At 43.1% G+C, this 288,358-nt stretch overlaps 5 protein-coding genes and 1 pseudogene across 8 annotated transcripts in view; 3 read left to right on the top strand and 3 right to left on the bottom strand.

Moving 5' to 3' along the window:
* Positions 1-85,827, top strand: part of LOC106611167 (cysteine-rich motor neuron 1 protein) — a 181,405-nt gene extending 95,578 nt beyond the window's left edge. The window contains exons 6-17 of the mRNA XM_014211086.3: positions 27,513-27,695; positions 44,807-45,004; positions 56,131-56,259; positions 57,011-57,167; positions 65,072-65,193; positions 66,920-67,132; positions 67,375-67,590; positions 70,640-70,861; positions 71,223-71,411; positions 77,627-77,749; positions 81,266-81,456; positions 81,850-85,827. Of these exons, the coding sequence (XP_014066561.1) occupies positions 27,513-27,695; positions 44,807-45,004; positions 56,131-56,259; positions 57,011-57,167; positions 65,072-65,193; positions 66,920-67,132; positions 67,375-67,590; positions 70,640-70,861; positions 71,223-71,411; positions 77,627-77,749; positions 81,266-81,456; positions 81,850-82,035 (2,129 nt within the window). The 3' untranslated portion in view covers positions 82,036-85,827. The remainder of the gene's footprint in view (positions 1-27,512; positions 27,696-44,806; positions 45,005-56,130; positions 56,260-57,010; positions 57,168-65,071; positions 65,194-66,919; positions 67,133-67,374; positions 67,591-70,639; positions 70,862-71,222; positions 71,412-77,626; positions 77,750-81,265; positions 81,457-81,849) is intronic.
* LOC145857971 (uncharacterized) lies at positions 31,786-32,702 on the bottom strand (annotated as a pseudogene).
* Positions 85,828-107,475: 21,648 nt separating the features above from the next.
* On the top strand, positions 107,476-156,783 carry slc24a4a (solute carrier family 24 member 4a). 3 transcript variants are annotated; one of them, XM_014211084.3, is made up of 17 exons: positions 107,476-108,408; positions 111,717-111,830; positions 140,552-140,628; positions 141,168-141,242; positions 141,948-142,032; positions 142,233-142,336; positions 146,601-146,675; positions 147,492-147,517; positions 147,629-147,682; positions 147,936-148,027; positions 149,478-149,647; positions 150,787-150,943; positions 151,113-151,279; positions 151,529-151,643; positions 151,776-151,888; positions 152,003-152,068; positions 152,149-156,783. In XM_014211084.3, exons 1-17 carry the CDS (start codon positions 108,246-108,248, stop codon positions 152,299-152,301), a joined length of 1,806 nt encoding a protein of 601 aa, XP_014066559.1. In that variant the 5' UTR covers positions 107,476-108,245; the 3' UTR covers positions 152,302-156,783. The 3 variants fall into 3 exon arrangements, with proteins under 3 accessions (XP_014066559.1, XP_014066557.1, XP_045579526.1); XM_014211082.3 differs by having other exon boundaries at positions 147,936-148,093; XM_045723570.2 differs by lacking the exons at positions 107,476-108,408; positions 111,717-111,830 and adding an exon at positions 124,020-124,393 and having other exon boundaries at positions 147,936-148,093.
* A 1,562-nt stretch (positions 156,784-158,345) lies between these two features.
* dglucy (D-glutamate cyclase) lies at positions 158,346-168,200 on the top strand. 2 transcript variants are annotated; one of them, XM_014211080.3, is made up of 11 exons: positions 158,346-158,692; positions 159,845-159,998; positions 160,819-161,017; positions 161,259-161,409; positions 161,505-161,627; positions 161,740-162,210; positions 162,320-162,419; positions 162,505-162,653; positions 162,790-162,909; positions 164,459-164,619; positions 167,488-168,200. In XM_014211080.3, the coding sequence occupies exons 1-11, from the start codon at positions 158,587-158,589 to the stop codon at positions 167,635-167,637; spliced, it is 1,884 nt and encodes a 627-aa protein (XP_014066555.3). In that variant the 5' UTR covers positions 158,346-158,586; the 3' UTR covers positions 167,638-168,200. The 2 variants fall into 2 exon arrangements, with proteins under 2 accessions (XP_014066555.3, XP_014066556.1); XM_014211081.3 differs by lacking the exon at positions 158,346-158,692 and adding an exon at positions 158,928-159,249.
* Positions 168,201-172,496: 4,296 nt separating this feature from the next.
* Positions 172,497-173,889, bottom strand: LOC106611215 (G-protein coupled receptor 68). The gene has a single exon (XM_045723571.2). The coding sequence runs from the start codon at positions 173,785-173,787 to the stop codon at positions 172,714-172,716; it is 1,074 nt and encodes a 357-aa protein (XP_045579527.1). The 5' UTR covers positions 173,788-173,889; the 3' UTR covers positions 172,497-172,713.
* Positions 173,890-182,273: 8,384 nt separating this feature from the next.
* Positions 182,274-279,178, bottom strand: LOC106611164 (protein Daple). The gene is made up of 32 exons (XM_082955707.1): positions 278,758-279,178; positions 274,354-274,454; positions 268,504-268,612; positions 227,238-227,307; positions 223,999-224,057; positions 222,232-222,315; positions 221,673-221,813; positions 221,288-221,475; positions 220,996-221,077; positions 220,367-220,525; positions 219,446-219,592; positions 219,073-219,217; positions 218,581-218,762; positions 218,050-218,196; positions 217,629-217,904; positions 216,926-217,465; positions 216,555-216,794; positions 214,543-214,670; positions 205,592-205,733; positions 205,213-205,398; positions 204,355-204,516; positions 203,781-204,058; positions 200,999-201,142; positions 200,194-200,380; positions 199,771-199,916; positions 199,592-199,681; positions 198,539-198,816; positions 194,594-194,803; positions 193,266-193,331; positions 193,037-193,105; positions 192,581-192,816; positions 182,274-184,904 (listed from the first exon to the last, which is right to left on the bottom strand). The coding sequence occupies exons 1-32, from the start codon at positions 278,815-278,817 to the stop codon at positions 183,927-183,929; spliced, it is 6,030 nt and encodes a 2,009-aa protein (XP_082811833.1). The 5' UTR covers positions 278,818-279,178; the 3' UTR covers positions 182,274-183,926.
* Positions 279,179-288,358: the final 9,180 nt, after the last annotated feature.

The following is a 288,358-nucleotide window of genomic DNA, read 5'->3' as shown; positions in this document are numbered from 1 at the left end:
ATTTCAAACAAAGTCATAGAAAATAAGTATTAACAGGTGTAATGATGATGTTCCTTACGATTCCTACCACATCCTGTATTAGGAGGAAACTCACACAAAACAATAATTGTCTACAAGACAATAATATTCAATCGTCCTGTTGGCAAGGTAATCATTCACCAAGTCCTTTAAAAGTGATCAGCTCTTCCACACTGGTGTCAGTCCCACAGAAATAACTATTAGAAATTATGTTCTGACAGTCTGCCGGTAGTGAGGAATTCTTCTTCCGTTCCACTGGTTGCACTTCACCTGTGATCTTGTATCGTTTCAGGTACAGTCCTTGAATCGAAGGATATTGCTTCAGCTTCAGACTGTAGATTCTCATAACCTGTAACAAAGGAAACAAAAAAGTGAAAGTAACATGTCCTGGTTCCAATAGAAATTGATATTTCACATAGATTTCCCTAAGTAAGCATGTCCCGATTTTCAGTGAAACGTTGGATGATGACTGCGATATACAACATAGAAGTTTATCAGGTTCTGATCACCTTACTATGCTTCTTCACCCGAGATTGGGCCCCGACTGCTAATCAATCAGTTCTTTATTCTCCAAGCTCCGCTTTGTCTTCAAAATGGACAACTTGCAATGAGTGACATGTATCCATCGTGATTTTCCCTGGAGTTTTACTGCTGACCTCGTTATGAGCAAAACTTGATAAGGACCTTCCCATCTTGGTCCTAATGTCTCTGTTACATATTTTTTTACCATCACTCTCTGTCCTGGTACTACGTCATGTCCCCCCTTAGGACTTGTTCCCCACGTCTCTTTTACTTGTCTGTCTGCTTCCCCTACTGCATTAGAGAGTTGTATGCAATTGCATTGTGTCACTCATAAAGTGAACGTCTGCTTTTCTCAAATCTAATGTGCCTGTCACTTTCACATTGTCCATTGTAGTAACTGCCCAGCCTGCCTTCCTCACACTCCCCTCCACAATGCTTGAACCGTCTGTGTATAAGATAAACTCAGGGTTTTCCAACGGATGACTCTTAGTAAACCCATCAGAGAGCTGATCCAAAACCAGATCACAACAGTAATGTTGAAGTAATGTGGTATCTGGGGGAAGCATCAGAGTAGCTGGATTACATGGTGTGCCACGTTGTATGATGATGTTAGGAGCCTCCAACACAGTTGACCATTTGATCCAATGATCCAATGAGTGACCTGTGCAGCTCAATTCATTGTCAAAAGAGTATGAACAGCATGTGGACACTTGATGGTAAGATGTTGCTCGAGAACAAGCGATGCCACCATCGACACAGCGACGTAAGTAGCCTACATAGCTCTGAGACAGGGACCCCATCCCAATGCCACATCATCCAACTTCTTTGAATAGTAGCCTACAGGTTTCTGACAATCACCATGGTCTTGTGTCAGCACTGAGGTCATGTAGCCATCTTTTTCAGTCACAAAAAGGGTGAACGGTTGGCCTGAGTCCGGAATGCCCAAACTGATGACAAAGCTAGTTTGAGCTTGCCAAGAACCTCTTTCTGCTCTTCCGTGAAGGCTACAGTTTTTTGAATCAGGGTCTCCCTTGAGGAGGTTGTTAAGGAGTTGTGCAATTTTGGCAAAGGAGTCCACCCAGCATCTGTTGTAATTGCACAAGCCCATGAAGTAGCGAAGTTCTTTAATAGTAGTGGGCTCTTTGGCAGCTTGTATGACAGCTGTACGACTTTGTGTCATCTCGCTTTTTCCCTGTGAGACCAGTTGACCAAGGTAGATAACCTGTGCTTGCATGAGTTGGGCCTTCTTAGGGCTAGCTTTATGGCCTTTGGCATGCAAGTGGTCTAACAGTGATTTTAGATCCTCAGCATGTGTTTCCTCATCTTCTGAGGCCAACAATATATCACCAACATATTGTATGACAACAGATGACATCTGCGGGAGAGCTTGGAGATGTCTCCTCAAAGCCTGTTGGTAAATCAAAGAACTATTATGAAGGCCCATAGGAGTTCTAGTCCACTAATACTGTTGACCATCCACAGAAAATGGACGGACCTCTGGATGTAAGGGTACTGACCAGAACCCATTAGCCATATCAATGACTGAGAACACAGAGTGAGCAGGTGACAATGAGGAAGAAGTGTTTGAAGTGTCAGCCACCAGTGGAGTGAGCTTGGAGACGGCTTCATTTGCATTCCTGTAGTCCACAGTCACTCGCCAGGCCCCACTTGATCTTTTCACTGGCCATACTGGGCTATTAGAGGCAGAATGTGTCTTTTCAACTACAGTGGGGCAAAAAAGTATTTAGTCAGCCACCAGTTGTGCAAGTTCTCCCACTTAAAAAGATGAGAGAGGCCTGTAATTTTCATCATAGGTACACTTCAACTATGACAGACAAAATGAGAAGAAAAAAATCCAGAAAATCACATTGTAGGATTTTTTATGAATTTATTTGCAAATTATGGTGGAAAATAAGTATTTGTACAATAACAAAAGTCTATCTCAATACTTTGTTATATACCCTTTGTTGGCAATGACACAGGTCAAACGTTTTCTGAAAGTCTTCACAAGGTTTTCACACACTGTTGCTGGTATTTTGGCCCATTCTTCCATGCAGATCTCCTCTAGAGCAGTGATGTTTTGGGGCTGTTGCTGGGCAACACGGACTTTCAACTCCCTCCAAAGATTTTCTATGGGGTTGAGATCTGGAGACTGGCTAGGTCACTCCAGGACCTTGAAATGCTTCTTACGAAGCCACTCCTTCGTTGCCCGGGCGGTGTGTTTGGGATCATTGTCATGCTGAAAGACCCAGCCACGTTTCATCTTCAATGCCCTTGCTGATGGAAGGAGGTTTTCACTCAAAATTTCACAATACATGGCCCCATTCATTCTTTCCTTTACACGGATCAGTCGTCCTGGTCCCTTTGCAGAAAAACAGCCCCAAAGCATGATGTTTCCACCCCCATGCTTCACAGTAGGTATGGCGTTCTTTGGATGCAACTCAGCATTCTTTGTCCTCCAAACACGACGAGTTGAGTTTATACCAAAAAGTTCTATTTTGGTTTCATCTGACCATATGACATTCTCCTAATCCTCTTCTGGATCATCCAAATGCTCTCTAGCAAACTTCAGATGGGCCTGGACATGTACTGGCTTAAGCAGGGGGACACGTCTGGCACTGCAGGATTTGAGTCCCTGGCGGCGTAGTGTGTTACTGATGGTAGGCTTTGTTACTTTGGTCCCAGCTCTCTGCAGGTCATTCACTAGGTCCCCCTATGTGGTTCTGGGATTTTTGCTCACCGTTCTTGTGATCATTTTGACCCCACGGGGTGAGATCTTGCGTGGAGCCCCAGATCGAGGGAGATTATCAGTGGTCTTGTATGTCTTCCATTTCCTAATAATTGCTCCCACAGTTGATTTCTTCAATTCAAGCTGCTTACCTATTGCAGATTCAGTCTTCCCAGCCTGGTGCAGGTCTACAATTTTGTTTCTGGCGTCCTTTGACAGCTCTTTGGTCTTGGCCATAGTGGAGTTTGGAGTGTGACTGTTTGAGGTTGTGAACAGGTGTCTTTTATACTGATAACAAGTTCAAACAGGTGCCATTAATACAGGTAACGAGTGGAGGACAGAGGAGCCTCTTAAAGAAGAAGTTACAGGTCTGTGAGAGCCAGGAATCTTGCTTGTTTGTAGGTGACCAAATACTTATTTTCCACCATAATTTGCAAATAAATTCATTAAAAATCCTACAATGTGATTTTCTGGATTTTTTTTCTCATTTTGTCTGTCATAGTTGACGTGTACCTATGATGAAAATTACAGGCCTCTCTCATCTTTTTAAGTGGGAGAACTTGCACAATTGGTGGCTGACTAAATCCTTTTTGCCCCACTGTATACCCATGTCCCATAGATCTTTAATCTCTACTTCTATAGCGACCATTGCTTCCTTGCTAATGGGATATTGTTTTGTGCAAGGTGGGCAACACCTGGCCAGCACACTCGTTCCATATCCAAAGTTCCATACTAATTTTTGTTTTTAGTCCAAATAGCATCAAGTCCTAAAATTGGTTGTTCAAATGAGCCTATCCACGCCCCTGCATCAATCTTCATTGGACCAATAGAAATTGATAATGGTTTGGTTTGTTTCATATCTGTCCCCCCTCTCCTCATGTTCAGGTGGTGGAGGGAAGTGTGAAGTGCAATTAAGATTGCATTATCTATGGATCTTTTTTTATTTTGTTTATTTTTATTTAACTAGGCAAGTCAGTCTATGGATCTGTTGGGGCGGTATGCGAATTGGAGTGGGTCCAGGGTCTGGGATGATGGTGTTGATGTTTGTCATGACCAGACTTTCAAAGCACTTCATAATTACAGATGTGTGTGCTACAGAGCGAGAGTCATTTAGGCAAGTTACTTTGGAGTTCTTGGGAACAGGGACAATGGTGGTCAACTTGAAACATTTTGGGATAACAGACTGGGACAAGAAGAGATTGAAACACTTGGCAGCTGGTCTGCACATGCTTTGAGAATGCGCCCTGGTATTCCATCTTGTGAGTGTTAACCTATTTAAAAGTTTTACTCACATCAGCCACGAAGAGTGAGATCACACAGCCATCTGGAACAACAGGGGCTTTCACGCAAGACTCAGTGTTGTATTCCTAGAAGCGAGCATAAAAGGCAATTAGCTCTTTTGGGTGTTCTGTATCACTGGGCATCTCACATCGCTGATCTAACCAGAGCGCGTTTAAGGTACCGGTATTAAAGTAGTAATCTCTCAAATAGCGGACTGCCGGCTGCCTCTGTTGAACATTCCGAGGCTCCTTCATAACTTGATGTGTGGTAATCTGACCATGGCTGTAAGAGAGAGCACATTGTTCTGTCTGGCTTTCTCCATGTCATCCCAGAGCAGGCAGAACAACCTGGCCCTATACACAGCTAGGGATTATCCCTGGGCTAATTGCTTAAGGTCTGGTACACACACTGCTATGGATGGGTGAAGCCTGGGGCTGACACAGCAAAGATATTACTCAAAAAGGGAAAAGGAGCCTCTGAAAAACTGACAGCATGACTTCAAGACGTTTAAGGTGGTTTCCCGTCTCTCTCTCAGACCATGTGTTGAGTAGATTATATAAACTGTCAATCACCTGCCTCACCATGGTAACCACTCGTCATGTTTCAACCAGCAATCTGCCCTCTTCTCTCTTCTCTTCTCTCTCAGCCCTCAAATGGGCAGGCTGAATAAACTTGAACTGACCTAAGCATGAATGATCTGAAAGTCAATACTTTGTGTTCTGCTTTCATCAGAAAGAAACATGTCTGATTCATAGAGATAGATAAATAAGTACTCATATAGTCTGTCAGTCAGTGTGTGCATGTGTGTTATACATCTGATATATGTTTATGCAAAGTCTCATGGGAAAATGGAGAGACATTATAAGAATATTTCGAAGATAAATACACAACACAGAGACAGAGGACGAGAGGTCAATACAGGACTAAAGGTCAAGAGGACTAAAAGTCAATAGAGTACTAACGATCAATGGAAATAGTGTTTTTTTCTGTAATAAGGGATTCATGCAGAGACATGGGAGAAATGTGTCTATATATTGAGTCTGAAATAGGATACTTGTTATTTGGCCATTGGCACAGTTTTATTGCAAGGAATTCTAATTGGTCAACCACAGGCTAGGGCTGGGTTATAAACTACATCCTGTCCCTTTGTTCAGGGGAGATTCACTGTGAGAGAATCATTGATGACAGGGAAGGAACGACCATCTACCATCTACCTCTCAGCATACCATCTATGATTTATCCTCTTTCAATAAACCTATTTTCCTCCCCCTGATTTGCTTTGGGGTCTGTGTTATTAAAGAATAACATCAACTGCTAACATTTGGTGCCGTGACCAGAATGAATTGGTCTCAACAACAACAAGAAAAACTCAACTGTGTGTTGATCCAGAAGAAAGAGAGAAGGCTGAGCACAACCCACTTTGGGAGAGTCAACTCTTAATCTCCTGATTGATGGCAGAAGTGCTGGGTGAGTCTAGACCAATATAATTTTAAAAGAACCAAATCAGGTTAAAATTGGCTCCAACATATGGAGGACCCTTTGTTCCTTCAATCCACCCTCTGGCTGAGTTGCACAAGGATGATTGGGTTTCAAGCATCAGGCCAGCACTACCTGGTTTTGAGTCAACAGATACTGACAGCGGTGACGAACGATGACTTAGGCCAACCAGAACACAGGCTGTAAAAGGTAGTAAAGAGAAACCTCTGGTGACAGTAATCACACATTAATCAGCATCTCCAAAACAGTTGGATGAATGGTCAAAAACGTTGAAACATCCCTGAGAAGTGGGTATGAAAACGTGGGACCATTTGAAGCATTATAGGAAACTCTACAATCTACATCCTTATGATGGGTTATAGTTATTAGCCTTTGTTAGAACAACCGTGAACATAGTATACTTGAAGAAAAGGTTTATAGAACTGGGGGTGAACAAGATGTGGCCGATGGATGGAGAGCCATACATATTTTCCTTAAGGTTCTGACCAATGCAACCACCAATTGGGGAGAGATAACCAAATGTGTTCAAAACCCGAAAGAACCGTTTGTTGAATTGATGAGATACACTCAATTCCTCCAAAAATGGGGCAATCACTCAACAGGTGATGCAATCCATACATGATGATTTGTGAAAAACTTTTGTTTCCACAACTAATGACTGGGAGAGACAAAACTACGGTGACATCAGACAGACTGTCACAACTGGACAGAGACATCAATCAACATAATAAACCGTCTGTTATCAGAGTTGTGCAGGTTCAGAGTGAAACCAACAACATTATTCGTTCAGCAGAAGAGAAACCTGGTGTATATCATTATTGTGGGATTTCTGGTCACTGGCAATGAGAATGTCGGAAGAGAAAACGTGTTCTTATGAGGAATGGCCAGGAGAAGCAGGGTCCGTCCAAGGGAAAATGGAATCAGGACAACAGCCCCAACAACACAATGTTCATGCAGAAATGTAAGAAGCTCTCTCCGGTTCAGCAGCAGAGTTTGCTGGATGCTGTGGAGGGAAACTAATAGACCCCCTCTTACGTCCCATCTCAGCTGGTGTACATATGAAATTGGATGGATGGTTAACAACTTTGCAGTAGATTTTTTCGTAGATACGAGTGCTGAAGTTACTGTATTGCCCATATCTTATGCAAAACATATATGTCCTCTGTACACAGACAACAAGATGAGAGCAACAGGTGGGGGGGACAGATATGAAACAAACCAAACCATTATCAAGTTCTATTGGTCCAATGAAGATTGATGCAGGGGCGTGGATAGGCTCATTTGAACAAACAATTTTAGGCCTTGATGCTATTTGGACTAAGAAGAAAAATTAGTATGGAACTTTGGATATGGAACGAGTGTGCTTGACAGGTGTTGCCCCCCTTGCACAAAACAATATCCCATTAGCAAGGAAACTATGGTCGCTACAAAAGTAGAGCTAAAAAGATCTATGGGACATGGGTATAGTTGAAAAGACAAGTGGGGACTGGTGAGTGACTGTGGACTACAGGAATGCAAATGAAGCTATCTCCAAGCTCACTCCACTGGTGGCTGACACTTCAACTACTTTTTCCTCATTGTCACCTGCTCACTCTGTGTTCTCAGTCATTAATATGGCTAATGGGTTCTGGTCAGTACCCTTACATTCGGAGGTCCGTCCATAGCTTGCTTTTTCTGTGTATGGTCAACAGTATTAGTGGACTAGGACTCCTATGGGCCTTCATAATAGTTCTTTGATTTACCATCAGGCATTGATCTCCCTCAGATGTCATCTGTTGTCATACAATATGTTGATGATATATTGTTGGCCTCAGAAGATGAGGAAACACATGCTGAGGATCTAAAATCACTGTTAGACCACTTGCATGCCAAAGGCCATAAAGCTAGCCCTAAGAAGGCCCAACTCATGCAAGCACAGGTTATCTACCTTGGTCAACTGGTCTCACAGGGAAAAAGCGAGATGACACAAAGTCGTACGGCTGTCATACAAGCTGCCAAAGAGCCCACTACTATTAAAGAACTTCGCTCCTTCATGGGCTTGTGCAATTACAACAGATGCTGGGTGGACTCCTTTACCAAAATTGCACAACTCCGTAACAACCTCCTCAAGGGAGACCCTGATTCAAAAGACTGTAGCCTTCACGGAAGAGCAGAAAGAGGTTTTTGGCAAGCTCAAACTAGCTTTGTCATCAGTACCGGCTTTGGGCATTCCGGACCCAGGCCAACCGTTCACCCTCTTTGTGACTGAAAAAGATGGCTACATGACCTCAGTGCTGACATAAGACCATGGTGATTGTCAGAAACCTGTAGGCTACTATTCAAAGAAGTTGGATGATGTGGCATTGGGATGGGGTCCCTGTCTCAGAGCTATGTAGGCTACTTACATCGCTGTGTCGATGGTGGCATTGCTTGTTCTCGACCAGCATCTTACCATCAAGTGTCCAGATGCTGTTCATACTCCTTTGACAATGAATTGAGCTGCACAGGTCACAGCTGCTCATCGGCTCAAATGGTCAACTGTGTTGGAGGCTCCTAAAATCATCATTCAACGTGGCACACCATGTAATCCAGCTACTCTGATACTTCCTCCAGATACCACATTACTTGAACACAACTGTTGTGAGTTGGTTTTGGATCAGCTCTCTGATGGGTTTACTAAAAGTCTTCCGTTGGAAAACCCTGAGTTTGTGTGAGAATGGTGTCCATAGACTACAGCTCAGCGTTCAACACCATATTGCCCTCCAAGCTCATCACCAAGCTGGTGGACCCTGGGACTGAATACCTCCCCCTGTAAAATGGATCCTGGACTTCCTGATGGGCTGGCCCCAGGTGGAGAGGGTAGGCAATAACACCTCAGCTACGCTGATCCTCAACATAGTGGCCCCTCAGGGGTGTGTGTTTAATCCCCTCCTGTACTCACTGGGGTCCCTGGGACTGACTTAGCAGTGTGGTGCCGGGACAACAACCTCTCCCTCAACGTCAATAAGAGCAAGGAGCTGATCGTGGATTACAGGAGAAAGACGGGAGAGCACGCCCCCATCCACATTGATGAGGCTGCAGTGGAGCAGGTCAAAAGATTCAAGTTCCTTGGCGTCCACGCCACTAAGGACTTAACATGGTCCACACACACCTGCACAGTCGTGAAGACGGCACAACACATACACACGCATACCGACACAACCCCGGACTGTGCGATTGGGTCCTGGACTTCCTGACGGGCCGCCCCCAGGTGGTGAAGGTAGGAAACAACATCTCCACTTCGCTGATCCTCAACACTGGGGCCCCACAAGGGTGTGTGCTCAGCCCCCTCCTGTACTGCCTGCTCACCCATGACTGTGTGGCCATGCACGCCTCCAACTCAATCATCAAGTTTGCAGACGACACAACAGTAGTGGGCTTGATCACCAACAACGACGAGACAGCCTATAAGGAGGAGGTGACCTCTCATTCAACGTAAAAAAAAACTAAGGAAATGATCATGGACTTCAGGAAACAGCAGAGGGAGCACCCCCCTATCTACATTGACGGGACAGCAGTGGAGAAGGTGGAAAGTTCCTCGGCGTACACATAATGGACAAACTGAAATGGTTCACCCACACAGACAGTGTGGTGAAGAAGGCACAACAGCGAGGCTGAAGAAATTTGGCTTGTCACCTAAAACCCTCAAAGTTTTACAGATGCACAATTGAGAGCATCCGGTCGGGCTGTATCACCGCCTGGTACGGCAACTGCACTGTCCAAAACCGCAGGGCTCTCCAGAGGGTGGTGCGGCCTGCACAATGCATCACTGGGGGCAAACCTGCCCTTCCATGACACATACAGCACCCGATGTCACAGGAAGGCCAAAAAGATCATCAAGGACAACAACCACCCGAGCCACTGCCTGTTCATCCCGCTACTATCCAGAAGGCGAGGTCAGTACAGGTGCTTCAAAGCTGGGACCAAGAGACAGAAGCTATTTTTCAATCTCAAGGCCATCAGACTGTTAAAAAGCCATCACTAACACAGAGAGGCTGCTGCCTACATACAGACTTGAAATCATTGGCCACTCTAACAAATGGATCACTAGTCACTTTATTAATGCCACTTTAATAATGACGTTTACATATCTTGCATTACTCATCCCATATATATATACTGTATTTTATTCCACCTATTGCATATTGCCTATGCCGCTCAGTCATTGCTCATCCATATATTTCTATGTACATATTCTTATTCCATCCCTTTACTTAGATTTGTGTGTATTAGGTAGTTGTTGTGGAATTGTTAGATTACTTGTTGATATTGTTGCACTGTCAGAGCTAGAAGCACAAGCATTCCGCAACGCTCGCAATAACATCTGCTAACCTTGTGTATGTGACCAATAAATGTGATTTGATAACATAAATACACATGCACACACAAACACACACACTTTTACAGTCATCATATGCTGCTGCTACTCTGTTCTCTTATTATTATATATCCTGATGCATAATCAGTTTACCCTGCCTTCATGTAAATATCTACAGTACCAGTCGAGAGTTTGGACACACCTACACACCTTTCTTTATTTTTAATATTTTCGTCATTGAAGTAATCCATATGGAACACATGAAATAACACATATGGAATCATGTAGTAACCAAAAAAGTGTTAAACAAATTAAAATATATTTTATATTTGAGATTCTTCAAAGTAGTCACCTGCCTTGATGACAGCTTTGCACACTCTTGGTATTCTCTCAATCAGCTTAACCTCACTAGGGTAGGGGGCACTATTTTCCCCTCCAGATGAAAAGCGTGCCCAATGTAAACTGCCTGCTACTCAGGCCCAGAAGCTAGGATATGCATGTAATTGGTAGATTTGGATAGAAAACACTCTAAAGTTTCCAAAACTGTTAAAATCATGTCTGTGAGTATAACAGAACTGTTATGGCAGATTTTTTATGTTTGTAGTTTGCTATTGAATGCCATTACAGTATCCATTGACTTAGGACTCAAATTGCACTTCCTATGGCTTCCACTAGATGTCAACAGTCTTTAGAAATTGTTTGTAATCTGAAAAATGAGGGAGTAAGAGCACTTTGAATGAGTGAACCATTCGGTGTACCAGAGGTTTTTCATGCGCACGACCGAGAGCACGCCTTTCTTGTTTTCCTTTTATATTGATGAAGCTATTGTCTGGTTGAAATGTTATTGATTATTATGACTAAAAACAACTTGAGGATTGATTATAAACATCGTTTGACATGTTTCTACGAAACTTTACTGATACTTTTCGGATTTTTCGTCTGTCTGTTGTGACTGCCTTTGAGCCTGTGGATTACTGAACAAAATGTGCAAACAAAACTGAGGTTTTTGGATATAAAGAGGGACTTTATCGAACAAAACGAACATTTATTGAGTAAATGGGAGTCTTGTGAGTGCAACCATATGAAGATCATCAAAGGTAAGTGATTAAAAACAAAGTGTAATTTTATCACTATTTCTGACTTGTGTAACTCTACATGGCTGGTAACTGTTTGTAATGATTTGTCTGCTGGGCGCTGTTCTCAGATAATCGCATGCTTTCGCCGTGAAGCTTTTTTGAAATCTGACACCGTGATTGGATTAACAAGAAGTTCATCTTTAAACCGATGTATAACACTTGTATGTTTTATGAATTTTTATAATGAGTATTTCTGTTTTTGAATTTGGCGCTCTGCAATTTCACTGGATGTTGGCCAAGTGGGACGGTAGCGTCCCACACCCCCTAGAGAGGTTAACCCCTGTGCGGCCTCCGCCCGAGCGGGACGGCTCCAGCGAAAAATCATATCGTCATTAGCATAACAAAATTTAATAATTATTATTTATTTTTTTTCAAATTATATCGTTTTATAGATACACCTCTCCTGAATCGAACCACGTTGTCCGATTTCAAAAAGGCTTTACAGCAAAAGCAAAACATTAGATTATGTTAGAGGAGTATATCGTAAAAGTAGCCACATAGCCATTTTCCGACCAACCACATGCATCACAAATAACCAAAAAACAGCTAAATGCAGCACTAACCTTTGACAATCTTCATCAGATGACACACCTAGGACATCATGTTACACAATACATGCATTCTTTTGTTCGATAAAGTTCATATTTATATATAAAAACAGCATTTTACATCGGTGCGTAACGTTGACTAACTATTTTCCCTCAAATGCATCCGATGAAACAGAGCTACAATTTACTAAATTACTATTCAAAAACATTTTTAAAATGTAATATTGTCATTCTAAGATTTATAGATGAATATCTCTTGAAAGCACCTGTAATTCCAGATTTAAAATTAACTTTACTGGGTAATCATACTTTGCGATGAAAGGGGATGCGATACTCTGAAAAATAGGCTAACGTTACAGGTCAGCGCCATCTTGGAACAATTGCATATCACATCTAGTCTTGTATACTATTGTCAATAATCCCTTACCTTTGGTTGTCTTCATCAGAAAGCACTTCAAGGAATCCCAGGTCCACAACAAATGTATTTTTGTTCGAAAAAAATACTCCTTTATGTTCCAAGAGCTTGTTCTTGTTAGCGCGTCTGAAGGCTGCTCCAAAACTTCCGTCGGCCACGGGACAGCCATTTCGAGAAAATGCATTTTTTTCCCCATTTAGGTTCGTTCAAACATGTCAAACGTTGTATAACATAAATCTTCAGGGCGTTTTTCAACAAGAGAGCCAATAAGATTCGAGGAGGACGATTGCATTGTGTTTCAAAACGTTTCGAAAGGGGAGGGTAACCAGGGGCGTCGGCGTCATAATGGTGATGGCCCTCTCCGTGTGACCACGTTCCACAGCGTCTCATTCATTCAGTTTTCACAGTAGGAGTCTCAAATCACTTTGTAAAGACTGGGGACATCTAGTGGAAGCAATAGGAAGTGCTCAATGAACCATAGCTCACGGTGTGATTAATAGGCAACGTGATGAAGTTGAGTTCGCAATTCAGAATTCCACTTCCTGTTTCGATCTGTCTCGGGGTTTTGACTGCCATATGATTTCTGTTATACTCACAGACACCATTCAAACAGTTTTAGAAACTTTAGGGTGTTTTCTATCCACAAGTATTAATTATATGCATATCCTAGCTTCTGAGTTTGAGTAGGAGGCCGTTTAAAATGGGCACAATTTCTTTTCAAAAATCGCTTTAGCGCCCCCTATCCTAGGGGAACGCCAAGAGGTTAATGAGGAATGCTTTTCCAACAGTCTTGAAGAAGTATGCTGAGCACTTGTTGGCTGCTTTTCCTTCACTCTGCATTCCAACTCATCCCAAACCATCTCAATTGGATTGAGGTCAAGTGATTGTGTAGGCCAGGTCATCTGCTGCAGCACTCCATCACTATCCTTGGTCAAGTAGCCCTTACACAGCCTGGAGGTGTGTTTTTGGGTCATTGTCCTGTTGAAAAACAAATGATAGTTCCACAAATTAACTTTTAACAAGGGACACCTGTTAATAATTGAAATGCATTCCAGGTGACTACCTCATGAAGCCAAGAGTGTGCAAAGCTGTCATCAAGGCAAAGCGTGGCTACTTTAAAGAATCTCAAATCTCAAATATAAAATATATTTTGATTTGATTAACAATTTTTTTGGTTACTACATTATTCCATATGTGTTATTTCATAGTTTTGATGTCTTCACTATTATTCTACAATGTCGAAAATAGTAAAAATAATGAAAAACCCTCGAAGGAGTAGGTGTGTGCAAACTTTTGACTGGTATTGTACCTCAAATACCTCATTGATCTGGTACTGCTACTCCCTGTATATACAGTAACTCAATTATTTTGTATTCCTCTTGTGTTATTATTTTTCATTTCATTAAATATTTTTAAACTCTGCATCGTTGGGAAGGGCTCGTAAGCAAGCATTTTACGGTAAAGTCCACACTCGTATTCGGCGCATGTGACAAATACAATTTGATTAGATTTTTGGATTTGATTTCATGTTATGTCAGTTCGCAGATGGAGGTTAGAGTAAACAATATATATCTGGGCTAGACAGTCAAAGGAGAACCTGGTGCTGTTATTGGATTTAGTTGACTAAAGGTCAACAGTTTTGACATTTCTGGAAAGAAATATCCATACTACCTTAGGCTGGTGTACCACATAAAGTGAAGCAAAGTATTTATTTTTTATTTTTACCTTTATTTAGCAGTATTATAAATATTTAACTTTCATAAAATCGCAAGTGTAATACATCAAAATAAAGCTTAACTTCTTGTTAATCCAGCCGCCGTGTCAGATTTCAAAAAGGCTTTACGGCAAAAGCAAACAATGTGATTATCTGAGGACAGCGCCCCGCATTCAAACACATGAAAAACATATTTTAACCAGGCAGGTGCGACACGAAAGTCAGAAATAGCGATATAAAAAATGCCTTAGCACTCCAAAAGGTCCCAGTTACATCACAAATGGTCATTTTTTTCAATAATGTCCTTCTTTATATCCATAAAAACTCAGTTTAGCTGGCATGCTTCAGTCAATATTCCACCCAGTTTCCCTCCATCAAAATGCATACAAAATGAATCCCAAACATTACTAATAAGCTTTTCCAAACAAGTCAAACAACGTTTATAATCAAACATTAGGTACCCTAATACGTAAATAAACAATACAATTTAAGACGGAGAATTGTTATTGTCTTTACCGGAGAAAAATACCAATGAACGCGCTCTCTTCCACGCGCTTGGAAACACTAAAGCCAAAATGGGAGCCACCTAGAAAAACGACAATTTCTGGCTCATTTTTCCAAAAACCAGCCTGAAACTCTTTCTAAAGACTGTTGACATCTAGTGGAAGCCCTAGGAACTGCAATCTGGGAGGACTTGGCCTTATAATAAAAATGATAGCCATTCAAAATAGGGGTAGACTGATTTTTTTGGGGGGGGGGGGGGTGGTTTGTCCTCGGGGTTTCGGCTGCCATATAAGTTCTGTTATACTCACAGACATAATGTTAACAGTTTCAGAAACTTATATATGCATATCCTAGCTTCTGGGCCTGAGTAACAGGCAGTTTACTTTGGGCACGCTTTTCATCCGGACGTCAAATTACTGCCCCCTACCCAAGAGAGGTTAACTAGGCAAGTCAAATTCTTATTTTCAATGACAGCCTAGGAACAGTGGGTTAAGTGCCTTGTTCAGGGGAAGAACGATAGATTTTTACCTTGTCAGCTCAGGGATTTGATCTTGCAACCTATCGGTTACTAGTCCAACGATCTAACCATTAGGCTACCTGCCACCTGTATTGGGCATGCATTCTACGTGTTATGCTAATATAGACATTGGAACACAGTGACTGACAAGGCGCAACAACTTAATATGTAAAGTATGTGGAAGAGATTAGAATAACATTTGAGCGGGCCTGGGAGCCATTGTGGTATCAGATATTTTTTATGTTTCATTCCATTGCTGTAAGCAGTAAGGACTAGCTATCTCACTCAATAAGTTCACATTACTCTAAACTCTGAGGCTGTATGTGTGATGCAGCCTTGATTTGCACGTGCTGTTGCCTGCCAGGCTGGTGTGTTATTCTGTTCATCCACAGAGCTGAGGCTTGTCTGCCTGTCTGCTGAGGGAGAGAGGGAGGCACACCTGTCGAGTGCTGCATGTTATGACATTATTTAGTCTCTGTCTCAGCAACACAGACAAAACATGAGGGTGCGGTGGCATGAAGAGATCTGGCTAGCTGGCTGGGAGAGAGGGAGGAAGGGAGGTGGTTGGTCTGGTCCAGACATAGGGGAGAGAGAGGGAGTAGGGGTTGTGGCAGGGGTGGGGAAAGCCGAAGAGAATTAGACAAGAACAGATAATGGCAGGCAGGCAGGCAGGCAGGCAGGCATTGAGATAGATATACAGGTAGACAGATTGGTAGGAGAGGAGTGCACCAGGAGTGCATGGTTCTCACAGGTTCCTGATAACTAAGAGATAGCCATTACATGGCAGGTTTTCTATAAACATGATGGTGATAATAATCCTGTAGAACATTGTCTGCTGCAAACAAACTACAGGACCCACTGTGTGTTTATCAAACCTCAATGTAACTGACTGTTGTTTTCTACCATGGGAAAGTACACACATACTGTCGAAGGGGTATATTATTATATATCTATTATACTGTACATATACTTCTATGACCACAGTTACCATAGGATTGGACTGCTATTAACCTGTTATGGCTATGGGCAGTATTTTCACGGCTGGATAAAAAACGTACCCGATTTAATCTGATTATTACTCCTGCCCAGAAACTAGAATATGCATATAATTATTAGCTTTGGATAGAAAACACTCCAAAGTTTCTAAAACTGTTTGAATGGTGTCTGTGAGTATAACAGAACTCATTTGGCAGGCCAAAACCTGAGAAGATTCTGTACAGGATGTACCCTGTCTGACCATTTCTTCCCCTTCTTGATTATCTCTATCCATTACAAAGGATCTCTGCTGTTACGTGACACTTCCTACGGCTTCCATGGGCGCTCAGAGCCCGGGAAAAAGCTGAATGGCGTAATTCAAAGCCCTGGCTGAAACACACGAGCGCTTTTGCTAAGTGGTCTATCAGAGGACAAAGGGCTTAGGCTCGTGCACTGGCCGCCCCTGTCTTTCTGTTTTTCCCTCTATTTACCGAAACGCAGATTCCCGGTCGGAATATTATCGCTTTTTTACGAGATAAATTGCATAAAAATTGATTTTAAACAGCGGTTGACATGCTTCGAAGTACGGTAATGGAATATTTAGAATTTTTTTGTCACGAAATGCGCCATGCGCACGACCCTGATTTACCATTTTGGATAGTGTCTAGAACGCACGAACAAAACGCCGCTGTTTGGATATAACGATGGATTATTTGGGACCAAACCAACATTTGTTATTGAAGTAGAAGTCCTGGGAGTGCATTCTGACGAAGAACAGGAAAGGTAATAACATTTTTCTTATAGTAAATCTGATTTTGGTGAAGGCTAAACTTGCCGGGTGTCTAAATAGCTAGCCCGTGATGGCTGGGCTATGTACTTAGAATATTGCAAAATGTGCTTTCACCAAAAAGCTATTTTAAAATCGGACATATCGAGTGCATAGAGGAGTTCTGTATCTCTAATTCTTAAAATAATTGTTATGCTTTTTGTGAACGTTTATCGTGAGTAATTTAGTAAATTGTTAGTAAATTCCCCGGAAGTTTGCGGGGGGTATGCTAGTTCTGAACGTCACATGCTAATGTAAAAAGCTGTTTTTTGATATAAATATGAACTTGATTGAACAAAACATGCATGTATTGTATAACATAATGTCGTAGGTGTGTCATCTGATGAAGATCATCAAAGGTTAGTGCTGCATTTAGCTGTCTTCTGGGTTTTTGTGAAATATATGCTAGCTTGAAAAATGGGTGTCTGATTATTTCTGGCTGGGTACTCTGCTGACATAATCTAATGTTTTGCTTTCGCTGTAAAGCCTTTTTGAAATCGGACAGTGTGGTTAGATTAACGAGAGTCTTGTCTTTAAAATGGTGTAAAATAGTCATATGTTTGAGAAATTGAAGTAATAGCATTTCTAAGGTATTTGAATAACGCGCCACGGGATTCAACTGGCTGTTGAGTAGGTGGGACGATTTCGTCCCGCCGACCCTAGAGAGGTTAAGAATTTATTTGGAAGATAACAGCTCTATAAACACTCTTTCGTAGTACCCCGACTTTCTAGTTAATTACATTTACATGATTAGCTTAATCAGGTAATAGGGGAACGGCACCTCCGTACCTTCAGGCTCTGATCAGGCCCTACACCCAAACAAGGGCACTGCGTTCATCCACCACTGGCCTGCTGGCCCCTCTACCTCTGCGGAAGCGTCCCACCTACTCAACAGCCAGTGTAATCCCGTGGCGCGTTATTCAAATACTTCAAAAATGCAAAACCTTCAATTTTTCAAACATATGACTATTTTACACCATTTTAAAGACAAGACTCTCGTTAATCTAACCACACTGTCCGATTTCAAAAAGGCTTTACAACGAAAGCAAAACATTAGATTATGTCAGCAGAGTACCCAGACAGAAATAATCAGACACCCATTTTTCAAGCTAGCATATAATGTCACATAAACCCAAACCACAGCTAAATGCAGCACTAACCTTTGATGATCTTCATCAGATGACAACCCTAGGACATTATGTTATACAATACATGCATGTTTTGTTCAATGAAGTTCATATTTATATCAAAAACCAGCTTTTTACATTAGCATGTGACTTTCAGAACTAGCATACCCCCCGCAAACTTCCGGTGAATTTACTAAATTACCCACGATAAACGTTCACAAAAAACATAACAATTATTTTAAGAATTATAGATACAGCACTCCTCTATGCACTCGCTATGTCCGATTTTAAAATAGCTTTTCGGTGAAAGCACATTTTGCAATATTCTCAGTAGATAGCCCGGCATCACAGGCTAGCTATTTAGACACCCACCAAGTTTAGCACTCACCAAAATCAGATTTACTATAAGAAAAATGTTATTACCTTTGCTGTCTTCGTCAGAATGCACTCCCAGGACTTCTACTTCAATAACAAATGTTGGTTTGGTTCAAAATAATCCATAGTTATATCCAAATATCCTCTGTTTTGTTCGTGCGTTCAAGACACTATCCGAATGGTAACGCGCACGACGCATTTCGTGACAAAATATTTCTAAATATTCCATTACCGTACTTCGAAGCATGTCAACTGCTGTTTAAAATCAATTTTTATGCCATTTTTCTCGTAAAAAAACGATAATATTCCGACCGGGAAAGCGTGTTTAGGTTCAAAGACGAAAGAAAATAAAACATGGGGTCGACTCGTGCTCGCGCCTCAGCCCATTGTCCTCTGATAGAGCACTTGCCAAAAGCGCTAATGTTTTTCAGCCAGTGGCTGGAATTACATCATTTAGCTTTTTCCCGCCTTCTGAGAGCCTATGGGAGCCGTAGGAAGTGTCACGTTACAGCAAAAATCCTCAGTCTTCAATAAACAGAGTCAAGAAGCTCAAGGAATGGTCAGAGAGGCCACTTCCTGTACAGAATCTTCTCAGGTTTTTGCCTGCCATATGAGTTCTGTTATACTCACAGACACCATTCAAACAGTTTTAGAAACTTTAGGGTGTTTTCTATCCAAAGCCAATAATTATATGCATATTCTAGTTTCTGGGCAGTAGTAATAACCAGATTAAATCGGGTACGTTTTTTATCCGGCCGTGTAAATACTGCCCCCTAGCCCCAAGAGGTTAAAGACCTAGTAATATTTTACATCAATAGCAGTCAATATTAATTGTCACCTTATTTCAGTCTCATCTTAAAGTTGTAAATTCTTGGTTATCTTCACGAACCCTGGCTAACAAGTTGAATCAGTAATAGAAACTTTGGTTTAATTATTTATTTACTAAATACCTAAATAATCACACAGAATTTCATATACACAGAATGCAAATTATGTCATACAGAAAATGTCCCTGGTGGACGGAGCCGAAATGACGGCTGGTTACACAAAAGAAAGGGGGTTGTGTTTGAGTGAAAGAGCGGGAAGACTGAGGAACAAAGGGAGAAGCTAGGTCTCTATCGGGCCGAAGGCAGCTATGCTATCGTAAATACAGAATCTTATGCATTCTAAATAACCGCCCATTTTGGAAAAGGAAAATGCAATAAATATTTACTCTGAGCTGCGCTTCGGTAGGTTGGTCGTAGATGCTGGCCGTGTTGCCCAACAGAGATCTTCCTTGTCCCTTTAAGAGTGTCTCTGGTGGTAAACAGGTTACTTAGCAGTATCGTGTTGTTTGTTAGAAGAGATCCTTTGTCCGTCCTTTCCTAGCCCACGTTTACAGCGGCCGCTGCTAACTCAATGGCTAGGAGGTAGGTCACGAGAATTTTCAATCCCAATGATGATAACTAAACAATAATTTAAGCTTTGACCAATTCCCGAGGTTTGTAAGATCTTGGGTTTAATAATAATGAGGCAAAGACTCAAATTCTGCAAAAGGTTCGTTGTTCTTTATTCACGAGAGCTCTGAAGTAAAAAATGCATACACAGTCATTTTATAACTCCCACCCCCACCTACATACACCCACACACACACAAACACGCGCACACACGCACACACGCGCACACACACACACACACAGTTTATCACTTTTCTACCAGCTTGGCAGTTTCTAACTGTTTCTCTCCTCCCTAGATTAGAGGGACCTTGGAAAGGCCCTCTTTCCTGTTGTCAGTTTTCAGAGTTACAACCAGGTCATGTGTAGTTCAATTGTCCTTTGTTTTCTCAACCATACATTTCTCACCCTTAACTTGTCTCCCACACACATGATTGGATTATAGTCTTATAATTCTAATACATTTCACACCGTTAAATACGTTCCAGGGAGGAATTCTTTAGTCATTACTTGAAACATATAAACTCCTTTATCAAGGTATCACTTCTGTAGTGAATAAGAGTTCAAAGTTCATACCATTCGCAACCAAAGCTCACTCTGAGGTTGGCTTAGTTCTGAAGTTGACATGTTAGTCCTTTTAACGTGGAACCGTTGTCCTCACGGCCTCGGAACAGCTTATTATCTGAATCCTTCTGACATCGGACCGTCGCCCTAACGTACCCGGAACAGCTTATTATCTGAATCCTTCTGACATCGGACTGTCGCCCTAATGTACCCAGGACAGCAAGTTATTCGCCCTTTTAACACAGAGGCTGCAGGCCTTGCGTACTCGGAACTGCTTATTATCTGAATCCTTCTGACATCGGACCGTCGCCCTAATGTACCTGTAACAGGAAGTTACATTTTCGTAAAAGGCTTTATATAGTGGTAGGAGAGAGGGTAGGTTTCATAGTTTATAACCAATGTATCTTCACATGGGCGGGGCCACTGAGTTGGGCATAGTTCACTCATGAAAACCCAATTCTCTAATTTGGAAGCTAAAATTACATTTAATCTTTTCACAAATAGTTTCATATTTAAACATTTAAATTGCACAACAATTCCATGTGAATCTGATAACTATAATGTGTAGACTTTCCAGGATACCATTTATGTCATCCTATCATTAATAAGAATGTCTCAGATGACTGACATCATATTCATTAAGTACCAACACATATTCTCAACTGGTTGGATTACCGAAATATGGTTCCTTTCCCCCCACCTTTTGATGTTCCCAGACTCTATATGTTTAACAAAGACTTCAAGAGTCCTTCAGTAGAGTCAAGAGAGGAAAGGGAAGGGAGAAAGGTATTTATGGGTGGGTCATAAACCTACCCACAGGCCAACGTCATGATAGGTGCATGTTCATTAATTGTTTATGGTTCATTGAACAAGCATGGTCAACGGTGTTTAAACCCTTTACAATGAAGATCTGGGAAGTTATTTGGATTTTTATGAATTATCTTTGAAAGACAGGGTCTTGAAAAAGGGACATTTGATTTTTTGCTGAGTTTGTGTGTGTTAGGACTAGTAGATCCCTCCTTATTTTCTCTCCTCACACACTCTCATGCTGTCCTTCACACCTATATAATTTAACTCCAAACTCATAGCATACAGAAAGCCTTTATTCAATGAGCCAATTTTGTTTCGACTGCAGTTGAATCAAAATTGTTTCACTGAATACAGGTTATCTGTATGCTATGAGAAAAGAACTGCAGTTGAAACAAAATTGGTTCACTGAATACAGGCTTTCTGTATGCTATGAATTTGGAGTTAAATTATATAGGTGTGAAGTTTGTAGTTGTTCATGCATGCATGCTTGCTGTGGCACAGCACTGTAGGCCTTATCCTTAGCCTTAGCTTGTGAGTTAGCAGTCAAAGACGCTCTCACGGTGTACGAGTAAGAGTTGGTTTACTAAGTGGTTCGAACGATGCTCTTTTCTTAACAGCATGAGGAAATGTGTAGCCTAAGTATTTCTTTGAACTCTGACTGACTTTATCGCCTATTAGACTGAGTGACTGATGGATATGAAGATATAGAACAGTAATCCAGATGACAAAGCATAGCGAAGCGCTGCATGTGTGTGTGTGTGTGTGTGTGTGTGTGTGTGTGTGTGTGTGTGTGTGTGTGTGTGTGTGTGTGTGTGTGTGTGTGTGTGTGTGTGTGTGTGTGTGTGTGTTGTGTGTGTTGGATTACTCTTCATTGTCCTGAGGGCATGCGGAGGTGAAAGTGAGGCTGTGGAACGGAGCGGCGTGTTGTTTGATTATTGTCGCCATGGCAACGCGTGCCTGTCAATATTTTGATTGACAGCCAGGTGTTGCTTTTGGAAGTGTGATTTGTAGACATAATGGGAATGCTAAGTGAGACAATGTCTGCAGCACACACCACTACAAGAGGAAACAGAGTTCAGGGTAAAGAAAGTGAATGAAGGCGTAAATGTGTACTATGTGACATGGAACATGGACATGGACATGGAACACTGAGTGTAGAAAACATTAGGAACACCTTCCTAATAATAATTTGCACCCACCTTTGCCCTCAGAACAGCCTCAATTTGTCGGGGCATGGACTCTACAAGGTGTCGAAAGCGTTCCACAGGGATCTTGGCCCATATTGAGTCCAATGCTTCCTGCAGCCCTTTGGGTAGTGGACCATTGTTGATACACACAGAAAACTGTGGAGCGTGAAAAATCCAACAGCGTTGCAGTTTTTGACACCGGTGGGCTTTGCACCAAATACCATACCCCGTTCAAAAGCACTTAAGTATTTTGTCTTGCCCATTCACCCTCTAAATGGCACACATACACAATCCATGTCTCAATTGTTCAAGGCTTAAAAATCCTTCTTTAACCCCGTCTCCTCCTCTTCATCTACACTGATTGAAGTTGATTTAACAATTGACATCAATAAGGGATCATAGCTTTCACCTGGATCCACCTAGTCAGTTTATGTCATGGAAAGAGCAGGTATTCAAAATGTGTTGTACACTCAGTGCACATTCAATTGTGTCCTTGATACACAGTTCAGATATTTCACAATCTGAAGAGTTTGCTTATTTCTTTGCATGAAAGGCATAACATCATAATAAGTTCTGATTTGTTTTGGCAATACCTTTACAACTATATTCACAGAATGCAAATCACAACAGGTACAGTAGCTATTACAATTTATTTTTTTAAATGTTGTTCCCTCCAAAGCGTTTCACAGCCAATGGTGAATCTGTATCCAGGTTGTTGGTGAGTTATCAAATATTTACAGGATTCCTCTATCACGCAGTGCCACAACATGCACATCTGTTGTTTTTGATTAATTGATGTCCTTATGCTCTTTGGCTTTCTGGCTTGGCAGGCACAACATTCTTTATCTACTGCCAAAAGCTGGAACTCTACTACTGCTCTATCAGAAGTAGATTATGGAGGTGCTTAGAAAGGTGTTTTTCTCTATTGAATCAAGACACACAGATACATCCATTGAAAAACACATGTGCACACATGCACGCACGCACACACACACACACACACATCAAAACACACACACATATTGAAACACACATGTTGCCAAGCCATGTTGGATCCCTGCCTTTGCTTTATAGGCTTCTTTATAGGATTATATCTGAGACAGTGGTCTCATCCATCACCATGGTGAAACTAAATAGTCCTCCAGGTAATGAGATCTAAAGCCTTCTTAAAAGTTACCAATAAGAGTGTCTTTCTCTCTACATGAGAGCAGGACTTTCATTGAGCATGCCCAAGGGGAACACATTGGCAATAAGAGTGTTTTTAAGCATGAGAAACACTTTAGCCATTGACGAAAGCATCGATGTTTCATAGCCCTGGCTGTCTGTAATATGCTGCCTGCCAAACTGTAATATCATAAGTTGTTTTCTGGGTGAGTTTTGAATGATCCAAGCTTCAAAGGTCTGATCCCGATCCTGCATTAGTGTTTACTATTTGAAAGGTTGGTTAAGGCTTGGTTATATGGAGGTGTATTGTGGACCAACAGAACTATAGCAGCAATACTATTAACGAGGTGAAGTTATCTGGAATGGATAATGTAGTTGTACTGTACATAGCATATTTTTATGGCTGTAGCTTGCTGGATCTAGATATATGCTTAAGATATTCAACCATGTCTTTCTGATTAAAAACCAACAAATCTCTGTCAAGTGTTCCCTGTCAGGGCTCTGTACCCTTCCAGCATGAGACAAAAACACGCATGCACACACACTAGAGCCACTAGAAGCGATGACATCGATTTCCATCAGGCCAGGTGGGCGACGTGTGTAATGAAATATGAAAATGCTTTTGGATGCAGTCATCCCCTTAAGAATTATTTTCTGTGAAGGCTCATAAAAAGGAAATCACCTGGAGACAGACACCTTGAATGGCATTTTAGGATTGATATTGCCAAATGGTGGTTCAGTTCAACCACAAATCTAAAAGCCCAAATGGCTACAAAATCTGGTAACCCATTCCATGTCGGAAGACTTTTCTCACCAAACAATGAAGAAACATACTGGTATTATGACTATCCTAGTCATAGATTGCAGTACAAATGCCAGATGATATGTCTATTGAGAGAGGAAGGTCACAAAACAATCAGCAACAATCAAAATTCACATTTTGCTAAATTATTGTCTGCAATTCTCATCCTGCTTATCTGTGGAGAGAAAGGGATAAGATCTACAGAGATTGAGAGTATGACTTCAGCTTGGTTTCTGCCCAAGCAAACTGCTTACACAATCAGTCAGTCTCCAAGACTCATTCATTGTCATGGAATGTGGAATGTGGAGAAAATCCAGGTGGATAATAACCATGTGGAGAATATCCAGGTGGAGAATAACCATGTGCTTCAAATGCATCATGATGTACAGGTAACAGCCAAAATAATGGAAACACCAACATAGTGTCTTATAGGGCATTGGGCCACCACGAACCGCCAGAACAGCTTTAATGCACCTTGGCATAGGTTCTACAAGTGTCTGGAACTCTATTGGAGGGATGCGACACCATTCCTCCATAGGAAATTCCATAATTTGGTGTTTTGTTGATGGTGGTGGAAAACGCTGTCTCAGGCGCCACTCCAGAATCTCCCATAAGGGTTCAATTGGGTTGAGACTGGTGATTGAGACGTACTGAAGTAGCCAAAGTAATGGGCAACTGGGCCTGCTCAGCATTTTTATACATGACCCCTAAGCATTATGGGATGTTAATTCCACAACTGTGTGGAAGCACCTGCTTTCTACAGTATATACTGTGTATCCTTAATTTACTCAAGTTTTTCCTTTATTTTGGCAGTTACCCGTATACTGAGAAGCAATAGTCCCAGAGGACCCCCTATGGCCCTGTCCAATCACAAGCCTATAGTATGGATGTGTTGTTTCCCATGCGTCAGAACCCCCCCCCCCCAAAAAAAAAAACATATACAACATCAGTCTGTCCTGCATCATTGGTACCCCCTAACCACAGTACAGTGTTTTGCTGTAGTAGCCATTAGTGTTGCTGGCCTGTGGTTTTCATGTGCCAGTGGGTAACTGTTTCATTTATAAAGGCAATAATACCCAAGACGGAGGCACTCAGTGAACATCTGGGAAGGAAGTGTGCGATGCCAGAATTACCATCTGCCATGTTCCTCCTAATTAAGTAGGACTGCCCCACAACTCTCTTACCACTCTCCCAGGCAGCTCTGATCCACTGCAGCCTGCAGCTCTGGAGACCCCAGCTTTGGAGACCCCAGCTTTTCTTCCAAGTACTTGGACCAGTTCTTGATTGAGTTTCTGACTCAATGGAACCAATGGTATTGTTCCCAAAAGTGCAAACTCCACCCATCTCCATTATCTGCACTCCAGGCAGGCCCAATCACATGCTCAATGTATTTGAAAGAAAACACAAATAGTATTTGTGTTTGTATGAATCACAAAGAGGACCTTGAAACACTGCTCCCGAAACATATGCATTGTATAGTCATGTCCTTGTATGACACCTACACACTGATGCCATCATAATAGACAGTAAATAGGGCCGGGACGATACCAGTATCGTAATACTTGTTAGTATCATGGCAAGCAAACAAAACACAAAGTGGATTTAAATTCTTTAGGAAAACAGCCCTAATGTTGGAAGCAAATCATTATGTTGTCATCCAGAGACACATGTATTTGTTTTCCAAGCTATAGCACACAATATTTTACATACTGCAGGTTTTTAAAGGACCAAAGATTTCGGACTGCTTTGTGTTTCCATTTTTGCCGTGAAACAAATATTGATACCCCCTCCCACGCACACACACCTTCTAATGCTTTACACACACCATAGCAGTCTATACGAAGAGGGAGGCACGCACACATACACAGAACAGCATTTAAGAACATATGAACAGAAGTGGGCCTGATTAGAAAATTGTTAAGTGAATTCACAGCCCTCACTGGTGTGACAACCATGCGTGCAGTATCGCCCCATCACGTTGTTATTCATTGAACCAATTGACAAAACGATTAGCAGAAAATGAAAGACCCCACATTCCATATTGGCAGGCCCTGTAATTGTAAACATGTAGAAACCAATTTTCCTGTGCCATTGATTCCTGGGAATGAACTGTTCTCTGATACAGCTGCACTAGATTAAATGCTTGTGCGTTTTTAAATCTTTTTTTGAACCAGACATTTTTTTAATGGTTTTTAATAGCTGAAGAGGACAGACAGATTACCAGTTGCTCTTGGAGTGAACAGACTCCTCAAGAGAAGGATAAGAGTTAAGACCCCACTAGGCACAGATGTCAATTCAACGTCTATTCCACGTTGGTTCAAGGTAATTGAAATGACTTGGAAACAACCTTGATTCAACCAGTTTGTGCCAGTGTGTGCCCAGTGGGACAGTTGTGTTGTGTTGGAGATCAAATGGGTTGAACGTTATTAATTGTTAATAACTATTTGTGTGTGTGTGAATGTGTGTCTTGCATCAAATGTCTTCCTATAGTGGTGCAGTGTTTCCATCCATCTGTAGGTACTATAGTTTACAGTCTGTCTCTCTCATACGTTGATTTCTGTGAGTTGTACTCACTGACGCACACTCACCACTGTAGGCCTTATATCAAGAAAGGTGAATTTTTTCACCTTGTGTTGCCATGGAGACCAGGAGAGACCAATTTCATAGCCTTCTGAAACTCTGCTGTGTCTTTACAACAAACACCGCGCTAGCTGTCTGATGGGAATTTTGGACCACTTTTGTCATCGTTATAATCTGTTTTTCTCTTTTGTTCCTACTTAAAAAAATGTTGTTATTTGCTGTTGCTTGGTCGGTGGGCGTAATAAATAACCCTGAAAGAAAGGGAGTTTTTCCCAGACAATGGGCCTCTGCTTGCTCTTTGGGATCAGGGCAGGTTATTGTAAAAGCACTTAGTGACAACTGTAGATGTAAAATAGGGGCATTATTATTACATTGATTGATTGATTGATTGATTGATTGATTGATTGATTGATTGATGAATTTCTCTCATCATAAATCCTTTCACCTCTCTAGAGACGAAGCCAGCTTGCAGCTTCAACGGGTCAGAGTACCATGACGGAGACATGTTCCGAATGGACGCCTGCCGCTTCTGCCGCTGTCAGGGAGGGGTGTCGGTGTGCTTCACCGCCCAGTGTGGCATCCTGTACTGTGAACGCTACTACATCCCTGAAGGAGAGTGCTGTCCTGTCTGTGAAGGTATGACATCATCACCAAATGACATCGCCACTGACTCCTCCCTCCCTGTATGACATGACACAGACTCTGTATTCACAAAGAGTCGTCTCAGAGTTGGAGTGCTGATAAAGGATCGGATTTGCCTTTCAGATCATAATGAATACGATTATATGGACATGTGGTACCTGATCCTAGATCAGCACTTTTACACTGAGACGATTTTTTAATACAGGCCCATATCACCATAAATGAGAAATCCCATAATAGTCACTGTTTAGGAACAGAATCAAATGAACCATGTTCCTTTAAGGGGAATCACCAAACCAAACCTCGTCCTTACACGACTCACTATTGTATGTATTCAGATCATGATCAAGCCTATGAGCAATGTTACATCGGTGTCTAAAGTTCCCTCAAGGTCAGAGATGTGGCAACAGAAATGACAGTCTGCTGAGACCAATGCATTTCATACCATTTCATTCAAATGAGTGCCTGTGGTAAGGAGCAGATTTGCTCTGCCTGAGTGCAAAGCATTAATAAACATCAGGAGAGAGATGAGCTGAGGCAAATGCCTAACGCCTACACCACCGTGACAATACCCAGCTATAGGCAATTAAAGCCTGAATGGTAAGATTACTTAAACAGTCACTGAGTCAGTCGTTCTCCTTTCTGTTTCTCACTCAACCTATCTTTGACTGACTGTCTTTGGCTCAGACACACACACACACACACACACACACACACACACACACACACACACACACACACACACACACACACACACACACACACACACACACACACACACACACACACATACACACACAGAGGGCTTTATTTTATCAGACCTAACGCAATGGTAAATCTAAGCCCTGCCGGTAGAGCTATAGGTCCAGGGTGTGTCCGAAATATTTTTGCTATTTTCACAGCTGTTATTATGAGCGCAATAGCTGGCAGTCGTGTGAAAGGCCTGGATCTTGATGAATAAACAAGTTGTAGGTGTGACGAGGGCGTACACACACTGGCCATTCCAGTCTTTCCATGGCTTAATACTGCATGCATTTGTCTCATATTCTCTAGGTTATTGACGGTCTTTGCGTTGTCATCAGCTCCAATTCGGCTGGGGGGCATGGAATATTCTCGTCCAAGTCCATTGTGGATTGATACTGTAGCCTATGCTATTTAATAAACTGTAGTAACAGTAAAAAAACATGCAGTGTTTGTTCAATGTTTGGAGTGTTGACAGTCAACATTATTGTACTTGGCTTCAATGAGTATAGGCCTTTACGCATCACACTTCTCCTCAAATAAAAAATACTAGGCTCCCGTAAATTGTATTGTATGTTTGAGGCATATTTTCAACAAGAAGAATATAGCCTAGGCCTACCGTTGATATGATGTTATAGGACTGAACATTTTGAATGGAGGAGCGCGTCTTTGGTAACCGGACATGAGGCGCTCTTTGGAAATGGGGATGAATACAAGCCGAATGGAGTATGCACTGCAGGTAGGCCTATGTGAATAGTGAATAATGCAAAAGCATGTCGGCAAAACCCTCATGAGTAGACCATTTAGAAACCTTTTATGGATAGGTTCCTTGGCTAATGCATGGACAAGATCAGAAAGACACCAGATGCATTGCCGTTGAACCAGCTTTTGTTATAGTAGGGTAAGGCCTCACCAGCCAAACCCTTTATCGATAGTCTTGATAACTTGGAAAATGTATTGGACATGAAAAAAAACCCGCCTTAATTGCTTAATTGGTTTTTAATCATTTGTTTTTTTATGTTTCTAAATACGAGGTTTACGGGCACAAAAATAACATCTCTCTTGTTCCCTGTCCATATGGTCCCTGTGCTTCAAGGCTGGATAGGCTGTGCTTCCGCTGTCAAAATCCATGTCATAACCAAACGCATTACTGCTAAGACCAGCTTTCGGTTGGACTTAAGTATCCCCAACTAGCGCATACTGAAATTGGTACTTTTTAAGGACACTCAGATATTGCCACCCCTCCCACTTCAGTGCAAGCGAGCTCATTTAACACAAGTAAATTACTAATCCTGGTGCTTTTAAGAGCACCACATACAGTGCATTCGGAAAGGATTCAGACCCTTTGACGTTTTCCAAATTTTATTACGTTACAACCTTATTCTAAAATAGATTATTTTCTCATCTACACACAGTACCCCATAATGACAAAGCAAAAACAGGTTTTTAGAAAATGTTGCTAATTTATATCACATTTACATTAGTATTCAGACCCTTTACTCTGTACTTTGTTGAAGCACCTTTGGCAGCGATTAGCAACTCAAGTCTTCTTGGGTATGATATGGGAGTTTCTCCCATTCTTCTCTGCAGATCCTCTCAAGCTCTGTCAGGTTGGATGGGGAGCATCGCTGCACAGCTATTTTCAGGTCTCTCCAGAAATGTTTGATCGGGTTCAAGTCCGGGCTCTGGCTGGGCCACTCAAAGACATTCAGAGACTTGTCCCGAAGCCATTCCTGCGTTGTCTTGATTGCTTAGGGTCGTTGTGCTGTTGGAAGACAAACCTTCACCATAGTCTGAGGTCCTGAGTGTTCTGGAGCAGGTTTTCATCATGGATCTCACTGTACTTTGCGCTGTTCATCTTTCCCTTGATCCTGACTAGTCTCCCAGTCCCTGCCACTGAAAAACATCCCCACAGCATGATGCTGCCACCACCATGCTTCACCATAGGGATGGTGCCAGGTATCCTCAAGACGTGACGCTTGGCATTCAGGCCAACGAGTTCAGTCTTGGTTTCATCAGACCAGAGAATCTTGTTTCTCATGGTCAGAGTCCTTTTAGGTGCCTTTTGGCAAACTCCAAGCGGGCTGTTAGGTTTCCTCCAGACGTGACGCTTGGAAGAGTTCAATCTTGGTTTCATCAGACTAGAGAATCTTGTTTCTCATTATCTTAGAGTCTTTAGGTGCCTTTTGGCAAACTCCAAGCGGGCTATCATGTGCCTTTTACTGAGGAGTGGCTTTCGTCTGGCCACTCTACCGAAAAGGCCTGATTGGTGGAGTGCTGTAGAGTTGGTTGTCCTTCTGTAAGATTCTTCCATCTCCATAGAACTCTGAAGCTCTGAGTAAGTAACTCTGAAGCTGTCAGAGTAACCATCGGGTTCTTGGTCACCTCCCTGACCAAGGCCCTTCTTCCCCGATTGCCCAGTTTGGCCAGGTGGCCAGCTCTAGGAAGAGTCTTCGTGGTTCCAAACTTCTTCCATTTAAGAATGATGGAGGTCACAGTATTCAATGATGTAGAAATGTTTTGGTACCCTTCCCCAGATCTGTGCATTGACACAATCCTGTCTCAGAGCTCTATGGACAATTCCATCGACATCATGGCTTGGTTTTTGCTCTGAGATGCACTGTCAACTGTGGGATCTTATATAGACAGGTGTGTGCCTTTCCAAATCATGTCCAATCAATTGGAGTTTCCACAGGTGGACTCCAATCAACTTGTAGAAACACCTCAAGGATGATCGATGTTAACAGGATGCAACTGAGCTCAATTTCGAGTCTCACAGCAAAGGATTTGAATACTTATTTAAATAAGGTATTTCAGTTTTTGATTTGTAATACATCTGCAAAAATGTCTAAAAACCCGTTTTCACTTTGTCATTATGAGGTACTGTGTGTAGATTGATGAGGATTTGTATTTATTTAATCAATATTTTATAACTTAGCTAGTCATAGAACAAGCTTTCAAATTACGCGCACCTGACCCAGATTACGATTTGAAATGGATCGTTTTTGGATTGCGTAAAGCAACAACAGTAATTATTTGATGGGATGCAAAAAACAACTGAACTCAGCCAAAAAATAAACGTCCTCTCACTGTCAACTGCGTTTATTTTCAGCAAACTTAACATGTGTAAATATTTGCATGAACATAACAATATTCAACAACTGAGACATAAACTGAACAAGTTCCACAGACATGTGACTAACAGAAATGGAATAATGTGTCCCTGAACAAAGGGGGGGGGGGGGGGGGGGTCAAATGAAAAGTAACAGTCAGTATCTGGTGCATCTCCTCCTCATGGACTGCACCAGATTTGCCACTTCTTTCTGTGAGATGTTACCCCACTCTTCCACCAAGGCACCTGCAAGTTCCCTGCCATTTCTGAGAGGAATGGCCCTAGCCCTCACCCTCCGATCCAACAGGTCCCAGACATGCTCAATGGGATTGAGATCCGGGCTCTTCGCTGGCCATGGCAGAACACTGACATTCCTGTCTTGCAGGAAATCATGCACAGAACGAGCATTATGGCTGGTGGCATTGTCATGCTGGAGGGTCATGTCAGGATGAGCCTGCAGGAAGGGTACCACATGAGGGAGGAGGATGTCTTCCCTGTAACGCACAGCGTTGAGATTGCCTGCAATGACAACAAGCTCAGTCCGATGAAGCTGTGACACACCGCCCCAGACCATGACGGACCCTCCACCTCCAAATCTTTCGCGCTCCAGAGTACAGGCCTCGGTGTAACGCTCATTCCTTTGACAATAAACGTGAATCCGACCATCACCCCTGGTGAGACAAAACCGCAACTCATCAGTGAAGAGCACTTTTTTGCCAGTCCTGTCTGGTCCAGCGGCGGTGGGTTTGTGCCCATAGGCGACGTTGTTGCCGGTGATGTCTGGTGAGGACCTGCCTTATAACAGGCCTACAAGCCCTCAGTCCAGCCTCTCTCATCCTATTGCGTACAGTCTGAGCACTGATGGAGGGATTGTACAATCCTGGTGTAACTCAGGCAGTTGTTGTTGCCATCCTGTACCTGTCTCGCAGGTGTGATGTTTGGATGTACCAATCCTGTGCAGGTGTTGTTACACGTGGTCTGCCACTGCGAGGATGATCAGCTGTCCATCCTGTCTCCCTGTAGTGCTGTCTTAGGCTTCTCACAGTACGGAGATTGCAATTTATTGCGCTGGCCAAATCTGCAGTTCTCATTCCTCCTTGCAGCATGCCTAAGGCACGTTCACACAGATGAGCAGGGACCCTGGGCATCATTCTTGTGGTGTTTTTCAGAGTCAGTAGAAAGGCCTCTTTAGTGTCCTAAGTTTCATAACTGTGACCTTAATTGCCTACCGTCTGTAAGCTGTTAGTGTCTTAACGACCGTTCCAGAGGTGCATGTTCATTAATTGTTTATGGATCATTGAACAAGCATGGGAAACAGTGTTTAAACCCTTTACAATGAAGATCTGTTAAGTTATTTGGATTTTTATGAATTATCTTTGAAAGAGAGGGTACTGAAAAAGGGACGTTTCTTTTTTTGCTGAGTTTACATGTGTGCTTGCTCTAGTTCCTCAACGGCACAGCCAGAAGAAAAAAACACCTTAGAGTTCAAGACTTTTCCTGTCATAAAAGTGAATTGAAATAACTTAGGAACTCTGCACACTTTGGAGAGGTGTATGGCCACTTGGAGACACAAGTTAGTCCTCTCACTCAAACCCTTTGTCTTATGTTGCATCTATCTCACATTTTCCAGTAATAGTCTTATGTTTCTGAATGTATACAGATTATTTTCAGATTTTGTTATCAACAAATGTGGTGAAGAGTACAGTAAATGTAAAATTCACATAAAATCAACAGTGTAATGTTTGGATTCAGTCTTGTGTCAGGTGAACTGTTGTGTCCTCAACTTTGGCCTAAAAATTTCCCCATGATCTCCAAACTGTTCCCTTTCAATTGCTACCATGCTTGTGCATAATGCTTTTCATATTTCTTCTGTAAGAAACATTTCAATTAGCCCCTATCCATTTAGGCCAAGTCCCAGGGGGTAAACTATAAAACTCTAACCTTTTGGGGACAAATGTAATTTATAACAGCAAACATTTTTATTAATGTAATATTGACCTCATGAACATTCAGTCCTTGCATCCATAGCTCTGCTCTCCCTTGACCGTGGTTACATTTCTTCAGCCCCATCCCTTAGCTTTATAGCAAACCTAATCTCTCGTGGACAGATACTTTTGGTCATGTAGTGTATGTGGACACCTGCTCGTGGAACATCTCATTCCAAAATCATGGGCATTAATATGGAGTTGGTCCCCCTTTTGCTGCTATATCAGCCTCCACTCTTATGGGAAGGCTTTCCAATAGATGTTGGAACATTGCTGCGGGAATTGCTTCCATTCAGAGAACAAGAGCATTAGTAAGGTCGGCACTGATGTTGGGCGAATAAGCCTGGCCCACAGTCAGCGTTCCAATTCATCCCAAAGGTGTTCAATGGAGTTGAGGTCAGGGCTCTGTGCAGGCCAGTAAAGTTCTTCCACACCAATCTTGACAAAACATTTCTGTATGGACCTCGCTTTGTGCATGGGGGCATTTCATGCTGAAACAGGAAAGGGCTTTCCCCAAACAGTTAAGATTTCCCTTAACTGGAACTAAGTGGCCTAGCCCAAACCATGAAAAACAGCCACAGACCATTATTCCTCCTCCACCAAACTTTACAGTTGTTGCTCCAAGACGTTCCCACGTCACCATAACAGCACTTTTGACAGGGGCAGCTCTAGCAGGGCAGAAATTTTACAAAATGACTTGTTGAAAAGCTGGCATCCTATGACAGTGTCACTTTGAAAGTCACTAAGCTCTTCAGTAAAGCCATTCTACTGTCAATGTTTGTCTGTGGAGATTTCATGGTTGTGTGCTCGATTTTATACACCTGTCCGCAACGGGTGTGGCTGAAATAGCCGAATCCGCTAATTTGAAGGGGTGTCCACATGCTTTGTATAGTGTATACGCTGAGTGTAAAAAACATTAGGAACACCTACTCTTTCCATGACATAGACTGACAAGGTAAATCCAGGTGAAAGCTATGATCCTTTAATGATGTCACTTGTTAAATTCACTTAAATCAGCGTAGATGAAGGGAAGGAGACAGGTTAACCTCTGGGGTATGTGGGATGCTAGCGCGGGACACACTATTCAACAGCCAGTGAAATAGCAGGGCGCCAAATTCAAAACAACAAAAATCTCATAATTCAAATTTCTCAAACATACAACTATTATATCCCATTTTAAAGATACACTTCTCGTTAATCCAACCACATTGTCCGATTTCAAAAAGGCTTTACGGCGAAAGCATAACATTGGATTATGTTAGGACAGCGCCAAGACAAGAAAAACCACACGGCCATTTTCCAAGCAAGGAGAGGCGTCACAAAAAACAGAAATACAGCTAAAATGAATCACTAACCTTTGATGATCTTCATCAGATGGCACTCATAGGACTTCATGTTACACAATACATGTATGTTTTGCTCGATAAAACCCCATTTTACATTGGCGTGTAATGTTCAGAAATGTTTTGCCTCCCAAAAACGTCCGGTGAATGAGCACATCAATTTACAGAAATAGTCATCATAAACGTTGATAAAATATTCAACTGTTATTCAAAGAATTATAGATACACTTCTCCTTAATGCAACCGCTGTGTCAGATTTCAAAAAAGCTTTACAGCGAAAGCACACTTTGCAATAATCTGAGTATGGCGTTCAGTCACAAAACCAAACCCGCCATTTTGTGGAGTCAACAAAACTCAGAAATAGCATTATAAATATTCACTTACCATTGATGATCTTCATCGGAATGCACTCCCAGGGATCCCAGTTCTACAATAAATGTTAATTTGTTTCGATAAAGTCCGTCCTTTATGTCCTTTATGTCCAAATACCTCCATTTTGTTCGCGCGTTCAGTCGAGTAATCCAAATCCACTGTGCTCGCGCAGTGAGTTCAGACGAAAAGTCAAAAAAGTTATATTACAGTTCGTAGAAACATGTCAAACGATGTATAGAATCAATCTTTAGGATGTTTTTATCATAAATGTTCCATAATATTCCAACCGGACGATTCCTTTGTCTTCAAAAAAGAAAAGGAACACAGCTAACTCTCACGTGAGCACGCGCCACTGAGCTCATGTCATTTTCTCAGTCATCTGACTCCATATGCTCTTATTCTCTCCCCATTCACAGTAGAAGCATGGAACAACGTTCTAAAGACTGTTGACATCTAGTGGAAGCCTTAGGAAGTGCAAAATTACCCCACAGACACTCTATATTGGATAGGGAATCACAAAGAAAAACTACAACCCTCAGATTTCCACACTTCCTGGTTGGATTTCTTCTCAGGTTTTTGCCTGCCATATGAGTTCTGTTATACTCACAGACATCATCAAAACAGTTTTAGAAACTTCAGAGTGTTTTCTATCCAAATCTACTAATGATATGCATATCTTAGCTTCTGGGACTGAGTAGCAGGCAGTTTACTCTGGGCACCTTCTTCATCAGGACGTCAAAATACTGCCCCCTACCCAAGAGAGGTTAAAGAAGGATTTTTAAGCCTTGAGACAATTGAGACATGGATTGTGTATGTGTGCAATTCAAATGGTGAATGGGCAAAACTAAATATTTACGTTCCTTTGAACGGGGTATGGCAGTAGGTGCCAGGCACACCGGTTTGAGTGAGTCAAGAACTGCAGCTCTACTGGGTTTTTCACACTCAACAGTTTCACGTCTGTATCAAGAATGGTCAACCACTCAAAGAACTGTTGGAAGGATGCATCGGCATCAGCATGGGCCAGCATCCCTGTGGAACGCTTTGGACACCTTGTAGAATCCATTCCCCGAATGAATTGAGGCTTTTCTGAGGGTGCAAGTCAATATCCTCTCTAGGCTAGGCGGGACGAATTCGTCCCACCTACGTAACAGCCACTGCTATCCTGTGGCGCGATTTTCAAAACCTTAAAAATCCTATTACTTCAATTTCTCAAACATATGACTATTTTACAGCCATTTAAAGACAAGACTCTCGTTAATCTAACCACACTGTCCGATTTCAAAAAGGCTTTACAACGAAAGCAAAACATTAGATTATGTCAGCAGAGTACCAAGCCAGAAATAATCAGACACCCATTTTTCAAGCCAGCATATAATGTCACCAAAACCCAGAAGACAGCTAAATGCAGCACTCACCTTTGATGATCTTCATCAGATGACAACCCTAGGACATTATGTTATACAATACATGCATGTTTTGTTCAATCAAGTTCATATTTATATCAAAAACCAGCTTTTTACATTAGCATGTGACGTTCAGAACTAGCATACCCCCCGCAAACTTCCGGGGAATTCGCTAACATTTTACTAAATTACTCACGATAAACGTTCACAGAAAGCATAACAATTATTTTAAGAATTATAGATACAGACCTCCTCTATGCACTCGATATGTCCGATTTTAAAATAGCTTTTTGGTGAAAGCACATTTTGCAATATTCTAAGTACATAGCCCAGGCATCACGGGCTCGCTATTTAGACACCCGGCAAGTTTAGCACTCACCATAATCATATTTACTATTATAAAAGTTTGATTACCTTTTGTTGTCTTCGTCAGAATACACACCCAGGACTGCTACTTCAATAACAAATGTTGGTTTGGTCCAAAATAATCCATCGTTATATCCGAATAGCGGCGTTTTGTTCGTGCGTTCCAGACACTATCCGAAATAGTAAAGAAGTGTCGCGCGCATGGCGCAATTCGTGACAAGAAAATTCTAAGTATTCCATTACCGTACTTCGAAGCATGTCAACCGCTGTTTAAAATCAATTTTTACGACATTTTTCTCGTAGAAAAGCGATAATATTCCGACAGGGAATCTCCTTTTTGGCAAACAGAGGAAAAAATCCCAAAGGCGGGGGCGGTCGGGGTCACGCGCATAAGCCAGTGTCCCTTGATCGGCCACTTGGGAAAGGCGATAATGTGTTTCAGTCTGGGGCTGGAATGACGACATTCTGTTTTTTCCCGGGCTCTGAGCGCCTATGGACGACGTGGGAAGTGTCACGTTAGAGCAGAGATCCTTAGTAAATGATAGAGATGGAAAACAAGTTCAAGAAATGGTCAGACAGGCCACTTCCTGTAAAGGAATCTCTCAGGTTTTGACGTGCCATTTGAGTTCTGTTATACTCACAGACACCATTCAAACAGTTTTAGAAAATTCTAGGGTGTTTTCTATCCATATGTAATAAGTATATGCATATTCTAGTTACTGGGTAGGAGTGGTAACCAGATTAAATCGGGTATGTTTTTTATCCATCCGTGTCAATACTGCCCCCTATCCTAAACAGGATATTAGGAAGGTGTTCCTAATGTTTGTACACTCAGTTTATCTAAACATAAGTGGTACCATAGAATCTGTCAGGAAGGAATGAGGTAATGAGCAGCAGTAGTTCCGGTGTTTAGGTTTTCGTCACTGGTTATTTGGACGTATCAAGGTTGGGTGAAGTGTCTTAAACTGGGGGCGCGGTCTTGGCTGAGAATTTTCCATTTGCGAGGGTGTAGACTTTGTGGACAATACATTTTTTTACACATATGCCCCCAGACCTTAATCGAGAATCTGACAAAATTTCGCAATATTTTACTTCTGGATTAACCAAGATTACAAAAAAACACGTTTTTTTATTACGTTTCCTTGCTTCACTTCTTCCTCAAACCGTTTGACAGAGGAAAATATCCGGTCAGAATCATGACATATATTACAGTATAATACAGTCTAGTGAGAGTCTGTGGAGTAAGTAGGGTGAGAGTTGACCTGGTATTATATGGGCACCAACCCGAGGAAGAGGGAACTCCAAATCTCTGCATAATGGACCTTTCAACTCTTTTATTTATTTATTTTAATTCACCTTTATTTAACCAGGTAGGCCAGTTGAGAACAAGTTCTCATTTACAACTGCGACCTGGCCAAGATAAAGCAAAGCAGTGCAACAAAAACAACAACACAGAGTTACACATGGGATAAACAAACGTACAGTCAATAACACAATAGAACAATCTATGTACAGTGTGTGAAAACGTAGAAGAGTAGGGGGTAAGGCAATAAATAGGCCATAGAGGCAAAATAATTACAATTTCGCATTAACACTGGAGTGATAGATGTGTAGATGATGATGTGCAAGTAGAGATACTGGGGTGCAAAAGAGCAAGAGGATAAATAAAAATACGGGGATGAGGTAGATGGGTGTGCTATTTATAGATTAACTGTGTACAGGTACAGTAATCGGTAAGCTGCTCTGACAGCTGATGCTTAAAGTTAGAGAGGGAGATATAAGACTCCAGCTTCAGTGATTTTTGCAATTCGTTCCAGTCATTGGCAGCAGAGAACTGGAAGGAAAGGTGAAGAAAGGAGGTGTTGGCTTTGGGGATGACCAGTGAAATATACCTGCTGGAGCGTGTGCTACGGGTGGGTGCTGCTATGGTGACCAGTGAGCTGAGATAAGGCGGGGTTTTACCTAGCAAAGACTGATAGATGACCTGGAGCCAGTGGGTTTGGCGACGAACATGTAGTGAGGGCCAGCCAACAAGGGTATACAGGTCGCAGTGGTGGGTAGTATATGGGGCTTTGGTGACAAAACTGATGGCACTGTGATACATCCAGTTTGCTGAGTACAGTGTTGGAGGCTATTTTGTAAATGACATTGCCAAAGTCAAGGATTGGTAGGATAGTCAGTTTTACGAGGGTATGTTTAGCAGCATGAGTGAAGGAGGCTTTGTTGTAAAATAGGAAACCGATTCTAGATTTGATTTTGGATTGGAGATGCTTAACCCCTGGTCGGGCTCCAACATCCAGCGAAAAATCCTATCGCCATTAGCATAACAAAATGTAATATATATATTTTTCAAATATAGGACTATGTTATATCGTTTTATAGATACACCTCTCCTGAATCGAACCACGTTGTCCGATTTCAAAAAGGCTTTACAGCAAAAGCAAAACATTAGATTATGTTAGAGGAGTATATCGTAAAAGTAGCCACATAGCCATTTTCCGACCAACCACATGCATCACAAATAACCAAAAAACAGCTAAATGCAGCACTAACCTTTGACAATCTTCATCAGATGACACTCCTAGGACATCATGTTACACAATACATGCATTCTTTTGTTCGATAAAGTTCATATTTATATATAAAAACAGCATTTTACATCGGCGCGTAACGTTGACTAACTATTTTCCCTCAAATGCGTCCGGTGAAACAGCGCTACAATTTACTAAATTACTATTCGAAAACATTTTTTAAATGTAATATTGTCATTCTAAGATTTATAGATTAGCATCTCTTGAAAGCACCTGCAGTGCCAGATTTAAAAATAACTTTACTGGGTAATCACACTTTGCGATAAAAGGGGATGCGATACTCAGAAAAATAGGCTACCGTTACAGGTCAGCGCCATCTTGGAACAATCGCATATCAAATCTACTCTTGTATACTATTGTCAATAATCCCTTAGCTTTGATTATCTTCATCAGAAAGCACTTCCAGGAATCCCAGGTCCACAACAAATGTATTTTCGTTCGAAAAATTTAATCCTTTACGTCCCAATAGCTTGTTCTTGTTAGCGCGTTCTGAAGGCTGCACCAAAAGCTCCGTCGGCCACGGGACTCCTCTTTCAATAAAATGCTTTCTTTTTTTTTTACCTGTTAGGGCTAGGGGGCAGTATTGGCACGGCTGGATAAAAAACGTACCCGATTTAATCTGGTTACCACTCCTACCCAGTAACTAGAATATGCATATACTTATTACATATGGATAGAAAACACCCTAAAGTTTCTAAAACTGTTTGAATGGTGTCTGTGAGTATAACAGAACTCATTTGGCAGGCAAAAACCTGACAAGGTTTCAGGCAGGAAGTGGCCTGTCTGACAAGGTGTCGTTCTTCTTGTCTCGGTTTATTGAAGAGTGAGGATCTTAGCTGTCCCGTGACACTTCCTACGGCTGCCATAGGGTCTCAGAAGGCGGCAAAAAGCGGAATCGTGGCTTTGCAGGCTCTGGCTGAAAAAAAGTAGCGCGTTTGGGTAGTGGCTGGTTACAGTACTGTGAGACTCAGGCTCGTGCCCGCGTCGACCGAAAGCTTTGTTTACTTTCCTCAGTTTAGCTAAATGGACATTCCCGGTCGGAATATTATCGCTTTTTTACGAGAAAAATGGCATAAAAATTGATTTTAAACAGCGGTTGACATGCTTCGAAGTACGGTAATGGAATATTTAGATTTTTTTTGTCACGAATTGCGCCAAGTAGCAATCCTGGGAGTGCATTCTGACGAAGACAACAAAAGGTAATCAAACTTTTATAATAGTAAATATGATTATGGTGAGTGCTAAACTTGCCGGGTGTCTAAATAGCTAGCCCGTGATGCCTGGGCTATGTACTTAGAATATTGCAAAATGTGCTTTCACCAAAAAGCTATTTTAAAATCGGACATATCGAGTGCATAGAGGAGGTCTGTATCTATAATTCTTAAAATAATTGTTATGCTTTTTGTGAACGTTTATCGTGAGTAATTTAGTAAAATGTTAGCGAATTCCTCCGGAAGTTTGCGGGGGGTATGCTAGTTCTGAACGTCACATGCTAATGTAAAAAGCTGGTTTTTGATATAAATATGAACTTGATTGAACAAAACATGCATGCATTGTATAACATAATGTCCTAGGGTTGTCATCTGATGAAGATCATCAAAGGTTAGTACTGCATTTAGCTGTCTTCTGGGTTTTTGTGACATTATATGCTAGCTTGAAAAATGGGTGTCTGATTATTTCTGGCTTGGTACTCTGCTGACATAATCTAATGTTTTGCTTTCGTTGTAAAGCCTTTTTGAAATCGGACAGTGTGGTTAGATTAACGAGAGTCTTGTCTTTAAATAGCTGTAAAATAGTCATATGTTTGAGAAATTGAAGTAATAGGATTTTTAAGGTTTTGAAAATCGCGCCACAGGCTTCAAGTGGCTGTTACGTAGGTGGGACGTATTCGTCCCGCCTAGCCCATAGAGGTTAAGTTCGTTCAAACATGTCAAACGTTGTATAGCATAAATCTTTAGGGCCTTTTTCAACCAGAGCTCCAATAAGATTCAAGGGGGACGATTGCATTGTCTTTCTAAACGTTTCGAAAGGGGAGGGTAGCCAGGGGCGCCGGCGTCATAATGGTGATGGCCCTCCTCATGTGACCACTTTCCACAGCCTCTCATTCTGTCAGTTTTCACAGTAGGAGACTCAAACCACTTTGTAAAGACTGGGGACATCTAGTGGAAGCAATAGGAAGTGCTCAATGAACCATTGCTCACGGTGTGATTTATAGGCAAAGTGATGAAGTTGAGTCCGCAATTCAGAATTCCACATCCTGTTACGATCGGTCTCGGGGTTTTGACTGCCATATGAGTTCTGTTATACTCACAGACACCATTCAAACAGTTTTAGAAACTTTAGGGTGTTTTCTATCCACAAGTATTAATTATATGCATATCCTAGCTTCTGAGTTTGAGTAGGAGGCCGTTTAAAATGGGCACAATTTTTTTTTTCAAAAATCGCTGTAGCGCCCCCTATCCTAGGCGACCGTCAAGAGGTTAATGTGAGTCTGGAAGGAGAGTTTACAGTCTAACCATACACCTAGGTATTTGTAGTTGTCCACTAATTCTAAGTCAGAAGCGTCCAGAGTAGTGATGCTAATCGGGCGGGCAGGTTGCTGCAGGCGGTGCTGAGCTGTTTGCCGGGGTAGGGGTAGCCAGGTGGAAAGCATGGCCAGCCGTAGAAAAATGCTTATTGAAATTATCGATTATCGTAGATTTATTGGTGGTGACACTGTTTCCTAGCCTAAGTGCAGTGGGCAGCTGGGAGGAGGTGCTCTTATTCTCCATGGACTTTACAGTGTCCCAAAACTTTTTGGAATTAGTGCTACAGGATGCAAATTTCTGTTTCAAAAAGCTTGCCTTAGCTTTCTAACTGACTGAGTATATTGGTTCCTGACTTCCCTGAAAAGTTGCATATCGCGGGGGCTATTCGAAGCTAATGCAGAACGCCACAGGATGTTTTTGTACTGGTCAAGGGCAGTCAAGTCTGGGGTGAACCAAGGGCTATATCTGTTTCTAGTTCTACATTTTTTGAATGGGGCATGCTTATTTAAGGTGGCGAAGAAAGCACTTTTAAAGAGCAACCAGGCATCCTCTACTGACGGGATGAGGTCAATATCCTTCCAGCATACCCGGGCCAGGTCGATTTGAAAGGCCTTGATCGCTCAAGTGTTTTAGGGAGCGTCTGACAGTGATGAGGGGTGGTCGTTTGACCGCAGACCCGTCACGCACGCAGGCAATGAGGCAGTGATCACTGAGACCGAGGTGTATTTAGTGGGCAAGTTGGTCAGGATGATATCTAAGAAGGTACCCATGGTTACGGATTTAGGGTTGTACCTGGTAGGTTCCTTGATAATTTGTGTGAGATTGAGGGCATCTAGCTTAGATTGTAGGACGGCCGGGGTGTTAAGCATATCCCAGTTTAGGTCACCTAACAGTACGAACTCTGAAGATAGATGGGGGGCAATCAATTCACATATGGTGTCCAGGGCACAGCTGGGGGCTGAAGGGGGTCTATAACAAGCGGCAATGGTGAGAGACTTGTTTCTGTAAAGGTGGGTTTTTAAAAGTAGAAGCTCGAATTGTTTGGGCACAGACATGGATAGTATGACAGAACTCTGCAGGATATCTCTGCAGTAGATTGCAACTCCGCCCCCTTTGGCAGTTCTATCGAGTTGGAAGATGTTATAGTTAGGGATGGAAATTTCAGGATTTTTGGTGGCCTTCCTAAGCCAGGATTCTGACATGGCTAGGACATCAGGGCTGGCGGAGTGTGCTAAATCAGTGAATAAAACAACCTTAGCGAGGAGGCTTCTAATAATAACATGCATGAAACCAAGGCTTTTAGGGTTACAGAAGTCAACAAATGAGAGTGCCTGGGGAATGGGAGTGGTGCTGGGGGCTGCAGGGCCTGGGTTAACCTCTACATCACCAGAGGAACAGAGGAGGAGTAGGAGACGGGTACAGCTAAAGGCTATAAGAACTGGTCGTCTAGTGCGTTCGGAACAGAGAGTAAAAGGATCAGATTTCTGGGGCCGCGGAAGAATAGATTCAAGGCATAATGTACAGACAAGGGTATGGTAGGATGTGAGTACAGTGGCGGTAAACCTAGGCATTGAGTGACGATGAGAGAGGTTTTGTCTCAAGAGGCACCAGTTAAGCCAGGTGAGATCACCGAATGTGTGGGGGGTGGAACAAAAGGGCTATCTAAGGCATATTGGACAGGGCTAGGGGCTCTACAGTGAAATAAGACAATAATCACTAACCAAAACAGCAATAGACAAGGCATATTGACATTAGGGAGAGGCATGTGTAGCCGAGTGATCATAGGGTCCAAAGAGTAGCACTAGATGAGTCATGGAGCCAATTCCGTAGTTGCTGCTACGCTAGGCAAGCTGGAGACACGGCGATTCAGACAGCTAGCGGGCCGGAGCTAGCAGATGGGCATCCGGTGACTTCGCAACGGAAAAGCCTGTTAAAACCACCTCGGACAGTTACGTCGGCAGACCAGTCGTGATGCATCGGCGGGGCTCCATGTCGGCAGTAAAGGGTCCAGGCCAATTGGCAAAAGAGGTATTGTAGCCCAAAAATTGGCTGGTGGACCTCTTTGGCTAGCCGGGAGATGGGCCTAGCTCCAGGCTAGCTCCAGGCTAACTGGTGCTTGCTTCGGGACAGAGACGTTAGCCAGGAGTAGCATCGGATAGCAGCTAGCTAGCTGTGATGATCCGGTGTAAAGGTTCAGAGCTTGCGGTAGGAATCTGGAGATGTGGTAGAGAAAAAGTAGTCAGGTATGCTCTGGGTTGATATTGCACTGTGCAGACTGGCAGGAATTGACCGGGTTGAGGCTGGCTGATGTCTGAGTTAACGGTGAGGACCGCTAGCAGTGGCTAACTGACTACTAGCTAGTAGCTAGTTAGCTGGCTAGCTTCTGATGGGGGTTCCGGTTCTAAAGTATAAAAATAGCAGATCCGTACCACATTGGGTGAGGCGGGTTGCAGAAGAGTATATTCAGTCCGTAGATGGAAAGTGAGATTAAAATATATACAAAATATATACGACGAAAACGATATAAACAAGGGACAGGACGGGACAAGACAAAAACACACGTCCGACTGCTATTCCATCTTGGATTGAAGTTACGGGCTCCTGTTCTGTTGTTTTGAGGTCTTTAATCTCAATCAATATTTTCTCCAACTATCTCTTTTCCAGACCCCATCTACCCAGTGCTGAACTTCGCAGGTTGCTACGTGAATGGGGAGATCCTAGCACACGGAGACCACTGGCGTGAGGACGACTGTACGTTCTGCCAGTGTGTGAGTGGTGACTCCCGGTGTGTGGCCGCTGCTTGTGGGCACAGCTGCCTCAACCCAGTGACCATACCCGGAGAGTGCTGTCCAGTGTGTGAAGGTAAGTGTGTGTGTGTGTGTGTGTGTGTGTGTGTGTGTGTGTGTGTGTGTGTGTGTGTGGGTGTGTGTGTGTGTGGGGGAGGGTAAGGGGAGCAACACACACCGCCACCTGACATGCCCTCTCACCTCAACCTTTCTGTCTCTGTTTGTGTCTGTCTCATTGCCTCTGTCTGGTTGCATCTCCTAGTATGTCTCTACTCAGTTGTTGTCTAATTCTATCTTTCATGCTAGCTGTGCCTGTTTCTATCTCTTTCTCTCTTTTACTTTCTCTCTGTCTACATTTTTTGCCTCTTTCTCTCAGCTTAAGTTTCAGTTTGTCTGCTTCTCTGTCTCTCGCTTTTTCTGTCCACATCCACATCTCTCTCCACGTCTCTCTCTGCCGTTGTGTACTGTACATTTTATGTTTGTTTGTCTTTGTGTCTGTCTATGTGTCTGTATGTTTTATCTACTTGGCAGTGCAGTGTGACTCAGTGGACAGACAGAGTCAGTGTCTGTGAGGATTCTAATGTTAACGTCTTTGTTTACTCCATGGTAAAATTCCAAACATCCAAGTAATCAGATAGTAGCAGTAGAACAGTAGTCTGTGAGGGGCTCCAAATCAGCCCGACCAGGGAAATCTAGGGAAATCCAGGGAAATCTATTTGAAGCTGAGCAGAATCGCATAATTTCAGTTAGCAGGTGTGTGCCTCGGCTCCTCGAGCGCTGGTGTCATACAGCAGCAATCTGCATACAAACGGTGACACACAAATCTTCCCTGGTGTTCTTTTCCCCCAACATTATGCACTGCTTTAGTTTCATCATGCATGTGTATCAGAATAACACATTACCTCCTTTATTCTCATATTGGTTTGGGAAGACCACACTGGGGACTTAGGTTGCTGCTTGTTGCTCGTTTGTCTGGTTAGTGGAAGCAGTGAGCTTAGGGGTTTACAGAATCATAATCTTTTATTAGGCAAGTCTGAATTATGGATTTTTGCTAAGCTATCTGGGGATGTTGTTGTGTTATCTTTCTAAGGCTCTCTTTGGCTTCCTATCACTGATGAGATTACATCTAAGGTTCAAGGGGCTAGCGCAGTGAAGTATGCTGCCGGTTTCTATATCACACACACCCACACACAAGGATATATTGGATCGATGGTACTGTAGGTGAAGATCTTGGTTGATTATAGTCTCTTTTACCTTTATAGCCATGTACCATGTTTGTATTACAGTATAACCCCTTATCTTATGGATACCAGGAACACTATCTATGAACTAAGCACTGTGTCAAATGGCCTTTTACCAAACTTACATAGGTGTATAAAAATGTCTTTAATCATAATCAGTCAAAACTTCGTAGGGGGAAGTCATGATGAAACAAATCTTCAAGAGTCAGCAAATGCCAAAATCAGTGATGCAAGATATGGATACATTGTTTTTGTATTGTTAGGTATTACTGCACTGTTGGAGCTAGAAACGCAAGCATTTCCCTGCATCTGCAATAACATCTGAAAATACGTGTACGTGACCAATACACTTTGATTTGATTCGATTGTTACAGCTTAGCATTGTTAGCTGTTAAACAATGAACTGTAAGACCCCTATTAGCATAATCTTAATACTGTGGCCTTGAATGCTTGACTTACCGCACAGTAACCTGAAGGATATATCTGCTGTAATAAATAGTATTTGTATTTAGATGAGTTGGACTCTATCATGCAGTCAGTCAGTGGATGGATGATCTGACAGGGACCAACAGGGGACTTAGTAAATGAATCTCATATCAGTAATGAGACATTAATATTTCCCCTCATCAGTTCTTACTCCACTTCTCGCTCTAATTAAACAGTCCAATATTAGACTATCAAAGCATTTTAAAACATAATCAATGAATAACAAGGAATTTAAAATTAGCAACGTAATACATTGCAAGCTCAACCCAGTGGATTTGTGGTGAGTTTTGTTTTGTAATCAGGATGCAAAGATCTCCACTTAGGTAGCTAGTTTCACTGGCCTGGGGTCATTTCCACTCTTGTGTCTGCAATAATGTGGACTTGGGGTGGAGGGAGGGGAAGGGGGAGGAGGGAAGTGATCCATGCCATGTGTTAATGCCTGCAGGCCCGGTTGCCTCTACCCCATGGTGAGCATGCTCACCCCCACCACCTTCCATTAATCTTTTATGTGCCTGTCTGCCTCTGAAGAAATGTGTTTTTTTTGACTGACCGAGCCTCACACCTAGATAGGGAGAGGCAGGTAGGGTCACCATGTTGTCCCCAGTCCTCCCACGCTAACCCAATCGTCACATGCCTGGCCATGCACTTTGAACGGTAATATGAATAATAACAGATCATGTGTATTTATGCATTTATTGACCGTATTTTATTTCTGTATTATGTAAAATAGGTGAAATAAGCTCAAAATGGTTCACTCAATACTACTCTTTCACAGTAGGTATACTATTTGTGTTGTTGATAATGATGTTTTTGTGTGTTCTGTCCTCCTCATTCGAGCAATATGTTTCCAGGGTTTTTCAGATCAAAGCTGAGATAGATAGGTGGGTGTAGATATTATTCCCTTCTTTGATATGCTCGTGCTCACACACATTTACAGCCATTACATTTACTGATAATAGTTTGGTGAATGGAATCCCTATGGGGCATCATGGTTTTTGTCACTAGGATAGGTTTGGCTTTGATTGACTTCTAATTAAACAATGTTTTAAGGGAGATGAAAAAATATATATAATTGCAAAATGTGATTTCTCCCAAACACCTATTCATATTTGTATTCCACTCATGGATGGGATGAGTTTTTGTATTATACTGTAAGATGGGTTTCACCATCTGTGCTATTGGGGATATTGACCATTGTGTCTTGGTGGGGGACGTGAGAGATACTCTATGAGAGATATGCTATGATGACAGGGAGCAGCAGAGTTTAATGCATGCCCTCACATCGTTATCCCTCTGATGACCTTACTCTGCCTCCTCAACAAAAGCTCCTGACATTGGTGATATGTAGCAGGCAACCCTTAATAGAGATGCCCCACTTCTCACTGGTTAGGACCTCAACCTTATTTCACTGCCATCTAGAATCATCTGAGAAACAATGAATGAGATTGCCTAATCTATTTACCATATCAAATATTACTCAAACACTATTACAATGGTTGTTTGATTTACACCAATGTAGTCACCAACTTGCAGTGTGGGGGTTTGTGACATGCAGTCGTTGCCTGTTAGAGCCCATCAGCTTTAAACCTGAGGCTGGGTCAGTCAGTGTGAGCTGTGGGTCTGGGCCTCTGTGTGTACTGGGTCTGTACCTCTGTGTGTACTGGGTCTGGGCCTCTGTGTGTACTGGGTCTGGGCCTCTGTGTGTACTGGGTCTGGGCCTCGGTGTGTACTGCGTCTGGGCCTCTGGGAACACCAGGTAAACACAAGCCAGGTCTTGCCACTGTCACCCCTGACCTTGTCCCTCCCAGCCAGTAGACACACACACACACACACACACACACACACACACACACACACACACACACACACACACACACACACACACACACCCCTGCCCTTGTCCCAGCGGCCCCAGGGAACATGGATTTGTGCTCCCGGCAGCTTAATTTAGCTCCACCACAGTCAGGCCAGTTTTTTATGCATTTCTATTTCATAATTATTATTTGTTAGGAGAGGTGGTTTCCTCAATGTGACACTCCCTTTATGTCAGGGTGGGTATTGCAATATGTGTAATTAAGCAAATGACGGCTGTCATATTAGAATGAAGCCTTCTGGAAGCCTCTGCGATACTTACTGCTGCATAACTTATAGCGGAATCCCACCTCAACTGGTGTGTGTGTGTGTGTGTGTGTGTGTTTGGTCACTGTTTGTGTGTATAGTCTTTTGCCATGCCTCTGCTACTGTAGCCATTAGGCTGTTTTCAGCCCGCCAACCAATTGTTTGTTAATAGGGATACCTTGTTTTAGCCCTAGTTTTTATCTAGTTAATGAAATCAGAGAGAGAGTTCTCATTTTTAAATCATAACATCTAAAAGTCCTGAAATAAATGAATGGAGGTGTTCGTCAGAGACAAATAACCTTGAGAGGAAAGCAGATGGGGAAAAATGGTTTTATACATTTTGTTACTTTTATCTGCTGGGGCTTAATTAAATTTGCAACTCCAGAATAATTGGTACTGCGTTGTTTTCAGAAAGACCTACTCTCCCTCCCTACCTGGCCATTTTGTGTTTACCAGTAATTAATTAATCACAAAGTGACCTCAAATTGTCAGCAACAATTTTGTTTTGCCTATGTTTAATGAAATGTTTCTCTCTATAGGCTACTATCTATTTACTTTTAAATGGTTTCCAATAGATTGAGCATTGTTATTATTAGCAGTATCAGTATGTTTTATTTCTACTACTTATGTTGTGCATCATTTCATTCATAGTCTCTGGTGATGGACTACCCAGCAAGCCTAAATGTTCTGTGGGGGTTGTTACAGATTTACATTTTAGTCATATAGCAGAATCTCTTATCCAGAGTGACTTACATCATAGAGTGCATTCTTCTTAAAACACATTTTATTATTACATTACCTAGAAATCTAATATGAAGCTTGGGGGAATGTTCTGTGGGGGTTGTTACAGATTTACATTTTTGTCATTTAGCAGAAGCTCTTATCCAGAGTGACTTACATCTTAAAGTGCATTCATCTTAAAGGAAAACTCCACCCAAAAACAATATTTTGGTATTTGTTTCATTAGTGCATTGTTAATTAATATAATCCCAAAATGTTTTTCATGTCAGCAATCAGTTTTCAAGATATATTACTTGAAGAGGTAGGGTTTCAGATGTTATCGGAAGATGGGCAGGGACTCTGCTGTCCTTTCTTCAGGGGGAAGCTGGTTCCACCATTGGGGTGGCAGGGCAGAGAAGAGCTTGGACTGGGATGAGCGGGAGGGGTGAAAGGCCAAGAGACCAGAGGTGGCAGAACAGAGTGCTCGGGTTGGGGTTTAGGAGTGGGGTAACATGGGAAAACTTTGGAAGGTTGAACACCAGGCGGGCTGCAGCCTTCTGGATAAATTGCAGGGTTTAGATGACACAAGCGAGTACCCCAGCCAACAGCGAGTTTCAGTAGTCCAGATGGGAGATGACAAGTGCCTGGATTAGGACCTTCACCGCTTCCTGTGTGAGGTAGGATTGTACTCTTAGGATGTTGTAGAGCATGAACCTGCAGGAGAAAGTCACAGATTTGATGCAGAAAACAACAGGATGTTGTCCAGGATCACGCCAAAGTTCTTTGCACTCTTGGAGGGGGACACCGTGGAGAGAGATCTTGGCGCGGGCAGGCCTTCCCCGGGAGGAAGAGTAGCTCCAGCTTATCAAGGTTGATCTTGAGGTGGTGATTTTTTGGGGGTATTTTATTATTTTATAGGGATCCCCATTAGCTGTTACAACATCCAAGCTGAGATATCTGCCAGTCATGCAGAGATGTGTCGTCACCTGGGTGTCAGAAGGGGGGAAGGAGAAAAGTAGTTGAGTGTCACCCGAATAGCAATGATAGGAGAGACCATGTGAGGATTTAACTGACCCTAGTGACTTGGTGTAGAGAGAAGAGGAGAGGGCCTTGAACCGAGCCCTGGGGGACACCAGCAGTGAAAGTACATGGTGCAGACACAGATCCTCTCCATGTCACCTGGTAGAAGTGGCCTGCCAGGTAGGATGCAATCCAAGAGTGTGCAGAGCCAGAGACGCCCAGCCTTGAGAGGGTGGAAAGGAGGATCTGATGGTTCATAGTGTCGAAGACAGCGGATAGATCTAGGAGGATAAGAACAGAGGAGAGAGAGTCAGCGTTGGCAGTGCTGAGAGCCTCTGTGACACAGAGAAGAACAGTCTCGGTTGAGTGACCCATCTTGAAGCCTGACTGATTAGGGTCAGAAAGATTGTTCTGAGAGAGATAGCGAGAGAATTGATCAGAGACAGCACGCTCAAGTTTTTTGGGGAAAAAATTAAAAAGGGATACCAGTCTGTAGTTTTTGACGTCAGAGGAGTTGAGGGTTTCTTGAGGAGGGGAGCGACTCGGGACATTTTGAAGTCAGACGGGACGCAGCCAGTGGTCAGAGATGAGTTGATGAGGGAAGTGAGGAATGGGAGAAGGTCTCCAGAGATGGTCTGGAGAAGAGAGGAGGGGATCAGGTCGAATGGGCAGGTTGTCAGGAAGCCGAACCTCACCAGTGGCCGAACCTCCAGCATTTCATCTGGAGAGAGAGGGGAGAAAGGTAGTTAACCTGTTGGGGCTAGGGGGCAGTATTTGCACGGCCGGGTAAAAAAACGTACCCGATTTAAACTGGTTACCACTCTTGCCCAGAAACGAGAATATGCATATAATTGTTTGATTTGGATAGAAAACACTCTAAAGTTTCTAAAACTGTTTGAATGGTGTCTGTGAGTATAACAGAACTCATATGGCAGGCCAAAACCTGAGAACATTCCATACAGGAAGTGCCCTGTCTGACAATTTGTTGTCCTTCTGTTGCATCTCTATCGAAAATACAGCATCTGTGCTGTAACGTGACATTTTCTAAGGCTTCCTTTGGCTCTTTAAAGCTGCCAGAAAGTGGAATGGGGTGTCTGCTGTCTCTGGGCGAAGAACAGCAGGAGAGTTTGTAAGTGGTCAGCCTGGGGACAGTGACATGTTCACGCATTCACGAGACTACTCCATTTTTTCTTTCAGCCTTTCAATGAATACAACGTTGCCCGGTTGGAATATTATCGCTATTTTCCGAGAAAAATAGCATAAAAATTGATTTTAAACAGCGTTTGACATGCTTCTAAGTACGGTAATGGAATATTTTGAAATTCTTTGTCACGAAATGCGCTCGCGCGTCACCCTTCGGATAGTGACCTGAACGCACGAACAAAACGGAGCTATTTGAATATAACTATGGATTATTTGGAACCAAAACAACATTTGTTGTTGAAGTAGAAGTCCTGGGAGTGCATTCTGACGAAGAACAGCAAAGGTAATCCAATTTTTCTAATAGTAATTCTGAGTTTAGTGAGCCCCAAACTTGGTGGGTGTCAAAATAGCTAGCCGTGATGGCCGAGCTATGTACTCAGAATATTGCAAAATGTGCTTTCGCCGAAAAGCTATTTTAAAATCTGACACCACGATTGCATAAAAGAGTTCTGTATCTATAATTCTTCAAATAATTTATGTTTTTTGTGAACTTTTATCATGAGTAATTTTGTAAATTCACCGGAAGTTTTCGGTGGGTATGCTAGTTCTGAACATCACATGCTAATGTAAAAAGCTATTTTTTTATATAAATATGAACTTGATTGAACAAAACATGCATGTATTGTATAACATAATGTCCTAGGAGTGTCATCTGATGAAGATCATCAAAGCTGCCTAATGACGCGAGCCTGCCAAATGAGCTAAATGCCTTTTATGCTCGCTTCGAGGCAAGCAACACTGAAACATGCATGAGAGCACCAGCTATTCCGGACGACTGTGTGATCACGCTCTCCGTAGCCGATGTGAGCAAGACCTTTAAACAGGTCAACATTCACAAAGCTGCAGGGCCAGATGGATTACCAGGATGTGTACTCAAAGCATGCACGGACCAACTGGCAAGTGTCTTCACTGACATTTTCAACCTCTCCCTGACCGAGTCTGTAATACCTACTTGTTTCAAGCAGACCACCATAGTCTCTTGTGCCCAAGAAAGCGAAGGTAACCTGCCTAAATGATTACCGTCCTGTAGCACTCACGTCAGTAGCCATGAAGTGCTTTGAAAGGCTGATCATGGCTCATGTCAACACCATCATGCCGGAAACCCTAGACCCACTCCAATTCGCATACCGCCCCAAAAGATCCACAGATGACGCAATCTCAATTGCACTCCACACTGCCCTTTCCCACCTGGACAAAAGGAACACCAATGTGAGAATGCTGTTCATTGACTACAGCTCAGCATTCAACACGATAGTGCCCACGAAGCTCATCACTAAGCTAAGGACCCTGGGACTAAACACCTCCCTCTGCAACTGGATCGAGGACTTCCTGATTAGCTGCCCCCAGATGGTAAGGGTAGGCAACAACACGTCTGCAACGCTTATCTTCAACACTAGGGTCCCTCAGGGGTGCGTGCTTAGTCCCCTCCTGTACACCCTGTTCACCCATGACTGCGTGGCCAAGCATGACTCCAACACCATCATTAAGTTTGCTGACAACACAACAGTAGTAGGCCTGATCACCAACAACGATAAGACAGCCTGTAAGGAGAAGGTCAGAGACCTGGCAGTGTGGTGCCAGGACAACAACCTCTCCCTCAATGTGAGCAAGACAAAGGAGCTGATCGTGGACTATAGGAAAAGGAGGGCCGAACAGGCCCCCAATAACATCGATGGGGCTGAAGTGGAATGGGTTGAGAGTTTCAAGTTCCTTGGTGTCCACATCACCAACGAACTTCCATGGTCCAAACACACCAAGACAGTTGTGAAGAGGGCACGATAACACCTTCTACCCCTCAGGAGACTGAAAAGATTTGGCATGGGTCCCCAGATTCTTAAAATGTTTTACAGCTGCACCATCGAGAGCATCCTGACTGGTTGCATCACCGCCTGCTATGGCAACTGCTCGGCATCTGACCGTAAGGCGCTACAGAGGGTAGTGCGTACGGCCCGGTGCATCACTGGGGCCAAGCTTCCTGACATCCAGGACCTATATATTAGGTGGGCTCAGAGGAAGGCCCCAAAAATTGTCAAAAACTCCAGTCACCCAAGTCATAGACTGTTCTCTCTGTTACCACATGGCAAGCGGTACCGGAGCGCCAAGTCTAGGACCAAAAGGCTCCTTAACAGCTTCTGCCCCCAAGTCATAAGACTGCTGAACAATTAATCAAATGGCCACCTGGACTATTTACCCACCCCCCCTCCCCCCTTTGTTTTTACACTGCTGCTACTCGCTGTTTATTATCTATGCATAGTCACTTTACAAATTGCCTCAACTAACCTGTACCCCCGCACATTGACTCGGTACCCCCTGTATATAGCCTCGTTATTGTTATGTATTGTTATTTTTTTTACATTCGTTTATTTAGTAAATATTTTCTTAACTCTATTTCTTGAACTGCATTGTAGATTAAAGGCTTGTAAGTAAGAATTTCACGGTAAGGTCCACATCTGTTGTATACGGCGCATGTGACAAATAACATTTTAATTCATATTCCATTCTACCAGTTCAATGTAAAATCGATAGGTTTAGGCTACTACGTGATACTCAAATTTTCCATATACCCATCATGAGGTTGCTACAACCTAGCCTATGAATGAAAGTTTACAACAGAGGTGCACACAGGTGGAGAGAAAAAATAGATGTCACAGACAGTGACGCATATAGCTAATCTAGGGTGTAGTCATTAGTCCAACAGGTGCACACGAGAGTTTCTATTGGACAAATTCAGCTGTTTATCCCCGTTTTCTTCCATCTAAGAAAAGTTTTTTTACAGAATCGGCGGAATGAATACTCCCCTGATCACACATAAACACAGTTAACTTTCATAACAGCCATGTTTTATTCCTAATCACATCTTTGCACTCTCCTCCTCTCACCCTTTCCCTTCATTTGTGGACTTCAATGCACAACACATCAGCTGTATGTGACGAGGTAAAAAAACCTGCACACAGCCTACATTGTTGTCACCACATTAGCTAAAGTAACATCATAGTCAACATAGCTAATAGAACTAACGCGTTAGTAAACCCGCTACAATCATGCAGTAACGTTACAGTGTATAGTCATTAAGTAGTTTAGCAGTTACACCGGCGGGCCTCAGTGGCAATAAATTAGTAAAACCAAAAGCTTACCTTGACTTGGAAGAGTTCCAGTGTTGTGTTGGATAGTAATAGCCAGCTAGCTAACATAGCATTCCTCTGTTTGAGCAGGGTGTTTGAGTAGGCTAAACTAGCTAGTTACATTTGCTAGCTAAGTAAGTGAAACGGAAAAAATGACACTCTTTTTCTTCTCTTTCATTTTTGAAAAATGCATTGGTTCAAAATGGTTCAACTATTGTCTTTCTCTCTCTTTGAGTCACATACTAACCACATTTTATGCACTGCAGTGCTAGCTAGCTGTAGCTTATGTTTTCAGTACGAGATTCATTCTCTGATCCTTTGATTGGATGGACAACATGTCAGTTCTTGCTGAAAGAGCTCTGATAGGTTAGAAGACTGTCATAATTACTGTGTAAATCTATGGTATAGGGTGAAAACCATGAGCCTCCTAGGTTTTGTATTGAAGTCAATGTACCCAGAGGAGGACGGAAGCTAGCTTACCTTCGGCTACAACATAGTGCTATCCTACAGAGTGCTGTTGAGGCTACTATAGACCTTCATTGCCAAACAGTGTCTTTTAATCAATTATTTTGGTGACAGTGTATTCAGAAAGTATTCAGACCCCTTTACTTTGTCCACATTTTGTTATGTTACAGCCTTCTTCTAAAATGGATTAAAACGTTTTTTTCCCTCATCGATCTACACACAAAACCTCATAATGACAAAGCAAAAACGGGTTGTTTTTGCCATTGTATTAAAAATAAAAATGAGGGGGAAAAAACGATTTAATCCATTTTAGAATAAGGCTGTAACGTAACAAAATGTGGAAAAAGTCAAGGGGTCTGAATACTTTCCGAATACACTTTCACCAAATATTTGATTAAAACACAGTGTTTTGCAATTAAGGTCTACAGTAGCCTCAACAGGACTCTGTAGGGTAGCACAATGCACTTTATATATACATCATTTTTTGGGGTGGGGGGGAAATTGATCCAAGGGCCAGTTGCCCATCCCTGCATTAGATGGAGGAGTCAGGTCACAGAGGGTAGGTTGGTCGTGCCGTTATAATGGATATTAATTATTGCTCTCTGATATTACCCACATTAATGGAAGGTATTGAGGGTTTGCAGAGAAATTGCTTTTGACTCTGATGACTCCTATGAGTATATTTGTGTTGTGTGTGTATGTGTGTGTGGTGCGTGCGTGCGTGCGTATGCATGTGTGTGTGCGCGTCATATGCGTGTGTTGAGTGAAGTTCCTCATTTGTCTGTGACTCACCTCCAGAGTGGTTTGTGTGATTTGTGTTTCTACAGAGCCCACCTACATTACTATGGCACCCCCTGCCTGTCAGTCACTAGAGAACTGCTCCCTGTCAGAGAAGCACTGCTTATACGGCTTCCAACTGGACCTGAACGGCTGTCGCACCTGCCACTGCAAGACACGTGAGTACTGGGCCATATTCATTAGGGCACACAGTGGAATACGTTTTAAAACGTTTTCCAATGTAAAACGAAAATGAGTGTTTCTTATTGGACAAGTCCAAGTAGTGACCTCCCTGGTCTGGTCTGACGTCTCAGTCAGTCAAGCATATTATGCAAAATATGTATATTTTTTTCCTCTGAACAGTTTGGTTTATATAGAGGAGAGAACTCGCCCTGGGCCAATGACATTGAGACATTGTTCTCTGGGGTTCTCTCTCACTGTCTGACTCTCGATATGAATATACCTGTCTAGGCCGTTATCAGACGTGGACAAAAGGCACTCAGTGGGCACACTGAGGCATCCTGAATGGGCTTTTAAAAACAAATATGTTTTTGGTTTGTGTCCCTGCCTGTTAGAATATGATATGCTGCAAAGGGCATTATCATAAGTTATAACTTATGAGTTTCAATAAAAATCATAATTTGGAGTGTCTGCACCTCTAATCCATTGCCACAGGTCATAAAATAATAAGTGGACTTTTAGAACTATTAAATTGCATTGTAGTTTTGGCCATATATGGAGCAGAGGAGGCTGATGGTAGAAACTATAGAATGACAGGCTCATTGTAATGGCTGGAATGGAATAAATGGAAGCCACATTTTTGACTCTGTTCCAAAGATCCATTCCTGGCATTACAATGTGTCCTGCTATAGCTCCTCCCACCAGCCTCCTCTGATACTGATGTCTGATGTGTCTATGTCCTTCCTACAGGAGAAGAGCTGTGCAGTGCCCTGATCTCTGTCTGTACCCTGAAGTGTCCCTTTGGCCTGCAGACAGATGCCCACGGCTGTGACGTGTGTCAGTGTCACCCTAGGCCCAAGAAGTGCAAGGCTGTGGTCTGTGACAAGGCCTGCCCCTTCGGATTCATGTGAGAAAGCACTTCTCTCTCTCCCTTGCTCCCTCCTTCTCTCCCCTCCCTCACTCCCTCCATCCATCCATCCCTCGCTCTGTCTATTGCTACCTCCCTATCTCCCCCTTCTCCCCCTACTTCCTTCCCTCCCTCCCTTTTCCTCTGTCATTCTCTCCCTCCCTTTCCCCTTTCTTCCTTTCCTCCCTCCCTCTCCCAGTCTTACCGACACACTACCCACTCAGACACACTTAAAAACCAAAATGCCGATTCCCAGCTCATGCAATTATCATTTACTTTAAACTCCAGCACTCCACGCTTTGAAATATGAAGCGATTTCAAATCTGCATCGTTTCAGAATAAATGAGTCCTACTTTGCCAGTCACTTTCAGACGTTAAAAGCAGTAGAACTTCACAGAGACAGCTAGACAGATGGCCAATTGAAATTGAAATCGCGGCTCCTTCAAACTTATGTCACAAATTACCCCAGTTACCTGTTTTGCCTGTTAAGCTTAAGTGAGTTTTGCTCGTAAACTGACAAAATGATCCCTTTTTCCTTCTCCATAACTCATTTTGGCTAAACAGGCGTTGCGTGTAGAGTTGACAGTTTAATTAGCTCCACCCAGGTTACTGATTGGGTTTGCTGCTTGTGTTGCTGTTGTGCATTGTAAAGGATGGCCTCTGATAGTGAAACTGAAGGTCTAATCTTCTAACAGGGTGTTCTTTTAGCTTCCGGCCGCTAGTACCATGCTTGTAAGCTCATCGCATCCCTCCCCAAATACTCTGATTGCCATTTACACAGAAATACATCAGGAAAACAATGTATTACAGCTTTCACTAGGGAATCTTGTCTGCTGGTTAACAAGGTATAAACACAGGCCTGGCACAAACGCAAACAAACACACAAATACACACAGATATAGATAGATAGCAATAATGGGTGATTTGAAAAGTCATAGTCAGTCGATCAATAATATAATAATACGTTTAGAATTTTTTTTATCTTTAATTTACAATCTGTAGAAACTATGAGAATAGAAAGGTTCAGAACTTTTGTGAAGCATCACAGCAAAGTTGAAAAATATATGGCAAATAGAAATCCAATATGGATGGTGTTAAGCGATAGATGGGAGGAGTTGAATGGAGCTGAAGGGTGGGACTAATAACAACAAGATAACAAATGTAACATATACTGTGTCTGTAAAATGTATATAGGTTCAGAACTTTTGTGAAACAGCACAGTTCAAAATATATGGCAAATAGAAATCAAACTGGATGGACATCAGAAATAGATGGGAGCGGTTGAGGAAGTACTAAAAACAAATCAAATATAACTATTGTAAAATAGACTGTGTCCGTCAAATGTATATAGTGTGTATAAGCTGGAAGTAGAAGCCTAAGTGTTGTTGTTCATTAGTTTACTCCAATTAGGGGAGGGGTGGTAGGGTTCAGTGGTGGAAAACGTTCCCAATTGTCATACTTGAGTAATAGTAAACATTCCGTAATAGAAAATGACTCACTAAGTCACCCAGTAAAATACTATTTGAGTAAAAGTATAAAAGTATTTGGTTTTAAATATACTTAAGTATCAAAAGTAAATGGAATTGCTCAAATATACTTAAGCATCAAAAGTAAAAGTAAAAGAATAAATAATTTCAAATTCCTTATATTAAACCAGACTGCACAATTTTCTCTCTTTTTTTTACATTTACATTTTACATTTACGTCATTTAGCAGACACTCTTATCCAGAGCGACTTACACGGATCGTCAGTGGCCCACTCGGGAACACTCAGACATACAGTAATTTACAAACAAAGAATTTGTGTTTAATGAGTCCGCCAGATCAAAGGCAGTAGTGTATGAATTGGACCATTTTCCTGTCAAAATGTAACGAGTGCTTTTGGGTGTCAAGGAAAATGTATGGAGTAAAAAGTCTATTTATTTTCTTTAGGAATGTAGTAAAAGTTGCCAAATATATAAATAATGAAGTACAGAAAGCCTTAAATATTTAAGTAGTACTTTAATTTTTACTTAACCTCTATGGGCTAGCTGGGACGCTCCTACGTAACAGCCACTGCCAGCCTGTGGCGCGATTTTCAAAACCTTAAAAATCCTATTACTTCAATTTCTCAAACATATGACTATTTTACAGCCATTTAAAGACAAGACTCTCGTTAATCTAACCACACTGTCCGATTTCAAAAAGGCTTTACAACGAAAGCAAAACATTAGATTATGTCAGCAGAGTACGAAGCCAGAAATAATCAGACACCCATTTTTCAAGCTAGCATATAATGTCACAAAAACCCAGAAGACAGCTAAATGCAGTACTAACCTTTGATGATCTTCATCAGATGACAACCCTAGGACATTATGTTATACAATACATGCATGTTTTGTTCAATCAAGTTCATATTTATATCAAAAACCAGCTTTTTACATTAGCATGTGACGTTCAGAACTAGCATACCCCCCGCAAACTTCCGGGGAATTCGCTAACATTTTACTAAATTACTCACGATAAACGTTCACAAAAAGCATAACAATTATTTTAAGAATTATAGATACAGACCTCCTCTATGCACTCGATATGTCCGATTTTAAAATAGCTTTTTGGTGAAAGCACATTTTGCAATATTCCTAGTACATAGCCCAGGCATCACGGGCTCGCTATTTAGACACCCGGCAAGTTTAGCACTCACCATAATCATATTTACTATTATAAAAGTTTGATTACCTTTTGTTGTCTTCGTCAGAATGCACACCCAGGACAGCTACTTCAATAACAAATGTTGGTTTGGTCCAAAATAATCCATCGTTATATCCGAATAGCGCCGTTTTGTTCGTGCGTTCCAGACACTATCCGAAATAGTAAAGAAGTGTCGCGCGCATGGCGCAATTCGTGACAATAAAATTCTAAATATTCCATTACCGTACTTCGAAGCATGTCAACCGCTGTTTAAAATCAATTTTTACGACACTTTTCTCGTAGAAAAGCGATAATATTCCGACAGGGAATCTCCTTTTCGGCAAACAGAGGAAAAAATCCCAAAGGCGGGGGCGGTCGGGGTCACGCGCATAAGCTCAGTGTCCCTTGATCGGCCACTTGAGAAAGGCGATAATGTGTTTCAGCCTGGGGCTGGAATGACGACATTCTGTTTTTTCCCGGGCTCTGAGCGCCTATGGACGACGTGGGAAGTGTCACGTTAGAGCAGAGATCCTTAGTAAATGATAGAGATGGAAAAGAGGTTCAAGAAATGGTCAGACAGGCCACTTCCTGTAAAGGAATCTCTCAGGTTTTGACCTGCCATTGGAGTTCTGTTATACTCACAGACACCATTCAAACAGTTTTAGAAAATTTAGGGTGTTTTCTATCCATATGTAATAAGTATATGCATATTCTATTTACTGGGTAGGAGTGGTAACCAGATTAAATCGGGTATGTTTTTTATCCAGCCGTGTCAATACTGCCCCCTAGCCCTAACAGGTTAAGTACTTTACACAACTGGTAGGGTTAGCGGTAGGGTTAGCAGATGTCATTGTGGCAAAGGGAGGCTACTTTGAAGAATCTCAAATATAAAATATATTTTGATTTGTTTAACACTTTTTTTGGTTACAACATGATTCCATATGAGTTACTTCATAGTGTTGATGTCTTCACTACTATTCTACAATGTAGAAAATAGTAACAATAAAGAAAAACCCTTGAATGAGTAGGTGTGTTCAAACTTTTGACTGGTACTGCATATATTTACAAAAAATATATATATGGGGGATTGGAAATTATGCAGACAATTACTTTGATGGAAGCTCCAATCTATCTGCAATATTAAAGCTGCCCCCCCCCCAAAAAAAAGAAAAAATAAATAAATACACACACACTTATAACGCCTAGACTTGCTGTGCATAAACAAGCTTTCCTAGAGCAGTACTGTATAAGAATGGACAATTACAGCACATGCCCAACTGGCATACCACCTTCTGATTAGTTTGAAATGACCCATAACCAAAACAATATGAAATGACTCAATCTCAGGTGATGAGCTTGTTAATAGATCATTTACCCACACATCAGCGCAACTTCTTTGTTACATTAACAAGAGTTGGAGAAGCAGACGATATCTGTCAGTGGTTCAGAATGATCATAACACAAAATATAAAAGTTGTTTAACGCCATAGCTTTATAGACAAAAAAGTAGCGGGCTTCTGTAAAATAAATGTAAGAATTACAGATTCCCCCTTTAATGGCTGCTGATCCAGTTCCTCGTAGTAATAGTAGTACACATTCTCTTTCATAGAGCAGCTAGCAGCTTTTCTATTGGACCCTGGGGAGGCCAGTCCTGCTGCACAATAATCCGTCTGCCCTGTATTTTAACTGTGGTGTGGACCGACCAGCCCGGCCTGCCTGCTAGGGATTATTATGACAGAATAGTTATGGATATGACAGAGATTAAAACGCTCAAGCAGCAGGCAGTGTCCTGTCAACACATTCATCTTCCTATCTTAACCTAAACTCTCACTCATCAACTGTCTGTCACATAAAGCTGTTACTCCACTGGTCTGTGTCTGCATTGAACCAACGGTTCTCTCTCTCGCTCTCTCTTTCTCTCCCCCTCTCTTTCTCTCTCGGTTCTCACAAATGAGTGTTCATGGGGTGAATGGTTGCATCTAAGATTCTAATTTTAGATATCTATTATGCCCCATCAAAGTTATACCTTTACCCCTATGTTTTCGAGCAGCAAAGTGTATGGTTTGAATAATTCAACAGGCCGCGTTCTTCTCTCCATACAGACTCTATTGATGTTCCCCACAACTGAAATGGCCCCTGATAGATCCTTATCACTAAACCAAATGAAGATTGCACATGGCTGTTTTTTCTCGCTCCTATTGTTCATGAGATAAGAGAGTGAGGAAGAAAGGGAAGAGGGGGAGGATGGAATAAGGAGAGGGAGGGAGTGGAGGATGGAGGGATAGAGGAGGGGAGGATAAGGGATAGAGACAGGGAGGATGGAGGGATAGAGGAGGGGAGGATGGAGGGATAGAGGAGGGGAGGATGGAGGGATAGAGGAGGGGAGGATGGAAAGATAGAGGAGAGGATAAAGGGATAGAGGAGGGGAGGATAGAGGGATAGAAGAGGGGAGGATAGAGGGATAGAGACGGGGAGGATGGAGGGATAGAGGAGGGGAGGATGGAGGCATAGAGGAGGGGAGGATGGAGGGATAGAGGAGGGGAGGATGGAAAGATAGAGGAGGAGAGGATAAAGGGATAGAGGAGGGGAGGATAGAGGGATAGAAGAGGGGAGGATAGAGGGATAGAAGAGGGGAGGATAGAGGGATAGAGGGGAGGATGGAGGGATAAAGGAGGGGAGGATGGAAGGATAAAGGAGGGGAGGATGGAAGGATAAAGGAGGGAGGATGGAAGGATAAGGAGGGGAGGATGGAAGGATAGAGGATGGAGGGATAGAGGAGGGGAGGATGGAAGGATAAAGGAGGAGAGGATAGAAGGATAAAGGAGGGGAGGATGGAAGGATAAAGGAGGGGAGGATGGAAGGATAGAGGATGGAAGGATAAAGGAGGGGAGGATGGAAGGATAAAGGAGGAGAGGATGGAAGGATAAAGGAGGGGAGGATGGAAGGATAAAGGAGGGGAGGATGGAAGGATAGAGGGATGGAGGGATAGAGGAGGGGAGGATGGAAGGATAGAGGAGGGGAGGATTGAAGGATAGAGGAGGGGAGGATAGAGGGATAGAGGAGGGGAGGATATAGAGGCAGAACTGGATGGGATAGGGATGTGAATTTTAACTTGGGAAAGGGAAGGTGCCCTGCACGGTCTGGTCAGAGCAGCAAGCCACGGAGCGAAGCGTATGTTTGATATGTCCCTATGGTCAGTCATTTGTGCCATCTGTTGGCGCACACACACCTGTCCACACAAACAAACAAACAATCTCTCTCTCTCGCTCTCTCTCTCTCTCTCTCTCTCTCTCTCTCTCTCTCTCTCTCTCTCTCTCTCTCTCATATCTCTCTCTCTCATCTCTCTCATCTCTGTCCTTGTTTTAACTGATGACACCGGTGCTGCTTGTCATTGGCACCTGGCTGGAATGTACCCACTGCCTGTCTCTGCTATACAAAGATTTGTTTGGCTGTTTGCTATGTGTTTACCTCTCTGTGCAATGACAAAAACCATGTCAAACTAATGAAACAGATACTATGGCAAGCAAACACAATGTTGTTGGTAACTAAAGCATGTAACACAAACAAACACAATGGCAAACTCAAATCTGATGGACATCATCTGTAATCAGTGCTATTGTGTTATGGAACAAGGTGAGAGATGAAACTATCATAGCCTAATATTCTTACTTTCACTATAGACTCACTGTTACCGTTCTGTAGCTTGCATCATTTTATTTTTGCACAATTTTTGTCATTACAATTTTCAATGACACGGTATTGTGGCCTGTTTATTGAATTGCAATAGTTGTGATTTGGTATCTTTTTCTCCGAAGGCTGAAATACAATGTATGAGAGTTTGTGGTCGTGCATGCCGATTCATTTGGTTTGGCACTAAATATTTTGTTTGCAGCTCCACACTAATTGCTCTTCTATTCATGCATTTGTTGTTTAAAAGTATAACTACAAAGTGATCACTAATGAGTATGATTAATACTAAAGTTAAGCTAAAGACATGTAAATGCTTACTTTATTTGTCCTCATAGGCTAATTGTAGAGGGGTCCTTCATGTATCCTCGTCAGAGATTGTTACAGGCAAACGGAATGGCGTTCAAGAGCTCAATGTTTAAACTGTGTTGTGGTTCATGCCAACCTGTTAATTCTCCCGGGGGAGGATTGAAATGTGAAATTGCGCAGTATGTTCCATGATGAAATGCATTATGGGTAAGAGGTATTCTTCAACCCCTAATTTCCTGTTTTGGCCACACAATGGAAGGTCTGGCTATACTGTAGCCCTACTTGCCGCAGCTCATGCAAATTGCTATCAGGCATTATTGAGGCCTGGGTTAGATCTGTGCAGTGACATATGTTGCTCTTTGTCCTGTTTATTAAGCACTTTTGTCACCTATTTATTCTCTACTTTGTTAAAAAAAAAGCCCAAACCTGAGGCAGAAAAACTATATTATTTCTGCCTCCTCACTGCAACACCCACCGCTATGGACAGTTTGGCCACCTTCACGGCTTTGATCCATAAGCAGCGATGCTTTGCCTAGCCACATTAGCTTCGTCCAGAGTGGCTCGTCATGTGGTTGCTAGCAAGTCGACAGCATGCTAGGTATCAACAGCCAAACCAGCAGGGGCTGGAAACTATAGTGAGCTTTAATTGGTCAATATTGAGCCATGATATCGCTGATTATTTGCATAAAGTTAATCTTTCCCCAACTTACAAAACCAGTCAAAAGTTTGGACACACCTACTTATTCTAGGATTTTTCTTTATTTTTAGTATTTTCTACGTTGTATAATACTAGTAAAGACATCAAAACTATGAAATAACATATATGGAATCATATAGTATTTTTGATGTCTTCACTATTATTCTACAATGTAGAAAGTTGTAAAAATAAAGAAAAACCCTTGAATGAGTAGATGTGTCCTGTTCATGCTCCCACGCCATGTTCGCGTCGCCCAACGGTCGACCGCCCACTTCGCTTCTCCTCGCTTTTCTTCTATTGAAAATGTATGAACCTTTGTCGTTTCAACGCCCGACATCATCCCTAGTGGACATGGGCTATCCATTTTAGATACTGTGGCGTATATTTTCTAAACTTATGAAGAACTGATCTTAACCTCTCTCTCTTTCTCTCTCACCCTCTATCTCTCTCTCTCTCTCTCTCTCTCTCTCTCTCTCTCTCTCTCTCTCTCTCTCTCTCTCTCTCTCTCTCTCTCTCTCTCTCTCTCTCTCTACCCCATCAGAAAGAACAAGCATGGTTGTGATATCTGTCGCTGTAAGAAGTGTCCAGAGTTACCTTGTGACAAAGCCTGTCCAATGGGCTTCCAGCAGGACAAGTTGGGCTGTCTGAAGTGCCAGTGCAGAGGTGAGTGATAACCTTTGATGCTTATACATTCATAATTTAGAGACTGCTGATAATACTTTTTTCTCAAACTCTCTCCTCGCTTTCCCTGTCAGACTTGGAGAACCACTAATGTTTTAACTTTTGTTCTGTCAATGTTTTACTGTTTCTAACTATTACACCAATAGAAGGTTGTCTGGTTAGTCTCTTGCTGCCAGACTTGTTCTGAAGAAACCTGGAACGACTATAAATCATTTAGAATTCCTTATATTAAGCAACCCAGACGGCACGATTTTCTTGTTTTTAAAATTTACGGATAGCCAGGGGCACACTTCGACAGTCAGATATAATTTACAAATGAAGCATTTGTGTTTAGTGAGTCTGTCAGTAGGGATGACCAGGGATGTTCTCTTGATAAGTGCATGAATTGGACCATTTTCCTGTCCTGCTAAGCATTCAAAATGTAACTAGTACTTTTGGGTGTCAGGAAAAATGTATGGAGTAAAAAGTACATCATTTTCTTTAGGAATGTAGTGGAGTAAAAGTAAAAGTTGTCAAAAATATAAATAGTAAAGTACAGATACCCCAAAACACTACTTAAGTAGTACTTTAAAGTATTTTTACTTAATTACTTTACACCCCTGCCTAAAAGGCACCCTAACGAAAATGTACTCTTAATCCTGTATAAACTAATGTATATAATTTATTATACAAGAGACAAAATGTACAAATTCTACAGCACAATGGAAGAGTCATGTCTTAAGTGTAAAACTAATATTGACTCAATAATCCATGCTTTCTGGGAATGTGATGAAGTCCCAAATTTATGGGCAGAGCTAGAAAGTTGTCTGTCAGAAGTATTACAATGTAAACTTACTTTTAATCCATCTGTCTGCATATTTCAAGACATGGCATATGGGGGTGTAGTGAAATACCCAACAGGCTGGACGATTCTCTTCTCATCACTTATCTTGAAAAAACGTATACTAAAAACTTGGAAATCAATCAATCTGCCATCGTTAACGGAATGGAAAAATCAAATGATTTATTATTTAAATATTGGAAAAGCATGGGCGACAGAGAAAAACAAATTGGTACAATTTAAGGCCAAGTGGCCAACAATAATGCAGGCACTAGGGATGGGGGTGTGGGCATGTGGGTCTGGGCAGATGAGATGTAGTCGTTATTTGTGTGTGTCTGTAAGTTGTTGTTCGTATGTATACATTTGTATCTGGTGTAAAAAATGAAAAAAATAACAAATAAAAGGCACCCTATTTCCTATATAGTGTACTACTTTTGTAGTAGTGTATTATATAGGGAATAGGGTGCCATTTGGTGTTTTTGACCCCACCTGTTGGTGCATCCTAAGGGCAGGCTGGGGTCATCTCCTCCACACAGATCTATTGTTGATGCTCCTCTTGTGTTCTGCTGTGATTCGCACTAAATAATTAAATCGTTGTGAATTTTTTTTATGAATGAGCACTGAAAACTCCTCTTTTAATGAGGAAAAACGTTTTAATCTGTCTCCCTTTTGAATTGGTGAAATTTGGCATCCACCCAGAATAGCTCAGAGTCTCAGACAGGAGTTTAATCAAGGTGTTTTTTTTCTCTCCTTGGTATTGATCTGGTCGTGGTTGGCCCCTGCTCAGAAAAGCCAGTCAGTGATTGGTCCGCCTAACACTGTTCTTTATGGGTTATGCTTGTAGTTGTATCTCTAAAACCTTTCCTCTCTCCTCTGTCCCTCTTCCAGACCAGAGCTCCTCGTCAGTGGCCCCGTTAGTGAAGAAGGGTTCCTGTCTGTCCATGGATGGAAGACGGCACGAGAACGAAGAGAACTGGCATGATGGCTGCCGGGATTGCTACTGCCACAGCGGCAGGGAGATGTGTGCCCTCATCTCATGCCCTGTGCCATCCTGCGACAGCCCTGCCATACGGTCCGGACAGTGCTGTCCATCCTGCCCAGGTAGAAAATCTTAAACAAACAAATGAAATATGGGAGAAAAAAACTGTGCACTGGTAGTAGGCTATTCTTAGATAGGCTAGTTGTTGTTTTAGATGATTTCAGATTTACACACCATTTTGCCATCCTCCTCATTGTTTCATATAATAGATAATGTTGATAATGCATTACACACTAATGAAAAAGCTGTTTCCAATATGTTTCACCCTTTACCCTGTGCTCTCTCTTCCGTCCTCCTCCCTCAGAGGAGCCCAGCTCCCACAAACCAGACCTGGGGGACTCGTCAGTGTGTCTGGCCCCAGGGGGAGAGTACTTTGTGGAGGGGGAGACGTGGAACATCGACGCCTGCACCCAGTGCACCTGTCACAGTGGACGTGTCCTGTGTGAGACAGAGGTGTGCCCGCCCCTGCTCTGCCAGAGCCCAATCAGAACGCAAGACTCATGCTGCCCCCACTGCCCAGGTGAGTTTGAGCAGCCGTTGGTTTTTTGAGTTGGCTTTGAAACACTATTGGTCTTTAAGTCTCTATATATTTGAGTCTGTCTGGCAAGAATAGTCTGTATGATGTTTTACTTTATAATAGAGAGGGGCGGCCTCATTATTAAACGCAGCATAAGCCCTAAGCCATATATAAAGGTATAGGTGAATGTGTATAGGGTCTCAAAGTTGTCTTGACTGAGCTGAGGTCCTTAAGGTAATTAATTATTGCTGCTCAGACCTGGCATTGAGAGAGATGCTATTTTAATGTTTTCTATTTGTCTTGGCACATCTAGCCACTGGGATTTTTGCCCATTCTTCAAGGCAAAACTGCTCCAGCTCCTTCAAGTTGGATGGGTTCCGCTGGTGTACAGCAATCTTTAAGTCATACCACAGATTCTCAGTTAGATTTAGGTCTGGGCTTTGACTAGGCCATTCCAAGACATTTAAATGTTTCCCCTTAAACCACTTGAGTGTTGCTTTAGCAGTATGCTTAGGGTCATTGTCCTGCGGGAAGGTGAACCTCCATCCCAGTCTCAAATCTCTTGAAGACTGAAACTGGTTTCCCTCAAGAATTTCCCTGTATTTAGCATCATCCATCATTCCTTCAATTCTGACCAGTTTCCCAGTCTCTGCCAATGAAAAACATCCCCACAGTATGATGCTGCCACCACCATGCTTCACTGTGGGGATGGTGTTCTTGGGGTGATGAGAGGTGGTGGTTTTGCGCCAGACACAGCGTTTTCCTTTATGGCCAAAAAGCTGCATTTTAGTCTCATCTGACCAGAGTACCTTCTTCCATATGTTTGGGGAGTCTCCCACATGCCTTTTGGCAAACACCAAACGTGTTTGCTTATTTTTTTCTTTAAGCAATGGCTTTTTTCTGGCCTCTCTTCCATAAAGCCCAACTCTGGGGAGTGTACGGCTTATGTGGTCCTATGGACAGATACTCCAATCTCCGCTGTGGAGCTTTGCAGCCCATTCAGGGTTATCTTTGGTCTCTTTGTTGCCTCTCTGATTAAGGCCCTCCTTGCCTGGTCCGTGAGTTTTGGTGGGTGACCCTCTCTTGGCAGGTTTGTTGTGGTGCCATATTCTTTCCATTTTTTAAATAATGGATTTAATGGTGCTCTGTGGAATGTTCAAAGTTTTGGATAATTTTTTATAATCCAACCCTGATCTGTACTTCTCCACAACTTTGTCCCTGACCTGTTTGGAGAGATCCTTGGTGTTCATGGTGCCGCTTGCTTGGTGGTGCCCCTTGCTTAGTGGTGTTGCAGACTCTGGGGCCTTTCAGAACAGGTGTATATATACATTGAGATCATGTGACAGATCATGTGACACTTAGATTGCACACAGGTGGACATTATTTAACTCATTATGTGAAAGTAATTGGTTGCACCAGATCTTATTTAGGGGCTTCATAGCAAAGGGGGTGGATACATATGCACGCAACCACGTTTTTAAGTAGTTTTTTTCATTTCACTTCACCAATTTGGACTATTTTGTGTATGTCCATTACATGAAATCCAAGTAAAAATCCATTTAAATTATAGGTTGTAATGCAACAAAATAGGAAAAATACCAAGGGGGGTGAATACTTCTGTAAGGTACTGTATTTCCACTACAACAACACAGCAGCACAACAATAGTATGTCTGGCCAAACAGAGTGTTGGCCAAATGTTTATGCCAGCGAGAAAGAGATAGAGGGGTAGAGAGACAGAGAGGTATAGACAGAGAGAGAGAGTGAGAGACACAGAGGTGAAGACAGAGAGAGAGACAGATATGTAGAGAGAAACAGAGAGAGAGACAGAGATGTAGAGAGAGACCAAGAGGTACAGAGATGTAGAGACAGAGAGGTACAGAGAGGTAGAGACCAAGAGGTACAGAGATGTAGAGACAGAGAGGTACAGAGAGGTAGAGACCAAGAGGTACAGAGATGTAGAGACAGAGAGGTACAGAGAGGTAGAGACAGAGGTACAGAGAGAGAGAGAGAGACAGAGAGGTACAGAGACAGAGAGGTACAGAGAGGTAGAGATACAGAGACAGAGAGAGACACAGCGAGGAGGACGAGAGAGGGGGGAAAATCGTTTCTGACGGTAAACAGCTGGAGAAAAAAACACAGATCGGAGCCCAGAATCAAACTCCGTAGAGAGAGTAAAAAAAGAATAATGCATAAGTTATGGAGCTCTAGAGATGAATAGTGCATGAGAAAACTTAGACATGGCAAACCAAGCCAAACGTGAAACAGGCAGCAGTGCTTTGGGCCTCTGTCACTGTAAAACACAGTGTAAGAGGACAGAGATACCTGGAAGGCCACCAACTCAACTCTCACATGGATATCTGGTGTGTTTCCATCTCTTAAGCTGTTTGTTGGAGATGTTTTAGTTGAATAAACCAAAGACGCAAAAATGAACATTCTACCGTTTGAATGTCATCAATATTTTAAGCCCTGTATTATGGGTTTTATTAGCTGCTCTAAGAGCTACAGTCAGGCTTAAAGAACGCATCTTTAAAAGTAGGGCTGGGAATTGCCAGGGACCTTACAATACGATATTATCATGATACTTAGGTGCCGATACGATATGTATTGCGATTCAATATTGTGTTTTTATTGTGATTTGATGTGCCAAACATATTGCTCACCATATGTCTGCTGCAGTGGGACAATAGAGAGCCATGAGAAAACGAGTTTTGATCAGTCATGGAAATAAAAGTGCTGAAAACAAATTTGTTCCCTATTTAAAAAGAAGATGAAGAACAACCTATGAAGGAAAAGTAATGGAGTTTTGGTACAGCCAACTACCGCAAAAAAAATAATTGCGATACTGTTAAAATGATACGATATCGTTAAAAATAATATCCCGATATGTAACTTTCGATTTTTTCCCCCCCATGTGTGTTCAGTGCAGTCAGTTGATCCTGTGTGTGTGTGTGTGTGTGTGTGTGTGTGTGTGTGTGTGTGTGTGTGTGTGTGTGTGTGTGTGTGTGTGTGTGTGTGTGTGTGTGTGTGTGTTTGTCCCTCTCTCCTCTATAGACGAGCCCATCACCCCCCATTCTCCCAGTAATGACAGCTTATCCAGCTACTGCACGAACAAGGAGGGGGACATCTTCCTGGCAGCAGAGTCCTGGAAGCCCAACACCTGCTCCAGCTGTGTGTGTCTGGACGGTCAGATCAGCTGCTTCTCAGAGTCCTGCCCGCCCGTTGGTTGTGCCAGGCCCGTGCTGCGCAAAGGACAGTGCTGCCCCTACTGCCTGGGTATGCTGCACACATGCACATCATTGGACCTACCTGTACTATAGACAATGTGGGAAGGTAACCAGAGACGTGATACATGATACATGGGTTGAGGCTTATCATTACCTAAGCCTTAACTCTAACCTGATTTGGTGGTGTGTTCGCACCAATGTTTGAAACCACAAACATAGTTATTAAATGTGTGAAATTGTATTCTATTATATTCATCCCTATCGGTGAGATGGTCTTGCGTGCTTGCCTGTGTGCATGCTTGCCTATATGTTTGTGTGTGATTGTGTGTATTTACTGAATGAGTATCTTCCATATTTTTTCCTGTCTCGGAGGTGGATCCTATTTGATCTTCTCCTATGTCTCCTGGCAGATGCCACACCGAGAGCCGTGTGCCACTTCAATGGGAAGACGTATGCAGACGAGGAGCGCTGGGACATAGACAGCTGTACACACTGCTACTGCCTTCAGGGACAGACCCTCTGCTCTACTGTCAGCTGCCCCGTCCTGCCATGCCACCAACCCACCATAGTGGAGGGCAGCTGCTGCCCTATGTGTTCAGGTGTGTGTGTTGGCATTCAGTCTCATTGCCTCTAATGACTTCCTTCCCCCTCAAACACGGCCTTGCAAAATATGATTTTTCCTGGTCATCAATATTGCTGCTATGTATTCACTTCACTATTTTTAAATAAGGACTATAGAAGAGTGCAGGCGGCCTGCCATTGTTGGTATGTATAGGTCATTATCAGTAAAACGTCACAATATGGTGCAGAGCGTTCGATTTGGAGACCCCCAGAGACCCCCAGAGACCCCCAGATCTGCAAAAATGGACAACTACGTGCCGTTTAAGGGATTGTTAAATGAATGTTAACTATTTGGTTTTAATATCATCACCTCTTGAAGAGCATAGTCAGAAGTACACATCTCCGATTATTCTACATTTAGTTCTATCAGAGTTATACAGCAAGTCACTGCATGTCTTTTATGATCAGTAAACATCAATTGATCATGTCATTTCAGATACGTGGTAGCCTACCCATTTTGGCATATAGCTAGCCAAGCAAACAATGTGTAATTTAGTTGCTTCAGAGATTAGGCTTTTGAAAAGAACTTGACATTGGCAAGTCCCCATCCTGGTCAAAGTTGTCAATCGGACTACTGCCATCAACACTATAGATTGCAAGCAAATCAACCACTACTTGGATATAGCCATGTAGTTTATCCCCTGAAAGTTAGCTTGTTAACTAGCCATATTGAGGTGATCTGTTGTTAGCTAGCCATATTGAGGTGATCTGTTGTTAGCTAGCCATATTGAGGTGATCTGTTGTTAGCTAGCTAGCCAATTTGATGTGGTCCATCAATCAATGTAGCCTATCATGTCTGTCAGCAGCAATCATGATTAAATACTCTTAAAAGCAATGTTGAAATGCTAACTTTGGTAGGTAGGCCTACGTTGGTTGGTGAAAAAAGGACATTAGGTCTACTTAAAGGCAAATGTGCCCTTCTGCTGCTTGACAGGCAGAGGCCATAAAGGATGGGAAATAACCTAAACCACTCATACTTGTCATGTTAGTTCACTTTTATTTCACTCAAATATCCAATTAATGGTGGCCAATATTGAGAGATGTTGTGAGGCTACCCTACATATCTGAAATTACATGATCAATTTATGTTTACTGATCATGAATAGCAGGCAGTTATTTGCTGTTTAACTCTGATGATAGAACTAAATGTAGAAACATCTGAGATATGTCCTTCTGACTATGCTCTTCAAAAGGTGATAATATTAAAACCAAATAGTTAAATAAATGTTAACAATCCCTTGAAAACGGCACGCAGGTGTCAATGGTTTTAGCAGAGCTGGGGGACTCCTTGACCCCCAGCAGGCAAATTGAACACTCTGCACCTTATTGTGACGTTGTATTGATAATGACTCATTCACACCATGTCCCTCAAATATTTATTCTGTTGACTGTTAAGCTATGATTAATTGAGGACAACCACAGCAAACACCTTCATTGAGATGAATCATCTGAATGGAGGGATTAGGGTTTGACTGGTGATGTCAAGTAAATTAGCATGCTTTGCTTAGGCTAGGATAATGGATTGATAATAGCACCCTCTGTTCTCTCTCACCGTCCGGCGCTGGATCGATGAGATGCAGTAGCAGTGTAATTAGCTGACGAGAGCTCCACTGCCCGTTATTCATCCCTGGGTGCAAATACTATTTGAAAACATTTCAAATACTTTATCTTTGCTAGATTGTACCCACCGGTCACTCCAAGCAGACTAGAGCAAATGTTCAAATTATTGTTGTGGTGCCCAACAATAACTGGTTGAACAGTTGGAGAAGAGGGCTGATAAAGATCAGACAGAGTAATGTAATCCTTTATTGTGATTGGCTGGAGATTAAAAGCAAAATTTGACCTCTTCTCAGATTCAGGCACAACTAATGAAGAGTAGAAGGTCACTTTAAAAAAAAATATTTCACCTTTATTTAACTAGGTAGGTGTCAAGGTTGTGCGCTACTGGTGGAGAAGTCAGGTGCAGGAGAGCAGAGAGTTGTGAACATGCGCACACTTTATTTAGGCAGAGGCAAATAAAACAGACAGACACCACTCCGTCAAAACTTCCAGCCAAAGGTAAAAGTGCAAGGCGTGAAACAGTCACAAAAATAAGCAAATGTTTAGCAATAAACATCCTCGTGAAAATACCACGGAATACAAGGGAATACCCAGCCTGGCGTGTAACATGAAACACGTAACAAAAACAATTTCACACAAAGACATGGGGGGAACAGAGGAATAAATACATACAGTGTGATGAGGGAATGTAAACCAGGTGTGCAAGGAACAAGACAAAACAAATGGAACAATGGAAAAATGGAGCGGCGATGGCTAGAAAGCCGGTGACGTCGACCGCCGAACGCCGCCCGAACAAGGAGAGGAGCCGACTTCGGCGGAAGTCGTGACAGTAGGCCAGTTGAGAAAAAGTTCTCATTTACAACTGCGACCTGGCCAAGATAAAGCCAAGCAGTGCGACAAAAAACAACACAGTTACACATGGGATATACAAACGTAGAGTCAATAACACAATAGAAAAATCTATATACAGTGTGTGCAAATGGAGTAAGGAGGTAAGGCAATAAATAGGCCAATAGTAGAGAAGTAATTACAATTTAGTAAATTAACACTGGAGTGATAGATGTGCAGATGATGATGTGCAAGTAGAAATACTGGTGTGCAAAAGAGCAAAATAAGTAAATAAAAACAATATGGGGATGAGGTAGGTAGTTGGATGGGCTATTTACAGATGGGCTGTGTACAGCTGCAGCGATCGTTAAGCTGCTCAGATAGCTGATGCTTAAAGTTAGTGAGGGAGATATAAGTCTCCAATTCAGCGATTTTTGCAATTCGTTCCAGTCATTGGCAGCAGAGAACTGGAAGGAAAGGCGGCCAAAGGATGTGTTGGCTTTGGGGATGACCAGTGAGACATACCTGCTGGAGCGTGTGCTACGGGTGGGTGTTGTTATGGTGACCAGTGAGCTGAGATAAGGTGTAGCTTCATCTAGCAAAGACTTATAGATGACCTGGAGCCAGTGGGTCTGGCGACGAATATGTAGCGAGGGCCAGCCGACGAGAGCATACAGGTCGCAGTGGTGGGTGGTATATGGGGCTTTGGTGACAAAACGGATGGCACTGTGATAGACTGCATCCAGTTTGCTGAGTAGAGTGTTGGAGGCTATTTTGTAAATGACATCGCCGAAGGCGGATCGGTAGGATAGTCAGTTTTACAGAGGGTATATTTGGCAGTGTGAGAGAACTAGGCTTTGTTGCAAAATAGGAAGCTAATTCTAGATTTAATTTTGGATTGGAGATGCTTAATATGAGTCTGGAAGGAATTTACAGCCTAGCCAGACACCTAGGTATTTGTAGTTGTCCACATATTCTAAGTCAGAACCGTCCAGAGTAGTGATGCTAGTCGGGCGGGCGGGTGCGGTTTGCGATCGGTTGAAGAGCATGCATTTAGTTTTACTAGGGCTTAAGAGCAGTTGAAGGCCACGGAAGGAGTGTTCTATGGCATTGAAGCTCGTTTGGAGGTTTGTTAATACAGTGTCCAAAGAAGGGCCAAATGTATACAAAATGGTGTCGTCTGCGTAGAGGTGGATCAAGGAATCACCCGCAGCAAGAGCAACCTCATCACTATCTCACTGCAGCTCGCTCCCGAAAATGTTCCCAGAAAATTATTACTATATTAAAAAAATGTATTGGGTTTTTCCCAAGTAAGAGTGGTGCTGCGCCACTATGTAAAGATTACAGCACAAACTGATATTTAGTAATGATAGAGAAACTCTTTGATCGCCAAAGACATTGTTGTGAATTTCGAAACAGGCCGTTCATAAACTCAGAGCGTTATCATGTTCCTCAATGAATTCAGCGCATTCTCGCAGTAAGGCTATCGCGACCGAGCACACTCAGGATGCACAGAGTGCACCACGACTATAGTGTTGTCCAATCATACAAACTTTGTGTAGCGGCAGTCAAACAAAAGTCAAATAACCACATTTTCTAAACAGCTTCAACAAATGACAGAATATCTCCTATATTTAGCAAAATCGAATTGATGATTATACAGATAGAAGATCGGCTCATGAATAACAGGGAGATAAAGAGATTAAATAGCAAAGTATCTTAATGAGGACCCACTCTGTTTATAACATATCCATATATACTCTCATACCATAGCTTTGGCAGCAAGTAGGGGAGACCGGGGATTTCTCAGAGATTGAGCTACTTCATTCAAAATGTGTGCGTGAGGGGTGTGTGTGTGCGCACGTGATTAACCCTCCATTAACGTCTCAACTGAATGTGTTTGTGCGTGCGTGTGTGCATGTGTGTAATTAGCTAGCTTCAATTTTAGCTACATATTAAAACTTTAGCATTGCTAAATTACATTAAATATATAAAGACACTGGTTATTAACCTGGTATATGTTTGGTGAATCTAACTACAAAGCAGGTGATGACATCACAAAAAAAACTACATTCTTACCTCAAAATGTGCAGAGTCTTGCTTCTTCACGTGAGGGTTGATGTAACGTGTACGCTAATAAAAACGGGAAGCAAGTACAGGGAGTGAATTTAATAAATAAATGAACATGGAACAAACAAGAAACACGAGTATTGTACAGACATGAAACACTGGAACAGAAACAATAACGCCTGAGGAAGGAACCAAAGGGAGTGACAGATATAGGGGAGGTAATCAGGAGGGTGATGGAGTCCAGGTGAGTCTCATGAGGCGCAGGTGCGCGTAACGATGGTGACAGGTGTGCATAATGAGAACTGGCGACAACAAGCGCCAGAGAGGGGGAGCGGGAGCAGACGTGACAGTACCCCCTCCCTGACGCGCACTCCAGCCGCAGGATGCCAAACTCTACTGAGGCGCGAGAACCCGTAGATCCGGCAGAGGCGTGGGAACCCGTAGAGCCGGCTGAGGTGCGGGAGCCTGACGAGCCAACCAAGGCTTGAGAACCTGACGAGCCAGCTGAGGCTTGAGAACCTGACGAGCCAGCTTCGGCAATGGAAGCCTGACGAGCCAACCAGGGCTTGTGAACCTATCAAATTAGCTGAGGCATGGAAGCCGGTCGAGCCAGCTGAGGCATCCCCGGTTGCAGCGGCCCATGGACCCGATATCACCTGTAAAAAAGAAATACCTGTTGCTTTCGTTTGGTGAGGTGTTATTCTGTAATGTGTATGCTAATAAACGGAAGCAAGTACAGGAAGTGAATTTAATAAATAAATGAACATGGAAGAAAACAAAAAACACGAGTAGTGTACCTGAGGAAGAAACCAAAGGGAGTGACAGATATAGGGGAGGTAATCAGGAGGGTGATGGAGTCCAGGTGAGTCTCATGAGGCGCAGGTGCGCGTAACAATGGTGACAGGTGTGCATAATGAGAACTGGCGACAACGAGTGCCAGAGATGGAGAGCGGGAGTACACGTGACAGTTGAAGACTAGCCTGTTCCTGATCGGAGATATTGAGAGTGTTATAACTATCCCCTGTTACAACCATCCCCAGTCTGCCCGATGGGGAAAATGATACAGCAGTATTTTGACATGCATAGGTGAGAGACGTGCTTTGATAATGCAATCTATTGATTACAGAATAAAGTAAGGAATTTTCATGCGAGACAGGATTTAGGATTTGGGGTTTCAGTGGGATTGGGACTGGATAGGAAAATAGCCTAAACTCTAAGACAGGATAGAATTTTCTCTCATTGCTCTCTGAATTGTTAACAGCCTTCATGTCTGTGACAGAAATGCCTGTGTAGTGAATTGTGCATAGGCCTATCAAATGTGTGACTGTCTGAAGAGTCACAATGACAGCTCAAAGAGGCACAGATTCTTTTATAGGCTGTGGGGGTTTCCTATAGGGTTTATTAACTGCATTCAGGTCGTGTGTGCAGTCCGGCAATGTCAATTATGCGTGTGCTTTGAATTTATGGCGACTTTGTGTGAAGTAAAGGCTTCCACGTGACAACCTGTTTGGATAATGTGCAATTGCATTTTTTGCTAATCTGTTTTGTACTTTGTGGAATTGCATTAGTGGCGACATTGTAATTGTCATAAATATTTTTGGGTATATGTAAAGAGTGTTCCCGGTTACCCATGTTAATCCCTACACACCACATATTTCAATATAACTCCTAATTCCTCTCTCTCTCTCTCTCTCTCTCTCTCTCTCTAACCATGTGTTTCCATATTATGTTACAGAGATGTACGCACCAGTCCCCACCAACATGCCCATTGAGAAGACAGACCAGCACAGAGGTAGGAAGCAGCACCAGCCTGCCTGGCCCACCCGCAGTGAGAACGACATCATGCCCCAGTTCAAAGGTCAGAGTTCAAATCAAACACTTCCTTGTCTGAAAAAGAGACAAGTGCCCACACAGCATGCGCTCACACACACACAAACACACTGTGTGTCTCCTCAGTGCTGCTGTAGCTGCTAAATGTTTCTGCCGTCGTCCATACGGTGCCTTCGTAAAGTATTCAGACCCCTTGACTTTACAGCTTTAGTCTAAAATGGATTAAATTGTATTTTTTTCTCATCAATCTACACACAATACCCCATAATGACAAAGCAAAAACTGGTTTCATTCCAAGGTTTTACTATTTTACAATGTAGAAAATTGAAAAATAAAGTGAAGACATCAAAATTAAGAAATAACGTAGTAACCAAAAAAGTGTTAAACAAATCAAAATATATTTGAAATTTGAGATTTTTCAAAGTATCCACCCTTTGCTGTGATAACAGCTTTGCACACTCTTGGCATTCTCTCAACCAGCTTTATGAGGTAGTCACCTGGAATGCATTTCAATTAGCAGGTGTGCCTTGTTAAGTTAATTTGTGGAATTTGTTTCCGTCTTAATGCGTTTGAGCCAATCAGTTGTGTTGTGACAAGGTAACTGTGGTATACAGAAGGTTGCCCTATTTGGTAAAAGACCGAATCCATATTATGACAAGTATCAGGATAAGGTAAAACCCAGATGCAGACCGTGTCGAAGTAACAATGTGTATTACAGCAACAGAGGCCAAGGTACAGTACGGCAGGCAGGCTCAGGGTCAGGTCAGGCAGAGGTCGGAAATCCAGACAGGGGCAAAGGTACAGGACGGCAGGCAGGCTCAGGGTCAGGACTGGCAAGGGTCAAAAACTTCCTCCAGAGCGCTCACGACCTCTGGCTGGGCCAAGACAGGATCTCTCAATACTTTTCTACGTTCATCTTTCCCTCGATCCTGACTAGTCTCCCTGTCCCTGCCGCTGAAAAATATCCCCACAGCATGGTGCTGCCACCACCGTGCTTCACCGTAGGGATGGTGTCATGTTTCCTCCAGACGTGATGCTTGGCACTCAGGCCAAAGAGTTCAGTCTTGGTTTCATCAGACCTGAGAGTCTTTAGATGCCTTTAGGCAAACTCCAAGTGGGCAGTCGTGCATTTTACTGAGCGGTGGCTTCCGTCTGGCCACTCTACCGTAAAGGCCTCATTGGTGGAGTGCTGCAGAGATGGTTGTCCTTCTGTAAGGTTCTCCCATCTCCACAGAGGAACTTTAGAGCTCTGTCAGAGTGACAATCGGGTTCTTGGTCAACTCCCTGACTAAGGCCCTTCTCCCCTGATTGCTCAGTTTGACCGGGTGGCCAGCTCTAGGAAGTGTCTTGGTATTTCCAAACTTCTTCCATTAAAGAATGATGGAAGCCACTGTGTTCTTGGGGACCTTCAATTCTGCAGAAATGTTTTGGAACTCTTCCCCAGATCTGTGCCTCAACACAATCCTGTCTCGGAGCGCTACAGACAATTCCTTCGACCTCATGGCTTGGTTATTGCTCTGACATGCACTGTCAACTATGGGAACTTATATAGACAGGTGCGTGCCTTTCCAAATCATGTTCAGTCAATTTAATTTACCACAGGTGGACTCAAATCAAGTTGGAGAAACATCTCAAGGATGATCAATGTCGTTTTACATTCTCCCAACCAATTGTGCTGTTTTATTAGTTTTTTTTGCGTTTTGTGTAACTTGTTTTTTCAACATCCTCCCGGACACACTAGACCCACTCCAATCCGCATACCGCCCCAACAGATCCACAGATGATGCAATCTCAATCGCACTCCACACTGCCCTTTCTCACCTGGACAAAAGGAACACCTATGTGAGAATGCTGTTCATTGACTACAGCTCAGCGTTCAACACCATAGTGCCCATGAAGCTCATCACTAAGTTAAGGACTCTGGGACTTAACACCTCCCTCTGCAACTGGATCCTGGACTTCCTGACAGGCCGCCCCCAGGTGGTAAGAGTAGGCAACAACACATCTGCCACGCTGATCCTTAACACGAGCCCCTCAGGGGTGTGTGCTTAGTCCCCTCCTGTACACCCTGTTCACCCACGACTGCGTGGCCAAACACGACTCCAGCACCATCATTATGTTTGCTGACAACACAACAGTGTTAGGCCTGATCACCAACAACGATGAGATGGCCTATGGGGAGGAGGTCAGAGAACTGGCACTGTGGTGCCAGGACAACAACCTCTCCCTCAGTGTGAGAAAGACAAAGGAGCTGATCGTGGACTACAGGAAAAGGCGGCTGAACAGGCCCCCATTAACATCAACGGGCTGTAGTGGAGTGGGTCGAGAGTTTCATGTTCCTTGGTGTCCACATCACCAACGAACTAGCATGGTCCAAACATACCAAGACAGTCATGAAGAGGGCACGACAAAACCTTGTCCCCCTCAGGAGACTGAAAAGATTTGGCATGGGTCCCCAGATCCTCGAGCATCCTGACTGGTTGCATCACCTCCTGGTATGGCAACTGCTCAGCATCTGACCGTAAGGCGCTACAGAGGGTAGTGCGAACGGCCCAGTACATCACTGGGGCCAAGCTTCCTGCCATCCAGGACCTATATAATAGGCAGTGTCAGAGGAAAGCCCATAAAATTGTCAGACTCCAGTCACCCAAGTTATAGACTGTTTTCTCTGCTACCTCACGGCAAGCGGTACCAGAACGCTTGCCTTTAGGACCAAGAGGCTCCTCAATAGCTTCTGCCCCCAAGCCATAAGACTGCTGAATAATTAATAAAATTGCCATCAGACAATTTACATTGACCCCCCCCCCCCCCCCTTTTGTACACTGCAGCTACTCGCTGTTTATTATCTATGCATAGTCACTTCACCCCCACCTACATGTACAAATTACCTCAACTAACCTGTACCTCTGCACACTGACTCAGTACCGGTGCCCCCTGTATATAACCTCATTATTGTTATTCTTATTGTGTTACTTTTTTATTATTACTTTTTATTTTAGTCTACTTGGTAAATATTTTCTTAACTCTTCTTGAACTGCACTGTTGTTTAAGGGCTTGTAAGTAAGCATTTCATGGTAAAGTCTGCGCTTGTTGTATTCGGCGCATGTGACAAAAAGTTTGATTTGATTTGGAAACGGGATGCAGCTGAGCTCATTTCGAGTCTCATAGCAAAGTACCTGAATACTTTTGTAAATAAGGTATTTCTGATTTTACTTTTAATACATTTGCAAACATTTCTACAAATGTTTTCGCTTTATCATTATGGGGTATTGTGTGTAGATTGCAGAGGATTTTTTAGAATAAGGCTGTAACTTACAGCGTAGCACAATGTGGAAAAAGTCAAGGGGTCTGAATACTTTCCGAAGGCACGTATGTAACTCTTCATCTCCCCACTTGGAGTAGAGTCTGCTGTTTCCTTTTAACTGCTACATATAAAGGCAAATCCTACATGGAACCAATCGCCAGTTAATGAGTAATATATAAACATCTCGTGATCCAGACTTTTTATGTGTGTCATAATGTTTGTGTGCTGCCTCTGTCACAGGGAACTTTGGTAGTCTCCAAATGCCCTTTCTGGATGGGAAGACCCCAGTGCCAAGAGAAGACACCACACTGCACTCTGTGGCATGGGTGGCACTGCCCATCATCATGATGCTGTTCACCATCACCGCTCTGCTCTTCATCAACCAGAAGAAGCAGTGGATCCCCGTGCTCTGCTATCGCACCCCAACTAAGGTAGGGGGTGCCATTACCCACATTTACAGTATGCCTTGTTGGTTTCTGTACTGCTTTGTTGTTTTTGTAATATAGTTGATGGTCTAAAACGCCAGAGAATATCACATCAGCAGCTTATGGAGACGCATACTTGACCCATGTCTATACATTTGAATCTTGAAATAATTTAATGTAAAAAAAAGTTGTGCTATTACATAGAATGATTACATTGCCTAGCGTTATCGTAATGATGAGCAGTAAATGCTGCCTTTACTGTATGTATACAGCCTGAGCAGAGCCTTATTGAGAAATATAATATCGTATGAATATATAAATAAAATCTAAAGCTCTGAGCCTAACTAGAGCGTGATCTGTGGAGGTAACTAACTATATGTGTGTGTGTGTCCTCTGCAGCCCACCTGCCTCAACAACCAGCTGGTATATGTGGACTGCCAGAAAGGCACCAAGGTGCAGGTGGACAGTTCGCAGTGCATGATCCGGATCGCTGACCCTGACTCCAGGTACAGCGGTTACTACAGCATGCAGAAACAAAACAACCTCAACAACCTGCAGGCTGACAATTTCTACCAGACTCAGTGAGACTGGCCTGGCCTCGCCTTGTGTCCAGTACTCAGCAGTCAGCAAGCAGCCAAAATGAGAGAGAGAGAGCACATTACCTACAGTACCATCACAACAACTATTACTTAATACAGACGGATGGAAAAATGACACCAAACCTATCAATGACAAAATAACTATCAAACTAGCAAAGTTCACTAGCAAAGACCGATAAATGACAATAATAATCTCCTCAAGATGAATAACTAATCAAACAAAATATAATGATGATGATTTTAAACTACAGCTAACACAATGGGAGAACCAGAATCTAGACTTTTCCTAGATTATTATTCAACTTTCTTTTGCAAGTGAGTGTTACAGGTGTGTTTGGTGTGTGTGACGGAGGCGTGCTTCTGTATGTGGGTCTTTGTGAATGTGTGTGTGTGGTGTGTGTTTAAAGTTAGATATACATCTTTGCGATTAGGAAAAAGTGGGTATTTTTCAAAGTATGGTATTTTCCTGCATTCCTGCTTCCTTGATAAAGGCCTTTGAAGAGATAAACAGAATAATTCAAGCTAGTGTTTTCTGTTGAACACTGAACTTTTAGAACCAAAGCTCTGCTGACTGTATGTCGAATCAAAACACACCCTGTAAGAGAGATGCTAGAGGAACACTGTGGCCAGTCTGATCTGAGCCATGGCAGGACGGACTGACGACTGCCAGACTCTATGTGGCGCTGAGCCGAAAGAGAGAGAATGAGAGAAAGAAAGAGGTCAGATACCGTAGACCCCGTCACAGACAGAACTCAGCTGAGCACCTCTCTCAGGTCTGTTCAAGCTGGACTATTGCTCTCTTCTTTCCTTCCTCTTTTCCTCCCCTTCTTTGAAAACGTTGACATTGGTTTGTTGTCTTGTTTTCCCCCGTGGAACGTCACCTGTTGGATAGAAGGTGGAAAGGAAGAAGAAGCTTCATTCACTCCATTTATTTTCCTTTGATATTCTGCTCAACATGCATAAGTGTTATTTTCCTGGTCACTTTCAAATCTCCATAATCTTTTGGCTAAATGTATTTAACAACAAAGGGCAGGCTGACGCTGACTTTCACACACTCCAAACAATGGTGTCTTTTATTTGGATAAAGAATAAATGTGTTCGGGTTGACAAAGGCAGGATGAAGCTACCCACTTGGCACAGATGTAAATTCAATGTCTATTCCACGTTGGTTCAACGTAATGTCATTGAAATGACGTGGCAGCAACGTTGATACAACCAGTGTGTGCCCAGTGGGTAGTGTAGTTCTTGAGGATTAAGGATTTGAGCATATGCTTTACAAGCTTTTCTGCTTTGTTTCTGTAAGTCCTGTTTTACACGGAGTTACACACACATAGGGAGACTATTTCACTCCTTTAGGAAACACTGAGGATACAAGAAAACATAGAATCAAAGAATATGTTCAAATGTGTTTTCTCTCGGGGTTCTCTGAAGACGAGCTATATTAAAGTAGCTCTGATATTTTTCTCGTTTTGTTTTACTGGCTGTAAGACTAACAGTCTCCTCTTCTCGATATTACCCAAGCACCTTTGTCTTCATTTATTAATTGCAAAACATTATACAGTAGGAACACGTATGTACATATTACTGCTGAAGATGAAAAATACATGAAATATTGTGTGACTATATACAGTATGTATGTGTCTATGTGTATGTTGTTTATGCATATATGTACATGTGTCAACCCACATGCATGCACACTTGATTTTTTTCTTCACATGTACATTTCTCAATTAATTTCCTATTGAATGTATTTATGATTGAGAAATAGATTTGATCTAATAATAGAAAACATGATGAGAACAAACATTTGCATTGTTTGTTTGAAAAGAGGAGTGATAGAGACAGGACAGGACAGAAAAAACACAAACATCTTATCTTATTCAATCTGTTTTTCCCTCATTTATTTGATGTCATTTTCATTTAAAAAAAAAAGAAAAAAAAAAGAATTGTCTATCAGGGCTTTGTTTGATTGGTCTGTGAGTTCCCTATCTATTTGAGTCAATCTGTTTCCCTGAATGAAGCAATGTCCAAAATGCCAACCATATATAGACAAGTGAGTTCTGAGCTGAGCAGTACCAGGCTCTCTCAATCTTTTATTCTTCTCTTTCATTTGTCGCTTCTGAAGTCAAACTATTGAAAAGTGGGTTGACATAAGCTCTGGGAGAGAGGGTGGGATGGAGGAAGGTAGGGGTAGTAGTTTACTTTTATAGTTTGTCTTCGGTGTATCTTAATCTGTCTGACAAAAATTTAAGTAGAATCATACATCTTGGCACTTTTATATAGAAAATAACCTTTTTTGGTTAGTTTTTTTAAACATACTTTTCATTGAAAGAGTTGCCCTTAGTTTTTTTCTGAGCCCTGTCAGACCCAGTGTTACAGTTAGGTTCTAGTTGTTTCTAAATATTTGATCTACAAAACCTAAATTAACTTAGAACTCTCACGGTCATTGTATGCAGGCACTGCATTTCTGTTTATAGGTGAGGATTTCTGGCAAGAACAAGAGGGGTAAATATTTACCTTTCAAAGCATTAATTGCAGCTGAAGCTTGCTCTGTTTTCTCCTAACCTGTATGTATTCTCCAGACATAGGAAAAACATACTCAAATCTACTGTATAACCGACATGTACTGTATGTAAATGCTTTTTCAAAGAAAAGATTGGTTTGATTCTCCAGCCATTATATACAGGTCTGTCTATCATCTGGACACAAACCACAGTCAAACCTCACTTAAATACACAATCCACATAATTTCCAATCGGTGAAGTGATGGATCATAATAATTGATTTTTATTAAGGACCATAAGTTCTATTACACTCGCATCACATTGACTGGCTGAGTTCTTATGTGACTTGGCTGTATGTTGCAGGATGTGGTGCTACATCCCCTACAGTATGGCTGAGTAACGTCATACAGGAATGCATCTTATTCACAATGGGTCTTACAGGGTGAAATCTTTGTATCTTTCAGTGCATCCTCCAAGTATTGTTGTAAATACTTGAGTATCACTTGCCAAAATAAAAATAAATAAAACATTGTTGGAAAAGAAAGAGGGAAAAAATTTGATTTAATTTATTGTGTTAAATGACCTAAATAATTTATTAATGAGCGAGATAATTGAACATGAACATAATAGGCCTTAAACGATGATGCAGCTGAAATTGTGAAACTATTTTAGTGTTGTGTCAGTCTCTCAAAGAGCATGTAAATAAGGTTGTACTTTAGGTAGGTGGAGAAGTTGGAGGATCACAAGCTTTCACATCTTTTCAGGGTTTTTGGTCACATGGACCTGATTTAGCCTAATCCCAGATCTGTTTATGCTGTCTTCCCAACTCCTATGGTCATTGTCACACAGTTTACTGTAACACAATGTGACAATAAACATAGGAGTTGGATAGCTAGACAACACAAACTCATCTGATCAGGCTACATCTGCCTTGTCCAAGGAGCACAAAAGCCTGACACCCTGATGAGCATTTCCCTCTGTTCCAATAAAGATAGCCCGTTGAGAGGGAAATATCTCTCTGTCCCCATTCTTTCCTGGTAATCCTTTTATTTACACAACTACCAATCCCCTTTAGAGTCTGTATATTACTGGTGTTTCATGCTTATGTAAAAATAAAAAAATATGTTGTTATTGATGATATTGCAAATACAAGATTTATTAAGAGGATAGATTAATATTTGACTGAATTTCCCGTAGCACAGCAGATTATTTTTTGCAAGTTCTTGTATTATTATTTTTTGTTTCTTTGCAGCACAATAAATAATTTGAAAACAGCTGTGTGGATCTTCCGTGCAATCATTATTAGTACTGGTGTTGTCATGCTTACCTCTCAGGGAATTTGACGCAAACCTGTCCATCTCCTCTGTGATTTCTCTTCGGGGATTTCTGCTTCAATCATAAAATGTCAATGGTGCACTTTTTTGGCTATTTTCTGCTTGAGGAAGAAATCTCTGTGGGTTTAGAGATAGAGGATAGGTTCCATCAACAACAACAAAAATTCAAGAGGAACAAAAACACAATTTCACCTGCAGCACTTTGAAAATATACCAGCAGGTCAACCCGTTTAACGATTACTCACTCAGTAAGTGATGGCACCAAAACATTTTATCAGACCCAGCCAGCTGAGGCAGATAAATAATGTGTGACCACTTCCAGTTGTCTGCTAAGTGATGCAGTACCTGGCCCTGTATGTCTCAGTTACCAAGAGCATAGCGCAAGGTAAAAGGTTCAACTCCCGCAGGGATTACAAATGTATGCACACACTGTGCTGTAAGTCGCTTTGGATAAAATAGTTTGCTTTTTTCCATAAAAATGTTTACCCATGGATCTGTCTGGTCAAAGCAACCCATAAGCCTTTATTTATATATGAATACATTTTCATACAGCAGTTTAAGGGGCTTTACACAAAAGAGAGTATTAGGTAGCTATAATGACCTTGGTACTCCAAGTAGACTTTCCTCTAACATAAATATGTTCATAGGAATTATGAGCGGACCAAGTCATTTAGTGTCACTCTAAAGTGGAAAGGTGGAATAAACGAGTCCAGAGTAGGTTTTCTTGATTCACAGTTCTCTATTGAGGGATTTCTGACAATACAAACACTCCAACACAGTCAATGAGAATCTCCAAAGGAGCAACATACATCTTCTTTAGATGACACAGGATCACGTTACGATTATCTTTAAACTATAACAACAATCACATATTCTTAATGGCTCTTCTTGGATAGCACCTCTCTCTCTCTCTCTCTCTCTCTCTCTCTCTCTCTCTCTCTCTCTCTCTCTCTCTCTCTCTCTCTCTCTCTCTCTCTCTCTCTCTCTCTCTCTCTCTCCTCTCTCTCTCTCTCTCTCTCTCTCTCTCCTCTCTCTTCTCTCTCTCTCTCTCTCCTCTCTCTCTCTCTCTCCGTAGCCATTCTCCAAAGATAGTTTATCTTCTTCCCCCTTTCTTGCTGCTTCCATCCTCTCTCTTGTAGGGGAAAGAGAATATCTCATTAGTACCGTCAGCTGTGCTTAATTGACTCTGGTTACCTTGTCTCACATGCCTTGTTGGGCTACTGTCCGTGAGCCCAGCCTGCCCTCTGGTGGTCCTTCCACAGAATTGTTTCTCAGTTGCAACAATTAAAAATAACACTGAGTCAATAAATGAGATTCCATCTCTCATTTTTAACAGTACTTGGTAATGTACAGTATCCTTTCAGTAATGGACCAAAGTCAATGTCGGTATGTGTGGTGGTGGGTGAATAGGGTATGGACAACAGGGTTCAATTACTATGTCACATTATCTGGTACTGTGCAGCACATGCACAAATGACCAGTACAAGCCACAGGGAGGAGACAGAGCTTTTAGAGAACCATGATGGCACATCAAAATAGGCTGATATCCCCTTTCCAGTGCTTTTACCTTTTATGCTTCATTCACATATTACATGTCTACAGTTATCCCTTTAGGATTAGTTTGACTCATGATCTGTTTACTATACACATGTTAAGACATGACATATGTGACTGATTATGCTGTTGATAGTAAGACTAAGTCATTCATAACCTCAGTCACATCCATTCTAGGGAAAGGGAAATACCTCGTCAGTTGTACAACTGAATGCATTCAACTGAAATGTGTACTCTGCATTTAACCCAACTCCTCTGAATCAGAGAGGTGCGGAGGGCTGCCTTAATCGACATCCCTGTCTTCGGCACCTGGGGAATAGTGGGTTAACTGCTTTGCTCAGAGCGCGATTCAATCAGCTAGGCGATTCGATCCAGCAATCTTTCGGTTACTGGCCCAACGCTCTAACCACAAGGCTATTCGTTGATGATGATGTTGTATAAATACATTGTTAAGTGTTGCCAAGTGGAATATAGCAGTCAGCCATCACAGAAGTTCTATATATATTTTTTTTACAGCAGTAATATTTGACTGTATGGATAAAAAAAAGATATATATATTCTGTGCAAATGTGCCCAATATCTTCAGTGATTGTTAACTGTGTGTGCAGATCCGTGCCTGTGTATATATATCTGTCTTCATCCGTGTGAGTAAGGGAGAGGGAGAGAGGAGAGGGGGCGGGTGTTGGTGACATAGCATGGCAGCTCTACCTTTTTGACCATTTTCATTTTCATAATTGACCAGGCATGACAGAAATGTCCATCAACTAATCCTCTTATTTCATCTAATGCCGACTCTGTCACAGAAGCCCTTATGTTAATGTAACAAGGGGCTCAGCCTGGCAGTGAGTACAGTGTGTGTGTGTGTGTGTGTGTGTGTGTGTGTGCGCGTGTGTGTGTGTATGTGAGTGTGCGTGTGTGTGTGTGTGTGCGCGTGTGTGTGTGTGTATGTGCGTGTGCGTGCGTGTGTGTGGTGTGTGTGTGTGTGTGTGTGTGTGTGTGTGTGTGTGTGTGTGTGTGCCAAGGCCAAGGCTCTCCCTCCCTCCCTACTGGCCAGAAAGTATTGTCTATAGCCGTGGGCAGCAGCATGCAGTCTGGTGATAATATCTGTAAACTAATTTTTTTATCTCTAAACAAGAATCATGATTTGCAGAGAGATATTTTTGGAAGTCTTATACATCTAAGTGGACTTATTTTGTGATTTCCAGCTAATGTGGTCAAGGATCAGCCCGAACAGTCAATGGATTTCCCTTTACATTCTTGTGAGTTCAAGAGAAGCTTCTTTGAAATCACGTTAAGTACGTAGTTTTACAATGCTAGTCATGGATTAGTTGGAAGTGCTCATTATAAACCACTACACTCACTTTAAACACACACATACACACACATATACACACTGATAATCCCCACAGCATCATACAGTGTTGAATGTGGTGAACCCCTCAGCTGATATTCTGACTGGTGCCTCGTATTCTTGGGTAGGACGCTACAAGCTTGGCACACCTGTATTTGGGAAGTTTCTCCCATTCTTCTCTGCAGATCCTCTCAATCTCTGTCAGGTTGGATGGGGAGTGTCGCTGCACAGCTTTTTTCAGGTCTCCAGAGATGTTTGATCGGGTTCAAGTCCGGACTTTGGCAAGGCCATTCAGAGACTTTTCCCGAAGCCACTCCTGCATTGTCTTGGCTGTGTGCTTAGGGTCATTGTCCTGTTGGAAGGTGAACCTTCGCACCAGTCTTTCCCTCGATCCTGACTAGTCTCCCAGTCCCTGCCGCTGAAAAATATCCCCACAGCATGGTGCTGCCACCACCACGCTTCACCGTAGGGATGGTGCCAGGTTTCCTCCAGATGTGATGCTTGGCATTCAGGCCAAAGAGTTCAATCTTGGTTTCATCAGATCAGAGAATCTTGTTTCTCATGGTCTGAGAGTCTTTAGGTGCCTTTTGGCAAACTCCAAGCGGGCTGTCATGTGCCTTTTACAGAGGAGTGGCTTCCATCTGGACATTACCATAAAGACCTAATTGGTTGAGTGCTGCAGGGATAGTTGTCCTTCTGTAAGGTTCTCCCATCTCCACAGAGGAACTCTGGAGCTCAGTGTTCGTGGTCACCTCCCTGACCAAGGCCCTTCTCCCCCGATTGCTCAGTTTGACCGGGCGGCCAGCTCTAGAGAGAGTCTTGGTGGTTCCAAACTTTTATTTAAGAATGATGGAGGCCACTGTGTTCTTGGGGACCTTCAATGCTGCAGATATTTTTTGGTACCCGTCCCCATATCTGTGCCTCGACACAATCCTGTCTTGGAGCTCTATCAAATCAAATCAAATTGCATTGATCATCTACACATGGTTAGCAGATGTTAATGCGAGAGTAGTGAAATGCTTGTGCTTCTAGTTCCAACAGTGCAGTAATATTTAACAAGTAATCTAACAATTCCCCAACAACTACCTAATACACACAAATTTAAAGGGGTGAATGAGAATATGTACATATAAGTATATGAATGAGCGATGGCCGAGCGGCATAGGCAAGGTGCAATAGATTGTATAAATACAGTATATACATGTGATATGAGTAATGTAAAATATGTAAACATTATTAAAGTGCCATTATTTAAAGTGGCATTGTTTAAAGTGACTAGTGATCCATTTATTAAATTGGCCAGTGATTTGGTCTCAATGTAGGCAGCAGCCTCTCTGAGTTAGTGATTGCTGTTTAGCAGTCTGATGGCCTTGAGCTAGAAGCTGTATTTCAGTGTCATGGTCCCAGCTTTGATGCAGATGTACAACCTCGCCATCTGGATGGTAGTGATGTGAACAGGAAGTTGCTCCAGTGGTTGTAGTCCTTGATGATCTTTTTGGCCTTCCAGTGACATCGGGGGCTGTAGGTGTCATGGAGGGCAGGTAGTTTGCCACCGGTGATGCGTTGTGCAGACTGCACCACCCTCTGGAGCGCCATACGGTTGAGGGCGGTGCAGTTGCCGTACCAGGCTGTGATACAGCCCGACAGCATGCTCTCGATTGTGCATCTGTAAAAGTTTGTCAGGGTTTTGGGTGACAAGCCACATTTCTTCAGCCTCCTGAGGTTGAAGAGGCGCTGTTGCGCCTTCTTCGCCACACTGTCTGTGTGGGTGGACCATTTCAGTTTGGCCGTGATGTGTACACCAAGGAACTTAAAACTTTCCACCTTCTCCACTGCTGTCCCTTCGATGTGGATAGGGGGTTGCTCCCTCTGCTGTTTCCTGAAGTCCACGATCATCTCCTTTGTTTTGTTGACGTTGAGTGAAAGGTTGTTTTCCTGACACCACACTCCGAGTGCCCTCACCTCCTCCCTGTAGGCTGACTCGTAGTTGTTGTTAATCACACCCACTCTGTTGTGTTGTCTGCAAACTTGATGATTGAGTTGGAGGTGTGCATGGCCACGCAGTCGTGGGTGAACGGAGTACAGGAGGGGGCTGAGCACGCACCCTTGTGGGGCCCAAGTGTTGAGGGTCAGCGAAGTGGAGATGTTGTTTCTTATATTCACCACCTGGGGGCAGCCCGTCAGAAAGTCCAGGACCCAATTGCACAGGGCGGGGTTGAGACCCAGGGCCTCCAGCTTGATGATGAGCTTGGAGTGTACTATGGTGCTGTATGCTGAGCTCTAGTCAATAAACAGCATTCTTACATAGGTATTCCTTTTGTCCAGTGATAGGGCAGCGTGCAGTGTGATGGCGATTGCGTCGTCTGTGGACCTGTTGGGGCGGTATGCAAACTGAAGTGGGTCTAGGATGGCCGGTAAGGTGGAGCTGATATGATCCTTGACTAGTCACTCGAAGTGAGTGCTATGGGGCAGTAGTCATTTAGTTCAGTTATCTTTGCCTTCTTGGTACAGGAACAATGGTGGCCATCTTGAAGCATGTGGGGACAACAGACTGGGATAGGGAGCGATTGAATATGTCCGTAAACACACCAGCCAGCTGGTCTATGTATGCTCTGAGGACGCGGCTAGGGATGCCGTCTGGGCCAGCAGCCTTGCGAGGGATAACACGTTTAAATGTTTTACTCACATTGGACACAGAGAAGGAGGGGGTGGGGGGCACAGTCGTTGTTAGGGGGCAGCGACGGTGGCACTGTATTATCCTCAAAGCGGGCAAAGAATGTGTTTATATTCGGCCATATTCCCAGACCTCTTTCCATGGTAAAATGTGTTGGTTCACAGTTTCAGTTTTGTGCAAATGCAGCCATCCATCCACGGTTTCTGGTTAGGGTGGGTTTTAATAGTCACAGTGGGTACAACATCTCCAATGCACTTCTTTATAAACTCACTCACCGAGTCAGCGTATAGGTCAATGTTGTTCTCTGAGGCTGACCAGAAACATATTCCAGTCTGCGTGATCAAAACAATCTTGAAGCGTGGCTTCCGATTGGTCAGACCAGCATTGAATGGTTCTCGTCACTGGTACATCCTGTTTGAGTTTCTGCCTATAAGATGGTAGGAGGAAGATGGCGTCGTGGTCGGATTTGCCGAAGGGAGGGCGGGGGAGGGCTTTGCATGCATCGCGGAAGTTAGAGTAGCAGTGGTCGAGTGTATTGCCCCTGCGCGTAGTGCAATCGATATGCTGATAGAATTTAGGTTGCCTTGTTCTCAAATTTGCTTTGTTAAAATACCCAGCTACAATAAATGCAGCCTCAGGATGTATGGTTTGCAGTTTACATAGAGTCCAGTGAAGTTCCTTTAGGGCCGTCTTGGTGTCTGCTTGAGGGGGAATGTACACAGCTGTGACTATAAATGACGAGAATTCTCTTGGTAGGTAAAATAGCAGCATTTGATTGTAAGGAATTCTAGGTCGGGCGAGCAGAAGGACTTGAGAGGTGTTTATTTCTGTCAGCGCGATGCATGGAGTAGCCCGGTGGCTGAACCGATTCTGACAACATATCCCAAGAGAGCCATGTTTCCGTGAAACAGAGAATGTTACAATCTCTGATGTCTCTCTGGAAGGCAATCCTTACTTGAATTTCGTCTACCTTGTTCTCAAGAGACTGGACATTAGGGAATAGCATACTCGGGAGTGGTGGGCGATGTGCACGTCTACGGAGCCTGACCAGGAGGCCACTCTGTTTGCCCCTTCTGCGGCGCCGTTGTTTTGGATCAGCTACTGGGATTTGATCCATTGTCCCGGGTGGTGGTCCGAACAGAGGATACGCTTTGGGAAAGTTGTATTCCTGGTCGTAATGTTGGTAAGTTGACGTTGTTCTCATATCCAATAGTTCTTCCCGGCTGTACGTAATAAGACTTATGATTTCCTGGGTAACAGTGTAAGAAATAATAAACTAAAAAAAATACGGCATAGTTTCCTAAAACTTGAAGCGAGGCGACCATCTCTGTCGGCGCAATCTTATGTATCTATGGACAATTCCTTCGACCTCATGGCTTGGACATGCACCGGGGACCTTATATAGACAGGTGTGTGCCTCTCCAAATGATGTCCAATCAATTGAATTTACCACAGGTGGACTCCAATCAAGTTGTAGAAACATCTCAAGGATGATCAATGGAAACAGGATGCACCTGAGCTCAATTTCGTGTCTCATATCAAAGAGTCTGAAAACATGTGTAAATAATATTTCTGTTTTTTTTTAATACATTTTCCAACATTTCTAAAGATCTGTTTTCGCTTTGTCATTATGGGGTATTGTGTGTAGATTGATGAAGAAAAATACAAATGTAATACATTTTAGGGTAAGGCTGTAACGTAACAAAATGTGGAAAAAGTCAAGGGGTCTGAATACTTTCCGAATGCACTGTAACTCACACAGAAGTTACCCACCCCCTCACCCACTCTCATACACTCTCACACACTCGTGGAGAATTCAAGCTATTCACATGACCACACTGTGCATGTCAGGGCCTTCTCTAAGTTGCTGCCATACCCTGTTGCTGTCCACGGGAGGGAAGGAAGGCAATGGGGCAAGGTGGAAAACACTGCTGCCAGATTGACACTGGTTCCGCTTGTTTTGTTCAACGAATGTGGTATGAATTTACCTGCTTAATTATTTGTGTTGGTATCCCTTTAAAATCCGACACCAGCTATAAGAGGCTTATAAAGGTACTATAGATATCTAACAGTGTATTTATTCTTTCAAGGAATCGAGAATAGCATTCAATCTGAAAATTGTATTGAATGTCATCATCATTTATGTTTGACAGGAGTTTTGTAGCTAGTCCCTTCTTGTCTTTATTATAACATTTGAACCCTAATAATTTATGAGCCTGTCATGTGACCATGATGATGACATATGATGATGACGCAGACATAAGGCTGGGAGTCAGTCAGTGCCCAAGGGTATACAAACTGCCAATCACCTTGAAACCTACATTACCAGCCACTGTGCTGCTAGCTACCGTCTATAGACTATTAAATATTCCACCATCCAACTCTCTATTTAGTGCACTATTTTTGACCAGGGCTCACAAATACTCTAAATATTCCTGATTTAGTGCACAAATTTTAACCACACATAAGATGTGCACTTAGGGACTCTGATCTCTGACTCCTGACCAACAATAACTAGTGCATTATAACTGTCAATGCCATCTGCTAACACTACAAGATGCAATTTGATGTGTTTGACTTCCTCTTCCACCTCGCAGTGTCATGTCAGTGTAACAGGCGTCATAAGGATTCGAGCAAGGTGCAGCGGGAACATGTACACTCTTCTTTATTAACTCAAAAGGAAAAACAAACAAATCACGTATACAAAAACAATGAATGACACTAACAGTCCTGTCAGGTGCACAGACAAAACAGGAGACAACTACCCACAAATCCCATTACAAAAACATCCCTATACATAGGACCTTCAATCAGAGGCAACGAGGAACAGCTGCCTCCAATTGAAGATCAATCCAATGAACTAAACATAGAAATTGATAGACTAGACTGAACATAGAAATACACTAACATAGAACATAGACCAAAAAACCCTGGAACACATAAAACAAACACCCCTCTTACATAAGTACATAGCCCAACAAAACCCGAACCACATAAAACAAACACCCCCTGCCACATCCTGCCCAAACTACAATAACAAATAACCCCTTTACTGGTCAGGGCGTGACAGTACCCCCCCCCCCCCCAGACCCCGGATGCACCTAAAAGAAAAAAAGAAAACTTAATCCAATAACTCTAAACACAAACAAAAGGGAGGGAGGGTGGCCACCGTCGGTTCTTGTGCTACACCCCCCCCCTCCCCCAACCCCCTACTACGGAGGTGGCTCAGGCTCCGCGGCCTTACTCCCCAACCTACCCTGTCCACCCCCACTAAATACTCATTCAACTTTACCCCTCCCGAAGTCTCTGGGCTATGGTGCATCGCTGAAGACCTTGGGCTGATGTGCGTTGCTGGAGACCTCGGGCTGAAGGGCGACTCTGGCTGCTCCGATTCCGGACTGTAGGGCGACTCTGGCTGCTCCGATTCGGGACTGTGGGCCGTCTCTCTCGGCTCCGGACTGTGGGCCGTCTATCTCGGCTCCGGACTGTGAGCCGTCTCTCTACAGGGCACTGTCGCCGGAAGCTCTGGACGGGGCACTGTTGCCGGACACTCTGGACGAGGCACTGTTGCCAGAAGCTCTGGACGAGGCACTGTTGCCAGAAGCTCTGGACAGGGACTGCGCACTGAAGACTTGATGCGTGGAGCTGGCTTAGGAAGTGCCAGACTAGGGACACGCACCACAGGGCTAGTGCGAGGAGCAGGACGAGCTGGACTGGGCTGACGCACTGGAGGCCTGGTGCGTGGGGCTAGTAGTGGAGGTACCAGACTGGAGACACGCATCCCAAGGCTAGTGCGAGGAGCTGGAACAGGATATCCTGGACTGGGCTGACGTACTGGAGGCCTGGTGCGTGGTGCTGGCTTTGGAGGCGCCAGACTGGAGACACGCACCCCAGGGCTAGTGCGGGGAGCGGGAACAGGATACACTGGGCGGTGAAGGCGCACTGGCGGTCTCCAGCGCAGGACTGGCACCACCCTTACTGGCTGGGTGCCCGCTTCCCCCCGGCAAATGCGGGACACTGGCACCGAGCACACCGGTCTGTGGATGCTTGGCCTCGACGCCGTGCGCATCACCCCATAGCACGGGGCCTGACCAGTACCACGCTGCCTCTGGTAAGCACGGGGAGTTGGCTTAGGGCTCAACCCTGGCCCAGCCAAACTACCCGTGTGCCCCCCCCCCAAAAGAAAATTGGGGGCTGCCTCTCAGGCTTCCATGCCAACCGTGTTCCAGCAAAACACTCCCAGTCCTCTCCGGCCTTTCTCCGTGGTCCCTCTCCGGCTAGGATCTCCTCCCAGGTCCACGACTCCCGAGAGCTCCTCTCCAGCTCCTTACCCCGCTGCTTGGTCCGTTGGTGGTGGGTAGTTCTGTAACGGGCGTCGTAAGGATTGGACCAAGGTGCAGCGGGAACGTGTATACTCATCGTCTTTATTAACTCAAAAGAAGGAAAAACAAACAAATCACGTATACAAAAACAATGCACGACACTAACAGTCCTGTCAGGTGCACAGACACAAAACAGGAGACAACTACCCACAAACCCCATTACAAAAACACCCCTTACGGGTGTTTTTGTAATGGGGTTTGTGGGTAGTTGTCTCCAACGAGGAACAGCTGCCTCCAATTGAAGGTCAATCCAATGAACTAAACATAGAAATAGATAGACTAGACTGAACATAGAAATACACTAACATAGAACATAGACCAAAAAAACCCGGAACACATAAAACAAATACCCCTCTTACATAAGTACATAGCCCAACAAACCCCGAACCACATAAAACAAACACCCCCTGCCACGTCCTGACCAAACTACAATAACAAATTACCCCTTTACTGGTCAGGACGTGACAGTCAGGTTGTGTCCCTAAATGTGCCCTCTGTATGACGCTGAACCTGGCTCATTGACACATCAAGCAACCCAATTCAGATATTTGGCTAATTTATGGTCTTTTGACCAATCAGATCAGATGTTTGCCAATAAATTGCAACTAAATCAAATTAAATTGTTTTTGTCAAACGCATCAAATACAACAGGTGTAGACTTTACCATGAAATGCTTACTTAAGAGGCCTTTTTCCGAACAATGCGGAGTTAAAAAATTAAGACAATTCTCAAATACAAACACAGTAAATAACAATAACAAGGCTGTATACAAGGAGTACTGGTACCTAGTCAATGTGCAGCAGTACGAGGTAGTTGAGGTAATATGTACATGTAGGTAAGGGTAAAAGTGACTAGGCAATTATTCAGGATAGATAATAAACAGAGTAGCAGCCGCGTACGTGTAGTGTGCGAAAGTGTGTATGTGTGTATGTGTGTATATATGTGTGTGTATGTGTGTATATATGTCCTCTCACTGTCAACTGCGATGGGACTATGTTGTGGAATGCTGAGCTGTAGCCAATGAACTGCATTCTCACATAGGTGTTCCTCTTGTCCAGGTGGGAGATATCAGTGTGGAGTGAAATAGAGATTGTGTCATCTGTGGATCGGTTGGAGTGTCTGGGATGATGGTGTTGATGTGAGCCATGACCAGCCTTTCATAGCATTTTATGGTTACAAATGTGAGTGCTACGGGACAGTAGTCATTCAGTCAGGTTACCTTTGAGTTCTCAGGAATGGGGACAGTGGTCTGCTTGAAACATGTTGGGATTACAGACTGGGATGTTGAAAATGTCTGTGAAGATTCTTGACAGCTGGTCTGTGCATGCTCTGAGAACACGCCCTGGTATTCCTTCTGGCCCAGCGGCTTTGCAAATGTTAACCTGTTTAAAAGTGTTACTCACATTAGCTACAGAGAGCGAGATCACACAGTTGTCCAGGACAGCACGGGCTCTCATGCGTGGCTCAGTGTTTACCTCGAAGCGTCCATAGAAATAATGAATCTCGTGTGGGAGGTTTGCGTCACTGGGCTTGTTCACCCGCACCCACCCGCAATTGCTAATAACCCATATGCAACCGCCCGAGTATATGTGATAATCTGATGCCTGCACCCGACCAACCGACCCTAACCCGCTAATATAGAAAATGCACTGTATGCTACAGTCAAAGACGGCGGAAATATTTTTTTGACAGGTGGTGCAGGATTTTTTGAGGCCTGATTTAGAAATGTTTCTGATTATAATTTCTGACATTTTGGCAGGCTATTTGTTAGTCAACTTGTCTATAATTAGATACATGCAGCTTCACTTCTGTCATTATATGTTGCCCTAGAAGACTAAATAATCCCTTGCTCACAGAATAGTGTCATAAATTGATAGAACGAATGCATCAATCTAGTTGACATCAGGAAAGTTTTCTCTGTCACCTTCTTTTGTGGAGCAAAGACGTTTCCAGGGAGAAAATGCAATTACACTAAAATAGCAGGAAATATTTTCTGTGAAAAATTCCCAAATTACATCATTTTGACCAGTTGTAAGGAAATGTTAAGCTGTGAAAACAACCCAACATGTTTCTGATAAGATTTCATCTTGCCTTGAATGTATATTTTATGTGGTTGAAATACTATCAGCTTTTATGATGGTGATAAAGATAGCACCTCCAAAGATGGTATCTCTTTTTTTTATTTTTTATTTCACCTTTATTTAACCAGGTAGGCCAGTTTTGAATAAGTTCTCATTTACAACTGCGACCTGGCCAAGATAAAGCAAAGCAGTGCGACACAAACAACACAGAGTTACACATGAGCTAAACAAACGTACAGTCAATAACACAATAGAAAAATCTATATACAGTGTGTGCAAATGTAGTAAGATTAGGGAGGTAAGGCAATAAATAGGCCATAGTGGCGAAATAATTACAATTTAGCAAATTAACACTGGAGTGATGGATGAGCAGATGGTGATGTGCAAGTAGAAATACTGGTGTGCAAAAGAGCAGAAAAGTAAATAAAAACAATAAAAACAAAATGGGGATGAGGTAGATAGATTGGGTGGGCTATTTACAGGCTATGTACAGCTGCAGCGATTGGTTAGCTGCTCAGATAGCTCATGTTTAAAGTTAGTTTAAAGTTAGTGAGGGAAATATAAGTCTCCAGCTTGCTATGGTGACCAGTGAGCTGAGATAAGGTGGGGCTTTACCTAGCAAAGACTTATAAATGACCTGGAGCCAATGGGTATGGCGACGAATATAAAGCAAGGGCCAGCCAACGAGAGCATACAGGTTGCAGTGATGGGTAGTATATGGGGCTTTGGTGACAAAACAGATGGCACTGTGATAGAGTACATCCAATTTGCTGAGTAGAGTGTTGGAGGCTATTTTGTAATTTTTATTTTTCCTTTATTTAACTAGGCAAGTCAGTTAAGAACAAATTCTTATTTTCAATGACAGCCTAAGAGCAGTGGATTAACTGACTTGTTCAGGGGCAGAATGACAGATTTTTACCTTGTCAGCTCAGGAATTCGATCTTGCAACCTTGTGGTTACTATTCCAATGCTCTAACCACTAGGCTACGTAATGCCCCAATTTACATCACCGAAGTCAAGGATCAGTAGGATAGTCAGTTTTACGAGGGTATGTTTTGCAGCATGAGTGAAGAATGCTTTGTTGTGAAATTGAAAGCCATTCTAAATTAATTTGATTCTAGATTTAATTTTGGATTGGAGATGCTTAATGTGAGTCTGGAAGGAGAGTTTACAGTCTAGCCAGACACCTAGGTATTTGTAGTCAACATACTCTAAGTCAGAACCGTCCAGAGTAGTGATGCTAGACGGGCATGCGGGTGCGGGCAGCGATCGGTTTTAGAGCATGCATTTAGTTTTACTTGCATTTAAGAGCAGTTGGAGGCCACGGAAGGAGGGTTGTATGGCATTGAAGCTCGTCTGGAGGTTTGTTAACACAGTGTCCAAAGAAGGGCCAGAAGGATACAGAATGGTGTCGTCTGCGTAGAGGTGGATCAGAGAATCACCAGCAGCAAGAGCGACATCATTGATGTATACAGAGAAAAGAGTCAGCCCGAGAATTGAACCCTGTGGCACCCCCATAGAGACTGCCAGAAGTCCTGACAACAGGCCCTCCGATTTGACACACTGAACTCTATCTGAGAAGTAGTTGGTGAACCAGGAGAGGCAGTCATTTGAGAAACTAAGGCTGGTTGAGTCGATAAGCCGATAAGAATGTGGTGATTGACAGAGTCGAAATCTTTGGCCAGGTCGATGAAGACGGCTGCACAGTACTGTCTTTTATCGATGCCGGTTATGATATCGTTTAGGACCTTGAGCGTGGCTGAGGTGCACCCATGACCAGCTCGGAGACCAGCTCGGAAACCAGATTGCATAGCGGAGAAGGTACGGTGGGATTTGAAATGGTCGGAGGTCTGTTTGTTAACTTGGCTTTCGAAGACTTTATAAAGGCAGCGTAGGATAGATATAGGTCTGTAACAGTTTGGGTCTAGAGTGTCTCCCCCTTTGAAGAGGGGGATGACCGCGGCAGCGTTCCAATCTTTAGGGATCTCAGACGATACGAAAGAGAGGTTGAACAGGCTAGCAATAGGGGTTGCAACAATTGCGGCGGATAATTTTAGAAAGAGAGGTCCAGATTGTCTAGCCCTGCTGGACTAACTGAGCATTCACATTCTCTCAAGATGCTGAAAGTAAGAAATTATATTTCTCCACTCCTGTTCCAAAGTCAAAATGTTGCCTACAATTGTTGTATAATTTTTCTGCAAGAAATGCTTAATTCTGCAAGAAATGCTTAATTCTGCAGGAGGCAACTCATCCGAGTCTGCAAACCCTGCCACATCCGATAAGTGTCAGAGCAGGTGTAGTAGGATTCTATCTTAGTCCTATATTTAAAAAACATGTTGCATTCAATTGCCCCTCCATGTTGCACACAATAATCTTCCATTCCCGCTGCCACAAGGGGATTCATGACTGATAACTAGTAATTACCAGTTGGGCCATTCAAGTCGTTTTTTCCCAGATGTGGTAAATGTCCACTTTCCACTCGGTTACGAACGCAACATAACACCACTAACCATCCACTGTAGAGATGTATAATAATAATTACATGAGACCTATACCTACACTTTCACATGTTGTGGAGCTTTGTACGATATATAGTTTATGTTTAAATCAATAAAAACTAAATTTAAAGAATGATAAACCCGGGAACTAGATTTTTCACCAGTTTTCTTTTTTAACTCACTATCACAATTAAAATTATATCACTGCCAAAATTGTGTCTTGGTGGCCCAAAAAAATCTTCTCCATTGATCAATATATAAAGAGTAATAAGCCGAATTAGGAACCACTTTAGCCACCCTGTAGACTAGAGGTCATAGCCATGCATTCCTAGAATGTTGTCAGGCACATGCATTTGAGCAGAGATGCATATGTATGTATGCACTGTAGATGCATCTCTGGAATACTGTTTAAGGCATTACATGCATTTTAGCAAAGATGCAAATATATCTACATGTGTTTTAAATACATTTTATGTGACTTCAAATATATTGAAATGTATTATTTTCTAATGGGATGACTGGAAAAACGGTTATATTTTTTTGCTCGCACTCCTCTGCTCCCTACAGCATAATCGAATCACAGGGGAATAAAGAATCCTCTGAGTGGGTATTAACGGACTGTATTGACTGTATTGACTGAGTAGGTTGATGCTATAATTCATTTATAATTCATTTATTTTTTAAACACTAGTGTTTAAGAGGAGAAAAAGCAGAGCCCTGACTCATTGTTTTTGAGGGGGCACAGATGGCCGAATTCAATATCTTTGAATCATTAATGCATAAAAGAAACCATATCTTACATCCTAGATTTTCAGCATAAACAACAGATGGATAAAATGGTGGGGGCCTGTGCTCCTCTAGATTTAAGCTGGGGTACGGGGACCTGAATGAACCACAGGGTTTGGAGGGTGATGAAGACATTGAACACAACACACTGACTCCTATCTGTTTCATATTATCAGTGCCAGTGCCAGTGGTGGCTGGTGGCTGGTGAGGGGAGGATGGCTCATACTAATAGCTGGAATGGAATAAATTGAACTGTATCCATCTCCTGGAAACCATGGGTTCGATACTGTTCCATTAAGTCTGTCCCAGCCATTACAATGAGCCGTCCTCCGATTCAAAGTGCAACCAGCCATCACTGATCAGTGCATGATATCAGTCAATGGTGCATTACCTGAAGAGCACTGGGTCTCCATGCAAAATAAAACATTATTTTGTTTTTGCTGATTTCAGTTGAAAGGATCAGGGGTGGCTACAATCAGGAGACCAGTCATCTGATTCCAGGCCAGGCATGGGCTACAATCAGGAGACCAGTCATCTGAGTCCAGGCCATGGGCCAGACAAAGCCTCAGCTATATGACATCATGTGACGTGCTGCCCAGAGAGAGAGAGAGAGAGAAACACACTTCCTTCTTTGTGTTTCTCACGGCAGTAGTCTGGCAGTAGCAGCAGGGACAGGCAGTGGAGCAACCACCCACCCTACTGTGCCACTCTGTGTGGCTCAGTTGGTATAAGATCATGCCAAGGTTGTGGGGGATCTCATACATATACAAGAAACGTATTCACTCACTGTATTTTAAGTTGCTCTGGATAAAAGTGCCTGCTGAGTGGAATATTGGCCTTTCAGTTTAAGAGCAATCATATGCCTCATAAGCAGCCCACTCCTTCACAGAACATAGAAGACACAATAAGCATATTTAATCATGACCTACAACAATAACACCGTGCTGAGAATAAAATACTTATAAATGATGCACAGTAGAACACTCGCGGTGGGGCTTGGGGAGTTAAGACATATCCTGAACTCATTTAAATATCTATGTAACTTATGTACGCTAAGTGAGATGCATGTAGGTAAGGTGTATGTGAAGATAGTCCTCTTGATTAGCTAGATTTGAATAATGCACCAGATTTGACACCACAGTTGTCACGCCATGATCTGTTTCACCTGTCCTTGTGCTTGTCTTCACCCCCTCCAGGTGTTGCCCATCTTCCCCACTTATCCTCTGGGTATTTATACCTGTGTTTTCTGTCTGTTGCCAGTTCTTCTTGTTTGTTCAAGCCTACCAGCGTTTTGTCTCAGCTCCTGCTTTTCCAGTTTCTCTTTTCTCGTCCTCCTGGTTTTTAACCTTTCCTGTCCTGACCCTGTACCCGCCTGCCTGACCACTCTGCCTGACCCTGAGCCTGCCTGCCGTCCTGTACCTTTGCTCCACCTCAGGATTACCGACCTCTGCCTGACCTGACCCTGAGCCTGCCTGCCGTCCTGTACCTTGGCCTCTACTCTGGATTATCAACCCCTGCCTGCCTTGACCTGTCGTTTGCCTGCCCGTTACCATAAACATTGTTACTTCACACATTCTGCACTTGGGTCTTCCCTTGGTTCCTGATAACAGTAAAGCCAACTGCTGGTGTCATTACTATGTAGCTACAGTGTATCAAGTATTTGTTTTAGTACTCATTGTTAGGGTTACTGGTGTCCATAGTAACTATGGTTATTTAATGTTTACAGGGACAGTGCACATTAATCAACGTTTCAGTAAAAGTGACGGATTTAGCCAACCGGCTAATTTTCAATCGCAGTCCCTGGGCAGGTTATTAAAAACAATTACAATAATAATACAAACAAAAAATGAATAGTGAGCACATGCAGAGCAAAATCGAACAAGCAACACGTAGCACACAGACAGTAATTGCACAAAAAGCAACAAAACAAAATACATAAAAGCAACAGTGTTTCCACACCTCACAAACTACAGACAAGCTACATACACAGGTAGGGATTATGTTAACAAGTCTGATTGGCCTTTAGCCATGTCTATGTTTTTTTGTGAAGGTGGGATAGGTGGTGCAGTTGTGTGTCTGATGGCAGTGTGTTCCAGACATGGGAAGCTCTCACAGAGAAAGCAGATTGTCTAAATGTGCTTTTCCTTAAGGGAACTATACAGTCACCGCTCATGGCAGACCTTGTGGATCTGCTCCCATGGGTTTGGGATCGGACCCTTATTTCCCATTTTTGCCTATAATGACATCCCCATATCTAACTGCCTGTAGCTCAGGACCTGAATCAAGGATATGCATATTTGAAAGCCATTTGAAAGGAAACACTTTGAAATTTGTGGAAATGTGAAATTATTGTAGGAGAATATAGGTCATTAGATCTGGTAAAAGATAATACAAATAAAAAAATATGCGTTTTCTATTATGTTTTTCATCATCTTTTGTATGCAAGAGAAAGGCCATAATATATTGCAGTTTAGGCGCAATTTAGATTTTGGCCACTAGATGGTAGCAGTGTGTGTTAGGTGTGCAAAGTTTCAGATTGATCCAGCATTGCAATACTGGTGTCACGCTCGTCGTTAGAAATGGCGGACCAAAACGCAGCAGGTATGTGTATACTCATCTTCTTTATTTACCGGAAAAGAAGGAAAAACCAAACAAACACGTATACAAAAAATAAACAAAACGATGAATGACAAAATGACAGCCTTGAAGGCAACACAGCAATCCAAGAACAATCTCCCACAAAATACAAGACAAACACACCCAACTAATATAGGACTTCCAATCAAAGGCAACACCAAACAGCTGCCTTCAATTGGAAGTCCACTCCAATTAACTCAACATAGAAACACACTCACTATACTACACAGAGAAATACCTAAACATAGACCATAACCCAAAACCCGGAAATAATAAATCAAACGCCCTCCTAACTAACACACCACCCCGAACCACATAAAACAAATACCCTCTGCCACGTCCGGACCAAACTACAATAACAATTAACCCTTATACTGGCCAGGATGTGACAACTGGACAACATTTTGTATCAAGTCTGCCCAAATGTGCCAAATTGGTCAATTGATACATTTTCAAGTACATAACTATTGAGAACATACAAAAATAATATGTTAATACAACATTTGAGTTTACATACTACCAGGAATGTCATAGATGATGGATCATTAGCTTATATACTAACTTTCACACATCTAGATGACCGGGTGGGGTGGGTGTGGAGCCAGAGACAGCAGGGGTTCAAACTGTAGAACGCAGTTCCTACATTTGAATATAAAAATATTACAAATATCAAATAAAACTATGCTACATTTTATTTTATGTGACCCTCAGGAAGACAAATCAGAGCAAGATTACTGAATGTAAGTGCATGACTTAGCTTCTGAATGTAAGTGCATGACTTAGCTTCAGAGGTGAATGTATCAAACCAGTTGCCGTGATAAAAGTTTTTTGTTGTTGTGCATTCTCCTCAAACAATAGCATGGCATTTTTTCACTGTAATAGCTACTGTAAATTGGACAGTGCAGTTAAATTAACAAGAATTTTAGCTTTCTGCCCATATAAGACATGTCTATGTCCTGGAAAGTTTGCTGTTACTTACAACGTCATGCTAATCACATTAGCGCACGTTAGCAACAACTGTCCCGGTATAGGGAGACCGATCTTGTTCTTGAACAAGACAGTTTTTGATGAGATCCTCATGGTTAACAGTATCAAAAGCTTTCCTTAGGTCTAGAAATACAGCCCCAACAACGCCCCCTTTGTCCACATTTCCAGAAGAAAGCAGTTGGCCGTTTTTGTGGAGTGTTTTGCTCTGAAGTCAAACTGCATGGAGTGTAATGTGAAGGGGCTGTTGTTGAGGTGGGCAATCCATCTCAACAACAGGATACTGTAAAGTTTTATTGAGGGACACAAATCATGTGTAAATAATTTATTTAACCATAATATGAGTTTGATCAAATATTTGCAATTGTAAAACATACACTGCTCAAAAAAATAAAGGGAACACTTAAACAACACAATGTAACTCCAAGTCAATCACACTTCTGTGAAATCAAACTGTCCACTTAGGAAGCAACACTGATTGACAATACATTTCACATGCTGTTGTGCAAATGGAATAGACAACAGGTGGAAATTATAGGCAATTAGCAAGACACCCCCAATAAAGGAGTGGTGACCACAGACCACTTCTCAGTTCCTATGCTTCCTGGCTGATGTTTTGGTCACTTTCGAATGCTGGCGGTGCTTTCACTCTAGTGGTAACATGAGACGGAGTCTACAACCCACACAAGTGGCTCAGGTAGTGCAGCTCATCCAGGATGGCACATCAATGCGAGCTGTGGCAAGAAGGTTTGCTGTGTCTGTCAACGTAGTGTCCAGAGCATGGAGGCGCTACCAGAAGACAGGCCAGTACATCAGGAGCCGTGGAGGAGGCCGTAGGAGGGCAACAACCCAGCAGCAGGACTGCTACCTCCGCCTTTGTGCAAGGAGGAGCAGGAGGAGCACTGCCAGAGCCCTGCAAAATGACCTCCAGCAGGCCACAAATGTGCATGTGTCTGCTCAAACGGTCAGAAACAGACTCCATGAGGGTGGTATGAGGGCCCGACGTCCACAGGTGGGGGTTGTGCTTACAGCCCAACACCGTGCAGGACGTTTGGCATTTGCCAGAGAACACCAAGATTGGCACATTCGCCACTGGCGCCCTGTGCTCTTCACAGATGAAAGCAGGTTCACACTGAGCACATGTGACAGACGTGACAGAGTCTGGAGACGCCGTGGAAAACGTTCTGCTGTCTGCAACATCCTCCAGCATGATCGGTTTGGCGGTGGGTCAGTCATGGTGTGGGGTGGCATTTCTTTGGGGGGCCGCACAGCCCTCCATGTGCTCGCCAGAGGTAGCCTGACTGCCATTAGGTACCGAGATGAGATCCTCAGACCCCTTGTGAGACCATATGCTGGTGCGGTTGGCCCTGGGTTCCTCCTAATGCAAGACAATGCTAGACCTCATGTGGCTGGAGTGTGTCAGCAGTTCCTGCAAGAGGAAGGCATTGATGCTATGGACTGGCCCGCCCGTTCCCCAGACCTGAATCCAATTGAGCACATCTGGGATATCATGTCTCGCTCCATCCACCAACGCCACGTTGCGCCACAGACTGTCCAGGAGTTGGCGGATGCTTTAGTCCAGGTCTGGGAGGAGATCCCTCAGGAGGCTATGCGCTACCTCATCAGGAGCATGCCCAGGCATTGTAGGGAGGTCATACAGGCACGTGGAGGCCACACACACTACTGAGCCTCATTTTGACTTGTTTTAATGACATTACATCAAAGTTGGATCAGCCTGTAGTGTGGTTTTCCACTTTCATTTTGAGTGTGACTCCAAATCCAGACCTCCATGGGTTGATAAATTGGATTTCCATTGATTATTTTTGTGTGATTTTTTTTTCAGCACATTCAACTATGTAAAGAAAAACGTATTTAATAAGATTATTTCATTCATTCAGATCTAGGATGTGTTATTTTAGTGTTCCCTTTATTTTTTTGAGCAGTATATATCTAATAATAATAAAAATAACATGCAACGTCACAGTAGCCAAAAATAATCTGTTTCAATGAGGATAAAATACTAAACATGCTAGTGATTAATTTAACATGAATTAATGCATATAAAGGTGCAATATGCAGACATTTCTGCCATTTACTGGTTGTTAAAATGCTAATAGTTTGCTTAATTTCAGTTTATGTGACAAAACAAGCAATGTATAGTATAGTAAAGAATCATTGTACCATCTAAACCGCTGTAAAATATATGATCAATTACCAAAAATATTGTATTTTCAACTGTTTGAATGAAGCTGGTGTTCAAAACCAAAAGTAGTCGAAAAGATGCAAAAAGGAAATTTAAAAACAGGAGCATAGAAATTGCACACAAAGAACAGATCTACCGCTTCTTAGACTTGATTTCAATGAGAATGACAGATCTAGAAATAACATTTCTACGTGAACTTGGTCACGTTCCAAAAAGTTACATACTGCAGCTTTAACTATTACTATAATTTACAGTTGATTTTACTTTTACCACCTCTGCAGTTCTGTCCTGCATCAGTAAGATGACCAATTTAGGCCAGGAAGGTAGGATGGACAGAGTAGGCCAGTAGATACAGGCAGCTGGCCAATTTTTTACAGCACGGATGGATGGATAGAGTAGGCTGGTAGATACAGGCATAGTTGTAGGCTACCACCGCGGAGGAGAAGCGTCACGTGTACATTCCACTCACATGTAGAAGTTGCCGCTGCATGTGGGGGAGCGCACGCTGTCATGGAACTAAAGTGTGGGATGAGCTAATATTTTTTGCTGATAATGTTTTAGCCCCAGAGCATTTTGGGGAGAAGGAGACAATACCAAGCGGATGGAACAATATCGGACAATTACCTATTTTCAACGGCCAATAAATCAACCTTGTTGTCAAGAATCCACGGTGGACCGACTGACCGGTGCACATGGGGACATATAAAAGGGCTCTCGGCGGCTTTTAAGATGCCAACTGGCACTGGGGTTAGGCTGCTTGAGAAATAGTGGTATATTTAGAATAAACGTATAGCCTAGGCTGTAGTCTCACTAGCCTGCCTATATAATAATGTGAAGATTGTGTAATTTAATTTGATTACACTATAGCAGCATTCTCTCGCCACGGGGCACAATTCCCACGTGCGGTTTTCATAATCCAACATCTGAGTAGTGTTTTCCCTGCGGCTCCCAGGGAGCGGGGACTGAGCTCACACATGCGAGCTGTTCGCTCCGCTGCCTCCGTCAGAGATCCGTGCCTCGGCTATTTGAAATGAGGACGGCAAACCGACCCTTTGCTGTTTGAAGCTATAGGCCTACTCGGGTGATTCCTGCGGTCGGAACCATCTGTGGCACGGCGCTGAGTGGGACGCTATCTGCAGTGATAGGGAGGAGGAGGACGAGTCTGCTGTCCGCTATACCCCAGCCTGGTCCCCGCGTACCGTACAGACATGAAGCCGCTACCGGAGCAGAACTGCACCATGTCAAAAAAGAGAGCTATAGCTAAAATCTTCAAAGTTCGCAAGAGGAGACAGATGCTTTTCGTTCAAGTCTGTTTTATCTGCAGTATTCTATGTTTGGCATGGTGCATGTCCGCCCTGCTCACAAAAACAGGTGAGAAGAATACGAGGGGAAAGGGATCCCAGGGTTGGCCCGGGAGGAACGCGTTTATAATCACCGGACTGTATGGAACAAAAAATGAATTTCATGATGTGATTGCGCAAATTGGCACGCACTGCATTGGTGCTAAATTAATATATCATAAATCTATGACATGTCTCTAAAGGTCCTTCTGCTTGCCTGCCTCAGAATATAAATCCGCTACAATCGGCATGGCGGGACTCTATAATAATGACCATGGTTCGGGATGGAGATTTGTGTTTTTTGTGGCATGCGCGTCATGTCCCATTTTGGGAGATTCTTGCATTTTCAACAAAAATGACATGTAGGCTACAGAGGAACGGGATTAGAGCGCTCATGATTTCAACTAGGCAGGCAGGCAGCACACATGACTGTTCTGTTTGTAGAATGTGTTTATTCCCACTGCATCTGGGACACTCATAAAAGTATAGTTTATGGCCCTGACTGACTCACGTGGAGAGGTAATCGCAGTGTGTGTGTGTGTGTGTGTGTGTGTGTGTGTGTGTGTGTGTGTGTGTGTGTGTGTGTGTGTGTGCAGGTTCTATAATATAATGTGAGTGGCAGGTCATTCTCAGTCAGTTATGATTTACACCAAATACTGTATTCCCTTCTTCAAGACGGTCATAGACATGTTTGTTTTTGTCTCCTATTCATTTTATTTGACATGTGTTGTCTCTGTCGCCTTGGCCTCATATGAGAGCTATTGGGGGGCACGGAGGTGGGTCCCTCGCCCGCTGGGTGGGTTTGTAGAGACCATGTCGGTTTCAACCAGCCTTACTTCAGCCAGAATATGACCTCTGTATTTAACTGTACTACATCATACTGAAAAAAAAACTGAAAAGAGACAGGACAACAGTATCTATTGTCAGTATCAGGTCAGATCATAAAACCTGTTAATTGTTTTGTATAGAACATGATTCAACACACATTTACCTGTATGCACTTAGCCCTTTTGGTGCCATACATTATGTGTGAGAGCTGAAAAAGAATAACTATTACCTACGTTTACAAAATTATTTACAAAGACAAAATATTCTTTATGAACGGTGACAAGTCCTTGAATTATTATTTCAGGAGAAGTCACTCAATTGTCAGTGTTAATTTGTTGTTCTTGATCACTGAATAAATTGTTACAAAGATGTTACAAAATTATGTAAACAATAGAAAGATAGGGATAGTGGGGAACAGTCAAGACTTGGCTTTGAATCAGCAATTTATTACAGGACAAGCCATGGAAATAGTATTATGGCATTATGGTATTAAATGTTCTACCGCCAATATGGAAGAATCACTTATAAACTGTCAACATTAAGTTAAGTACTACAGAATGCACAATCATTTCAGAAGCAAGCATTTGTGAATGTGTCCATGTTTGATGCTGTCTTGCCCTTGATATTAATTACCCCTCTCTTATCGATACCAGATTAGTTCACAACTGGTGTGTGGAGATTTAATGAACCACATATCCATCACATTCCTGACTCCTACAATATGTTCATTTCTGTAACTTTCTCCACACACACAGCACGACACAGACACACACACACACACACACACACACACACACATAAGTCACAGGGCTGGTGTGTAAATTCTTTCCTACTTACCATTTCACTTTACACTTGCATTAGGGCTATGTCATAAGACCCATTTTTATATTGTGCCATAAAAGATGTCTCTGTAGTCGTATGTCCCTGTTTGAACATAACAGGGCATTATCGAGTTGAACCAGGTGTTGGAACCGAAATGATTTTCCAATCATTCCATTCCGAGCAGAACCCATACTTATTTGGTTCCGTTACAGTGCTCTGACCAGCATAATAAAGTTCTGAACCGGTTCAAACCCCCCAAAAGTAACGGTTCATATTGTTCCTTTTCATAGATTTTTTTACCTCCTAAAATCAACATTGTTTTTAAATTTAGCTCGTGAATTTACTCAAATGTAAATTGTAAAGTATTTTTGTCTCTAATGTCTTTTTCGTTATGTGTCGGACCCCAGGAAGACTAGCTGTTACCATTGGCGTTGGCTAATGGGGATCCTGATAAAATCTAAATCCACCAATTTGCTTGGATAGAGCAGTGCTATGGAATGGGTTAACTTGTTGTTTACATGTTTGATGGACAGATAAGTGCTTGAAGCACTGAGCATCATGAGATGATGTGAATTGGAATGTGTTTACGCTATTACTAGCATTATAACTTCACTGTTTTACATAATTATATACTAGACATTAGGAATATTTTTGGAACAACAAATTACATTATTAACCGGTTCCCAAGATGAGAAAATAACGGTTATTTTCAGGGACACTAGAGATCACATTCGTTTCCAGGTTTTGTTTCCCTTCCTCAAATAACTTAGTTATTTTCCGGATTTCGTTTTTTTCCCCCGAACCTGTTCCAACCCCTGATTTGAACATCAACTGTTTGGATAAAATCTGTCACAGAGAGAGTTCACTAATTGTATTAGAATGTATTTTACTAGGCAAGTCAGTTAAGAACAAATTCTTATTTACACTGACAGCCTACCAGGGAACAGTGGGTTAACTGCCTTGTTCAGGGGCAGAACAACAGATTTGTACCTTGTCAGCTCGGGGATTCAATCCAGCAACCTTTTGGTTACTGGCCCAAACCTCTAACCACTAGGCTACCTGCCGCCCCAGAATAACAAGGAGCTTAAGGGATTATAACAAATGATATCATGCATAAGAGGATGGAAGATACATCACCACAGACAAGCAACTGTTAGAGCTAGAAATAGCACTGTCTTGTCCATTGTAAGCAGGCTTGTTGTTTTACATACAAATGAGTCCCATTATATTCAGTCACACAGTGGCATCAGGTGATTTATATGTTGATAGGTTTGATAAAGCACAATACAGAGCTCAATAAGTATTATAGACTGCCATCCTTATAGCATTGGTTAGTCCTAACTACATTTTAAGCTTCTGACTTCCTGGTTAGACCTTCCTAGATTTATTTCCAGGGATTCTCCAAGTGGGGAGTGGTTGCACCTTAGACGGTCACTGTCCACTCTCCTGTGGCGCTGAACTTTCACATTTCAGTGTTGTCACTCTGCTTTAGTGGTGCTGAATATCTGACCACCTCTATTACAGCTTGTTTGTTTAATCGACATTGGACCTTTTGCTCCTCTGACAGATTCACCACATAAATCTGTACCACATCAGCCCTGGACAAATGAAGTGCATTATATAAGGAATAGGGTGCCATTTGGAATGCAGAGTCCCAGTGTTTCAATACCTGTCTCTTTCCTGTTGTAGGACATAGTCTGGTACTGGAGCAGGGGCTGGCTGACACATCTGACCGTCTGGGACGCAGGCTGATGGCCTTGGACGGGGACAATAACACACTGGATAAGAATTGCACCGAGCCAGGTAGGTAGTGTTCCCTAACCCTTTACCCCTACCATTACCCTAACCCTATACCCTAAACCTGCACAGAGCCAGATGATATCGCTAAACCTGCACTGAACCAGGCAGTGTGGTAGTGAACCCTAATTTTGTCTGGAGCCATGTTGTGTATCTTATACCTGCACAGAGCTAGGTGCTGCACTGTACCCTAAATCTGAACAGCCAGCCAGCTACTGCAGCTTGGGAGGACTTCATAGGAAAGCTCTTCAGAGTGTGTTATACAATGGCACAGCCCTCATGCTTCCTACAGCCTACACATGCTCCGAGTCAGTCAGAAAAAGAACAGATGGAGTGAGATGGGAAAAGATTGGTTGCCTTAGATGTTTCACTAAATCTACCACCACTAACTCTCTATTTAGTCTATTTGTTCGTCAGAAGAGCCACAGTTTTTACTACTGTGGTTGTGGTGCAGATGAGATTTGCAAATGTGGGCAACCTGGGTGTCCAGGTGGCTGGGTGGGGCCTCCAACTGAATGACGAATGAGATGAGTTAGTGTTGGAGGCACAGGACGGCGCTGTAAATCTTCACTATGAAGGCGATAAGAAGAGAGAGAGAGAGAGAGAGAGAGAGAGAGCAGAGGACTGAAGCCTGACAGAAAGCAAGCTCAATTACTGTTCCAGTTCAGCATGCAAACCCAAAACCATGATGCTCTGTTCCGCACATAATCATTTAAAAATTATGGACGTAACAAATGATAATATCATGGCAGAACTGACGGTGGTATCATGACATTATAAATAAAGCTTTTCATTGCTGTGTGTTCACTTTTTTTAAACATTTTATCCTTCCCCTTTTGGAGCTGGTCTCAATTTGATCTTTTTTTGAGGGTATATTGATTTATCATTGGTTCATTTTTGATGCACTTATGTGTTCATATTGATGCTATAATAATATACACAACCTTCTGCATCAGAACAGCACACAACAGTGCTGATAGTCCCCTTCCTGACAGGACCATTGATGTGCCGATAGTCCCCTTCCTGACAGGACCATTGATGTGCTGATAGTCCCCTTCCTGACAGGACCATTGATGTGCTGATAGTCCCCTTCCTGACAGGACCATTGATGTGCTGATAGTCCCCTTCCTGACAGGACCATTGATGTGCTGATAGTTTTCTTCCTGACAGGACCTTGGATGTGCTGTCTAATAATAGAAGATTGTGCTATTTTTAGACCAAAATACAGCAGTGAGCTGTACAGTATTGACTGCTCTGACTGACTGCTACTCACATGCCAGAAAAAAAGCAGGGACAAACACAAACCTTAGAAAACCACTGACGACACAGACATTTTATTACTCTGTTAATTTGAAAGACTGAAGTTATTCAAATGGGATAACATGCAGTCATCATTAACAAAAAAGCAAGTTGTAGTTTAGCTGCTCACATCTGTTCACACTGCCTAGCCTGTGTTGACATACACATTGCCATCCTTTGTGTTTTGAACAGCTGGGCACATTTCTGGTTGTATAGTAGATTAATTGCAAACATCAAGGCACAGCACCTAACCTCTGAGTACTGAATTAACTAACTGGAAATAAGACGGCGCAAGAGAGGCAAACGAGCAGGCTCCTTGACGAGACGAGACATCCTTCGTTCTATTGGCGAACATACAATCACTAGAGAACAAAGTGGATGAGCACCGTTCAAGAGCACCTGAAGAACTGTAATATCCTATGTTTCTTGGAGTATGAACAAGGACATGGATTATATACTCTACACCTGGAGCAGGTTGAGAGTGTAACGATTGTCGTGTGTGGAGGACCAAGACGCAACAGGGAAGTGTATACTCATCTTCTCTTTTTAATATATAAGAAGGAGAAACAAAATAAACACGTATACCATTAACAGAACCGCCACTAACAGTTCTGTCAGGTGACAAGCACAAAACAGAATACAACTACCCACAAACCACAATACAAACACACCCCTAATTATAGGACCTTCAATCAGAGGCAACGATAGACCCCAACACCAATTAACTAAACATAGAAATACAAATGACTAGACAGAACATAGAAATAAACAAACATAGAACAATAACCAAAACCCTGGACTAATAAATCAAATACCCCTCTCTACATGGACACATACACACAACCACCCTGAACCACATAAAACAAATACCCCCTGCCACGTCCTGACCAAACTAAACACTAAAAAATAACACCTTTACAGGTCAGAACGTGACAGAGAGCTTCAAGTTCCTCGGTGTCCACATCAACAACAAACTAGAATGGTTCAAACACACCAAGACAGTCATGAAGAGGGCACGACAAAGCCTATTCCCCCTCAGGAAACTAAAAAGATTTGGCATGGGTCCTGAGATCCTCAAAAGGTTCTACAGCTGCAACATCGAGAGCATCCTGACTGGTTGCATCACTGCCTGGTACGGCAATTGCTCGGCCTTTGATCGCAAGGCACTACAGAGGATAGTGCGTATAGCCCAGTACATCACTGGGGCTAAGCTGCCTGCCATCCAGGACCTCTACACCAGGCGGTGTCAGAGGAAGGCCCTAAAAATTGTCAAAGACCCCAGCCACCCCAATCATAGACTGTTCTCTCTACTACCGCATGGCAAGCGGTACCGGAGTGCCAAGTCTAGGACAAAAAGGCTTCTCAACAGTTTTTACCCCCAAGCCATAAGACTCCTGAACAGGTAATGAAATGGCTACCCGGACTATTTGCATTGTGTGCCCCCCCCCCCCCCAACACGCTCCTCAAACCCTCTTTTTATGCTGCTGCTACTCTCTGTTTATCATATATGCATAGTCACTTTAACTATACATTCATGTACATACTACCTCAATTGGGCCGACCAACGAGTGCTCCCGCACATTGGCTAACCGGGCTATCTGAATTGTGTCCCGCCACCCACCACCCGCCAACCCCTCTTTTACGCTACTGCTACTCTCTGTTCATCATATATGCATAGTCACTTTAACCATATCTACATGTACATACTACCTCAATCAGCCTGTAAGGAGTGCGTACTGGCGGCAGAGAAGTCAGACGCAGGAGAACAAAACTGTGTTTCCAAACGGCGCAGTTTAATAACAAAAACCCACCGGATAACAGAAAAATCAAATAAACCCTGACCCTAATGGTCGACTATCTAAGGCGTGAACGGGGAAAGGCACAGCCACGGGAACAATGGGGATCCCTAAACTATAGGCTAATGCTTTAGCAATAAAATTCCCAGCCGCGCCTGAATCGACGAGCGCCTTATGCTGGGAATGCGGGGAAAAGTCAGGGAAAGTGACATACACAAACATATGTGCAACAGAGGGCTCTGGGTGAGAATGGTGCCGGCTCACCTGGGGTGACGCCAGAGCACCCTGCCTGCTGCCTCGATCCCCAGAGGAACCAACCCGGCACCGACCGGCAGTGTGACCTCTGCGGCCACAGATGGTGCACGAGCTGGAACCAACTCCCAGCTCCATGGGTATTAGAGAGGGGGTGCGGGAGGATGGAACCACCAGACCATGATCAGAACATCCGTGGGTAGCCAGCAAGTTGTCCAGCCGGATGGACAGGTCCACCAGCTTGTCGAATGTGAGGGTGGTTTCTCTGCAGGCCAACTCCCGACAGACGTCCTCGCGCAGACTGCAGTGGTAATGGTCGATCAGGGCCCTGTCGCTCCATCCCGCGCCGGCAGCCAGGGTCCTAAACTCCAGGGTGAACTCCTGGGCGCTCCTCGTCTCCTGCCTCACATGGAAGAGGCACTCACCCGCCACTCTACCCTCGGGCGGGTGGTCGAAGACAGCCCGGAAATGGCGGGTGAACTCCTCAAACTGGTCCAATGCCGCATCTCCCTCTCTCCACACGCCGTTGGCCCACTCCAGGGCTTTCCCTGGAGTGGGCACGAGATGAGGGCGGGCACCCTCTCACGGCCCAATGGAGCCGGGTGGATGGTGGCCAGGTATAGGTCCAGTCAAAGAAGGAACCCCTGGCAGTTCGCAGCCTCTCCGTCGTACTCCTGGGGCAGGCAGAGACGAATCCCACTGGAACCAGGAGGAAGAGGGGCACTCAGAGGAGACCCCGGTTGTGCTGGTGGAGGCACTGGAAGAACTCCGTGTCTCCCAGCGGTCCATAGTCTGGACAACTCGGTCCATGGCGGTGCCAAGATGGTGGAGCATTGCTGCGTGCTCCCAGACGCGCTCCTCCACCCCTATACCCGGGGTACCTGCTCCTGCTGACTCCATAGTCTTGTCGGTGATTCTGTAAGGAGTGCGTACTGGCGGCAGAGAAGTCAGACGCAGGAGAACAAAACTGTGTTTCCAAACGGCGCAGTTTAACCTCTCTGGGGTATGTGGGGTGCCAAATTCAAAACCACAAAAATGTCATAATTCAAATTTCTCAAACATACAACTATTATATCCCATTTTAAAGATACACTTCTCGTTAATCCAACCACAGTGTCCGATTTCAAAAAGGCTTTACGGCGAACGCATAACATTAGATTATGTTATGACAGCGCCTAGACAAGAAAAACCACACAGCCATTTTCCAAGCAAGGAGAGGCGTCACAAAAACCAAAAATACAGCTAAAATGAATCACTAACCTTTGATGATCTTCATCAGATGGCACTCATAGGACTTCATGTTACACAATACATGTATGTTTTGCTCGATAAAGTTCATATTTATATAAAAAAAAAACATTTTACATTGGCGTGTAATGTTCAGAAATGTTTTGCCTCCCAAAACTTCTGGTGAATGAGCACATCAATTTAGAGAAATACTCATCATAAACGTTGATAAAATATACAACTGTTATTCAAAGAATTATAGATACACTTCTCCTTAATGCAACCGGTGTGTCAGATTTCAAAAAAGCTTTAAGGTGAAAGCAAACTTTGCAATAATCTGAGTACAGCGCTCAGACATCAAAACAAGCCATACAGATACTCGCTATTTTGGAGTCAACAGAAGTCACAAATAACATTATAAATATTCACTACCTTTGATGATCTTCATCGGAATGCACTCCCAGGAATCCCAGTTCCACAATAAATGTTTGTTTTGTTTGATAAAGTTCATCTTTATGTCCAAATACCTCCATTTTGTTCGCGCGTTCAGTCGAATAATCCAAATGCACTGTGCTCGCACAGTAAGTTCAGACGAAAAGTCAAAAAAGTTATATTACAGTTCGTAGAAACATCGATGTACAGAATCAATCTTTAGGATGTTTTTATCATAAATCTTCCATAATATTCCAACCGGACGATTCCTTTGTCTTCAGAAATGAAAAGGAACACACCTAACTCTCACCGGAGCGCGCGCGATTGAGTTCATGTTATTTTCTCAGTCATCTGATTCCAAGTGTTCTTATTCTCTCCCCATTCACAGTAAAAGCATGAAACAATGTTCTAAAGACTGTTGGAAGTGCAAAATGACCCCACAGACACTGTATATTAGATAGGGAATCACTTGAAAAACTACAACCTCAGATTTCCACACTTCCTGGTTGGATTTTTCTCAGGTCTTTGCCTGCCATATGAGTTCTGTTATACTCACAGACATCATTCAAACAGTTTTAGAAACTTCAGAGTGTTTTCTATCCAAATCTACTAATAATATGCATATCCTACCTTCTGGGCCTGAGTAGCAGGCAGTTTTCTACGGGCATGCTTTTCATCCGGATGTCAAAATACTGCCCCGTACCCAAGAGAGGTTAATAGCAAAACCCCACCGGAAAACAGAACAATCAAATAATGGGTACATAACCCGCCGCACACCAGGACAGACGTGCACAAGCACTTACAATAAACAATCACCGACAAGGACATGAGGGGGAACAGAGAGTTAAATACACAACATGTAATTGAATGGGATTAGAACCAGGTGTGATGGAAGACAAGACAAAACCAAAGGAAAATGAAAAGTGGATCAGCGATGGCTAGAAGGTCGGTGACTTCGACCGCCGAACGCCGCCCAAACAAGGAGAGGGACCAACTTCGGTGGAAGTCGTGACACAGCAAATCTGACCATAACTCTATCCTCCTGATTCCTGCTTACAGTTAAAAGCTCAAACAGGAAGTACCAGTGAAGCGTTCAACACAGAAGTAGTCTGACGCAACGGATACTAAGCTACAGGACTGTTTCACTAGCACAGACTGAAATATTTTCCGTGATTCATCCAATAACATAGAGGTGTTTACCACATAAGTCACCGGTTTAATTAACCTCTCTAGGGTCGGCGGGACGAAATCGTCCCACCTACTCAACAGCCAGTTGAATCCCGTAGCGTTATTCAAATACCTTAGAAATGCTATTACTTCAATTTCTCAAACATATGACTATTTTACACCATTTTAAAGACAAGACTCTCGTTAATCTAACCACACTGTCCGATTTCAAAAAGGCTTTACAACGAAAGCAAAACATTAGATTATGTCAGCAGAGTACCCAGCCAGAAATAACCAGACACCCATTTTTCAAGCTAGCATATAATGTCACATAAACCCAAACCACAGCTAAATGCAGCACTAAGCTTTGATGATCTTCAGCAGATGACACGCCTAGGACATTATGTTATACAATACATGCATGTTTTGTTCAATCAAGTTCATATTTATATCAAAAAACAGCTTTTTACATTAGCATATGACGTTCAGAACTAGCATACCCCCCGCAAACTTCCGGTGAATTTACTAAATTACTCACGATAAACGTTCACAAAAAACATAACAATTATTTTAAGAATTATAGATACAGAACTCCTCTATGCACTCGCTATGTCCGATTTTAAAATAGCTTTTCGGTGAAAGCACATTTTGCAATATTCTGAGTAGATAGCCCGGCATCACAGGGCTAGCTATTTAGACACCCAGCAAGTTTTGCACTCACCAAAGTCAGATTTACTATAAGAAAAATGTTATTACCTTTGCTGTTCTTCGTCAGAATGCACTCCCAGGACTTCTACTTCAATAACAAATGTTGGTTTGGTTCAAAATAATCCATAGTTATGTTCAAATATCCTCTGTTTTGTTGGTGCGTTCAAGACACTATCCGAATGGTAAAGAAGGGTGACGCGCACGACGCATTTCGTGACAAAATATTTCTAAATATTCCATTACCGTACTTCGAAGCATGTCAACCGCTGTTTAAAATAAATTTTTATGCCATTTTTCTCGTAAAAAAAGCGATAATATTCCGACCGGGAAAGCGTGTTTACGTACAAAGAGAGAGAAATTAAAAACATGGGATCCCCTCGTGCACGTGCCTGAGTCTCATAGTACTCTGACCGGCCACTATCCAAACGTGCTAATGTTTTTCAGCCAGAGGCTGGAATTACATCATTCAGCTTTTTCCCGGGTTCTGAGAGCCTATGGGAGCCGTAGGAAGTGTCACGTTACAGCAAAGATCCTCAGTTTTCAATAAACAGAGCCAAGAAGAACAAGAACTTGTCAGACAGGCCACTTCCTGTAAGGAATCTTCTCAGGTTTTGGCCTGCCATATGAGTTCTGTTATACTCACAGACACCATTCAAACAGTTTTAGAAACTTCAGAGTGTTTTCTATCCAAATCTACTAATAATATGCATATCCTACCTTCTGGGCCTGAGTAGCAGGCAGTTTTCTACGGGCATGCTTTTCATCCGGATGTCAAAATACTGCCCCGTACCCAAGAGAGGTTAATAGCAAAACCCCACCGGAAAACAGAACAATCAAATAATGGGTACATAACCCGCCGCACACCAGGACAGACGTGCACAAGCACTTACAATAAACAATCACCGACAAGGACATGAGGGGGAACAGAGAGAAATATCTAAAGACACTGAAGCAGCAAACTTTGTGGAAATTAATATTTGTGTCATTCTCAAAACTTTTGGCCACGACTGTATATATTTACAAAAAATATATATGGGGGATTGGGATTGATGCAGACAATTACATTGATGGAAGCTACAATCTATTTGCAATATTAAAACTGATCTACCCCCTAAAAAAATATAAAAAGATGGTCATCCCTACTGCCTCTGATCTGGTGGACTCACTAAACACGCATGCTTCGTTTGTAACTGATGTCTAAGTGTTGGAGTGGGCCCCTGGCTAGCCTTAAATAAAAACATAAAACAATAAAATGGTGCTGTCTGGTTTGCTTAATAAGGAATTTGAGGATACTTAAGTTTATTTTAGCAATTATATTTACTTTTGGTACTTAAAACCTGTTACGACACCAATCCCATTAGCGGGATTGAGTTTGACAATAGCCAGTGAAAAATCAGAGCGCCATATTCAAAACCACAAATCTAATCATTTCTATTTCTCAAACATAGGACTATTTTACACCATTTTATAGATACACTTCTCCTGAACCGAACCACGTTGTCCGATTTCAAAAAGGCTTTACAGCGAAAGCAAAACATTAGATTATGTTAGGAGAGTACATCGACACAAAAAACCACACAGCCATTTTCCAAGCAACTAGCATGCATCACAAATACCCAAAACACAGCTAAATGCAGCACTAACCTTTGACGATCTTCATCAGATGACACTCCTAGGACATCATGTTACACAATACATGCATTTTGTTCGTTAAAGTTCATATTTATATATAAAAACAGCATTTTACATTGGAGCGTGACGTTCAGAAAATATTTTCCCTGAAATACTGCCGGTGGATCAGCGCCACAATTTACAAAAATACTTGTCATAAACGTTGATAAAATATTAAACTGTCATTCAAAGAATTATAGATGAACATCTCCTTTATGCTAACCCTGTGAAAGATTTCAAAAAAGCTTCACGAGGAAAGCACTCTTTGCAATAATCTGAGTACTGAGCTCAGAAAAATACAGTAGGCAATACAGATAGCCGCCATTTTGGAGTCATCTAAAATCTTAAATTGCATTAGAAATATTCCCTTACCTTTGATGATCTTCATCAGAAGACACTTCCAGGAATCCCAGGTCCACAACAAATGTTGTTTTGTTCGATAAAGTTCATAATTTATGTCCAAATAACTCCTTGTTGTTCGCGCGTTCAGTTCAGCTACTCCAAATGTAGGAAGTGAGCGGACAATGTCACGACGAAAAGTCAAAAAAAGTTGTATTTACGTTCGTTCAAACATGTCAAACGTTGTAAAACATCAATCTTTAGGGCCTTTAGAACGTGAAGATTCAGTAATATTTCAACCGGACGGTTCCTGTGTCTTGAAAAACGTTTTGGAACAGAGGATCCTCCCTCGTGAAAGCGCACCAATGAAGTGATGTCCTTCCATGGGTGACCAACTTCCCAGCCTTCTCATTCGGTCTCTGTTCATCGTAGACGCCTCAAACAACTTTGTAAAGACTGTTGACATCTAGTGGAAGCCTTATAGGAAACGACTTGAAGAGAGCCCATGCATCCAGATTTCCACTTCGTGGTAGGATTTCGCTCAGGTTTTTGCTTGCCATATGAGTTCTGTTATACTCACAGACACCATTCAAACAGTTTTAGAAACTTCAGAATGTTTTCTATCCAAATCTACTAATAATATGCATATCCTAGCTTCTGAGTTTGAGTAGGAGGCAGTTTAATATGGGCACACATTTTTTCCGAAATTGTCAATACTGCCCCTATCCTTAAAGAGGTGTAAGAAGTTTTAAGTATATTTAAAACCAAATTATTTTAGACATTTACTCAAGTAGTATTTTACTAGGTGACTTTCACTTTTACTTGAGTAATTTTCTATTAAGGTATCTTTACTTTTACTCAAGTATGACAATTGGGTACTTTTTCACCAGTGCTCCTCTCCTCCACTCCTGACTACATGTGCTGCTGCTGCAGGAAGGTGTTGCCTATACAACCAAATACTTTGCTTCTTTCAGCAAGGAGCAACTAAGTTTAATCACATTTGTAAAGAGTCCATGTAACCATGGAATCGGACTCAATCGCACTAACGCCCTGCCGTCCTGTCTTCCACTGTCCGTTACACCAGAAAATTTAATAAATGACAGTCTTCATCCATAATCGTCGGTTACATGATTATACGGTAATTGTGCCATCCCTAATTATCACTCTGTCACTTCTGGAGTGGTGTTGAGAAGTACACAGCTGTACTGTGCAAAGGTCGTCTGTCTGTCTGTCTGGAGCATAAGGCAGAAAGGAACTTTTTCGTGGTTGTTGTTTAAAATGGTAAAATGTGCTGTATGCCTGCGATTTGTCCCGGCCCCACCAATCCACTCTACACCAGATACCCCTCTATCTGTCTCGCCTTCATTTAATTTCCTTTCAATAAACACAAACATGAAAGGAGGGTGGATATCCAAACAAAGTCCTCGTCTTCTAAGACGGTCAACAATGTTCAGTATCTCCACATTAGTAGCTGTAGCCTTGTAGCTGGTATCTGCAAGATGCAAAGCCATATCCCAGGTACAAAGCAAGCAATTATGTATGTAATGAGTTAATTATGAGTCTCATCTGAGATAATTAGATGTGTATTTTCATTATTGATTTACTATGCCATTAAAAAGATCAAAAGCAATTACATAATTATCATGCCTTCTAAATGCTAAAAATGCATCATCCCTTTCAATAAAGCACCAGCATCACTTTTATCCTTCAACTTGAATTTCAACCATCATTACAAAACAGGAGTCATATTTAGAAAAAGTTTCATATTTGGCAATGATAAACATAATGTAGTGTATCTCAGCAGGCTTTGATATACCTAACAATTGTTTTTCTTGGTCTTGAGAATGAAGGTAAGTAGCTAAATATGGTTGTCATTAGTAATGGCTAGTTCACAGAGACACTCTTTAGCTCAAAGAGGAATCATAAACCCCACTTCTCTTTCTTCTGCTCTTTGTGTTTGTAGTGTTCAGACAGAGTAGAGTACGGCTCTGAAATACCTCCAGCTTCCTTAAGGAATAGAGCGCCCTGTAGTTAGTCATTACTACTGGGATTTAGAGAGAGGGGATAGAGAGGAAAGGAAAGTGGAAGGGAGTGAGAGAGAAAGGGTGGGAAAGAAAGAGGGAGGTGGTGAGAGGATATATATATATATATATAGAGAGAGAGATAGAGAGAGCGAGAGAAGGAGAGAGAGAGAGAGAGAGAGAGAAAGAAGAGGAGAGAGATAAAGAATAGAAGGAGAGAGAGAGAGAGAGAGAGAGAGAGAAAGAATAGAAGGGAGAGAGAGAGAGAGAGAGAGAGAAAAAGTAGTCAAGTTGTTGTTGCTTGTAGTTTTTTGCATAAGCAGTGCAGTCAGTTGCCCTAGCAGAGTCAGTCAGGGGGTTATTTTTAGGATGTTGATTTTATCTAGTGAAGCCGAGGGAGTGCTCCCTGAGATAGGTATTTTTTAAGAACACAACAAAACCAACAAACATGATAGTAGGGGGACAGTAGTAATAAGCCATTTTGTTGTTGTCCTAAATATGCCACCATACACTACCTACTGTTTACACACACTACTAGCAGTCCCATTGTAGGATTCACATTCCTATTCAGGTCTCCTCTGGAAAATAGGGATTTTATCCTGGTTAAATAAAGGCTAAATTAAAATGAAATTCAAGTTTTAATGTCACATGCACAAGTACAGTGAAATGCCTTTAATGCAAGCTCCAAACCCAACAATGCAGTAATCAATATCAACGTAGCACTAAAAATAACATAAGGTTGAACAAAAACACAGGAAATAAAAATAAGAACATGAGAAAGTAAGAAGCTATATACAGGGTCAGTTCCAATACCATATTTACAATGTGCTGGGATACTGGAGTGGTGGCGGTATTAGTGATGCACGGTTGACTCACCCGCAGTCACTGTGGTTATATCTGTGGGGCGGGCGGGTTTAGGGTCATGAAATATTCTGTGCATGAATGGCGGGTGGGCTGAATAAAAAGAAAATAATACCTTAAAAAACCATGAACGTATCATTCTTGTGCAGTTTATATCTACAGGCTACATTGAGGTGTTGTTTTTCATTATTTTAGGCCAGCCTTTCTTAAAGTATGGGTCACGACCAACCTGTTAATGGTGGGTCGCGACGTGTCAGAGTAAATGTATAATTATTTCATTAATTACTGGAATTGATTTGTCCAAGTGCATCTGTGCTCTCTGCTTAGCAGCGGTCTCCAGTTTGGTAGCTGCGCGAGTGGGAGATGCCTGTGTGTTTCGCGGTTTACCGGATCTTTTTTCTGCAGTTTTCTTGAAGATCACTCCGCGACACACACGATGCAGCGCTGTCGTTCAGCAGCAGATGATGCTCTGTCTGCCACTGACTTGTCATTCCCAATCGCCATTACTCACCGCTGTCATCAAATGCACTCATGTTAGCTGCAAGTTCTGACTGAGCTCAATTGTCATGAAACGCATATACAGCGATTAGTTTCTCGCTCTTCCATACAAACGTATAACGAGGAGCGCCCACAATGTGTTTTGTGCTGGGAAGTGCTTAGTAATGAGTCTCTCAAAACGAACAAATTAATTAAACGACACGTCCTGACCAAACATCCACGCCATGGTGGTAAACCCAGGGAGTTCTTTCAGAACAGGGCAGAATGCCTCATGAAACAGTGCTTCGACAGTGGAAAAGTAAGTCAGCTAGCAAGGCATTGTTGTCATTTTATAACAGGTGATGATAAGCAGAAATAAGGGAGTGCTAACTATCATAGTAGTAGATGTGAGTTTCTCTTTCAAACAATCCCTTGGCCTTGTACACAGCTAATAGCGAACATTCGCCAAAGCAAGCTAGCTACTGATAGTGCAACACAAATAACAGTAAAGATGAAGAAAACTGATCAGGCCTACTGTACATCTTACTGTATAAATTATTGTTGAAATAAAGTCTAGGTTGGAACTGTTGCTGAGAGCTGCTCTCACACAGTTCTGGGTTGCTCATGTACAGAAGGAAGTGGTCTCCTGCCTGACTGAAAAAGCAGTAGATGTTCTGATCCAGTTTGGCACCACATACCTATGCGAGTCAGGGCTCTCAACTCTGAAATACTTAAAAAACAAGTACAGAACAGTTTCAAGGCCGAGCATGACTGTAGTGTTGCACTGTCAAAAACGGAGCCCAAATAGACGTTTGTTGAAAACTTCAACCAGCCACACACCTCTCATTAGGACTGTGTGTGTGTGTTTTCTGGTCTACACCTATGTGATCAATCAGTTTATTCCAGTTCAAAATAAAAATGATTTATTGTATTGTAACAGCACCACTTCCAACCTAAACAGATATGTACAGTTGAAGTCGGAAGTTTAAATACACCTTAGCCGAATACATTTAAACTCAGTTTTTCACAATTCCTGACATTTATTCCTAGTAAAAATGTGCTGTTTTAGGTCAGTTAGGATCACCACTTTATTTTAAGAATGTGAAATGTCAGAATAATAGTAGAGAGAATGATTTATTTCAGCTTTTATTTCTTTCATCACATTCCCAGTGGGTCAGAAGTTTACATACACTCAATTAGTATTTGTTAGCATTGCCTTTAAATTGATTGTTTAACTTGGTTCAAACATTTCGGGTAGCCTTCCACAAGCTTCCCACAAATTGGGTGAATTTTGGCCCATTCCTCCTGACAGAGCTGGTGTAACTGAGTCAGGTTTGTAGGCCTCCTTGCTCGCACACGCTTTTTCCAGTTCTGCCCACAAATTTTGTGGAATTGAGGTCAGGGTGTTGTGATAGCCACTCCAATACTTTGTTGTCCTTAAGCCATTTTGCCACAGCTTTGGAAGTATGCTTGCGTTCATTGTCCATTTGGAAGACCCATTTTAAAAAGAAAAAATATATATTTCACCATTATTTAACCACGTAGGCCAGTTGAGAACAAGTTCTCATTTACAACTGCAACTTGGCCAAGATAAAGCAAAGCAGTGCGACGCAAACAACAACACAGAGTTACACATGGAATAAACAAACATACAGTCAATAACACAATAGAAAAACATCTATATACAGTGTGTGCAAATGAGGTAAGATTAGGGAGGTAAGGCAATAAATAGGCCGTAGTAATTAAACACTGGAGTGATAGATGTGCAGAAGATGAATGTGCAAGTAGAGATACTGGGGTGCAAAGGAGCAACATTTAAATTAAAAAAAAACAATATGGGGATGGGCTATTTACATATGGGCTATGTACAGGTGAAATGATCTGTGAGCTGCTCTGACAGCTGATGCTTAAAGTTAGTGAGGGAGATATGAGTCTCCAGCTCCAGTGTTTTAATTGGTATATTGTAGTTACTTTGCCACCATGGCCTATTTATTGCCTTACCTCCTTTATCTTACCTCATTTGCACACACCGTATATATACTTTTTCTACTGTATGTTTGTTTATTCCATGTGTAACTCTGTGTTGTTGTATGTGTCGAACTGCTTTGCTTTATCTTGGCCAGGTCGCAGTTGTAAATGAGAACTTGTTCTCAACTAGCCTACCTGGTTATATAAAGGTAAGATAAAAAAATAGATTTTTGCAATTCGTTCTAGTGATTGGCAGCAGAGAACTGGAAGGAAAGGTGGCCAAAGGAGGAATTGGCTTTGGGGGTGACCAGTGAAATATACCTGCTGGAGCGTGTGCTACGGGTGGGTGCTGCTATGGTGAACAGTGAGCTGAGATAAGGCGGGGCTTTACCTAGCAAAGACTTGTAGATGACCTGGAGCCAGTGGGTTTGGCGACGAATATGAAGCGAAAGCCAGCCAACGAGAGCATACAGGTTGCAGTGGTGGGTAGTATATGGGGCTTTGGTGACAAAACGGATGGCACTGTGGTGGACTGCATCCAAATTGCTGAATAGAATGTTGGAGGCTATTTTGTAAATTACATTGAAGTCAAGGATCAGTAGGATAGTCAGTTTTACGAGGGTATGTTTGGCAGCATGAGTGAAGTATGCTTTGTTGCGAAATAGGAAACTGATTCTAGATAACATTTTGGATTGGAGATGCTTATTGTGAGTCTGGAAGGAGAGTTTACAGTCTAGCCAGACACCTAGGTATTTGTAGTTGTTCACATATTCTAAGTCAGAACCGTCCAGAGTAGTGATGCTGGACGGGCGGGCAGGTGCGGGCAGCGATCGGTTGAAGAGCATGAATTTAGTTTCACTAGCATTAAACTTCTTATGGGCACGTGGGATTGCAGAGCGTGAAATTCAAACTACAGAATTATAAATATTTAACTTTCATAAAATCACAAGTGTAATACATCAAAATAAAGCTTAACTTCTTGTTAATCCAGCTGATGTGTTAGATTTCAAAAAGGCTTTGCGGCGAAAGCACACCATGCGATTATCTGAGGACAGCGCCCCGCATACAAAACCATGAAAAACACATTTCAACCAGGCAGGTGCGACACGAAAGTCAGAAATAGCGATATAAAAAATGCCTTACCTTTGATGATCTTCTGTTGGCACTCCAAAAGGTCCCAGTTACATCACAAATAGTCCTTTCGTTCGATAATGTCCTTCTTTATATCCATAAAAACTCAGTTTAGCTGGCGCGCTTCAGTCAATAATCCACCCAGTTTCCCTCCATCAAAATGCATACAAAATGAATCCCAAACGTTACTAAAACTTTTCCAAGCAAGTCAAACAACGTTTATAATCAAACCTTAGGTACCCTAATACGTAAATAAACGATACAATTTAAGACGTAGAATCGTTATTGTCTTTACCGGAGAAAAATACCAAAGAACGTGCTCTCATTTAAGCGCTTGGAAGCACTACAGCCAAAATGGGAGCCACCTTGAAGAACTACAATTTCTGGCTCATATTTCTAAAAACCAGCCTGAAACTCTTTCTAAAGACTGTTGACATCTAGCCCTAGGAACTGGAATCTGGGAGGACTTTGTGTTATTATAAAAGTGACAGCCATTGAAAATAGTGGTAGGCTTGTTTTTTTTTGGGGGGGGGGTTTGTCCTCAGGGTTTCGCCTGCCATACCAGTTCTGTTATACTCACAGACATTATTTGAACAGTTTTAGAAACTTTAGAGTGTTTGCTATCCAAATCTATATGCATATCCTAGCTTCTGGGCCTGAGTAACAGGCAGTTTACTTTGGGCACCCTTTTCATCCTGACGTGAAAATACTGCCCCCTACCCAAGAGAGGTTAAGAGCAGTTGGAGACACGGAAGGAGAGTTGTATGGCAAGCTCGTCTGGAGGTTAGTTAACAGTGTCCAAAGAAGGGCCAGAAGGATACAGAATGGTGTCGTCTGCGTAGAGGTGGATCAGAGAATCACCAGCAGCAAGAGCGACATCATTGATGTATACAGAGAAAAGAGTCGGCCCGAGAATTGAACCCTGTGGCGCCCCCATAGAGACTGCCAGAGGTCCGGACAACAGGCCCTCCGATTTGACACACTGAACTCTATCTGAGAAGTAGTTGGTGAACCAGGTTGATGAATACGGCTGCACAGTATTGTCTTTTATCGATGGCGGTTATGATATCGTTTAGGACCTTGAGCGTGGCTGAGGTGCACCCATGACCAGCTCGGAAACCAGATTGCATAGCAGAGAAGGTATGGTGGGATTCGAAATGGTCAGTGATCTGTTTGATAACTTGGCTTTCGAAAACCTTAGAAAGGCAGGGTAGGATAGATATAGGTCTGTAACAGTTTGGGTCTAGAGTGTCTCCCCCTTTGAAGAGGGGGATGACCGCGGCAGCTTTCCAATCTTTGGGGATCTCAGACGATACGAAAGAGAGGTTAAACAGGTAATAGGGGTTGCAACAATTGCGGCGGATCATTTTAGAAAGAGAGGCTCAGATTGTCTAGCCCAGCTGATTTGTAGGGGTCCAGATTTTGCAACTCTTTCAGATCATCAGCTATCTGGATTTGGGTGAAGGAGAAGGAGATTTGCGACCAAGTTTGAACTTCCTGACTGATGTCTTGAGATGTTGCTTCAATATATCAACATCATTTTCTTTCCTGATGATGCCATCTATTTTGTGAAGTGCACCAGTCCCTCCTGCAGCAAAGCACCCCCACAACATGATGCTGCCACCCCGTGCTTCACGGCTGGGATGGTGTTCTTCGGCTTGCAAGCATCCCCCTTTTTCCTCCAAACAAAACAATGGTCACTATGGCCGAACAGTTATATTTTTGTTTCATCAGACCAGAGGACATTTCTCCAAAAAGTACTATCTTTGTCCACATGTGCACTTGCAAACCGTAGTCTGGCTTTTTAATGGCGGTTTTGGAGCAGTGGCTTCATCCTTGCTGAGCGGCCTTTCAGGTTATGCCGACATAGGACTCGTTTTACTGTGGATATAGATACTTTTGTACCTGTTTCCTCCAGCATCTTCACAAGGTCCTTTGCTGTTGTTCTGGGATTGATTCCCACTTTTCTCACCAAATTACGTTCATCTCTAGGAGACAGAACGCGTCTCCTTCCTGAACGGTATGCCGGCTGCGTGGTTCCATGGTGTTTACACTTGCATACTATTGTTTGTACAGATGAACGTGGTACCTTCAGGCATTTGGAAATTGCTCCCAAGGATGAACCAAACTTGTGGAGGTCTTTTTTCTGAGGTCTTGGCTGATTTCTTTTGATTTCCCATGATGTCAAGCAATGAGGCACTGAGTTTGAAGGTAGGCCTTGAAATACATCCACAGGTACACCTCCAATTGAATCAAATGATGTCAATTAGCCTATCAGAACCTTCTAAAGCCATGACATCATTTTATGGAATTTTCAAGCTGTTTAAAGGCAAAGTTAACTTACTCTATGTTAACTTCTGACCCACTGGAATTGTGATACAGTGAATTATAAGGGAAATAATCTGTCTGTAAACAATTGTTGGAAAAATTACTTGTGTCATGCACAATGTAGATGTCCTAAACGACTTTCCAAAACTATAGTTTGTTAACAAGATATTTGTGGAGTGGTTGAAAAACGAGTTTTAATGACTCCAAACTAAGTGTATGTAAACTTCCGACTTCAACTGTAAGAGTTTTTTTAATGGGGGAAAATAAACATGAATAGATATTTATATAGATTTTTCATTTGATTGTTATTTGTTGTTGTCTACATTGCATTTGTTTTAGGCACAAGGGCAATGAAATGTACTGAAATGTATGTATAGTTGCATATTTTCCTAAGCTTGGGTCCCAGGAGAAAACAGATTTTTTGGGGGGGGGGTTCCAGGCTGAAAAAGTTTAAGAACCCCTGTTTTAGGCTATCTGGCATTGGTGCATAAGCCTAAGCTTTAAGACCTAACTGTATGCACGCCAAATAGCCTACATGCCAATCATCAAATGCTTTTTGGAAAGGGCAGAAGAAGTTAATGTCGACCCACAAAGGCAAAAAGGACAATGTCAGAGTTTAATTCAATAATAGAAAAGCTGCGAAATGGAGATTTAAAAATAAAGAAAAGGGAGGACACGAAAATGTATGTTGGGGAAAAATTTGGTGAAGTGGTAAACGAGGATGATAGCAGTTTTATATGTGATGATTGTGAGGCGCAGTTAGATACTGTAACGTGTGCGCTGGGAGTCGGGAAGCAAGTTCACGGAGTGCATAATTTAATAAACAAATGAACGAAACATGAATAACGCACAGACAAGAAACAGGAACAATGACACCTGGAGAAGGAAACAAAGGGAGTGAAATATATAGGGCAGGTAATCAAGAAGGTGATGGAGTCCAGGTAAGTCTGATGACGCGCAGGTGCGCGTAACGATTGTGAAAGGTGTGCGCCATAGCGAGCAGCCTGGTGACCTAGAGGCCGAAGAGGGATCACACGTAACAGATACCATCTGTAGAGGTCCTATCTTGGTCAAGATCATAAAAGCTGATAGTATTCATCCACATAAAATATGCTTACATGCCAAACTGAAATCTTATCAGAAACATGTTGGGTCAAACTGATGTAATTTGGAAATTTGGCACAGAAAATCTTTTCAGTTTTCAGGCAATTGCATTTTCTCCCCGGTCCCTAAATGTATTTGCTCCACGAAAGAAGCAGAGCTGACAGAGAAAACTTTACTAATGTCAATTAGATTTATGCATTGATTCAATTGATATATTACATTATTCTGGTGAGCCAGGGTTTATTTAGTCTTCTAGGGAAACATATAATGACAGAAGTGAAGCTGCATGTATCTAATTATATACAAGTTGACTAACAACTAAAATGTCTGAAATTATAAGCAGAAACATGCTGTATCTAAATCAGGCCCAAAATAATCCTGCAAACCCTGTCAAAAAATAGTTCAGCTGTCTCTGACTGTAGCCTACAGTACATTTTCTATATTAGCGGGTTAGGTTCCGGTGCGTGCCTCAGATTTTAAATGTATCAAATATAGTCGAGTGATTGCAGATGGGTTGTTAGCAATTGCGGGCGGGTACAGGTGAACAAACAACTGACCCGCGCACCACGAGTAGATATGTATGGGGGTACGGTGACTAGGCATTAGGATATGTAATAAACAGTAGCAGCAGTGTAAATTATGATTGTATGTGAGTGCGTGTGCATGTGTGTAGTCAGTATACATGTGTGTGCATGTTATGTGTGTGCGTGAGTGTGTAGAGACCTGTGAGTGTGCATAGAGACAGTGCCAAAATCTAACTCAAATAGTCCTTGTAGCCATTCTGTTAGCTATTTAGTAGTCTTATGGCTCAGGGATAGAAGCTGTTCAGGAGTCTGTTGGTGTCAGACTTGATACACCGGTACTGCTTGCTGAGTGGAGGCAGAGAGAACAGTCTATGGCTTTGATGGCTAGAGTCTTTAACGATTTTCCATGCCTTCCTTTCACACCGCCTGACATAGAGATCCTGGATGGTAGGGAGCTTGGCCCCAGTGATGTACTGGGCTGTCTGCACCACCCTCTGTAGCGCCATGCGATTGAGGGCGGTGTAGTTGCCATACCAAGCAGTGATGCAGCCCGTAAAGATGTTGTCAGTGGTGTAGCTGTAGAACTATTTGAGGATTTGAGAGCCCATACCAAACCTTTTCAACTTCCTGAGGGGGAAGAGGCGCTGTCGCACCTTCTTCACGACTGTGCATGTCTGAGTCGACCATTTTAAGTCCTTAGCGATTGGACACCAAGCTCTTGAACCCGCTCCATTATAGCCCTGTGGATGTGGCTGCAGTGTACTCCCTGTTCACCCGTTTGATACAGATGATGACTTTTCTCTGTCTCTGCACATGCTTAGTTAACCAAGCATAGTACATGTAATCAAACAGCCACTATGACGTTGTAATGTAGATTTGACCTGCAAAAAATGTATGTGTGCCAGCCATGGGTGTCTCTCCCTCTCTGTCTCTCTCTGTCTCTCTCTTTCTAGCTGCCTAGTTATTTGTTAGAGAAATGAAGAAATTCGGTAACAGTGAACTTCACCCACAGGGCCATTTCCATGACTCTGCTGGTGGAGGGTAGCTGTTTGCTTGAATGAAAAAATGATGAAGGCCAGGGCCAGTGGGGGAAGTTGATTCAGTACACTCTTTATAGACACTCAGACACACACAAACAGAGAGCTCTCAGGACAAACGCACTGTGTCCAAACCTAACTTCTGGATTGCATGTCTGTCTCTTCACATTTGTTGTTGTGAGACATGACACTAGCTGAATGCGCTGGCTGGCTTTTGTTTACTGCCGAGAGAGTAATGGTGTTGTCTTCAATTATTGATCACTGCTGGTTGGGTTCCTCAAACAGGCTTTTAAGAGAGCACCTGTCAGGACAGGAGAATCCTGGAGGATCCTGGGTAGAAGGACTGCGGCAGAGAAGCATCACCCATTAGGGGAGGAAACATCCATGACACTCCACAAACATTTGGCTGACCCTGGTCCATGGTCCCCGATCGGTCACAGTGTTGTTAGGGTGGGAGTCTTCCTATGGCACATTTCATGTCCAGTCAGATTTGACACAGCTGTCATGACGTTGGCCTGTGGATAAGGTTTATGACCCCCCCCCCCCCATAAATACCTTTCTCCCTTCCCCTCTCTTTCTGACCCTACTGAAGGACTGCTGTCCTGAAGGACTGCTGTCCTGTTAAATATAGAGAGTCTGGGAACAACAAACAAATGGGGAAAGGAACCATATTTTGGTAATAAAACCAGTTGGAAATATGCTTTGGAACGTAATGAGTATGGATGTCAGTTCGGTTGTCATCTGAGACATTATGACTGATGACAGGACGACATAAACTCTACCTGGGAAAGTATACACCCTCTAGTTATCAGAGTAACATGGAATTCTTATGCAATTGAAATGTTTGATATTGAAATTGTTGGTTAGGAGATTAAATGTAATTTTAGCTTCCAAATGAGAGAATTGGGTTTTCATAAGGAAAGTGCCCTGCTTGATCAGTGGCCCACGCCTGTGAAGAGACAGGGGTTATAAACGATGAAACACATCCTTCCCCCTCTCCACTATATAAGCCTTTGACGAAAAGATAACCACATGTTCCAGTACGTGAGGTCTGCAGCCTCTACGTTAGAAGGACACACATGTCAAGTACAGAACTAAGCCAACCTCGGCGTGAGCTTTGGTGGCGAATGGTATGAACTTTGAGCTTATTCACTACAGAAGTGATACTTCCTAGCCGTTGAGTTAGCAGCGGCCGCTGTAGACGTGGGCTAGGAAAGGATGGACGACGGATCCAGTCTAACAGACAGACGAAGATACCACCACGTATCCAATTTACCACCAGAGACATTCTTCCGAGGACAGGAAGATCTGTTGGCCAACCCGGCCAGCATCTATGACCAATCTACCGAAGCGCAGCTCAGAGTAAATATTTATTGCATTTTCCTTTTCCAAATGGGCGGTCATTTAGAATGCATAAGATAATGTATTTACGATAGCATAGCTGCTGTTTCTTTGTTCCTAAGTCTTCCCGCTCTTTCATTCAAGCCCAACCCCCTTTCCTTTGTGTAACCAGCCATCATACAGGTTCCGTCCACCGGGACATTTTCTGTATGACATCATTTGTATTCTGTGTATTTGTAATTCTGTTTGATTAGTTTATTTAGCAAATAAATAATTAAACCCAATTTTGTATTGCTGATTCAACTTGTTAGCCAGGGTTCGTGAAGATAACCAAGAATTTACAACTTTCATTATGAGACTGAAAATAAGATAAGGGTTAATATTGACTGCTATCGATGTAAAATATTACTAAGTATTTTAAGAGTTTATTCGGAATATAACGGCTCTATAAACGTTGTTCCGTGGTGCCCCGACTTTCTAGTTAATTACATTTACATGATTAGCTTAATCAGGTAATATTAATTACAGAGAAAGAATTTTATAGGTTAGCATGTCATATCACTTAATCTGGCATAGCCAAAGACACGACACAGCAGTGAACCAAAGACAGATTGATCTGTGCTATTTTTGGGGGTTAGTGTTATGTGTGTCTTGATTAACAATGTGTAAACCAAAGATCTACAATTTGTTAACAAAAATTATAAGAGCAAAGGTTTAAAAACCCCAAACTGATATCAATGCATTAGGCTATTATACAAACGCTTAACTTATTAACCAATACATTTATAATGAATGTGTTTAGTTACAGTATATACTCTAGTCTATATGGGGACTCAAAACTGCCTCACTCTTTCGCTAGCTCATGTAACAATTGTAAACATACTGTATCAAAATGCAGACTCCAAATTGAATGAGTTGTCAGGTTGAATTGTTTAATCAAGGCTAGCAGACAAGGCTAGTGGTGTGACAGTGACAGACTGCGTGAGCGCTATGTGGACTGGAGCAGGAGACTGCTGATGACGCTACGCTGTATCTAGCTGACAGCTCAGATAGATGCTCTCCCGTCTCCTTCCCTTCCTCTCTTCCCCTCCTCTCCTCTCGTCCCTTCCTCTCTTACCCTCCTCTTTTCCCTTCCTCTCCTCTCTTCCCTTCCTCTTTTCCCTTCCCAGGGGGTGACCTTGAGGCCTGTCCTCTGTTATGGAGGAGGGTGGGGGAGGGTATCGGCTGCTGAGGGCCTGCTGGATATCTGATCATGGCTACAGTGTCCCCACCATTTGATATGCCTCTGGGAGGGAAGTTGCTAGTACTACTACTGCTGCTACGTCTGCTATTCTCCGTGCTAGAGAATACTACTGTACTGTTGATAATAATGTCAATATATGCAGCTATTCATGCCCTTATTGAGTGCACCCGTTTGCTATTTGATTCTTTTCTGTTGCATTTTCAGTCGGTGTTATCTACGACTTGATAATAACAGATATATTAATTTGCTACTATTTTGATTTAAAGGGAATGTAATCAGCCTAGATTGATTTGGTGAGAGAGAAAGACGTCTGATCATTAGTTGTGTATTTTTACTCTGTGTTGTTGGATTGGAATCGGAGTACATACACACGTCTCCCTTCTGTATCCCTTGTGGGTATCTTATGTCTAGTGGGCTTCTGTCCAACCTCCAGAGAGAGATGCAACTGGATGACGTGGTGGGGGGGGGGGGGGAGAGACAGAGAGAGTGGTGACAGAATGCAATGACATCATTAGTTGGAGAGGTTGCAGATGGACACATGGATCTCGCTGTGTCTCTGGAGACGGGGTACTGAGTAGGCCGCTGATCTGATCCAGGAACAGATGGACCGTTTGGGCAACAGAGCCTAACCCACCACAGCTTACCATTCCTGAGGGAGATCACCCTGTGGTGAAGCATGGCTCTCACCCACTTAGATTTAGAGGCAGGACTGAGATTCACCTACACAGATCGAGAGGTAGGACTGAGACTCACCCACATTAGAGTTCGACCGATTATGATTTTTCAACGCCGGTGCCGATTATTGGAGGACCAAAAAAGCCGATACCGATTAAACAGCCGATTTTTAAAAAAAAATGTATTTTTATTTGTAATAATGACAATTACAACAATACTGAATGAACACTTATTTTAACTTAATATAATACATCAATAAAATCAATTTAGCCTCAAATAAATAATGAAACATGTTCAATTTGGTTTAAATAATGCAAAAACAAAGTGTTGGAGAAGAAAGTAAAAGTGCATTATGTGCCATGTAAGAAAGCTAACATTTAAGTTCCTTGCTCAGAACATGAGAACATATGAAAGCTGGGTCTTCAATATTCCCAGGTAAGAAGTTTTAGGTTGTAGTTATTATAGGAATTATAGGACTATTTCTCTCTATACGATTTGTATTTCATATACCTTTGACTATTGGATGTTCTTATAGGCACTTTAGTATTGCCAGTGTAACAGTATAGCTTCCGTCCCTCTCCTCGCTCCGACCTGGGCTCAAACCAGGAACACATCGACAACAGCCGCCCTCAAAGCAGCGTTACCCATGTAGAGCAAGGGAAACAACTACTCCAAGTCTCAGAGCGAGTGACGTTTGAAACGCTATTAGCGCGCACCCGCTAACTAGCTAGCCATTTCATATCGGTTACACCAGCCTAATCTTGGGAGTTGATAGGCTTGAAGTCATAAACAGCGCAATGCATTGCGAAGAGCTGCTGGCAAAATGCACGAAAGTGCTGTTTTGAATGAATGCTTACGAGCCTGCTGGTGCCTACCATCGCTCAGTCAGACTGCTCTATCAAATCATAGACTTAATTATAACATAATAACACACAGAAACATGAGCCTTAGGTCATTAATGTGGTCGAATCCAGAAACTATCACGTTTATTCTTTCAGTGAAATACGGAACCGTTCCATATTTTATCTAACGGGTGGCATCCATAAGTCTAAATATTCCTGTTACATTGCACAACCTTCAATGTTATGTCATAATTACGTAAAATTCTGGCAAATTAGTTCGCAACGAGCCAGGCGGCCCAAACTGTTGCATATACCCTGACTCTGCGTGCAATGAACGGAAGCGAAGTGACACAATTTCACCTGGTTAATATTGCCTGCTAACCTGGATTTCTTTTAGCTAAATATGCAGGTTTAAAAATATATACTTCTGTGTATTGATTTTAAGAAAGGCATTGATGTTTATGGTTAGGTACAGTCGTGCAACGATTGTGCTTTTTTTGCAAATGCGCTTTTGTTAAATCATCCCCCGTTTGGTGAAGTTGGCTGTCTTTGTTAGGAAGAAATAGTATTCACACAGTTCGCAACGAGCCAGGCGGCCCAAACTGCTGCATATACCCTGACTCTGTTGCAGAGGTGACACATTTTCCCTAGTTAAAATAAATTCATGTTAGCAGGCAATATTAACTAAATATGCAGGTTTAAAAATATATACTTGTGTATTGATTTTAAGAGAGACATTGATGTTTATGGTTAGGTACAAGTTGGAGCAACGACAGTCCTTTTTCGCGAATGCGCACCGCATCGATTATATGCAACGCAGGACAGGCTAGATAAACTAGTAATATCATCAACCATGTGTAGTTAACTAGTGATTATGATTGATTGATTGATTGTTTTTTATAATATAAGTTTAATGCTAGCTAGCAACTTACCTTGGCTTCTTACTGCATTCGCGTAACAGGCAGGCTCCTCGTGGAGTGCAATGTAAAGCAGGTGGTTAGAGCGTTGGACTAGTTAACCGTAAGGTTGCAAGATTGAATCCCCAAGCTGACAAGGTAAAAATCTGTCGTTCTGCCCCTGAACAAGGCAGTTAACCCACCGTTCCTAGGCCGTCATTGAAAATAAGAATGTGTTCTTAACTGACTTGCCTAGTTAAAAAATATTGATGAAAACAAAATATGTAAATAAAAAAAAAGAAATCGGCAAATAGGTGGCCAAAAATACCGATTACCGATTGTTATGAAAACTTGAAATCGGCCCGAATTAATCGGCCATTCCGATTAATCGGTCGACCTCTAACCCACATAGCTCTAGAAGCAGGACTGAGATTCACCCCCATAGCTCTAGAGGCAGGACTGAGACACCCACACAGATCTAGAGGCAGGACTGAGAGTCACCCACACAGATCTAGAGGCAGGACTGAGAGTCACCCACACAGATCTAGAGGCAGGACTGAGACTCACCCACACAGATCTAGAAGCAGGACTGAGACTCACCCACACAGATCTAGAGGCAGCACTGAGACTCACCCACACAGATCTAGAGGCAGGACTGAGACTCACCCACACAGATCGAGAGGCAGGACAGACTCACCCACATAGCTCTAGAGGCAGGACTGAGACTCACCCACACAGATCTAGAGGCAGGACTGAGACTCACCCACACAGAACTAGAGGCAGGACTGAGACTCACCCACACAGAACTAGAGGAAGGACTGAGACTCACCCACACAGATCTAGAGGCAGGACTGAGACACAACCCACAGATCTAGAGGCAGGACTGAGACTCACCCACACAGATCGAGAGGCAGGACAGACTCACCCACATAGCTCTAGAGGCAGGACTGAGACTCACCCACATAGCTCTAGAGGCAGGACTGAGACTCACCCACACAGATCTAGCGGCAGGACTGAGACTCACCCACACAGATCTAGAGGCAGGACTGAGACTCACCCACACAGATCGAGAGGCAGGACTGAGACTCACCCTCACAGATCTAGAGGCAGGACTGAGACTCACCCACACAGATCGAGAGGCAGGACAGACTCACCCACACAGATCTAGAGGCAGGACTGAGACTCACCCACACAGATCTAGAGGCAGGACTGAGACTCGCCCACACAGATCTAGAGGCAGGACTGAGACTCACCCATACAGATCTAGAGGCAGGATGGACTCTCAGACTTTTAGATTTTGTCTGAGACAACCAAGCTCTTTTAATGCAGGTTAAGGCTCACCCAAACTCACCCTGTCAGCTTTAGTTTAGAAGCAGGACTTTCAGACTCATCTAGCTCTTTGAGGCAGGACTTTCAGACTCATCTAGCTCTTTGAGGCAGGACTTTCAGACTCATCTAGCTCTTTGAGGCAGGACTTTCAGACTCATCTAGCTCTTTGAGGCAGGACTTTCACTCATCTAGCTCTTTGAGGCAGGACTTTCACTCATCTAGCTCTTTGAGGCAGGACATTGAGTGTGATAAAGGCACAGATATCTTTGGATAATTCTATAAAGTGGCAAATACCTGGTACAGAAGTCTTGTAGACAAAATAGCCCTAATTATTATCATTTAAAAATATATATACACTGCTCAAAAAAATAAAGGGAACACTAAAATAACACATCCTAGATCTGAATGAATGAAATAATCTTATTAAATACTTTTTTCTTTACATAGTTGAATGTGCTGACAACAAAATCACACAAAAATAATCAATGGAAATCCAATTTATCAACCCATGGAGGTCTGGAAAAACCACACTACAGGCTGATCCAACTTTGATGTAATGTCCTTAAAACAAGTCAAAATGAGGCTCAGTAGTGTGTGTGGCCTCCACGTGCCTGTATGACCTCCCTACAACGCCTGGGCATGCTCCTGATGAGGTGGCGGATGGTCTCCTGAGGGATCTTCTCCCAGACCTGGACTAAAGCATCCGCCAACTCCTGGACAGTCTGTGGTGCAACGTGGCGTTGGTGGATGGAGCGAGACATGATGTCCCAGATGTGCTCAATTGGATTCAGGTCTGGGGAACGGGCGGGCCAGTCCATAGCATCAATGCCTTCCTCTTGCAGGAACTGCTGACACACTTCAGCCACATGAGGTCTAGCATTGTCTTGCATTAGGAGGAACCCAGGGCCAACCGCACCAGCATATGGTGTCACAAGGGGTCTGAGGATCTCATCTCGGTACCTAATGGCAGTCAGGCTACCTCTGGCGAGCACATGGAGGGCTGTGCGGCCCCCAAAGAAATGCCACCCCACACCATGACTGACCCACCGCCAAACCGGTCATGCTGGAGGATGTTGCAGGCACCAGAACGTTCTCCACGGCATCTCCAGACTCTGTCACGTCTGTCACATGTGCTCAGTGTGAACCTGCATTCATCTGTGAAGAGCACAGGGCGCCAGTGGCGAATTTGCCAATCTTGGTGTTCTCTGGTAAATGCCAAATGTCCTGCACGGTGTTGGGCTGTAAGCACAACCCCCACCTGTGGACGTTGGGCCCTCATACCACCCTCATGGAGTCTGTTTCTGACCGTTTGAGCAGACACATGCACATTTGTGGCCTGCTGGAGGTCATTTTGCAGGGCTCTGGCAGTGCTCCTCCTGCTCCTCCTTGCACAAAGGTGGAGGTAGCGGTCCTGCTGCTGGGTTGTTGCCCTCCTACGGCCTCCTCCACGTCTCCTGATGTACTGGCCTGTCTCCTGGTAGCGCCTCCATGCTCTGGACACTACGCTGATAGACACAGCAAACCTTCTTGCCACAACTCGCATTGATGTGCCATCCTGGATGAGCTGCACTACCTGAGCCACTTGTGTGGGTTGTAGACTCCGTCTCATGCTACCACTAGAGTGAAAGCACCGCCAGCATTCAAAAGTGACCAAAACATTAGCCAGGAAGCATAGGAACTGAGAAGTTGTCTGTGGTCCCCACCTGCAGACCCACTCCTTTATTGGGGGTGTCTTGCTAATTGCCTATAAGTTGTCTATTCCATTTGCACAACAGCATGTGAAATTTATTGTCAATCAGTGTTGCTTCCTAAGTGGACAGTTTGATTTCACAGAAGTGTGATTGACTTGGAGTTACATTGTGTTATTTAAGTGTTCCCTTTATTTTTTTGAGCAGTATATATTTTATTTAACTAGGCAAGTCACATTTTTACATTAAGTTGATTTGATTGTTGTTTGTTTTATACCCAAATGATTTATTTGAACTATATAGGTTGTTTTGCTATGTGTGATGTTGTAAGACCAACTCATGACTTTGGAGATGTTTCTGTTTTCTTTCAGCCATCAATGAGTTCCCTGAGGATATCTTCACCACCTACCAACGAACAAGAGGAGCTGTCCTGCTGCATATATTTGCGGTATGTGCAGCAGGTTTACCATGTGGTTCAGTAAATCAGGCATGTGTTGTCGACTGTGTGTGTGTGTATGTGCATGCTTGCGTATATGGTGCATGTTTCTGGTGTGTGTGTGTCCATCCATGCACTAATTAGTGGACTAAAATATTACCCTGCTGTGTCCTGACCACTTCATTCGGGATAAGTTGTGCAGCTCTCTATCTCTGACAGACAATTTTATGACAATTATAAATATTTTGTCAGCCTTGTGTCGTTGTGTATGACCTGTTATCTTCCTGTCATGTGATGTCCTGGGCTGTGCTGTGAACAACACGGGTTGGTTTGGACACAGTGCCCCAGGCAGGGCCTGTCATCGCAGCCTTACACAACAAAAGTCACATTTAACACGCAGCCTCAGATGACTCTCCTCTCTCTTTGGCAGGAAAAACAACGTTCTACTTTGTGAGGGCAGGATCGAGGATAGCAGGATATGTGTACAGATGTCTCTCTCTCTCTCTCTCTCTCTCTCTCTCTCTCTCTCTCTCTCTCTCTCTCTCTCTCAGGCCCTCTACATGTTTCTGGCCTTGGCAATCGTCTGCGATGACTACTTTGTGATGTCGTTGGAGAAGATCTGTGAGGTGGGTGAATTGGAGTCCCAATAACAACCTCCTCTAGGCCATAAACCTCCTTCCTCTCCCTATTACGCCAGTGAGGTGTTTATGTGATGTGTTTGTGTGTTGGCAGTGGTGAAAAAAGTACTCAATTGTCATACTTGAGTAAAAGTAAAGATACCTTAATAGAAAATTACTCAAGTAAAAGTGAAAATCACCCAGTAAAATACTACTTGAGTAAAAGTCAAAAAGTATTTGGTTTAAAATGTACTTAAGTATCAAAAGTAAAAGTATAAATCATTTGAAATTCCTTATATTAAGCAAACAAGACGGCATGATTTTATAGCATTTTTTAATTTACGGATAGCCAGGGGCATGCTCCAACACATACTTTACAAACAAAGCATTTGTGTTTAATGAGTCTGCCAGAGCAGAGGCAGTAGGGATGACCAGGGATGTGTGTGAATTGGACCATTTTCCTGTCAAACTGTAACAAGTACTTTTGGGTGTCAGGGAAAATGTAAGGAGTAAAAAGTACATTATTTTCCCAATGATATAGTGAAGTAAAAGTTGGCCAAAATATAAATAATACAGTAAAGTACAGATACTCCAAAAAACTACTAAAGTAGTACTTTAAAGTATTTTTACTTTAGTACTTTACACCACTGATTAATGGTTAATGTATGAGACTTCAGTATGAGACTATGCTTCTTCCCTCTGTGTGTCTGTCAGAAACTGGACCTGAGTGAAGATGTGGCAGGAGCTACGTTCATGGCTGCTGGCAGCTCAGCACCAGAGCTGTTCGCCTCGATTATAGGTGAGACGGGCTGTCTGATACTCTCACACAAACACACTTACACTGTACAATACCATTAGTAGTATGTAGACTGTGTGTTCAATTCTCCACATTGAATAGGTTTCAGATCAATGTTGTCTAAGAGGTGATCATATTGGGTTGATAGCTGACTCTCTTTACCACACTCTCATTCTCTCTATCTCTCTCTTTCTCTCCTGAAGGTGTGTTTATCACTCATGGAGATGTGGGTGTTGGAACCATAGTGGGCTCAGCAGTATTCAACATTCTATGCATCATCGGTGTGTGTGGAATCTTCGCTGGGCAGGTGTGTGTGTTTGTTTGTTTGCGTGCGTGCAATCTCCGTGTGCCTCAGTCTGTATTGTTGCACACTGCCAGAAGGGGACCATTGTCTTAATTACAAATCACACATACTGCATGCTATAACACATGCTATCTTATGCCTAGTGGCGTAGTGCAGTTTTGCACCGAGCATGAAGTCGGGGTTACTTCTATTTGTTTCCTGCCGTGAATTTGATGGCATATCAGTTCTTTCAACATAGCTCGCTAACAATGCTAGCAAGCTACAGTGGGGGGGAAAAGTATTTGATCCCCTGCTGATTTTGTACGTTTGCCCACTTACAAAGAAATGATCAGTCTATAATTTTAATAGTAGGTTTATTTGAACAGTGAGAGACAGATAACAACAACAAAATCCAGAAAAACGCATGTCAAAAATGTTATAAAATGATTAGCATTTTAATGAGGGAAATAAGTATTTGACCCCTCTGCAAAACATGACTTAGTACTTGGTGGCAAAACCCTTGTTGGCAATCACAGAGGTCAGACGTTTCTTGTAGTTGGTCACCAGGTTTGCACACATCTCAGGAGGGATTTTGTCCCACTCCTCTTTGCAGATCTTCTCCAAGTCATTAAGGTTTCGAGGCTGACGTTTGGCAACTCGAACCTTCAGCTCCCTCCACAGATTTTCTATGGGATTAAGGTCTGGAGACTGGCTAGGCCACTCCAGGACCTTAATGTGCTTCTTCTTGAGCCACTCCTTTGTTGCCTTGGCCGTGTGTTTTGGGTCATTGTCATGCTGGAATACCCATCCACGACCCATTTTCAATGCCCTGGCTGAGGGAAGGAGGTTCTCAGCCAAGATTTGACGGTACATGGCCCCGTCCTTTGATGCGGTGAAGTTGTTCCTGTCCCGTTAGCAGAAAAACACCCAAAGCATAATGTTTCCACCTCCATGTTTGCCGGTGGAGATGGTGTTCTTGGGGTCATAGGCAGCATTCCTCCTCCTCGAAACACGGCGAGTTGAGTTGATGTCAAAGAGCTCCATTTTGGTCTCATCTGACCAACTTTCACAAGTTGTCCTCTGAGTCATTCAGACGTTCATTGGCAAACTTCAGACGGGAATGTATCGGTATTCTTGAGCAGGGGAACCTTGCGGGCGCTGCAGGATTTCAGTCCTTCACGGCGTAGTGTGTTACCAATTGTTTTCTTGGTGACTATGGTCCCAGCTGCCTTGAGATTATTGACAAGATCCTCCCGTGTTGTTCTGTGCTGATTCCTCACCGTTCTCATGATCATTGCAACTCCACGAGGTGAGATCTTGCATGGAGCCCCAGGCCGAGGGATATTGACAGTTCTTTTGTGTTTCTTCCATTTGCGAATAATCACACCAAATGTTGTCACCTTCTCACCAAGCTGCTTGGCGATGGTCTTGTAGCCCATTCCAGCCTTGTGTAGGTCTACAATCTTGTCCCTGACATCCTTGGAGAGCTCTTTGGTCTTGGCCATTGTGGAGAGTTTGGAATCGATTGATTGATTGCTTCTGTGGACAGGTGTCTTTTTTACAGGTAACAAGCTGCAGTTAGGAGCACTCCCTTTAAGAGTGTGCTCCTAATCTCAGCTCGTTACCTGTATAAAAGACACCTGGGAGCCAGAAATCTTTCTGATTGAGAGGGGTTCAAATACTTATTTCCCTTATTAAAATGCAAATCAATTTATAACATTTCTGACATAAGTTTTTCTGGATATTTTTGATGTTATTCTGTCTCTCACTGTTCAAATAAACCTACCATTAAAATTATAGACTGATCCTTTCTTTGTCAGTGGGCAAACAAAACAAAATCAGCAGGGGATCAAATACTTTTTTCCCCCACTGTAGTTAGCTAGTGTGTTTTGATTTGTTCTTTGGTTGTTTCTACATTCTCCTAACCCATGAGGACGACTGCATTGGATGGCGAGCTGGCAGTGATGAATTCATTGCTCAGTCTGAGAATTCCTCTAAAGTTTTGTGCCGCTGTCATCATTTAGTGAGTGGGAAGTTCATCTCGTACAAGACCGAGTCAACGGCTATGGAGAAGTCGCAGTCAGATGGCGAGGTGCCGGTGAGACACCTCGAATGGAGAGCGAACTGTGCTGCCTGCCTACCGCCAAAGGACCTGCTCATCTCCCCCTTGTTGACAAACCCCTCCCTCTGCTCGACTGTCACCCCGTCTGTTGGAGGCTTGAAAATCCCACAACGTTCAACTAGCTGACAGTTGTCGTAGTCCAGACCTACTCTCTGTTATGTGGCTACATATATATTTTATTTTGAAGCACCTTCAGATTTTTGTAATGAAAAGCGCTATATAAGCTGAATAAATAATAATAATAATTAATATTATTATTATGAGGCTGAGAGAAAAAGTTGCAGTTTTAAAGCACATTTCCTGTAATTCTAAACATCTTTCTTCATGGCTTTATGACGTGTTCATATGCTATCTGGGTTAACAGTTAAACTGACGGGATTATGTCATACTGTTCTTAAACTGTGTTTTGTCTGATAACTGCTACAGAGCAAAAAGCCGTACTGGTCTGGTTGCATTTAAAGTGCTGCCTGCTGCCTGCAGCCTCAAAGACTATCAACTGCTTTTGACAGGACAGCAGAAACAACGATAGCACTGAGGAGTAGACTTTTGTTATTAAAAATGGCTTTGTATTGTAGCTGCTGAAGGTTTTTAACTCGTGCACATTTTTCTAAAGGAGAACGCTAATGGTATTTGCTTCAATAGTTTGTATTAATTGTTCATTTTAATGGAACTGGTTGGGTTGCCTTAAGCTTTGTGACCCAACGTCACCCTTAGTCATCTCACTACTGTATTACTGTAGCTGCGTCGTTCCACCAAATGAGTGCCTTTTGCATCCCTTTGATATTTTAAGTAAAAAATTGTGCACCAATATTGCATTTTAAAAGCCTGTTATATTCAATGAACTGCCCTTTAATATAGACCACATGGAGAATTCAATAAATCCGTATTTTTCTTTTTATAAAATGAATAAAATTCAGCATTTTGACATTTTCTTCTGTACAGCCTTTGTGACGTCCAGGAATATTTTAACTCACCTAACCCCAACACTTCTCCAAGTTTTCACCATCATTGTAAAGCCCTCGTTATTTTGTTACATTGACAAAGTAATTTCTTAAGATTATTATTTATTTCATGTGATTCACTTGAAGCTTAAAAATAAACTTTTTTTAAGGTCAACCCAGTTATGTGAACTGAACTCTCGTTTTAATATGGTAAACTATTCCTTTTTAAATATTTCCTTCAAAAGAAACATTGAACATCTAATAGCCAAATCATAGTATAAAAGCAGGTGAGCTGCTTCTACTCTTTTTCACAATTATTTTGTGTTTTGTGGTGGAAAACTGAGTGGGTCGAGCATAGCACGTCAACCGTGTTACCCATAGATAGACATGCTAGAAATGTTTTAACAATAAAAAAAAATTGTGAATCTTGCATTCAATTGCCCCTCCCTGTTTCACACAACAAGGTTCCATTTCCCCAGTCACAAGGGGGCTTATGGCTAATTTAGGCTGAAATCATCAACCCTGTTACGGTCAACCCTGTTACGGTCAACCCTGTTATTTTATTTGTCACTTAATAGGCACTTAATATAGTCATTTTTTATTTAACCTCTTGAGATGGGAAAACGTGTTTTTTATTAAGTTTAACATGTGCTCTTTATGACAGAATGTTACAACTGTTTTTCACTAAGTTACACATCTCAAAAGGCACCGACTTAGCTATTGTAGCGAGGTGTCCTTGACTTGGACAGTACTTTTGTTTTCCTTAACCTTTCTGCCTCCATAGTCCTAATGTAACCCTTTATGATATCACCTATCACAGCTGAGTTGATATGTCAACATCAAGGTTACAAAGTTACACAACACTAAAATAACATGCGATCTAACCACAATGGCCAAGAGGATAGTCACGGTTCATGGAACAACTTGATATAGTGAATGTGCGTATTGAATATAGTGTATATGACTCTTGTTGACCTAGTGTTTAATCTAAGAACGTGTACAAAAGGAATGTGAAATAGATTTCACACTTCCTCACTCACCACCCTTTCTCTCTCTCCCTCTCTTTCTGTCTCTCTCGGTCTCTATCTGTCTCACTCCTCCTTTTGTCTTTCTCTCTCTCCTCTCTCTCTTTCACCCCTCTCTCTCAACCTTTTTCCTACTTTATTTCTCTTTCTCCTCTCCTTTCCCACTCTCCTCCTTCTGCCTGGTTCTCTCTCTCATCCAGGTGGTGTACCTGACTAAGTTTGCAGTGTTCCGTGACTCGCTCTACTACACTCTGTCTGTGTTGGCATTGATTGCAGTGAGTAGCTGATCATCTCATCTCTAGTCTACTTTACATAATGAGGCCATTCAGACTGATAGAGCCCCCAGTGGCTGTTTAAACTTAATTTACTGTCTAACTGTCTAGCCCACTGGCCTAATAGAGGGTTGTGGGGAGGAGATGGTCAAGCAGCTGCTTGTGTGTACTTCTGGGAGTCTCTGTAATATAAAAATAACTGGGTCCATATATATGTTTCAAGCATCTCAGAGTAGGAGTACTGATCTAGGATCAGGTCCCATCTGCCCATGTAATCCTATTCATTGTGATCTTCAAGGCAAAACTGATCCTAAGTCAGCACACCTACTCTGAGAAACTTAATTCATACAACCCCTGTATGGTATTGTAGAAGACACTGCATGCATACCATTTCACACTATCATACTTTACATAATGGGGTTATTCAGACAGAGAGCCCCTAGTGGCTGTTTAACCTTCATTTCCTGTCTACTCCACTAGGTTCATAGAGAGATAGAGGCCCAGAGGGCTGATAGACAATCATCATGAGATTAAGAGAGTAGTACAGAGAGAGTACAGAGAGAGATCTCACAGAGACTTCAGAAACTCACTGCATACTATGTCATTGCTTTTATAGTAAACAGTGTACAGGAAATGTTTTTTGACTGTGTTTCTCACAGCATCTGTCTGACAGTAATTAGACACACTTGATGCATCGCGACTTTCAAGTTTTTCTAAGTTAGGGGGGGGGGGGGAAGTTGATGCTCTTCTCCCTAAAAATATGTACTGTTTAATTAATACATTTTTTTATTAAATGTTTTCCCTCTTTCATTTTGTCAGTTCATCTATGATGAGAAGATAGTGTGGTGAGTACCCCGCTGTGTGTTTACCTTGTGTCTCAGCAGAGGGTGTATGTGTGTGTGTGTGTGTGTGTGCGCACCTGCAGACATGTGACTCTAGTCTGTCTGTCTCTGCAGGTGGGAGAGCTTAGTGCTGGTAGTGATGTACTTTGGGTACATTCTGATCATGAAGTGAGTTCCACTGGGACCTGTTCCTTCCTGCCTCAAAGACACACACACACACACTCACACATATATACACACACACACACACACACACACACACACACACACACACACACACACACACACACACACACACAGTAGAGCACCTGAGCGCACGCAACAAATAGTAAAATCCACATAAATACTCATACTTTGCACACACTAAGTTACATAAACTCTCAACTGAATATGTAAAACATTTTCTATTTTCTCACATCAGATTTAACACCAGCATCCAGAACTATTTCTCAGGGAAGGAAGACAAGAGCTTGGCCAATGGTAACATGGTGATCAGCAGCGAGCTGGAGGATGGTAATGCTTGTTATGACAGTTACATATGGGATGATCTGTCCAAGCCGTTACTCTCTCCAGGTAAAGGTAACCAGACAGGCTTTATGGTCACCTCTCAGCCAACCCTCTGGCACTCTGACTGGCCTTCTATCAAAACAACTACTCTACTGTATCTGGTTGTTCTAGTAAACATAGAAACTACTCTCAGGCCCTACTCTTGGCTCTTCCTATCTGGTTTAACATTGTCAACGGTCCTCTCCACTTTGGCTTGATGTCGTTCGTACCCCTTTGTAAACTCTTAGATCTGATCCTTCAAACAGATTTACAGATCTTTTCTATAACTATTATAGACTTCCACCGACTTTCACTGTGTCTTTAACCGAGTGACTCAGAGCTCTCCTCTCCTGTCTGGTCTAGCAGGACCAAGCTAACCTCCCTGCTGCCGTGTGGCAGCCCTGTCGCTACTGTATAGTAGCCTGTCTGTTTAGCCTTACTAAACCTACCTGCCTGCCGTGACCTGGTCTGTCAGATGTGAGATGTATTGCTGTGCTATGCTGTGCCCTGTCTCGCCCTCTTCTGCTGTGTCAAGTACAGTCCATTATTCCAGAGTCACAACATGTGCATGCATCTGTAAGGGTGTGTGTTGGTGCATGTGTGTGTGGAGACATGTATATGTGTGCGTGACTGTGTGTATGGTATGTGTGTGTGCCTGTGCGTGCTTAGGTCTGTATGAGTGTGTGTGTATATGTCTCACACATACACACACACACTGAAGGTTTTAGTCTGCCTCACTCTAATGGCTGATGTGATCTCATCTGACAGTGTCTTCAGGGGGCCTTCAATGGGCCTTGAACTGGGCCCAGTAGGGCCCACTCTGCTGTCACACAAACACTTTAATTACACCTCCTGACATACTGTATCCTCCGGCTGTTTCAAGTTTTCAAGTTTTAATGCCACATGCAAAATTACAGTGAAATGCCTTTCTTGCAATCTCCAAACCCAAACAATGCAGTAATCAATATCAATGTAGCACTAAAAATAACATACGGTAGAACAAAAACACAGGAAATAAAAATAAGAAGTAAGAAGAACACGAGAAAGTAACAAGCTGGTGTGTGTGTGTGAGTGTGTGTGTGTGTGTGTGTGTGTGTGTGTGTGTGTGTGTGTGTGTGTGTGTGTGTGTGTGTGTGTGTGTGTGTGTGTGTGTGTGTGTGTGTGTGTGTGTGTGTGTGTGTGTGTGTGTGTGTGTGTGTGTGTGGTGTGTGTGTGGGAGACCGATTGTCTTCTGGTCTGGCATGTGAGTGTATTAGGCACGTGTGTCTGGCCATCCTTGAAAAAGGCATGTCTTTGTGGTTGTATACAGTACTGTAAGAGTAGAACAGCATATCATCGTCTTGGTTGGTGTGTACAGTTAATCCTACTTGATGCGTCTGTCTGTGCTCTGTATCTCACCATCTCTGTGTATCTCCAGTGAAGCCCACTAAGAGGTACAGTCGTGGCTCTGTGGTGATGGTAGATGAGATTATCAACTCCAGCCCTCCTAACTACCGTTTCCCCGACGCCGGCCTGCGCATCATGATCACCAACCACTTTGGCCCCAAGACACGCCTCCGCATGGCTAGCCGCCTCATCATCAATGAGGTGGGTGAGGTCACTGGGGTCGGGGGTCCATCAGGCTTATTGGAGAGGAGCTCAGTTAAAGTGATTTACTTAGAAGTTAAGAAAGCTCGGCTAGTTCAGTTATTTTACTAGTGTAAATCAAATAACATTTTATTGGTCACATACATGTTTTTAGCAGATGTTATTGCGGGTGTAGCGAAATGCTTGTGTTTCTAGCTCCAACAGTGTAGTAATATCTAACAAGTACTATCTAACAGTTTCACAACAATACACACACAAGTAAAGGAATGGAATTAAGAATCTATAAATATTTGGACGAGCAATGTCAGAGCGGCACAGACAATGATACAGTAGAATTGAATACAGTATATACTTATGAGTAATGTGAAATATATAAACATTATTAAAGTGACCCAATGTTCCGGCCAGTGATTCAAGTCTATGAATATAGGGCAGCAGCCTCTAATGTGCTAGTGATGGCTATTTAACAGTCTGATGGCCTTGAGACAGAAGCTGTGGGCGGTGCAGTTGCCGTACCAGGCGATGATACAGCCCAACAGGGCCTTCTTCACTACACTGTCTGTGTGGGTGGACCATTTCAGTTTGTCAGTGATGTGTACGCCGAGGAACTTGGAGCTTTCCATCTTCTCCACTGCGGTCCCGTCGATGTGGATAGGGGGGTGCTCCCTCTGCTGTTTCCTGAAGGCCACAATCATCTCATCTCTTTGTTTTGTTGATGTTGAGTGAGAGGTTATTTTCCTGGCACCACCTCCCAGGACCCTCACCTTACCGGTAGTAAGCTAGGCCTACTGGAGAAAAGTACATTGTAGGACGATTTACTATTGTAGAAAGCTAGGAGAGGAGAGGAGTACAGCTTCAAGTGATAATTAGCTGGTGGACTGCATGCTATAATCATATCTAGTAGAACCAGAACTGTGTTGGTGAAAATATCCATATATTCATAAAACTTTACTAGCTCATAAAGTAACTGTTTAGAGAGGGGAAACGCATACATATCCCAGTAAATCAGGTGTGTGTGTGTGTGTGTGTGTGTGTGTGTGTGTGTGTGTGTGTGTGTGTGTGTGTGTGTGTGTGTGTGTGTGTGTGTGTGTGTGTGTGTGTGTGTGTGTGTGTGTGTGTGTGTGTGTGTGTGTGAGCAGCAACAGAGGTTGGTGCAGGCGTCTAACGGTGTGGACAACGTGACCATGGTGATCACTGATGGTAAACCTGAGACCTTGGAGAACGGCACTGTACCAGATGACAAGACTGTTGAGGAAGAGGAGGGAGAATCCCTGAATTCACCCTTCACCGTCCCTGGTGTGTGTGTGTGGTGTGGGAGTGTGTGTGTGCATGTATGTGTGTTATATATTCAATTACATTGGCTGGTAGACCAATAAGCTACTTTTACACACTTTCACACCCTACTGAAACTGAACACTCACCTCCTCAGTGTACTCCATTTGTTGTTCCTTGTTCCCTCCACCAGGGGGCTGCAGGGAGACAGTGAAGTGGCTGATCTCCTGGCCCATCCTGCTGCTACTTTACTTCACTGTGCCAAACTGTGCCAAGCCTCGCTGGGAACGCTTCTTCATGCTCTCTTTCTTCCTCTCCACCGTGTGGATCGCCGTCTTCTCCTACTTCATGGTCTGGATGGTGAGACACGTTGGACATTCTTTAGAACTTACATGTCACTGTCATTTTGTGTTCCAAACCAGAGTTGAAAAAGTTTGATCTTTATACAAATGATCAGTGATGAGACTTCCTGATAAGCAATCAGGTAGGGAATCTCTCTCTTCTAGTCGCTAGCTAGCTCTGACACCGTGCTAGATATAGGCTACCAACCAAGGTGCATGTTGTTTGGAAGATTTCTGTTTAATCCGTTAAATGTGTGTCTGTGTGCAGGTCACCATAATTGGCTACACTCTGGGCATCCCTGATGTGATTATGGGAATCACCTTCCTGGCAGCTGGCACCAGTGTCCCCGACTGTATTGCTAGCCTGATCGTTGCTCGACAAGGTACATCACTGCACTCTTTTTTTCCCTATCTCTGTCTCTCTTCAAAATCTTAAAAAAAAAATTGTACCAGTGTACAGTATACTGTATAGTTTGTACAGACTTTTCCATATCTTTATGTCTATCCCTCTCTAGGTCTTGGGGATATGGCGGTTTCCAACACCATTGGTAGTAATGTCTTTGATATCTTGGTGGGACTGGGGCTCCCCTGGGCGATACAGACCATGGCTGTGGACTATGGTTCTGAGGTAAACGAACTCAGTCTTTACACTGTTTTCCCCTCAATGGGCCTATGTTACTACTGCTTATCAATACTTCATGCCTCTTGATCTTGATCTAAAATTCTTTCTTTCTCTCTCTAGGTGATGATCAACAGCAGAGGGCTGGTCTACTCTGTGGTGCTTCTTCTGGGCTCTGTGTTTCTGACAGTGAGTTAAAGGAGACGTCTCTCTCGCTCTCTTTCTCTCTCCTCTCTCTCTCTAACACTCTGTCCCTCTGTGTCCTGCAGGTTCTGGGGATCCATGTGAATCATTGGAAGTTGGACCTGAAGCTGGGTGTGTACGTGCTGGTGATGTACGTCATCTTCCTGTGTTTCTCCATCATGATCGAATACAACGTGTTCACCTTCGTCAATCTGCCCATGTGTCTGGAGCAGCTGTAGGACGGCCTACACCACCAGACAGGTGTCCCTGCTGAATTATAGACTCACATAGCCCTCTGGATCTAAACTAACTACTAACTACTCAATCATTTCTATCCTGAAATCCCTACACCCCCCCCCCCCCCACACACACACATACACTCCTTTTACACACCCCTTTTTCATTCCAGACGTAAATGTCTGCCCTTGCTATATCCCTTTTCCATTCCTTCACTATCTATCAATAATATAGAGATCCCTAGATACATACATTCATTCACAATATCTTCAGTTCCCCAAACACTCTCCCAACATTTTTTTCTGCTGTCAATGAGAAGAGGCGATACCAACAGAACCGTATGGATTCTCCTTACTAACCCAGAGGAACCGAAGGCTACTCTTTGTCTTTTCCGCCAGAACCCAACTCACCGTCCAAAGGAGAGATACACAGAACCCATCTAGCTGAAACCCTCCTAGTCTTCACAACATAACCCAGGACCACCATTACACTTCCTATACTTCCGTCCTCCTCTGTTTGTATCTCATCCGGTCTCAAAAATATTTTTGGGGGGTCAGGCAGCTCACCAGCCTCCATCCTTACTAAAGAAAAGGACCCAAGCATTTATGAATTCTTCATTTATTGCCATTTTGATTTATTATATTATCTTCTTCCTTTGGAAGTAAAACAAACATACATTTCATGAACATACTGCACTTTAGATGTTGCGCGTGAAAAGAAGTAGAGTATATATGACATAATATATTATATTTTTCAGTGTTACAGTTCTTCCTTTGTGTGGTTCAATAAGGAGAGAGAGGGGGAGGCAGCATGTGCCAAATCCTATCTCTCTCTAACTGGCAGGAAGAGGAGAGTCCAGGGGAGAACCTGTCATTCTTCTGTTTCTGGACACTCCAACTGCAAGAAACTGCTGACCAAGACATTGATATGCCGTTTCCTGTGTTTGAGTGTGAGTGAAAGTAGGTGAGACATTGCAAGGAAGGGAGGAGAGTCTCCACTATTAGTATTCAGCACCACTGTGGAGAGGAGAACACATCTTGGAAGACTATGCCCCCATTGGTGCTTGGTGGATGCTGATTTAACACAAAGCTCAAGTGTATCGAGAGAACAGGACTTGGGCCCGGCCCCTTTGGCTGAGGAAAAGCATGGATTTATTTTAGTGTACTGTAGGTTGGACTGCCCGAGCCAGGCTCGTCCTCCTGAGTCATGTTGATTTGTTTTGATTGCTTAATTGTGTGTTTGATATCTTCAGCTCCTTCAGCTTGTGTTCTGTCTGAGGCCCGTTCCATCAGATACAATACAGACCCATTCAGTTTCCTCACCTCCCTGTGCTCCAGCCAGTCCGTCTCGGCGGGCTGATGAGCTGCTGCTGCTGATGGGGATCTGTGCTTCACAATGGTACACTTCTTTGTGTTGTGTGTTTGTTTATATGTAAATACGACCTGTCATGCACAAGCTGAGGTTCTCTCGTTGTGAACTCACTGCTACCTTAATTCTGCCAGTCGGGCAAGGAGGGGCAAGCGGGATGCAGTTCCTGTGTAGATATTTTAAACTGCTTCCGTCTTTCCCCTACCCTTGCTCCAAATCCTCCTCTTCCTTCTCTTCCTCCTCCTCACTTCTTTTTCTCCTGGCTCTCTCATTGTGATTTTGCCTTCTCTAAATGCATGATGGGACATTTATTTATTTCTCCTGCGGGGCAGAAGCTTAGCGGGATGGGATCACTACTCTGTCCATCCGTCAACCTCCAAATATTGGCAGCTACGAGTTGAGTTGCCCTCAGGGCACACAATGGAAAACACCTTAAACCGAAAAAGTGTTTCTTATTGGACAAGTCTAGGTAGTTGCTCCCTGTTTCAGTCCGTTTTCTTTTGTTTGGTACCTAATGAACACAACCCAGTTCAGGGGTCACTATGGGAGCAGAGGGTGGCATCTGTGTCAGTGTCAGTCGTGACTGGGTGTTTCAGTGTTGAAAAGATTTGTCACTGTTTTCTGTGTTAAAAGGCAGACGTTGGATAGAGTGTGTGGTATATACACTCAGTGGCTAGTTTATTAGGTACACCAATGGTTAGCTCCTACACTATGTGAGTCACTTGGCCATGGCTTGCTATATAAAACAGGCAGACAGGCATCGGGACATTCAGTTACTGTTCGATTGAACGTTAAAATGGTCAAAACCAGTGACCTAAGCGACTTTGACTTCGTCGGTGCCAAGTGCACTGGTTCTGGTATCTCAGAAACGGCCAGCCTCCTGGGCTTTTCATGCACTACAGTCTAGTGTTTACCGAGAATGGTGTGACAAACAAAAAACATCCAGTCAGCGTCAGTCCTGTGGGCAAAAATGGCTCGTTGATGAGAAGTTGAAGGAGAATGGCAAGAATCGTGCAAGCTAACAGGTGGCCCACAAACAGGAAAATAACAGCGCAGTATAACGGCGGTGTGCAGAACGGCATCTCGAAACACACAACTCTTTGGTCCTTATCACGGATGGGCTATTGCAGCAGACGACCTCACTGGGTTCTACTCTTATCAGCTAAAAACAAGAAGAAGCGGATCCAGTGGGCACACAATCACCAACACTGAACAACTGAGGAGTGGAAAAACATCACCTGGTCTGACAAATCTGGGTTCCTGTTGGGTCATACTGTGGCCAGAGTCAGGATTGGACATAAGAAGCATGAGTCCATGGCCTCATCCTGCCTGGTGTCAACTGTACAGGCTGGTGGCGGTGGTGTAATGGTGTGGGGAATGTTTTCCTGGCCCATGTTAGGTCCCTTGATACCAATAGAGCAATGTTTCCATCCCCCGAAGAATTTAGGCTGTTATGGAGGCAAAGGTGGTCCGACCCGGTACTAGATGGGTATAACTAATAAACTAGCCACTGAGTGTATTATATAAACACATGTATGCAATCTCAATTAAAAGAGGACCAGTTAAGTTTGGTACAATATATTATGCATTTGAGAAAAAAATGTTTTTATTGAAGCTGCTGAAAGCATTGATACTATTCAAGTACATGCACTTATGGACATACATTTATGCATGCACAAAACACACACACTTGTCAAATGTTTACTCCCCATGCCCAAAGTACACAAACAGACACTTTTCAAATGTTTACTCCAATACACGCTCACACAGGCAATCTCATACACACACACACACACACACACACACTAAATACATTTTTTGGGCTCAGTGGTAGTAGCTGGTGCATTGTTAAATGATAAGTGATGATCTGATCTGACAGGAGGGTAATGTCAGTGTTGAACGAAAGCCAGATGAATGTTGCTACGGTCTGTTTATTATGGTCTGAGTTATGATGTCACCTCACCTTAGGTGCATGATAAATAAACAAACAAACAAAGGGCGGGCTCTAGTACTGGTCTGGGTCATGTTCATTACAGCACGCAATGGAAAACATTTTGCAACAGAAACTAAAATTATTTCTTATTGGACAAGAGGTAGTCCCCTCCATGTTTCAGTCCATTTCTTAAATGTGGTGCCTAACGAACACGACCCTGGTGTGTTAAAGGCAGGTGGTATAAGACAATGGTGCCCCTGCCTGTGCCCTGGATATTTGTCCATCCTCTTACAGTCTCATTGATGTCTTGTGTTTTATTCTGTACTGTATATTCTTATTGTAACCGGGATAGAAGCCTCTACTCCTGTATTTTTCGTGTGCAACTCTTAACTCCAAGAAACAACAACAACAAAAAACATTTTGAAAATTGGTCTTGGAAAAGTGGCCATATGTTTTCAAATCTCACTTGATTTATTCCATCCCTAAAGCATTCTACTCATGTCATGAAAATAATATAATTTTGTGCCATGGGTTTTAGTTGTTATCACATATGAACAAAGGGATATGTGCATTTTTTGTAATCGTAACAATACATTTTGAAATGAATGGATGAGCAGATTTCTAAGTTTAAATAATTTGTCACCAGGTGGGGCTGAGGGTCTCCTGTAGGATCATATCCATGTTGTCAGTAAACAAACAATGCACTGATGTTAATCATAGCTCTATAAAGAGTATAATATCTCACTAAATACCCACTTCTGTTGGTGTATACCTTTGTCAAAGAGAAACAATGAGAGGAAGTCACCATTAAACTTGACTGCACTGTATGGCATGCATGAACACAACACACACACACCTACTTTGGCTCTGTTGTTATACACACAATTGTGAGAGACTTGAGTGAATGTGACCTGGTTCACTGTGAGTGAAGGGTCGTAAGGTAATTCATCAAAATTGATAAAGGTTGGCTATAGAGTTATTACAAAAACTTAAATTTAAGACATTGGTGTTTTAACTTGAATGTATTTGTCTTGCTATAAATGGATGTATCCAACCAATGCATTTTACTGTAAAGCAATAATCATCAAAGGATTTCAAAATATTTATGTATATTGTTAAACGAATCATGATTATCTACGAGATGGATGAGCTGGATGACACATTAAATAATACTATTGATAAATGCCTACTGTTCTCTTTAAAATTGCTTTCTTTGATGCTACAATGTGTACTTATACTGAACAAAAATATAAATGCAACATGTAAAGTGTTGGTCCCATGTTTCATGTGCTGAAATAAAAGATCCCAGAAATGTTCCATACACACAAAATGCTTATTTCTCTCAAATTCTGTGCACACTTTTTTCCATCCCTGTTAGTGAGCACTTCTCCTTTGCCAAGATAATCCATCCACCTGATAGGTGTGGCATATCAAGAAGCTGATTAAATAGCATGATCATTACACAGGTGCACCTTGCCACAAGTCGAGTGAGTGTGCAATTGGCATGCTGACTGCAGGAATGTCCACCAGAGCTGTTGCCAGAGATTTGAATGTTCATTCTCTACCATAGCCCGACCTCCAACGTCGTTTTTGAAAATTAGGCTGTACGTCCAACCACGCCAGCACAGGACCTCCGGCTTTGTCTGAGACCAGGCACCTGGACAACTGATGAAACTGAGGAGTATTTCTGTCTGTAATAAAGCCCTTTTGTGGGGAAAAGCGCATTCTGATTGGCTGGGCCTGGCTCCCAACTGGGTGGGCCTATGCCCTTCCAGGCCCACCCATTGCTACGCCCCTGCCCAGTCATGTGAAATCCATAGATTAGGGCCTAATGAATTTATTTAAATTTACTGATTTCCTTACATGAACTGTAACTCAGTAAAATCGTTGAAATTGTTGCATTTATATTTTTGTTTAGTATATCTTATGGATGGAATGAGTTAAAAATGCTAATTTCAGTTCATGTGGCAAAACAAGCAAGTAGTGTGGAGTCATTGTAATATCTAAATATATTTTACATAACGAAAAATAACGTATTTTTAGCCATTTCAAGCTGGTGCACAATCCAAAAGTAAAACGATCCAAAAGTAAAACGACGCAATAACTAAAACTTAAGAACGGGAAGCATATAAAAGACGCACATTGAACTGATCTACCGCTTCTTAAACTTGCTTTCAGTGAAAATTACAGATCTATTACTCACTCTTCAGTTTCATTGTTATGGAATTGGGTCCACTGTGAGATTTCTGATCCAGTATTGCCTAGATTCTCGCGAGAAGAAAACCCAACCATGAAAACACCCAAGGTCAGTATTCGTCACTATTTTCTAGAGTCACAGTTATAAACCCCGCCTATTTCTACACGTTATCTTCTTAAAATGTGATTTTAAACCTAACGACACTGCTAACCTTATGCCTTACCATAACCTTAAATTAATACAAAAAATATTTTTTGTTTGTTTTTAGGAATTTTTACGATTTTGACTGTGCTATCTAGTGGAAACCAAGGGCACGGACTGAGCGGAAGTATTGCCATTTGCAAGATTTTTTTTTTTTCTTCCAAATTCGCTTATGGGAATATTCATTAGCTACTACTAAAAACATTCCTTCCCAGGTACCATGCATTCAGAAAGGTTTATATCGGAAATAGTTCGCTTTGTGCTTTCCACTTCCTTTCACCATGCACAGTGAAAAATCGACAAGAAGCTTATATGTTTTCTTATCATGTGCTACCATTATTCGTAAACATAAGTTGTATGGTATGCATAGGTTATACATGTATCATGTTAAAGAGGACGCATGCGTATTCCTCCCACTTTACACTTACATAATAAACGTTTACCTCTTTGTATAATTATTACAACACTTTTCAGCCAAATGTGAATAGCATTAGCTAGCCACTCAGATGTCACAGTTTTGAAATGATTGATTACCCCAAAGAAAGTATTTTAGATGCATTTTGAATAGGCCTGTGTTCAGGTTTGAGCATGTTTCAGGCGTGGCAAGGTATAAGGTCACTCACCAACTCAATTCGACGGTATCCAGTGCAAAGACTAGTGTGTGTAAAGGCCACCACCACTAGAACGTGCTCAGGTGAGACCACTTCCATCTCAGTTCTTACAGAACAGACATCGAGTTTAATATGTTGATCACCAGAATCGGTCTAATCCAATCAATAAGAAAACAGGCAATAGACATTTATATTTTCAGCAAATGTCAGTTTTCTATTTTGAGGACCCAGGCCAATCATTAGTTTAGGAAGTTGATGCCATCACCTAGCTGTATGTGAATATGTAACCCATTACCTAATTCCAGCTACAGTAGTATCTCTCGCTTGCCAGACTTGAAGTCTCACATTGACTCCGTATATAAATCTGTCTGGCCAGTGTCACTACAGTAGCCTGATATCAAACCTCGTCCGTTCTAAGGCTAAGCATTTGGAGGAGGCGTTTGGTCAATGAGATTAGCCTACATCTGACACCCATTGACAAATTAACCAATATAGCGCACCCTCTAGTAGAGAGGCAACAGTAGCTGAGCCAGGTCAGTAGAGATGTCTAAGTGTCAGTCTGTTATGAGCCTTAGTGCGCTAAGGGCTCTGATCCGTAAGAAAACCCATGGCATAGAGAACACTTCTGGACTTGCTGCAGGTAGGTACGACATATAGCATATTGTAAACTGGGTGGTTCGAGCCCTGAATGCGGATTGGCTGACAGCCGTGGTATATCAGACGGTATACCACGGGTATGACAAAAAAAAAAAAAAGTATGTTGGTAACCAGTTTATAATAGAAATTAGGCATACCGGGAGTTTGTGGTATATGGCTAATATACCACGGCTAATGGCAGTATCCAGGCACTCTGCGTTGCGTCGCATTTAAGAACAGCCCTTAGCCGTGGTATATTGGCCATACCACACACCCTTGTGCCTTATTGCTTAAATATCACAACAATACTGCTTGAAAATCAACCAGCTGTATCGTCAGAGTGATGTTTACATTTAGGGCATTCTGGATGGCAACAAAGGATAAGAAAGTAACATATTGTTCTATAGACCTACAGTGCAGGATATTTTGTGTGACTGTCAGTTAGAATCTTTGATGTAATGGTTAATTATTGAATGAAACCTAAAGCACTGAACAAGCTCAAACATTTAACTTCCTCACATCTGAATAAAACAATGCAATACAATTCAGTGTACAATCTGACTCAATATTCCTTTTCATCATCAACATCTGATTGACAGGCTACCAGCAGGCTAATGTGGTGATCCTCCATAAGAGCCTAGCTGATGGCTTCGAGGCATTCTGCCATGCCAACCCCAGCCCCCTGCCCCTGCTGTACAGGAGTCAGCCTGGGGAGTGGGGCTGTCCACCTCTCGCTGCAGACGCAGACATCAGGTACTGACTGAAACACCCCTAACACAAAATCCGACAATCATTACAATACAAATGCAACAATATAACATGGACATTACATGATACAAACAAACACATCACACAATAAGCCTACAGAGACTGCACCATCTTGAATTGGTTATATTTAATGTTATTATGGGGGGGTATTCCTGAATCTAGTGAGGCATTCATGTGATGCTAACTCAAGAGAGTTGTGACTTTGATGGTAATTTTTATGTCTTGAAACAATCCCTTGACTACCCATGTGAGGTTATTTTATGTGCAGAGAAGATGTCTGTTCAGAATATAGCAGTTCAATCCGGGCAAAGTCTACTCTGAGTGGCCGTGTAGATTTAACCTCTGTCTTGTATTCATGTAATTATTTCCAGGACATGACCCTGCGTTTATGGCACATTTTGTAACTGAGAAATGTACCCATTCATCTTCCCCCATTGTTTTCCAACCTTTCACACTGCAGTAAAGCTAGTGTTGTTGTCTGTGTGTGCAGAGACTTTCAATAAAAAGAGGCTGCATTGTGTGAATGTAGGCTCTAGTCCATGTTCTCAGGAAAGGGAACCGTACCAGAGTATTTTCCACTGAGTTTCCACTTCCTTTTCACTAGACAATGAGAACTGTTTCTGTTTGATCAACAGTAAACAGCCTCTCCGGTCTATTCCTAGCTCTTTTGCTGCGCCTGTCTGTCTCTTTGCCTGTCTGTCTCTCTGTGTCTGTCTGTCAAGGACCCAAAGTTGCTTTACAATGATAGAACAAAAACAAACAGTAGTACAATATCAATCATTTCTATACATCTACTTCTCCACAGAGTGGACTGTCCCCAGTACTGTGTGTTTAAGGACGGCCTGCTGGTATCCAGAGTGTCCAGCCTGATGTCCTACAGCGGTCAGCTCCAGGACATGGTCACCTTCTACCTGGGCTGTAGCTTCAGCTTTGAGAGGACAATGCGGGAGGCCGGGGTCCCTGTCCGAAATGTGGAGCAGAACTGTAATGTCAGCATGTTCAGGGTGAGACTGGGAAGGAGGGTTTCTGCCAGGTAGAAATCTGAAGCGACTCACTGTGCCAACAGAACAGAATATAGTGATTTTCCACCAAGAAGGACATTCTTTTTCACAGGCTCGTAATTACCATATTATTTCTGATTTGGAGACAAACATATGCATAGTTCAAGAGACAAGACTTACAATGTACACAATGAGTAAAGCACATAATTTAGGCCTGTATTTTAATACACTGTCCCCTCTGCAGACATCTCTCCAGTGTAGAGGAGTGGGTCAGTTCCAGTGCCCTATGGTGGTGACTATGAGACCAATACCTGAGGAGAAGCTGGACATTGTGGCCCAGATCACTCACCTGAACCCTCTGGCCCATGGAGGACCCATCCACATTGGGGACCCAGGTACACAACTGCAGATGGGTCCTTTGTTTGTAGAAAACCAAAAGGCCTCTTCCAGCAATTTACATCCTGTCTGACTCTGCACCATCTCATCACAGCTGTGCTGGGGATCCAGGACGTATCCAGGCCGGAGTATGGGGACCCGGTGGCCCTTGGCCCAGGAGATGTACCTGCGTTCTGGGCCTGTGGGGTCACTGGTGTGGAGGCTGTCCAGAGTTGCAGTGAGTGGCTGTCTGGTTGTAATATTTATTACTGCATAACTGGCTAACAAGACACATATGGTGTTGGTTTCCCATTGACAATGAACAATAAAGTGTTCTTCTTCCTCCTCAGAGCCCTCACTGGCATTCACCCACTCTCCAGGCTGCATGTTCCTCACTGATCGAGAGGACTCATCCGTCTCTGCGTCCACATCCACCCCTGAGCCTGACCAATGCCCTCTGACTTTCTCCATCTCCCAGCAGCCTTTGCACTTCAGTGTGGCGTCCAAGGCTGTAGTCCAGAGCATACGAGACCTGGAGAAGATCATTGGCGAGGACCCAGGGGAGAGGGGTATCCGTGCGTTGTTTGTCCAGGATGAGTTGCTGAGGTCTTGCCTGTCCCTCTCCCACTCCTCATCTGTGCTCATCACTACGGGGTTCCCCACCCACTACACACACAGCCCCCCTGAGGAGACAGACGGGCCCCCCGGAGCCATCGCCATAGCAGCCACCCTCCAGGCCCTCCAGAAGGAGGTTGCTATAGTGACGGATCACCGCGCCCTGGAGATGAATAAGAGGATTATGGAGGATGCAGTGAAAAAAGGTACATGATTTGGCATATGTGTATGTGTGCCCTAGCCCTGACTCTATACAGAATTCTGTCAGTTTAGCTCCATATGTTTGGCTGACCTCTAACCGGTTTGTGTTTCTAGGTGTGATAAAGACAGCCGTACCACTGCTCAGTTACCAAGGCAACAGCCCAGACTCAGCACTGTACTTCCTGTGTCATGACGGAGACCATAAAAAGCCCAGGTGATGACCTCAGCTTTCAACACTCACACCTTTCACTCCATCCTATTCACGTGGGTCAATTTAGTATTTTGTCTGTTATGCTCAGGTTTGACCACTTGGTGGCAATAGAGCGCAGTGGCAGAGCATCTGATGGGAACTACTACAATATGAGAGGAGTGAACATCAAACACCTGGTGGACCCTATAGATGATCTATTCACCACAGCCAGCACCATCCCTGGCATCAGCACCACAGGTTGGTACAGATACTATGGAGTTTGGTATTCAGGTAGGCTACTGAAAGGTCCACCCGCTATGCACACAGATCTTTAGAATAATATGCGTGTCTCAATACAGGTGGTGTGTGTGTGTGTGTGTGTGTGTGTGAATAGGGATAGGAGATGGCGGGAACGAGCTGGGCATGGGCAAGGTGAAGGAGGCGGTGAGAGAACACATGCCCAATGGGAGCCTGATAGCCTGTGACGTGGCTGCTGACTTTGCCATCACTGCAGGTTGGGAATTAATGATGTATTCATTTAGACTTTATTTATTTACGTTTCAAATCACCTTTAGCGACCATCCTTACAGGATTATTTACTATATTATATTAAGGGTTGGGTATGTTACTTTGTAAATGTAATTCCTTATCCCCCTGATTATATTATTAGATACTGCGTTTAGATTTACAATGAGTAGATTGCAGCTCATTCTCCAGGCCAAGGGATATAACTGCAGGCAGAAGGATGGTTGTCTCAGGTTTGATCAAGGGTTGTGTATTATGAACTGCATTCCATATAGTCAGGCTGTGTGCTACTGCAGGACAGTGTCACCACCACAGACATGCTCACTGAAACAGTCAGACACGCTCTCATCAACATCCTCTCACCATCAATCAGAGGTCAGAGCAGAATTAGTTTCTTGCGTCAGCTGACCAGAGAAGAGAAACTGTCCGGCTCACCTCAGAATGCACACACACACACACACACACACTGAAACAGTCAGACACTCTCACCTCAACATCCTCTCACCATGAATCATCAGTCAAAGCAGAAGTCGTTTCTTGTGTCAGCTGACCAGAGGAGAAGAAAAAGTGTCTGGCTCACCTCAGAGAACACACACACAACATTAGAGTATTCACACAGCTTTCGGTGAGTAAGATTTCCAATTAATACTTTACACACACAACACTTAAACTTGATATAGTGGCTCAACTTATTATGTTGAGAAGTTTACAGTCGCAGACAATAGAGACAACCCACTGGGCAAAAACTGATTGAGTCAACATTGTTTCAACATCTGTGCCAGCAGCATACCATCCTTCTGAAGCTAAGCAGGGTTGTTCCTGGTCAGTCCCTGGATGGGAGACCAGATGCTGCTGGAAGTGGTGTTGGAGGGTCTAAAAAAAAATCCCAATGCCTCAGGGCAGTGATTGGGGACATTGCCCTGTGTAGGGTGCCGTCTTTAGGATGGGATGTTAAACGGGTGTCCTGACTCTCTGTGGTCACTAAAGATCCCATGGTACTTATTGTAAGAGTAGGGTTGTTAACCCCGGTGTCCTGGCTAAATCACCAATCTGGCCTTCATGGCCACCTAATCATCCCCAGCTTTCAATTGGCTAATTCATCCCCCCCTCCTGTCCCCTGTAACTATTCCCCAGGTTGTTGCTGTAAATGAGAACGTGTTCTCAGTCAATTTACCTGGTAAAATAATGGTTAAATAAATGTGATGTTGAATCAATGTGAAAAACTGATTGGATTTGTAGAAAGTCATCAACGTAAGGGCATTTAGTAATTTCTTCACCCAACTTTAAACCTTAATCCAATGACATGAAATTGTTTGTTGATTTCATGTTGAAGTCACCAAATGTAAATAACAAACTAGACGTCGAACTGACATCTGCGCCCAGTGTATAACCATTTGTGTTTATCTTTAAAAAATCTCATTAGATCATGAGATAGCATCATTAAGAGAGTGTATGAGGGAGACTGAGAAAATTGAAGTTGTAAAACTGTTTTGAATCTCATCCTGTTCTTCGTCTCTACCCCTGTCTCTGGGTTGTAGGAGTGTCTAACTGGGGAGGCTACGGCATGGCCTGTGCTCTGTACATCCTCAGTCTCTGTCCCATCCACCAGCGGTACCTCCACAAAGGCCTGGGCCAGCCTCACCCACCTACCCAGGACCAGCACCAGGCCTGGGCTGCTAGCCTGCCCTCTGTAGCCAAGGTACGGTAGTTCCTAGATCACACTGTACAACTTAAGTACAATACATTTGACAACGGTTGTGATACAACTGATAATGTTGAGTTTGTCTGCACAAAAATGTTTACAACACCGCTGTATCAAAAGCGTTTTACATCAGTTGAACTGGGCCAGGGATGTAGTCAAGGTAAGAATGTCCAGGCCTGGCTCTAGGCCAAACTAATTCTATGTCTCTAGGTATATCTATGCTTCACTACATGCAGATCTTAGGCATGGGGTCAGAGCAGAGGCCCTCCACTGTCACAGTGAGATCATTATAGTGAGGTGCAGACAGAGTCCCTAGAGAATAGGCCGGGCCGCCACATTCTGGACATTTTTGTATGCGTGGTGAAACTCCCAGACCACTTCAGAACCCCAGCAAAGCCAATGTGTCATTAACATATGCATCTCACAACACTGAACATCTGTTCCTAAACCTATTGAAAATAAGCAGTGTTTTAAATTAAAAGGTTGGCTTGCAAAAGTATATGCTTTATCTATAGCAAAATGTGGCAAGCTGTAAAGAGAGGATGCCGAGATAGGGGCCAGCACAGCTTGCCACATTTTGCTATAGATAAAGCATATACTTTTGCAAGCCAACCTTTTAATTTAAAACACTGCTTATTTTCAATAGGTTTAGGAACAGATGCCTAGTGTTGTGAGATGTATACAGCACTTGACACAGATGTTTAACTCACAACTAGCATGTAAGCCGTCTCAATATTCTTATTTTGACACCGATCTAAAACGTCTTTACAGTACAGTATCTGTATTACAGTACTTGGGAAGCGTTGAAGTGATGGTTAAACAGCAGGTTGCAGTGAGACGAGTAGTGTAATTCAGACCCCTTGACTTTCTCTACATTTTGTTACGTTACTGTCTAATTCTAACATTGATTAAATAAAACATCATCAATCTACACACAATACCCAATAATGACAAAGTGAAAACAGGTTTTTAGATTGTTTTTAATACATTTACAAAACCAAAAAACATACCTTATTTACATAAGTATTCAGACCCTTTGCTATAAGACTCTAAATTGAGCTCAGGTGCATCCTGTTTCCATTGATCATCCTTGAGCTGTTTCTACAAGTTGATTGGAGTCCATCTGTGGTAAATTCAATTGATTGGACATGTGGAAAGGCACACACCTGTCTATAAGGTCCAACAGTTGACAGTGCATGTCAGAGCAAAAACCAAGACATGAGGTCAAAGGAATTGTCTGTAGCGCTCCAAGACAGGATTGTGTCGTGGCACAGATCTGGGGAAAGGTACCAAAATATTTCTGCAGCTTTGAAGGTCCACAAGAACACTGGTCTCCATCATTCTTAAATGGAAGAAGTTTGGAAACACCAAGACTCTTCCTAGAGCCCCCGCCCTGCCAAACTGAGCAATCGGAGCAGAAGGGTCTTGGTCAGGGAGGTGACCAAGAACTGAATGGTTACTCTGACCGAGCTCTAGAGTTGAACTGTGGAGTTGGGAGAACCTTACAGAAGGACAAACATCTCTGCAACACTCCATCAATCAGGCCTTTATGGTAGAGTGGCCAGACGGAAGCCACTCCTCAGTAAAAGGCACATGACAGCCTGCTTGGAGTTTGCCAAATGGCACCTAAAGGACTCTCAGAGCATGAGAAACAAGATTCTCTGGTCTGATGAAACCAAGATATAACTCCTTAGCCTGAATGCCAAGCGTCACATCTGGAGGAAACCAGGCACCACTCATCACCTGGCCAATACTATCCCTACGGTGAAGCGTGTGGTGGCAGCACCATGCTGTGGGAATGTTTTTCAATGGCAGGGAGACTACTAAGGATCAAGGGAAATATTAACGGAGCAAAGTACAGAGAGATCCTTGATGAAATCTTGCTTTCAGGACCTCAGACTGGGGCAAAGGTTCACCTTCCAACAGGACAACGACCCTAAGCACACAGCCAAGACAACGCAGGAATGGCTTCGGGACAAGTCTCTGAATGTCCTTGAGTGGCCCAGCCAGAGACCGGACTTGAACCCGATCAAACATCTCTGGAGAGACCTGAAAATAGCTATACAGTGACGCTCCCCATCCAACCTGACAGAGCTTGAGAGGATCTGCAGAGAAGAATGGGAGAAACTCCCCAAATACAGGTGTACCAAGCTTGTAGCGTCATACCCAAGAATACTCGAGGCTGTAATTGCTGCCAAAAGGTGCTTCAACAAAGTACTGAGTAAAGGGTCTGAATAATTATGTAAATGTTTTCAGTTTATTTTAAATACATTTGCAAAAAATGTCTAAAACCTGTTTTTGCCTTGTGGGGTATTGTGTGTAGATTTTTTTTTATTAAATAAAGGTTAAACTAGGCAAGTCAGTTAAGAACACTTATATTTACAATGACGGCCTACACCGGCCAAACCCGGACGATGCTGGGCCAATTGTGCACCGCTCTATGGGACTCCCAATCATGGCCGGTTGTGATACAGCCTGGATTCGAACCAGGGTGTCTGTAGTGACGCCTCTAGCACTGAGATGCAGTGCCTTAGACCGCTGCGCCACTTGGGAGCCCAGAATGAGATATATTTTTTTTTAAAGGCTGTAACGTAACAATATGTGGAAAAAAGTCAAGGGGTCTGAATACTTTCCGAATGCACTGTAGGTCAGTGTTTCCTCCAGATCCCCAGTCATTATTTATATTTTTTGGTTAAATTCCAACCCCAGCATACCTGGATCAACTCATGTTGAATAGTTCACTAGTTACGTCAGGTGTGGTAGTGTTGCAATGAAACATATATGTGGACTTGATGGGGGTCCAGTTTGAGAAACAGTTTGGTATATTTTAACCTGTGTCATCGGTCTCTGTTTGCCATGCCACAGGAGGAGGAGATGCTGTCCATCCTGGTGCAACATGGTGTCCGCAGCGGAAAGACAGGAACCCTGGGCATGGAGGTGGACGGCCTGACCTTTCACCCCACACACTCTGACCTCATCATAAAGCTCAGGGACCGCATCTCACAGAGAAAGTGAAACTACACCTTACAAACTACCACCTATGCAAAGTAGTGAACACACCACCAACCCACGCAGAGTAGTGAAAATACCATGCCGTTGCTGTCATTCCCCTCCTCCCTCCTCTGTATCCACCACACCACCTCCCCCAACGATTGGGGATGGTCCTTTGTCTGTGACCAGGTGCAAGCCCCACCCAAGCCAAAAGCTACTACACTGCAAAACCCTACACTATCTCACATCATTAATCATCTGATTGCATGGAACCTGAACACGATATTACAGTACATGGCAGTCTTCCTAAAGGCTTGAGTTTGATGCTGCCATGTTTGGATCAAACCGAGAAGTGTGGAGTTGGAGTTGTCTGTAGTTGTGCATTTGATTGCTCCCGAACATTTATTACAAACTTCATAAATTAAAAACCATTGTCCTTGTGTAGCTCAGTTGGTAGAGCATGGCGCTTGTACATAAAATGCATGCATGACTAAGTTGCTTTGGATAAAAGTGTCTGCTACGTTGCATATATTATGTTACAAGCTAAAGCCTGATATCAGCCAACGCCATAAACCAAGTTGATTTTATAGCTTTGTGATCTTAATTCTAGGATAAACAAGGCACTAGATTAGAACTATATACAACTGTTTTTAGTTTGTGATATAGACCTTGAATACCACAATTCCCAATCTCTCAAATATCTTGTTGAAAAGGGTTATTTTTTTGTTAGTAAAATCATCTTGTGTTGATTAGTAGGACCAAATTAATATAACCAAATAGAGAATCAGTCACGCACGCACACTGGACAGACACACGCGCACAGATCCGAAGGCAGACTGCTCTCAGGGACAGTTGACTGCCTTTGTGACACACTGCCAACTGTGCTATGCTACTAACACTTCGTCTCCAGCTTCCAGATAAAAGACAGAGGGGTCTGTGTGTTTTACACACCATAAATACTGGCTTGGTAACTTTTTGTCTTCCTTAGCTATGAGTCGGTGAGCAAAACACTTGCTAAGAGCAGAGTACCACTGAAACCTGTGTCCTAAAAACCCTGTAATTCTTCAGAGACATTGTTTAAATTTGCTCAACACACACTGTCTTACTAATATTAATGGTGTTAATGACATTTGTATTCGAAATCATAATCACTTGATTATTTTAATACACTACATAAACTGTTAAATCATGTAATAATAATTTGAAAAGTAATCAAAGTGCTGTTATCTGATTAGAGCTCCACTGAAACATGATTTCATCAACTGTCAGTGCCAGTGTGTGCTATGCTAGGGGCCACCCTCCCCTTACTTCCTCCCTCCGCAGCCAAGGTCACGCACAGATCTGTCTAAAACAACCTTTCACACACACATCTTACCATCAACACTGTCTGACAAACACATGGTATGGTTTCAGGCAACCCTGCAAAAACTGAAGACATATTGAATTCTCCAGCCAAAGAATTCAATCCAACATTATGCTCCTACTCTTGCTTCTAGTCCTTATGTCACTCAGTTAGTTTGTTTACCTATGGTTTTCTTATCTAACATGGATATGATAGAAAGCAATGATATTAGGTTTGACCTTTCCAAATGAAGCCCTTTCCTTCTAGGTTCAGCCAAAGTAAAGTTAGTGACGTCCAAGGAGGCTTCTGTTGCTAGGTTAATAAACAGACCAAGGCTTTTTCTTAGCTAGCGACTGGTTACACCTGAGAATGTTTAGCATTACTCGATGATGGAATTAATGAGTTGCTTACTTGATAAAATAAATTTTAAAATGCAGAACTGAACAAGTTCAGCCCAACAAAAACAGGACGCTGACAATTAGTGTCAATTCAACTCTAGTCCCACTGAGCCATGTGTGTGTGTGTACGCACGGTTCTGCTTCAAGTGTGTTTGGAGTTTGATGCATTAGTTGTGTTTGAGTGTGTAGTTCTATTTTGAATCACATTCCAACTGCCAAGGCAAAGTTAACTAACTGGGTGTTTCTGGGACGACTCCTTCAAATCCTTCACAGGTGAGAGAGATACAGAGATAGTCAACGTGATAGAGGAATGGCTGTAGTTGCATCTGCCTCAAACTCCTACAAGGTGGCAAAAGTGTGAAAAATGAGAACATACAAGACAATTTGTTTTATGCCTAAGACATATCAGATGAGCAATCTGAATAAGATGCAAATGAATACATCAAATCTTGGAGAAACAAATACAGGAAAGCCCTCTTCCAGAGAACACAATCCCAGAGGAAAACACCTTAACTCTACAGAAGAATCCTGACACATTATGGCAGCATTTTAATATTGATGTTGTAAATATGAGAGATGTGCTGAGAACATTTCCAATAAGACCAAATGAAAAGAAAAACAGCAAGGGTTCATAACTTCAGCAGATGTAGAATAAAAGTCATGTAACAGCAACTATCCTACGCAACAAGAATGCATTTCCTGCATCACTGAATACAGTGTCACTGCTAACGTCAAGCAAGACCACATGGTCACAAAGCAAATCTTTCAAATAGCAAGAAGTCAACAAGATAACATTAAACCCATGAATTGGTTAAGACATATCTACAAAAATAGACTTTGAACATTACTCTACAGATATATCATATGTTCTTATTGTGTGGTTAAAGTGACATGCATACACATACATATACAATATTTGAACAAATATTACATTTGATACCATTAGAGACCCTGCAGTAAATGTGTATTTCCTTGCGTTTTCTTTTGGGCTGATAGCGATGTATGAGTCAACACTATTGTTACACAGTCTCCTACTGTATGAAGTTATTCACCCATGATTTAGGAGCTCTGAATATCTCTGTATGTTTGCCTTACATGTTCCAATTCATCATCATCCTTAGGTGATTTACAACTGCCTCATTCACCATTGAAATTCCTCTTTTCCTATGTCCTTCTGCTTTGGGAAGATCTGGTACTTAAAGAAGTAAAAATACCAATGTAAGGAGGGGAAACATGCAGCAGAAAATCTGTGCAGTGTGTGAAAGGTGAGAGGTCAGCTGTGCTGGTCCTCATGTGGGTTGTTTAACCTGGAAATACTCAGGCTGTGTGGCCAGGACACAGCCTGGGGAGACATGGGAATGGGAGAGGGGATGGGGGCGTCATGGTGCTCTTCCAACTAAGACATCCTTAATAGAGGCAGGGCAGGCCCCTGGGAAAGAGAATGCGGTGGAGAACATTGTGATTGACCTATGCTCCACAAAGAAGTCAAGTAAGTCAGGACCTCTGGGGTACTACTGAGCTTGACTCAGCTAGAATAATCCACTTAAAATCTATCTTTTGGTATTTGTTTAATTGGTCCACTGTTGATAGAGTCACCAAATGTTGTGCATGTCAGAAATCAAGTTTAAGATTTAAATGATGCATAACTTGTCATACTGGCTGTATTTCTGCCTGCTTGAACGGCAATAGTTCAGATACACATGAAATGACCCGGGAATCAATAGACATCACCAGAGATGCACAAAAACAACATAACAGAAATTCATTCATTTTAAATGTTAAGGCTCTTAACCAATGTATGTATGTATGCATTTATGTGAGCTCCAAAAGTATTATGACAGTGACACATTTGTTGTTGTTTTGGCTCTGTACTCCAGGACTTTGGATTTGAAAGGATGCAATGACTATGGAGGTTAAAGAGCAGAATGTCAGCTTAAATTTGAGGGCATTTTCATCCATCCTTTTCAGGTGAACCGTTTAGAAATTACAGCACTTTTTGTACATAGTAGCCCCATTTCAGGGGACAAATTTACTTATATCTGTAATAAAGTAGTAAAAAGTGATGTATTTGGTCCAATATTCCTAGCACATCTTTACTACATTAAGATTGTAACTGTATAAACTTGTTGGATGCATTTGCTATTTGTTTTGAATGTGTTTCAGATTATTTTGTGCCCAACAGTGGCGGTTCTAGACCATTTCAACTGGGGGGGCCAAGCTGGGGCCAGTTGTACTGTTAGAGGGGCCAGTTACATTAGACGTTATTGTTGTCATATCGTTTTCTTCACTGCATTGCAGGCATTAGCAGGCAAAAGACCAAGTTCATAATCATCATCACCACTGTCTAATAAAGGATGTAAAAATAAGAACAATAGAAAAAATTACTTATGTAAAAATTATTTCATATTCCACATTTAGGGGGGCCACAAGGGGGTCCAAAATTGTTGTCACAGGGGCACTGCCCAATAGAAATGAATGGTAAATAATGTGTCCTTTTGGAGTCACTTTTATTGTAAATAAGAATAGAATAGGTTTCTTAACACTTACATTAATGTGGATGCAACCATGATTACAGATAAACCTGAATGAATCATGAATAATGATTAGAGAGAAAGTTAGAGGCATAAATATCATACCCCCACGACATGCTAACCTCTCACCATTACAATAACTGGGGAGGTTAGCATTTTTGGTGGGGTATGACTTAAAATCCAAAGTGCTGAATTACAGAACCAAAACAACAGAAATTGTCACTGCCCCAATACCTTTGGAGCTCACTGTTTGTATGTATTTTTGTTTATGCTCTACACACAATGTCATTTATGAATCTGAGCTAAGTTGAGGAATCCTTTACATACCCCTGAAATGGGAGCGATTCACAGATATTGAGCAGCAAGAATCTAACCCACGAATCCTAGAGGACCTACGATAGAGATAAATTAGGTCACGTGTTGATATGTCTGATCTGTGCTGATAGGTATGAAGTCAGTCACTCCTGAAATCACCGTCTGGGATTTAAAACCCTGAGAATGAATATTAAATAATGTGATGAGAGATAGAAACAAAATGTTACAGGAAGAAATTTGCTAGCCTGTATAGAGATAGTTTTGAAATCAAAACTCTCAAAAGAAAGCGTTGTAAAATTAAAAACAAAAAACATTACCTTATAACACTGTTGTAGCACTGCTATAACCCTTTTTTTTATGACATCTCATTGCAGAATGTTCCATGTCACTGTCACTATTATTTTTCCCACCATCCCTCTTATCCAAATCTGGTTCCAACTCCTAGACTACTATTCAAGCATCTTTAGGTCCTTCCAAAGAACTTTATAAAACCCATGTATTATTTATATTACTGCTAAATCATCTGGTTCTGTGTCAGCGGTGTGACTGTTGTTGTCCCCTTCTCGTTGGAGGTGGCCACCTCGTTGGAGTCTGTCCCCGTGGTGGTGGCGGTAACAGGGCTGTGCTGTCCCCTGTGGCAGCTGCAGCAGAGGGCCTGGGTACAGGCCTCCTGGGCCTGCTGGAGCCCCTGCTGGGCGCTCTCACTGACGAAGCAGTACAGCGCCGGGTCGGCCACACAGTTGAAGCTGGTGAGCAGCAGGGAGAAGTGATAGTAGTTGAAGATACTGATGATGAAGGCGCAGTCCCTCTCAAAGACTGTACGCAGCAACAGGAACACGTGGTACGGAGAGAAACATACCAGGAAGATGACGATAGTGCTGGTCACCAGGTGCTTGATGCGGGTCTTCTGGGCACTCTGAGTGCCAGTGCTCTTCCTGACTGCCCGCAGGACTCTGAAATACGACACGGACAGGATGCCCAGGGGGAACAGGAAGCCAACGGAGAAACGGTAGTAGTTAATTGGGTACTCCCATGGTTGCATGGGGTAGTGCTCAAAGCAAACCGATTGGTTGGTGCGGTCAGTGCTTAGTTCCTTGTGTCTGAAAAAGACCACGCCCACGGCAATCTCTTTCAACCAGATGAACGCACTGGCCAATGTAGCCGCCCGCATGCTCCGGAATGCTGTGAAGTGGAACGGGTACACCACGGCCAGGTAACGGTCTATAGAGATACAACATAAGAACCCTATACTAATATAGATGTTTTCATAGAGCAGGAAGCCACACAGTTGGCACAGCCACTCCGTTTGGCTCCAGTCATCTCCCTGGAAGATGTACTGCAGCCAGAGAGGCAACGAGGCCAGGTAGAGGAGGTCCGATATGGTCAGGTTGAGCAGGTAGACCCCCAGCTCGTTCTTGGCTCTCAGCTGCAGCCAGGCGTGGTAGAGGGAGAAGGCGTTGGTGGGCACGCCAATCAGAAGGACCAGGATGTAGGCTCCAGAAAACAGGTACTGGTGGATCTCATGGCTGATGGTGCAGTTAATGTAGTCCGACTCAACCTTAAACATGTTCATCGTCATGCCAGACATGGCCCAAATGCCATGTTCCTTTCTGTTAGTAGTAGCACCCACACACTACCAGGCTGTGAGACCCATGGTTAGGTTGACTCAACACAAAGGCCATAACTCCAACTCAGCTCTGGAAGAGAAAAAAAAAACAAGTCAATGTCCTGAAATGAAAATACATACAATGAGAGTAATCTGATAGTCCATGTCTAAATATATCATTCTAAGAACAAGGCTTCAGCAGACTGAGACAATCTTAACTCAACTGGAAATAGCGATGGCCACACATCTTGAAATAACATACCACTATGTTACAGTTGCAACTATTGGCAAGTTTTACTCATAAGTGTCATCCTTGCTTATTATAAAAGTGTGCAAAAAAAACATTGGCAGTACACACATACTACTCTCACTGCAGTATTCAGACAGGATATTGTAATCTGTGAGGTGTTTGGAATCAGGGTGAAGTTACTACTTCATGTGCATCAATTGGCATACCGCCCCAACAGATCACCCAATCTCTACTGCACTCCACACTGGCCTTTCCCACCTGGACAAAAGGAACATCAATGTGAGAACGCTGTGTCATTGACTCCAGCTCAGTCTTCAACACCATAGTGCCCACAAAGCTCATCACTAAGCTAAGGACTCTGGGACTGAACCCTCCCTCTGCAACTGAATCCTGGACTTCGTGACGTGCCACCCCCAGGTGGTGAGGGTAGGCAACAACACGTCTGCCACGCTGATCCTCAACACTAGGGCCCCTCGGGTGTGTACTTAGTCCCCTCCTGAACTCCCTGTTCACCCATGACTTCGTGGCCAAACACAACCCCAACACCATCATTAAGTTTGCTGACGACACAACAGTGGTAGGCCTGATCACCGACAACGATGAGACGGCCTATAGGGAGGTGGTCAGAGAACTGGCAGTATTGTGCCTGGACAACAACCTCTCCCTCAATGTGAGCAAGACTAAGGAGCTGATCGTGGACTACAGGTAAAGGCAGGCCGAACAGGCCCCCATTAACAGCAACTGGGCTGTAGTGGATCGGGTTGAGAGTTTCAAGTTCCTTGGTGTCCACATCACCAATGAACTATCATGGTCCAAACATACCAAGACAGTCGTGAAGAGGGCACGACAAAACCTTTTCCCCGCAGGAGACTGAAAAGATTTGGCATGGGTCCCCAGAGCTTCAAACAGTTCTACAGCTGCACCATCGAGAGCATCCTGACCGGCTGCATCACCGCCTGGTATGGCAACTGCTCTGTATCTGACTAAGGCGCTACAGAGGGTAGTGCGTACAGCCCAGTACATCACTCGGGCCAAGCTTCCTGCCATCCAGGACCTATATAATAGGCCGTGTCAGAGGAAAGCCCATAAAATTGTCAGAGACTGCAGTCACCCAAGTCATAGACTGTTTTCTCTGCTACCGCACGGCAAGCAGTACCAGAGCGCAAAGTCTAGGACCAAAAGGCTCCTTAACAGCTTCTACACCCAAGCCATAACACTGCTGAAAAATTAATAAAATGGCCGACGAACAATTACATTGACACCCCTCTTTGTTTTGTACACTGCTGCTACTCGCTGTTTATTATCTATGCATTGTCACTTCACCCCTATCTACATTTACATTTTAGTCATTTAGCAGACGCTCTTATCCAGAGCGACTTACAGTAGTGAATGCATACATTTCATTTCATGCATTTTTTATTTTTTATTTTTTTACATATACAAATTACCTCTAACCTGTATCCCCGCACACTGACTCAGTACCGGTACCCCCTGTATATAGCCACGTTATTGTTATGTTGTTGTGTTACTTTAGTTTATTTGGTAAATATTTTCTTAACTCTTCTTGAACTGCACTGTTGGTTAAGGGCTTGTAAGTAAGCATTTCACGGTAAGGTCTACACTTGTTGTATTTGACGCATGTGACAAATAAAGTTTGATTTGATCACCATAGCTTCTCTATTTCTGCTGTGTGTGTTTTGTGTTCCCCCACAACTCCAGGCCTCCAATTAGAGTGATTTTCCTGTGAGGGACATCAGAAGGACTGAGGAGATCAGGGAACAGTTTTCCCCACTTTCTCTGACTAGGGCTATGTCCTGATTTGCCAACCATCTCCTGAAGTGTGCACTTGCACACTTTCTTGCATTAATTTCGCAATGGAGGAAACTGCCTCCTGACAATTCTTACACCAATGCCATGCAAGTGCACACTTCAAGAGAAGGGTGGAGAATTCAGACATAGCCTAGCCCTCCACAACAGGCCTCCACAACAGGCCTGCAGGACAGAGAAGAGATCAAGATAACATCGTCCCAGTCATGACTTCACAGCCATATGCTCTTTTGTAAAAAAATAAATAATTTACCTCAATGATAAGCCTATTGAAATCAAATAAAATTATACCTGTGTAGTAACGTTGTAATTACACGAGTAACATTGTAAAAACATTCATTGTGTGACCATGATTAAAATACAGGGCATTGCTCTGTTCAGGCATGATGAATCCCACACACTAGCTCATGTGACTTGCCTAGAGCTTTTGCTGTTCTATGTGAAATTACCTCTGGTTCATCACACAGACAGACACAGCCAGGTGAGGTCTGCGCTCTACTAGCTGGAACTTAATAAAACCCATGTACTACATGGATATCGATTGGCCAGGCCTTGCTACCAGGTGACTAGTGAGCCTGCCAACAGCCCTATGCATGTAACCTTGGCAACCTAAACTGAAACTATGGAGGCTGTATATCAGAAATACAAGACAGTCAATACAAAGGGAAGACAGCACGGTGACCATGGAAACAGGGCAAGCATGATAGTCAAGAATGTAGTGATGAAATATTAAAATGCGTCATTACCCTCACAGGTCCTTCCTACTTTGTGATAATATCCCATAATGAAAATATCCAGAGTTACTCTGCTCTTACCTTTGTTCTCATAACATGTCTGAATGGGCCCATCTGCAGATGGAGATATAAGTCAACACAAAACCATAAACCATCACCACTGATACTGATGAGTGTAGGAAGCGGTGTGTTCAGTAGGCATCAAATGTTTTGAAGCAGAGTGAAAAAGGGCGGTACTAACTGCAATTATCAAATTACAAACACACGTTTGTTTTTTGATGTAAAATGCTTAATGGTCCAATGCAGAACATTAGCTACTGATTGATATTGGATTAGGATTTCTAGTATGAATATGTTAGATCAATAACAGAATCCCCCTGTCCTTTCTGCAGGATGTGGCTGGCATTATGTTATGGTCATAAAGACGACTGTGTAGGTCAGAGACTCTTGAAAGACTGGACAATCTGACATTTCTTCCCATAAATATTTTTCCTTAAAATCAACATTTGAAATATATATTTTTTACAGACCAAAGTACCAGCTATCACACCATGTAACACCACAACCTCATTCTTTACTTTTTTCATCAAGTGCAACTAACTGGATTTCTCTCAACTCCGTCAGACCACATAAAATGCATTTCATTTGTACAATTATTGCCCAACAAGTGTTTAAAGGCCTTGTTTGTTTAATTCTAACAGATTATTTAAATATGTAATACAAATCTCCAAATGTATTTTTGTTTTATAGCACTATTAAATGCTACAGGGTATGTTTTTCTAGACTTAGAAAACAAAACACTTAAAGCAAGCATTATACCTTAGGTCTAGCACATCAAATACTTCAATAGTTTAAGCATCTGAATAGTACTTTATTTTTCCAGAATATTGACCCCCTCCAACCACCCCCCAAAAAAAGACATCTATACAAAAATAGGGAAAATTATTCATTTGATGATCCCTAATAACCATTATTAGAACTTTCAGCACTCTGAATGAGTTGATGTTAGACAAAAATCTGACAGTTGATGTCTTACAGTGTTGACAAATAAAAAATGTCTTTATTCAAATCGTATACAAAGTAGCGATTGTTTTTCCTCAGTTGCTTTATAACTCTAGAACCTAATTTACATTTTAGTCATTTAGCAGATGCTCTTATCCAGAGCGACTTACAGTAGTGAATGCATACATTTCATTTCATACATTTGTTTTCCTGTGCTGGCCCCCCGTGGGAATCGAACCCACAACCCTGGCGTTGCAAACACCATGCTCTACAAACTGAGCTACAGGGAAGACTAATTAAATGTGGCAGTGGGGATTGCAATAATTGTTTAAATCAATCAAAAGTACAGAACTTTACAGACCATGGGTTGTCTTGTTGCACTAAACTCAGCAAAAAGAAACGTCCTCTCACTGTCAACTGCGTTTATTTTCAGCAAACTTAACATGTGTAAATATTTGTATGAACATAAGATTCAACAACTGAGACATAAACTGAACAAGTTCCACAGACATTGACTAACAGAAATGGAATAATGTGTCCCTGAACAAAGGGGGGGGGGGGGGGGGGGGTTCGGGTTCAAAATCAAAAGTAACAGTATCTGGTGTGGCCACCAGCTGCATTAAGTACTGCAGTGCATCTCCTCCTCATGGACTGCACCAGATTTGCCAGTTCTTGCTGTGAGATGTTACCCCACTCTTCCACCAAGGCACCTGCAATATCCCTAACATTTCTGAGGGGAATGGCCCTAGCCCTCACCCTCCGATCCAACAGGTCCCAGACATGCTCAATGGAATTGAGATCCGGGCTCTTCGCTGGCCATGGCAGAACACTGACATTCCTGTCTTGCAGGAAATCACGCACAGAATGAACAGTATGGCTGGTGGCATTGTCATGCTAGAGGGTCATGTCAGGATGAGCCTGCAGGAAGGGTACCACATGAGGGAGGAGGATGTCTTCCCTGTAACGCACAGCGTTGAGATTGCCTGTAATGACAACAAGCTCAGTCCAATAATGCTGTGACACACCGCCCCAGACCATGACGGACCCTCCACCTCCAAATCGATTCCGCTCCAGAGTACAGGCCTCAGTGTAACGCTCATTCCTTCGACAATAAACGCGAATCCGACCATCACCCCTGGTGAGACAAAACCGCGACTCGTCAGTGAAGAGCACTTTTTGCCAGTGCTGTCTGGTCCAGCGACGGTGAGTTTGTGCCCATATGCGACGTTGCTGCCGGTGATGTCTGGTGAGGACCTGCCTTACAACAGGCCTACAAGCCCTCAGTCCAGCCTCTCTCAGTCTATTGCGGACAGTCTGAGCACTGATGGAAGGAGTGTGCGTTCCTGGTGTAACTCGGGCAGATGTTGTTGCCATCTTGTACCTGTACCGCAGGTGTGATGTTCAGATGTACCGATCCAGTACAGGTGATGTTACACATGGTCTGCCACTGCGAGGACAATCAGCTGTCTGTCCTGTCTCCCTGTAGAGCTGTCTTAGGCGTCTCACAGTACGGACATTGCAATTTATTGCCCTGACCACATCTGCAGTCCTCATGCCTCCTTGCAGCATGCTTAAGGCACGTTCACGTAGATGAGTAGGGACCCTGGGCATCTTTCTTTTGGTGTTTTTCAGAGTCAGTAGAAAGGCCTCTTTAGTGTCCTAAGTTTTCATAACTGTGACCTTAATTGCCTACTGTCTGTAAGCTGTTAGTGTCTTAACGACTGTTCCACAGGTGCATGTTCATTAATTGTTTATGGTTAATTCATTGTTTACACTTTACAATGAAGATCTTTGAGTTGCCCAAATTTTGGAATCTCAGTTTTGAAATAAATATTCTTTGAATTCAGATAGGGCTATTGCAAGAAACTACATAAGATCCTTTTTCAGTTAATATCCATTTGGATAGTTTGAAATTGGGATCCTTTGCTCCGGACAATGTCATTTCCAGTCAGAGAGCCGATATGGAATTGAATAAGTATTTTGAAAATTCCCAGAACAAATATTTTTCCTTATAACAACATGTCGTCGGTAAATGTAAATTTTAATCTCAAATAATGCAAAAAAAATCTATAATAAGGTTTCCCTGCCGGACAAGGAGTGTCCTGACTTTCAAGAACCACCAAGGTGCATATCATAACTTTCTCCATCAGAATCCCCCCCCCCCCCCCCCCTTTTGTGTGAATGCCCACACACTCGATTCTTCATTGCTGCGACTTGCTTGAAGGGGGGGGATTCTTGCAGGGGGGAACTTTTCGGCACAATAAAGACTGCAGACCACAAACATCACAGCACAATTAGCAGCAATCAGACGTTAGAGGTAATGTCTAACTGAAAGCACTCCTGTGCTGTGAGTCAGCCATGAGTATAGAGATCCAATTCATTTCAGTTTAATTTCAGCAGTATCTAATCGGCTTTCCAAAGAGCCACTTGCTTGAGGCAAGTGTGTGTTTGTGTGTGTGTCAGTGACTAAATCCAAACCAGTTCATAGCTCAATGCCAGTCAACCTATTCAGTCATAGACCAATCATTCATAGACCAATGCACCAGAGACGAAGACTGGTACCCTGAGGGCATTACTTGGCCCACTAAGAAAAACTCCAAGTGACTGGGGGACCACAAAAAGAATGCATTGCCACATTGACTTGTGCTCTTAGTTTGACTTCCTACTTCTTGTCCTAAACGCCCATAGAATAATTATTCCAGCATACTCACTTGCAGAGGTATTGGACAATGACAGCTTGGACAGTGTAATATTTTAAAAGCTAGAAAAAATTATATTACTCACTTAACAATATAGACAAACCTTTCCAAACCTTGCACCTGTTATCGCATTGGTCTTCAAGCTGAAATCTGTCCACAATATATATAGTCTGGCTAAATACTGTCCACAACACAGCATTCTGTTTTGTAATAAGATAATTGCATTAGAAGAAGCTAAAATTGGATACATACATGTATTCTATAATATACACAATGTAGACTACTTCCCTCAGACAACCACCACTGGAAAGCCTATTGTACAATTGCAATAGCACAGCATTTAGGAATTATTTGCAAAGATGGTCATTTCAAACAATAGTTTTAAAAACCAATTAGAGCTACCAAGGCTTAGCCTATACAAAAAAAATACATAGAATGAGTCTGTGGGGCAATGGACTAGGTTTAGAAGATATAGTTGACTAAATAAAGCACGTGTTACAAAATAAAGCACGTGTTTGCATTATTATAAATATAGGATAAATCAAATAAAAATAAGTTTACCTTATCCGCTCCCCTTGTAATTGGCTGCGCGCGCGCTGTCTGATGGTGAGTCCATAGGTTTCTCCGTAGCAACTCGGTCAGTGCTCTGAAGAAAGAATCGCTAATTATTTTACTAATCCGAAAGTAACGCTGCTGTACCACACACGAGTGCCACTGAAGAACGTCAGAGGCAAGCGGTCCCAAGGTGTTCCCTTCAGCGCCACAGAGCAGTTTCCCGAGAAATGTGTGGTAGGTGAGACAAATATATATCAAAACCACACTTTCATGATAAGAATGCTCGTTGCGCCAGTGCAGGACATCTTGAACTGCATCTATCATCATGTGAGTGAATTCCCTGTCCTCCTCCTTCCAGTAAACTACACTCCTACTGTGTGTCTATTCATGCGATAAATGCTGGGACTGACACTCTAATAATATTTTAACTTGCATCAGTTGCATGGTGTGGGTAATACCATCACATATTACCCTGACTATTGTCACACAGTAACATAAATCGGCCTACAAAGACAGGCAGGAGAAACTATATTTTACAAAACATTATTTAAAAAGGTTTCAATTGTTTTTGGACAAAAAAGGTCTATGCATCTTCATTAAGCTATGAAAACAAATCAAAAACATTTGCAATATTTAAATTTCAGTATCTTTGCACGTTTGTAGGTCTGTCATAACTAGTCATTTTTTAGTAGTGTTTGGTCACGATTATCAAACTCCAATCTCTAACCTACTGTACAATATACACAGGAAGTACCAGTCGGACAAAACAGTTGGTGATGGAACACGTATTGTGCATAGAAAAGAGAGGAAAGAAAGGAGGATACCTAGTCAGTTGCACAACTGAATGCATTCACCCGAAATGTGTCTTCCACATTTAACTCTGAATCAGAGCGGTGCGGGGGGCTGCCTTAATCGACATCCATGTCATCAGCGCCCGGGGAGCAGTTGTTGTTGGTGGTTAACTGCCTTGCTCAAGGGCAGAACGGTAGATTTTTCCACCTTGCCCGCTCAGGGATTCAAACCAGCAACCTTCCGGTTACTGGCTCAACGCTCTTAACTGCTAGGCTACCTGCCTAGGCCTGTGTGTGATCCACAGCAAACAGCTGATATTTCTCTTGGGAATGCCAATCATGCCAACCTTTGATCAATCTGTTTGGTATCTGAAAAGAACAAGTTGAAGGGAGATTTGAGTGCCAAATATTTTCATGCTCTACTACATAAATGTTTACATATCTTACAGTATATACAGTTGAAGTCAGAAGTTTACATACACCTTAGCCAAATTAGGCAAATACATTTAAACTCAGTTTTTCACAATTCCTGACATTAATCCTAGTAAAAATTCCCTGTCTTAGGTCAGTTAGGATCACCACTTTATTTTAAGAATGTGAAATATCAGAATAATAGTAGAGTGATTTATTTCAGCTTTTATTTCTTTCATCACATTCCCAGTGGGTCAGAAGTTTACATACACTCAATTAGTATTCCGTAGCATTGCCTTTATATTGTTTAACTTGGGTCAACCATTTCAGGTAGCCTTCCACAAGCTTCCCACAATAAATTGGGTGAAAACGCATCAATACTTTAAGAGAATGAGAGGTTGTACACAATTCAAAATGACACCACCCTTAGTGAACCACACACTCAACTTCACAACAAACTCATTTAGGTGAGAAGATAAAAACACAAACAAGCAGACATAGTTTTGTCATTGGAGTGGAACATAATAAAGACATTGAGTCTTACTGACATTTTAGAGCTGGGTAGCAGTGTAAAGAAATATATACAAAACGTAATAATTCCAACCCTATCAATAATTCTAAACTAAAAAGACAATCCTTTAATAGCCTCTTGTCGATAATGTCACCGATTAGTTTTCTGTAATAAAAATGTTTCCAGTGTTCAGACACGTCTACTTATTCATCCTTGTCTTATAGTGCTCTTCGGATTGGATTGGGAAAATAAGATTTATTTTCTGCACATACAAGACATCACACCGACAGTGTTCTATTGTATAGGGATCCGTTTTCTGGGGGCATTAATGGTGGTTAGTCATGGAGAACATTATACATTTCATTTTTTAATTCTTCAACCTGACCAGTGTCTCTGAAACTCTCATTCATCCTTCTTAATTTCTCTCTCTGTCCATCATCACCATTATGTCAATCAGCTCCAAATCGCTGTCTTTCTTCATCTTAAACTCACTCAATCCTTTCCTCCAGAAATGGTCCCCTCTTGCTACAAAAAGCCCTGCTTTGTCTCTCTTCATGAGTTGGTCAGTCTGGTGTTCCCTCCCTCTATGGTATATCTGGCTGTTTCGTCCTGCCTCGCGTACACAAAAACAGATATGGGATGAATTACATGCTCCCCACAAGCCAGTTTCACTTTGAGAAGAGATATACGAAAAAGCCCATAGTTTGGGTCACCCACAGACGCAACAGAAAACAGCATGTTCAAAGTGGGAGCGGACCCATTTCCAGTAATGTGTCACTGAGGCTGTGTTGAGATAAACAAATCTGTCCTCAAGCTCCTAAAGATGGAGGACAGACGGTACCATGCAATTACTCTAGGAGTGGTCTTTCTCTCCTTCCACAAAATGTTAGTTTTTCAGATTCAGAATAGAACTCATTGGACAGGGCCAGACCCACTGTGCTGTGCATAGAGCAACCAGTGTTGTCCAATAGAAAAAAATAATAGAAAAATACATTCGTTGCTCTCTAGTGCTTTTGCCTTCCTCAAAGCATTCCTGTACACGTTAATGTAACTGCGGCACTGGCAGTCCCAAGTACCATGCCCACGTGTTGGTCATGCAAATCAAACCAACCATATGTTGCCAGCTGGGTACAGCGCCCTGTGGTGTGGTGGTCTCTTTGGGGTAGAATTTCCTTTATGAAGCTTTAAAAGCAGCTAGGAAGTTTCAAATGGTCAGAAACAGAAAGGACGTGGTCCAGTACAGTGAGGACCAGCCTAGCGGTGCCAGACCAGGCATCCTGTGGTTTAGCAGGAAGAAAAGATGTTGTACAGTACTGAGGCCTGCCACTACAATAACGGCTCCTAGACACAGCCGTACTCATACCACACAGTCTGAGGGTCGTTGTTGGGGTCTGGGGAGGCGGAGGTGCTCCTGGGGTGCTCCTCTGTGCTGCAGCTCAGCCCCCCTCCTCCTTCCCCCACCTCTGGTTTCTTCAGCAGCGGGCAGTCAGCCTGTAGCCTAGCATCCCCCTCCTGTGGCTCCTCCAGCCTCAGAGCCGGCGCTGCCCTCAACATGGCAACCTCCCCACAGTGGTTCTTCTGGTGGGTGGGCTGTCCTTGCGGCTGCAGTCCGGCGCTGGGGCTGTTGTTCCTGGGGGTGGAGCCTGGTGTTGTTCTCCCTCCGTAGCACTTGGGCTGCAGTGACAGGGAGGAGGAGTGGTGCTGGGGAGGGGCCAGGCTGAGAGGTTCCTCTTTGGGTGGAGCCAGAGACAGTTTGCGGGGGTCTATGTCCAAGGGTCCTGCTAACCTGGCAGACTGGGGGCGCTCCCTGGCCGTGGCTCCAGCCCCAGGCCTCCTGACCACCCCATCCCCACCACCTCGGCTGGGCGAGCCTCCTGCCTCCATGTCTGGCCGGTAGCTACCTGGACCATTGGAGCGCAGCAGGTCAGCGGAGGCCAGGCTGAAGGTCCGAGACAAACTGCTGCTGCCCAGACCACCTCCACAGGGTTCAAAGGGTCCCAGGGGTAAAGGCCGCCCCCCTGTCCCTAACCCGTTGCTGGTCCGGTTGGGTAGGGTCTGTGAGTGGGACTGGGGCATGGAGGTGGATCCCTCTTGTAGCCCGACGCTGGGCTTGACACACTGGCCTGGTTTGGAGGTCCTGCCTGGCCCCTCGCCAGACCGGTGGAGGTCTGTGTCTCTCTTCACAGTGGGCGTAACATAGCTGGTGGGGGTCTTGGCTCCATCTCTCAGAGGAGAGTGCCGACAAAGGGTGGATCGCTCTCTCTGTTCTAATGGGTTGAAGTAGTTCGCCACCAGATTTTCCCGACTGCCTGACTGCACCTGAGGGGAGGGAGAAGGGAGACAGAAACAGTATGTAGACAGATTCATCAAGGAAATAACCCCTCATCACCCAGGGAGGGAGTCCATCCAGAGCTATAACTCTCCATGCTCAAATTCCTGGATTACTGTACAGACAACATCAGACTGATCCAATCAGTGTTTATTTAAAATGGTGTCTGTTAAACAGCATTAAAGATTCCCCGGCTCACTGCTCGCAGGGCTAACAGCCAATGAGACGATAAGAAAACTAATATAAGAAATCCTTTTATAAACAAAGTGAAGTATTGATTTGGTCTCACCTACCTGCACCATTAAGAATACAGGGACTGTGAGGTAACACTACTGCTCAGGTATCAATCAATACAGCACTTTGGGATGTTGGTGAATGGGAGTGTTTAGGCATCAACAGGGCTCAATCAAATTTAGTTAAGTGTCTTAATTGGTTAGTCAGGATCAGAGGGGCACAAAACAATCAGATTGGTCTATGCATTCAGAGAGATAGAAAGAGAGCAAGGCGTTAATCTCTTTCTCAAGGGGCTTTATTGGCATGGGAAATGTTTACATTGCCAAAGCAAGTGAAATAGATAAACAAAACTGAAATAAACAATAAAAATGAACAGTAAACATTACTCACAAAAGTTCCAAAAGAATAAAGACATTTCAAATGTCATATTATGTCTATATACAGTGTTGTAACGATGTGCAAATACAGTACCAGTCAAACGTTTGGACACATCTACTCATTCAAGGGTTTTTCTTTGTTTAAGAAAAATTCTACATTGTAGAATAATAGTGAAGACATGAAATAACACCTATGGAATCATGTAGTAACCAAAAAAGGTGTTCAACAAATACAACTATATTTTATATTTGAGATTCTTCAAAGTAGCCACCCTTTGCCTCGATGACATCTTTGCACACTCTTGGCACTCAACCAGCTTCACCTGGAATGCTTTTCCAACAGTCTTGAAGGAGTTTCCACATATGCTGAGCACTTGTTGGCTGCTTTTCCTTCACTCTGCTGTCCAACTCATCCCAAACCATCTCAATTGGGTTGAGGTTGGGTGATTGTGGAGGCCAGGTCATCTGATGCAGCACTCCATCGCTCTCCTTCTTGATCAAATAGCCCTTACACAGCCTGGAGGCATATCGCTGCAGAATGCTGTGGTAGCCATGCTGGTTAAGTGTGCCTTGAATTCTAAATATATCACAGACAACACCATCACACCTCCTCCATGCTTCACGGTGGCAATCACACACGCAGAGATCATCCGTTCACCTACTCTGCTTCTCATAAAGACACGGCAGTTGGAACCAAAAATCTCAAATTTGGACTCATTAGACCAAAGAAAAGTTTTCCACTGGTCAAATGTCCATTGCTCGTGTTTCTTTGCCCAAGCAAGTCTCTTCTTATTATTGGTATCCTTTAGTAGTGGTTTCTTTACAGCAATCCAACCATGAAGGCCTCTGAACAGTTGATGTTGAGATGGGTCTGTTACTTGAACTCTGAAGCATTTATTTGGGCTGCAATTTCTGAGGCCGGTAACTCTAATGAACTTATCCTCTGCAGCAGAGGTAACTCTGGGTCTTCCACTCCTGTGGCGGTCCTAATGAGAGCCAGTTACATCATAGCGCTTGATAGTTTCTTAAAGTGCAGTTGCAAAAACTTTCTAAGTCCTTGAAATTTTCCAGATTGACTGACCTTCATGTCTTAAAGTAATGATGTCCTGTCATTTCTGTCAATCAGCAACAACGAGCTTCAGCTGTGCCTGATTGGGAGCCACACACGGCCCAAAACAAAGAAATACAAAAACAAGGAAAAAATAACATAGAATGCCCAATGTAACACCCTGGCCTAACCAAAATACAAAACAAAAACCCCTCTCTATGGCCAGGGCGTTACAGTACCCCCCCCCCCCCCCCCCCCCCGGACTCCGGCCGCAAAACCTGACACTGAAGGGGAGGGTACGGGTGGGCCTTCTTACGGCGGCGGCTCAGGTGCGGGACGTGGCCTCTGTTCCACCCTTGGCGTCGCCCTAGGTGGCGCACCTGGCCGCGCCGAAGGTCTGGTGGGCGGCCCTGGCTGCGCCCGGCTGGTGGGCTCTGGCACCCCAATGGTGGAACAAGCTCCCTCACGACGCCAGGACAGCGGAGTCAATCACCACCTTCCGGAGTCACCTGAAACCCCACCTCTTTAAGGAATACCTGGGATAGGATAAAGTAATCCTTCTAACCCCCCCTTAAAGATTTAGATGCACTATTGTAAAGTGGTTGTTCCACTGGATATTATAAGGTGAATGCACCAATTTGTAAGTCGCTCTGGATAAGAGCGTCTGCTAAATTACGTAAATGTAAATGTGGGCGGCGATGGCTACACCCGGCTGGCGGGCGGCGATGGCTGCGCCCGGCTGGCGGGCAACCCTGGCTGCGCTGGCCCAGGATTCACCAGGCTGGGGAGACAAAGGAGGCCTGGCCCTGGGCGCAGGCACAGGACTCACCAGGCTGGGGAGACATGAAGGAGGCCTGGCCCCGGGCGCAGGCACAGGACTAACCAGGCTGGCGGGCGGCTCTGGCGGCTCCGGACAGGCGGGCGACTCTGGCAGCGCTGGCCCAGGATTCACCAAGCTGGGGAGACATGGAGGCGGCCCTGGGAGCAGGCACAGGACTCACCAGGCTGGGGGGCGGCTCTGGCGGCTCCGGGCAGGCGGGCGGCTCTGGCGGCTCCGGACAGGCGGGCGGCTCTGGCGGCTCCGGACAGGCGGGTGGCTCTGGCGGCCCCGGACAGGCGGGCGGCTCTGGCGGCTCCTGACAGGCGGGCGGCTCTGGCGGCTCCTGACAGGCGGGCGGCTCTGGCGGCTCCTGACTGGCGGGCGGCTCCTGGCTGGCGGGCGGCTCCTGGCTGGCGGGCGGCTCCTGGCTGGCGGGCGGCTCCTGGCTGGCGGGCGGCTCCTGGCTGGCGGGCGGCTCCTGGCTGGCGGGCGGCTCTGGCGGCTCCTGGCTGGCGGACGGCTCTGGCGGCTCCTGGCTGGCGGACGGCTCTGGCGGCTCCTGGCTGGCGGACGGCTCTGGCGGCTCCTGGCTGGCGGACGGCTCTGGCGGCTCCTGGCTGGCGGACGGCTCTGGCGGCTCCTGGCTGGCGGACGGCTCTGGCGGCTCCTGGCTGGCGGACGGCTCTGGCGGCTCCTGGCTGGCGGGCGGCTCTGGAGTGTCGAGGCTGGGCTGATGCACTAGAAGCTTGATGCGTGGGGCTGGTACTGGACGTGCCAGCCTGGAGACACGCACCTCAGGGCTAGTACGTGGAGTGGGAAACACTGGACCGTAGAGGCGTACTGGTGGTCTCGAGCGCAGGACTGGTATCACCCGTACTGGCTGGATGCCCACTTTCCCCTGGCACATGCGGGGCGCTGGTACTGTGCATACCGGCCTGAAAATACCCGGCCTTGCCACAGCACCCATCACCCCAAAGCACGGGACCTGTCCAGTATGTCTCTGCCCAAAAAGGGTACGGGGAGCTGGCCTGGGGCTCCATTCACGCCCAGCCAAACTACCCTTGTGCCACCCCCAAAAAAATTATTGGGGCTGCCTCTCAGACTCCCTTAACTCCTCCTTAGCCCTGGAAATGCTTATCCTTAGTTCTGTCCATGTCTCACGATAGTCCATCCGTTGCTTCCTCCTCCGCTGCTTGGTCCATTTTTGGTGGGTAATTCTGTAAGGGTTGTCGTCGGAAGAAGACCAAGGTGCAGCAGAGGATGTGATCATCATTAGAATTTTAATAGAACAACGTGAACACTATACAAAAAACAAGAAAACTGACAGCCAAAACAGTCCTGTCAGGTGCAAACACTAACAGAAACAATTACCCACAAAACCCAAAGGAAAAACATGCTCCTTATGTGTGACTCCCAATCAGCAACAACGAGTTTCAGCTGTGCCTGATTGGGAGCCACACACGGCCCAAAACAAAGAAATACAAAAACAAGGAAAAAATAACAGAACGCCCACCCAATGTAACACCCTGGCCTAACCAAAACAAAGAACAAAAACCCCTCTCTATGGCCAGGGCGTTACAGGTTCGAAATAATCCATAGTTATATTGATATAGCTCCGTTTTGTTCGTGTGTTCAGGTAACTATGCGAAGGGTGACACGCGAGCGCATTTCGTGACAATTTTTTTAAAAATATTCCATTACCGTATTTCGAAGCATGTCAAACGCTGTTTAAAATATTTTTTTATGCGATTTTTCTCGTAAAATAGCGATAATATTCCAACCGGGCGACATTGTATTCGTTCAAAGAGAGAAAGAAAAACATGGAGAATTCACATGAACGCGCATCTCCAGTGTCACTGTTCTCAGCCTGACCAGTAACAAACAGAGCTGCTGTACTTAGCCAGGAGACTGGAGAGACATCATTCCACTTTCTGGCGCCTTCTGAGAGCCAATGGAAGCCTTAGAAAATGTCACGTTACAGCAGAGATGCTGTATTTTTGATAGAGATGCCAATGAAGGACAACAAATTGTCAGACAGGGCACTTCCTGTATGGAATCTTCTCAGGTTTTGGCCTGCCATATGAGTTCTGTTATACTCACAGACACCATTCAAACAGTTTTAGAAATTTTAGAGTGTTTTCTATCCAAATCTACTAATTATATATATGCATATTCTCATTTCTGGGCAAGAGTAGTAACCAGTTTAAAATCGGGTACGTTTTTTTATCCGGCCGTGCAAATACTGCCCCCTAGCCCCAACAGGTTAATTGAGCTGTTCTTGCATTAATATGGACTTGGTCTTTTACCAAATAGGCCCATCTTCTGTATACCACCCCTACCTTGTCACAACACAACTGATTGGCTCAAACGCATTCAGGAAAGACATTCCACAAATTAACTTTTAACAAGGCACACCTGTTAATTGAAATGCATTCCAGGACTACCTCATGACGCTGGTTGAGAGAATGACAAGAGTGTGCAAAGCTGTCAAGGCAAAGGGCGGCTATTTTGATTTGTTTAACACTTTTTTTGGTTACTACATGATTCCATATGTGCTATTTCATAGTTGTGATGTCTTCACTATTATTCTACAATGTAGATAATAGTAAAAAAAAAAATGTAATGAGTAAGTGTGTCTAAACTTTTGACTGGTAATATAGTTAAAGTACAAAAGGGAAAATCAATAAATATGGGTTGTATTTACAATGGTGTTTGTTCTTAACTGGTTGCCCTTTACTTGTGGCAACAGGTCAAATCTTGCTGCTGTAATTGCACACTGTGGTATTTCACCCAATAGATATGGGAGTTTATCAAAATTGGATTTGTTTTTGAATTCTTTGTGGGTCTGTGTAATCTTAGGGAAATGTGTGTCTAATATGGTCATATATTTGGCAGGAGGTTAGGATTTGCAGCTCAGTTTCCACCTCATTTTGTGGGCAGTGTGCACACAGCCGGTCTCCTCTTGAGAGCCAGGTCTGCCTACTGCGGCCTTTCTCAATAGCAAGGCTATGCTCACTGAGTCTATACATAGTCAAAGGTTTCCTTAATTTTGGGTCAGTCAGTGGTTAGGTATTCTGCTACTGTGTACTCTCTGTTTAGGGCCAAATAGCATTCTACTTTGCGCAGATTTTTTGTTAATTCTTTCCAATGTGTCAAGTAATTATCTTTTTGTTTTCTCATTATTTGGTTGGGTCTAAATGTGTTGCTGTCCTGGGGCTCTGTGGAGTTTTTTTGTGTACAGAGCCCGAGGACCAGCTTGCTTAGGGGACTCTTCTCCAGGTTAATCTCTCTGTAGGTGATGGCTTTGTTACGGGAGGTTTGGAAATCGCTTCCTTTTAGGTGGTTGTAGAATTTAATGGTTATTTTCTGGATTTTGATCATTAGTGGGCATTGGCCCAACTCTGCTCTTCATGCATTATTTGATGTTTTATGTTGTACACAGAGGATATTTTTTGCGGAATTCTGCAGGCAGTCTCAATTTGGTGTTTGTCCCAATTTGTGAATTCTTGGTTGGTGAGCGAACACCAGACCTCACAACCATAATGGGCAATGGGTTCCATAACGGATTAAAGTATTTTTAGCCAGATCCTAATTGGTATGTCAAATTTGATGTTTCTTTTGATGGCATAGAAGTATTGTTTTAGTGATTCACCATAGTGAAAGCGTAGGCACAGGTTCAGGGTCTAAGTTTTTGGTTGGATAAGTTTCAATTTCTTTTAGGTTTTTGCATTCGTCACAAACCATTTGTCATTGTTAATTTTCTTAGGTTGTCTGCTTGACATTTTTAGATTTAATAGGGAAGCTGAGAGATCAAATATACTGGTTTAGGCTTTCTACTGTTCTAAGTTTACACCTTCACTATTACAGTAAAACATTTTGTCCAGGAAGTTGTCTAAAAGGGATTGAATGTGTTGTTGCCTAATTGTTTTTTGGTACGTTTCCACACTACTTTCCTTCCATCTATACCATTTAATATTATTCAGTTCCTATGGCTTTGATGAGTATTGCTCTGTTCAAGTAGACTGTGATTTTGCTGTGATCTGATAGAGGTGCCAGTGAACTGACTGAACACACAGTCTCTGGGTTGAGGTCAGTGATAAAGTAGTCTACGGTACTACTGCCAAGAGATGAGCTATAGGTGTACCTACCGTAGGAATCCCCTCGAAGCCTACCATTAACTATGCACATAACCAGCGTGCGACAGAGCCTCAGGAGTTGTTGATTATGTTGTCGTAGTTGTGCCTAGGGGGGCATATGGGGGAGGGAATGATGTCACCTCCAGGTAGGTGTTTGTCCCCCTGTGTGCTGAGGGTGTCAGGTTCTTGTCCAGTTCTAGCATTTAGGTCGCCACAGACTAGTACATGTCCCTGGGCCTGGAAATGATTGGATTTCCCCCTCTAGGATGGAGAAGATCTCTTCGTTGAAGTATGGGCATTCTAGTAGAGTATTTCTCTCTGTTGAGATCATTTCCTTTTGAATTTTTTGCCAAATTTAAAATGTTCCTGTTTAGATTAATTTAATAGAGTTAGGTCTGCTCTATACAAAATTAGCATACCCCTGAGTCCCTTCCCTGTTTCACACCTGGTAGTTTGGTGGATGGGACTACTACCTCAGGCCTTGGATATTCTAGGATGAGAGCTCTCGCTCTCTCAAAAACGTGCTTTACATAGTATCACTCACCACATAACTAGACCTTACCTTATATCTGAAACTGGGGACTTAAGAGAGAAACCTGTTCAGTATTCCTCATTTGCAGATGTAAAAAACAAACTTAGTTCAGACCATTCATATTTTAGAGGCTCTTTTTGGGAGATAGTTAAATAATTCAGCCAACCTAGACTAAATGATTTCACATCATAATTTAAAACATGAGAATTGGTCATAAGAAGCCACAACGCCTTCATCCATTTCCGTATGACACGGTATGCTTATAGTGGCTGGTGAAATTTAACAACCCAGAATATGTGTCAAATAAAACTACTGGCTATATCCACAACGCCATTCATGCCAAACCCCCCATACATCACTTTAAGGCATAGTATGTGCCAGATCTTCCAGTTGTTGATGAATATGTTTAACCATACTAAGTTAGTACCCCCACATCCCAAACCCTTCATCCATCTCCCCATGACACATTATCTCTCTATGCTTACAGTGGTTGGCACGTGTGTGTGTGTCAATGCTTACAGTGGGTGGTGACAGGGTGTTGCTCTCTTCCAGGAACTCTTCCAAGGTGACCATCTCGCTGCCAGGGGAGGAGGTCCGGTGGCGGCCAGTCCTCTGGACCGGGGTGTGGGCGTGTGTGCCGTAAGGGACAATGGCGCTCCAGGGGAGGGTCAGGGAGTGGGACACATCGTGACTAAGGCCCACTACGTCATCACTGGACAGACTGGCAGAACGGTCCTGCAGGTGCTCCAGGGAATCTGGATGGACAGAGGGAGGTAGAGATAGACAACTGCTGAAAATGACTTCATTAAGTCCGTAGTTGGGGATAGTACCAAAAAGCAGGCTAAAATAGCGGTTGGAGATATGCTTAGTGTAACATCAAGTCTGGTATAGAAAGAAAAGATTGTTAAAAATTGTAAAAATCTATTGAATAGGTACTTTGCAGGGTTTACAGATAGGAATAGATGCTGGTTGTACCTTTGCAGTTGACAGGGGAGTTGCTGCTGGAGGTGTTGCGACTGAGCTCAGCAGAGCCTGGTCGATAACCTGCAGAGAAAGAGATGGAGGGGACTACATTTTCACTATGGCTCAGAGAGGTAAGGGAGAGAAAGAATGAATAAGAAAAAAGAGTGAGCAAGAATGAAAGAAACCTAGTGAGAGGGACACAGAGCCGTCTGAACATGTATTGAACATCCTTGTTCTTTACCTGCGTTTCCATGGACAAAATGAGTATCAGGGGAGTGAACCCGAGAATCGTCCTCATATATTAAACCTGCAGAGGACACAGACAGGAAAGGGGGAAGTGAGAGTTACTCATTCACGTCATCACACATTTATAGAGCAATAAAGTTACATGTTATGAGTCATTGGTCTTAACAGACGTTTCCCCACAACAGTACCACATCATTGCACCAACGTCTCTTATTAACTGTTCCTGTCCCACTTTACAACTGAAAGTGCACACTGAAAGGTCTGGAGTGTATAGGGCGATTAAGGGTAATCTCCAAGCTGTAGGAAAAAAAAAAAACGGATTTACACACAGTAGGAAGTGAGCCGCCTGTATTTCAAGTATAGCTCATAAATTTAAAGATTTTCATATTACATGAGCATAACCATAAGCTTATGTCTCTCCACACGCTTCAACCCTAAATGACATCCTATAGATAGTCGACTTAGTATCTACATACTGAATCCAAATGTTGCTCCTGTATAATATCATGTAGAAACTGGCTCTGCAAGATGATGTAGCCTAAAACCACAAGGCTCCTTCCTGTAAGTGTTTGTGTATCTATTCCCCAGTTGATGGGACAAGGTTCTGAGATTCGACCAGAAGGTTTCAAGCAAAGTAAACAAACTTTCCATTAGACCGCGACTGTGATTATTGACTGAGGACAGCAGAATTATTCCATTAGAAAGCACTGAACACTGATTGTCAGCCAGAATTTCAGCACTGTGTAAACAATGCATTCTGGGGGATTAGGGATTTAAGTCACCTGTTTGGTGTTATTCTAGAACACTAGCTAGGTTTCTATCCAATTGGCGACAGATTGTCATGCAAATATTTAAAAAAGATGCGCATTTCCCCACCAAAGGGGTTTCCATCAAACTGACTTGTTACAGATAAAATGCTGTGCGTAAATACGTAGTGCACATAAAAATCACCTGTGTGATAAAGTTTCCATGTACTGAATAACATTCATTTAACCCTTATTTTACCAGGTAAATTGACAGAACACATTCTCATTTACAGCAACAACCTGGGTAATGGTTACAGAGGAGAAGGGGGATTAAAGCAGAAGTTCAATGTGTTCCCATCGCATTTTCAACTCTCGCAATGGTTTTGTCACAAAATTGGATGCAGTAAAATTGCAAACTTGCCCAATCTGCCACAAAACTGTGGATGGAAACCTGGTTAATGACTTTAAGTAGAGACAGAAGCAAATTTGTTTCATGACATAGAAAGGACATACTGCGGGCCTATACTATGTCATGGTCATTGAAGATGGCAGTGCATGGGCATTGGGCCCACTGTACCTTTGGGCCTGCATCCAGGCCTGGAGCTGGAGTTGGGTGTCAGGCCTGAGGTGGAGGGGTGGTTGGCAGGGGTGGAGTGAGCAGCAGCCCCCCCTAGCTCCACACCTCTCCGTCTGGCGTACAGCTCCTCAGTGCCATTCACACCCTCACTGCTGCCCCCTGAAGCACGGAACCACTCCCTGCCTCTGGACACTCCACTGTCGTTTAGTGCTAGGGAAACAATGACAGAGCAGTTAGTATCTATGATGGTACCACATCCTTCCAAACAAACCCCATTCTGGACACAGCAGACGCAGGTGAGCTGGAGGCTGCTGGACAGTGGACACAGTTAGGGCAAGTGGACTATACATTTGTTAAAGCAGAGAAGGGTTACCGTCAGCAAAAGCTTTCTAAGGGAACAAGTTGACTCCTGGCCTTTGGCGTATTTACTACGGCACAATGCTATACAGTAGTCTCAATTACCACTTCTTCAGTCACAGACCTTTCCAAATGACAAGGTATATACGCCAATGGTTTCCAGAGGCATTTTGGACCTACCAATGTTGCTATCCGATTATAGTCATAATGAAAGTATAATAGGCTAAATCCAATTTTAGTTATTCAGGCTGAACCTTGGCCTGCTGAGACAGAATAGAACACAGACAGTTCTAATTCAACAGGAAGTGAAGGCAGTTTCCTGTCTGATTAGATCTTAGAAGAGAGAGAAAGATCACCAACTACTTCTCTGATAGAGTTCAGTGTGTCAAATCGGAGGGCCTGTTGTCCGGACCTCTGGCAGTCTCTATGGGGGTGCCACAGGGTTCAATTCTCGGGCCGACTCTTTTCTCTGTATATATCAATGATGTTGCTCTTGCTGCTGGTGATTCTCTGATCCACCTCTACGCAGACGACACCATTCTGGATACTTCTGGCCCTTCTTTGGACGCTGTGTTAACTAACCTCCAGACGAGCTTCAATGCCATACAACACTCCTTCTGTGGCCTCCAATTGCTCTTAAATGCAAGTAAAACTAAATGCATGCTCTTCAACCGGTCGCTGCCGACACCTGCCCACCCGTCCAGCATCACTACTCTGGACGGTTCTGACTTAGAATATGTGGACAACTACAAATATCTAGATGTCTGGTTAGACTGTAAACTCTCCTTCCAGACTCACATTAAGCATCTCCAATCCAAAATTTCACAACAAAGCATCATTCACTCATGCTGCCAAACATACCCTCGTAAAACTGACCATCCTACCGATCCTTGACTTCGGCGATGTCATTTTCAAAATAGCCTCCAACACTCTACTCAACAAATTGGATGCAGTCTATCACAGTGCCATCCATTTTGTCACTAAAGCCCCATATACTAACCACCACTGCGACCTGTACGCTCTCATTGGCTGGCCCTCGCTTCATACTCGTCGCCAAACCCACTGGCTCCAGGTCATCTACAAGTCTCTGCTAGGTAAAGCCCCGCCTTAGCTCACAGGTCGCCATAGCAGCACCCACCCGTAGCACGCACTCCAGCAGGTATATCTCAGTAGTCACCCCCAAAGCCAACTCCTCCTTTGGCCGTCTTTCCTTCCAGTTCTCTGCTGCCAATGATTGGAACGAACTTCAAAAATCACTGAAGCTGGAGACTCATATCTCCCTCACTAGCTTTAAGCACCAGCTGTCAGAGCAGCTCACAAATCACTGCACCTGTACATAGCCCATCTGCAAATAGCCCTACCAACTAACTCATCCCCATACTGTATTTATTTATCTTGCTCCTTTGCACCCCAGTATCTCTACTTGCACATTCATCTTCTGCACATCAATCACTCCAGTGTCTAATTGGTATATTGTAATTACTTTGCCACCATGGCCTATTTATTGCCTTACCTCCCTTATATTACCTCATTTGCACACACTATATAGATTTTCTTCAACTGTATTATTGACTATGTTTTGTTTATTCCATGTTTAACTCTGTGTTGTTGTTTTTGTCGCACTGCTTTGCTTTATCTTGGCCAGGTCGCAGTTGTAAATGAGAACTTGTTCTCAACTGGCCTACCTGGTTAAATGAAGGTGAAATAAAAAAAGAGTGTGTGTTGATACACTAAACAGACAGCAATGTCTCAGTCAGTAGGGTGTCTGGTAGGCTACTGGCTGGCCAAAGCCTTTGATTCCCTTCCCTGCTCCCTCGCTCCCTCAGTCAAGCATGGGATTGGTCATTGATGCAAAGCGTACCGTGTTTAGTAGTCGCAGACATCAATAGATCCAATAGAACAGTTATTCTGTATTTTAGCACAGCCATCGTCATTAAGGTGGGCTGAGCGAGGGGATAACAAGAATGGTGTGGAGGGAAAAGAGATGGATGGTGAGTGTAAAAAAGCATGGCAGAGTGACAGACACACAGCACACAAGAGTACAGGATATGGAATAAAGGAAGCTGTGAGATTGTGGTGTTTGGGTGTGAGACAAGGAGAGTATAGTGCTAGCTGGAGGCAGTCATTATCAGCAATGCAACACAGGCTAACGCTTAACATGGAACAACGTGGCACAGAGAGCATGTGTACACAGGCAACCTAAACACTCAATCACTCCCTAAGTGGTATTTATATCACTCCTGGGGGGGAAAAGCAGAAATCCTTTGAATAGCAGTAAATATTGCAGATTTCAGATTGCCTCCAAGTAATTCTCCTCTCAACATTCCTCCATCCATGTGGAACATGGAATTGATACTGGCTGCCAGACTAAGAGACAGAGCAAACAGATGAACTGCCTTTATTGGGATGGTAGGCATCGCTCTTCACAGTTACATTTTAGTCATTTAGCAGACGCTCTTATCCAGAGCGACTTACAGTAGTGAATGCATACATTTCATATTTTTTTTAAAAAAAGTATTCCGTACTGGTCCCCCGTGGGAATCGAACCCACAACCCTGGCGTTGCAAACACCATGCTCTACCAACTGAGCCACACGGGACCTTTACATGATTAACCTAAACATATCAGGTGACATACAGATATCTCATTCTCACAGAAGTAGGCAAAGCTGCTGGCTGGCTGCAGTGAGGGGGGGCTCCAATCCAAAACAAGGCTACTTACTGCAGGGTCTACCCAGAGTGGAGTGCCTGGTGTGAGGCTGGAGGCCTCAAACTAGCCTGTACAGTGTGTGTGTGAGTGAGAGAGACAGTGTATGTTGTGATGGGAGGAAAGCTTGATAAGTGTGTACATGTGTGCATTAAGATGTCTGTTTTCTGTAAGGAAATAATGACAGAGGGCCAAAAAGTAAAGATGTTACAGATAAAAGAAGGGGGTAAATAAAGAGGAATGAGTGAAGATGGTGGTGTTATTAAGAGGAATGAATGAAGATGGTGGTGTTAGAACTGTCCGATGATGAGTGGGAGGGGCTCGGTGGTACAGGTGGGGATGTCAGAGGAGGACCAGAAGCGAAGGCGTCTAGAGCGAGAACGTTATGAGGGAGGCGTCTTGGGAACCTTCTCCTGGCTCCTAGTCCTCAGAAAGCCAAACCGCTTAGCTGCAGTGACAGGGGGTACTGCTGGCAGGGCTCGGGCAAGGAATGGGGGTACTGAACAGGAGGGGGTTATGTTTTACATACATACAATGACAAAGAGAAGAGGGAGAAAGAGTGAGTGAAAGTAGTTAACTGCATGTATTATATAAATGAACAGGGCCTGAAATTGCCCAACAAAGTTGACGAGACAAAGTATTAAAATGTTTAGTCATGCAATAGATCCCCATTGAACTAGTAGAGAATGAAGAACAGACATAAAAAAAAAACAAAGGCAAGATGAGTTTGAGGGGGAAGACATTTTAGATTTTGCGTAGCTAGTTTACAGCTACCTCTTGTGGAAAAAAAGAGGACTTGTAGAACTGTAGGGCCAGGACAACTTCCATTATTCAGGGATAGAACTACCCTGGATGAGTAGACATCCCCTCTGTCTGTCTTACCTCTGCTGGAGTATGTGGGGGTGAGGGCAGGGAAGTGTCCCTGTCCATGGTGGTTCTCCTCCAGAGAGTGGTTCCGTACAGAGTCCAGGCTGAGGCAGGACTGGCGGGGGGGCAGTGGAGGGGGAGGCGTGGGGGGAGGGACGTCAGGGAAGTCCAAGGTGGGAGGTTCGGGCAGGGGAATGTCAGGGGCGCTCCGCACCCTCTCCCTGGAGCTGTCCTGTCTGTTCTTGGGCTTGATGAGTTTGGCCAGAGCCTTGGCCCCGGCCCAATGGTTCCTCCTGACAGACACAAAGGAAATCACAGTTACACTCAGACATCCATCTAACTTCAGCCCATAGGTCACAATGGCGTAGTGGAAAACTCCGCAGCAAAGCTACCACCTCATCCTCGACAGACGAAACACCATGGCAGGTGGAAGCTAGTCGGCCTACTGATGCAGTACTAGCAGCCTGCCAGTCCCGTCAGAGACCTCACTGCCCGGGCCCGGCAATGACAGTAGCCTTGTTCTTCCTTTTCTACCACCTCTCGAGAATAGTGCCAGCCCTCCTCCTCCTCTCCCAGAAAACCAAGATGATGACTACCAGAGGCCCAGCGGCACTCATGAGAGCGACCTCCCCTTCTGTGAACACTGGTAAGCCTACGAGTGATGAGAAAGATCACTCCGACAGCGTGGAGTCCAAGTTCCAATGTGTAATATAAAAAGGATACGTGCTAAATACTGTAAATACAGAAGCTATAGATAGGCTAGTAGGCTAGACTACATTGTCTGCATAATGAAACAATCCATAGTAAGCTATTGTTTTGATGGTGGACTTTGGCATTAATAGACAGGTTTTATGCAGCACAAACTTTCTATCCAAGCTGTGAGAGAGCATGATGACAGCTAGGGTAGGCTATAGGCATACAGGACAATTGGGCAGGAGGGTTTACTGACCATGTGACCTGACCAGGAAAAACTCTGGGACCTAGGGCTTGCTAATGGATCCATTTGTCATCCTATTCATAGTTCATTGACGAAGCTACATTAGCAAATCAAAATGTAACAGTACTAACTTTTTAGGGGTTGGATCATAAAACCTGTACTGATCCATGATCTTCTCCTCCAGTTTCTCCTTCTGCCTCCGGAGCAAGTTCAACTTGTCACTGGAAACACAGGAGTTGTTAGATTTATTTATGACATTCAAAATGACTTTCCTCTATATACCTGCATGCACACACACACACCTACTTACATGTACTGTTTCTGCTCTTCGTGGTAGAGCTCCTTGTTCTCCATGGTTCTCTCCTGAAGGGTTTGGTTCTGTTGGCTCAACATCTGGATCTGACTCAGTAGGTGGTGGTTCTCCTCCTCCAGGTTCCCCTTCAGACGGGTCAGCAGCTGGAGACAGAACACATAGATACACACTGTTGCTAAAACTGCAGCATGTACACGTGTCACTACAATACAATTGCATTATATCCAACTTTAGAAATGCACTAAACATTTCATATGGTTTAAGTCAATGGTTACACTGACCCAGATGAAGTTGTATATTAAAGATTAGGACACAAATTAAGCCTACTTCTGGACAAAACTGCACTTTCAAGTCTCTAAAGCATAAAAGCTGTATGTGCAGTAGCTGATTGCAGTCCCCGAGAGTCAGTGGTCTGTGTACCTCACAGTGGTTGTCCAGCTTGGTCATGGAGATGTCCAGGCCCTGGTGCTGCTCCTTCATCGAGTCGTATCTGGCCTGCCAGCGGTTCACCTCCAGCTGAGCTCTGTTCAGACCGGTCTTCAACTCCTTGGTCTGCACCTGCAGCCCGTCATACTCCGCACGCAGTTGGGAGTGAGTCTGGGTCAACCTACAGGGGATGTCAAGAGACAGTATGAAGAGACATATGAGGTCCTGGTGCTTTGCAAAATAAATCACTCTTCAAAAGCCTAATTTTAGGGTCAGATCGTCAGTTTTGTAGTTAGTTAATTTTGTTCTATTTTTTTGCGTCGAGTTCAGTCATACTGATTGTTTCAGCCTATTCACAGACTTTTCCACTTGGCAACAAGAGTTTTATCTGATTGTAGTGTTACATGACACGTGGTAGTGTGTGTATACGGAGCAAGATAAGGAGAAAGTCAGCCATTACAGTATGCAACCACCAGAGGGTACCAGAGTCAGGCTGTACTCTACCAGTGTTTCTGCTGCACTCATATTTTCCATTGGAAACCCGGTTCTCTACATTTTAGTCATTTAGCACACTCTTATTCAGAGCGACTTAGGGCATCAATTAGAGTAATGTGCCTTGCTCAAGTGCACATTTCTTCACCTCGCCGGCTTTGTGGATTCAAACCAGTGACCTTTCAGTTACTGGCCCAATGTTCTTAACCACTAGGCTACCTTCATTCTCTCCCATATGGTGACGTTTGTAAAGCTGGAGTTAGTAGGTGTGAATGAATAGAGGTGCTGCTGTGCTGACTGAGCTCACCTGTCCACCTCCCCCCTCAGACTCTGGTTCTCCCCCAGAATCAGCGCATTTTTGTGGATCTCCTCTCCTAGACTCTCCCTCTCCTTCTGAAGGGTGGACTCCACTGCCTCCATGGCATCTTTCTGCTTCAGCAGCACTATGTACCTGCACAGACAAAGACACGGAGACTGGGTTAAAGATAGAACCTCCACAGAAGTCACATAAACAGATATGGTGCCCAATTAACTGTCCCCAGGTTGTGTGTTGTTACATCTAAAATAGGCCATGGTGATCCCATCCCTTATAGATTCCTAATGATCACCAAACCACCTAACCTCTCTTCACACTCAATAAGAGAGACAACAATAGCGATGTTAGATTGGACAAGAGTTGGTTGGAAAAGTCATGAGATATTGAGCGCCTGTGACGTGGTGGTTTGTTCTAAGAGCTGCCATGATCACAGACCTTGGCTATCCCATCAGGGTCGTTTCATTCATTTTCACCAAATGAAGAAGAAAAACACTGACCGAAACAGGGAGGGACGACCTCAACCTGTCCAATAACCACTAATTTTAGTTCTGTTCAAAAAAAAATTGCTACAGCTTGCCCTAACAAAAATACAACCCAGGGCTTTGAGGCATACATGGACCAGCTGACATTCCAGCTGATTAGGCCCTTGACGGTACAGCAGGCAGACTCTTCAACCCCAGGCCCCTACTCCATTACTCATAAAGGACAGAAGGATAGGAGGAGAGACTATTAGTCAGCCAGATCAGCCAGCCCACAGTGCCTCTCACATCACTCCATTTAAACTGAACTGATGGTAAGGTTCACAATAGAGTACCACAGTATGAGTCATAATACCCATAAAACCTAGCGGTCAAACAGGAAAATGGTTCCAATCGCTTTTCCACCATTCATTTTTTTCCCCATAGGGGATTTTAGAAACACTTAAAATAAGGGCTGTGTTTTGTGTAGGCTTACCCTGGCGTGACGTTTTAATAACCATGTAAATCTCTCTAGGACAAGGTGACTTTTATCAATATATTTGCATGTATTTACCCCCCAAAAATGAAACGCTAATTAGCTGCTAATGTGGCTATCATAAAGAACTACAAATACCATGATGATTTGGACAAGACTGCTGAATCAAGGCAAAGGTAAGAATTTCTGTATTAACTATCTAATGTTAGCTAAATGTAGTAATGAATAAATTGGCATATGTCTTTAAAATTGACAATTCTGTGAACAGTCTTGTGCAAGTTTTAAATAGACACAGTACCTGTTAAGAAAAGGTGTCAGCTACAGATTACATGCAGGTGCTTGCAGTGATTTGTAGTTTTGCATGTCTACTTTGATGCTAATTTGCATTTTCAAATCTGAGAGTAAATAGAGCTGAATATATTGATAAAAGTAATCTTGTCCTAGAGAGATTTAAACGGTTATCAAAACGTTATGCCAGGGTAAGCCTACACAAAACACAGCCCTTATTTTAAGTGTTTCTAAAATTCCCTATGGGAAAAATGAATGGTGGAAAAAACAATTGGAACCAGTTGCCTGTTTGAACGCTAGGTTTTATGGGTATTATGACTCCACCACTGTGGGGCTCTATAGGACAATCTTTCCAGTACAGGAGGGACGGTGGAAAAACAAGGGTGTGTGGTGTGTGCAGACAAACAAGAGAACAGTTTCCATGGAAGAGGGTGATATCTGAAACCACTATCTGAACACCAACTGACTGAAACTAGTCTCCCAGAGTTATTGAACAGGCATAGCTCTGGTCTGAAGCCATCTACAGCCCACCTGTCCTTACCTAGCCCTAGTGATAGGCCGGCCACCTGTCTCCTCCACCCAAACCAACCGTTGCTGTGCCAGCAGTCTCTCCCAGCACCAGCTCCAGTCTCAGAGTGAGAACAGACCCAGCCTGTTACTGTACTGTCGCAGCCTGGTGCCATGGAACTGTGGGGAGTCAGGGGGAAGGAGGGGGGAGGCATGAATGGCACACAAGAACATCCCCTAAGTCACTTCCTCAGGTCGGTCTCTCAAAGTCCCAGAGCCAAGTCAATATGGAAGGACATACTTTCACTAACCTATATGGTATGGCTGTTTATATGTGGCTTATCAAAAGAAGCACTCCGTTATTGGAAAATTAACTTCAGGGGAAAAAAATGATCACAACTGCTCTTGATGACCTGTAACCAATTGACATTTTACGCAGATACACCAACGTCAATACACATGACATGGACATGAACCACTGTCATTTGACCACTGTAAACCTCTCACCTGATCCTTTTCTATTACACCCTCTCAGTGTGACTTCTTGTGGTGTGTGTGTGACCATGGTAGCTGACCCCCTGGTGTGTATGACCCATTTCGGTCTGACCCATATGTGTGCAATCACTTGGTGTGTGAGGTGTAAAGAAAATGATTTATTGCCTTTTTTTATCCTTTTGCCTAGAAGACCAGCATCCCAGAGTCACCTCTTCACTGTTGACATTGAGACTGGTGTTTTGCAGGTACTATTTGATGAAGCTTCCAGTTGAGGACTTGTGAGGCATCTGTTTCTCAAACTAGACACTCTAATGTACTTGTTCTCTTGCTCAGTTGTGCACCGGGGCCTCCCACTCATTTCTAAGTGACCCCAAACCTTTGAACGGTAGTGTATATAAATAAATGTGTGTGCCCAGTGGTTTGTGCCCAGTGGTTTGTGCCCAGTGGTTTGTGCCTAGTGGTTTGTGCCTAGTGGTTTGTGTAACCCCTGTGAGTGTGTGCATGTATGTGTGTTCTGTGTGTGACCCACTTGTTCTCCAGTGCACGGTGCTCCTTCTCCAGGGCTCTCTGGTTGCCCTTCAGGGCGGTGTGTTGGGTGATGAGCTGCTCGTACTCCGCCGCCTGTCTCTCGTGAACGCTCAGTAAGCGCTCGTGGTCCTGCAGCACGCCCTCCCTACCCACCCGCGCTTCCTCCCGCTGCCTCTGCCATGCCTCCGACTCGCTCTCCAGAGCCCCCACCTGGCCCTGCAGCACGGCATTCTGGGCCATGAGAGATGCACTCTGGGAGTTGAGGGTGGAGTTCTCCACCTAACGGAAGGATACAAAGGAAGAGTACCACTTTATTAAACCCATTAAGATGTTGTCTGCGTCAGCTGGCATTCAAACACACCACAGAGGTATAATTCTCAGATTATCACAACATCTACATCTCAAATTGGTCATCCTACAACATCTACATAGGCAACAACTGACACAGCTACTCTAAGAATGCAAACAAGGGGGTGAAAAACAAAAACAACCACCAGACCACCACACAGCCAAGCTCAGAGCGAGATGCACAGTAGCATGTTGGAGTAGAGCCACTGTAGTATGTATTTTAGTACCTGTAGTTTGGCTGTCTGTTTGTGCAGGGCTGTGTTGTGCTGCTGCAGTGCTACAGCCTGCCTCTGTAGGGCCACATTCTGGGCATTCAGCTGGCTGTTCTGGTTGTCTAGCTGTCTCAGCTGATCTTTCAGTAGGTGCTTCTCTGTCTGCAAGGTTGCATTCTGAAAGGAAAAAGGGAAGTGGGTAAGATTATACATGGACAATACACTGAGTGTACAAAATGTTAAGAACGCCTTTCTAATATCGAGTTGCGCACCCCGTTTCGCCCTCAGAACAGCCTCAATTCGTCGGGGTATGGACTCTATAAGGTGTCGAAAGCGTTCCACAGGGACGCTGGCACAAGTTGACTCCAATGCTTCCCACAGTTGTGTCACATTGGCTTGATGTCCTTTGGGTGGTGGACCATTCTTATTACACATGTGAAACGGTTGAGCGTGAAAAACCCAGCAGCGTTGCAGTTCCTGACACAAACCGGGGAGCCTGGCACCTACTACCATACCCTGTTCAAAGGCACTTTAAAAAATATTTTGTCATCTTGCCCACACAATCCATGTCTCAATGGTTACAAGCCATCAAAATCCTTCCTTAACAGGTCTCTTGGTCAGTCATGGAAAAAGCAGAGATTCTTAATGTTTTGTACACTCAGTGTATACCATTTGTATAACAGTTTGCCACATGCTTATGCCAGTATGTTTTGACAGAGACTGTAGTTGCTGTTTAGCTACTCATGTTCTAAGCATTCACAGCCATTACTGAGGAATCCTTATCAGAAGCTCAATCAAACATTTGAACCTTGCCTGTAATTTAATCCTATCCTTTATCACCCATTCCATCCCTATAAAAAGAACACCACTCACGTTTTTCTCTATGTCGATGAGGCAGTCCTTGAGTTGGAGGAGCTCTGCGGTGGCCTCTCTCGTCACTGTCTCCCACTTCTCCTGACCCTGGCTGTGGCCCTGGACCTGAACTGCAGCCTGCTGTGTGGAGCTGTGGGAGTGGGCCTCTTCCTGCCTCTGTCTCAGAGCCTCCAGAGTCTTCTTCAACTGATCACCACAACACAGAGGTCAACAGTGTGGGGGGAAAAAAGATTGTAAGTGAACAAGTTACATAAAAGAGAGTAAAGTAAGAGTGTGTGGGTGTGTGTGTGTAAGAGTATGATTAGTAGAGAATGTGTGTGCTCCAAATATGTAGGAGTGTGTGTTTCTGTGTGAATGAAAGAGGTGTATAGGTACGTACGGTGCTGAGTTCAGTGCGCAGCTGCTGGTTAAGACTACTAGACTCCTCCAGTCGAGACTCCAGACCATGAATCTTCTCCTCACGGATCTCCAGTGTCTTTTTCAGCGTTGACTCGATCTTACTCTCCAAGATCTTGTACTTACTGTGACAGGCATACAGTATGTCTAAATGGCATATCAAGTCCAATAGACAGTTCCAGACACAAATTACTTAATTGATTCAAATTAATCAGGAATGTGGTGCTTTTATTTAGGTGCCATGATCAAACAATGGAAATTCCTGCAGAACGATGCAAATTTACATATTACACATACACACTAATGAGGCTGAATGTACCATTTATTTGAGCTTATTTCTTCTAATATCAAGAGTGAGACTGTGTGGCAGATAAATCCTTGACTTAGAAAAGACTAGAGGAATACTATGGGATTTTGAATTTGTGACAAAGGTTTGCTTGCTGAGGTCATGTTTAAAAGTTTTACAACCATATGACTTTCATCCGTACTAGCTTTGGGCTAAGACAACTATGAGGGGAAAAAACTGAAAAACCCTTGCCAAGAGGTGGAACACAATATCATCATGAGTGTGCAGTGCACACATGAGATTACTAAGCGGTGTTAGAATGTAACTCAGGGTAGTGAATTTCTTTGAGGTTAACTGATTAGTGGCAGCTTGGGTTTCATTGAGCACAAATAGCTGGAGAAGGAATGTCTTTGCTTTGTAATCCAACTCCTCTGGGTAACACTCGCTTGGGTCTCTAACTCTTTACCTCTTAACACATCCTCAGAGACTCTTAAGAAAAACCCTCAAGAAGATGCCCTACTTTGGGGTAATACAGGTCTTTTAAAAAGTGTCTTATTTCATAGTTTTTGGAGTTCAGGAGTGTACAGTACAGCTATTCCCACAGTGCTGTCCTGCTGTGCTCGCCTCACCAGACCTGGGGTTCAAATAGTATTCATTTTCTTTCAAATATTTTAGCTGCACTTGATTGAACTTGTCTGGTACAATTGAACCAATGGAATAGTCCTAAAAGTATAAAACCTCACCCATCTGGCATTCTAGGCAGGCTCAAACAAACACTCCAATTATTTGAATAACTAAATAAATAAAATTAAAAAAGAACATTACTTGAACACAGGTCTGGTGCTCACTGTGACTGTATGCTACCTCACCCGGCAGGACTAGATTCTCTGTTTTCCAGGGAAAATTAAACTGCTGCAAGCCACACAGGAAAGGAAACCATCTTTCCCCTGTAATTTTGCTATTCCCCAAACAGTCTTAGAAATTGGTTATAATAGAACACTGCACACATGGCGCTGTAGTTATTCTGACCCCTTTAGAGAGGAGTATTCAGCGACGCGCGCACACACACACACACACACACACACACACACACACACACACACACACACACTAGAAATAGAGAGCCAAAATAAAATATGGAGAAATAAAGCCAGAGATAAAGAGATTAAACAATTTCAACACACTTTTGAACATAAACCCGGACTCACCCAATATACCTGGCACAGGAGGTAGGTAGGTAGGTAGGAAGGTTGGGCTGCAACCACTAAAGCAAATAACACTGGCTTAACATGAAAAGCCCCTTTACTTTGAGCTTTACAAAACCCAACATGACCCCTGTTCCTCATCCAAAGTGGACATTGGGAACACATATTTTCACAAGGGGCCAAGAAGCATTTCAGCACACACGCACATGCAATAAATTACAAAAATACCTACTACAAAATACTCAAAAACACTCGGTTCCCATGTAAAAAAATATTACAAAATGGCTGCAGTATTATGAGGGTAGGATATTGAGGCCTACACATGGTTATGTGTCTGAGACACTGGTAGTGTGGTGGCATACTGGGACAGTGTAGACGTAAAGAATTTGGTAGTATGATACCAGTCGAGGCTCGCATCCACTACAAGACCATGGTGCTTGCCTACGAAGCAGCAAGGGGAACTGCCCCTTCCTACTTTCAGGCTATGCTCAAACCCTACATCCCAACTCGAGCACTCCGTTCTGCCGCCACTGGTCTCTTGCCCCCAAAAAAATATAATAAATAAATGTCTTTCCCCACCGTAACTTCGCTAAGGAAATGTTATTATTATTTTTTTTTTTACAGTCGCAACTAAGTCGCTTTGAATAAGAGTGTCTGCTAAATGGCAAAAATGTAAAATGATGCGTTCTGGTAGGTCAGTGGAGGCTCCTCTGAGGAGGAAGGGGAGGACCATCCTCAGTGAATTTCATAAAAATAGTAAAACATTTGTTTTAAATTACTTTTTAGATAAAACTATACTAAATATAAACACACCACCAAATAATTGATTAAAACACTATTTTGTAATGAAGGTCTAAAGTGGCTTAACCTGTTAGGGCTAGGGGGCAGTATTGACACGGCCGGATAAAAAACGTAGCTGATTTAATCTGGTTACTACTCCTGCCCAGTAACTAGAATATGCATATAATTATTGGCTTTGGATAGAAAACACCCTAAAGTTTCTAAAACTGTTTGAATGGTGTCTGTGAGTATAACAGAACTCATATGGCAGGCAAAAACCTGAGAAGATTCTGAACAGGAAGTGGCCTGTCTGACAAGTTGTTGTTCATCTTGGCTCTTTTTTATTGAAGACTGAGGATCTTTGCTGTAACGTGACACTTCCTACGGCTCCCATAGGCTCTCAGAGCCCGGGAAAAAGCTGAATGATATCGAGGCAGCCCCAGGCTGAAACACATTATCGCGTTTGGATAGTGGCCGGTCAGAGTACTCTGAGAATCAGGCTCGTGCACGAGATGTTTTTATTTTCTCTCTCTTTGTACGTATACACGCTTTCCCGGTCGGAATATTATCGCTTTTTACGAGAAAAATTGCATAAAAATTGATTTTAAACAGCGGTTGACATGCTTCGAAGTACAGTAATGGAATATTTAGAATTTTTTTGTCACGAAATACGCCATGCTCGTCACCCTTATTTACCCTTTCGGATAGTGTCTTGAACGCACGAACAAAACGCCGCTATTTGGATATAACAATGGATTATTTGGGACCAAACCAACATTTGTTATTGAAGTAGAAGTCCTGGGAGTGCATTCTGACGAAGAACAGCAAAGGTAATAACATTTTTCTTATAGTAAATCTGACTTTGGTGAGTGCTAAACTTGCTGGGTGTCTAAATAGCTAGCCCTGTGATGCCGGGCTATCTACTGAGAATATTGCAAAATGTGCTTTCACCGAAAAGCTATTTTAAAATCGGACATATCGAGGGCATAGAGGAGTTCTGTATCTATAATTCTTAAAATAATTGTTATGCTTTTTGTGAACGTTTATCGTGAGTAATTTAGTAAATTCACCGGCAGTGTTCGGTGGGAATGCTAGTCACATGCTAGTCACATGCTAATGTAAAAAGCTGGTTTTTGATATAAATATGAACTTGATTGAACAAAACATGCATGTATTGTATAACATAATGTCCTAGGGTTGTCATCTGATGAAGATCATCAAAGGTTAGTGCTGCATTTAGCTGTGGTTTGGGTTTATGTGACATTATATGCTAGCTTGAAAAATGGGTGTCTGATTATTTCTGGCTGGGTACTCTGCTGACATAATCTAATGTTTTGCTTTCGTTGTAAAGCCTTTTTGAAATCGGACAGTGTGGTTAGATTAATGAGAGTCTTGTCTTTAAAATGGTGTAAAATAGTCATATGTTTGAAAAATTGAAGTTTTTGCATTTTTGAGGTATTTGAATATCGCGCCACGGGATTACACTGGCTGTTGAGTAGGTGGGACGCAAGCGAATAAAGAATAAACCTAGTACTGAAAGCATAAACTACAGCTAGCTAGCACTGCAGTGAACAAAATGAGTAATAGACTCAGAGAGATAAAGACAATAGTTCAACAGTTTTGATCAAATCAATTTCTTCCAAAATAAAGGAGAAGCAAGAGAGTCATTTTTCACATTCAGTTTCACTTACTTAGCTAGCAAATGCAACTAGCTAGTTTATCCTACTCAAACACCCTGCTCAAATAGAATTAGCTAGCTGGCTATGACTAAACAACAACAACACTGGAGCTTTTGATCCTTTGTTCAAACCACCACCCAGGACAATGGAGCTAATTCCAGTAGGCGATCCAAAACAACAATGCCGCAGAAGGGGCAGACGAAGCGGCCACCTGGCCAGGCTCCGTAGACGTGCACACCGCTCCCGAGTATACTACTAGCCAATGTCCAGTCTCTTGACAACCAGGTAGACAAAATTCAAGCAAGGGTTGCCTTCCAGAGACATCAGAGATGATAACATTCTCTGTTTCACAGGATATGATGTCGGAATCGGTTCAGCCACCAGGCTTCTACATGGATCGTGCCGACACAGATGAACCCCGCTATGGGAAAAGGAAGGGTGGAGGTGTATGCTTATAAATGCATTACACGACTCATGGTGTAATAATAACATACAGGAACTCAAGTCCTTCTGCTCACCCGATCTAGAATTCCTTACAATCAAGTGCCGGTCATTTTACCTACCAAGAGAATTCTCGTCAGTTATAGTCACAGCTGTGTACATTCCCCCTCAAGCAGACACCAAGATGGCCATCAAGGAACTTCACTGAACTATATGCAAACTGGAAACCATACATCTTGAGGCTGCATTTATTGTAGCTGATTTTAACAAAGCAAATTTGAGAACATTTCTACCTAAATTCTTCCAGCATATTGATTGCCCTACGTGCATGCGCAACACCCTCAATCACTGCTACTCCAACTTCTGCGATGCATACAAAGCCCTCCCCCCGCCCTCCTTCCGGGCAAATCCGACCACGACGCCATCCTGCTCCTTCCGTCTTGTAGGCAAAAACTCAAACAGGATGTATCTGTGACGAGAACCAGTCAACGCTGGTCCGACCAATCGGAAGCCACGCTTCAAGATTGTTTTGATCATGCGGACTGGAATATGTTCCGGTCAGCCTCAGAACAACATCAACCTACAAGCCGACTCGGTGAGTGCATTTCTAAAGAAGTGCATTGGGGAGGTTGTACCCACTGTGACTATTAAAACCTACCCTAACCAAAAACCGTGGATGGCGGCATTCGCGCAAAACTGAAAGCGCGATCCACCGCATTTAACCATGGAAAGAGGTCTGGGAATATGTCTGAATATAAACAGTGTAGCTATTGCCTCCACAAGGCAATCAAACAAGGCCAGTACAGGGACAAGGTGGAGTCGCAATTCAACGGCTCAGACACGAGACGTATGTGGCAGGGTTTACAGGAAATCAGACTACAAAAAGAAATCCAGCAACACCACGCTTCCAGACAAACTAAACACCTTCTTTGCCCGCTTTGAGGATAATACAGTGCCACCGTCGCGGCCCGCTAACAAGGACTGCGCCCCAACAGGTCCACAGATGCAACGCAATCGCCATCACACTGCCCTATCCCATCTGGACAAAAGGAATACCTATGTAAGAATGCTGTTCATTGAACACCATAGTGCTTCCAAGCTCATCATCAAGCTGGAGGCCCTGGAACTCATACCTCGCCCTGTGCAATTGGGTCCTGGACTTTGACAGGCCGCCCCCAGGTGGTGAAGGTAGGAAACAACATCCCACTTCACTGGCCCTAATCACTGGGGCCCCACAAAGGTGCGTGCTCAGCCCCCTCCTGTACTCCCTGTTCACCCACGACTGCGTGGCCATGCACACCTTCAACTCAATCATCAAGTTTGCAGATGACAACAGTAGTGGGCTTGATTACCAACAACGAGACAGCCTACAGGGAGGAGGTGAGGGCCCTCGGATGTGGTGTCAGGAAAACAACCTCTCACTCAACGTAAACATAACAAAGGAGATGATCGTGGACTTCAGGAAACAGCAGAGGGAGCACCCCCTATCCACATCGAAGGGACAGCAGTGGAGAAGGTGGAAAGTTTTAAGTTCCTTGGTGTACACATCACGGCCAAACTGAAATGGTCCACTCACACAGCCAGTGTTGTGAAGAAAGTGCAACAGCACCTCTTCAAACTCAGGAGGCTGAAGAAATGTGGCTTGTCACCCAAAACCCTGACAAACTTTTACAGATGCACAATTGAGAGCATCCTGTCGGGCTATATCACAGCCTGTACTGCAACTGCACCGTCCTCAACCGCAAGGCTCTCCAGAGGGCCAGAGGGTGGTGCGGTCTGCACAACGCATCACCGGGGGCAAACTACCCACCCTCCATGACACCTACATCACCCGATGTCACAGGAAGGCCAAAAAGATCAAGGATATCAGCCACCCAAGCCACTGCCTGTTCACACCGCTACCATCCAGAAGGCGAGGTCAGTACAGGCGCATCAAAGCTGGGCCCGAGAGACTGAAAGCTTCTGTCTCAAGGCCATCAGACTGTTAAACAGCAATCACTAACTCAGAGAGGCTGCTGCCTACATTGAGACCCAATCACTGGCCACTTTAACAAACTAATCATTAGTCACTTTATACAATACACTCTAAATAATGCCACTTTAATCATGTTTACATATCTTACAGTATACACAATTGAAGTCGGACGTTTACATACACCTGAGGCAAATACATTTAAACTCAGTTTTTCACAATTCCTGACATTAATCCTAGTAGAAACTCCCTGTCTTAGGTCAGTTAGGATCACCACTTTATTTTAAGAATGTGAAATGTCAGAATAATAGTAGAGAGAATGATTTATTTCAGCTTTTATATATCTTTCATCACATTCCCAGTGGGTCAGAAGTTTACATACACTCAATTAGTATTTGGTAGCATTGCCTTTAAATTGTTTAACTTGGGTCAAACATTTGGGGTAGCCTTCCACAAGCTTCCCACAATAAGTTGGGTGAATTTTGGCCCATTCCTCCTGACAGAGCTGGAGTAACTGAGTCAGGTTTGTAGGCCTCCTTGCTCACACACGCTTTTTCAGTTCTGCCCACAAATTTTCTATAGGATTGAGGTCAGGGCTTTGTGATGGCCACTCCAATACCTTGACTTTGTTGTCCTTAAGCCATTTTGACACAACTTTGGAAGTATGCTTGGGGTCATTGTCCATTTTGAAGACCCATTTGCGACCAAGCTTTAACTTCCTGACTGATGTCTTGAGATGTTGCTTCAATATATCCACATAATTTTCCATCCTCATAATTCCATCTATTTTGTGAAGTGCACCAGTCTCTCCTGCAGCAAAGCACCCCAACAACATGATGCTGCCACCCCAGTGCTTCACGGTTGGGATTGCGATCTTTGGCTTGCAACCCTCCTCCTTTTTCCTCCAAACGTAACGATGGTCATTATGGCCAAACAGTTATATTTTTGTTTCATCAGACGAGAAGACATTTCTCCAAAAAGTACGATCTTTGTCCCCATGTGCAGTTGCTACTGTAGTCTGGCTTTTTTGCCGGTTTTGGAGCAGTGGCTTCTTCCTTGCTGAGCGGCCTTTCAGGTTATGTCGATATAGGACTCGTTTTACTGTGGATATTGATACTTTTGTACCCGTTTCCCCCAGCATCTTCACAAGGTCCTTTGCTGTTGTTCTGGGATTGATTTGCCCTTTCGAACCAAAGTACGTTCATCTCTAGGAGACAGAACGCATCTCCTTCCTGAGCATATGATGGCTGTGTGGTCCCATGGTGTTTATACTTGCGTACTATTGTTTGTACAGATGAACGTGGTACCTTTAGCCATTTGGAAATTGCTCCCAAGGATGAACCAGACTAGTGGAGGTCTACAATAGTTTTTCTGAGGTCTTGGCTGATTTCTTTTGATTTTCCCATGATGTCAAGCAAAGAGGCACTGAGTTTGAAGGTAGGCCTTGAAATACATCCACAGGTACATCTCCAATTGACTCAAATTATGTCAAATTATGTCAATTAGCCTATCGGAAGCCATGACATAATTTTCTGGAATTTTCTAAGCTTTTTAAAAGGCACAGTTAACTTAGTGTATGTAAACTTCTGACCCACTGGAATTGTGATAGATTATTTCACTTAAAATTCACTGTGTCTGTAAACAATTGTTGGTAAAATTACTTGTGTCATGCATGAAGTAGATGTCCTAACCGACTTGCCAAAACTATAGTTTGTTAACAATAAATTTGTGGAGTGGTTGAAAAACGAGTTTTAATGACTCCAACCTAAGTGTATGTAATCTTCCGACTTCAACTGGTACATGTGATATGACTAATTTATTTTATACCATCTATTGCACCTTGCCTTTGCTGCTCGGCCATCGCTCATCCATATACTTACATGTACATATTCTCATTCACCCCTTTAGATTTGTGTGTAGTTGTTGGGGAACTAGAAGCACAAGCATTGCTACACTCGCATTAACATCTGCCAACCATGTGTGTGTGACAAATAAAATTATATTTGAATACAACGTGGCTGCTATGAAAGTTAACTGTTTTCACGCGTGATCAGGGGTGTATTCTTTCTGCAGATTCTGTTGAAAAATGTTTCTTAAAACGGAAGCAAATGGAACAAAACGGGGATAAACATACCTGAATTTGCCCAATAGAAACTCTTGTTTGCAACTGTTGGACTAATAATTACATTCTATATAATCTAGATGCAGGCAAGAGTGTGCATGGCGGTATTGAATGTCACCGTCTGTCCCATGTGTCCCTGTCTGTCACCTCGAATTTGTTTCTCGACCTGTGTGCACCTACGTTGTAAACTTTCATTCATAGTCTAGGTTGTTGCAACCTCATGATGGGCATAGGGAAAATTTGAGTATCATGTAGTAGCCTGAACCTATCTCTGTTACATAGAACTGGTTGAATGGAATATGAATGACAGTCATCCAATGTTGTAATAGAAATAGGACTATGCTCATGAAAAAAAAAAATAATCTTAAACGGCACAGACCGCCACTGTGGTAGATGTATTGTCGAAAATCTGGTAGTGTGATGCATGCTGGTGGTGTAAAGCCACTTACTTGTCTTCACAGCTGTTCGCCTCCTGCAGTAGTTTCTCTCTGTTGAGGCCGATCTTCTCCAGCTCGTCGCTCAGTATCTCCAACTCGTTCCACTGCTGCTGCACCTTCAACTTCTCATTCACCAGGTCCTGGACAGGACACACACAATAAAACCCTGACTCTATTGACCTGTCTACCAAACAGTCAGACACACCGAGAAATCTGACTGGCGATAGGTACTTAGCAACTCCGCCCAGAGTGTCGGCAGTTAACTTGTCGTTGTTCATATAGAAGAGTTTGACCTCAGATTTGCTTAGTTTAATACTCCAGGCCACAAAGTGGCACTAACTTGTTTGGCTTATGCCTGCTGCCGCTGATGTACACTAACTAGCAACCTACGCTAATTTTGTTGCTAGCCAGCTAGAATTTGTAGTAAGCCCTTGTTGATACTAACCAGACGGCCACAACTAGCATAGCTAGCAAAATTATAATTACATCACAATATTTGTTTTTCGACTGAAGTAGCTGCCTATTAGCTGTCGAGAGTCGGTGGAATAGCTAGCCAGCTATGTTGTGCTAAATGGCAATGCTAACCGTTTAGCTAACATTAGCTAGAAAGCAGACTGACACTGGCAGTATGGGATAGTGAATTAAATTATTTCTTCATCATCTTGCTAACAGTAGATAGCTAGCTTGGTAGAGCATTTAGTGTTGTGTGCATTGTGCTGCACTGAACACCCCATTCATTTCATATGAAGTGTGTGTGACTGCCTAGCTCAGTTAGCAAGCTAACATTATCTAACTAATGAGCAGGTGCTTATTATCAAACTGAACCTTACAAAAAATACTTCAAGCACAAAACTCCTTAGCTAGATGTAAAGACATGCTCTAGATAAAACATTTTATTATGCAGTTTTATTGTTGTAGTTACAATTCTAATGAAAAGGTGGTGGAGTACACCTGGAAAAGTGCCCTATTTTTTTTTGTCACTGCTGTCGGCTCCCTTACGAAAAAAGATTGCAGTTAGAGTGCAGCATAACTGCAGTACACTGCAATTACTGCGTCCAAAATACCACAGTCGACTGCAGTTACTGAGCTTTACTGCAGTTTCAAAACTGCCATCTTTTTTTGTTAGGCTTCCCTAGGTGGAATTTTGTGCTCTCTGATTGGCTCAAAGTCAAGTTCTCGGCCACTGACGAGCATTGTGATTCTACAAGTAGAAACGTCAGGTTCGTCGGTACTAGGTCTGTACATAAGATATCTGTTTTTATTTTTGAAAAAATATCTAAAAACCTGTTTTCACTGTTGTGTGTAGATTGATGAGTTTTTTTTATTTATTTTTATACATTTTAGAATAAGGCTGTAACGTAACAAAATGTGGAAAAAGGGAAGGGGTCTGAATAGTTTCCGAATGCACTGTATATGCCTCAGCCTACTAATTATAAAAATGTAAAATATGCCCTTTTACATAAAAAGTAAATATACCCTAGACTATAATTGTGACTTTGTAGGCTGCATGTCCTTCACCCAGCTTCATGGTTTGAACAAGATGCATAATTCCAGTCCAGTATAATACAATAAAGTACAGTAATAAAGTCCCACAAAAAGATTAGCCTACTGGAGCTAGTTTCATTTATTAACCCAAGAGAGCATAGCTACATCTATGGGCTTTTATGTTTTCTGTCGTGTGTAATGTGCGGTAGACTATACACTGAGTCTACAAAACATTAAGAACACCTGCTCTTTTCATGACAAACTGACCAGGTGAATCCAGGTCAAAGCTATGATCCCTTACTGATGTAACTTGTTAAATCCGCTTGGGCTCATAAAATGTCCTTAATGTATGGCTCATCAGGCTCAGGTAGTATATTTATATGCTTTAGAATGACATTTCTGGTTAGGGTGGTAAATACCGGATTTATTCTTGGGATGTAACATTTTTAAAATACATTTGAAAATATTCAACCCTAGTATGGTACACCTATCACTTCAACCTACTGTACATTGTCCTCTGACCTCTTCCCCATACATACCTCTCGGAGTGTGGCCAGGGTCCTCTTGTCGATGGTGGCCTGTTTCTGCAGCTCCTTGTTCTGACTCTCCAGCTTTTTGACCATCCCAGCCACCTCCTTTAACCTCTCCAGCTCCTTCTCCTTGGTGATGCCCTCCTTCTCTAATGAGGCCAGCTTTAGAGCACTCTCCTCCAGCACCTCTTCCTTCACTTCCAGCTGCTGCCATAAACGTTGCGCCTCTTTCTCCAGCTGCTTCCTCTCCTTAAAATCAATTCCATTCAATTCAGTTAAATTACATTTGTATTATCCCATCAAGGAAATTCATTGTGCAGCCAGGAGTGCGTAATACTCCACAACTACAGTATACATGTAGCATATACACGCAGACGTACCTTCTCTGACTGGCCCAGCTCCTGTTCCAGCCCCCTCTTCTCCTTCTCCACCGCCTCCAGGCGTTTCCCCGCCAGGCGCACCTCCTCCAGCTCCCGTCTCAGAACCCCGGTCTCCGCCTGCCTCAGCTCCCTCACCAGCCCCTGGATCTTAGTGGAGCTGTTCTCCAGGCTCTGCTGTAACCTCTGGTTTTCCTGGCCCAGGCTGCTGATGCTCAGCTCCAGCCGCTCCGCCCTCTTCCCCTGGGACCGCAGCTCCTCCACAGAGCGGGTCAGATCCTCCCTCTCCCTCTCCAGCTCCCTGTTCTCTTGCTGGAGCTGGGCCAGGCGCACAGCAGCTGGCCGGAGGGACTCCACGGTGCGGCGGAGCTCCAGGTTCTCCTCGTCCAAGAGGCTGTGGTCATTCTCCAGCGTGGCCAGGCGCAGGCTCACGTTCTGGGCTGTCTCCACCTGCTTCTTCAGCCTCCGGTTGTCCTGTTCCAGGCTGGTGTTGTCTCTCTCCAGGGCCTCAGCCCGGTCACATGTGATCTTCAGGGAGGCCACCTACGTTTACATTTACAGTTCAGGCATGTTACAACGATTGTGATATGTAGTCGATTTAACTACCTAAGTTGAATGCACTGATTGCAACTCACAATTCCTGCAAGTAAAACAAACAAAAAAATAGCTGCAAATATTGGCGAAACAAGTGCAAGACCTCCCTCACCTCCCTCTGCAGCTGCTCCTTGCTCCTCTGCAGACGTGTTGTCTCCCTCTCCAGCTCCTCCCCCCTCTCCCTCAGTGTCTCCAGCTCCTCGGTGGCCTGCTTGCCCTGGGCTTCTAGCCGGGCCAGCTTGGACCCGGTGTTGGTGATGGTCTGGTGGAGGACGCGGTTCTCTGTCTCCACCTCCCTGACTCGGGCCTCGCTGTCGACCTGGGCGCGCTGACCCCGGGAGCTCACCGCCTGGCTCAGGTGCTCCTTCTCCTGCTCCAGCTCTGAGATCTGGGGAACACACAAAGACAGTCAGGTGGGATAATGAGGACATAAGAGGGACCACTGAGGACAACATGCCACAGACAGTTAGGACCCGCAAGTTTTCCTCCTGGCCATGAAATGGTGCATTTAGCATGTGTAAAGGTAGAAGTACAGTTTGTGCCTGTCTGTTCTTGTCTGCCTGCAGTCTCTCCAGAGTCTTCTCCAGTTTCTGCTCGTCTTTGAGCAGGTCTTCTTCCAGACCCTCCATGTCCTGGGTGGTCTGCTTCTCCTGGTCCAGCAGGGTCTGCATAGGCTCCAGCTATAGAAGACACAAAATGGATGACAATCATGATAGAAACCACAGACAAAATAGATTCAATTCATCAATCCACATCAAAGACGTCATACATATGAAAGCTCAACATGTCAGAAGTATGTGTGAGATATGTACATTCAAAACATCCTCACCAGTGCTGGGACAATGACATATACTATGAATAGAGAAAGATAGCACTCAGTATATGTTGCTCTGCTCCCACCCGCATTCATTTAACTGCACCACAATACATACTGCAATGCATTCTGCTGACTATCTATATAGGGCATGTGGGACCAGCATAGTATGCCACAACACAGACTGCCATTCTATAAAGCATGTGGGACCAGCATAAAGTAGCGTCTGTCAAATCAGTGTGTACAGTACCTTTTTGCTGAGGCCCTGGTTCTCTCTCTCCAACTCCATGGCGTTTAGCTGGTCCTCCTCCAGACTTAGTGAAGCCTCTCTGAGCTCCTGGATGGTGCTCTGCAGACCCTGGTTCTCCTTCTCCAGCTTCAGCAGACGGCTCGACGCAGACTCGTTCAGCTCAAACCCAAACGACTTGCACACTGGGGGGAAGAGAGGGGTGCTTGTTCAGTTCTGTTTGTGAATACATTTTGTCCGATAAAAAAAAACTCTGACATCTTTTATTTGGAGATGCTCTGTGCATGTGATCATGGTAGTGCCACACTGTGTAGGTTTGTATACAGTTTGTTGACAGAGGAGTGAGCACTGCTTTGTGATTAATGTAAAACAGTCATTTTATCACCAAAATATATGAAGTCTGTCTTTTCAGCCCTTTTGCATCCAAAAACACCATCAACAGCTAATGGAAGAGGATTAATATGGGCTCTCTGCAGTGTGTGTGTGTCCCCTTACTGTCGTTGTTGTTGTTGTTCTTGGCCAGCTGCTCCAGTTCCCAGCCCAGGTGGGCAGACTCGTTCATGCTCTGTTTCTGAGAGATCTCCAGCAGCATGTTCTCCTCTATCAACCCCTCCAGGCGCTTCTGATCTGTGTCCCGGTCCTGAGAGGGACAGCAGAGTGGGCCAGACACACACATATCCTTTTCACACTATTGTGCCAACCCTGACCATTATTGTGTTAGTGTTCAAATATTCTCTTGTTACATTTTCAATTCCAGAATAGGTCCAGCAATTACGGTGGATGTGTAACTCAGTATTGTCAAAAGGGTAAAGACATACACAGACCGTGTGATCCAGTCATTGATAGACACCGGGTTCAATTTTCTCACCATCTCCACGTCGTGTAGTTTTGAGCGCAGCTGCATGTTCTCCTTCTCCAGCTCATATAGTTTGTCACAACGCCCCCTGGAGGCTCCCAGCTGTTCCTCCAGCAGGGTTTTGGTCTCCATCAGAGTGGCGTTATCTTCTCTCAGCTCCTTTAGACATATAATACAGACAGACACACAGTGAGATGGAGACAGAGGGACATATACAGCATGTGAGGAGATCGGCATGAGCAATACGCTGTGCAGATTTGCTCATCTTGATCACATAATGAGTAGTTCATTGGGGATGCAAAGTGATTTGTAGATCAGTGATTCCACTGCAATGTAGTCGATCTCAAACAAGCACACAGTAAGATGGAGTGTGTGAAATATAATGAGGCTGAGATGGAGACAGAGGGACATAGTGATTCAGAGGCCTGCCACTGACAGCTGTGGAGACCCATGCCTGGACAAACCCATAAAACCCAGGGCCTGGTCATTCTGCTGATCAGGAGATGCCATTGTTCCCCTGTGAAAGAGACAGCAGGGGTTCTAGTCAATGTTGTAGTCAATGTTGTGGAACTAATTTGACCCAGAGACATGAAAGATGTGCTGCTAAGGATTATGGGTCTTAATATGCACCACCAATCACCTTATTCTGTACTCAGTGTGTCTAATGTGTCTTGACAGACGAGATAGGCTAAACATGTGGATGTGTGTTGATAATGACAAAAATATATGTTGTCCCTTTCAAACAAAAGGTGCATGAACAGTGGAGCATGCTGAAGATATGGTACTTTTATTATTAAACCCAACTCGTTTTGGCAAATTCCTTCACCAGGTTCTTTTCCTTAAATGTACAGTATTATTTGATTTCAGGTGTCATTAAATTGATGGTGAGTCACAACGTTTATTCAATTAAATGTAATGATCAGTGTGAATCACCTCGACTCGTGTCTTGTAGAAGTGGACGTCGTGTAGCCTCTCCTTGCAGCGGCTCAACTCTGTGTCCAGTCTGTCCACCTTGGCTGCCTTCTCCCTCAGAGCGTCCACTTCATCCCTGTACGCACGCACCGACCTCGCCTCTACAAGTAACTGCATGTTCTGCACAGGTCACAAACACACACAATGGAGCTGGTCTCCGCATGGCACATACACAACACTATGGACTAGATGTGAACTGCAGTGAGGTTATGACAAAACTAGTTATGAAATCTTTCCATTTTAGAATTTGCTGGTCTCATGGGAATATCTTAAAATGGTACTGTCTTTGACAGCTAAAAATGTCCCCTTCTGTGAACATTCTGAAGACAGAATAAATATGATATGCTTTCTAGCATGTAATTTGTGGTCAAGATTTGAAACGTCTGGGAACCATTTTTCCTGACTGGAAAAAGAGGGGAATGTTGGGTCTCAGAGCATATTTGTGAGCAAGAGAAACCGGGGGAGAGAGTAACAGGGAAAGAAACGGGGAGAGCATGAGAAGGAGATAAACAGGCAAAGAGAGTGAGGAGAAGAAAGGGGGGGAGTGTGAGGGGACACAGGGAAGCCAAAGTGAAAGAGGAAATCTGCACCTCCTGCTTGAGTTTCTGCATCTCTAGATCCAGCCTCTCCACCTCATGTTTGGTATCCATCAGCTGCTCAGTCTTCTCCTCCCTGGGAGAGACACAGCATACATTAGGTTGGCAAATCAATTTGTTCAGACATATCTACATTGTAATTATAGAGCACTTATAGTAAAAGTTAAGCTAAAATCTTGGAAAATAATTTGTCTAAATAAAATAAATATGTTAAATGCCAAAATATCCCAAAATCTAGCCTCTAACTCTAGCCTGTCATGGTAGAGATTTCCTTCTCCTGACTCACAGTTCCTGTCGCGAGCGTCTCAGTTTGGCTTTAGTGTCGGCCAGCTCCACAGCCAGATGCTGCCGGTCCTCTTTGGACAGCCGGGAGATAGGTCCGCCCAGGCCCAGGTCGGTCCTCTCAGGGTTGGGGTAACCCAGGTGGTTAGAGGGCTGCTGGTAGTCCCTCTCCTGGGTCAGCTCCACGATCGCCTGGAGGGTAGAGAAGAACTCTGTCAGTCTGTTGGCTGTGTGTAAAAAGAACACAAATCAAGTCTGAATGACATACATATATCCATTAGGTACATATAATGTACAGGTGCATCATTTACTTTTAAAGGTATTGTGAGTAATACAGTTGATTTTAAAAGTCGTAATTGGGTGTGTTTCAGACCGTCTTCAATACCAACCTCTGCACATTCATCTCTTTCATCTATGAGTTTGCGGAGGTGCAGGGCCATGTTTCTGGACAGGGGATCCAGCTCCTCAGGGGGCATATCTGGCAGCTCCAGCCACTGCAAGTCCAACACATTCTCCTGGTTTTGGGTCACCTGAAGGGGTAGACAGACAATATCACTACACAGCACTCTCTGTAGCCTGAGGAATGAGATTTGAATGTGTCAGTATATGAAGATTCGCATACATAAACGTGAGAAAAAGATTCACTATAAAAAAAAGTGGACTGACATGCATGAACATCAGTGTCTAAATGTCAATGGGAATGCCACACTGTGGGAGAGTAGGCCTGGGATTAATACCTTTATGTGGCTTTCCTTTACTAGATATATTTGACAGCGACCGTGCACATAAATCAATATTTCTGTAAATGTGCAAGACGCCTAATTTTTAACCTGTGTTTTGAAGCGTATCTGAAGATAATGTGAGGAAAATAATCACGATAAAAAAGGAATTGCTGATGCGCATGAACATATGTGCCTGCTTTGACGTGAACACACCTGTACTACTCACCTCTTGAATGTGGGAGACGATGGCTGCCTGCCTCTCAATGTCGAGCAGTTTGATCTTCTCAATGATCTCTTCTTTCCTCTCACACTGCAGAGAGAAACAATGACAGACACGTCTATTAGATATCTATAGGTACTATAAACTATCAGAAACATATTCTGATTCAGACTTGGTTTTCCCATTCTCTGCGGAACACAAAGACTGGGTGTGTGAATGGTCATAATTACACATAAGCAAGAAGAAAAGGTTTAAATCTTGTAGAAATACTGTATAGAGTAACGTGGAGAACCTGAGGCAGCACGTGTCTAATTGTCAGCTCAGGGCTTGTTGTTGGACTCAAGTAATTTTCATTCAATGGATAGGAAAAAAACTGTGTTAGTGCAATAATAAGATGCATAGATAACACATTGACCTTTCGATTGTGGTTTAAATCCCATCCATTTTATCACCAAAGCCCCATATACTATCCACCACTGCGACCTGTATGCTCTCGTTGGCTGGCCCTCACTACATATCCGTCGCCAAACCCACTGGCTCCAGGTCATCTATAAGTCTTTGCTAGATAAAGCCCCGCCTTATCTCAGCTCACTGGTCACCATAGCAACACCCACCCATAGCACACGCTCCAGCAGGTATATTGCACTGGTCATCGCCAAAGCCAACACTTCCTTTGGCCGCCTTTCCTTCCAGTTCTCTGCTGCCAATGACTGGAACGAATTGCAAAAATCTCTGAAGCTGGAGTCTTATATCTCCCTCACTAACTTTAAACATCAGCTGTGAGAGCAGCTTTCCGATCACTGTACCTGTACACAGCCAATCTCTAAATAGCATACCCGACTACCTCATCCCCATATTATTACTTAACCTCTTGCTCTTTTGCACCCCAGTATCTCTACTTGCACATCATCATCTGCATCACTCCAGTATTAATGCTAAATTGTAATTATTTGCGCCTCTAGGGCGCAAATATTGCCTACCTCCCTACATTTGCACACACTGTTCATAGATTTTTCTATTTTTATTTTCTTTTGTGTTCTTGACTGTACGATTGTTTATGTGTAACTCTGTGCTGTTGTTTTTGTCACACTGCTTTGCTTTATCTTGGCCAGATCCCAGTTGTAAATGAGAACTTGTTCTCAACTGGCCAACCTGGTTATATAATGGTGAAATAATTTTTTGGGGACTTACATAATGCATTCCATCTATGCCCGACATTGACATTTTTTGATTGTATCATGATTTGAAAAGAAATTACTCAGGACAATTCAACAACTATTCAAATTGAGCGAGAGGCCAGGAGTTTGGGAGGGAAAGAAAACAATAGTGTACATAGCCAAGATAATGGCACAGTACAGCCTCTGGTGCTGGCACAGGTGGGTGGTCCCTGTCCTGCACCATTTAACCCTTTATATCTCAGAGCCACTGCCATGCTCTGTGGTTTTGGTGCTACATTGGACATGTCGATTTGAAAGAGAAATTCATCTCAAACATTTGAGGGCCATTTTGAATTGATTCATAGAATGTTGATAACATGCCATTGCTGATGCACTGTAGGCTACTGTTTTCAGTTGCAGTTAATACAGTTAAATACCCTTTCCCTTTCCATATTGAGCTTGCCTGAATACAGTGCCAAATGGGTGGGCTTTGCACTTTGTCAGACTATTCCATTGCACCAGAAAAGCTCAATCAAGGAAATCTGAAGTGTTTGAAAGACTTGGAATACTATTTGAGTCCAGATCTGCTCGTCTCAATTAGTGTGTATTGTGTTACCTGCACAGCACAGCCTAGGATCAACAGCAGCAGTCTCTTCACCTCTTCCATGCTCTTGCCTGTTGAAGAGAAAGATGAAGACATAACTGATTAAAACCACATTTTCTTTTAGCAGATTGATTTTGAGATCAGATTCGACTTTGGTTTAAATCCCACAGGTGGGCAGCAAATCCCAAATGACAGCTTCGTGGGTCTCTCCCATCCCCCAGTTCTTACACTAATGGGCTGAAGGATCTCTCCCATCCCCCAGTTCTTACACTAATGGGCTGAAGGATCTCTCCCATCCCCCAGTTCTTACACTAATGGGCTGAAGGATCTCTCCCATCCCTGTTGGTTTGGTTAGGAGCCATCAGTCAGTGGGTCACTCATTAAATCAGCCTCAGCTCAGGGTTATGTTTGGGTGTTTTTGAGGATGTAGCAAGCCTTTATGTTGCAGGTTCACAAGTACAGTGAAATGCCTTTAATGCAAGCTCCCACCCAACAATCCAGTAATCAATATAGCAAAAAAAATACCACGGTAGAACAAAAACAGAGGATATAGAAAGTAGTACAGGAGAAAGTAAGACGCTATTTACAGGGTCAGTTCTAATACCATATTTACAATGTGCAGGGATACTGGAGTATAGGGGTAAGGCATCAGGATATATGATAAACAGAGTAGCAGCAGCGTAAATTATGATTGTATGCACGCATGTGTGTAGAGACATAACATGCACCCACATTTATTCTGTGTGTTGGCTTGTCAGTGTGTGTGAATGTGTACAGTCCTGTGAGTGTGCATAGAGATGGTGCAAAAATAAAATACAAGGGTCAATTCAAGATAGTCCATGTAGCCATTCTGTTAGCTATTTAGCAGTATTATGGCTCAGGGACAGAAGCTGTTCAGTAGTCTGTTGGTGTCAGACTTGATACACCGGTACCGCTTGCCGTGCAGAAGCGCTATATATCTTTTTTAAAAGATACATATGATTTACAAAAGTCTTTACTGCTTCATTTTTTACAGGGTTTGTATGGGATCAGCTGTGTATGTGTGTGTGTGTGTGTGTGTGTGTGTGTGTGTGTCCTTGCCTGGAAGGAACTCCTAAAAAGCTGGATCAGAACTCTGGGGAAAAGGGCAACAAGGTTACCTTGGAGACCATGTCTGAGACCCAGCCCTGCCCTTATTCCATTGAGACCAACTAAAAAGACAAGAGAGGTATACATATAGGCAGGCAGTGGTGTCGCCCTGAGAGGAGCTTTTCACTGTTTCTACAATCTACACTGTACATGGGAACTACACTGAACATGGGAACTCATTGAAAAGCTAACTTCCAAAGGCCATTCCATACAAACATAACATAACATAACACAACACATCCATCCACAAACAATAATATGAACACATACCCCATTAAGCACTATTCAGATTAAGTTCACATACCAAGGCTGGCTTACGGCAAAAGCCTCCCAACAACCCCACCACTCCCATTCATAGATCACTATTGTTCTTGACTGCTAAACACGTTTTCATATTAGGGCCAATCAAAGGCCTAGATCTAGTTCAATTGGCACGTTGTAGGAAAATAAAATCTGCCAAATGGGTCCTGATAAAAAAAGTTATTTTAGTGTTTGACAGACAGTTGCAGGAAACATGCAAAACAAGCATGTGCGTGGCAGGGTAGCAGCCCAACCCATGAAAGGCCTAGCCACTGGGAGAAGAAGGCACAACAGTTTGTCTGGTGGTGAAGCTGAACACTTCAAAACATGATGAGCCAATTTAAGACGGCATCATCCTGGAGATATTTTATCTCACGCCAGCACAGTCACAAATGCCATGGAAATAACTGCTCTGGTGATCCTTTTATTAATTCATGCACAGAGTACAGCACTGTACTGCATTAATTATACTGAACATACATATAAATGCAACATGTAAAGTGAAGGTCCCATGTTTCACGAGCTGAAATAAAAGATCCCAGATTTTTTCCATACGCACATAAAGCTTATTTAGCTCAAATTTTGGGCACAAAGTTGTTTACATCCATGTAAGTGAACATTTCTCCTTTGCCAAGATAATCCTTTCAGCTGACCGATGTGGCACATCAAGAAGCTGATTAAACAGCATGATCATTACACAGGTGCACCTTGTGCTGGACACAAAAGGCCACTCAAATGTGCAGTTTTGTCACACAACACAATGCCACAGATTTCTCAAGTTGAGGGAGCTGTGCAATTGGCATACTGACTGCAGGAATGTCCACTAGAGCTGTTGCCAGAGAATTTAATGTTAATTTCTCTATCATGAGCCAATGTCGTTTTCGAGAATTTGTGAGTACATCCAACCGGCCGCAGACAATCTGTAACCACGCCCGCCCCGGACCTCCACATCCAGCTTCTTCACCTGTGAGATCGTCTGAGACCAGTCATCCTGACAGCTGATGAAACTGAGTAGTATTTCGCTCTGTAATAATGCTCCTCTGTGGAGAAAAACTCATTCTGATTGGCTGGGCCTGGCTCCCCAATGGGTGGACCTGGCTCCCAAGTGGGTGGGCCTATGCCTTCCCTTAAGTAAATAGAGGAGGCCCCAAGAACCACACTAGCTAGATGTAATCTCTCGTGACAGAGTAGCACACACAATATATGGTTCTGTGTTCGAGATTAAATTAGATAAGGAAACAAAAACAAACCTTCCTTCTCATAAAAGTTTAGTTTGTACTAAATCAGACTATGGTCCCATCAAGGCCCAATACCATAGCAGCATTACGTGAACTATCCCCAGCTGTGCCTATGTCTTGAGGACAGCGGGCCTCTGTATCTTCCCTCTCCTCACCCACTATATCAGGTCTGACCCTCTCCATAGCCCCAAACATACAGCTAGCCATATCAAGTGTGACCCTGAGAGGTTGTCGACACCAGGCCGGAGGCCCCACACACACTCAGCACTCTCCATGGTCTGATTAGCCTCCTACATGCAGAAAGACAGGCTGCAGGGTTCCAATGGGTCTTTTCCTGCCTTTCCCACTTCCTGACTGTGCATCCTTCCCACCCAACAGAGAACGGGCCCTCAGAGTACAGTATATTAAATGGCATGCGATGACAAGGGGATATGTAAGGTAGGTTTTTAACAACTTGTTAGTATGTAGGGGACAATGTAAGCACTTGTTGTGAATCTTGCACTAGCTAGCTAGTCAACTGGATTGAGGTGTAGCTACCTGAGACTAGTTGTGCGTTTGGGAAAAAGAGACTGAACTCCACAGTACCTGAGAGGGGGTCCTTAGCCATGGTCAGCACATTAGGCAGGGTCATCAGGATGAGCTGCTGGAGACTGTCCTGAAATCACAGATGAGAACATAAGAGGTTAACTAACAGAAGTACCAGAAGAAGGAAACAATAGCAGCAGAAGTCCTGTGTGCCAGCCTACCTGCCACCATGCAAAGCCCCAGCCTCCAGCCAGAACAGAACAGGAAGCTTCCACTGGCGTGAATATGGAGGACGAGGTCACTTACAAACCTCGGGAAACACGCAATAACAGACAATCTTGATGGAAATTAGCCCGTTTTCAACTTGTGGAGAACATGTTTGGAGAGGGGAGTTCACACAGCAATCAATGCAGTGCCCAGCTGTAACCCTCTCCTAGTGACAAAAGATTGTTATTGTAGCCTAGTGTTCAGCCAAACACATTCACAGAGACTTTTTATTTGACCCTTATTTTACCAGGTATGTTGACTGAGAACACATTCTCATTTATAGCAATGACCTACCTAGGGAATAGTTACACGGGGGAGGAGAGGAGATGAATGAGCCAATTGGAAGCTGGGGATGATTAGGTGGCCATGATGGTATGAGGGCCAGATTGGGAATTTAGCCAGGACACCGGGGTTAACATCCCCTCTTACGATAAGTGCCATGGGATCTTTACGAGACTTGTTTCTACCATCATGTGCATTAGTAGCACAATTTCTAACTTATTTGCATTCGTTGTTACTTACACTTGTATGTTGACTTCTCCATTGATGTTTTTACGTTTTCGCAGACTTTTCTTAGCGGATGTACAATCGTCGCAAATTTAATTTTGGGGAGTTTCAGGCCCCTGAGTGAACATAATTATACACTCGCAAAGCCGACTAAAAACCAGGGCTGAGGGCCTTATGTTGCAAACTTCCCTTGCTTTGCTAATCATTTGGACCACCCTCCAAGATGGCGACAGGGATTCCCCCAAGGACATAAGGCGGGGTAAGTGGACGAGGGTGTGTCTTAAGTGTTTGGACCGCAGCCAGGGAATTTAAATTGAATTGAGACAGAGAGAACTGACACCAAATCAGCAGTACCTAGTCACAGAAGTTGGCCTTTGACATCACTCCTTTTCTTTCCCTCCTTTCCCCTCCAGACTCTGGAGGAATTAGATTAGAAAGGCCTTGGGTAGAATCAAAGGAGCTGCCCCCCCTTCAAGAGAAGAGAGGGGCCTCCTGTATAGAGGGGCTGGGTGGTGTTGTGATGACCACTCTCTCTCCCTCCCTCCCTGCTATTCCAGCAGACCCTTGGCAGAGGACCCGGCCTAGCTACAGCTCTATTGTTAGGTGAAAACTGTTGAACATTCCATTTGTTACCCTTGTCATCATGAGAAGCCTAAAAAAAAACAGCCCCCCTTCTCCATTTCAAATGCTCTGAACTAGAAACCAGGACCGCACAATCAGTTTAGAAAGCGCAGAGCAGAGCGGTCTAACTAGAGGTCAACCGACTAGGATTTTTCGACGCCAATACCGATTATTGGAGAACCCAAAAAAGCTGATAGATGAAATCGGACGATTTTTATATAAATATATTTGTAATAATGACAATTACAACAATAATGAATGAACAATGAACACTTATTTTAACTTAATATAATACATAAATAACATCTATTTAGTCTCAAATAAATAATGAAACATGTTCAATTTGGTTTAAATAATGCAAAAACACAGTGTTGGAGAAGAAAGTAAAAGTGCAATATGTGCCATGTAAAAAAGCTAAAGTTTAAGTTCCTTGTTCAGAACATGAGAACATATGAAAGCTGGTGGTTCCTTTTAACATGAGTCTTCAATATTCCCAGTTAAGAAGTTTTAGGTTGTAGTTATTATAGGACTATTTCTCTCTATACATTTGTATTTCACATACCTTTGACTATTGGCTGTTTTTATACACACTATAGTATTGCCCGCCTAATCTTGGGAGTTGACAGGCTTGAAGTCATAAACAGAGCTGTGGAGGTCGAGCATTGCGAAGAGGTGCTGGCAAACACAGGAAAGTGCTGTTTGAATGAATGCTTACGAGCGTGCTGCTGCCTACCACCACTCAAGTCAGACTGATCTATCAAATATCAAATTATAGACTTAATTATAATATAATAAACACACACAGAAGGTCATTAATATAGTTAAATCCGGAAACTATCATTTCGAAAACAAAACGTTTATTCTTTCAGTGAAATACGGAACCGTTCCGTATTTTATCGAACGGGTGGCAACCCTTGGTCTAAATATTGCTGTTACATTGCACAACCTTCAATGTTATGTCATAATTATGTAAAATTCTGGCAAATTAATTATGGTCTTTGTTAGGAAGAAATGGTCTTCACACAGTTCACAATGAGCCAGGTGACCCAAACTGCTGCATATACCGACTGCTTACACTGAACGCAAGAGAAGTGACACAATTTCAGGCACCGCATTGATTATATGCAACGCAGGACAAGCTAGTTAAACTGGTAATATCATCAACCATGTGTACTGTAATTAACTAGTGATTATGTTTAGATTATTTTTTATAAGTTAAGTTTAATGCTAGCTAGCAACTTACCATGGCTCCTTGCTGCCTGCACTTGCGTAACAGGTGGTCAGCCTGCCACGCAGTCTCCTCATGAATTGCAATATAATTGGCATCCAAAAATACAGATTAACATTGTTATGAAAACTTGAAATCAGCCCTAATTAAAATAGGCCATTTGGATTAATCGGTCGACCTCTAGGTCTAACTGCCTGCTAGGGTTCTCATCTTACACTAGTAGCACCTTACAGATGTCACGAGAATAAAAAGACAGATGTGACTTTTCCTTAGCTAAGGTTACATGGTTGTTGTGAAAATCTGGGTCTGGGTGCATATTTGGAGATTTACCAATAACTTCTTCAAGAGTTACGGCCTACAACTTCGTAATAGTAAGTATACATAACAGTCAAATCAACTGAGTGACACTGTTACGAACAGACGATTGGGTTGGGGGGGGGGGGGGGGGGGGGTCACAGCAGATAAGCATGGTACATCTGGACTGGATCCTCCGATTCAGAGGGGTTGGGTTAAATGCGGAAGACACATTTCAGTTGAAGGCATTCAGTTGTACAATTGATTAGGTATCCCCCTTTCCTATGGCCATAAAACATAACGACTAACTGTGTCTGACTAGAGGACCCCATATATCTGTTACACCTCATCAATACTCAATAAAACACCTTTTAATTGAATGGCTACTTAACTAAATCAATTTAGGGAAGCAACAACATTAAACGATGTCCAATTACCAGCTTTGTGTCATGTGGCTAGCACTGGGGCTTTGTGGAGGTGTTACAGGCTTCATGTTTTTTTTCCAATCCAAGTTGGCATAGCAGTCAAACGTCCTTTGTCCTCGTCTTGTCGTGTGCCGTGTAGATATACACTGCTCCAAAAAATAAGGGGAACACTAAAAAAACACATCCAAGATCTGAATGAATGAAATAATCTTATTAAATACTTTTTTCTTTACATAGTTGAATGTGCTGACAACAAAATCACACAAAAATAATCAATGGCAATCCAATTTATCAACCCATGAGGTCTGGATTTGGAGTCACACTCAAAATTAAAGTGGAAAACCACACTACAGGCTGATCCAACTTTGATGAAATGTCCTTAAAACAAGTCAAAATTAGGTTCAGTAGTGTGTGTGGTCTCCTATGACCTCCCTACAATGCCTGGGCATGCTCCTGATGAGGTGGCGGATGGTCTCCTGAGGGATCTCCTCCCAGACCTGGACTAAAGCATCCGCCAACTCCTGGACAGTCTGTGGTGCAACGTGGCGTTGGTGGATGGAGCAAGACATGATGTCCCAGATGTGCTCAATTGGATTCAGGTCTGGGGAACGGGGGGGCCAGTCCATAGCATCAATGCCTTCCACTTGCAGGAACTGCTGACACACTCCAGCCACATGAGGTCTAGCATTGTCTTGCATTAGGAGGAAACCAGGGCCAACCGCACCAGCATATGGTCTCACAAGGGGTCTGAGGATCTCATCTCGGTAGCTAATGGCAGTCAGGCTACCTCTGGCGAGCACATGGAGGGCTGTGCGGCCCCCCCAAAGAAATGCCACCCCACACCATGACTGACCCACCGCCAAACCGGTCATGCTGGAGGATGTTGCAGGCAGCAGAACGTTCTCCACGGCGTCTCCAGACTCTGTCACATGTGCTCAGTGTGAACCTGCTTTCATCTGTGAAGAGCACAGGACGCCAGTGGCGAATTTGCCTATCTTGGTGTTCTCTGGCAAATGCCAAACGTCCTGCACGGTGTTGGGCTGTAAGCACAACCCCCACCTGTGGACGTCGGGCCCTCATACCACCCTCATGGAGTCTGTTTCTGACCATTTGAGCAGACACATGCACATTTGTGGCCTGCTGGAGGTCATTTTGCAGGGCTCTGGCAGTGCTCCTCCTGCTCCTCCTTGCACAAAGGCGGAGGTAGCGGTCCTGCTGCTGTGTTGTTGCCCTCCTACGGCTTCCTCCACGTCTCCTGATGTACTGGCCTGTCTCCTGGTAGCGCCTCCATGCTCTGGACACTACGCTGACAGACACAGCAAACCTTCTTGCCACAGCTCGCATTGATGTGCCATCCTGGATGAGCTGCACTACCTGAGCCACTTGTGTGGGTTGTAGACTCCGTCTCATGCTACCACTAGAGTGAAAGCACCGCCAGCATTCAAAAGTGACCAAAACATCAGCCAGGAAGCATAGGAACTGAGAAGTGGTCTGTGGTCTCCACCTGCAGAACCACTCCTTTATTTGGGGTGTCTTGCTAATTGCCTATAATTTCCACCTGTTGTCTATTCCATTTGCTCAACAGCATGTGAAATGTATTGTCAATCAGTGTTGCTTCCTAAGTGGACAGTTTGATTTCACAGAAGTGTGATTGACTTGGAGTTACATTGTATTGTTTAAGTGTTCCCTTGATTTTTTTTTAGCAGTGTATATATTTACATATTTTCTTTGCATATCTTTTTATATATTTTTTTCTAAAAACTCAACTTCAAAACACTCTCCTGCAACCTGCCTTACCAATAAAAAAATAAAAAAATGATTTACCTCAAATCTGAAATCCACAACAGAAGCTAGCCAGTTCACTAGCTAACATTAGAATTCAGCTAACCACAGTTGGCGGTCATCAGCTATCCCTTAGCTCGAAAAGCTATCGCCAGTTTTGTACAACGCGACTCAGACCAGAGCATACCGGACCTATTTTTTTTCTCCATATCCTCGGATTTCTACCGCAAGCTCTGGACATTCACACCTGGATCTTGCAGTTAGCTAGCTGCTATCCAAGTGACTATTGGCTAACGTCGGTCCCGGAGCTAACGTCAATTATTTCGGAGCTAGCCAGCTGAAGAGTTCCATCAGCCACTCCTGGGCTACAATCACCTATCCGGACCCGTTTTACTGCCGATGCGGAGCCCCATCAGGCCTTAACGACTGGACAACCGACGTCATCTGCCCGAGGGAGTTATCCAACTGGCCTCTCCGTCGCGACGTAACCTGAACGCCCATCTGCGGCCAGCTAATCGTTAGCGGTCTTATCGGCTGCTATCTGAATAGGTCTATCGGCCAATTTTCTTGGGCCACTATAACTATTTTGCCAATTGGATTGGTCCCCTCTACCACACGGAACCCCAGTAATCTACCAACGGAAACGCACGAGGTGGCTAAAACAGACGATCTTCTGCCAACTTGTTACCCATGGCCCGGCTATCTGTCTGAATCGCCGTGACCTCAACCGACCTCACTACTCAATGGACCCCTTTGATCACTTGGCTAAGCATGCCTCTCCTTAATGTCAATATGCCTTGTCCATTGCTATTCTGGTTTGTGTTTATTGGCTTATTTCACTGTAGAGCCTCTAGCCCTGCTCATTATACCGTATCCAACCTCTCAGTTCCACCACCCACACATGCGATGACATCACTTGGTTTCAATGATGTTTCTAGAGACAATATCTCTCTCATCATCACTCATTGCCTATGTTTATCTCCACTGTATTCACATCCTACCATACCTTTGTCTGTACATTATACCTTGAAGCTATTTTATCGCCCCCAGAAACCTACTCCTTTTACTCTCTGTTCCGGACGTCCTAGACGACCAATTATCATAGCTTTTAGCCGTACCCTTATCCTCCTACTCCTCTGGCGATGTAGAGGTGAATCCAGGCCCTGCAGTGCCTAGCTGCACTCCTATTCCCCAGGCGCACTCTTTTGATGACTTCTGTAACCGTAATAGCCTTGGTTTCATGCATGTTAAAATAAATACAAGTAAAACTAAATGCATGCTCTTCAACCGATCGCTGCCTGCACATGCCCGCCCGTCCAGCATCACTACTCTGGACGGTTCTGACTTAGAATATGTGGACAACTACAAATACCTAGGTGTCTGGTTAGACTAAACTCTCCTTCCAGACTCACATCAAACATCTCCAATTCAAAGTTAAATCTAGAATTGGCTTCCTATTTCTCAACAAAGCATCTTTCACTCATGCTGCCAAACATACCCACGTAAAACTGACCATCCTACCGCTCCTCGACTTCAGCGATGTCATTTACAAAATAGCCTCCAATACCCTACTCAATAAATTGGATGCAGTCTATCACAGTGCCATCCATTTTGTCACCAAAGCCCCATATACCACTGCGACCTGTACGCTCTTGTTGGCTGGCCCTCGCTTCATACTTGTTGCCAATCCCACTGGCTCCAGGTCATCTACAAGACCCTGCTAGGTAAAGTTCCCCCTTATCTCAGCTCGCTGATCACCATAGCAGCACCCACCTGTAGCACGCGCTCCAGCAGGTATATCTCTCTGGTCACCCCCAAAGCCAATTCCTCCTTCAGCCGCCTCTCCTTCCAGTTCTCTGCTGCCAATGACTGGAACGAACTACAAAAATCTCTAAAACTGGAAACACTTATCTCCCTCACTAGCTTTAAGCACCAGCTGTCAGAGCAGCTCACAGATCACTGTACCTGTACATAGCCCATCTATAATTTAGCCCAAACAACTAACCCTTCCCCTACTGTATTTATTTATTTAGTTCCTTTGCACCTCATTATTTCTATTTTAACTTTGCACTTTCTTCCACTACAAATCTACCATTCCAGTGTTTTACTTGCTATATTGTATTTACTTTGCCACCATGGCCTTTTTTGCCTTTACCTCCCTTATCTCACCTCATTTGCTCACTTTGTATATAGACTTATTTTTCTACTATATTATTCACTGTATGTTTGTTTTACTCCATGTGTAACTCTGTGTTGTTGTATGTGTCAAACTGCTTGCTTTATCTTGGCCAGGTCGCAATTGTAAATGAGAACTTGTTCTCAACTTGCCTACCTGGTAAAATAAAGGTGAAATAAAATAAAAATGTTTCAGTTGACAGGTGATCATAGAGAGGAACATGAGGGGGAATGACAGCTCTGATACAGGCTGCTTATCAGTTTACCCTCTGGAGGACAGGCCAGTGAGGACTAGTGATGTACGAAGGGCTATATAAATAAATTTGATTTGATTTTTGATTTGATTTGACTAGCCAACACCTTAAGTAGTTGCAGGTGTTGGCTATGATGCATATCTAAATATACGGAACAAAAATATAAAACGCAATATGTAAAGGTCACATGTTTCATAAGTTGAAATAAAAGACACCTGAAAATCTCCATTAAAAAAAGCTTATTTCTCTCAAATTTGTTTACATCCCTGTTAGTGAGCATTTCTCCTTTGCCAAGATAATCCATCCACCTGACAGATGGGGCATAAATAAATACATTAAACAGCATCATTACACAGGTGCACCTTGTGCTGGGGACAATAAAAAGCTACACTAAAATGTGCTGTTTTATCACACAACCCAATGCCACAGATGTCTCAAGTTGAGGGAGAGTGCAACTGGCATGCTGACTGCAGGAATGTGCACCAGAGCTGTTGCCAGAGAATTTAGTGTTCATTTCTCTAGCATAAGCCACTTCCTCCAATGTAATTTAATAGAATTTGGCAGTACTTCCAACCAACCAACCACGCCAGCCCAGGACCTCCACATCCAGCTTCTTCACCTGCTGAGGGGGGGACGACGACTCATTCTGATTGGCTGGGCCTGGCTCCGAAGTGGGTGGGCCTGTGTCCTCCCAAGTCCACCCTTGGCTGTGCTCCTGCCCAGTCATGTGAAATCAATAGATTAGGGCATCATTTATTTATTTTGATTGACTGATTTCCTTCTATGAACTGTAAAATCTTTGAAATTGTTGTATGCGTTTATATTTTTGTTCAGTATAGTTCTTCCCTAACTCTCTCCCTGTTTACATCCAAAATGGCACCCATGCTCTGGTCAAAAGTAGTGGACTATAAAGCGAATAGGGTGTCATTTGGGAAGCACTCTTTTTGCCTTGTCAACTCCTGCAGTCAGCCAGTCCCAACCATAAGAGGAGAAACCAAACCAGAGTAAATTAAACTTGACAGCAGCCTGGCAGATGATACCTCTAAGGCTATAACTAACCAAAGAGCACATCTCCATGTTGTTTCTCCAGTACTGGCTCATTAGGCACTAAACTGAAAAAATAAAGAGGGGGAAAACACACATTTTCATTTTATTGTTTAAAATCTTTTGCTATGGTGGGCTTAACTGAACATGACCCTGTGGTATTATCCATGTTATTGGAAAACATTCTAACTGCCTGGGACACACTAATACACTAACAAAAAGGAGGTCCATTTTACATTATTGATGAATTTCAGCCTTCAGGTAAGTTCAGGTACTAGAGTCACATCTCTCCTATTCTATCCACTTTGCCATTACCCACCTAACATTGATAATTACTTGAAGTACAAAAACAAATATGTTTTTTTGCTGACCTCATACCTTTGTGTGTGATGCAGTAGGTAGGAACGTCCCTTGACAACATCCATTTCCACTCTCAAATCTACCTTTGTTTCCCCTTCCCACTTCCCTGTTTAAACAAACGACTAGTAGCAGCAGTAGCTCATTAACATTCTGGAAACATCGTTGGGAAGAATGGCTATGTAGAACCGTTAGGTCAGAAGGTCAAAGTAAGATCTCACTGGCAAGAAATGTTGGACATTTCCCTTTGATGTCAGGGTCCATTTCCTCTTCCTCTGTTGCTATGCAGAACTGTGCAATCTAGGAAACCCATAGAAATGCATTTTTGTTTGGTTTGCCAGACCTCTGGCTTGATGTGTTTTGGTGAGAGATAAGTCTGTTCACATTAAGCTCAGAGAGGAGCTGTAGACCACAGGGTACTACCTACACTATATAAAGCGGTACATTCTGAGAGACGGGGGATTGGGAATAACTGCCTGTGCAGATATACTGTACAGAAAACAGACAGAACAGAGGAGACAGAGAGAGGCATGGAGGAAAGACAGTGATCATTAATTGCAAAGACAAAGAGGGCTAAAATAAGAAGCAACAGAGCTATTATATTTCTCATTCAACAATGGATTGAACAAATGACCAAGCTTGTTGACCGAGTGAGTAAACATGCTACCTATATCCTGGTAAACAAAATGGGTGTTTAGGGGAGCCAATGAACCATACAGACATCTGACACACCAATCATCAGGTTTCGTTCCATTCTGTCACATCAAATCAAATTTTATTGGTCACATACACATGGTTAACAGATGTTAACGCGAGTGTAGCGAAATGCTTCTGCTTTTAGTTCCGACAGTGCAGTAATATCTAACAACTCCCCAACAACTACCTAATACACACAAATCTAAAAAGGGGTGAATGAGAATATAGAAGGAAATGGATGAGCGATGGCCGAGCGGCAAGGTGCAATAGATGGTATAAAATACAGTATATACGTGATATGAGTAATGTAAGATATATAAACAGTATTAAAGTGGAATTATTTAGAGTGAATTGAATAAAGTGACTAGTGATCAATTTATTGAAGTGTCCAGTGATTGGGTCTCCATGTAGGCAGCAGCCTCTCTGAGTTAGTGATTGCTGGTTAGCAGTCTGATGGCCTTGAGATAGAAGCTGTTTTTCAATCTCTCAGTCCCAGATTTGATGCACCTGTACTGACCTCTCCTTCTGGATGATAGCGGGGTGAACAGGCTGTGGCTCGGGTGGTTGATGTCCTTGATGATCTTTTTGGCCTTCCTGTGACATCGGGTGCTGTAGGTGTCATGGAGGGTAGGTAGTTTGCCCCCGGTGATGCGTTGTGCAGACCGCACCACCCTCCGTAGAGCCATGCGGTTGAGGGTGGTGCAGTTGCCATACAGGCTGTGATACAGCCCGACAGGATGCTCTCAATTGTGCATCTGTAAAAGTTTGTCAGGGTTTTGGGTGACAAGCCACATTTCTTCAGCCTCCTCTTCACCACACTGCCTGTGTGGGTGGACAATTTCAGTTTGTCTGTGATGTGTACGCAGAGGAACTTAAAACTTTACACCTTCTCCACTGCTGTCCCTTCGATGTGGATAGGGGGGGTGCTCCCTCTGCTGTTTCCTGAAGTCCACGATCATCTCCTTTGTTTTGTTGACGTTGAGTGCGAGGTTGTTTTCCTGACACCCCACTCCGAGTGCCCTCACCTCCTCCCTGTAGGATGTCTTGTCGTTGTTGGTAATCAAGCCCACTACTGTTGTGTCATCTGCAAACTTGATGATTGAGTTGGAGGCGTGCATGGCCACGCAGTCGTGGGTGAACAGGGAGTACAGGAGGGGGCTGAGCACGCACCCTTGTGGGGCCCCAGTGTTGAGGGTCAGCGAAGTGGAGATGTTTCCTACCTTCACCACCTGGGGGCGGCCCGTCAAAGTCCAGGACCCAATTGCACAGGGCGGGGTTGAGACCAAAGGCCTCCAGCTTGATGACAAGCTTGGATGGTACTATGATGTTGAATGCTGAGCTGTAGTTATTGAACAGCATTCTTACATAGGGCAGTGTGCAGTGTGATGGCGATTGCGTCATCTGTGGACCTGTTGGGGCGGTATGCAAATTGCAGTGGGTCTAGGGTGGCCGGTAAGGTAGAGGTGATATGATCCTTGGTGATATGATCCTTGGTGAATGCTACGGGGCTGTAGTCATTTAGTCCAGTTATCTTTGCCTTCTTGGGTACAGGAACAATGGTAGCCATCTTGAAGCAGGGACAGCAGACTGGGTTAAGGAGTGATTGAATACGTCTGTAAACACACCAGCCAGCTGGTCTGCACATGCTCTGAGGACGCAGCTAGGGATGCCATCTGGGCCAGCAGCCTAGCGAGGGTGAATACATTTAAATGTTCTACTCCCGTCGGCCACGGAGAAGGAGGGGGGGCAGTCATTGTCAGCAAGCCGCGACGGGGGCACTGTATTCTCCTCCAAGCGGGCTAAGGTGGTGTTTAGTTTGTCTGGAAGTGTGACATCCGTGTCCGTGATGGGCCTGTTTTTATTTTTGTAGTCCGTGATTTCCTGTAGACACTGCCATGTCTACAGTTAACTAATATAATCTCTTTTCTGTATTAAAAACGTCTTTATGTGGCCATCATAAACTAAGAACACGGAGTGTTTTACTAGCTGAAGATGTATTAATGTGTGTCTATATAGCACTGTTAGTGTATTTCCATAGAGGGACTGCTGGCCAAGTCTTCCCAGCTTCTCAGGCACATGACATCAACAAACACAAGGCTGACTGGGCGGTTCACCACACTTCTCTTTGTAACCAATTCATCTGTAGTCATTCATAAATAAGTGTCAAAAGTTTATTTTTGGCCGTCAGCCATATTTCAAAGCCAGGACTGCATATAGGCCTCTTGCCAAGAACTGTTGCAAGGACACCACAGTTGAAAAGAGAGACACACTGCTCACAAAGAACACGACTGAAGCAATGTCTGAGACCCCATAAATACCACTGTGTGTGTGTGTGTGTGAGATCCCTCAGAGACAATACACCCACCACTAGGCCTATTAACTCTCCATTCAGTGTGAATATAACAGCATGTTGAAAGAGGCATTCCTGCCACCATGGTAACCCCACCCCCATTGAAAGAATGCCAAGAGTGTGCAAAGCAGATATCAAAGCAATTTTATTTTATTTAATCTAATCTTTATTTAACTAGGCAAGACAGTTATGAACAAATTGTTATTTACAATGACGGCCTACCCTGGCCAAGCCCTAACCCGGACGATGCTGGGCCAATTGTGCGTCGCCCTATGGGACTCCCAATCACGCAAAGGGTGGCTACTTTGAAGAATATAAAATAAACAAATAAATATATTTTAACACTTGTTTGGTTACTAATTGATTCTGTATGTGTTATTACATAGCTTTGAAGTCTTCACTATTATTTTACAATGTAGAAAATGTTAAAAATAAAGAAAAGCCATTGAATGAGAAGGTGTGTTCAAACTTTTGACTGGTACTGTATATGCATCTTAGCTCTTACTGCAGGACTCTGAAACCAATGAAATGAGCCAAGGTGTACAGAATGTTCAATACGATATGATTTCCCACAGTCAAAGTCCTGGAATAAGAGCTAAAATGCTAATAGTTGTGTAAACCTAAGAATTCTAAAATGTTTTAAAAAATAAAAATGTAATAACGAAGTCGTTGCATAGGGATTCAGCTCGCTGAATCAATCTACACTGAACAAAAATATAAATGCAACAATTTCAAAGATTTGTGAGAGTTACAGTTCATAAGGAAATTAGTCAATTGAAATAAATTAGGGGTTTTACATGACTGGGAACACATACGAATCTGTTGGTCACAGATACACACCCCAAAAAAGGTAGGGGCGTGGATAAAAAAACTAGTCAGTATCTGGTGTGACCACCATTTCTACACATGCAGCACGACATCTCCTTCACATAGAGTTGATCAGGCTGTTGATTGTGGCCTGTGGAATGTTGTCCCACTCCTCTTCAATGGCTGTGCTAAGTAGCTGGATATTGGCGGGAAGAGGAACACGCTGTCGTACGCGTCGACCCAGAGCATCCCAAACATGCTAAATGGGTGAAATGTCTGGTGAGTATGCAGGCCATAGAAGAACTGGGACATTTCAACTTTCAGGAATTGTGTACAGATCCTTGCAACACGGGGCCGTGCATTATCATGCTGAAACATGAGGTGATGGCAGCGGATGAATGGCATGACTATGGGCCTCAGGACCTTGTCACGGTATCTCTGTGCATTCAAATTGCCATCGATAAAATGCATTCGTGTTGGTTGTCCATGAATAGCTTATGCCTGCCCATACCATAACCCCACCATGGGGCAACTGTTCAGAACTTTTACATCAGCAAACAACCGCTTGCCCATACGACGCCATTCACGCTCTCTGCCATCTGCCCAGTACAGTTGAAACCAGGATTCATCAGTGAAGAGCACACTTCTCCAGCGTGCCAGTGGCCATCAAAAGTGAGAATTTTCCCACTGAAATCGGTTACAGAACTGCAGTCAGGTCAAGACATAGGTGAGGACGACGCGCACACAGACAAGGTTCCCTGAGACGGTTTTTGACAGTTTGTGCAGAAATTCTTTGGTAGTGCAATCCCACAGTTTCATCAGCTGTCTGGGTGGCTGGTCTCAGACAATCCTGCAGGTGAAGAAGCCGGATGTGGAGTCCCTGGGCTGGCGTGGTTACACATGGTCTGCGGTTGTAAGGCCAGTTGGACGAACCGCCAAATTCTCTAAAACGACATTGGAGGCGGTTTATGGTAGAGAAATTAACATTACATGATCTGGCAACAGCTCTGGTGGACATTCCTGCAGTCAGCATGCCAATTGCACGCATGCTCACTCAACTTGAGGCATCTGTGGCATTGTGTTGTGACAAAACTGCACATTGTAGAGTGGCCTTTTACTGTCCCCAGCAAAAGGAGCTCCCCTGTAATGATTGTGCTGTTTAGTCAGCTTCTTGATGCGCCACACCTGTCAGGTGGATGGATTATCTTGGCAAAAGGAGAAATGCTCACCAACAACGATGTAAACAAATTTGAAAGAAATATGTTTTTTGTGCAAATTAAGAATTTCTGGGATCTTTTATTTCAGCTCATCAAACACTTTACATGTTGTATTTATATTTTTGTTCAGTGGATGTTAGAAACACCTTAGGCATCGATTACAGCTGTGAGCCTTCTTTTGTAAGTCTATAAGAGCTTTACACACCTATATATTATTCTTTTCAAAATTCCTCAAGCTCTGTGAAGATTTTGGGGATCATGGCTAGACAGCAATGTTCAATTCTTGCCATAGTTTTGAATAAAATCTGCTTGAAAATCTAACTTGGCCACTCAGGAATTAATGTTTTGTAAATATTTGTATACTTCATGTCACCTATTTAGGTTATTACAATGTTGATCCATCCTCAGTTTTCTCCCATCACAGCCATTGAACTCTGTAACTGTTTAAAAAAAATAAATTACAAAAAAAATAAATAAAAAAAAATAATAATCACCAAATGGCCTCATGGTAACATCCCTGAGCAGTTTCATTCCTGTCCTGCAGCTCAGTTCAGAGGGACAACTATCTTTCATGTGTCTGGGTGGTTTACTACATAATCCACAGCATAATTATTAACTTGACCATGCTTAAAGATATGTCCAAAGTCTCTGATTTGTTGTTACCCATCTACCAATCACTGTCCTTCTTTATGAGGCTTTCAGAAAGCTCCCTGGTCTGAGCTTAAAATGTATTACTTGACTGAGGGACCTTACCGATATTATGTGAATGGGGACAGAGGAAGGGTTAGTCATTTAAAAAATGATGTCAATCCCCATTATTTCACACAGAGTAAGTCAATGTAAGTTGTGTGATTTGTTAAGGGCTGACCCTAATTCGTTTTTTTGTTTTTGTCAAGCAGTAGCAAATACACATGTATTTTTTATGGCACACAATACACTCGTCTTATTCGCGCCCATCTCAGTGAATTAATCCATTGCGGAGGCCGCGGGGATGGCACAGTCCAAGAAGAAGGGAAGTGTTGCCAAGATGCAAGTCTCGCTCCAGATTGTGCTCTCTCCTGCCAATTTGTGCACATTCATTGATCCATAACTTCATTGTGTGAGTTGTTTGCATTAGATTTCTTGTGTTTAGAGGTTACGGAAATTTTTGTTAATGTATTCAATAAATTATTATTCCTGTCTTTTACCGTGCTCATTGTCGGAGTAAACACGTTTGCAGAGCGCACAACCTATGCTACACTTGTGATAAACAAGTTTTGGTTTATTTAATTCCATTTACGAGTTGTCAATTTAGTCATTGTCTTTTGTTTGAAGTGTTCCTGTCAATGTTGAGTAAAGACTCGCACCTGATTATGCATAGAAGTAGGCCTATAGGCAGCCTGGCCGGCGAGCAAATGTAGGCATATACAGTGCCTCCGGAAAGTACTCAGACCCTTTGACTTTTTCCACATTGTTAGTTTACAGCCTTATTTTAAAATATATTAAATATGTTTTCCCCTCAGCAATCTACACACGATACCCCATAATGACAAAGCGAAAACAGGTTTAGAATTGTTTGCCAATTTATTACAAATAAAAAACAGAAATACCTTATTTACATAAGAACTCAGACCCTTTGCTACAAGACTCAAAATTAAGCTCAGGTGCATTCTGTTTCCATTCATCATCCTTGAGATGATTTTACAAGTTGATTGGAGTCCACTTGTGATAAATTCAATTAATTGGGCATGATTTGGAAAGGCACACACCTGTCTATATAAGGTCCCACAGTTGACAGTGCACGTCAGAGCAAAAACCAAGACATGAGGTCAAAGGAATTGTCTGTAGCACTCCGAGACAGGATTTTGTCAAAGCTCAGATCTGGGGAAGGGTACCAAAACTTTTCTGCAGCATCGAAGGTCCCCAACAACACAGTGGTCCCCATCATTCTTAAATGGAAGAAGTTTGGAAACCACCAAGACTCTTCCTAGAGCCCCCGCCCAGCCAAACTGAGCAATCAGGGGAGAAGGGCCTTGGTCAGGGAGGTGACCAAGAACTAGAGGTCAACCGATTAAGATTTTTCAACACCGATGCCGAACCAAAAAAATCCAATAACGATTAATCGGACAATATATAGATAGCTATCTATCTAAATATACGTAATAAATGACAATTACAACAATACTGAATGAACAATGAACACTTATTTTAACTTAATATAATACATAAATAACATCCATTTAGTCTCAAATAAATAATGAAACATGTTCAATTTTGTTTAAATAATGCAAAAATAAAGGTGTTGGAGAAGAAAGTAAAAGTGCAATATGTGCCATGTAAAAAAGCTAACGTTTAGGTTCCTTGCTCAGAACATGAGAACATATGAAAGCTGGTGGTTCCTTTTAACATGAGTCTTCAATATTCCCAGGTAAGAAGTTTTAGATTGTAGTTATTATAGGACTATTTCTCTCTATACATTTGTATTTCACATACCTTTGACAATTGGATGTTCTTATAGGCACTTTAGTATCGCCAGCCTAATCTCGGGAGTTGATAGGCTTGAAGTCATAAACAGAGCTGTGGAGGTCGAGCATTGCGAAGAGCTGCTGGCAAACGCAGTAAAGTGCTGTTTGAATGAATGTTTACGAGCCTGCTGCTGCCTACCACCGCTCAGTCAGACTGCTCTATCAAATCATAGACTTAATTATAATATAATAAACACAGAAATATGAGCCTTTGGTCATTAATATGGTTAAATCCGGAAACTATCATTTTGAAAACAAATTGTTTATTCTTTCAGTGAAATACAGGTGGCAACCCTAAGTCTAAATATTGCTGTTGCATTGCATAACCTTCAATGTCATAATTATGTAAAATTCTGGCAAATTAGTTCACAACAAGCCAGGAGGCCCAAACTGTTGCATATACCCTAACTCTGCTTGCACTGAACGCAAGAGAAGTGACAATTTCCCTGGTAAATATTGCCTGCTAACATGAATTTCTTTTAACTAAATATGCAGGTTTAAAAAAATATACTCCTGTGTCTTGATTTTAAGAAAGGCATTGATGTTCATGGCTAGGTACATTTGTGCAAATATTGTGCTTCTTCGGGCAACGCGCTTTTGTTAAATCATCACCCATTTGGCGAAGTTGAAGTAGGCTGTGATTCGATGATGAATTAACAGGCACCGCATTGATTATATGCAACGCAGGACACGCTAGATAAACTAGTAATATCATCAACCATGTGTAGTTAACTAGTGATTATGTGAAGATTGATTGTTTTTTTAGAAGATAAGTTTAATGCTAACTAGCAACTTACCTTGGCTCCTTGCAGCCACAAGGTTTTTTTGACGCTGCACTCGCTTAACAGGTGGTCAAGCCTGCCACGCAGTTTCCTCGTGGATTGCAATATACAGGGAGGTGACCAAGAACCGGTCAACCTCTTCCAAGAACCCATTAATATACATACTTGTATTTTTAAAGTAGGGATTAGATAAACAATTAATATTGCAGATACAGTTGAAGTCAGAAGTTTACATAAACCTTAGCCAAATACATTTAAACTCAGTTTTTCACAATTCCTGACAATTAATCCAAGTAAAAAAATTCTGTCTCAGGTCAGTTAGGATCACCACTTTATTTTAAGAATGTGAAATGTCAGAAGTAGAGAGAATGATTTATTTCAGCTTTATATGTTTCAGGTAGCCTTCCCACAATAAGTTGGGTGAATTTTGGCCCATTCCTCCTGACAGAGCTGGTGTAACTGAGTAAGGTTCGTAGGGCTCCTTGCTCACACACGCTTTTTCAGTTCTGCCCACAAATTTTCTATAGGATGAGGTCAGGGCTTTGTGATGGCCACTCCAATACCTTGACTTTGTTGTCCTTAAGCCATTTTGCCAGAACTTTGGAAGTATGCTTGGGATCATTGTCCATTTGGAAGATCCATTTGCATCCAAGCTTTAACTTCCTGACTGATGTCTTGAGATGTTGCTTCAACATATCCACATAATTTTCCCATCTCATGATGCCATCTATTTTGTGAAGTGCACCAGTCCCTCCTGCAGCAAAGCAACCTTACAACATGATGCTGCCACCCCATTGCTTCACGGTTGGGGTGGTGTTCTTCGGCTTGCAAGCCTACCCCTTTTTCCTCCAAACATAACAATGGTCATTATGGCCAAACAGTTCTATTTTTGTTTCATCAGACCAGAGGACATTTCTCCAAAAAGTACGATCTTTGTCCCCATGTGCAGTTGCAAACCGTAGTCTGGCTTTTTTATGGTGGTTTTGGAGCAGTGGCTTCTTCCTTGCTGAGCGGCCTTTCAGCTTATGTCAATATAGGACTCATTTTACTGTGGATATAGATACTTTTGTACCCGTTTCCTCCAGCATCTTCACAAGGTCCTTTACTGTTGTTCTGGGATAGATTTACACTTTTCGCACCAAAGTACGTTCATCTCTAGGAGACAGAACGCGTCTCCTTCCTGAGCGGTATGACGGCTGCGTGGTCCCATGGTGTTTATACTTGCGCACTATTGTTTGTACAGATGAACGTGGTACCTTAAGGCATTTGGAAATTGCTCCCAAGGATGAACCAGACTGGAAGTCTACAAAAAAAAATTTGAGGTCTTTGCTGATTTCTTTTGATTTTCCCATGATGTCAAGCAAAGAGGCACTGAGTTTGAAGGTAGGCCTTGAAATACATCCACAGGTACACCTCCAATTGACTAAAATTATGCCAATTAGCCTATCAGAAGCTTCTAAAGCGATGACGTCATTTTCCCAAGCTGTTTAAAGGCACAGACAACTTAACGCATGTAAACTTCTGACCCACTGGAATTGTGATACAGTGAATAATTTGTCTGTAAACAATTGTTAGGAAAAATTACTTGTGTCATGCACAAAGTAGATGTCCTCACCGCCTTGCCAAAACTATAGTTTGTTAACAAGACATTTGTGGAGTGGTTGAAAAACGAGTTTTAATGACTCCAACCTAAGTGTGTGTAAACTTCCGACTTCAACTGTACATTGTAGCTTCCATCAATGTAATGGTCTGCAAACTTTCAATCCCCCATATATTTTTTGCACAACATTTTTTTTGTTATTAGTCCCAACCTTCAGCTCCATTCTATCCCTCCCATCTATCTCTTAACACCATCCAGATTGGATTTCTATTTGCCATATATTGTGCTGTTTCACAAAAGTTCTGAACCTTTCTATTCTCACTGTTTCTACAGATTGTATATTGAAAATATTTGTTTGCTAAAATAATTATATTATTGATCGATTGACTATGCCTTTTCAGATAGCACTACTTGGCTATCTGCAGGGTTAGCTCCAGGTAAATATTGCAATTCTTCAGCCATTCCTGGACCTGTGACCAAAAACAAGCTACATATGGACAGTACCAAAACAAACGATCTAATGATTCTGCCTTGTCGCAGAACTCTTTGGCCTGAATGCCAAGCGTCACATCTGGAGGAAACCTTGCACCATCCCTACGGTGTAGCATGGTGGTGGCAGCATCATGATGTGGGGATGTTTTTCAGTGGCAGGGAGACTAGTCAGGGTCGAGGCAAAGGTGAACGGTGCAATGTACAGAGAGATCCTTGATGAAAACCTACTCCAGAGCGCTAAGGACATCAGACTGGGGCGACAGTTCACCTTCCAACAGGACACCAACCCTAAGCACACAGCCAAGACAATGCAGGAGTGGCTTCAGGACAAGTCTTCGAATTTCCTTGAGTGGCCCAGCCAGAGCCCAGACTTGAACCCGATCGAACATGTCTGGAGAGCCCTGAAAATAGCTGTGCAGCAACGCACCCCATCCAACCTGACAGAGCTTGCGAAAATCTGCAGAGAAGAAGGGGAGAAACTCCCCAAACACAGGTGTTCCAAGCTTGTACAGTGGCTTGTGAAAAAATTCACTCCCTTGGCATTTTTCCTATTTCGTTGCCTTATACCCTGGAATTAATTTTGGGGGGGGGGGGGGGGGGGGGTTGTACCAATTGATTTACACAACATCCCTACCACTTTGAAGATGCAAAATATTTTTTGTGAAAAAAACAAATAAGACAAAAAAACGGAAAACTTGAGCATGCGTAACTAATCACCCCTCCCCCCACATTTTTTTAATACTTTGTAGAGCCACCTGTTGCAGCAATTACATTACTCTTGGGGTATGTGTCTATAAGCATGGCATATCTAGCCACTGGGATGTTTGCCCATTCTTCAAGGCAAAACTGCTCCAGCTCATTCAAGTTGGATGAGTTCCGCTGGTGTACAGCAATCTTTAAGTCATACCACCGATTCTCAATTGGATTGAGGTCTGGGCTTTGACTAGGCCATTCCAAGACATTTAAATGTTTCCCCTTAAACCACACGAGTGGTACTTTAGCAGTATGCTAAGGGTCATTGTCCTGCTGGAAGGTGAACCTCCGTCCCAGTCTCAAATCTCTGGAAGACAAACAGGTTTCCCTCAAGAATTTCCCTGTATTTAGCGCCATCCATCATGCCTTCTATTCTGACCAGTTTCAAAGTCCCTGCCGATGAAAAACATCCCCACAGCATGATGCTGCCGCCACCATGCTTCACTGTGGGGATTGTTCTCTGGGTGATGAGAGGTGTTGGGTTTGCGCCAGACAACGTTTTCCTTGATGGCCAAAAAGCTACATTTTAGTCTCATCTGACCAGAGTACCTTCTTCCATATGTTTGGGGAGTCTCCCACATGCCTTTTGGCAAACACCAAACGTGTTTGCTTATATTTTTCTTTAAGCAATGGCTTTTTTCTGGCCACTCTTCCCTAAAGCCTAGCTCTGTGGAGTGTACGGCTTAAAGTGGTCCTATGGACAGATACTCCAATCTCCACTGTGGAGCTTTGCAGCTTCTTCAGGGTTATCTTTGGTCTCTCTGATTAATGCCCTCCTTGCCTGGTCTGTGAGTTTTGGTGGGCAGCCCTCTCTTGGCAGGTTTGTTGTGGTGCCATATTCTTTAAAAACCTTTTATAATGGATTTAATGGTGCTCTGTGGCATGTTCAAAGTTTCAGATATTTTTTTATAACCCAACCCTTATCTGTACTTCACAACTTTGTCCCTGACCTGTTTGGAAAGCTCCTTGGTCTTGATGGTGCCCCTTGCTTAGTGGTGTTGCAGACTCTGGGGACTTTCAGAACACACACACACACAGATCATGTGACACTTAAATAAAAGTCCACCTGTGTGCAATCTAACAAATGCTGTGACTTCTGAAGGTATTTGGTTGCACCAGATCTTATTTAGGGGCTTCATAGCAAAGGGGGCGAATACATATGCACAAACAACTTGTCCGTTTTAAAAATATATACTTTTTTGAAACAAGTATTTTTTTTCATTTCACGTCACCAATTTGGACTATTTTGTGTATGTCCATTACATAAAATCCATTTAAAATTACAGGTTGTAATGCAACAAAATAGGACAAACGCCAAGGGGGATGAATACTTTTGCAAAGTAGCGTCATACCCAAGAATACTCAAGGCTGTAATCGCTGCCAAAGGTGCTTCAACAAAGTAGACTAAAGGATTTGAATACTTACGTAAATGTGATATTTTTTATTTTATAGATTTGCTAAATTGTATAATAACCTGTTTATGCTTTGTCATTATGGGGCATTGTGTGTAGATTGATGAGGAAAAACAATGTAATACATTTTACAATAGGGCTGAAACGTAACAAAATGTGGAAAAAGTTAAGGGGTCTGAATACTTTCCGAATACAGTGTAAATGTGCCCATTTGGGGATCTGATAGTATTTCTGATTGGCTTAACGCACCACCTCTAATGAGCTGTGGAGCTTCTCAAAGTAATGTTTTCATCTCAAACAGCAAGCAAATTAAGTCTGTTTATACATCCATTGAGAATTACAAAAAAAAAATAATGTCCAGCTCTCTCCCTTTCGATAAGCACTCAGCGTGAAAAGGGAAAAATGTCATGCTCTGATCCGGTGGAAACGTCAGAAAGATTACTTCTTATCCCTTGCGCAAATAGCCTAGAGCTTTGTCTGTCCCAAGCTCACTGGCATGGGAAACTCTGAAGGCCCAGAAGTTTTTCATACAATGTTGCAAGATTACTAGAGCAAGCTTTGGCCAGACCCAAGTTAATAGTTGATACAATGTTTCAAGTTTGTTGCAGACAGGCCTTGTGTAGCCAATGTGATTTATAGGATATATACATTTTTTTTTTAAATCAGGATATTTTCATCCTGCAATGTTTTTATTTGTTGGCTTTATGTAGTCTATTTTTATATAGTTGGCAATAGAAGTACATTTTTAGGTTTGTATCATTTTCATTTAGATATAATTTTAACCACATGAGCACGATTGAGATACGAAAACATAAATTAAACAGTTCCATGAAAATGTGCATTGGAAAACCATAACTGGCAAACAGATCAATAGAAATAGTAAGATAAATTGTCATTCCACATGAGAAAGGACTCCTCGTGTAGCCTATTACCGGCAACTTCAGGAGAGTAAAGCCAGATTCTGAGACAGCCAGTAGGAGAGGATGTAGAATGGTCGTGACAGGTTAAGGTTTTTTTCTTCTGGTTATCTTGATCTCTGGCTCCCTCGACTCATGTGTCTTATTTCATCAAACATTGCGCTTAAAGCATCAGACACGCTCTATGCACATATAGGTGATTTTAGGGTGTGTATATGAAAACATTTCAACCAAGATTTTCATTTAGGCGGGGATAGCCCTAGATGTGTTAAGCCAAACTTTACTCCATAACCAAATTTAGGCTTGCATAAACAAAGGGGCTGATTACTTATGCAACGACTCGATTTTAGTTGGTCTTTAAAAAAAAATCTTAATATAAAAACAATTATTCTTCCAATTGACAGAGTATTTAGTGTAAATTGCTGACAAAGTCAATCCATTTTAATCTCACTTTGTAACACAAAATGTAAAGAAATCCAATGGTTCGGAATACTTTTGCAATGCACTATACTGTAGACATATAGATAATTGAAGCACACACGCATGCACACTCAGAGAGGAATAGCTCATGAGCTTCACCAGCAGCATATTTCAATTTAAAATGGAAAATGAATGCGTTTATGCAACAAATAATAGTGCATTGTGTCGCTTTGAATCAATTAGTTTCTCTAATCAAACGGAATTGTTTCAAACTAAAATGTATCGTTCCTGTCTTGAAAGGGAAATATGTAGGTAGGAGCATCCTTTAATAGCCATTTCCACTCTCAAATCTACCTTTGTTTAAATAGGGAAGTAGGGAGGAGAAACAAACGACATCTGCAGATCAGTTACATTCTGGAAACATCGTTGGGAGGAATGGCTATGAATAACTGTTAGGTCAGAAGGTCAAAGTAAGACCTCACTGGCAAGAAATGTTGGACATTTCCCTTTGATGTCAGGGTCCATTTCCTCTTCCTCTGTTGCTATGCAGAACACTGCAATCTAGGAAACCCAAAGAAATGCATTTTTGTTTGGTTTGATAGACTTCTGGCTTGATGTCACATCACCCCGCTCCTCCGCTCTCTCCACTGGCTTCCAGTCGAAGCTCGCATCCGCTACAAGACCATGGTGCTTGCCTACGGAGCTGTGAGGGGAACGGCACCTCCGTACCTTCAGGCTCTGATTAGGCCCTACACCCAAACAAGGGCACTCCGTTCATCCACCTCGGCCTGCTCGCCTCCCTACCTCTGAGGAAGCACAGTTCCCGCTCAGCCCAGTCAAAACTGTTCGCTGCTCTGGCACCCCAATGGTGGAACAAGCTCCCTCACGACGCCAGGACAGCGGAGTCAATCACCACCTTCCGGAGACACCTGAAACCCCACCTCTTCAAGGAATACCTGGGATAGGATAAAGTAATCCTTCTAACCCCCCCCCTTAAAAGATTTAGATGCACTATTGTAAAGTGGTTGTTCCACTGGATATTATAAGGTGAATGCACCAATTTGTAAGTCGCTCTGGATAAGAGCGTCTGCTAAATGACTAAAATGTCAAATGTTGATGTGTTTTGGTGAGAGATAAGCCTGTTCACATTAAGCTCAGAGAGGAGATGTAGACCGAGTGTTTCAAATTCAACATCATTAGGGTGAGACTTACCACCACAGATAAAAGTGAAAGGTAGATGAGAATCTCCATCACAGATAAAAGGAGAAAGAGGAGTGCTCCAGCCACACACCCACCCTCCCCCACCAAGATCAAGGAGACAACAGAGGCAGGCTGGGTAGCTCTGCTCCGCTCCAGCGCTGGGCTCAAGACAGTAACGTCAATCAGAGCATTCCCACAGGCCACACAGCCCTCCATTGGCCACCCTCTCCCCCCTCAGCACAGACCATGGAAACAGCAGGACTCCTGCTTCCATCTACTCTGCCTGGGCTGCTTCAAAGCACCACTTCTACACATACTAATTTGAGTAACTGGGCGAAAGCAGAAACAAATCCCATTCAACAGACATTTAGTTATTACCCTTAAAATACAGAAATTCCCTTCCCCATTCTATTCCAACGTATTGTAGGTGTTCAGTGTAAACAATGGGCTGTATATACAGAGCTCAATGAGCAGGTATTATCAGAGGTGAAAACCCTAAACAGTTTTCCTGAGGAGAAGGCAACACTAGTCTATAGTAAACATTGCTTCTGCTGTTGTGTTAGGGCAGCCCTTCAGTGTTCTGCTCTTGTACTATGGGAGGAGGCCCCACAGGCACATAGAAGTCTGCTAGCAGCTAGTTGGTAGTCCTGAGCACCAGACTTCTGCAATAGCCTGGGGACACAGCTGGCAAGCTAGAGGCCCTTGAAGGTGTCACAGTTATGAACAGTCTGGCGATATGCCCAGCCAGTACCCTGCACCCAACTGCTGCCCACTACCTACCTAAACAAACAGCAGACTGACTGACGATATTACCAGGCTATACTGGAAACATAAAGCCAGACTCACAGGGAAAACACACACTGGCTAACTGGGTTGTTTTTGTCACAGACTGAGAACAATTAATGAAGCATGCTAAAAGGTTCAGGTCCCTCAATATGATCCAGGTTTTGTTCTGAAATGTGCATAATATTCTGTATAAAGGTGTAATAAAATAAAATTGTATTTGTCATATGAGCCGAATACAATGTGAAATGCTTACTTACAAGCCCTTAACCAACAATGCAGAAAATAGAGTTAAGAAAATATTTACTAAATAAAATAAAATAAAATATAAATAAAAAGTAAGAATAAAATAACAATGAGGCTATATACGGGGGTACCGGTACCGAGTCAATGTGCAGGGTTACAGGTTAGTCGAGGTCATTTGTACATGTAGGTGGGGTAACGTGACCATGCATAGATAATAAACAGCGGGTAGTAGCAGCAGTACAGGGGGAGCTCAATGTAAATAGTCTGGGTGGCCATTTGATGAATGGTTCAGCAGTTGTATGGCTTGGGGGTAGAAGCTGTTAAGGAGCCTTTTGGACCTCGACTTGGCGTTCCGGTACCGCTTTCTGTGCGGTAGCAGAGAGAACAGTCTATGACTTGGTTGACTGGAGTTTGACAATTTTTGGGGCCTTCCTCTGACACCGGCTAGTATACAGGTCCTCAGAGTTGTATATAATTTCTGTGAAGACTGTTTGTGTGAACAATGTAAAAAGGAAAAAATGTACAAAAAAAAGAGATTAAGAATGCTACATAAATGTTTTGATCCAGGTATTGGTTGAGTGGATGAAGTCATCATGTTCAGTAAAATCACAGAGACTGGATCAATAGCCATAGTAGAACAGACCAGCCTGGTGAGGATTCCAATATATTAAATCTACCAGTGACCCATTTAGAGAAAACACCCTACACCCCCTTTGGTCTGACCTCTGATCCAGGCTAGGATCAATAACACAATCACCAGCTATGCACACTCACTGGTGGAGCTCAATCACATGGGCTGAGTGTGTGTGTGTGTGTGTGTGTGTGTGTGTGTGTGTGTGTGTGTGTGTGTGTGTGTGAGAGGGCAAAGAGAGAAACTAATATTCAATTCCCCCCATGTTCAAGGCCCATCCACCTTGCTAACTGTCCCACTGCACAATATTCCCTGTTGGGTAAACACACACCATTCCCTTCCCAGAACTGACTACACATCTGTAAGCACTCATACATACAACACTTCTGTATGTACACATTTTAACATCGATATTCAGTGAATGCTTCAGAAATCATACAGAAAGCTTCTCTCTGCAGTGTACTGAGCATTCCATCAGCAGAGCTTCAGTGGCTGTGTGATCAAAGCTTCACACTTCTGACCACACCGTACTGAATGACTTCTCTCCTGGGCTCCTCTGTCTAGTCTACAGGTATCTCACCAACCACAGGGTACTACCTACACTATATAAAGTGGTACATTCTGTACTAGCAGCTTCATTAAATAGTACCCGCAAAACACCAGTCTCAACCTCAACAGTGAAGAGGCGACTCCGGGATGCTTACCTTCTAGGCAGAGTTCCTCTGTCCAGTGTCTCTGTTCTTTTGCCCATCTTAATCTTTTCTTTTTATTGGCCAGTCTGAAAGCAGCTTTTTCTTTGAAACTTTGCCTAGAAGGCCAGCATCCCGGAGTCGCCTCTTCACCGTTGATGTTGAGACTGGTGTTTTGCTGGGACTATTTAATAAAGCTGCCAGTTGAGGACTTGTGAGGCATCCGTTTCTCAAACTAGACACTAATGTACTTGTCCTCTTACTCAGTTGTGCACCGGGGCCTCCCACTCCTCTTCTGGTTAGAGCCAGTTTGCACTGTTCTGTGAAGGGAGTAGTACATAGCGTTGTACCAGAGCTTCAGTTTCTTGGCAATTTCTCACATGGAATAGCCTTCATTTCTCAGAACAAGAATAGACTGACGAGTTTCAGAAGAAAGGTCTTTTTTCTGGCCATTTTGAGCCTGTAATCGAACCCACAAATGCTGATGCTCCCAGATAGTCAACTAGTCTAAAGAATGCCAGTTGTATTGCTTCTTTAATCAGGACAACAGTTTTCAGCTGTGCTAATATAATTGCAAAAGAGTTTTGTAATGATCAAATTAGCCTTTTAAAATGATAAACTTGGATTAGCTAACACAACGTGCCATTGGGAACACAGGAGTGATGGTTGCTGATAATGGGCCTCTGTACGCCTATATAGATATTCCTTTAAAAATCAGCCGTTTCCAGCTACAGTAGTCATTTACGTCATTTAGCGACTTAGAAATTGGTGCATTCACCTTATGATATCGGGGGGGGGGGGGGGGGGGGGGTTTAGAAGATGACTTTATCCTATCCCAGGTATTCCTTAAAGAGGTGGGGTTTCAGGTGTCTCCGGAAGGTGGTGATTGACTCCGCTGTCATGGGGCTGACTAAGACAGGGTGACATGACCAAGCCCTTATGAGTGGGGAGTGTGGAGGTCTGGGGGCCAGGATGAGTATGAAACTAGAGCTGACAGGGATAGGGTGGCATGATGACCAAGCCCCTCTGGGGGTACAAGCAGGGCTCTCCCACACACCCACGTTCCTACAGCCTTGTGGCAGCCAGGCTGCTGATATTCGTGCCTGGATCACTGCTTCTATTGCCTTTGAAGATCTATGAACACAGGAAGCAGTCACTTCTCTACATGTGTGGAACACCGTACTAATGTGCTAAGCCTTCTTCCAATTTCCCTAACGTCGTTCTAATGTTTGGGACCAATGCCACAGAGGACGTTGGCAGCAAATGTTGTGCTAAAGTAAAACAGATGCCTCTCCAAGACAGTTAAATAACAGACATGGCAGAACCGGCCCATATGGCAATTAAACTGTGGAGCCACACAGACAGACGTCGCCCACTTAGCAATCTGGAGCAAAGACAAAGAGTGAGATCACTGACACAGACCGCCCACCCAGCCATGCAAACAAAAACACACTGGCTGCCTGTGGCCTGAAATAACTTGGACAATAACTCAGTCAGGATGTGGACTGGCTGAATCTAGACTAGATAGTGTTCTTCACGTGTCTCACATGCAAACCTCACCAGCCATGTTGCGTGCGCGAGCGTTGCAAAATACAAGTACACAAGTCAAATTCAACGAGCGTCTGCGTAGCCAAGACCTAAAACAGAACTTGGTTCTATTTGAGACGCTCCACGCGCTTCAAGTTCAAGCCTCATTGGATATGGAAAATACAAATCCACATGGATGCTTGAAAGAAACAATGAGCTATTACTTAAAGATAGTTTTTAATTAACTAGGTTTCCCTTTATATTTGCGGATTAATCATCTGAGTAGAGAAAACACACGATTTTGTATGACTCCGGGTCAAAATTATACAAATAACTAGGGATGGGAGTTTGAAATAATTTCACTATTCAAATAGAATCATACATTTTTGTAGGATATCCGGATATTCAAAATACATGTGGCTTTTTAAAAACATAGATTTTTAACCTTATCACAGCTGCGTGACGGAGAGGCTGGTACTCAATTGCTGCAGCTCTCATCTGTGTGATCAGATGGAGGGAGAACTCGGCTACAGTCATAACAGTGTTGACTGGAGTAGCCTAGAGAAGCTAGCTAGGCTTTGAGGCCACATGCAGTGCTTTCTCCACAACCCCATTTAGATAAAACTACCCCATTTAGATGGGGTAGCCAACTCTTCATTTCACAAACTTTTAAATCAGTAATTTTATTACATCTTGCATTGCATTAGTGAACTCTCACTCCCTTTGATACACATTGAGCCGCTTTGATTGGCCAACATTACTCAATTAATAATTTGACATGTCATGGAATTTCCTTGTATGTAACAATGTCACATGGATATTTTAATTTAACATTTTTACAAAGAACCAGCTAAAAATAGTACCACATGCATGTCAGGTAAAATAACAACCCAGGACAAACTAGTTAGGAACTTTTAGCTAGCTAGTTAAATTTCCATGAGTGTCTGTGTTTCGACCTGCCCCTAAATTAATATAGTTGGTTTCGATATTTTAACCTGCGTGTCCTGATCGATCTGGTGTGGATAGACAAAATCCATACGCGCACACATGGCCCGTGTAGTCAGCATGTCAGACCTGGGGTTCTTTATACATGTTGGATCAGCCATGAGCCTCATAACTATCTAGAGGGTTCTCCGTGTCCCCCAGACTGATGATGGAGCATCATTACAGAGGTCACCATAAATGACTTGGATTTGTGTCTTGGAGACAATGGAAAAAATCTCAAATGCATACTTCTCGCATCCTCTCCTTCTTAAAACCCATTGGATGAGAAAGCCAGAGGTCGCTCCCTGACCACCTTCTCCAATGGGTTTTGAGGAGGCGAGGAGAAAGGAGGCAAGGAGGATGCAATTGAGATTCTCCCACACGACCTAAGAACCTCACTCATCAGTTTCACACAGAGACAAAGCTGTCTTTAAAACCAACCAGTTACTGCACAGAATGGAGCTTGTGCATTCTGTGACGACCCTCCCACTCTGTCTGCCATATTCTTTCTCTGCTCGTTTTCCTTATTAGGATGTCGGTGGGTGGACCCGGGAGGGTCGTCAGCGAAATGGGATGTGGGATGAAATGGGGTGTGTCCTGGGATAAATACTAGAGGTCGACCGATTATGATTTTTAAACGCTGACACCGATACCGATTATTGGGCGCCCCCCCCCCCCCAAAAAAAAACGATGCCGAATAAATCGGCCAATTTTTTTGTATTTTTTTTGTAATAATGACAATTACAATAATACTGAATGAACACTTATTTTAAGTTAGTATTTATGTATTATATTACTATATTATCAATTTAGCCTCAAATAAATAATGAAACATGTTCAATTTGGTTTAAATAATGCAAAAACAAAGTGTTGGAGAAGAAAGTAAAAGTGCAATATGTGCCATGTAAAAAAGCTAACGTTTAAGTTCCTTGCTCAGAACATGAGAACATATGAAAGCTGGTGGTTCCTTTTAACATGAGTCTTCAATATTCCCAGTTAAGAAGTTTTAGGTTGTAGTTATTATAGGAATAATAGGACTATTTCTCTTTATACGATTTGTATTTCATATACCTTTGACTATTGGATGTTCTTATAGGCACTTTAGTATTGCCAGTGTAACAGTATAGCTTCTGTCCCTCTCCTCGCTCCAACATGGGCTCGAAGCAGGAACACATCGACAACAGCCACCCTCGAAGCAGCGTTACCCATGTAGAGCAAGGGGAACAACCACTCCCAAGTCTCAGAGCGAGTGACGTTTGAAACGCTATTAGCGCACACCCGCTAACTAGCTAGCCATTTCACATGGGTTACACCAGCCTAATCTCGGGAGTTGATAGGCTTGAAGTCATAAACAGCGCAATGCTTGAAGAATTGTGAAGAGCTGCTGGCAAAACGCACGAAGGTGCTGTTTGAATGAATGCTTACGAGCATGCTGCTGCCTACCATGGCTCAGTCAGACTGCTCTATCAAATATCAAATCATAGACTTAATTATAACATAATAACACACAGAAATACGAGCCTTTGGTCATTAATATGGTCGAATCCGGAAACTATCACGTTTATTCTTTCAGTGAATTACGGAACCGTTACGTATTTTATCTAACGGGTGGCATCCCTAAGTCTAAATATTCCTGTTACATTGCACAACCTTCAATGTTATGTCAATATTATGTCAATATTATGTAAAATTCTGGCAAATTAGTTACGGCCTTTGTTAGGAATAAATGGACTTCGCAATGAGCCAGGCGGCCCAAACTGCTGGATATACCCTGACTGCTTGCACGGAACGCAAGAGAAGTGACACAAATTTATGTTAGCAGGCAATATTAACTAAATATGCAGGTTTAAAAATATATACTTGTGTATTGATTTTAAAGAAAGGCATTGATGTTTATGGTTAGGTACATTGGTGCAACGACAGCGCATTTTTCGCAAATGCGCTTGTTAAATCATCACCCGTTTGTCGAAGTAGGCTGTGATTCGATGAGAAATTAACAGGCACCGCATCAATTATATGCAACGCAGGACACGTTAGATAACTACACAGGGTTGAGGTACAAAACGCACCTTCGTGCGTTTTGCCAGCAGCTCTTCGCAATTCTTCAAAATGCACTAGTTTAACTAGTGGTTATATTAAGATTGATCGTTTTTTATAAGATAAGTTTAATGCTAGCTAGCAACTTACCTTGGCTTCTTGCTGCCCTCGTGTAACAGGTAGTCAGCCTGCCACGCAGGCTCCTCGTGGAGTGCAATGTAAGGCAGGTGGTTAGAGTGTTGGACTAGTTCCCGGAAGGTTGCAAAAATGAATCCCCGAGGTGACAAGGTAAAAATCTGTTCTGCCCCTGAACAAGGCCCCTGTTCCTAGACCGTCATTGAAATTAAGAAAGTGTTTTTAATCTGACTTTCCTAGTTAAATAAAGGTGTAAAAAAATTAATAAATAATAATAATTCAACATTTTTGTATTTTTTAAAATATCTTTTTTTTTTTTTTTTTTTTTTTTTTGGTAATTCGGTGTCCAAAATTACCGATTGTTATAAAAACTTGAACTCGGCCCTAATTAAAATCGGCCATTCCGATTAATCGGTCGACCTCTAATAAATAAATACACCTCTTCCCCATTCATTGAAGAGACTCTCTCCATGCAGACACACTGATTTTGGTTGTGGCATTTATTTTTTTGTGCCTGTTTTGTTTGGGCACCTTTCAACACCCCTCATTATCACATATATGCATGCAACCACTCACTTACACTACATTCACCATTGTTTATAGGTCACTTCAGTTATTAAATATTTTTTGTTATTCCTTTTTTTTTTTTTCTTCAAGCCGGTTTGTGGCAATTCACTTTGTCATATGACTACATTGGCAGGAAGAGGGGAACCAAGAGTGACACCAGGGCGTGAGACTGAGTTGTAACTCATAGGAACGCAGGTGAAGTTTGAAGGGCAAAAGAGGGTGTGGGGTGTGCATCCTGAGAGAATGCAGGGCAAGGAGTGGGAGATGTGTAGAGCACCCAAAGCAGGTTTCTACGTGTTCTGTGCCACTTTGCAGGATGAGGCCGAGCTTCCAGAAGTTCCATGACATGTTGTAGGCTAAATGCAAACACTAAAGTGACAGTGTGAAATATGAATGTCCTACAAATCTTGTCTCTGAACAGTTGTGTATCTTCTCTCGGTCTCTAATACTTGTTATAGTCACTGAATTGTCGTCAAGAGTAGGCTACTATTTCAACGTTTTGTCAGGCCTCGTCTGTAGTTATTTTTTATTTTTTATTGTCTCTGAATAGTTGGCATTTTTATGTTGTTAAAGACGTAAGTATCGTTGTCAAATAGTCTACTTTGTGTGGGTTTTGAAATACTTCGTAAATATTGTCCTCTGGTCACATTTTGGATAATAATACAAAAAAAGTAAATATTTATGAGTATAATTATACTTGGTGCAATTTAGTCAAATTTACTACAATTTAAATACTGTAGGGTTTTTTGAGTGGAAGGCAAAATGAGTTACTCCTATTGGCATGAGTGTGGTGTCATTAACAGGTTGTGCTCTTAAACAAAGTGAGCTAAAAAAAATAAAAAAATAAAACAGAACAAATGTAAATTAAAGTTGCCCATTGTGGTCTAAAGGGTTAATCAACATTATTTAAAATGATGTGTCTGATGTATATAAAGTTAAATATTGAGACTCAAAACTGAATACATTTCAATAATTTTTTTGTAAGACCATAACCATGGGTGTGAGGTGTATACTTTTGTTTGAAAGTAGATTTATTTAAGACAACCAAGAAACACCCCGTGTGACCCTGATTTATCCCACGCCGGTCAGGCATTCTCCCTCTCGCAGACAAACGTCAGAATGGTCAACAAAACACTAGGACTCGTAATCTACGACACAGGAATGTAAAAAAAATCTAACTCTAAGGCCTTGTTTTTGTGTTTCCCACAGCAGCAGTCTCAGGAGGGTGGTTTCCTGTACTCTGGGTGAGAAGACATTCAGGCTTCAGGAGGTAGGCGAGCAAGAAGAGGGAAAGAGGGGTGTGGTAGGTAGAAAAAAATCCAGTGGCTCTTGTCCTGGTCTCTAGAGCTTTACAGATGTTTTGCTAGTGAGCAGGTTGAGAAACTAAACACCGCTTGGAACTGGGAAAGCAAGCCATTTGGGCACCTGCACAAAAGGGGAGAGGAAGGTAGTGTAGAGCCAGGAGGCCAGCTCAGGGATGCCCCTCCCTCTGCCCCAACCCCAGCTGCAATGCAGAGCAAGACACTCCATACTGCGCCAAGCTACAGCCAGACAAGCCAAAAACCATCTGCCTAATGCATTTGCTGGCTAGGCTGTTTTCAAAATATGTATGCCTGTGCCATATGTAGGTCCATTTGCATGTTGATATGAGCATAACATATACACCAACCTACACACAGCACAGGGGATATATAAACTCAGCAAAAAATGTCCTCACTGTCAACTGCGTTTATTTTTCAGCAAACTTCATGTGTAAGTATTTGTATGAACATAACAAGATTCAACAACTGAGACAAACTGAACAAGTTCCACAAACATGTGACTAACAGAAATGGAATAATGTGTCCCTGAACAAAGTGGGGGTCAAAATCAAAAGTCAGTAAGTATCTGGTGTGGCCACCAGCTGCATTAAGTACTGCAGTGCATCTCCTCCTCATGGACTGCACCAGATTTGCCAGTTCTTGCTGTGAGATGTTACCACACTCTTCCACCAAGGCACCTGTAAGATCCCAGACATTTCTGGGGGGAATGGCCCTAGCCCTCACCCTCCGATCCAACAGGTCCCAGACATGAGATTGAGATCCGGGGTCTTCGCTGGCATTGGCAGAACAGACATTCCTGTCTTGCAGGAAATCACGCACAGAACGAGCAGTATGGCTGGTGGCATTGTCATGCAAGAGGGTCATGTCAGGATGAGCCTGCAGGAAGGGTACCACATGAGGGAGGAGGATGTCTTCCCTGTAACGCACAGCGTTGAGATTGCCTGCAATGACAACAAGCTCAGTCCGATGATGCTGTGACACACCGCCCCAGACCCTCCTCCAAATCGATCCCGCTCCAGAGTACAGGCCTTGATGTAACGCTCATTCTTTCGACGATAGATGCAAATCTGATCATCACCCCTGGTGAGACAAACCGCAACTCGTCAGTGAAGAGCACTTTTTGCCAGTCCTGTCTGGTCCAGCAACGGTGGGTTTGTGCCCATAGGCTACGTTGTTGCCGGTGATGTCTGGAGAGGACCTGCCTTACAACAGTCCTACAAGCCCTCAGTCCAGCCTTTCTCAGCCTATTGCGGACCGTCTGAGCACTGATGGAGGGATTGTGCGTTCCTGGTGTAACGCGGGCAGTTGTTGCCATCCTGTACCTGTCCCGCAGGAGTGATGTTCGGATGTACCGATCCTGTGCAGATGTCGTTACATGGTCTGCCACTGTGAGGACGATCAGCTGTCCGTCCTGTCTCCCTGTAGCGTCGTCTTAGGCGTCTCACAGTACGGACATTGCAATTTATTGCCCTGGCCACATCTGCAGTCCTCATGCCTCCTTACAGCATGCCTAAGGCACGTTCACGCAGATTAGCAAGGACCCTGGGCATCTTTCATTTGGTGTTTTTCAGTCAGTAGAAAGGCCTCTTTAGTGTCCTAAGTTTTCATAACTGTGACCTTAATTGCCTGTAAGCTGTTAGTGTCTTAACGACCATTCCACAGGTGCATATTGATACATTTTTTTATGGTTCATTGAAAAAGAATGGGAAACCGTGTTTAAACCCTTTACAATGAAGATCTGAAGTTATTTGAATTTTTACAAATTATCTTTGAAAGACAGGGTCCTGAAAAAGGGCCGTTTCGTTTTTTGCTGAGTTTATTTGGTACAAATCATTCCTTAAGTTCTAGACCTCAGCTGAATCTGGTAATGAATGGTGTGGCTGTTGAACAAGTTCAGGAGACTAAATTACTTAGCGGTACTTTAGATGGTCAAACATATATAGGTTCAATGGCTGTAAAGATGGGGAGAGGTCTGGCCGTAATGAAGAGATGGTCTGCTTTTTTGACACCACACTGCAAAAAGCAAGTTCTGCCGGCTCTAGTTTTGTCTAATCTTGATATTGTCCAGTCGTGTGGTCCAATGCTGCGGTCCAGTGCTGCAAGGAAAGACTTAGTCAAGCTGCAGCTAGCCCAGAACGGCACGGCACGTTTTTTCCTTCATTGTAATCAGAGGGCTGATATAAATACTATGCATGCCAGTCTCTCTTGGCTAAGAGTTGATGAGACTGACTGCATCACTACTTCTTATAAGAAACATTGTTAAATCCCAAATTGTTAACATAGTCAACTTACATAGACTTATCCAACCAGACATGCCACCATCTTTTCAGTCCCCAAATCCAGAACAAATTCAAGAAAGCGTACAGTATTATATAGAGCCCTTATTGCATGGAATATCCTTCCATCTCATTACTCAAATAAACATCAAACCTGGTTAAAAAAAACAGACAAAGCAACACCTTGCAGCACAACGCCTCTCCCCTGCTTGACCTAGATAGTTTGTATGCGTCGATGTAGGCTACATGTGCCTTAATTATTTTTTTTATGTATTTCTGTCTTTGAGCAGCTCTTATCTATTGATGTTCTGTATTATGTCATTCTGTATTATGTTTCATGTTTTGTGTGGACCCCAGGAAGAGTAGCTGCTGCTTTTGCAACAGCTAATGGGGATCCAAATAAAATACTAAATACCCTGGACACTGACTCGGTACCGGTACCCCCCGTATATAGCCTCGTGTTACTTTTAATCATTTGTATTTATTTTATTTGGTAAATATTTTAACTCTTCTTAAACTGAGCTGTTGGTTAAGGGCTTGTAAGAATTTCACAGTAAGGTCTACACTTGTTGCGCATGTGACAAAGTTTGATTTGATACGTCAAATTATGGAGTCATGTTACAGTGAGGGGGGCACTGCCTGACTCTCCAGACAATAGCTGGGGTGAGTATGAGGAGGGAACCAAAGAAATCTGCCACTGCCACCGTGTTCCCACTGTCTGTGTTCTGGTAGGACACTTTATGGTGCAGCACAGAGTGTAATTTTGGAGCTAATCTAATTTGGGGAGAGAATAGAAGGGGTGAGTCAGGGTGACAGACACAGATGATCCCTGTGAATGAATAGGGGCCCTGCCTGCTGTCTGACTTACAGTGTGTACTGTCTATAGGGCTCAATGGGATAAGAGCAAGTCATCATCATATCTTCACATGCCTGTCTCCCATTTCTGGATGGAATTGAGGCACCAACAGCCCAGTCTGGGTGGCTTAAGCAAGGAAATGTGAGACAGGCTTTAGCCTGAATTTAGGTCTAAACCTATGCTGGTATATGTATTAGATTTGGCAGTTATTGTTAATCCTGGAAGGGATGCCACAAAGAGGACCCCACCCCTTGCCACACGCACAAATAGGGTCACATTCATTCCACACACACACACACACACACACACACACACACACACACACACACACACACACACACACACACACACACACACACACGCACACACACGCACACACACGGCTGGCCTTTTAACTTGTAAACTGGTGTTTTAAGCGTACTATCAATCCTTACGGTGCATAGCTTAAAGCATTTATAACAGCATAGGGTCTAGATGAAAGGGAAAGATACTACTTTTTGGTCAAGTTGCCAGGTCACCACCACTTGTAGTGTATAGTTAGGGGTTGGTGTGAGGGATTGTAACACTGCCTTCTAGGCCATGCTTTCTATAAGCATGTCAGACGTACACTGGGTTTGGTGAAGCTGTGAAAGCTGAAAAGTTTTCGGTTTCTCTCTACCTAGGCTCATTATCAAATAAATGTCCTATGTGACTAATACACATGCACACATACCTGCACACACAGGATTGGTGCCTTAGATTTCTGGTTAACAAACAACCTCAATAGAGAAGTGATAGGTTGGTGAGAGATTAGTCATTATACTGCCCTCCTACCAACATCCTTCACAACTGAAGAGTGATCTAACTGCATCCCAAATAGCACACTGTTCCCTACATAGGGCTCTGGTCAAAAGTAGTGCACTATGGGGGAATAGGGTGCCATATGGGACACAGCCATTATATTACTTTACTTAGCAACTGTAACTCCCTGTCACAGCCACTAACCGTTTCTCTCAGACGGTGGCACACATACAAAAGGCCATTCTGCAGTGACCATTTCTTATCTACCCAGGCCTTCTGGGCATGCGCTTGTGTGGTCATAACTCCTTTTCAATGGAAATGTGTGTGATCAGATCATTGTCCAGACCTCACTGAACTAACACAGGAACCCTAAGGGGGTAAATGAGGGGATGGCAGAAGAGAGGAGGCCTGCAACCAGAGAGCTGCATGATGGTAATTTGCTATGTAGTATGCTGATTGCCATAGATCCATCTAGATCAATCAATGTCAGGGTCAATATGGAATCATGGTAAAGCACAATCAGATCTGTGTGACGTATGATTGTTAATGGGAACCTGAGGTTAAAAGGTCAATGAGGTTGTTTCTGTTCACTTGGAGCTCTGTCCTCTACTCTGCTTTATCTAACTGCGTAAACACAAAAACAGGTAACATCACTTTTGCCTCGCCTTGGCTCCAAGTCAGAGCAGGTCCACCAAAGTCATGGTGCAGTGAAACATGGGTGCCGAACCACCTAGAAAAGTCTGAGCCTTTAGGGTAAAACACTGGGGTAAATCCTCAGTGGAAATGCATCAACAAAAGGGAGATAACGGAGTTTGTGTGAAAGCAGACCAGGCAGAGTAGAGGACAGGACACCACTGGGACCAATTTAAGATCAGTCGTCTGAAACTTATGGAGAGATGCATCACGAGCACACTCACAGATGAGGCTGTGATGGGTGTTAAAACAAGAACCTTGTCCTCACCCGCCTGAATGAGGGGAGATTAGCCGTTAGTGTACCAGGGACAGCGTGAGCCAGTACAGGACTGGAGTGACTTATACCAAGAGTGTGCAAAGCTGTCATCAAGGCAAAGGGTGGCTACCTTGAAGAAACTCAAATATAAAATATATTTTGATTTAAACCTTTTTTTGGTTACTACATGATTCCATGTGTGTTATGTCATAGTTTTGATGTCTTCACTATTTACAATGTAGAAAATAGTAAAACAAAAAAAAGTAAAAAACAGAATGGAATGAGTAGGTGAGTCCAAACTTTTGACTGGTACTCTATACTAAATAATGTGATGTTTTGTTTGTTTTGATTTAGAATGGACCATAATCATGCACCAGTATTGAAACGAGCAGGGGGGGGGGGAAAAGTGTTGGTCCCATGTTTCATGAGCTGAAATAAAAGATCCCCAAAATGTTCCATATGCACAAAAACCTTCTCTCAAATTGTGTATACAACTTTGTTTACATCCCTGTTAGTGAGTATTTCTCCTTTGCCAAGATAATCCATCCACCTGATAGGTGTGGCATATCAAAAGCTGATTAAAACCACATGATCCTTACACAGGTGCACCTTGTGCTGGGGACAATAAAAGGCCACTAAAATGTGCAGTTGTGTCACACAACACAATGCCACAGATGTCTCAAGTTGAGGGAGCGTGCAATTGGCATGCTGACTGCAGGAATGTCCATCAGAGCTGTTGCCAGAGAACTTAATGTTAATTTCTCTATCAATATTATTGGCAGTACGTCCAAAGTATTTGGCAGTACATCCAACCGGCCTCACAACCGCTGACAGCATGTAACCACGCCAGCCCTGGACTTCCACATCATGTGGAAGTGTGAAAAATTAATCCATGCTTTTGTTACTTCTAGGCTGGACTACTGCAATGCTCTACTTTCCGGCTACCCGGATAAAGCACTAAACAAACTTCAGTTAGTGCTAAATACGGCTGCTAGAATCCTGACTAGAACCAAAAAATGTGATCATATTACTCCAGTGCTAGCCTCCCTACACTGGCTTCCTGTTAAGGCAAGGGCTGATTTCAAGGTTTTACTGCTAACCTACAAAGCATTACATGGGCTTGCTCCTACCCATCTTTCCGATTTGGTCCTGCCGTACATACCTACACGTACGCTACGGTCACAAGACGCAGGCCTCCTAATTGTCCCTAGAATTTCTAAGCAAACGGCTGGAGGTAGGGCTTTCTCCTATAGAGCTCCATTTTTATGGAATGGTCTGCCTACCAATGTGAGAGACGCAGACTCAGTCTCAACCTTTAAGTCTTTACTGAAGACTTATCTCTTCAGTAGGTCCTATGATTAAGTATAGTCTGGCCCAGGAGTGTGAAGGTGAACGGAAAGGCTGGAGCAACGAAACGCCCTTGCTGTCTCTGCCTTGCCGGTTCCCCTCTTTCCACTGGGATTCTCTGCATCTAACCCTTTTACAGGGGCTGAGTCACTGGCTTACTGGTGTTCTTCCATGCCGTCCATGGGAGGGGTGCGTCACTTGAGTGGGTTGAGTCACTGACGTGGTCTTCCTGTCTGGGCTGGCGCCCCCCCTTGGGTTGTGCCATGGCGGAGATCGTTGTGGGCTATACTCGGCCTTGTCTTAGGACGGTAAGTTGGTGGTTGGAGACATCCCTCTAGTGGTGTGGGGGCTGTGCTTTGGCAAAGTGGGTGGGGTTATATCCTGCCTGTTTGGCCCTGTCCGGGGGTATCATCGGATGGGGCCACAGTGTCTTCTGATCCCTCCTGTCTCAGCCTCTAGTATTTATGCTGCAGTAGTTTATGTGTCGGGGGGCTAGGGTCAGTCTGTTACATCTGGAGTATTTCTCTTGTCTTATCCGGTGTCCTGTGTGAATTTAAATATGCTCTCTCTAATTCTCTCTTTCTCTCGGAGGACCTGAGCCCTAGGACCATGCCTCAGGACTACCTGGTATGATGACCCCTTGCTGTCCCCAGTCCACCTGGCCATGCTGCTGCTCCAGTTTCAACTGTTCTGCCTGCGGCTATGGAACCCTGACCTGCTCACCGGACGTGCTTGTTGCACCCTCGACAACTACTATGATTATTATTATTATTATTATTATTTGAACATGCTGGTCATTTATGAACATTTTAACATCTTGACCATGTTCTGTTATAATATCCACCCTGCACAGCCAGAAGAGGACTGGCCACCCCTCATAGCCTGGTTCCTCTCTAGGTTTCTTCCTAGGTTTTTGGCCTTTCTAGGGAGTTTTTCCTAGGGAGTTTTTCCTAGCCACCGTGCTTCTTTCACATGCATTGCTTGCTGTTTGGGGTTTTAGGCTGGGTTTCTGTACAGCACTTTGAGATATCAGCTGATGTACGAAGGGCTATATAAATACATTTGATTTGATTTGATATGCGTGGGATGCTCTGGAGCGACGTGTACGACAGCGTGTTCCAGTTCCGGCCAATATCCATCAGCTTGGTACAGCCATTGAAGAGGTTTGGGACAACATTCCACAGGCCACAGTCGCGCTGCTTGAGACAAATAGTGTTCATACCAGATTAGGACTGCTTTTCTGGTCCACATCCTACTTTTTGTTTTAAAAGGCATCTGTGACCAACAGATGCATATCTGTATTCCCAGTCATGTGAAAACTATAGATTATGGCCTAATTTATTTCAATTGACTGCTTTCCTTAAATGAAGTAACATTTTTGTTCAGTGTAGTTGGGAAACCGAGGAGACAAAGGAGGAATGTTGTTGAAAGAGGTCAACCAAGAACCAATGGGTCCCTCTTCTCTGCCTCACCGTGTGTGTGTAGTGGATTTCACCCACTCAATTACAGTGGACAGAAAGTGTAAGCCTTTCCTCGGGAGGACTAGCAATCATGATCCATAATGATCTCTGAGAGAGAAGGCCTTTCCTCACACTTTCACTTTTTCAAGATTACTTTAATTACAGGTCATGAGTAAAACAGACTACCATTGTTTTCGGTTATGCAAAGATTTAATGTAGGTTAATTTTCATTAATGACGGACCTACCCACCACAAATATTGCAAACATTTCAACACCACAACATTTTCGCTCATTAAAACACATTGATTTTAGTAGTTGTTTGAGAATCGAGATATCACTGGAAGGACAGCAGACAAAACAATAAGGAGAGAAAGAGATTCCTCCAGGGATAACTACCACACCTCAGTAGCAAGGCCTAATCCCCATGATCAGGATGCACACACACACACACCACTGTCTGATCACCAAGACCACACACACCTCCTGACTCTACCTGTGGACAAGGTGTAAGTGAGTGAGTAAGCAGCTATATTTTCGGTTTGATATGGTGAGCAGCATTCAAAGCGATCAGGAAAAAAGGGAACGTGCGTGAGGTGAGTGAACAGGAAGTGGATAGACAGAACTGGGCTCACCTGGTAGTAGTTCTTGACGTGCCTGATCACAATGTTGAGGTTCTGGATTCGTAGGTTCACATCATTGTTCACATTCTTATTCACTCTCTGGTTGGTGGGGCTGGGGTCTCTGGATAAGACGAGACAAGAAATTACATGACAACCTAGTTTCCAACAACTTTTTTAACCTCAAAAACAAAACTACAGCATTTTCTTTCACTGAGTATTATTTTAGCTATGCATATTTTCTCCCAAAAGCTGCTTCATCTGGCATTATTATGTATATAATCCTATAGGTTCCTAGGCTATAAGACTTCCTTTTTATGTGCACCAACTCCAGTGAATGAGTTCCTTTAATCAAATATCCACACAAAGGAAAATACTAGATTACTTTGAGGGATTAGGCTATACTTTAGAGCGGAACAGCATATATAATATGAAGTTAATTAAGAACACGCTGACAGAGCTGGGACGATTATCGACACCGACCACCAGTGGTGTAAAACTACTAAAGTAGTACTTTCAAGTATTTTTACTTAAGTCGTTTTTTGGGGGTATCTGTACTTTACTATTAATATTTGACAACTTTTACTTCACTACATTCCTAAAGAAGAATTATGTACTTTTTACTCCATACATTTTCCCTGACACCCAAAAGTACGTGTTACATTTTGAATGCTTAGAAGGACAATAAAATGGTTTAAGTCACACACTTATCAAAACAACATCCCTGGTCATCCCTACAGCCTCTGATCTGGTGGACTCACTAAACACATGCTTCGTTTGTAAATGAGGTCTGAGTGTTGGAGCGTGCCCCTGGCTAGCCGTAAAAAATGTAACAAAATGATGCCATCTGGTTTGCTTAATAAGGAATTTCAAATGATTTATACTTTAACTGTTGATATAAGTATTTTATCAATTACATTTGATACTTAAGTATATTTAAAATGAAATACTTTTACTCAAGTAGTATTTTACTGGGAGACTTTCACTTGAGTCATTTTCTACTAAGGTATCTTTACTTTTACTCAAGTATGACAAATTGAGTACTTTTTCCACCACTGCCAATCACTTATTGCAGCCATTTTGCTGATAACGCAACGAACGTTATGTGGCCTATACAACAGAAAAGTTATACATTAAATACATTTGCTAATATGGGTGATTTGTTAATGGGACAATTGATGGCTACAACCATCAAACTAGTAGCAGTAGTTTAAAGGATCACTAAAAAAGTGGTGCACATTAACGTTAAACATACCGTTCTATTTATCATTATCGCATCAATTCAGGCAATTTATCACAATATAGATTTGTCCATATCGCCCAGCTCTAACAGACATGATTAGGAGGCCAAGAATACCCAATTGTTTTATTGAAACTTAATAATAATAATTATTAATGCACATGGCTTTTAGGAATGGCATTGTTAACCTACACAATCTGGAAATACACATCAGGGTCCCCCACAGGAGAGGGTTCAACCCTCAAAGCCAAACATTTAAAATACATTGACTTGACTTTAAAATGTTGTTGTGTTACAGCCTTACTCGAAAATGAATGAAATTGTTTTGTTGAAGCACCTTTGGCAGTGATTACAGCCTTGAGTCTTCTTGGGTATGACACTACAAACTTAGCACACCTGTATTTGGGGAGTTACTCCCATTCTTCTCTGCAGATCCTCTCAAGCTCTGTCAGGTTGAACGGGGAGCGTTGCTGCACAGCTATTTTCAGGTCTCTCCAGAGATGTTTGATCGGGTTCGAGTCCGGTCTCTGGCTGGGCCACTCAAGGACATTCAGAGACTTGTCCTGAAGCCACTCCTGCGTGGTCTTGGCTGTGTGCTTAGGGTTATTGTCCTGCTGAAAGTGAACCATCTTCCCAGTCAGATCCTAAGCACTGGGAAGCAGGTTTTCATCAAAGAGCTCTCTGTACTTTGCTCCGTTCATTTTTGCTTCGATCCTGACTAGTCTCCCAATCCCTGCCGCTGAAAAACATCCCCACATCATGATGCTGCCACCACCACCATGCTTCACCGTAGGGATGGTGCCAGGTTTCCTCCAGACGTGACACTTGGCATTCAGGCCACAGAGTTCAACCTTTGCTTCTCATGGTCAGAGTCCCTTAGGTGATTTTTGGCAAACCCCAAGCTGGCTGTCATGGGTATTTTCTGGCAAACCCCAAGCGGGCTGTCATGGGTATTTTCTGGCAAACCCCAAGCGGGCTGTCATGGGTATTTTCTGGCAAACCCCAAGCGGGCTGTCATGGGTATTTTCTGAGGAGTGGCTTCCATCTGGCCATTACCCTAATTTGGCCTGATTAGTGGAATGCTGCAGAGATGGTTGTCCTTTTGGAAGGTTCTACCATCTCCACAGAGGAACTCTGGAGCTCTGTCAGAGTGACCATTGGGTTCTTGGTCACCTCCCTGATCAAGACCCTTCTCCCCGATTGCTCGGTTTGGCCGAGCGGCCAGCTCTAGGAAGAGTCTTGGCAGTTCCAAACTTCTATTTAAGAATGGAGGCCACTGTGTTTTTGGGGACCTTCAATGCTGAAGACATTTTTTGATACCATTCCCCAGATCTGTGCCTTGACACAATCCTGTCTCGGAGCTCTACGGACAAAACCTTCAACCTTACGGCTTGGTTTTTGCTCGGACATGCACTGTCAACTGTGGGACTTTGTATAGACAGGTGTGAGCCATTCCAAATCATGTCCAATCAATTACATTTACCGCAGGTGGACTCCAATGAAGTTGTAGAAACATCAAGGATCTTCAATGGAAACAGGATGCACCGGAGCTCAATTTCAAGTCTCATAGCAAAGGGTCTGAATACTTATGTAATTAAGGTTCCTGTTTTTTATATTTAATACATTTTACCTGTTTTCACTTTGTCAAATTTAGAATAAGGCTGTAACGTAACAAAATGTGGAAAAAGGGAAGGGGTCTGAATACTTTCCAAATGCACTGTATATAGTGTAAAACGTTTGACCAGAAGGGTCCATTTCAGACGGAGCCCCGGTTCCTGGCTAGGCTAGGCTGCATTGAGGGCCTTCTCTGGATAGGCGTTGTTTGTGCCAACCTCATTTACATATGTTTTGTGGGCACACCATGCAAATACTGCCAAGCTTGGCCCAGTATTCCAGTATGTCTCTGAAAGGGCTTTAGTTTAAAAACAAGGAACAGTTTTTTTTTATTCAGGTCAACTTGTGTACCGCTTGCCTTTAGTTCTACCTTTACAGCCTTCTCTGACATGACCCATGCCCATTTCCAGTTCCCACTGGGCAGCTGGGAAAGCAGCGCAAGGTCTGTATCCAAAACGCCCCTCAGAGTTGGAGGGCTGATCTAGGTTCAGTGCTCCCCTGTCAATCTAATCTTATGTATTATCTAGAAGGTAAAGCTGATCCTATATCAACAATACTAGAATACAGGCCCAAAGCATGCTTGAGTAGTGGAGAAACATTCCCATGACGAATAGAATGTATCTGGAAGAGTCAGAAGGGTCTTTAACCACATACAAAAAAGCTGAGAACATTGGTACACATAGGTCTGTATACACATAGGAAATCCATAAGCTTGCATGTTGCCATGCAGTAGGGCAGGCTATAGCAATAGCCCTGTGGCTGATTATGGAGTCTGATGAGGTCTGGTGGGTAATGAGAATAGGCAGAGGGGCTGTGTGTGTGTGGAGTGAGTTCTGCTGCTGGAAATGCTGGCCTTGAGGATTCCAGCTCTCCACTCATCTGTGGAATAGGTTTAATGTAAACAGCTCAGACACCTGTGTGCGTTCGCCAGAGACCAGAGGGGAACTAGGTTATACACTGAGCGTTAAAAACATTGTCACCGCTGCTCTTTCCATGACAGCTTTCACCTGGTCAGTCTATGATCCCTTATTGATGTCACTTGTAAATCCACTTCAAATCAGTGTAGATGAAGGGGAGCACATAGGTTAAATAAGGATTTTTAAGCCTTGAGACAATTGAGGGGGCCTGTCCAGTTAGCACAGCTGGGAGCAACACAAAGGGACAGACACTAGGCATGAGAAGAGAATGAGGGAAAGAGAAGAGTAATTAAAATAGAGAGAAGTGGTAGCCCATGTCAGAAACCATTACTTGAATTAGTCAAACTAAACAAATGAGCACATAATTGGAATAGAACTGTTGAACTTGATTACTTTGAAGTATGTCAATAAAGTAAAGAGTGTCAACACTAAAGAACTTGGTTTATGTGATGGAAGCAGACCGAACAACACACACACACCTGCACTTCAAGACGTCAAATGGGAAACAAGACGTCTGTCAAGTTGTTCAACGCAATAGTTCCAGAGAACAGTCGAGTCAGACCTTCTGGATTTACTTTTTCACAGGTTGAATTAAGCTTCTATGACACAGTCACAGCATTACAGGGAGTTTTTACACAAAGTGTGAATGTTCACTGACTGCACAGGCTCAGCCTGCAATTCAGAGTAGGCATACATAGCTACCCTTTGAAGTTACAGAGCACAGGATGTGGTTCAAAATCCTGAGACTTGTGACGGGTTTAGAGAAAGCCTGAGCCATATCATTTTGTCGGACAATGTCTGGACAGTCGTTTTGCCAGAAAAGCAGCCATTTCGGTGTCAGAGCAAACTCTCTATCATAATCATTATGTGAAAAAGAATACATACTTCAATATATTCAAATACATTTCCCCCAGCAGTGAGATGGTTGTGTTCCCTGTTTTCAGTAGACAGACAATTCATCTCTGAGCTCAAGAGTTGTGACACTGTGAGAGGGCCTCCTAGTCCTAACCAAACAGACAGAAACTAAATCAATATACTTAAAAATGACAAAAAACAAATAAACTGTAAAAATCAGTGTTGTAAAAATACTTTAAAGTACTACTTAAGTATTTTTTGGGGGTCTCTACTTCACTATTTATATTTTTGACCACTTTTACTCCACTACATTCCTAAGGAAAATAATATACTTGCTACTCCATATATTTTCCCTGACACCCAAAAGTACTCGTTACATTTTGAATGCTTAGCAGGACAGGAAAATTGTCTAATTCACACACTTAAAGAGAAAATCCCTGGTCATCCTTACTGCATCTGATCTGGCAGACTCAGTAAACACAAATGCTTTGTTTGTAATGATGTCTGAATGTTGGGGTGTGCCCTTGGCTATCCTAAATGTAAAAAAAAAAAAAGTTGTCTAGTTTGCTTAATATAAGGAATTTCAAATGATTTATACTTTTACTTTTGATACTTAAGTATATTTAAAACCAAATACTTTTTTATTTTGACTCCAGTAGGATTTTACTGGGTAACTTTCACTTTTACTTGAGACATTTTCTATTAAGGTATCTTTACTTTTACTCTAGTATGAAAATTAGGTACTTTTTCCACCACTGGTAGAAATGATAGTGGAGTTATAGTATGAATATAAGTCCATTATCATTTCTAAACAGCTTCGTTTTCATAAAAATGTCAACACATTTTCTTCCATCACAGTTTCTTGACCATCCAGCTCACTACTAAATCAGTAGACAGTCAGGGAGCATAAAAAAAAAGAATACAAAAAAATAAAAATAAAAGATAGATATTTTGCCAATTTTCAGTTCAGCCTTCCGGACCTCGTTGAAGACCAAATGTGGCCCGTGGGGAAAATGAGTTCTAGAGCAAGAGAGGCACAGACAGACACAGAGAGAGACAGAGAGAAAGAGAGACTATGATCACATTGACTCATGAGGGGCAGGAAAGGAGATAAAAGAGAGTGAGAGTCCAGTCAGTGAGCCATGAAGGCATGAGGAAGGTTTCTGAACAGTCAGATAACAGGGGAATCCATGCCAGGATGTGGTTACGAAAGGAGGTAGATTGAGGCCACACACTCACATGTGTGTCATGATTTTGTGCAGGAAGACCCCATCCACCAGATCCATGAACATGGAGAGCTTGTCCTCTGAGCCAGAGCCCAGTGGTCCAAAGGTCTTCACCTGCAGAGAGGGAGGAGAGAGGGAAGACAGGAATGGATTACTAAGAGCTCAGCTATGAAGAGATGGGTCACATTTCCTGCTCTGACAGCCATCAATGCAAGTTCAATACTCTCTATATGTCTAAGACTGAGCATGTAAAGATATTTAGACTGTAGATATAGGAGCCACGAGGTACTGTAGGTGGGAAAGGGGACACCTAGTCAGTTGCACAACTGAATGCATTCAACCCAAATGTGTCTTCCGCATTTAACTCAACACCTCCGAATCAGAGCGGTGCGGGATGTTGCCTTAAATCGACATCCATGTCATCGTCGCCCAGGGAGCAGTTCTTGTTGGGGGTTAATTCCTTTGCTGGCTCGGGGGTTTGAACTCGGGATGCACGATATATCTGTGAGCATATCGGAATTGGACGATATTAGCTAAAAATGCCAACATCGGCACGATGTCTAGTTTAACGGAGATGTGCAAAACTGATGTCAAAGCTGACGTGCATACCTATATAACGTAGGTACATGACGTAGTGACACCACATAAAATGTAGCACTACACGTGCAACACAGCATTCCTAACCTAGCCCACAATGTCTGCTGTGTGGATTGAGCAGTCAACAAGTCGAGCAGTCATTTGAAAGAGTAAGAAAATTTCAGCAAGACAACTCAAAAGGTGAAATCCATTAACGCCAAGATAATGGAATTCATTGCCCATGACAATCAACCATTCTCTGTCGTGGGTGATGTTGGCTTTCGCCTACTGGTCGAGCACCAGTACACACTACCAAGTGCGCTATTTTTCAGATGTTGCCCTTCCGGAGTTACACAGTAATAGCGTCACTGCTATCAGCTTCATGACTGACATTTGGACCAGCGATATCAGCCCCATGAGCATGCCAAGTCTGACAGCAGTGGGTCTTCGAGGATTTCGTACTAAGGAAAGTAGTATTTCATGCTCATGAATGTGTTGGTTGCCATACCGCTACTGCCATTTCAATGGCATTTGAGAACATGTTTGAAACATGAACACACTAGCTAGCTCCATTCGAACAACTGACTGGAGAAATAAGCTCATCAACTTCGTCTGCAGCAGACGTGATACCCTCTGTCATGGCATTGAAACGCCTGCTCAACAGAACTGCCCACAGACTGAACAAGTGATTCAGGGGCATTCTCCCTTTACTGTGTCGCCACCATGCTCGATGCTAGATACAAGGACCGCTACTTCGATGCAGACAAGAAACAGGGTTTACGTGAAATGTTACACACACACAGCTGGACAAGATGGAAACGGACACAGTGACAGTGCGCACCGAGGAAGAGGCGCCACGGACAGACAGAGCTGAAACTTTACTGCTTGACATGTATGATGAAATCCTGGTTGAGAATGAAACGACTGAACAAACGAATAACGAAACAGCACAGCAAGTAAGTGAAAGAAATAGGTTTTGATTATGTTTTACTGGAAATGGGGACATATGTAAATGCCGACAAAATAACTGTTGGTCAGTGGGGTGTGTAACCTTTCAACTAGGCAAGTCCATTAAGAACAAAATCTTATTTAAAATGACGGCCTACCCCGGCCAATTGTGCACCGCCCTACAGGACTCCTAATCATGGCTGGATGTGATACAGCCTGGATTCGAACCAGGGACTGTAGTGGTGCCTCTTGCACGGAGATGCAGTGCCTTAGACCGCTGCGTCTGTGTGTTTGAACTATTTAACTGTACTAGAATGCTTAAAAGGCCGCTAAAATTTAAAATATCATTATTGACCAAAAATGTCACATCGGTGCATCACTAGTTTAAACCAGCAACCTTTTGGTTACTGGCCCACGCTTTTAACTGCTATGCTACCTGCCGCCCCGGAATCTGCTGTTATCAGTCTAAGGTGGGTCAGGGCTAGCAGAAAGGATGCCAGAGCCCAGTGAGAGAACAAAGACCATAGGAGAGCAAGTTAGAGAGGAAAAAGCAGCCGCCAGTCCAGTTGACTGGCCAAACAGGAGGGTCCAGCCAGGGGAAGTACTGCAGGTACAGCAGGTTTCCCTGACTCCCACCTGCTGCCATTACCCTGGGCCTTTCAAATGATGCTGTAGGCCTGCCATTACACTAGTCTACTCAAATGATGCACTCTCCCACCATAGCCTGGTGCCATACTATATGTGCAAAAAGCATAGCTTGGTGCCATGGTGTATTGTACTGTAGTCGTTGACTGTCATACATGTGCTTTAGCCATAGCCTGGTGCCATAGCCTGGTGCTCTACTGAATGTGCTTTAGCCATAGCCTGGTGGCACAGTGTAACCCTATGTGCCGTAGCCAACACGCCTACCATTGTCTGTCATGCCATGTATCCACGTGGCCGTGCCATGTATCCACGTTGCTTCATGTGGCCATGCCATGTATTCACGTTGCTTACCAGTCAAAAGTTCAGACACACCTACTCATTCAAGGGTTTTTCTTAATTTCTACATAGTAGAATAATAGTGAAGACATCAAAACTGTGAAATAACACATATGGAATCATGTAGTAACCAGTGTTAAATACAAACATATTTTATCAAATCAAATTTAGTTGTCACATGCACATGGTTAGCAGATGTTAATGCGAGTGTAGCGAAATGCTTGTGCTTCTAGTTCCGACCATGCAGTAATATCTAACAAGTAATTAACCATTTTTTATATTCTTCAAAGTAGCCACCCTTTGCCTTGACAGCTTTGCACACTCTTGGCATTCTCTCAACCAGCTTCACCTGGTTTTTACAACAGTCTTGAAGGAGTTCCCACATATGCTGAGCACTTGTTGGCTTCTTTTCCTTCACTGCGGTCCAACTCATCCCAAACCATCTCAATTTCATTGAGATTGGGGGATTGTGGAGGCCAGGTCATCTGATGCAGCACTCCATCACTCTCCTTCTTGGACAAATAGCCCTTACACAGCCTGGAGGTGGTAGCCATGCTGGTTAAGTGTGCCTTGAATTCTAAATAAATCACCGACAGTGTCACCAGCAAAGCACCCCCACAGCACCTCCTCCATGCTTCATGGTGAGAACTACACATGCAGAAAACATCAGTTCACCTACTCCACGTCTCACAAAGACATGGCGGTTGGAACCAAAAATCTCAAATTTGGACTCATCAGACCGAAAGACAGACTGTTGAGATGTGTCGGTTACTTGAACTCTGTGAAGCATATTTGGGCTGCAATCTGAGGTGCAGTTAACTCTAATGAATTCATCCTCTGCAGCAGAGGTAACTATGGGTCTTCTGTTCCTGTGGCGGTTCTCATGAGAGCCAGTTTCATCATGGCGCTTGATGGTTTTTGCAACTGCACAAACTGACTGACCTTCATGTCTTAAAGTAATGGACTGTCGTTTCTAAATTTATTTGAGCTGTTCTTGCCACAAAATGGACTTGCTCTTTAACCAGATAGGGCTATCTTCTGTATACAAACCCTACCTTGTCACAACACAACTGATTGCCTCAAACGCATTGAGGAAAGAAATTCCACAAATGTACTTTTAACAAGGTACACCTCTTAATTGAAATGCATTCCAGGTGACTACCTCATGAAGCTGGTTGAGAGAGTGCCAAGAGTGTGCAAAGCTGTCATCAAAGCAAAGGTTGGCTACCTTGAAAAATCTCAAATATAAAGATATTTTGATTTGTTAAACACTTTTTTGGTTATACACGGTTCCATATGCATTATTTCATAGTTGATGTCTTCACTATTATTCTACAATGTAGAAAATAGTAAAAATTAAAAAAAAAAAACTGGAATGAGGTGTCCAAACTTGACTGGTACTGTATATTGAAAGCAGTTGTTTCCACAGGTGTTGTTACTTAATTAAGCAATTCATGTCCAATCATGCTTAGGGTCATGTATAAAAATGCCCAGTCGCTCATTATTTTGGCTGCCATGACTAGAAGATCTATCTATAGACTTTGAAAGAGGGGTCTCAAACGAGGATAGGGTGTTTAAAGTGTGTGTGTCAGTCACCAGAACTCAACCCAATTGAAATGGGAGATTCTGGAGCAGTGCCTGAAACAGCGTTTTCCACCACCATATGACGGAATTTCTCGTGGAATAATGGTATTGCATCCCTTCAATAGAGTCACTTACTCTGCTACTGTATGTGAGAAACAGAAAAACGAACAAGTGAAACATATCACCAGGACTGGTTTAGGAGATGGACCAGTTCAAAATGTAATACATTGGCTAACAGTAGGTTACTAAGACACACCAACACAGCGGAATTATTCTCAGCCATGGATCACTTGCTCCGAGTGTACTACATTTAGTCTAGGCTACTTACCCACACCACAAGCGGGGTATCCATGAAGTTTTCCATCAACTCTGACACTGTAATATCCATTTTGAGAAACTTCACAATTCCTCCCAGTTTTTAAATCCGAAAATTAGTGGTCACCGCCCAAACGTTCGCAGTAAGTCATTATTCTTCAAGGGACCTTGGTTGCCTGGTCAAGACGGAACAATGCCGTGAGACATCGAAGATAAACCGCACGTTGTTGGGGCTCTACCCATAACAAATCATCACGGCAATATATAGTTTCCCATGACCGAAAAAATGCTGTGCATGTCACAGTCTTTCAAAATGTAGATGGCGTTTTCCGAGTTAATCTTAAACAGTAATAAAAGCAGACCGAAGTAAACGCGTTCACACTTGCATCAACACTTGTTTCACACACAGCAAAACCTCACTAGTGGGCGCATCATCCAACCATCTAACTATGAATAGCGCACTTCAGTGACAGCATGGATAGCCAATCAAATACGGTATACGACCCCAAACAAATAACAGCCAATCCACAACCCCAGAAAACTGAACAAAACATGAAATATTTTAAATTGCCCAAGAGTACTCTCCACTGTCCAGAACCAAAAACTGCAGTTATTGGCTATTGAGAATGGGAAACACTATTTTCATTACACTTTGGTACTGAGGTGACTTTTTCGTAGCAGGCTAGGAGCCTGAGGTTAAGGTTAGAAAATGTTCTCCTAACCTGCTACGAAAATCCCTGAAGAGTGTGTCCCTCCCTATTGAGTGTGTCCCTATTGAGAATATGTCAAGCAGAGGTTCTGGTAGAAATTTGGTGTCATACATTTCCAAAAATGTAGGTGTATCACACTCATCACAGCAGCAAAATAATAAATGAAGGGTACACAAGACTTTTGATTCCATAAAGGTGACAAAACATACTGTAAAAATGTTCATTCTTTCCCAGACATATTTTAGGAAAAACATTTTCAAAATGGAACACATATGTGGTAAAATAGCAGAATGGGACCTTGCATAAGGGGATAAACATATTGGACTGTACAGAAGAAAAAATGAATTGTGTGAGTACATAAAACCATAATTTAGTCAACCTACCAGAATCCAATTGGAAGCACTGCTGCTATACTTTCATGTAGTGTCCATGGTGCATCTCACTGTTGCCCCAACTGTCCAGAGGTTAACATGTCAGCTAGTTTTCCCTGTGGCTCAGTTGGTAGAGCATGGTGTTTGCAACGTCAGCATGGTGTGTGCAACGCCAGGGTTGTGGGTTCGATTCCCACGGGGGGCCAGTACAAAAACAAAATGCATGAAATTAAATGTATGTATTCACTACTGTAAGTCGCTCTGGATAAGAGCGTCTGCTAAATGACTAAATGTAAAATGTAAATGTAGTTTAGTAGAAGTTGTGCCACTTGGGAAGCAGTCAGTGTTATCAATAGACAATCAAATAGAAAACAAGGAAAAGAGTTGCGCTTTTACACTCACATTATTTAATGCAGTTCTCACAATGTATTAAACCACGGAGGTACGTGACTTTTTCTTTTTTTCACTTATTTACATTTTTGTTTCATTATATTTTATTATACACACACACACACACACACACACACACACACACACAGTACCAGTCAAACATTTCGACACACCTACTCATTCAAGGGTTTTTCTTTATTTTTACTATTTTCTACATTGTAGAATAATAGTGAAGACATCAAACTATGAAATAATACATTTGGAATCATGTAGTAACATAAAAAGTGTTTAAATCAATATACACTGCTCAAAAAAATAAAGGGAACACTAAAATAACACATCCTAGATCTGAATGAATGAAATAATCTTATTAAATACTTTTTTGTTTACATAGTTGAATGTGCTGACAACAAGATCACACAAAAATAATCAATGGAAATCCAATTTATCAACCCATGGAGGTCTGGATTTGGAGTCACACTCAAAATTAAAGTGGAAAACCACACTACAGGCTGATCCAACTTTGATGTAATGTCCTTAAAACAAGTCAAAATGAGGCTCAGTAGTGTGTGTGGCCTCCACGTGCCTGTATGACCTCCCTACAATGCCTGGGCATGCTCCTGATGAGGTGGCGGATGGTCTCCTGAGGGATCTCCTCCCAGATCTGGACTAAAGCATCCGCCAACTCCTGGACAGTCTGTGGTGCAACGTGGCGTTGGTGGATGGAGCGAGACATGATGTCCCAGATGTGCTCAATTGGATTCAGGTCTGGGGAACGGGCAGGCCAGTCCATAGCATCAATGCCTTCCTCTTGCAGGAACTGCTGACACACTCCAGCCACATAAGGTCTAGCATTGTCTTGCATTAGGAGGAACCCAGGGCCAACCGCACCAGCATATGGTCTCACAAGGGGTCTGAGGATCTCATCTCGGTACCTAATGGCAGTCAGGCTACCTCTGGCGAGCACATGGAGGGCTGTGCGGCCCCCCAAAGAAATGCCACCCCACACCATGACTGACCCACCGCCAAACCGGTCATGCTGGAGGATGTTGCAGGCAGCAGAACGTTCTCCACGGCGTCTCCAGACTCTGTCACGTCTGTCACATGTGCTCAGTGTGAACCTGCTTTCATCTGTGAAGCGCACAGGGCGCCAGTGGCGAATTTGCCAATCTTGGTGTTCTCTGGCAAATGCCAAACGTCCTGCACAGTGTTGGGCTGTAAGCACAACCCCCACCTGTGGATGTCGGGCCCTCATACCACCCTCATGGAGTCTGTTTGTGACCGTTTGAGCAGACACATGCACATTTGTGGCCTGCTGGAGGTCATTTTGCAGGGCTCTGGCAGTGCTCCTCCTTGCACAAAGGCGGAGGTAGCGGTCCTGCTGCTGGGTTGTTGCCCTCCTACGGCCTCCTCCACGTCTCCTGATGTACTGACCTGTCTCCTGGTAGCGCCTCCATGCTCTGGACACTACACTGACAGACACAGCAAACCTTCTTGCCACAGCTCGCATTGATGTGCCATCCTGGATGAGCTGCACTACCTGAGCCACTTGTGTGGGTTGTAGACTCCGTCTCATGCTACCACTAGAGTGAAAGCACCGCCAGCATTCAAAAGTGACCAAAACATCAGCCAGGAAGCATAGGAACTGAGAAGTGGTCTGTGGTCACCACCTGCAGAACCACTCCTTTATATATATATATAGAAACGACAGTCCACTACTTTAAGACATGAAGGTCAGTTTGTGCAGTTGTAAAAATCATCAAGCGCTATGAAGAAACTTTCTCTCATGAGGACCGCCACAGGAACGGAAGACCCAGAGTTACCTCTGCTGCAGAGGATAAATTAATTAGAGTTAGCTGCACCTCAGATTGAAGCCCAAACAAATGCTTCAGAGCTCATGTAACAGACACATCTCACCATCAACTGTTCAGAGGAGACTGCGTGAATCAGGTCAAATTGCTGCAAAGAAACCACTACTAAAGGACACCAATAAGAAGAAGAGACTTGTTTGGGCCAAGAAACACAAGCAATGGACATTAGACCGGTGGAAATCTGTCCTTTGGTCTGATGAGTCCAAATTTGAGATTTTTGGTTCCAACCGCTGTGTCATTGTGAGACGCAGAAAAGGTGAACCGATGATCTCCGCATGTGTGGTTCTCACCGTGAAGCATGGAGGAGGAGGTGTGATGATGTGGGGGTGCTTTGCTGGTGACACTGTCTGTGAGTTATTTAGAATTCAAGGCACACTTAACCAGCATGACTACCACCTCCAGGCTGTGTAAGGGCTATTTGTCCAAGAAAGAGAGATGGGGTGCTGCATCAGATGACCTGGCCTCCACAGTCACCCGACCTCAACCCCATTGAGATGGATTGGGATGATTTGGACCGCAGAGTGAAGAAAAAGCAGTCAACAAGTGCTCAGCATATGTGGGAACTCCTTCAAGACTGTTGGAAAAGCATTCCAGGTGAAGCTGGTTGAGAGAATGCCAAAAGTGTGCAGAGCTTTCATCAAGACCAAAGGTATTTTGATTTGTTTAACACTTTTTTGGTTACTACATGAATCCATACAGTGAGGGGAAAAAAGTATTTGATCCCCTGCTGATTTTGTACGTTTGCCCAATGACAATGAAATGATCAGTCTATAATTTTAATGATAGGTTTATTTGAACAGTGAGAGACAGAATAACAACAAAAAAATCCAGAAAAACGCATGTCAAAAATGTTATAAAATGATTTGCATTTTAATGAGGGAAATAAGTATTTGACCCCTCTGAAAAACATGACTTAGTACTTGGTGGCAAAACCCTTGTTGTCAATCACAGAGGTCAGATGTTTCTTGTAGTTGGCCACCAGGTTTGCACACATCTCAGGAGGGATTTTGTCACACTCCTCTTTGCTGATCTTCTCCAAATCATTAAGGTTTCGAGGCTGACGTTTGGCAACTCGAACCTTCAGCTCCCTCCACAGATTTTCTATGGGATTAAGGTCTGGAGACTGGCTAGGCCACTCCAGGACATTAATGTGCTTCTTCTTGAGCCACTTCTTTGTTGCCTTGGCCATGTGTTTTGGGTCATTGTCATGCTGGAATACTCATCCACGACCCATTTTCAATGCCCTGATTGAGGGAAGGAGGTTCTCACCCAGGATTTGACGGTACATGGCCCCGTCCATCGTCCCTTTGATGCGGTGAAGTTGTCCTGTCCCCTTAGCAGAAAAACACCCCCAAAGCATAATGTTTCCATCTCCATGTTTGATGGTGGGGATGGTGTTCTTGGGGTCATAGGCAGCATTCCTCCTCCTCCAAACACGGCAAGTTGAGTTGATGCCAAAGAGCTCCATTTTGGTCTCATCTGACCACAACACTTTCACCCAATTGTCCTTTGAATCATTCAGATGTTCATTGGCAAACTTCAGATGGGCATGTATATGTGCTTTCTTGAGCAGGGGACCTTGCGGGCGCTGCAGGATTTCAGTCCTTCACGGCGTAGTGTGTTACCAATTGTTTTCTTGGTGACTATGGTCCCAGCTGCCTTGAGATCATTGACAAGATCCTCCAGTGTAGTTCTGGGCTGATTCCTCACCGTTCTCATGATCATTGCAACTCCACGAGGTGAGATCTTGCATGGAGCCCCAGGCCGAGGGAGATTGACAGTTCTTTAGTGTTTCTAAAGGTCTTCCCTGTGGCTCAGTTGGTAGGGCATGGTGTTTGCCACGCCAGCATGGTGTGTGCAACGCCAGGGTTGTGGGTTTGATTCCCACAGGGGGCCAGTACAAAAAAAAAATGTATGAAATGTATGCATTCATCTGGATAAGAGCATCTGCTAAATGACTAAAATGTAAATGTTTCTTCCATTTGCGAATAATCGCACCAACTGTTGTCACCTTCTCACCAAGCTGCTTGGTGATGGTCTTGTAGCCCATTCCAGCCTTGTGTAGGTCTACAATCTTGTCCCTGACATCCTTGGAGAGCTCTTTGGTCTTGGCCATGGTGGAGAGTTTGGAATCTGATTGATTGATTGCTTCTGTGGACAGGTGTCTTTTATACAGGTAACAAGCTGAGATTAGGAGCACTCCCTTTAAGAGTGTGCTCCTAATCTCAGCTCATTACCTGTACAAAAGACACCTGGGAGCCAGAAATCTTTCTGATTGAGAGGGGTTCAAATACTTATTTCCCTCATTAAAATGCAAATCAATTTCAAAAAATGTTGACATGCGGTTTTCTGGATTTTTTTGTTGTTATTCTGTCTCTCACTGTTCAAATAAACCTACCATTAAAATGATACACTGATCATTTCTTTGTCAGTGGGCAAACGTACAAAATCAGCAGGGGATCAAATACTTTTTTCCCTCACTGTATGTGTTTTTTCATAATTTTGATGTCTTCACTATTATTCTAAACTCAGCAAAAAAAGAAAGAGCCCTTTTTCAGGACACTGTCTTTCAAAGATAACTCAAATAACTTCACAGATCTTCATTGTAAACACTGTTTCCCATGCTTGTTCAATGAACCATAAACAATTAATGAACATGCACCTGTGGAACGGTCGTTAAGACACTAACAGCTTACAGACGGTAGGCAATTAAGGTCACAGTTATGAAAGCTTAGGACACTAAAGAGGCCTTTCTACTGACTCTGAATAACACAAAAAGAAAGATGCCCAGGGTCCCTGCTCATCTGCGTGAACGTGCCTTAGGCATGCTGCAAGGAGGCATGAGGACTGCAGATGTGGCCAGGGCAATAAATTGCAATATCCGTACTGTGAGATGCCTAAGACAGCGTTACAGGGAGACAGGACTGACAGATGATTGTCCTCGCAGTGGCAGACCACGTGTAACAACACCTGCACAGGATCGGTACATCCGAACATCACACCTGCGGGACAGGTACAGGATGGCAACAACAACTGCCCGAGTTACACCAGGAACACACAATCCCTCCATCAGTGCTCAGACTGTCCGCAATAGGCTGAGAGAGGCTGGACTGAGGGCTTGTAGGCCTGTTGTAAGGCAGGTCCTCACCAGACATCACCGGCAACAACGTCGCTTATGGGCACAAACCCACCATCACTGGACCAGACAGGATTGGCAAAAATGCTCTTCACTGACGAGTCACGGTTTTGTCTCACCAGGGGTGATGGTCGGATTCGCGTTTATTGTCGAAGGAATGAGCGTTACACTGAGGCCTGTACTCTGGAGTGGGATCGATTTGGAGGTGGAGGGTCCGTCATGGTCTGGGGCGGTGTGTCACAGCATTATCGGACTGAGCTTGTTGTCATTACAGGCAATCTCAACGCTGTGCATTACAGGGAAGACATCATCCTCCCTCATGTGGTACCCTTCCTGCAGGCTCATCCTGACATGACCCTCCAGCATGACAATGACACCAGCCATACTACTCGTTTTGTGCATGATTTCCTACAAGACAGGAATGTCAGTGTAAAGAAAATCCATTGAATGAGTTGGTGTCCACATTCTTGACTGGTAATGTTCTATTTTATATATATATATATATAACAGGACATAGACAGTAACACTTAACATTACATAGTCTCTCGTGTCAGCTTAACGAGTAGCTGATTTGGTTATGGGTGTTGGGATTACAATAATAGATCATATTCAGCATAATATTTTTAACAACCACACAACCACTTACCAACAAGTCTACATATATACACACTGACACACATTCACACGCATACAAGCACTCACCTACTTGCGTACACACCTACATACTGTACATCCACAGCTCAGTTTTTTCCCTCTGCTATGGCTTTTTCTAGTTGTAGATAATATAACATCACACCCCAGTTCAAAGTATGGGGCTAAGTTTATTTCAGGTTTTGGACTATGATTATTGACAAAACAAAGACAATTAAATGTTGTCTTGGAAAAGACATGAATAAGGTTTTAGTGTTATTTACTCTAAGTTATTTTTTTATAAACTTAGTTGTGAGTGCTGGGGTGACTGAAGGCTTCACATGCTTGATAATCCTCTCCTACAGTCAGAGCAGTGTTAAAGGCTTCTTCTATCCTGTACTCTCTGATGATTGGTTAGTTTACATGACGCAGTGATGGTATCTCTGATGATTTCGCTGGTGAACTTTGAGCATACTTAATTGAGAGATACTCACCCAACAGGAGTAAGGGCTTTTCTCCAGTATGTATTCACAGATGTTTTTTCAGGCTACACTGTATTGACAAACTCACCCCACAGTCAGAACAGGAGTAAGGTTTCTCTCCAGTTTGTATTCGCTGATGATTTTTCAGGCTAGACAGTTTTGAGAAACTGTTCCCACAGTCAAAGCAGGAGTTAGGTTTCTCTCCAGTATGTATTCGCTGATGTATTTGGAGGCTAGACTGGTGTAAGTATCTCCTCCCACAGTCAGAGCAGGAGTAAAGTCTATCTCTCAGATGAGAATCTTCGAGTACTCCACGCAAAGCTATGGTGAACAAAACAAATGTAACATTTTGTTGGCAAATCATATTAGTATCATGATGAGATAATATCTACCTCTATCAATAAAATGGGGATATAGTAATTTGGTCAAACTATTTACCCCCTCTTGTTAAGGCCTGCTCTTACCTCAATAAACAGTTTTCCCTCCTCCTCTTCAGCTTTAATAGCATTCAGCCCCAGAATTTGAATGCAGTCTTCCAGCTTCACTGATGCCATCTCTGGATCCTGAAGTGCACACTGGGCTCCACTGTTACAATCAGGACCCAATAGGTTTGGGTGTGGCAGGAGAGCAGCAGGCTGAGTTTGTCCTCACCACCCTACACCAAAGACTATACAACTACATCTTGGATTGAATTGAATTTATTTTGGGTAGCAGACATATACAATAAAATGTACAATGTGGACACAGAGGATATCACTTGAAAGTAATTGCACATCATACCGATCCTTGAAATAAATACACCTGACCAGAAGTAGGGTGCACAAGGGGCAGTGGAGTGGTTTCTCTTACTAAGACAACCTTATCCAAATGAACATCTTTGCCTGCTTTTTAAAGCTATTTTACTTTTTCTTTGCTTGATCTCCAAGGGAAGGCTAGTCCATAGACAAATGCCTGTATGGAAAAACGTCCTCCTCGCAGTACTGTTTACTCTTGGGATTTTACAAGACATAACACTAGCTCTGGTATTGTGACTGTGTTGGTTATAGACCATATCCATGTGGTTTTTCATGTAACCTGGGGCACAATCACTTAAGATGTCAAACATATGATTAAGTTTAAGTTGGTCCACTCTGGATTCCAAAGGCAACAAGCCCACCCCACAGAACTCCTGTACCCCTCTGTGGGTCCTAGGGAAGATATTCAGCATATACCTGATAACATTACTTTGCATGACCTGCATTCTCTTTTTCAGCTTTTTTGAAAGCCCACTATACCAAGCAGAGCAAGCATCATCATAATGACACTGAATCAAGGTTGAGACAAGCAGTTTTTTTAACTTAATGTTAAAATATCTAGTGTTACAATATAAACATTTCAATTTGTTCGCCATTTTAGAAAGAACTTTAGCAGCAATCAGGTCTCCATAAAGGGATTGATCAAGGGACACACCACAATAAGATACACTTGTTTTAGATTCAATCTCTTTGCCTGCACAGTTTACCGTTATCTTGTCAACCCAAAGCAATCTACGTTTTGTTCCAAACAAAATCAATTCAATTCTCAATTTCCTGATTAATGTGGTCAAAAAGGTGGAGAAGGCAAGTATCATTGGAATGTGCTGTTCTAAAGCAAGATTGTAGTTCATAAAGAAGTTTCTGCTCAAGAAGGTATCCCTCAAGTTGATTAAAAACTAATCTCTCAACAACTTTGGATAAGGTGCTGAGGATTGACACAGGCCTGTAGTTTCCTACATTTGTTTTACTGCTCTTCATGTGGAGTGGAACCACCCAGGCTTTTTTGAGGTCCTTGAGAAATGTACCACTACTAATAGAAAGGTATACTATATGCATTATCATTTTAGCAGTGAATATTGTATCATATTAACCACATTAACATCCACAGTTTTCTTGCACGTAAAATCATACCGTATAAAAATAAATCAATGCCGCTGTGATGGAAACAGGAAGTTTCTGTACAATTTTATGAATGCAGACAGATCATTTGTTAATTTGACATGATGGGAT

This window comes from Salmo salar, chromosome 09 (assembly GCF_965601325.2).
Source record: "Salmo salar chromosome 09, fSalSal1, whole genome shotgun sequence".
NCBI classification, from domain to species: Eukaryota; Metazoa; Chordata; class Actinopteri; order Salmoniformes; family Salmonidae; genus Salmo; species Salmo salar.
The sequence above is the reverse complement of the archived record's forward strand: the minus strand, read 5'-3'. Positions and strand labels throughout refer to the sequence as shown.

What these genes read in the sequence shown, in the direction of transcription:
- slc24a4a (XM_014211082.3), top strand. Translation starts at nt 108,246, where the DNA reads ATGAAGCCGCTACCGGAGCAGAACTGCACCATGTCAAAAAAGAGAGCT. An exon ending in TATGATGAGAAGATAGTGTG is followed by an intron (nt 147,518 to 147,628) that starts GTGAGTACCCCG and finishes CTGTCTCTGCAG; the next exon opens with GTGGGAGAGCTTAGTGCTGG. An exon ending in TGGGCTCTGTGTTTCTGACA is followed by an intron (nt 152,069 to 152,148) that starts GTGAGTTAAAGG and finishes TGTGTCCTGCAG; the next exon opens with GTTCTGGGGATCCATGTGAA.
- dglucy (XM_014211080.3), top strand. Translation starts at nt 158,587, where the DNA reads ATGTTTCAGGCGTGGCAAGGTATAAGGTCACTCACCAACTCAATTCGA. An exon ending in GGAGGCTGTCCAGAGTTGCA is followed by an intron (nt 161,628 to 161,739) that starts GTGAGTGGCTGT and finishes CTTCCTCCTCAG; the next exon opens with AGCCCTCACTGGCATTCACC. An exon ending in TGACTTTGCCATCACTGCAG is followed by an intron (nt 162,910 to 164,458) that starts GTTGGGAATTAA and finishes TCTGGGTTGTAG; the next exon opens with GAGTGTCTAACTGGGGAGGC.
- LOC106611215 (XM_045723571.2), bottom strand. Translation starts at nt 173,787, where the DNA reads ATGTCTGGCATGACGATGAACATGTTTAAGGTTGAGTCGGACTACATT.
- LOC106611164 (XM_082955707.1), bottom strand. Translation starts at nt 278,817, where the DNA reads ATGGATATTACAGTGTCAGAGTTGATGGAAAACTTCATGGATACCCCG. An exon ending in CTGAGGGGGGAGGTGGACAG is followed by an intron (nt 200,381 to 200,998) that starts GTGAGCTCAGTC and finishes CATCCCCTGTAG; the next exon opens with GTTGACCCAGACTCACTCCC. An exon ending in GAAGAGCAGAAACAGTACAT is followed by an intron (nt 199,682 to 199,770) that starts GTAAGTAGGTGT and finishes CTGTGTTTCCAG; the next exon opens with TGACAAGTTGAACTTGCTCC.